General features: G+C 40.0%; 19 protein-coding genes across 31 annotated transcripts; 10 read left to right on the forward strand and 9 right to left on the reverse strand.

Annotated features, from left to right (window-relative positions):
- Positions 1 to 10,883: 10,883 nt before the first annotated feature.
- Positions 10,884 to 20,095, reverse strand: LOC146384974 (uncharacterized). Of its 2 annotated transcripts, none has more exons than XM_084930473.1 (2): positions 19,712 to 20,095; positions 10,884 to 14,861 (listed from the first exon to the last, which is right to left on the reverse strand). In XM_084930473.1, the coding sequence occupies exon 2, from the start codon at positions 14,309 to 14,311 to the stop codon at positions 12,476 to 12,478; it is 1,836 nt and encodes a 611-aa protein (XP_084786599.1). In that variant the 5' UTR covers positions 14,312 to 14,861; positions 19,712 to 20,095; the 3' UTR covers positions 10,884 to 12,475. The 2 variants fall into 2 exon arrangements, with proteins under 2 accessions (XP_084786599.1, XP_084786601.1); XM_084930475.1 differs by lacking the exon at positions 19,712 to 20,095 and adding an exon at positions 18,059 to 19,698.
- A 4,362-nt stretch (positions 20,096 to 24,457) lies between these two features.
- Positions 24,458 to 27,055, reverse strand: LOC146384975 (uncharacterized). Its single transcript, XM_084930476.1, has 2 exons — positions 26,585 to 27,055; positions 24,458 to 26,188 (listed from the first exon to the last, which is right to left on the reverse strand). The coding sequence occupies exon 2, from the start codon at positions 26,114 to 26,116 to the stop codon at positions 24,905 to 24,907; it is 1,212 nt and encodes a 403-aa protein (XP_084786602.1). The 5' UTR covers positions 26,117 to 26,188; positions 26,585 to 27,055; the 3' UTR covers positions 24,458 to 24,904.
- An 11,412-nt stretch (positions 27,056 to 38,467) lies between these two features.
- On the reverse strand, positions 38,468 to 45,530 carry klf1 (Kruppel like factor 1 (erythroid)). 2 transcript variants are annotated; one of them, XM_084930478.1, is made up of 4 exons: positions 45,235 to 45,530; positions 45,058 to 45,140; positions 42,997 to 43,864; positions 38,468 to 42,904 (listed from the first exon to the last, which is right to left on the reverse strand). In XM_084930478.1, exons 2-4 carry the CDS (start codon positions 45,130 to 45,132, stop codon positions 42,729 to 42,731), a joined length of 1,119 nt encoding a protein of 372 aa, XP_084786604.1. In that variant the 5' UTR covers positions 45,133 to 45,140; positions 45,235 to 45,530; the 3' UTR covers positions 38,468 to 42,728. The 2 variants fall into 2 exon arrangements, with proteins under 2 accessions (XP_084786604.1, XP_084786603.1); XM_084930477.1 differs by having other exon boundaries at positions 45,230 to 45,530.
- Positions 45,531 to 49,305: 3,775 nt separating this feature from the next.
- On the forward strand, positions 49,306 to 69,534 carry c6h22orf23 (chromosome 6 C22orf23 homolog). 2 transcript variants are annotated; one of them, XM_084930485.1, is made up of 8 exons: positions 49,306 to 49,406; positions 49,628 to 49,728; positions 50,281 to 50,343; positions 51,091 to 51,249; positions 51,418 to 51,555; positions 51,900 to 52,000; positions 68,922 to 69,012; positions 69,378 to 69,534. In XM_084930485.1, exons 2-8 carry the CDS (start codon positions 49,635 to 49,637, stop codon positions 69,419 to 69,421), a joined length of 690 nt encoding a protein of 229 aa, XP_084786611.1. In that variant the 5' UTR covers positions 49,306 to 49,406; positions 49,628 to 49,634; the 3' UTR covers positions 69,422 to 69,534. The 2 variants fall into 2 exon arrangements, with proteins under 2 accessions (XP_084786611.1, XP_084786613.1); XM_084930487.1 differs by lacking the exons at positions 68,922 to 69,012; positions 69,378 to 69,534 and adding an exon at positions 52,145 to 52,252.
- micall1a (MICAL-like 1a) lies at positions 52,348 to 68,922 on the reverse strand. Of its 2 annotated transcripts, none has more exons than XM_084930479.1 (16): positions 68,042 to 68,922; positions 63,688 to 63,736; positions 61,228 to 61,369; positions 60,589 to 60,680; positions 59,294 to 59,433; positions 57,934 to 58,523; positions 57,788 to 57,848; positions 57,186 to 57,610; positions 55,508 to 55,896; positions 55,285 to 55,419; positions 55,034 to 55,160; positions 54,781 to 54,871; positions 54,567 to 54,640; positions 53,949 to 54,063; positions 53,825 to 53,871; positions 52,348 to 53,732 (listed from the first exon to the last, which is right to left on the reverse strand). In XM_084930479.1, the coding sequence occupies exons 1-16, from the start codon at positions 68,185 to 68,187 to the stop codon at positions 53,599 to 53,601; spliced, it is 2,757 nt and encodes a 918-aa protein (XP_084786605.1). In that variant the 5' UTR covers positions 68,188 to 68,922; the 3' UTR covers positions 52,348 to 53,598. The 2 variants fall into 2 exon arrangements, with proteins under 2 accessions (XP_084786605.1, XP_084786606.1); XM_084930480.1 differs by having other exon boundaries at positions 55,508 to 55,854; positions 68,042 to 68,921.
- Positions 68,994 to 82,817, forward strand: LOC146384979 (ADP-ribosylation factor-binding protein GGA1-like). 2 transcript variants are annotated; one of them, XM_084930482.1, is made up of 17 exons: positions 68,994 to 69,012; positions 71,302 to 71,386; positions 72,829 to 72,904; positions 73,011 to 73,109; positions 73,406 to 73,529; positions 74,625 to 74,725; positions 75,070 to 75,150; positions 75,640 to 75,777; positions 75,888 to 75,969; positions 76,055 to 76,165; positions 76,286 to 76,429; positions 77,396 to 77,439; positions 77,655 to 77,845; positions 77,949 to 78,220; positions 78,332 to 78,501; positions 78,685 to 78,795; positions 80,934 to 82,675. In XM_084930482.1, the coding sequence occupies exons 3-17, from the start codon at positions 72,890 to 72,892 to the stop codon at positions 81,042 to 81,044; spliced, it is 1,794 nt and encodes a 597-aa protein (XP_084786608.1). In that variant the 5' UTR covers positions 68,994 to 69,012; positions 71,302 to 71,386; positions 72,829 to 72,889; the 3' UTR covers positions 81,045 to 82,675. The 2 variants fall into 2 exon arrangements, with proteins under 2 accessions (XP_084786608.1, XP_084786607.1); XM_084930481.1 differs by lacking the exon at positions 68,994 to 69,012 and adding an exon at positions 70,519 to 70,619 and having other exon boundaries at positions 80,934 to 82,817.
- Positions 82,818 to 83,715: 898 nt separating this feature from the next.
- Positions 83,716 to 93,199, reverse strand: LOC146384980 (putative ATP-dependent RNA helicase DDX17). Its single transcript, XM_084930483.1, has 13 exons — positions 92,895 to 93,199; positions 91,709 to 91,868; positions 91,357 to 91,453; positions 90,948 to 91,081; positions 90,685 to 90,750; positions 90,416 to 90,557; positions 90,153 to 90,313; positions 89,884 to 90,056; positions 89,687 to 89,797; positions 89,511 to 89,572; positions 89,303 to 89,362; positions 86,182 to 86,415; positions 83,716 to 85,018 (listed from the first exon to the last, which is right to left on the reverse strand). Exons 1-13 carry the CDS (start codon positions 92,945 to 92,947, stop codon positions 84,513 to 84,515), a joined length of 1,959 nt encoding a protein of 652 aa, XP_084786609.1. The 5' UTR covers positions 92,948 to 93,199; the 3' UTR covers positions 83,716 to 84,512.
- Positions 93,200 to 93,285: 86 nt separating this feature from the next.
- ntan1 (N-terminal asparagine amidase) lies at positions 93,286 to 98,570 on the forward strand. Its single transcript, XM_084930484.1, has 10 exons — positions 93,286 to 93,741; positions 94,745 to 94,847; positions 95,730 to 95,795; positions 96,226 to 96,334; positions 96,429 to 96,502; positions 96,597 to 96,650; positions 96,748 to 96,801; positions 96,884 to 96,981; positions 97,304 to 97,417; positions 97,526 to 98,570. Exons 1-10 carry the CDS (start codon positions 93,661 to 93,663, stop codon positions 97,694 to 97,696), a joined length of 924 nt encoding a protein of 307 aa, XP_084786610.1. The 5' UTR covers positions 93,286 to 93,660; the 3' UTR covers positions 97,697 to 98,570.
- Positions 98,571 to 99,818: 1,248 nt separating this feature from the next.
- LOC146384982 (mpv17-like protein) lies at positions 99,819 to 106,361 on the forward strand. Its single transcript, XM_084930488.1, has 4 exons — positions 99,819 to 100,726; positions 102,824 to 102,894; positions 103,093 to 103,122; positions 104,283 to 106,361. The coding sequence occupies exons 1-4, from the start codon at positions 100,423 to 100,425 to the stop codon at positions 104,523 to 104,525; spliced, it is 648 nt and encodes a 215-aa protein (XP_084786614.1). The 5' UTR covers positions 99,819 to 100,422; the 3' UTR covers positions 104,526 to 106,361.
- A 936-nt stretch (positions 106,362 to 107,297) lies between these two features.
- On the forward strand, positions 107,298 to 120,108 carry bmerb1 (bMERB domain containing 1). The gene is made up of 6 exons (XM_084930495.1): positions 107,298 to 107,598; positions 111,164 to 111,284; positions 112,995 to 113,068; positions 115,058 to 115,172; positions 117,920 to 118,002; positions 118,103 to 120,108. The coding sequence occupies exons 1-6, from the start codon at positions 107,511 to 107,513 to the stop codon at positions 118,219 to 118,221; spliced, it is 600 nt and encodes a 199-aa protein (XP_084786621.1). The 5' UTR covers positions 107,298 to 107,510; the 3' UTR covers positions 118,222 to 120,108.
- A 40-nt stretch (positions 120,109 to 120,148) lies between these two features.
- On the reverse strand, positions 120,149 to 136,264 carry marf1 (meiosis regulator and mRNA stability factor 1). Of its 6 annotated transcripts, none has more exons than XM_084930491.1 (27): positions 136,118 to 136,264; positions 135,348 to 135,554; positions 133,026 to 133,910; positions 132,700 to 132,862; positions 132,373 to 132,587; positions 131,972 to 132,089; positions 131,710 to 131,882; positions 130,855 to 131,373; positions 129,349 to 129,503; positions 129,096 to 129,254; positions 128,817 to 129,000; positions 128,504 to 128,682; positions 128,306 to 128,386; positions 127,935 to 128,174; positions 127,736 to 127,855; positions 127,458 to 127,636; positions 126,972 to 127,192; positions 126,723 to 126,865; positions 126,485 to 126,618; positions 126,116 to 126,318; positions 125,498 to 125,725; positions 124,893 to 125,132; positions 124,569 to 124,811; positions 123,795 to 123,855; positions 123,512 to 123,613; positions 123,102 to 123,272; positions 120,149 to 122,970 (listed from the first exon to the last, which is right to left on the reverse strand). In XM_084930491.1, exons 2-27 carry the CDS (start codon positions 135,498 to 135,500, stop codon positions 122,792 to 122,794), a joined length of 5,448 nt encoding a protein of 1,815 aa, XP_084786617.1. In that variant the 5' UTR covers positions 135,501 to 135,554; positions 136,118 to 136,264; the 3' UTR covers positions 120,149 to 122,791. The 6 variants fall into 6 exon arrangements, with proteins under 6 accessions (XP_084786617.1, XP_084786615.1, XP_084786618.1 ...); XM_084930489.1 differs by having other exon boundaries at positions 129,096 to 129,257; XM_084930492.1 differs by having other exon boundaries at positions 129,096 to 129,257; positions 130,855 to 130,989; positions 136,118 to 136,263.
- Positions 136,265 to 139,931: 3,667 nt separating this feature from the next.
- Positions 139,932 to 144,927, forward strand: LOC146384985 (pannexin-1-like). The gene is made up of 6 exons (XM_084930499.1): positions 139,932 to 140,333; positions 141,670 to 141,791; positions 142,518 to 142,717; positions 143,534 to 144,035; positions 144,131 to 144,290; positions 144,375 to 144,927. Exons 1-5 carry the CDS (start codon positions 140,153 to 140,155, stop codon positions 144,278 to 144,280), a joined length of 1,155 nt encoding a protein of 384 aa, XP_084786625.1. The 5' UTR covers positions 139,932 to 140,152; the 3' UTR covers positions 144,281 to 144,290; positions 144,375 to 144,927.
- A 1,177-nt stretch (positions 144,928 to 146,104) lies between these two features.
- LOC146384986 (nuclear distribution protein nudE homolog 1-like) lies at positions 146,105 to 152,545 on the forward strand. The gene is made up of 9 exons (XM_084930501.1): positions 146,105 to 146,274; positions 146,655 to 146,745; positions 146,874 to 147,027; positions 147,462 to 147,610; positions 147,716 to 147,852; positions 148,425 to 148,601; positions 148,688 to 148,773; positions 148,864 to 149,018; positions 150,250 to 152,545. Exons 2-9 carry the CDS (start codon positions 146,660 to 146,662, stop codon positions 150,341 to 150,343), a joined length of 1,038 nt encoding a protein of 345 aa, XP_084786627.1. The 5' UTR covers positions 146,105 to 146,274; positions 146,655 to 146,659; the 3' UTR covers positions 150,344 to 152,545.
- On the reverse strand, positions 152,022 to 183,797 carry myh11a (myosin, heavy chain 11a, smooth muscle). 3 transcript variants are annotated; one of them, XM_084930498.1, is made up of 43 exons: positions 183,653 to 183,797; positions 180,299 to 180,663; positions 179,867 to 180,023; positions 172,836 to 172,863; positions 168,954 to 169,053; positions 168,810 to 168,836; positions 166,250 to 166,342; positions 166,087 to 166,150; positions 165,077 to 165,175; positions 164,485 to 164,628; positions 164,167 to 164,262; positions 163,892 to 164,010; positions 163,646 to 163,798; positions 163,014 to 163,187; positions 162,768 to 162,941; positions 162,525 to 162,639; positions 161,748 to 161,941; positions 161,216 to 161,337; positions 161,067 to 161,136; positions 160,786 to 160,946; positions 160,579 to 160,687; positions 160,309 to 160,440; positions 159,978 to 160,184; positions 159,724 to 159,861; positions 159,505 to 159,628; positions 159,251 to 159,422; positions 158,951 to 159,163; positions 158,641 to 158,785; positions 158,331 to 158,537; positions 158,104 to 158,208; positions 157,824 to 157,976; positions 157,381 to 157,629; positions 157,001 to 157,213; positions 156,659 to 156,871; positions 156,391 to 156,552; positions 155,802 to 155,930; positions 155,635 to 155,723; positions 155,421 to 155,544; positions 155,123 to 155,331; positions 154,874 to 154,982; positions 154,598 to 154,770; positions 153,974 to 154,006; positions 153,390 to 153,503 (listed from the first exon to the last, which is right to left on the reverse strand). In XM_084930498.1, the coding sequence occupies exons 2-42, from the start codon at positions 180,638 to 180,640 to the stop codon at positions 153,982 to 153,984; spliced, it is 5,832 nt and encodes a 1,943-aa protein (XP_084786624.1). In that variant the 5' UTR covers positions 180,641 to 180,663; positions 183,653 to 183,797; the 3' UTR covers positions 153,390 to 153,503; positions 153,974 to 153,981. The 3 variants fall into 3 exon arrangements, with proteins under 3 accessions (XP_084786622.1, XP_084786623.1, XP_084786624.1); XM_084930496.1 differs by lacking the exon at positions 153,974 to 154,006 and having other exon boundaries at positions 152,022 to 153,503; XM_084930497.1 differs by lacking the exons at positions 153,974 to 154,006; positions 168,810 to 168,836 and having other exon boundaries at positions 152,022 to 153,503; positions 183,653 to 183,796.
- A 4,479-nt stretch (positions 183,798 to 188,276) lies between these two features.
- cep20 (centrosomal protein 20) lies at positions 188,277 to 190,563 on the reverse strand. Its single transcript, XM_084930502.1, has 4 exons — positions 190,457 to 190,563; positions 189,559 to 189,756; positions 189,211 to 189,295; positions 188,277 to 188,759 (listed from the first exon to the last, which is right to left on the reverse strand). The coding sequence occupies exons 1-4, from the start codon at positions 190,482 to 190,484 to the stop codon at positions 188,651 to 188,653; spliced, it is 420 nt and encodes a 139-aa protein (XP_084786628.1). The 5' UTR covers positions 190,485 to 190,563; the 3' UTR covers positions 188,277 to 188,650.
- A 7,299-nt stretch (positions 190,564 to 197,862) lies between these two features.
- On the reverse strand, positions 197,863 to 224,322 carry abcc6a (ATP-binding cassette, sub-family C (CFTR/MRP), member 6a). Its single transcript, XM_084930503.1, has 31 exons — positions 223,934 to 224,322; positions 220,955 to 221,131; positions 220,648 to 220,773; positions 215,309 to 215,446; positions 212,543 to 212,665; positions 211,399 to 211,460; positions 211,143 to 211,274; positions 209,733 to 209,939; positions 208,385 to 208,562; positions 208,010 to 208,171; positions 207,801 to 207,893; positions 207,040 to 207,243; positions 205,758 to 205,904; positions 205,572 to 205,659; positions 204,937 to 205,006; positions 204,698 to 204,824; positions 204,426 to 204,602; positions 204,176 to 204,343; positions 203,786 to 203,969; positions 203,603 to 203,687; positions 203,397 to 203,514; positions 202,754 to 202,961; positions 202,347 to 202,657; positions 201,857 to 202,056; positions 201,563 to 201,689; positions 201,246 to 201,347; positions 200,988 to 201,134; positions 200,734 to 200,892; positions 200,406 to 200,572; positions 200,103 to 200,297; positions 197,863 to 199,284 (listed from the first exon to the last, which is right to left on the reverse strand). Exons 1-31 carry the CDS (start codon positions 223,973 to 223,975, stop codon positions 199,176 to 199,178), a joined length of 4,533 nt encoding a protein of 1,510 aa, XP_084786629.1. The 5' UTR covers positions 223,976 to 224,322; the 3' UTR covers positions 197,863 to 199,175.
- Positions 224,323 to 250,529: 26,207 nt separating this feature from the next.
- Positions 250,530 to 258,013, forward strand: coq7 (coenzyme Q7 homolog, ubiquinone (yeast)). Its single transcript, XM_084930504.1, has 6 exons — positions 250,530 to 250,750; positions 251,095 to 251,276; positions 255,606 to 255,720; positions 255,897 to 256,036; positions 257,255 to 257,323; positions 257,734 to 258,013. Exons 1-6 carry the CDS (start codon positions 250,666 to 250,668, stop codon positions 257,809 to 257,811), a joined length of 669 nt encoding a protein of 222 aa, XP_084786630.1. The 5' UTR covers positions 250,530 to 250,665; the 3' UTR covers positions 257,812 to 258,013.
- Positions 258,014 to 267,812: 9,799 nt separating this feature from the next.
- Positions 267,813 to 274,983, forward strand: notum2 (notum pectinacetylesterase 2). Its single transcript, XM_084929957.1, has 11 exons — positions 267,813 to 268,138; positions 268,253 to 268,305; positions 268,872 to 268,967; positions 269,083 to 269,143; positions 270,838 to 270,950; positions 271,077 to 271,179; positions 271,548 to 271,736; positions 271,835 to 271,935; positions 272,726 to 272,873; positions 273,473 to 273,520; positions 273,966 to 274,983. Exons 1-11 carry the CDS (start codon positions 267,813 to 267,815, stop codon positions 274,267 to 274,269), a joined length of 1,542 nt encoding a protein of 513 aa, XP_084786083.1. The 3' UTR covers positions 274,270 to 274,983.
- A 1,707-nt stretch (positions 274,984 to 276,690) lies between these two features.
- Positions 276,691 to 281,898, forward strand: rps15a (ribosomal protein S15a). Its single transcript, XM_084930505.1, has 5 exons — positions 276,691 to 276,753; positions 277,558 to 277,695; positions 277,936 to 278,015; positions 278,345 to 278,430; positions 281,766 to 281,898. The coding sequence occupies exons 2-5, from the start codon at positions 277,563 to 277,565 to the stop codon at positions 281,857 to 281,859; spliced, it is 393 nt and encodes a 130-aa protein (XP_084786631.1). The 5' UTR covers positions 276,691 to 276,753; positions 277,558 to 277,562; the 3' UTR covers positions 281,860 to 281,898.
- Positions 281,899 to 283,465: the final 1,567 nt, after the last annotated feature.

Below are 283,465 nucleotides of genomic sequence, written 5' to 3' on the forward strand. Positions count from 1 at the left end.
TTTCCAATTTGCTATTGTCCAGTTTTGGTGTGTCCATGTGAATTGTAGCCTCAGTTCTTAGCTGTGGTATGTGGTCTTCTGCTGCTATAACCCATCAGCTTTGAGCTTCAAAGCTGTATTCATTCAGTGATGCTTTTCTGCATACACTGGTTGTAAAGACAGATTACTTAAGTTATTGTTGCCTCCCTGTAAGCCCGAAGCAGTTTGGCCATATTTTTCTGATCTCTGGAATCAACAAGGCATTTTCTCCCAGAGAACTGCCAATCCCTGGATATTGGCATACTGGAATTACACAGCTGACACCAGCAACCATGCCGCATTCAAAGTTACTTAAATCACCCTTTTCTGCAATTATGATGCTCAGTTTGAGCTTCAGCACATCATCTTGAGCTTGTCTACATGCCTAAACGATACTGCCATGGGATTGATTAATTACATATTTGCATTAACAAGCATTTGAGCAGGTGTACCTAATAAAGTGACTGTGAAGTGTATATATGCTAGAAGACAAGGAAAACATTAGAGTGGCCCTTTAAATGCATGTCCCCTCGTGGTTTTTTTAGCCAGATAGGCTGTTAAAAATGTAACTACCTTAAAATGTGTTTAAACTGGGGGAAAGTTACTGTTTTTGAGACAAAGGAAGACGGTTAGCGCTCTAGAAGACAGGCTTTTTGTTACAGTGTAACCCTGCTGGATAAATGAAGTGTTGTAGGCGGCCACTAGGTGGCGATAGTCACAAAGACTGCTTTTGAGGCGTTGCTTGGCGCCTTTCAAAAGCAAACAACTGGTTTACCCTTTAGTTAAACACTGCTTGGCCATGGCCTACATTTGATGCAATATAAAACGTGTTTGCTTAAAGTGTTTCATAGGAAACTGAGTTGAAATGGGAATAAAAATAAAAATAAAATAAAAAAGTCCAAAAACCGCAACCAAAGAGCAGCAGGAACACATGAGGAAAGTCTAGTCAAGCAGGCCATTCTTCTGCTTCTGCACCCTTTACTCTGATGAGGCAGTGTGGGAGGTCAGAGTTCACACTGACAGATGTGTGGGAGGTTGTGACCTGTCTGGCCAGTTCTGCTGCCTGTGGCCACAGCTCTGATGTTGGATTTCCATATTTTAAACTGCCAGTAGCATCAAGCTCAGAGCTACTGAGGTGTTTGTGAATCAAATATATTCCCCTCCTCTGCTTATCAAGCTTAACAATACTTTAGATTAAATTTTTTCCTCCCTTACACTCTTTCTTTTATCTATGAAAAAAACAGTATAAATTGTATCAACATGTTAAAAGACTGCCTTTTCTTTTATATATGCAGCAGCAGAATAATAAGATAAACTGAAATAATCAGTGGCATGGCCCTTGAGGGCAGAGCCGTTTTCTCTTCCCACTTGTGGTTTTTGGTTTCTTGTTGTCCTCCGCTGCCCCTGACGCCTCAGACTGATTGATTGTTTATGACGTCCGTTTTCTACAGGTCACTTCAGGCCATTTTCCTCATCTGAACTTACTCTGCAGATATTGTGGAATCAGCTGACAGGGTGACTAATAGTAAAGTGGCTTCATGTGAGTGGATATTATTTCATGTCAGTTCAGATTAGTCCTGCTGGGTCACAATACAGAACAAATATGGTTGCTCAATGAAAAGCATTCAGCATTCAACTCTAAATTGTGCCTAATTCTGTAAATTTGTTATTTTAACAACGAAATGTTTTATCTGGATGTTTTTTTGGTGCATATCTAGCAGAATACATGTTAGAAGTTGTCATCTGCAAAAAAAATAAAAAATAAAATAAAATTAGTCATTAATTAGCAGCTTTGTTTGTTGGGTTTTTAAAGACACTTACTGGTGGTTACATATTTTAAAACATTATGAAAATATGAATAGATTTTTTATTAAAATGGCACAAACGATTTTTTTATGCATCATATGTTTAAAAAGTTATTTAAATCACCATAGGATGCTGCTGACTCTAGCAAAACTAATCTGGTTTAATGAGCCTTTGGCTTAAGTTAATGAATTGGGTAATTTATTAAGTTAGGTAATAACTACAATACACAAAGTGTGACAGAGACATGCAGAATGTAAGGCGATTGTTCAGGTTGGGGTCTCACATAATTGAAAAGCTATTATTAATTTAAATCCACTATAACGTAAAGTGTTTTCTTTAATGGCTTTTTCGAACTAAGCCAGAGAAAATATCTACATGTATAACCTCACTGTTTTCTGTAGTAAATTCCAGGTCTTCATATTCATCTTTTAGATTTTCTTCAGCTAAATAATATAAATTAAATTAAACAACAATCCCATTAAGACGAAAAGTTATGCACAGTTTCTCACAAGCACAGTAACATACTTATACATTTAATCTAAACAGAGACAGCTGTGTTCAAAGCCACACGTCACTGATTCCACCTTCTCGTGTACATGAGTTGCATGTCTCCTGTTCACTCAGCTAATCACAGATTAGTGTGTGCATGTATTTTTCATAAGCGTGTCTGCAGAATGCATGCATGTGACGTGAGCAAATGTGTTCAGTGTGTGTGCTTGCGCGTGCATGTATGATCACACATATTGTAGATTTACAGTACAGTAGGTCAGTTGGAAAAGATTTGTTCACATGCTCATGGAGACATATTTCTAATACATCTTTTGTTGTGTTCTCCTGTGTGTGTGTGCTTTGCTAGTGTCTTAGCGTGCGTCCTGCAGAGCTCGTGCATCAGCAGGTCTGTGCTGTAACGGTGGACAGATGGGAAACATAGCTGAGACTAATCCAAAGGGGTTAATCCCTTAATAACCAACTACAAATGACTGCAGGTTACCTCACTGATTCCAGCTCCAACATGTTGTTTGTAGTCTGTCGGGCTGCTGGAGCGCCATTAAAGTTTGAGTGTGAGGAGAATGCTGACTGGGCATTTATGTGGTTAAATAACACATCGCCAGCTTTGTGCACTGTATTGTGAGTTTTTTTGCAAACACTGCAGAAATGTAGAAGAGCTCACAAAAACAAAAGAAAACAAAAACAATGTATGGACATGACCTAAAACATCATCAGAAGTGCAAAAAGTGCATCAAGAGAACCCGTTTGAACAAATGAAGAAAAAATTATATTTTCAGGGATTATTTTATAGAAGAAAAGATGCAATATTGCATATATAAAAGGGTCAAACATATGTGAACCTTTTCTTTTGGTGTCTGACGTGACCCCCTGTGCACCAATGTTTCTGTCATGATTGTATTTGAGTTTCTTTTGTTCAGGTTTTGATTTTATCGATTTTTTTTTTTTTGATTGTCTATGTCTCCCTTTGTTTTTACACAGGGACAATAGATTTTATTATTTTTGGTAATAACCCAATTTTGTGTCTCTGGTTCCGTTGTTGCCTCTGTTTTGTTGTCTTGGAGGCATTTACCCTGACTAACCGTTTCAAATCTGTGATCTTTGATGGTTTACTGCAATGAACTAAATCAAAGACATTTAGTGGAGTGAAATCAAGACTTCTACTTGACAGTGGTGTGTGTGTGTGTGTGTGTGTGTGTGTGTTAAGTGTTGCTGTCTTGGTGCACGACCCAGGATGCTGTGACATTTTCTTTTAGGAATTGTTGGTATTGTTCAGAATTCATTGTTCCATAAATGTTGACAAGCTTTCTAAACTGGGCCTAGAATTTCACGCCAGCACGTGGATAGTGCTGGAAAGTGTTATAACGCTTTACTGCAAGCTTCAGCTTTTCCCCCCAAACGTAATGTCTTATATTTAAAACAAAAAGCCAATTTTGTCTCATCTGTTTATTCAGTAAAGTGTAAAAACTGTGGTTACACCATTATTTAGCATCATTCTGATGGTGGACTGATGATTGATAATAACCTGTATAAAAGAGGCCTTTAGCTTCTTCAAAGCTGCCCTGGGCTCCTTCATGACTTCTGAAGTTGTTGCACACCTTGCCTTTGTGTGAGGATGACAAAACTCTTTAATCTCTTTCATCTCTTTCACTTTGTCTGATTGTATATTGAATTATCGATGTATTAAATTACTGACTGAATTATTTCTAATGGCCTGAAGAAGGGGATTCCCTGGGCTGCAAAAATAAGTGCACAACAGTTGTACAACAGCCCTTGGCTCCTTTCTCTTGCTCTCACTAAACTCTTTCCTGAAGATTATGTTCTTGCTGAATTCAAGCCATACTGAAAACAACATGAACATTTTGAAGTTTATTAGTGTCCAGAAAGCCTGCTTTGTGACTGACAACCCGCTACTGCTGCTAGCCTGTAGTCTTCCTCGGCTTCACAGCCAGATCCATTCTTTTGACATCTGGTTTCAAAATAAGGAAAACGCTCACCCACGGTGGCATCATTCATTAGTACGCAGAGTCTCTTTTTAAAACTTCAAGTGATTACTTTTATTTGCTTTGTAAAGATCATGCTTTGATAGTTCACCATTCCTTAAATAAAAAGACTTAAACCTGAGTCAGTCAATAACGGGAAACCCCCTGACTCCAATTTATCATCAAATGAACTTTTAATCATAGAGGTCTGCATGCTTTTTAATATTTCCTCAATACAGAAATGCCAAATAATGGAGTTTTCAGTTAACTTCTGCTCCCTTTATCAGCTTAAAAATCTCTTATGAATTTATGCAGAAATATAAAATGCTGTGCCAAAGGGCTTACAATCTCTTTCAGTCTTGCAGCTGCATGATTTTGAATACTTTCATGCCTCCATGAATGTCTGTTATTATTTTTCCTCTCTGTCCTAACCTTGATTAAATCTCTAAAGCAATGGGGGATACGATCTAGTCATTTTGAGTGGAAAGGTACTCTCAAATAAATCTGAAAATTAGCACGTTGAAGCAAATCAACTGGATATCTTCCAAATAATCTGAAAAAAATCACTTTTTCTATTTCACTTTATTGCTTCTTTGCCACGCACATCAGTGGAAAATACTCCCTTTATTAAATAAGCCTGCTCTCGTGAGCATAACTTGAATTTAAGCTGTAACTTTGTCCTCCTTAGATCCTATTTCTATTGATTTAGAAGGGATGTGTACCAAGAACCATTTGTCACTGTACGTGGAACTGTGAGTTTTACTTCCCCCATCTATACTGTTTGCTCACACTCATGGCTAAACTATTTATTTTGTGATGTGCTTCAGTAAAGATTACACAAGAATCAGTAAACCAGAACGTTAGAGATGAACATCACATTCCAGAGTATCTTAATTATGGTGTGCAAACCTGGCTAACAATTTGCTGGATGCATCCACACGCCAGTTATTTGACCAGCAGGAAACATGTGGGCTTGTTTCAAAATGAAAGTTTAAGGTTTAAGTAGAAAATCAGACTAATAAAGAGTGGAAAAGTTTGGTTTTTCACTGGTCATTAAAAAAAGATAAAACTTACACACCTTGGTGCACTGCGGGATATTAAACTGTTAAACGTCCCATCAGTATTGTGCCAGTTTTAATTACAATCAATATATAAGCCCTTATTGCCATCCTGCAAATTGTTACTAGAAAACTTTGAAAATGCAGATAGTCTCCTCTTCTGTGTTTAATTAACTTTATTGATCAGCGATGTTCCAGTTAAAATATTTATGGAGCACTGTAACAGCTCTGATTTGAAGCTATGGACTCAAACCAACGTGTTTGAGGACCATTAGAGTTCCTTTGATGTCAGTAAAATATTTGAATTGTCTACACACTTTGTCTTACAAATATGAATCTTTTTTTAATGTGGAAACAGGGAAGAGACATGCATAATGGCTGAGTCAGAGCTCTCCAACAGCTAGGTGGGAAGCCAACATGTCTAGACTGAATCAGGAGCTGTTTCTCTCTTAGGTAATGTGAATCTTTTACTGTGCAGATCTGCTGAATAACGAAAGGTTAAAGAGCGTGAAGAGTATATTTCTGAGATTTTGATCAAATAAGAGCTTAGAAACAGTGTTGGGGATATTTCCCATGCTCTCAACTCTGGAAAACCTTTCTGCAATTGAATTGTGACAAGTGGCAGAACCGAGCCAGTTTTATAGTGGTGGCCAGGATGAGATCATTACTTACGCTGAGGTTAAACATAAACAGATGATTCATTACAGTTTTTCTGCATGACAAATCATTGGTGGCCAAATGATTTGTGGTCACTTCCTGTTACCGGGCATGAGCGCCCTGTTGGAGTAAACCATTACCACGACAATCTTTTTGTGAAAAGCTGAACTGATTAACAAAATGTGGAATTGTTGAATGTTTGGTGATTTGAACTTGGCCGAGGTTTGAACGTGAGCACAAATGTTTGTATGTCTTACAATTAACTCGACAACAGACTGCAGGGCTGTCCAGGATGTAACCTTGTCTTTCACTGTGTGACAGCTGGATAGCCTGCAGCCCCCGCTGAAATGCATAAGCAGTTTAAAGAATAAATGGATGGATATTTGTGTAGGGAAAGAAATGAAACTACCATACTACATTGGACAGTGAGAGAAGTTCAAAGCTGGCTGTAGGATGGGGACAAATTTCACAGTGTTACACAGTTTATATGATTGTAGCATTAAATAATGCACAGATCATGGTGACACCTGGCATTCATGGAAAAAGAAGGACAAATGGAAAAGATGGAGGTATCTAGTTGAGTTGTGGCATTAGTTATATCTTCCAGATCTTGTGATCTGCGTAAGCAGGGGGTAGCATGGAAACAAATACGAAAAAAAGACGTGAACCTCTGCTCTACATACTTGAAATTTAATGCCCTCGCCAAGTTTCTTTTTAAAGACAACACAGTGTTCCTGAAATCTCAGTGAGCTGGCAGTGTAATGGGTTTCACTGTTGATTGTTTGGCGTGGCTGTTAGTCAGTGGTAGCCATGGCCACCCCTGGCTTCACCTTGGCTCCACCGGGGATCATGACCATGATTCAACATCGAAGAGCAAAACTGAATGAAGTTTTAGGAAAACAAAATTACAGCCCATTAAATTCAACGGGCACATGATGCATCGCTGAAGTCAGAGTGAAAGGGTACGACTCTCTGTATCCTCCGTTTGGACAAACACGCCTACAGCCTTCTTCCTGTAGCACAAGGACACAAGATATGGTAATACGTGGTTTAGCATTGCATAACATGGAGCTGATTCATCTCTCACACATGCGCATACCAACACGCACACAGTTCTTCCCTGTGGCCTACTTTCATTTCAGAAGTGCACAACTTTCTTGTGTCCTATTTTAAGGCTATGATGTAAATGCTGTGTATACAGATGTGTGTCTATGTATGTGCTAAAGTGTGTCACTGAAGTTGGCAGTCCTCAAATCATTGTTCTACACACATCTGTAGAATTAGACACACATACATTGAGTGACCTATTTTACAGTGCTCTGGCGGACAGAGGCAGCAGAGACTGAATGGGTCATGGCAAGCAACATAACTCTGTCCTGAACGGCAGCCAACCAAGCATGTTCAACAGAGGAGTCATTTTTCTCCCTTTTTCTCTCTCTGGCTTCCTGAAGGCTTGCAACAACTCTAAGCCCCATTTGTTGTGTTGCAAATGAAATATGCTACGTTTTGTTGATATCACACTTTTATGTTGATTTAATTTAATACTTTGAAGGTGTAACTTTCAAGTTGCAAATTCACTCTCAGCAGCTAATCACGACCCCAAATCTGAATTCAGATCATTAGAGTAATCATAACAGGAAAAGGCACAGGATGTTAATAGCTCTAACAATGCTCAGAGAAGGAACTTGAGACTCTCCTAGCCACCATGTCTAGTCATGCTTCAAAGAGTTTAATAATTGATTAGCTGAATTCCAGAGTTTCTTCAACAATCTCTCTTCTGTGAACCGAGCTAATATCTGATTGTTTTTATAGAAAAACAAAATCTAACCGATTGCAATCAAATCAAGACTTTTGGGGGGCTTTTAGCTCATAATGGTGCTATTTTTCTTTTTTTTAATTTGACATGCTCAAATCTTTTTATAGGCATTAGAACATTCAAACTTTTGCTATTCAAAGTTTATGAGGACTTGAAGGTAGGTACATTTGTCTTCACTGCAACACAGCAGCAAGCTTCTTTCATCCTCTTGGCTTGTGAATTTCAGCTCTTTAAGTAGATTTTTCTGATTCTGATTGTATTGGATACCAGCTTGGCATCATTTAAAAATTTGCACATCCTCTTTATGTAGAAAAGGGTTTAAAGAAAGGATTCAGATCCACACATACCAACACGGAAGCTGAAATACACACTCTTCAGCTTCATCTTGCTTACCCGATCGCTGCCTCTCCCTGCGCTGCTGACCTACATACTGCAGCATCTGAGTTACATAACCAGCCGGGGCTGTTGATCACTGCAGGCAGAGCAGGGCCAACACCCCCTTGCTCACTCTCTTTCATAAACACGCACATATACCTCTCACTACAACTTTTAACTTCTTTCATATTTTATTTTAGCAAAGTTGTTGTCGTGGGTCATGTAGCCACTGCTACTGTGCACACATGGGGGGCAGGTAGGTGAGTCTGTGGAGTTTGTGTCAGGTAAAAATAAACTATAATTTGAAATGAGGTCAACTCAAATCAGAGCTGAGTATCTAGCTCATGAGTCACTATCAGATGTTCTGACTCGGTGGGAATGTTGCAGTGACATTTATCAAGGTGGATATTTACAAATTCCTGCAGGAGATTGAATCTCGCAGACAAAAATATCCACCTGCTCAAGTTATAGTTATGTAATGAAGTAAAATATATATGCATCAATTACGTCAAAGAATGGATTAACTGTAATATAATAAATCTCTCAGAGCTTTCCACTGTGTGTGCATTTTATACATATATATCTATAAATTTCAGCTGGAGCAAACGCAAACTTGACTCCAGTGTGTAACTGTGCATTTGTGCGTTTGTGTACTTGTGTGCTACTGACCTGCTGCCTCAGGCAGCAGCAAGAGTGCTTTTTATGAGTAGTTTGCTCAAGTTTGTGCTGTAGAGGAATTTGATGTAACTCTATTCTATTCCTCCCCCCTTTCTCTTTGTCTCCCTCCACTCTGAATAACCCCACTCTTTCTCTCTCTCTCACTCCTCACCCTCTTCTCTTCTATCCCTCCTCGCTGACCTACTTTTACTCTCCTGGCTTGTTTTCACAAGCCTCTGCACAATACAAAGCAGTTTTTACAGCTCAAAGATGTGCTGGGGAAAAAAGGAGGGGATAAGAGAAAAAGAGCAAGCGATATTGATGACAGGGATGAGGGAGGAGAGGAAGGAAATTGGGGGTGGATGAAGCGCGAACTACAAGGCACTGCGGTTTTCTCGGGAATGTCACCTTGTTAGAGTCGGTTGGTGGTTGGTTTGGATAGCTGAAATAAAAACACATCAGTGTCAAATTGCTGAAAACAGCAGGTCACTCTGTGGTCAGCTGCCTACATCCTTATTCCATTTTTGTGAAACTCACATGCAAGCATTATGTGCTGTGGATGCAGCGAATCTGCGTCATAAATTGCACAATGTGAACTACTTAGAGGCTGAAAACATGTTGATGAGATATTTGTTGGGGTCCATCCCATCTTTGTTGACCTTTTCAGACCAGAGTTGCTCTCTCTTGAGATTCTCTAGCAACTTGGGTGTTCCCTTCACATTGCAAAACCTCTCTATCTGAAAGGTTCTCCTTTTTGTTATGTTATGTAACCCATGTCAGTGGCATGCACTCAGCATGCCAGCCTGCTGTTCCCATTAGCTTGTGTTTCATTAACGGCAGGATTGCTCTGAGATGTCAGCATTTAGTCTGATGCAGTTTTCTCCCAAGAGACTTGTGTAACTTGTTTTGGCTTGTTGCACGTTAAAACACTTTTTTTTTCTCCCTTTATTTCTGCAACTAAAACAAGAATTGAGCAATTCTGGACAACACCAGAAACAGAATTTATCGTAACCTTGACTTTGATTTTCTGATGAAACACAGCTTAATGTGCAGTATGAAAATTAATTTCAGCTGAGTATCTGTAAAAAGTCTGACTTTTGGTTCAATCCATCAAGTGAGGCAAGGCTGTACTGGTGACACATACTTGCTAACCAGTACCTATTTACATATACAATAGCATCATCAATTTGACCTGTGTTCTTTGTAATATTACCTGTAATTCTCTCTTTTTAGGATTGTTTTTGTGGTAAATTCTTGGCAAAAGTGCCGGTAAATTCTCCATAGTGCTCAAAACCTACTTGCAAGTTTCGTCTTTCCTGTGGCACACATGATGTAAAAACAGCAACCTCCATGTAAATGGGACCAATAAATGGGCAAAAACCTCAAACATTTAGTCCCTAAAACCAAAACCACTGAGATAAAAAGCTTAAAATGAACTGAGGTTGCAGAACATAAGATATTTCTAGGTATAGCTTTACTAAATCTCTTCAAGACTATTGCCTAGTTTTGGTTAAATGCTACCTCCTATTAGTTGTTGCATAAACTGTAATTGCACTGACACTGTATTCCTTGTCAGCTTTATTTCCTAACAGGTCTTTAAATGAAATTAATTAAAGCAATAAGTCTGATTTTATATTGTTATATTTGATCTGCTGAATAAAATACTCTCTGGGAGCAGGTGTGACTTTGAAAGGTGATATTTTTGGTTTCCATCGCAGTCATGTTTAGTTTGTACCTGTCAGTATAAATATATCACATGAATATTCAGACAGAGATCTGGGTTAGCCAACAGATGCCCTGCTGTACTGATGTGCCACAGTCAGTAAATGTTTGCCAGTCGATAGTATGAAGTGATGACGTGTTGAGCGGTTCCACACCGAGCTGCGCTGGCAGACTGGGAAGTGACCATCTGAGTGCTGTGAATCAGCTAGTTGGATTTCTCCTTGTCTGGATAATTTCCTGTCAAATTTCATAAGAACTCCAAAAAAAATCCAAAAGAGACGTGTATAAATTCAACAACATTTTATTTTTTTTCCCCCATTTTGAATCTTTCACAATCGAAAATGAGTGTTTTTTTCTAACCATTTGCATATCCACGTGAAGTATAGCATTACATAATCACTTCTGGCCAAGCTTTATTCATTTTTTTTTCTCTTCTGAAAAAGCTTTTCAGCAAAGGTTATACAATAACACAGAGTACAAACAGTAACTGGGGCAAAGGGTAGCATGAATAAATACACAGCACAACCAGAAAGAGTTTAGAGCAAAAATGACACAAGTGAATGACAGAAAAATACACATAACAGCGAAAAGAATAACCGAATACAACAGAAAATAATATTAATAAAACAATAATAAAATAATGACAGCAGTATACAAGAGATAGACAACTTTACATTTATACATAGTGGCCAGAGGCAGGCACCAGGAAGTGAAACAGTTAAACTTGTACATACTTTATGATCTACTGCAGCTACAGTTGCTAAAACTCAGTGCGGAGGTGAGCGGGATCGTTAAGACGCTGCCAACGTGGGGACAAGGAACAACACAATAAAGAGGCACCTTATGAAGATAGAGAGCAGCTTTGCTGGTTGTGACTGGAGAGCCATTTCATTTACTGGACAGACGATTTTTGTCTTGAAATGAAGACGTATTGATTTCTGTTGGATGGCCGGCAAACAAGGTTCACCTTGTGCTTGCCAACAGGAAAGTGTGACTGCATAGCCTGGACTGATATGCGAGTAACTGGCCTTCGCTTGTTTTGACAACTTTGAGCGTCAAAGAGGTCAGATCCTCTAAATAAGGACCCCGATCTGAACTCAAACTTTTAAAAAAGAAGGGTACCTCACTTATTTGATTTTTTTTTTTTTTTTTTTTTTTTTTTTTTTTACAAGTTGTGGCTCATACTTTTAGTAAAAGAGAAACTTTGAGGCGTTTTTTTTAAACAAAAAAGGACTGTACAAGGTGTCTCGAAACAACAAACAAGCTGATCGCTTTAAAGTCTACGACTTCCACATCCCAATGCTTTAATTTTTATTGTTTTTGCCACAGTTTTCTTCTTAAAATATATATTCCATATATGCAAATTTATATGTCACAGTAATATACAATCTAAGTGCTTCAATAGTGAAGAGGACTTGTGTGCAGATGGTTCAGAGAATGGAGAGGAAGAAGAGGGACGAGAGGGAGGAAGAATGTAACTCTTTGCCAAAAGGGGAGATGTTAAAGGAAGGATGTGTGTCTTTGGTTAAAGGAATGTTCCCATAATGCCACAATAAACACTGGCCAGCCACTAAGGCAGTTTACAATAATGAATAATTGAATAATGTTTGAATTTTCCACGAGGGAAATATCCCAAACTCCAGCTCTGAAGAGTTTCATTCTGTCACATCCCTCGTTAATCTACCTGGAGGGATAGGCGGGAGGTAGGAGAGAGTACAGGAAGGGTACAGGTGACACAGTGAAACTTGGTGGTGAAATCACATCCTAACTACATCTCACACTGATCACTGGCTTCTTTTATACCTCGCAAGGTGCCAATGTGAGTCACAGTTCTTTTTTGTCTGTCCACCGCAGACGACAGCTGCTCCCATTTGTCCTTAATCTCGCCTCTTATTGCGCCCACCCCTCCCACCGCTGGATCCCTTTTTACCTCCCTCATTTTTAGCCTCTGGCCTCTCATTCACCTGACACTTGATGTCTTCCACATACTCTGGCTCATTCTCAGCATCTCTGCTCTCCCCGTTGCCATTGCCACTGTGAGGGTTGCTGGACAGAGCTAGGTAAGGATGCTGAGGCAAAGTGGGAGAAGGGGACATCGAGGTGCTGACCAGTCCCTCCACCTGTGCTCTGGATGCCCCATTGGACAGGGCTCTGTACTTGAGGCGGAGCTTGTGGGGAAGGGCAGTGCCTTTGACCTCGGCTTGGCACTCACCGTGGAAACCACCAGTTCCCTCAATCTTCTGGTGGTAGCTGCTGATATCTGAGGAGGATGAGGAGGGGGATTCATCATCTGTGGAGCCCTCCTTATCAGAGCTACGAGGGTCTCCGTCACTTGAACAAGTGTCTTTAGCAGAAGAGTTCTCCTGATAGAAACCATCAGCTTGGGGACCTCCCTCATAGGTGAGCACCGGGGGCTCTTCATCCAGTGTGTTGAGGTAGCCATTGTGCTGTATGAAGGAGGACCTCCGCTCCTCGTTGTTGTGGATCAGATCAGGGGCGAAGGGGTTCTGGTGGTTTTCAGTGTGCTGAAGACTGTGGTTGTCATGCTGCTGCTGGTTATACCTTTGCTGCAGTTCCTCTACTGACTCAGAGTGACCGTTGGTGTACTCATACTGTGGAGAGTCCAAGGTCTTCGTTCTCTCCAGCTTCTCAGCGACCTCTGTGATGGTCATCGAGCAGTCGGAGAACTTGGAAGTCAGCGTGTCCTGACAATGTTGAGGAGCTCTGCTCTGCTGGGACTGCTGCTCCTCCGACCTCTGGCTCTCCATGGGATAACAGCCACTGCTGGAGCGATACAAAATGACGCTCCTTTGAGCTGAGGTGGCCTGAGGAGCGGGGTTGGAGATCTCCATGTGGCACTGCTGCTGCTGTTGATGATGATGCTGGAAGTCCATGACATTTTCAGCCAATGGGGGGCTTTGCTGGTGAGGAGAAACCAGAGCACTGTGGCTGCCATGGTAAGCCCCATTCTGCATTCCATTGGGGATCCCATTAGTGATCCCACTGGGAATCATGTTGTTTTCCAGACCAGCCATCTCCATGCTTGTGGGCTCCTTCTTTATGTTGTAGCCCATGGGTTCAGGGCTGGAAGAGCTGTCAGACATGTCAGACATGGAGCCACGGGGGGAATATTTGGGGAGCGTGGAGTGGCGCTCGCCGAGACTCGACTGTTCAGCTTCTGACGAGTCTGAATTCAGCATCACCTGGGACGCGCTGGAGTAGCCGCTGCTTGAAAGGTATGCGTTACCATTCGGGGTGCCGTTGGTGCTGCTCCCATTGCCCCCAGTGTTTCCATCAACGGCGCTGTTGGAGATTTGCTGACTTTTCTCCATGTAGGAGGCTGTGCTGATGAGGCCAAAGCGCAACTTGAGCTGAAGGAGCTCCGTCTTGAGACGAACATTCTCCTCATTCAGTGCCATCACCCGGTTTTCCAACACCATGTCATTGAGGCGACGCTTTTCTCTTGAGCGCTTGGCTGCTTCATTGTTCTTTCTCCGTTTTTCCCAATAGCAAGCATCTTTCTTCTCATCAGAAATGAACTCTCTCTTGCGACGGGAGGTCACGGTAGGCTTGCTACCTTTAGACTGGCGGCTAATGCGTACGGACCCTTCGGGAGAAGGGGATGGCAGGCTCCCATTGTACGGGGAAAAACTGTCGCCCTCCTCGGTATTGTTATTGCTGGTGGATGGGAGGTGTATACTGAGACTTTCCATTTTTTCTTCCCCGCAGGGTGCTAGAGTGTCACTCTAGCAAAGGGCAAAGGGGGGGTAGGGAAAAAATGTAAAACTATATGAGCCTTCTGCTTTGTTACTAAGACGTCTGACCTATGTCGCAGGTTCAGCGAAAACTTCTGGATGAGGTATTTGTGCTCCTCGAAACGATAGCCTCATTGATTTCTGTTACAATTATAATATCAAAATGTTCAAGTGTCTAAATTAGCCAGGAAGATTAAAAAGAGGTGGAACTCCACAAAAACCTCAGACATTGAAGTAGTGTTCTGAGCAAGAAAACTAAAACAAGAAACTGTATTTTGTGCAAACGGTTTTCCAGCTGTCTTGGCAAGTAGTTCAAAGTAGTCTCTGGAGGTTTGTTTGGGGTGACTTTGAGTTTATCAGTGTCTTCCTCGATCTTCAGCAGAGCTGTGATGTCTGTCAGACCCGCTTCTTTCGGTGTCTTACATGGGATGTAGGTCGGTCTGTCTACTTTTGGGTTCTTTAAGGATCCAGCTTCAACGCCGCCGTTAGTCGACCACTAAATGGGTTACTGAAACAGTGACAGAGGAAGGGAGGGGAACAGAAGCAGAGAGGGAGTTAGATTAGCTGTAAAATTACTCCAGTTCATTGTGACATGTATTTACATGCAAGTCAGTTCAGGTTATATGTATTAACTGTAGTACAAAGCTTTACTCTGGGTGCTTTTGGTCTAAGGGTTGAGATCAATACACCGTCTATTCAGTTCAATTCAGCCAGCACAGAAAAAACTATGACATAACCCCCGAGGGTTTAGACAGTGTTTTTCTTTCTTGTCTGTGTTTGACTGACTCCAGAAAGAAAATGAAGCTGGTTGCAGAGTCTGGGTAGCTGCTTACACACACACACACACACACACAGCTGAGTCTTAGAATAAACATGTGTATGTGCTCCTGCTGCAGAGCTCTTGTGTAAGACGGAGCTCCATCACATAACTAGAGCTGAGGCAGGCTGACCTGCTGCCAGCTCTGCAGAGACTGACAGATAAAAAGCTAGAGGGGGAAGGATACAAATGTGATCTGCACACCGATTCTGCTTTACCGTAGTTGTAAAATGACAACACAAACTGTGCATTTATAGTTTCTACTTATAGATTTCATTTTCTAAAATATGGGGAAGAGGGCAAAAAGGGGTTTGTCTTTTGCCACAGCTTCTCTGGTAGTTCATCTCACTGACTGAATTTACTCAACACCACAAGCCGCTGAACTTCCTTGTGCGGTGTCAACATCTTATCAACAGGAAGCCTTGCCCACCCGACCTGTCTTGCAAAGTTAAAAACAATGGCAAACGCAGCGCAGGCGGATGTTGACAGTAGTGGTGTGTTATGTAATATCTAGATCTGCCCTTATTTTTCTTTGCCTCACTCACTACATTGGATTACACAGATGATATGCATTAATTAAGAACACATCATTACACAGGGCCCTGAAGTCCTTTACAAACATAAAAACATCCTTTTTACGACACACACACGCACACACACACTGAGCAAATGCAATAATCTAGGTCACTGTGCCTGTGGGCAACAATGGCTCTGGTGTCGCTTTTCATTTGCAATAACGGAATTAAACAGCGCACAAACATGACCTTCTTCTATCATTAGGAGCACAGGAATCCCCGCTGAATATTCTCTGCTGCTTTTTGACTTGATTACTGCAATTCTACTGATTACGTTTTTATTATGTAGATTTACAGAGTTATTATCGCTGCCCGTCCTATTTGAGTCCTACCGTTAGTAAAAATAAGACGTAGCACAGAATTTAAAAAACAAAACAGAAAGCAGATCCGGTTTTGCTTCGATATTTGCCTTGTGCTCTTTCAGTGCAGTGAAGCCTTAAATGAGACAAAAACCAAACGAAACAGACTGTTCCTGTTATGTAAACGATGGACCGAAGTCAATGAGAGGAGAACAAAAGCTCTCACGAACAAGACAAGTTCATATCTACCTCTGCTATTGTGTTTTTTTGTTTTCCTATAACAAACCACTCATTTTGTACCGACAAGACAGTGCTGCATAACTATTTAATCTAGTGATCTCTTCTCCCGACCGGTGACTGCATTTCTTCTTCTTCACTGCGAGTCAGTCACCCTGTTACATAATCTCACTTTAAAAAAAAAAAAGAAACCACATTGTGACCTTGGAACAGCTTGAAAGCTGCCCTGAATAACTAACCATTTATTTAATCATGTGTTATGTTGTAACTCAGGGGCAAGGTCTATTGTAGATATGCTACAGGCTGTTCTTATAATTGAGTTGGCTTTGTCTTGTTGGCTTCCTCTTCTCAAAAAACTTGTGTAAAGCCCCACTGGACCATAAACGCTTTGAATACAAATAGCAACAGATGTGGAAACACGTAGGATGACCCCTCCCCACCCACCCCTTTCCAATCCTGAAAAATTTTTGTAAAGACATGCAGGAAGAGTGTGTGTGTGTGTGTGTGTGTGTGTGTGAGGGTGGTGCGAGACAAAGGAGGGTGGGAAGGAAGCTCACATACGTCTATGCTGTCCCAGTGACCTAGAAACGACGCTAAGCGGTAAACACTCCTCCTGTCTTTGACGGTGCGCCATAAAATAGGTCAGTGGGACTGCAACGAAGGGAGGGCAGGAGAGGGAAAGAGAGTATTAGAGTGCACTCTAAAAATAAAGCAACAGAAAGGTGAGGGAGTGAGACGCAGAAGCAGAGAGAGATTTTTTTTTTTTTTTTTTTTCTAAAGGAGGGGGGGACATGAGAGGAATTTTACAGAATCTGCAGCGGGAGCAAAAAAAAAAAAAAAAAAAAGAGACCCACTTGAATACGTCATGTGCCTAAAAATCATATTACGAAAGCCTCGGTGATTTTCACGCAACATTAATTCCTGTCCGCTCCAGAAACGTTGCGACGCCTTTTGCTGCACACAACAATAAGAATCGGCAGCAAAATTGATAGTGAGCGATACAGCACTGACGTCAGAGCACACACCCATCTCTGCAGCCAAATTCACATATAACAGGTTCTCTCTTAGGACTGCAAGGGGAGGGGCTGCTGTTGTTGCTCGTAGTGTACGTGCTCTGAATTTCTCTTGCTACAGAGAAAAGCTTGTGTAATACATGCATATTACAGAGAAGCAGGAGCTACAGGTTAAGGTCTCTGAATGTCTTCCAATCTCCCTTACCCAAGACTAATGCTAGAAAATAAAGGGATACTCAGCGTGGTATAATCTAGCTGGCTTTTTCTGCAGAAGCTAATTTCTCATTAAGAATTATTCACTCCAGCTACTGTACGGATTGTTTCTGTGTTTTTCCACTGAGACACAACTTTGAAGTAGTTCCCAGACACTTGCCGCTCCAGGAGGAATGCTTCACCTCTGACCCCTCTGAGGCAAGCGTGAGTAAAACACATGCCGTCCTCTTCCTCTCCCCCATCTTTTAAATGATCCAACACCACACACGTGGAGGGGCCCCAGCTAGGAACCATTTTGCCCTGCGGCTTTGTGTTAAACAAAACTAAGAGACGGGAATCCAGACATTCCAGGTCAGCTACGGGGACATATACGACTACGTGCCATTTAGCAAGTACCCAAAGTAACAAGTGACTAAATGACACTTTGAACTGTGGGCTAAAGACAATGAATTATTCTCGATTCACTTATCTGTGAAAATTCTTTATTCATATGCATTTTAATAGCCTTCTGATTTGCATTAAAGTATGTGTCAAAAGTTTTTGTTACTTACATTCACCAGATAAGTGCGGTGCAGATTTGCAAAGTAAAAAAAATTAAAGTTGCCAAAACCATGGAAATAGCTGAACTTAGATAAGTCTTCTGCCATCTGTGTTTCTGTATTCCTCAGAGCAACAGACAGAGCAGCCAAAGTAGTCCACCGCTTGCCCTGTTAAACCTCATGTCTCCTCACCCAGATACAAGTCTGACCTATATTCAGAAAGCTGGTCGGGACAGAGAGCAGTGGCTCTGAAACCAGACCAGCTGGCAGTAGGTGGACTAACCAAAACTGTGCCTGCTTTTGCCAGACAGGGGTTTCCACACATTGCATCACATCCTGAATGCTCACTTGTTATTCTAACTTTACAAACGGTCTCCCTAAGCCCTCACTGGAATCTTGTTTGAGACACAAAAATAAAAGAAAACAGTGTTATATCTGGTTCAGCCTTCTGCTTTTTCTGCTCGGTGCTTCCTTTGTGGTGGAGAAAAAAAAAAAAAGACTAAGCAAGTTAAAAATAGCTCGCAGACACTGAGTAGCTGGGTTACATCACTGATAGCAGCTTTTCTGGCTAAATGCCTTCTTTAGATACAAGAATTTTGTTGTTAATGTAGATATAAATGACAGGGAAAAAGTGCAGGGTGGGAACGAGAATCAATTACAAAGCGTCTCTGTCCCAGGAGGGAGCTGCTATTTATTGCTTTTCCCTGCTGTGTGCTGGTTATGTCATAGCCTCCAACTCCCTCAAAGCAAAGCTCTGTGCTTTACTTAACGCACCTCATGAGTAAAAAAAATAAAAAAATAAATAAAAAAAAAAATCACCCAGTGGCCCACTTTGAATAGAAATCAGACATTTCCCCTCTTTGCATGTGAGCATTTATTTAATAAATCCCCAAAACCCAACCAAGTAATCTTTCTCAACGGAGAAAAAGCCCTAACATATGCTTACACACACCCTATGTGCAAATCATTTGTCCAAAACTCGTTGAAAAAATTTGATTTTTTTTTTCCTTTTATCATTTACTCATTTACATGAGATTCCCACAGATGTCTGTGATAGACCTTCAAATTAATTCATAACCTAAAAACAGCCATGCGTTAATCCCAGCCTTTGCATTAGCTGGGCTGCCACTGTAACTGAACTGATCCAATGACCTACATAAAAATATCATGCCAATCTGCCACGTGCAGGAGCTAATACGGAGTATTGACCACACAGCACAGTCCGAGCCGAGCAGCAGCAGCCCCCTGCTCCCTGGAAAACACCACCATGAGAGGAAATTACATCGCCTTGACATTGACCTCATAGTGTGCGGCGATACGGCCAACCACGTTTTTACCAAGCGGACTCGGTGTTTCGTAAAAGCATCAAAGAAACAAAAAAGGCAACAAAACGCCAACTGAAGTATCACACTTGCCCGGTGAGCTGCGTGTTTTACGTGACACAAAAAGAGCCGCATACGGCTGAAAGTCACGGAGGGACGCGGATCTGCCGGCGCAGCCGAGAGTCGTCATGTGAACAATAACCGGCCATGAGCATCACGTCCTCGCCTCAAAACACACTCACACACACCCAGAGACGTATCTACCCGCACAGAATGATTAAAAAACATGCAAATAGGCAGATAGAAACAGCACACGGCAGCCAGCCGCTCAGTTATAACCTACCTTTCCACGCAGGAGAGGGACGAAAACATTCAGGCTTCCCCGACACAAAAGCTGTCTCGCTCCCGTTTCCTCCTTTCCGTGTCTCTTTAGAAGAAACCTCCCGACAGAGGAAAAAAAACTTTCTTCTCCTTTTCCTGTCGCTGCTCGGGTCAGCTGTCGTTGAGTCAGTGGGTCGGCTGGATGTCCTTTCTGTCTTTTGGCTCGGACTGCCCGTGTGTTGTGCGCTGCAGGACACTTTGCTCCAGTTTCTCCGGTTCCCTTTCTAGAAATATGTGTTAGTAGGTCAGCAGTTGCATAACAGCTCTTAGGCTGCCTAGTCACGTTTCTGTCCACTGTCTCTCCGCGCGAGACTCTCTCTCTCACCCCCCTCTCTCTGTGTGTTATTAGCCCCTCTCTTTTTGTTCTCCTGCCCGCCCCTTAATCTCCGGGTTCTTCCTTACTCCACGTTGTAATGTCATCTCATTTACAGGATTGGTTAATTTTCTAACGAGGCCACGAATGCCTTTAAACAGACGCCATGGCCTAAAAACAGCACGACCTGTTAATCATCAAAAACACCCGTATAAATAAACGAACGACACCAAGGAAACGAAAGAAGAGGGAGGAAAACACACTCATTGTTAACTGAAAATATATAGGATGAAGCGTATTACACATAATGGGAAACAAAAGTTTCATAAAAATCATAATAATAACGGATGTTTGTTTACCACTCTGGCTTATTTATTTATTTGTTTATTATTAATATTAATTTGATCCAAAACAATTTCTCACAAAATAGGAGCACATTGGGTGCTTTAGTAAGTACGTTCACTTAAAGAAGTAAAAATCAGTTTTCACGTGCTTTTCTTGTGATACAAAATTTAACTTTAGGGCTAACCTGGACTTCATTGTATGGCAAAGGAAATACTGTACACTAGTTTTTTTTTCTTGGTGTTTTTTCAATTATTTACAGAGGAAGACTTTGGATTTTGTCACTGATTGCCTGCAAATATGGGAGTTTGAACTCAATTCCAACACGTTGTCCTATTACTACAATGCACTATTACATTTAGGTATATACTAATATTCTTTGTGGAGTATGAAATATGAGTGAAAGTAACAACTTTACTATTTTCTTTTTTCTTTCTCTTTTTCTCTCTTTCTTTTTTATTAATCTTTCTTTATCTACATTCCCATATTTTTATATATGTTCTAATTTAATTTTATTTTATTGAGTGACTGTGTCTTCTTGTTCACTGAGAGAGCTACACCTCTACAAAGACAGATAAGATTCTGATTCTGATTCCTTCCTTCCTTCCTTCCTTCCTTCCTTCCTTCCTTCCTTCCTTCCTTCACTGTGGAACCATAGGCCAGTGAGTTTAAATCCAGGCCTGTAATTATTTCCATCTTCTACCTGCACATTCTCCCTATAATTTATACCCACATAAATGCATGTTCCGTTTTTAAGCATATATGCAACAGATTTTTGCATAAAGGCTATTAATATGAAAATTCAATGCTTGGATAGCAGTTACAATACCAGGGTGAATGAGTCTTTGTGTATGTGTTAGATCTTAGGGGTCATTTGTATCTGGGTATGGATGGAGGGGCAGTTTGTTAACCCTAATCTTAACCCTTCAATCGAACCAGATTTTATACTGTTTTACACATTGAGGTATTAGTTTTATTGTGATAAAACCTGTGATAATTTTTCAAATTATTCATATTTTAAAGGGACCATTCAACCCCAAATGGCCTGCAGCACTGTTATTCATGCTGCTTTTTTTTTTGTTGATGTAAGCATTTTTATGATACAATATAACTGGATGGCTTATGCTGCACAAATGGATGTGACAAACATAAAAATGGGAAATTTGGAAAAATGTAACATCAGTTTGTCCTGAAAAGACACTGAGTTTAATGTAGAATCTGTTTTGTTTCTAACTGCAAGCACTGACTTTAGCATTAATATACATTTCTCCTGGATGTAGTAGTAATTGATTTTTACTATTCTTTTTTTTTTTAAAGCTTTACATAAATTCTATATTCATCAAGCTTTTCATTGCATTATATTTGATCATTGCACTAAGATTTTTGGAATAATTACTGTTATTGCAAAACCCTAAAGTGAAATAATCTCACTACTCATGGCAGTAAGGCAGAATTTTATTCTCACAGACTAAAAATGATCATAAATTTGTTTTGTCTGCATTTTTATTTCTCTATACAGGAAGTGGAATCTGCATAGGAGCTTTTTCTATTATCCCACAAAGCCCGTTGTTCTCATCCTCACCATTTTTCATCTACCGTTACGTCAGCCCTGCTTTGTATCAGACACACAGCCACTTCCAAGCCACTTTCACACTCGTGTCCCTTCCCCCTGCTTTATCTGAATCCACACATGTACACTAGTTACACACACACATCATCATCATCACCACCACCACCATTACCATGCAGGGGAAACAGCGGCCTTGAACTTGTCTGGCTCCTCCCCCTCCCACCACCAGTCCTCATTTAGAACCACCAACCCCCAACACACTCCTCCATTTCTCTAGCTGCCTCTGCATGCAGGCATTCCCCTGGCAACTGTGGTGTGGTGCTGTCTGCCTAGCAACCCTTCTACTCCATCTTATATGGCTTATGGTATGGGTGGAGTGGTGGTGGGGGGGCGGTAGCAGTCTAATCACAGACAAAAGATCTCATAAGTATGTTGTGGTTTTGTTGGGCAGAAAGCGAGAGAAGCGGGACCTAAAGGATGGGTCTCTGCAGCTGCACAGGTCTGCAGAGAGATAACCTCATATTTCAGCTTTAAGCCACAGTTTTTGAGGTCAATATGACTATTATTAGTACTGTTACTGTTTGGTTTGGTCCTTACTCAATCACAACTACACACCACTTACCAATTTTTGCTGGTCTATTGTTGTCTTAATTATGATCTCTTTAAAATCATATTTCTTAAATTGATTTATCTCTTGAATCCAATTTACTATTTTTGTTTTTTGGTTGTTTTGGGGGGTTTGGGGGGGGACAAGTCACATGCCACACCTCCCTTCCCTCACCTTATTAATTTCTATGTATTTACTCACTTATGTCTGTTTTCTAAATGATTTTGTGACTGTAAACTCGATTATAGCTCATGCTTTGTGCAGCTCATTGTGTTTCCACCTGAAATGAAATGTGCTTTTAAAAAATGAGCAAGCAAATTTGTCTTGTTCAGTTTGCTTTCATTTTGTTTTCTTGCCTCATACTCGCACTGTGCTTTGTGGGGTGAAAGAAGTCAGTAAATAATGCTTTGCAAATCTTGTTGTTGTGCGTGTGCAGCATGTGTTACTGTAGTAAGCACAAAGGAGTAACACTGCTGTGAATGAATGGAATGACTGAATGAAAGTCATACAGCATGCTGCTAAAGACACTTAGCGCCACCTGGTGCTGGTAAAAAAAAAACATAAACTAAAAGTGAAAATGGATTTTTCCAAGAATACAGAATTATGCCATTCAGTCATCTTCTGAGACAAAATGCAATCATTCATTTTATCTACAACTTCTTTCTGGCTCTGTGCTGTTCTCAGAGTGTGTTTTACTATTACATTTCATATGACTGTGAGCTCATTTCTATTGTTTTCTGGTGTTACTAATGTATTCTGAACCTATATCCTTCACTTCCATGTGGGTCGTTCAGTCTCCACCGCAGCTGCTTCAAGGCTAAAAATAGCTTTTCTGCTGCTGACGTGATAGATGACTCATGCAGTGTCACACTGCTCTCCCTGCATTCACCCCTCTCTCCCCAGCACTGTCCCACACACTCCACTGTCCATTTTTTTCAGTATCCTTAACTCAGTGCAAATGGATCAACAGTGAGGTGGTGTTTACAGTTTTAAAGTCTTTGTTGAAGGAGGAAAGGCCATAAACGAAACTGAAATGATATTAGTTTATGGAAAGAAGAAAACTTGTGACACATTGGTTGTTACACCCCTCTGCAGCCCCTAATCTCTTTGCATTGGCAATGCAAGAGTCTTCAGCTGCAGCTAATTGACTACACCTAGTCAGGTGTAGATAAAGGCATACCTGAGGCAGGCTTCCATGGAGCCTCACTAGTCTTTGTCTTAGTGGTACTAGCTTTTTAGCTAACTTGTTATGTTATTTAAAATAAAACCTTGTCTCTGTGAAATTCTGGTGTTAGTCTCCATATTTATGTTGCAGCTTTTGAGTCGGATTGCAACATTCAAAGTCTGGCGCAGTGGACCCTACACAGGTCTAGTGCCACACCATAGCTGCTGTTGTGCCCAGCATTAGTGCCAGATGTGGCTTAAAAACCCTTTTCTTAAAAATATCTGTCATTCAGAAAAATGCAACACAGTCATTCACTGTTAAACTATGATCAGTCTAAATTTATTTGGAGTTTTCAGTGTTTGTGATTGTGCATATGCAGGCCGATGGGTTGTCCAAACAACATTTAAGTTGACTGTCTAAGGTAGCCAAAGATAAAGACGATTAAATATAAATTAAAGACAATTAAACTATTAAATACCTTCAAACAAACCCTTAAAAACCCCTTTAAGGTGTGTTGAGGGTTAAGCCTTGGTTTTAGTATTAAAAGCCAACTTTTAGGTTAGGATTAATGTAAGAATTTGACACTTATTTGTGATGATTATTAAACAGATGGGGATGTGTGTGAGTGCAAAACCAAATGCAGATTGTTTGTGATTTTAAATTGTAGTAAAACAAATTGCAATTTCTTATCAGGAAAAATGCTCACAGTGGTTTACATAAAGCAGGATTTTATTTCCACACAGTTGAGTGCACTCACAGTTTTGAAAAGTAACATCGAGGTTACAATAGTGAATGGCACAAAAACCACAGTACACTCCAAAACGTCATGTGAATAACAACTTAATTTTACACACAAAATAAGTGCCAGGTGTCTCGAAATATGATGAGATTGAAGGTGAGGTTGAATCTGATGAGAAAGAGGTTTTTGCAGATGATGGACACATTCTTGTGTTTCAGTCCAGTATATACAGTGTTGCATATACGTGATGACTTTCTTTAATTCTGCTCCTGCTGTATTGTTCATCACTGGAGCAAACAGGCCACTAAAAAATGTCATGCCATTTCAGAGGTAGCTGCTTATGCTCATCCCACTCTGGGAAAATGAGTTTGATTATTTGGAGAAATATGGTGTGGATCTGACCGTCCCCTCATCTGGTTTTAGGCCATCTTAGGAAGCAGCTGTTGAGACAGGAGCTTCTTGAGCTGAGACACTTCCTGGGACAAACTGCTGATCTGCGACCTGAGGCTGTTGTCCTCTGCTGGATATCTGTGGTCACTTGAATTCTGCTGAAAAGATGAGTTATTATATCCTGAAGGTGAACCCTGATACTGCACACCCCAGGCATCCTCTCTAGACCAAGAAGCCTGGCTCTCCACCTGGCCGTCCCACCCCACTTGCTGGTGGTTTCTCATTTGGATGTTTGGTCCCACCATGGCTATAGGCAGGCCACTATTCCTGCTGTCAGGTGATGCAGAAACTTCCCCTCCGTTGCTGCCTCCCCCAGGGCTTTTGAAACGAAGCTTGTGTGGAAGACTCCTCAAACCCTCCGATGAGTCTTGCCTGCTTAAATACTGACTCTCACAGCACTGCTGCTCCTCCGTCACATCCCTCGGAGAAGGCCTGCCACTCTCACCCAGTGTGTCATCAAAAAACACAGGGCTACCCACGTTTGAGCCACATGAGGTCACAACCCCAGTCTCCTGCGATCCACTATGACTCAACTCAGCTGTTCTTGCACCATAGATGGCGCCCTGCTGCGGAGCCTGAGAGAGGATTTGGTGAGTGTTGGCACTGGCCTGTGTGCCGACATATGGGGAGCCATCAGTGTGAGCCTGGTAGTGATTTGTTTGTCTGGGGGTGGGATGAGGACAGAAGGGCGCAGTCAACGGTAGGATGGACACATTAGAGGGGTCCTTAACAAGCCCAAAGCGAAACTTGAGGGCCAACAGCTCGGCCCTGAGGCGGGCGTTCTCCTCCAGCAGACCCATCACCCGCCTCTCCAGCACCATGTCATTCACTCTCCGCTTTTCTCTGGAGCGTCTAGCTGCCTCATTGTTTTTTTTCCTCTTGTCCCAGTAGCCATCATCTTTTTTCTCATTAGGGATGAACTCCCGTTTGCGACGTGCATTATTACCGCTGTCTTCGTCACAGCTGTTACCAGCCATGGCTTCAGCGTTGTTAAAGCTGTCTTTGCGTTTGAAGGCAAACGTGTGACCCAGGAGGCTTCGGGCGAGCTGACTCGTGGAGGTCAGGATGGAAACAGCCTCCTCTGTGAAGGAGCCGGTCTCCCCCTGAGGCCTGGACCCCACACCCAGCAGAGAGGGCACCGACAGATCCTGGATGACGCCTCCCACAGTCTGACCCGTCATGTTCACACACTCCTGACTGCAAGGAGCTGTAGGGCTGGCAGCTCCCGGTGAAATATGCTGTAATGGCTCCACCTAGAGGAGAAAAAAAAATAAGAATCCACGTGGTGAGATGAAAATTTGTAATGTTGTAAAATTTTAACCGATTGTCAAATTAATGTTAGCAGGAAAATATTTTTAAACACAAGATTTAAAGGGAAAAGCTTTCAAAATGAATAATTACAAACGTAAAAGCTGGATGAATCTTCCTTCACTTAAACTTAGAAATTCCAGATGTCTTATTTGATTCTGTCCAAAATTATACATGAAAACTTTGATTTACTGCCATCAAATGGGCATAAATGTGTAATGGGTCATTTAGTTCTTCATGTTTACCCCACACAGAATAATAAAATATAGCACACGTATCTTAACAGGGTAAAATAATGACTGTAAAGGTTACTTTAAAAGCCGTAAATGTATATTACTTACAAATCAAGCAGCTGCAAACTGATAAAAACCTTCTGGCTCGGAGAGGAGACTGCAAATCTCTGCTGGTCATTCAGACGTTTCCGCTCCTCAACACACCGCATCTCCCTGCCGTTCCTTCCACCGCTCACTGGTTCAGCCGGGGTCGGAACCTCACCCCGGGTAACACACTCCTCCTCCTCCTCCTCGTTCTCTTCACACTCCTCCTCCTCCTAATGGGAAGCCAGCCGAGTCAAAACAGACAGGCAGGGGGGAAAATAAATCTGATGGGCTTGTTAAATTTATACTTCCACGGCAGCTGTGACCTGCGGCGCTTTTAACTCTCGTGTGACGTGTCTGACTGACACGCAGAGCTGGGACTCCGATCATAACTGACACATTTGAGGTTACTAGAGGACAAAAAAGGAGGACAAATTAAAGCGTCATCATCAGAAACACATTTACGATGATGTACGAGCTTAATAAGACAGAAGCTCTACGTTTAAGCTTTAAGTACTTCAATTATAGTTTAATTTATCTCACCGAGTAACATTGAGGGGGCGTGGTTAATGGCTTGTACTGCAACCAGCCACCAGGGGGCGAATAAGATTTTTGGCTTCATGTTTGAACAGAAATAAGATGAAATGTCGAAATGTTTTTAAAGTATAAGTAAAACTTCTCATTTTAAATTAAAATACGTTTGGTTCTGATAAGTTTCATCATGATTATTGATAAAAGAGTTTGAGACAGTTTGGAGTTTCTTTTTATGGGCTTAATTTTTGTAAAGTACCTTTCTATAAGTATCAAGTTGATCACCATGGGTCACTTGACATCGTCTAACATTTTGATTTTAGGCATGAAATATGCACTTGGATTAATAATGTGGAATGACGTCCTTCTTTTTACTCACAGACTGTATATAAAATATCGATGTAGCTTCCGGGCCTGAAAAGTAGCAGACATACCTTAAATTTGAATTTTTTTTCTCCTCCCAGGAGGGTCCAGTTGTTCAGAAGTTTACCAGAATTTATCAGACTTTTTTTTTTTTATTAAACTTCAGCAGATACAGCAGTAAATCCCACACCATTCTTTTTTCCTCATATTTTTTGTCCCCTCAAACCTCCAACCAAACAAGGTAAATGGCTTCCCCTATGGGACCCTGGTTTTGCTGAAGACCCCTTCCTGTTTAAAAGGCGTTCTCCCTTCCTACTCTTGCCAGGTGCTTTGTCATAGGGGACTGACTGAACTTTGATGTTTTCTTTCTAAAAGTGTCTTTAACCTATTAAAGCAATATTTGGATAACTGTTGTTAAGAACTGGCACTATATAAATTTATGAATCAATCACAGTCAGCAGGATTCCTCTAACAGATTAAAATGATACACTCCAACAGCTTTGACCTTTGGAGGCACACAACATCTAAAAGTGTCCTGTTCAAGCAGCAGATCCTTTAAGTCCTGTAACCAGTGGCCGACATACTATACATAGATGTTTGATCTGATTGAATCGAGGTCTGTGGTTTCTCTTTGGCATGTTTAGACCATCCTTAATCGATTTTGCAATGTCACATTGTCCTGCTGAAAGAGACCACTGGGAATAATGTCACTATGAAGGACTGTAAGGTCTTACAAAACCATGTTAAAGAAATTTCACCAATTAGACAGGGCACCAAAAAGCTGGAGACCAATTTAAAGGTATTTTTACTAATAGGATGTAACAGTAAGTTGAAAAATAACATAGTCAGTGGAATAAATAAACAGTAATCCACAAAAACAGTGGACTAAACACAGGACGGGGGGGGAATCACACACAGGTGAGGACAGTCAGGACAATTAGCAGACAAATAGGAAGCATAACAAACGCAGGACAGAAAGAAAGACAAACCTTCAAAATAAATCAGGAGATAACCAAAGGCGACTGAACAAGTACAAGATAAGGAAACACACTGAACATGTAGAGAAGAAGACTTACAGTAAACATTAAGACAAAGACTAAGGAACACTGGATGATACACAGCGGCACAGAGAGAAGAGCAGATAGGGAAACACTGAGGGAACTTTAACTACTACCAACAGAAACCAAAACATGAACCAAAACATGGGATACAAAACTGAAACTCATTACTGGAACAACCACATACTAAAACAGGAATTAAAGACTCAACGATGTCACTAGAAACAAAACTTGCATTTTACCAGAGTAAAGAAATCAAAATAGAAACCCAGAAATCCAGCAACCACAAAAAATGAAAATTTCAAACACTTGGAGTGACAAAACACCACAGAAGCCCAACTCAAACATATTAACCAAGAATAAAAAAAATGAAACAGTAAAAACCTGAGGCCAGTGACCTTGTCATCATATTACCATAAGCTTGTTCTCGTCACATAACACTTCCTGTTTCTACTATTTCACCAAGTAAATTATGTTCCCAGTGACCCACATCATGTAAAAGCCTCTGAGACTAGGCCACCTTGTTCATGGTACCCTGGTCCAACGTCATGCCAGGAAACACCTCAAAAGACCCAAGAGTCTCTGACAAAGAGACTGAATTAAAATGTTTCTAACAGAATAGCTGGAACTATTGCTGTGCCTCAGGGGTAGAGTGGATTGTCTGCTAATCAATCAATAATCACTAATCAGACGGGGTTAAAGGAACACTATTTGTACAGATGGCAGCTTAGACACATTGTCAGTGGAGAGTTGTCAGACTTTTATCTTCACACACTCGACTCATGTCCAAGCCCCGTGCTACAGCACAGTTCTGCTCTCTTGTTCTAAAGCTGCTTGGAGGCTTTTTCCAAGTTTCAAGAGCAACGCTTGCTCTAAATACACAGATGTTAAAACCAAGTGCTGCTGTGGATAAAGTCAGTGAGAAAGTCTGAAAGTGTGTGAGATATTGAACCCCAGTTTACCCCTGATTCCCATTGGTGTGGGTGGGTGTGTGCAATGCTTAAAGTGCACATAAAATAGCACCATATGAATGTGTGGGATTGGGTTATGCACTTTGGGTGGTCAATAAACATTAGAAAATGTCCTGAAACTTTAGTACCCATCTGTAGATAAACACTCTTTAATATGGCAAAAAACTTTTACGGTTTACGACTTCTTATTCTTTGCATCCCTGGGCTATGAGTCATGGACTCCTAGGAGTCCCCAGACCCCACTTTGGAAACCATTTCTGTAGTTATCACAGTCTGGTCCTCATCAGAGGTGCTCTGATGTATCGAAGTCCTATTATATTGAGATAATGTTATTCACTCTACCTTTCAGGGGCTTTAAGTGTTGAATACTGCATGTTCTACAACAACATCAATTTTACCCTTATAGCTGCACCTGGAAGTGCTGCTTTAGAAATCTCCGAAACTGCATGTCATTTATCTTTATTACCACTTAAGTAAACAAAATATTTAATTTAACTTGATAGTTTAGGTTTCCATAAAGGCCTCTCAAAAATAAGAATTGGAATGGCTGTGTAACCTAGAAGATATAACTAAGGATAAATATTTGTTATGGAAGCTTAGGGAGAAAAGCAGATTTTCATTAACTGCTTTGTTTCATCTAATTATATTTTTACATGAGGTCATAAGGTTTGCCAAAGCCTGTGCAGGCAGTGCTCGTGGTTGCTTAAGTTGTCCTCATTTGCTCTTTCCAAGTAAGCACCACTAACAGGCAGTTCAAGGTACACAGAAACATGGGAAAAAAATACTGTGCGCATGCTTTTTTGTGTCTCTTAAATTCAAATTAGCACATTGACAATATGATTCTGTTTTTCTTTCCATTACAACATCAGGTTATTAGGCAGCATAGTTGTGTAATGTAGCTCACCATGTAGGTTTTCTCTCTTTCAGGACTATAGCCTTGCTGTGTTATGAACAAGAGAAGCTAATCACAGAGTTACTACACCTATGAGCTAATCTGTAAATTATTTAATCCCGTTAATGAAAAATGTAAAGACATCTTTATGGAGACTGTGCCCTGAAAGCTAGTGTAAATGGGGAAGCAAGCTGTTGCATAATACTCAGAGAAAGTGCATGTGAGGACTGTGCCATGCTGAAAGTTCAGTTGGGGTGAGTTTTTGCAGAAAAAAGGAACACTGTTCCATAAGCGTTGTGCCACAGTGATACTTCCTCCTTGCACATGGGACTTCTTCACACTGAACCGCTCCTTTTTCTGTGTCGGCCTCTTTAGTTTCCATTAAACAAGGCAACACTTTTCATTTAATTTATGCAGATCTACGCTGGGTGTCAAAGACTCGGCCCAGAGCCAGAAACGACTGGTCAAAGGGTCCAATCAAGGCAAAAGTTGAATATGTAAAACGGGAAAAGAGCAGTGCATGAGAGCATCATTTTTCACTGTATTTGGCACAAAGAAGCATCATGTTACAAAATCACATCAAGTCATGGGAACTGTTGTGCAAATTTCATCATTTCATCCAAACCAGAGGCCTGAATTATTGTTAGTTTTGAAGTTTTCTCACAGACATAAATATGACCTATGTCCTGTTATACCACATCAAAGCAAGGTAGTCAGGCCAAGGAATTGTGTCAGTGTTTGTGTTTCTTTGTAATATACACTGACTGAATATGGAAGGACTGAGACATACAGCTGGCAATGCATTTATTTTTCTTAAGATTTCTCATGCTGCTGACCTGTTTTGTAAATGAAAAAGCAGTACTTGTATTCCTTTACTATAAAATCAATGCAAAAACTGAGTGGTGTTTATTTCTCATAGGGTATTATGCAACGCAGCAACTGGATGTTCCACTTTATGTAGGACTGTACAGCACTTTTTATCCCTTGTCCCACTGTCCCAAATATTGAGACAATGTTCCACATTCTGTTTAGCATGAAGACAGACACTGAATGACTTTAATGAGAGGATACTATCATGGTTCTCAGGCAGGTTGACAGACCATCATTGTACACTATCTGCACAATGTCCAATATGGAAAAATGCAGGTCACCACATTGCTTCAGTGATGTTACTAAACAAAATAGCAACTTAAAGAGTTCACAGCATTTTTATCCATCCATCCATCCATCCATTTGCTTCTGTTTATCCTATTTCAGGGTCACGGGGGGTGCTGAAGCCTATCCCACCTGTCTTAGGGCGAGAAGCAGGGTACACCCTGGACAGGTCGCCAGTCTGTCGCAGGGCAAACACATATACACAGGCAGCCATTCACTCCCACATTCACACCTATGGGCAATTTAGAGTTTCCAGTTAACCTACCCCCACTAAGTGCATGTCTTTGGACTGTGGGAGGAAGCTGGGGGACCTGGGGAGAGCCCACGCAAACACATGGAGAACATGCAACTCCATACAGAAAGACCCCGGCATGATGGTGGAATTGAACTCAGGCATTTTTATTTTGTGCAAATACTTTCAAAAGTATTAGAAATAAGAAGATTATTGCACAAAACTAAAATTTACTTTCCTTTAATAGCGTTCATATTTACTTAGTGTAGTAAAGTTTCTTGTTGTATTTACCCTTTTCCTCACTCTCTCACGCCTCACTCACTGTCTTGACTTTCTCATCACTGATTGGTTTCTGAGTTTCTTTGTACCTTAATTGAAATCAACTGGCACACATTATATATGGACTGTGCTCCCTGTTACTCACTCTTTTCACTCCCACAGTGGGTGACAGCTGAGGTGAGTTTGATTCGTTTTTCTGAGTTTAAACCTTTAAGTTAATTAGTTAACGTCCAACTTTGTTTTGTCTTTCAGAGTTTAGCAGCCCCTGTGTGTCTTTAAGTTAAAGTGAAATAAAGCCAGTCCCACTGCACAATCATTGATGGCTGTTTTCTTTGCCATGGTGACAACAACTTTATCTTACCTTCGAGCTTTCTAATAACACTTGGTAAGGTTGCATTCAAATAAAACATGACCTTTACACATCAGATGCCTCTCAGCATTTCTAATGTGTCCAGCATTGTCAAAAACAAACATACTTTTTGCCCCATACTCCATTTGCAAGGTCCGGTCACCCTATTATGTAACAGGTTTGCTGTTCCCCGCTTAAGAGAAATGTGGACCCATGAACTAAAATTCACTATTTGTTTTTTTTTTTCATCAAAACTTTGGTGACAACAGTGTGACTGTGGAAATGTTTCTACGAACTTTACAGAGCAGATACGATCCAGGGGTGCATGCTGCAACGTACCGTGGAGGTTTTGGAGGCTGGAACAAAAAAATTTAGCTGAATGAGCAGCAAACTGTAAATAAGGTTAAATGATGGATGTGCAGCACTCTTTCCCTACGTTAGAGCAGCAAGTCTGCATGCTGGTATGTTAACTGGCCCCTGAGGGATTCTGGAAATGTTATATCATGTTAGACCTGGTGGTGGTTCTAGATGAAATAAAAGGGGTCACAAGCATTACTATAATTCACACAGAAGGGGAGCTGAGCATGAGTGTCAAAGTCCATGGTAGTCTTCGTAGCAGGTATTGGTAGATTTCCATGTAGGCCTGAGGTACAGCTCTGCCATCACAAGAGTCATGATGGATATAGAATCTGTAATGTAAACTGTTTCCAATTTAAATGGAGCTTTTTGGAGAAATGTCTAAAGTTAAGTGTCCTTTAGAATTAATTCAGCACTTTGTGTTCTGCATTTTCAAAACAGCTGGATATAACTATTCTTCAGTACCAAATGGATTTGCTTTAACTCTCTCATGTCTGCCAAAACAAAGTAATTTCCAATAAAGAGGAGAGTTTATAATCACAGACTGTGTAGGTGTTCATACACACTCACCTCTGAACACCTGCTCTGATCCACCATGACTCTTACCGTGTCCCTGTGTATTGAACTAAAGATTAAAGTCATAACATCAACCAGCATCAGTGGACATGCTTTGTTGGCGACGTGTCCACTCTGCACCGGGGATTATGTAACCGAAATATTGTGCAAAATATCAACGTGCGTAATAACATTTTGAGTCCTCATTTGAACCTTGTAAACCACCTGATCTAGCATCACAGAGTTCACCAGTTACATGGAGTACTCATAAAAATGCCAGCGTTAGAAACCAGTAACACATGTCCACTCTTAGCAAAGAGTGTAGGCTTCCAGAATCTTACAGTATTGATTCTAAAATACTTTTACTTCGATACAAAATTTTATAGTCTTGGGTCATCTTATATCTTATAGTTTGACGACTCCTGCCAAATCATAAGCTACTAAATACTTTAGCTTTTGCAGTTCATGCTCTCAAACTCCGGAACAGCCTACCTCAAAATCTTAAGGAAGCAAACTCTGACAGTAATTTCAAGATACCCCTTTTTTATTCTGACATTTAAATACCATTTTAACTTAATAATACTACTGTACTGATAAGAATCATCCCCATTCAGGAACATGGCAGATGCAGAGAACAGTTTTGTTTAAAGGTCTGTCAGCTTGATATGTTTTTATGCCTGTGATGCCCTTTTAACCTCCACATGTGACATTGGGGTATAAAAATAAACTGAAGTGAACTGAAATCACATAGCTGGTTAGCACATTTACACTATTATGTATACTGTAAGTAACCAGCAGTATGTAAAAACAGTAAAAAAAAATAAATAAATAAATTTTAAAAAAGCAAATAAAAATTACATTTATTTCCTCTTCAAAAGCATGTTAAAAAAATTAATAAGGGCCATATGAAGCTTTCTGAGAAAACTAGAGTTTTGCATTACAATCATTAAGTGCAGTATAAATAATCTGGGATGCTTTTAGTTACCGATTTCTCCAAAAGAACAAGTATGCTGTTGTCAGGGTTCCTGGGTCGGTGACCCAGTGTTTTCAGTTTTGTTCATGTTCAGTTTATTTTGCCACTTCCATGTTCTCACTTCCTGCCTTTCCTGTGTCAGCTCGTCTCGTGTCATTAGCCAGATTATGTTCAGCTGTGTACTCACCGGTCTCTCATTATCATCCGCATCAGTCTATGTATTTAAGCCCTCTCTTCCCTTCAGCCCTTGTCGTGTCATTGATGTGATGTTGTCCTTCCTGTGTGTTCCCTCAGTTCAGTCAGCCATTCAGTTGTCCAGCCAGTCAGTGTCCGTTCACCCTCTGTTCATCCACTCCTTGTAATAAACCTTCACCTACCTGCGAGTCCTGCGTTTGGGTTCCTTCTTCCTCGCCTCCACACAACGCCTGACAGCTGTATTTAACAAACTCATCTGGTGACCTTTTTATTTTACATGTAATGTTTTACTGTAGGTTTTAAGTTTCAAAACTTGTTGTTGTTTGACCAGAAACCAGGGACCTGCAGTGGAAGATAAGGATTATTATAAACTGTGAATCATGCAAAGCTACTCTGGAGTTGGAAATAACTGTAACAGGTCAATGAAAAGTCTAAAGACTAAAAGAGGATCATTTTGCTTCTGCTGCGGCCATTTTTATTGTAATTATGAGTCTCCTGGTTTTATCGAGTTGCCATACTATATGCATGTATTAAAATTTAAAAACAGGCGGTTCATTATGTCAGCGAAGCCTCCCTGTTGCATATGCATTCATGTGTACGCAAAGCCTCATTAGCTCTTTGAAAAACAAAGGTACAAAGTAATTGACTGCCGGTGCACAGAGTGTTCTGTGGCCTTGTTTGACTCTGTGTGTGTATGCTCAAGTTCAAATCAGGCGGATAACCCCCACCCCCGCTCCGTCTTTCTCCCTCTTCCCTCTCCCAGCTTTTCCTTTGATTCATTTGGAATCGCAGTCCCTCTCAACAGTCTCAGTGCTGCAGCGGCTTTCAGCACTCTAATCCTCATCCTGCTCTCGGACAGCAGGCCAAGATTCTCATTATGTGAGGTTGTGTAACTGCAAACAAAGAGTAAATAATTCCACACATTCATACTGGCTTAAAATAATCAAACTGAATTCGATGAGAGAGAGAACAAACACACTGAGTGGGACTACTTTATCATCATTTAGAAATCCTTATATTATGTACCATACAGACAGTTACCAGTCCAAAATCATGCTACATGTTTCATAAAAAATACAGATGTTGTAGAGGCCTGAAATAGCGGGGTTTAATAATGCAGAGAAAATCCATTTATAAAATGCTCATTGGAGAAGCAGATATCCTAAAATATTAATTCTATAATATACTGTGTGTATATTGCATGCGAGAGTGTTTCCACATGTTTATTTTAGTGATATGAAGGGTAGCAGTACGGTTGATCTGCAGAGTTCAGACAGCGTTACTATTCAGATGATGTGTTTTACCTTTCCAACACTGCAATTCAGTTGCAATTTAGTGTTTAAGTGTCTGAAAATGTCCCAATTTTTCTTGACTTCTGACCGCACATTTTCAAGGAAGCTTAATCTGAGAATCTGTGCAATAGAGTCTAGAGCAGCTGTCTAAGGGGTTTATAATTTTGAGTCTTAATACATTAAGACTCAAACTCCTTAAAAGCTGCCCAATATTTAAAGCAATATAAAAGGATGTAAACTATGAAAAAAGCTTAATTAAATATATTAAATGCAATTAATGAAGTATACAATATTTAGATGTGAGAGGGAAATCAAGTAAAACAGGTATAGAGAAAGTATTTGTTTTTTTGGTTTGAGTTCTAAAGTTACATTTTGATTCTTGTTAAAATATAACTGTCGGTACTTCCAGATGTGCGCTTGCTTATCTGGAAACTACCCTGTTTCCCTCTCCCTCTCCTTAATTTGATTAAATAAGTGACTGAAATGACGTATCTTGTTAGGGGGGGAAACAACAAGAAAGAGGAAGATTTAATTATGCTTCTGTCCTCAGTAAACCTTCTTCCACTGCAGCATTCAAATTGATTTCTGTGGTTCATGTGGGTGGTGGGGAGGAAGAAAATATCCTTCTTTATATAAAACAATCAAATCAAATTATTTAATGAGTCTTTTCCATTAATGACCTGGCATTGGGGATTTAGGAAAAAAATGTGGTGGAATAAGCTAAAAGAAATCAAATGCACTGAAAAACATTACATTACCGTCATTGTTTATGCCACATGGTGTTTAAGCCTTGGCCTGGTCACATGCATTATAATAATGTCTTTGTTTAGTACACTCTTGTCATGCTCAGAGATAAGATCACTCCAATCAAGGGGTTAGCTATAACATTATGTAACCATGAAAGGAGGAAGTAGAACATGGAAGTAGAAAGCAGATTTGTTTCAGAGTTTGTTTGTTCTTTTAGGGCACTACAGGCCAGAGCCTCTATCCTCATGTCACCTCTAAATCCCAAATCACTTACCCTTGAACACTGCACTAAAATAGACTGCAGATGGAGCCTCATGACCATCACTAACATATTTGTGATTTATCTGATGATGTGGAACATCTTTTGTATGAGTGAAGAACAGATTATTATTATTAGCTCTAAAATTATCATGATTGCTTGAGGGCGGTGTGGCTCGGGTGATAAAGCAGGTTTTCCATCTTATGACAGGGTTGGTGGTTTGATTCCAATGGCAGAACACTTTACGTTGCACCTTGCAATTTGCATGGCAGTGTGTGAGTAAGTGTATGAGCCCTTGATTATGTAATGACATATGGTCAAGGCCAAAAGAGGCCTTTTTAATATTGGTCATATTTTATATGTTAATACAGCTGTGGTCACTAGTTTAGATGCACTTATCATGGGCATGGATGAGATGGTAATTTGGGGCTTTGAATTATTTAATTGTTCTTTCACAACTTAAAAAAGGGTGCAAAAGTTTGAATTTATGCATATACATTCTTTCGAATACTTGGTTAAGTGTCCCTTAGCAAGCTGCACCATTGCCAGAATCTTTTTGGTTGCTGTCTGCAAGCTTGTGGCATAATTCTGGTTGGGTATTTGACCTGTCTCTTGGCGAAATTTCTAGAGTTCACTTAAATTGGTTTGTTTCTTGGTGCACATCTGGATGGAGGCAAGGCCATTCCACAAGCTTCATGTTAGCTTGCATTTTGAGTCCAGCCTGCCTCATTGGTTATGACAGTTTTGATGCGTGTTTGGGATTATTGTCCTGTTAGAAAATCCAACTGTATCCAAGTTTGACTTTCTAGCTGCTGATTTGAGGTAAAGTTGAAGAATTTGGAGGTAGATCTCCTCTTTTATTATTTCATCAACTTTGTGCAATGAACCAGCACAACTGGCAGTAAAATAGCTCCAGAGCATGATGATGCCACCACCAAGCTTGCTAGTTGGTGCAGCATTTTTAGGTTTGAAAGCTTGACCTTGATCTTTCTGAAACATACCTAATGTCTTTGTGGACAAATGGTTCAACCTTTGTCTTATTTGTTGTCCATGTGGGCAGCTGCAAATTTCAGTTGAGCTTGAAGGTGTTCATTTTTAACAGGGGCTCCTACTTGGTTGAGACCCTTTCAGTCTCAATCCAGTAAGTGTATGTATCTCATTGGATTTCTTCAGGGATAGGAATCTAGAATCGGTTTCCAGTAGTCCAGTTCCTTGGAACTGTTAGTATGCTTGTCTATGATCCTGCTTTCCAGTTCCAGTTGCACTTGTGGTTCTTTGAGCTGATTTCAGTTTGTGTGTCTGAGGAGGTAAATAGTGTTTATGGACATTACTTTTATTTTTACTTCACAAAATGATGAGTAAAGTGCAAACTGCATCCAGTACATCAAGCACAACAGTTGCATTATGCTGCTAACATAGCTTCACCTCGCTGCAAGCATCTACACCAGTGGTGTCCAAACCTCCAGGCCTCGAGGGCCGGTGTCCTGCAGGTTTTAGATGTGTCCTTGATTTAAATGGCTAAATTACCTCCTCAACATGTCTTGAAGTTCTCCAGAGGCCTGGTAATGAGCTAATCATTTGATTCAGGTGTATAGACCCAGGGTGAGATCTAAAACTTGCAGGACACCGGCCCTCGAGGCCTGGAGTTGGCCAAGCCTGATCTACACAGACATCATGATAACACAAAGCTAGCCAAGAACCCAGCACAGCCCCGGCACAGGAGCCAGATTCTGAACTTCAACAGGTAACAAACAGATGAGCAGTCAGGCTGCAGCCTCTATTTCTGCCTGGTCATGTTTCTTAAGTAGAATCACTTTGGCAGGTTTTCATTTTCGCTTTGTTCTGTTGGCTTTGTGTTCCAACCGAAATACTTAGAGAAAGATGATTTGTGTGTCCTTATCAGGATAGGGATTTATATTGGTGTGAGGGACTGTAGTGTTAAATGGTAATTATGAGACACTGAATTTCAGCTATTTTACAGAGTAACATAAAAGTAATGAAACGAGTAGCATAATGAATTCCTTACTGCTTGGAGTAATTATGTAAAGTATCTTTAAGAAAAGAACATTTAAGAAAAATGTTCTGTACAATATATTACCTTTTTTTTGAGTAATGACCCCAATGGTGATCACAATAAAGAGGGGAAATACCTCCAACATGAACAAACATTTGACCCACAACATGTCATTAATTTGCATGAATGTCTTTGATATGCTGCTTAGCGATGGTGTTTATTGTCAAAGTGGAGCCAATGAGAATCGATAAGAGAATCAATAATGAATCGATACTGGAATTGACAGTAGAATCGGAATCACTAAATTCTTATCACTTCGCTTCTGTAGTTCTCATTGGCTCTGCTCATTTCATTTCTGATCTCATTCTGACCAAAATTTCAAATAATGCATTAAGTGTATCTGCAAGTAGTCTCCAAAATGCTCATCTCAAGAACACAGCTCTGGCTGTGTGCACAGAAGCCCCGCCGACCTGCTGTACAAGCCTTCTTTTTTCTGGAAGGCAAAACAGGTTATGGTAGATCATGATAAACTGGGAGGACTGCACCAAGACCAAGCACAAGGTAAATAAGGTTTATTTTGAACTGTTGGTCATGCAAAGCTACCCTAATAGAGTCCAAGAACATAGTTATGGAACTGGAAATGAGCATTTTAGGTCCCTTTTAAGGACTTTCTAGCTCTTAGATTAAAAGGCATCATTTACTATTAACTTCATGTAGATATTTCAGGCTCTGATTAAGGCATTTATGTGTTGATGCATGTACTAGCTAGTTAACGTCTCTGCTCAACATTCATTATGTTGTCCCCGATTAGCAGGATTAAGAACCCAGTTTTAGCCATGATAGCACATCAAAGAGGACCTAGCTGCAGCAGCTCAGTCTTAATCGCTAGTACAGATCAAACTCTAAAACCAACCCTTGACTTGGTTGGGCTCCTGCAAAACATTTATATGATTGCATAACTGGTCTCATGAGAGGTAAAGATATAACTGTTCCTGTTCACATACCAGAAAATCCAGAACATGAGGGTTAAATTAACTGTACGTCAGACTTCCATATTATTAAAGAGGAATTTCGTGGATTTTATTGAGTCTTTCGAAGAACTTAGCATTTCCATGTAAGTTTATAAAAAGTTACAAACAGGCTTTTGTACAAAATTACATCACTTCAGTATCATGCTCTGGAAGTTAAATCCATTTACAAAGTGGAAACTTGCAATTACAATAATTGATTTTAAAATGAATATCTCTCATTTTAAAATATGTTCATGCACCAAACCCTTTCTGTTTTTTGGTTTGTTTTTGTTTTTTGAGGTTTTACCAAAGCCTCAGAATCTCTGTGATCTTTTATGCAACTAAAAATACTGTCAATATTAATGCTTTGTTGTGGATCACATTAGGTCAGCAGTGGTTTTTCTAACTTTGTTTAGAAAGCAGTGCAGATTCATTGCTGAATGTGTATGCTTAAGCATGTGTTGTAGATGCTGGTAAGTGTGTGAGGTTGTGAGTCTGTTTGTCTTCCCTGAGGGTATGCGGTACACAACATTCTATATATTTGTTAGATGGAGGGAGAGGAAGCTTCTTAATGTGATGATGAACTCCATCATCTGACATAATCAGGATGAATCAGTGCACCGTGTTACATAAGCAGATCCCCATCCTTACCTCACCCTCACCCAGATTAGAAACACAGCAGACACAGCCGCCTACAGCCTGCTGATACCTGCCTGCAGCCTGGAGGACCGATGTGATAACAGAACACTGACATCTAGAGGTCAAATGCTGATATCAAACATAGTGCTTTCTCACTCTTGGAAAATGAAAAATGTGTTTTTACTCTCTTTGAAAACCTCAAATGACTTGAAACGGACAATTCTTCCTAATCTTGCTGTAAAGCAAACAATATTTAAGGGCAGGGGTATAAAACATTTAGCCCACGGACCAGAACCGGCCCACTGGAGGGTCCAGTTTGATGTACTAATGACTGAAAAATGCGGTTTTGCAGTACTGACAAGGACATAAATCGTGGCCCGTTGTGCAAAAAGAGTAGTAAAGTAACTAATAAACCATTAAATGAAAAAAAATAAATAAAAAATACCATTGCTGACAAATATCATAGTATTTCTCAATAATTTTGAAGTCCCAGCTTTATGGTTTTGTCTTCTTTTTTTTCTTTTTTTTAAATTATTTTTTTAAATCAGGCTCGACTGACCAACAGTTTTACAGAATTAAAAGTCTTTATTGTTGGAATTAAAACAATCTTAAAAATTCTTAACACAACAATGCTAACAACGCTCTTTTGAAATAAAAATATTTTACAAATAATATAGTATCTTCTGCTGTTGTAAAAGATCGTGACAATAAATATGTTGCTTATTTTTAATGACAATAGAGAGCTCAGAAAAATGCTGATTATTTACAGCTTTAGCAAATGCTTATTTTTAAATAAAAATATGTTTAAAAAAATAAACCAATATTAGTTTGCTTTACATATAATTTAAGTCATATTTCTATTACCATTTTGGACACACCAGTTCATGGGTATGGGTCAGTGTTTCTCTTTCTGACTGCATGATGTTTAACTGTTGTGTCACATCAGTTTTGTGGTCCTTTTAAACTGTATAGAACCCAGTGTAATAGATTTTTAGTTATCAGATACTTTGTAAGGATATAAAATCATACTGCAGTGCAGTATTCTTTCTTTCCCTTGCACAAAAAGGGGGAATTTAAAAAAAATAATAAAATTAAACATTGATATTTGCACTTGGCCAAAATCTGCCAAATATCAGTACTTCATCTTGCTTTGCCTGTAAGGGGAACAGAATTTGAGATGACTATATCATCTCAGTGCTGACATAATTAAGCATGGCTAATAAGCACTCGTGGCTTTGTTCGTAAGCTGTGAGTTCTGGATACACTGTTGTGTATCATCTTGTAACCAATGTTACAAACACTTTTAGGTCTTTTGTTAGTGTTTAAGTCCACTGTCTGTAAACCCACAGTGTGTACAGTGTTTGTAAAAGCGGCTCTTATAGCTTTAGACATGCTTATTTTACAAAGGTTGTCTTCTTCTAGTTGACATGCTGCCAGGTTAAGTTAGGACTAAGTCTTTGATTTAAGGTTTAAGGTAACTGTTGTGCTCAGATATGTAGATGCGATGGTTAAAGGGTACCCAATATTATCTGTCTATCTAATATTGTCTGTCAACAATGGTGGATGCTCATGTTAAATAAGGCTAAGGTTTCACATATTGAGGTCAGTGTATGTGTGAGTAATCCTATCAGCTAAATGTTCAGGTGTCAGACTCTCAGTTTCTACAAGTTCTTTTGTATGATGTCACAGAGGTAGATATCTCTAAAACTGTCATCTTAGCACAAAAGCCCCACACGTGTGCTGTTCAGATGTTCTGGTTATGACGAGCAGCCAGTCATGGTAAAGCTGGCTTCTTTGAGGCCAGGGATAACATGAGGCGTTGCACCAAGATTTAATATAAGATGAAGTTTTGTTTTGAACTGTGACTCATGCAATGCTACTACAGCAGAGTTTTATAATAAAAACATAGACGTGGTGCCCTTCAAGAACAGGGAAACACCATTGAAGGTTCTCAAAATTAAAATATGTGTAATAGAGAGAGACAAAGGAGATAAACTTGCTACAATGCCTGCAGCAAGTCCCTTGCTCCATCTTTTTTCTGTGGAGTACTCCTCTAATTACCGGTGCTTCAGCAATTACTAATGGTCACTCTTTAAGTGACGGATATCAATCATTTCTGAAGCTGAAGGGTTTTCAATTAGATTTTGAGTTAGACCTATCTCATTTGTTTTGTAAGTATACCAAAAACATCTACAACAGATGACTTTTGAGGTCCTACATTCAGACAAAATTTGTCTACTTTTTAATTAAAATGTCTTATAATGGCAGAGGTGTAGATTTGTGTATATGCGAGAGCGTTAGTTGTGTCTCTTCATGTGCAGAGCCAGATGGTCTGAGCGAGAGAAGGCTCTCTGACAGAGCATACACTGGTACGGTTTCTGACCCGTGTGCTTGCGGTAGTGACGTGTCAGCTCATCCGAGCGGGCAAATTTCCAGCTGCAGCCCTCCCATGAACAGTGGTAAGGCTTTTCACCTGATAAAAGATAATAAAGCAGATAGCAGTTTTAAAAAAAAGCATCACTTAAACCATGAGTTAAGATCACAGTTGTTTCTGTTGTTGGTTACCTGTGTGGGTGCGGAGGTGAGCCTTGAGGTGCGAGCTCTTGGTGTAGGTCTTGCTGCAGCCGGGGTATTCACAGCTGTGGATGGCTGGTCTCTTTTTCCCAGTAGCTCTTCTGCCACGCTTCCCTTCCAACCCACTAGGGGGCACCTGTTGTCCAACCAGCAGAGGCTGCTGGTGCAGGGGCAAATGCCCCTGGCTGTGGTTGTAGTCACAGTAAAGGCTGACAGTGTGGTTAAAGTGGGGCAAGTAGCGGTAGTGTCGAGGGTCAGGGGTCACAGGTTGAGGTCGGATGAACCTGTTTTCAGGGATGGCCACCATGGGAGGCTGCTGCTGCTGCTGCTGCTGCTGCTGGTGGTGATAGTAGGGGTTGAAGTCCCATGATGCGACCTTACTGAGGCTTCCTCTGCTGTGTCTTTCAACACTTCCTCCTTGGGAGAAGTCAAACTGATTTACGTTATGCACATTAGAAAATAAAGTTCGACCTGTTTGATCATCATTAAAACTACGCTGGTACAGCTCTGGCTGGACTGTGGTGGTTTCAGCAGGGGACATGAGCTCAGCCATGAGGCTGCCGCTGTTCATCTGCAGACTCTCCTGTCCTGATGGGTCCTTAAGCACACTCGTCTCTTGGTATGCAGTGTTTGGGTCAAACTGCGGAAGCAGTTGGTTGCTGTTGTTGAGAGAGGGGCTGGGGTCGGGGGAAGGGCTGCTCCACTCTGACAGCAGAAACTCAATGTCCCATGATGCTTGGCTGTCATCATCCAGGAGCTCCTCTGCCATTTGTTCAGAGACCTGCAGTTGCTCAGAGCTCTTTGGTGACAGTTTAGTGCTTGGGGAGTCCAAAGGGAGAGACCCATCTGACTTACACACCTGTTGGAGAGAATTTTAAGATCATGAAAACCAAGAACATCCTGAAATGTTCACAGAGGGTATTTTCCAAATATACAAACAAACTAAATTACTTATTTTGTCTACCTCAGAATAACCAAATAATAATATAAGCCCATAATAAATTCAGCTGAATTTCATCGAATGAGTAGATTTTCCTAGCATTTGCACCAGTGAGTCAAGCTTCTTGCTTAGGGCCACAAAGCGCCTAATCTGATTTAAAACGGACCAGACCAGTAAAACTGTTGCGTAATAACCACTGTGAGATGGTTTGAGAAAACTATGTGCAATTTCAATAATATGTCTCAGTTTTTCTATGTACGGACAGACTTTTGTTATCACATGTACATTACAATTTGTAGATCACAGTGGATCTGCAAAGCCACAAATCCTCAAGTGTAGAGTATTTTTGAACTTCAACAATATTATTTTTAGTTCTGTATAAAAAGAACAGCTTCTGTCTCAACATACTTCTATCTTTATGGACATTTCCACTCCTGGGTTCTGTTACAAATTTGAATTATTAATGACTGTTATTCAATTGTAAAACTTTCAGACTTTGCAAAGTCACTTGGCAGTTAAGGAAAATCACAAGCTGGGTAATTTTTCTTTATTACTGATTTAATTTAGTTTAGTTTCTTTCACATAATAGTAATTTTTGTTTTTCAGATTGCCAGAAATAACAAAAAAAAATGCATTAATTTCTGCCCACTGTGGTAATAGATGCTGGTGGCTCTCACACACGTGTATTATTCTAATACAAATCCAAAGCTATCGCTAAAGTATTCAATAAATTATTTATTAAGCCAATAGTTTTGCTCCCTGCAGACTTTCTTTACATTGTGATTTCATTGCTTTTTCATATAAAGCAGCACAATCCACAATACAATAAGTGAACTCAATTGGAACAACAGCAAAATTATACAAAAAGCTCCCAAGTGTAAATAAAATTTCATTTAACTTCATCTTGAAACTGTATGCAGTATATTTTTAGAGCCCTTTAGAACAAATAAAAAACTTACAAGTCATTTTGGTAGCAGTTTAATTTTGAGCATTATTCCGTCACTTTTGTAGTAAAAGCAGACACATAAATATTAAATGGTCACACTACATGAAAGGTGAGTCACTATATTTCGCTAAAAGAATCAAATATTTGAAGTGAACATGCTACTTACTTTCATATTGTCAGTGGAGTGAGAGAGGTTGGAGAAGGAGCTGAAGGAAGGGAGCACAGCCTGGGTAACAGCCATCAAGCAGTCTGATATGGCAACAGGCGTAACAAGATCAGGAAAGTTTCTCTTTTCTTTTGGATACTTCTGTATTTTTTTTTTTTTTTTACATGCCCACCTCACCCTCAGCTAACAGGAAGTCAGACTCCAGCTCACCAGGCCTCTCATCCCAGTTACAGTCCACTCAGTGCAAACAGGCCACAGAGAACTGCCTCCTTTTCGTCATGGCTTGCCTGCTATCTCTCCCTCCTCTCTCTTGTCTATCTCTGTCAGCTGCAAGTCTAACTTCAAATCTCTCGTTTTCATGTAGGTTTCGACCGTTAGGAGGTGGAGCATACGTGTAAATTACTTCACTGGCTCCTTTAAGACCGGTCATTTATAAACCCTAAGAAACTCTACTATCTGACCTCAGCACACTGTCTTCCTGTTGTGTGGGATTCAGAGCAATAAAACCTGAAAAAACATTGAGCGTCAGGCTGTCCTCTCACCTTTTACATATGAGGAAAGACCAAACAACCTTCGCTTATGCTGCAATTAAAAGCTAAAATTTGATGAATCATTATCAGTGAAATGGTCACTGACGTGAATATGCTCAACAATCATTTTACACTCATGTTTTTAAAATTCTTAAAGTATGTTCTTACAGATGTTTATTTCACAGAGGAAAAAGTTGGGATCAAATAGCAACACACACATTTTTTTTAAGGCTTCACAGGGAGTCAAATGATGATGAGGATTAAAGCAATAGTTGTTAACTGTTTACGCATTAAACACAAAAGAAACATTTTTGGTTTGTCACTGGAAACTTTTATTTTATAAGTAGAATATGTCAAAAAAGGAAAGGGGGAAACTGTTTTACAAAATTAAACAATAAATTAATAAATTAATATAAATTTGCGTATGTGAGTTTTAATTTGTATCATTTGGCATTTTTGTAGCACTGCATGTGTCTGACAGTGTACATCAGGTATTTCAGGGAAACAAAATCATGCTAATGATGTAGAGTTAAAATGTATCAAATATGATACACTAGCCATAACAGGATTAAACAGCTGCTCCATCAAAACTGAACGAGTAGTTTTAAAATGATACAAATAATAATAAAATCATGATAATTAGATAGTAACAGTCACTGCAAATAGTTGCAAATAAATAAAAAAAAGGGGATAAATAATGCTGAAAACATCTTCTAAGTTTACTGAACTACCATCCATACTTTTGAATGTCTACACAAATGCCTTTAAAGTGCAGTAAAATTAAGCCTGTAGACAAATGGCGCACACTCGGTTATTTTTCATTCACAAGTAAACAGATCATTGGCTGTTATCAGATGAAAGGCCGCTATCTATTTAAGCACGCTTTGGCACAAAGTCCAAACTGTGTGGGCACATGTACAGAGACGTTTTATGCACGTTTAATGTTGATAGACATGTTAATTGAAAAAAGAAAGCATACATGATTTGAAAAGCAGCTTGCATACTTTTAATATGATTGTGTAAATACCTAAAAACAGGTGACTGGCATATAAACATATACTAAAACAAATAATGGATATGTAGTAATTTTAATTGTTTGACTCTACAGCAGAAAGTGAACCCCTTCTGTTTTTGCTGCTTACAGTTTAACACACTTGTGCACACAGGTTGTGTCTGTATTCCCAGCGAGGACGTGTGACTTCTGAGAAGACCTATGTGTGAAAGGTGATTATATTCTGGCTGCTGTTTATCTGCAGACATTCAGCAAATGCAGGCTGCTGTATTTCCACAGATAATGATGCCCTGACTGCTGCTGACCCCCGATGACTTGCCCGCCACTGATAAAGACTCTCTCTTGAGAGTCTTCCGAGTGACGACTACACATAAGACATTCACTATGCAGGTTGAAAGCTGCAATGATCGACTGCTTTATAGACACATTGAATCGTACATGTACAATGACAATAAAGGGCCATTCTATTCTATTCTATTAAACAAGTTCAATTTAGGTTGTTTATTTGTCACTTTCAAAGGCATTGACTGAAAATGCATTTGTTCATCCTGAGTCTCACGATTGGTAATTAGTTTGCGTTACTCTTAATTATTTTTTTTTTTTTAATCCCTTGTAGTTTTAATGATATAATGTCAATATCTTAGGGATCCATATGAGTTTTTGTTCTATAAAAATGGTATTTAGCTATTTTATTTTCTAGCTGGCACTTCTAGTAATTCATGACTTCCTCTGTGTGTGTGTATATATATATATATATATATATATATATATATATATATATATTAACAGAATAAAAAAATGTTTAACCCTTTGTGGTGTTCATATTTTTGTTACTCAGCCAGTGTTCATGGGTCTGGTGGACCCGCTAGAGTTTTGGCTTTCCAAATTAACACTATCAAACATTTTTATGTTAAATTACTTTATTTATTTATTTATTTATGTTTACTTCATCCCAATTACAAGCCATATGAACAGCAAACATGGTTAATTTTTTCCCTTTACCTTTGTTAGATCACATTTATGAATTAATGTGCTTCTCTTTTTTTTATTTTTTATAAAATGTTATAAAAAAATAAATCAGTTATAATCAAGTGGAGTGAGTGGAAAGACACAACACATTTACACGTGAAGCAATATGTTTCACAACTAAATGGGATCAGCTGCTCATCAATGGTGACATTAGGCCCAGGGTCGTAAAACAGGGGGAGGTGGTGCACACACTTATCCCACACTGTCCTGATGGCAGCTAGCTTGTCTCTCTGCCGTCGAGCTGGTCGGTCATCTCAGTTATCAAAATGGACAATCCTGGAAATTTTGTGGAAGTTTTCCAGAGACATTGATGCACGGAAAGGTTCTTGCCGGTTTCTGCATCCCACAGGGATTCTGTGGATTCCCCTTTGGACCAGAAAACTCCTGCAAGGATAAGAACCCCAAAGTAGGCCTTTGGGGTTCTTAGATGAATTTGGTCCATCTCCTTCCACCTCTCTCCAAAAACACACCTTCCTTCTAGATTACTGCAATCCAGAATAATTTTCTGGATGGAATCTGGGATGAAAAGCTCAAATGAAGACTTGATGTCCTGCACATGAGTAACTGTCAGCCGTGTTGGCCCTGGCTTATCACAGTAACAGCTCTGCAAGGTGGCTCATTTCTTGGGCAAGAAGACCATTCAATTTCACCAGTTATTGACATCCATATTTCTTCACTTGCTGTCTGGTGGGCTTGTTCTGGTCCTGGAGCTGGCTGCAGATGGGGCACTCGTCTTCGTTTTGTTACTAAATGGTGCTCAACCTCATCCTCTTCTTCAAAGTCACTGTCAGACTCTGAATTTTCAGAAATGTGAAATATTCTGAAACGTCTTTGTCAACATCATCATCCGAAGCCCCTCTCTCTTCCAAAATCAATTGGATGGCCCTCGCAGCAGATAATCTTTTGCCATCTTGATCAGTTGTGATAAAGAACCACACTGGCAAAGTCTTATTTATAGTATTATGCCCCTAATTTGCAGGTGGTACAGGGGTATGAGAAAATAAAATTTGGATCCCTCAAGAAAGAGGGTAAAATGTGTGGGAATGTAAGAGCAGACGGTGTTGATAGTTGAATTTTCAACAATGTTGCAACTTTGTGCGGGAGCAGGAGGGGAAGAAAACACTATCAGCAGCACCAAAAAGGAGGAAGACAGAGTGTGGGAACACAGGACCTGCACTTTCAACACTTTTATTAGACCTGGGTCCAGTGGACCCGAACACCTTGTATGTAATGTAAATGCGTGGGGGGAGGTACAGTATGAGGTCATTGAAAATTAGTTCGGATTTATGTTCTTCACAGAAAATAAGCCAAAGCCAATGAATTTCAGGTTGAAAAAATAATTAATTGTTTAATTTTTCTTTTGAAAAAAACTGAAAACGGGTCTCACAGACCCGAACACCATACAAGGGTTAATAGACTCTTGGCGACAAAACTAAAATAAATGAAAATAAAATCAATAACTGATGGAAGCCATTAAAACGGTAATAAAAATAATAATCTGTCTCCCTCTAGTGGCCATAGTTGACACTGCACCACTGACTTGAAACAATTGGTAAGCGTAAAATATCTTTTAAAAAAAGATTTTAAAAACGTGGAGTTTTATAGTAATTATTTTCTGTCTTTCCCTCTTTTTTTTCTTTTTTTTAAACATATTTCAGTGAGTTAAAACAGGGCTTTTGTTATTTAGTTGCTATAGCAACACAGTGTTACTGCCGTCTTCCTGAGTTTGAAGTTGGTCTCCTTTTTTAAAGACTGGCCTTTCCTTAAAAAACAACGAGGTAAGCTTTAATAATGTTATTAGTGTTTAATATTAGATTATTAATATAATATTTAGTTACAATATTTGTCTCGTAGATTAACGGGGTTTTTTCCGAAGCTTTAGGTCATGTTGAAGTCATTCATAGATCACAGCGATGAAGTTCACGTTAAATTCAGGAATAACAGCATTATAAATTGAACTAAAACAATGGTTTTCTGGGTTGTAATTTGTGTGTTTTAGTTTGCAGATGGAAACTTCCTCACAGGCTTCAGCTAGCAGGGGATTGTGGAACAGCCCCAGAGCCACACAGTTCAGCAAGGAGACCCAGGACATGCTGAGATGTAAGCTGTGCTCCAAAAAATCTGAGCTCACTAAAGAAACATTAATAAAAACCTTAAATTTTTCTCTAGCATGCATACATGATATCAGTGCAGCAGTTTGAATTAGAAATACAGTGTTGACAGGCTGGAATCAGCCCGCCACAGGCTGCCCAGCTTTGTTCAACCTTGATGTATTGATAGTTTTGGATTACTTGCTACGTCTTCAAGCAGTTCTTCCAAAGGTTTCAGGCATGTTGGAGTTAAAACCTCAGATAAATTGTCCTGGGTCAGAGGGAAGTTGGGGTTTCCAGATTTGGATATACCCACCAGCGTCTTTCACTCTGAGTGTGAGGCACTTCGGTGTCATTGTCAGTCCTGTAAACACACCATGTGAGCTTTTCGTGGTCAGAACATTTGTTCTTCATTTTGCATGTCCTCAAATTTTATGAAGATATGAGAGATTTTCAGCATGGTCTCAGAATTTATGATCCCGCTATAGAGCTGTGTCTGTGTTTCATTTACCGTTGCTGAGGCCTGTGCTGTGTACTCTTATTGTTCTGTTTCTGTGCTCAGTGTTGAAGCAGGAATCAAGGGTCACCAGCCTCAAGAGAAAACAGATCAACAATCAGCCAAAGAGTAAGTTTGTTAAAGGTCTGATACTGTCTCATGGTGTATTTTCTTATATTTATACTTAAAATATAGTTGTACCAGAAGTCAAAAATTTAGAAGTTAATAACAATATTCCACTCTGTACATATGACCTATTGCTAAATACCATCATGATTTTGGCCCTTATGGTGCCATATACTGTTACTATTGGACTTCAGATTGATTTAACACTCGGGCATGATGTCCTGAGAGCAGGTGTACCTGATATGGTTGCCTAAATTATGTGGTTCACGTTGTAACTCCCACCTGCTGTTCAAATCTGTTTGTAAGGAGCAGACACCCAGGGTCTGGATTGGAGGGACAGTGATCTAGGCAGAGATGCCCAGATCTCCCTCCTCCCAGCCACCACCTCTTATTCCAAGGCATTCCCTGGCAAGCCAAGTGACACAATGTCCATAGCTTGTCTGTTCCGGGTCTCTTCCCAGACACTACCAAAACACCTCTCCGTCCTATTCAGATCCCCAACCTTCCTCAGCTGACTCCTTCTAGTGTGGAGAAGCTATGTCTATACTCTGTACCCCTGTCAAATGATCAAGAACCTCAGCCTAGCCCAGGCACTGTTCACAAAGTTTCTTTAAACTGTGAATCATGCAAAGCTTGTCGGGAAGAGTCCCACACTTCAAATATGGGGTTTGAAAAAAAGCATCCACAATTAGCAACGCTTCATTTTTTGTAAACAAAAAACTTTTGCTGTTGTAAAATTTTCTCCTTCAGATGAAACAGCTTTGCCTTTCACCTCTGATCCGGCACAGTCTTCTCCTCCTGGTAAATCTGTCCAGAAACACTGGCCAGTGCACACTCAGAAACGCACCGCCGAGGCATGTCGGTCTGGGAACAGCTACGAGAGAGAAAAGTTTCGTCCTGGTCCAACACGTACGTTCTTGAAACTGACACAAATTTCAGTTTATGTGTATATTGCATGTCACTGATCCCTTCAATTTTCCCCATTTCTTTCCTTTTCTTCTTCATTTTTTCCATTTTCTGCACTCTGAGAAAAATTCAGGCTCTGTTTTGCGGAACTTTTTCTTCATGTCACCCAAGGAGACCTAGAGAAAGAGAAGAGGAAGCTTCAGAACATCTTTGCACATGGGACCGAGGAGCCCGGAGCGGGATCTTCTCAGAAGCCTCCTCAACATCAGAGCTCAGAAATACCAAAGAAGATGGATCGCTATCAGGAAGGTGAGGCTGACTGCAGAGCAAAACAATGAGGTAGAGTGGTTACACCAGCATCATATTTGAATCTTAAAAGGACAGTTTAACCCCCAATTTTTCCTCTTGCCTGTAGTGCTGTTTATCAATCTAAATTATTTTATTGGGAGTTGTTTTGAAGATTTCAGCTCCAGAAATGTCTGCCTTCTAGATTGTAATAGAAGTGCATGGAACCTTGGGGTGTTTTTAGTGCAACAAAAGATACATTTGAAAAACGGAAATTTGTTTTTGTGGGGAATATTTTCTGAGCCTTATGACAAGATCGATGTGCTCACTGACCCTCAGAGTAAGACCACGTTCTGTTTTTCCTGCAGTTCTGAATGAAATACAGGAAAGACGACAGTTTCTGGAAGACATGGCCTCCCTGGGTCAGGAGAAAGATTATATCGACATCATCAACACTGAGATATCTCAGGTAAACGTGCTTTGAGCCACTATTATGTTCATTTAGTATTGTATTTTAATATATATATTTCAGTGACGAGACAGATCAGTAGCAGTTTAAATTGAACTAAGATATGACCAGATTCACTTAAATGTATCCTGGCTCTAATAACAGAAATTACGAGAATTGGAGATAATGGAAAAATCCCACGTTGCCACATCTGATACAAACACAGAGAGGACAGAAAATGCAGCCAACAAAGAAGACTGACTGTTGTCTTTGACCGGGCGGTCTGCTTCTCTTCAAGCAAGAGACATACCTTCAGTCAGAGCAGAGACACACGCGCACGCCAGTGAATACAACACACATCTACCCAACTGTGTGAATTTCTTTTATTCCTCTGCCTCCCAGCGTCAGTATTTCACACAGTCCTGCTGCCGTTTTAGGACAATGTACAAGATGACAAAAATGTGGTGGCACAGAAGCCCTTTGTTTCAGCTGGACAGGAAGTTAGGCACAGAGCAGAAACAGACAACAGACACAGCCACACAAGACAAATACACGAACAGAATGAGTAAACACGTTTACATTAGCTAGAACTAACGATGTATGCAATAAAATAAATGGCACTCGATATAAACTACTTTAAGGCAAAACACACACGCACAAAAAGGCATAGTAAAATATAAATTAATGATTGCATACCTCAGGTCCATCCTTCGATAGTTAAAACCATTATAAACTGGGCTTTTGCTACAGTTGATAAAATACTGTATATTTTCTTTTTCTGAAATTCAATATTGCATCTGTTACCTTCCATAATAAAAGGACACCTATCCTGCTTTTCCTTGGAAAATGAATAAGTCCCGTTTAAAACTAACCGGCAGTTTGTTTTTTGTCTGCAGTTCGTTACTCGTCTAATTTTCTCCTCCAGTCTAACCCACTTATAAATACTATATCTATGTTTGTGTAATGCTTTGATGACAAGCACCAACACAATTGTAAAACTACTACTGAAGAAACTAAAATACACACAAACACAAATAAAATATATATGTGTATATATAGCAGCTAGAAGTCTTTGATTGAGCTTTTCAAGAGTAGATGCTGCAGTTTCAAGCAAGTTTCATCTGGAAAAAAACAACAACAAAAAAGACAAACTTATTGCTACTAGTACCATGGGCTCAACCCAAACATGACATAAAACCTCAAATACGTGCACCTTTGAAGGAGCAAAGGAGACCACTACTCAAGAGGGTGTAAGTAAAACTAAAAACTCAAGGATATCAGGGATCAACGTAAGCTGACAAATCACATCTTTGCTGAAGGCCTATAGAGCAGAGTCACTGTGCAATGCAGGGATGTTAAAGCAAAAAGTAATCAGTGCAGTAATACAGAAACCCACCCAACATGTCACTAGTTTGAATATTCAGAGCCTAAACTTTTTAAAGCACTTGCTGTCAGACACTAAAAGGCAACTGAAAATAGTCACTGAATGAGTCTGGGTGACTTGTGAAGTGCTTAAAAACTGTTTGAGGAGATGTCATAATCTTCTTTCAAAATTCTTTAGTCTTCTTAAAATAGTAGTCCTTCAAATATCCTCTTGAACCAGACGTGTCCTCTGCTGTTCAGCTCTTCTCCTTACGCGGGCTGGGACTCTTTCCCGGTTCTCCTTTATGGCTCAGACGCTTGAGCACCTTGATGGGTTTAAACTTTGCCCCTTTTTTCTTCTGGTGATCGCTGTCTGGATCCTTCTGAAAGTCTGATGAGGATTAAAATAAGAAATAAAACTGCATTAAAAATTTAAAGGAAGGAAAAGAGTGCCTTCATGAATCTAATGAAACCTCATCGCACCTTTTTTCTTCAGCATCTCTTCCATAAGTTTGTCCTCCTCTTCCTCCCTGTGACAGAACCACAGTTAGACTCCTGCCAGTCTCTACACAACACAGATGCACATGAACTGTCTGTACTCGATTACCTCTGCCTGTCCTCGTCCATGCTGTTGACTATTTGGTTGCGCTGTTCAATGATGGTAACCAGCTCAGCCATCAGCTCCTGCTCCCGACTCTTGTCATCCTCGGTCCAGTCTTTCTCTGATGAGAGGAAAGAAGAAATGGAAGAAGCAGAGCATGATTAATAATTTAATCTGTTGTTTTATTTCAATTATGTACACTTTGTAGGTGTTCACAAGGTTTATAAATTATTGATGCAAAAGCAGAGCAGCATTCACTATAAACTAAATGCACATCCACCATCCTGTCAGGTCAGCAGGGAGTCCTGATTAATAAGTCTTGGAGTGCTGGAGATACTGGCATTTCATTCATTGCACAAACTAACCAAGAGATTCTTAATAATTCAAACTGAAGATTGATTTTTTTTTATGTTCTTTGAGTACTTCAATAATGTAAACAATAATTTTACAGAATATAGTTACTGGGAGCCACTGAAATGAAACTGGATTGGGCATTTAATGGTTTTTACCTTCCTGTACATGTGAGAAAGGCCAGTCTGGATAACGTTCTAACCCAGTTATTATACAGATGATACTAGGAGAGAAAAGATATTGACTGAGGACGGATGGAAATGTCTTAAATACCTGGTTTGTTGAGAAGACACCTCAACTCGTACTCCACATCAGCCTGCCTCTCCTCCAGGTTCTGCTGCTTCGCCCTGCAGAGAGCAACACATTAAGCAACAATAAGTTCGAAAATATAACTTCACGCTTACTATTCTGAGCATCTGTCTACAGGGTTTATATGTAAAAATAAAACCAGCCATGACGTTCCAAAACTGTGAAATTTATATCTTACGTGTAGACCAGCTCAGCTTCCCGTCGGACAAGAAGGTGTTTATCATGAATTAGGGTGAACCAGTCCACCAACAAGTGCTCCTCATCTTCATCTAAATGAAGAAAGGATGAATAACAAATATTAGTACTCCTGTCATTTCTGACAGAGAAGCAGATTTGCTTTTATTACTTAGAAATGACTATTTTAAAAAAACAAAACAAAAAGAACAGAAAGCTGGTCTTCACTGGACTTAAAAAGTGCTGTAATGTGATACCGTTTGGATTGTCTCTGAGCTTCTTCTCCAGCTCCACTCCCCTCTGCTCCAGCTCATCCAGCTGCTTCTCCAGCTGACTCATCTCCCCATGGATGTCCTCAACTGGGATGTATTGATCTGACTGCACCTGGAAGGATGTTTGAATCGCATGACTACTACTTCATCTGTTTTACTCTTAAGTGATGATGTCATTTCTGTCAGGTTTATTTCTGTTTTTAATTAGTCCGTTTTTATTTTGGGGGGTTATTTACCTTGCGTTTAATAAGTGGGAAGCCATGACCGGGAGCCGGGGGTCTAGCAGGACGGGGGCCTTTTGGCGGTCTGGTTTTAGAATTAGCAGGAGAGGGCGAAGCTTTTCGGTTGAAGGGGTTCTCTTTACATATCCGCTAAAAAGAGAAAAGATGCAGTTGGATTTTTAGTATGTGCAAAGTGTTGATATATAAATTGTCTTCTGTTTGGAGGTGGCGCCATTACCTTGTTTTGTGACTGGGTGGCCTCTGAGGCCAGTGGGCTGGGGTTGCTGGGTCGTGGTGGTGGAGGTCGAGGAGCCTTGGTCACTGGGTTGCGACTGGTCTGTGGAGTGGCTGGAGCTGAGCTGGCATTTGCTGGTACTGGAGAAGGGGCGGGGCTTGGAGAAGGCTGACGGAGATGCTCAGTCGAGGAGGAAGAAGGGGAAGGCTTGGAGTCGTTCGGTGAGCAGATGGAAGGCTCGGAAACGCTTTTGGTGAAGTTGTGTTCCTGGTCGCTGCTGCCACTGCCAGCCAAAGGGAGCTGAGAGGAGCTGTAGTCTGAGCCTGAAGACAAACTCTCTGTACTGAGAGCTGGAGAGGGGGAGCAAGAGGAGGACTGAGAATGAGAGAGAACTGAAGAAGAGAAAAGGTTTTGAAATAATTTAAAAAAAAACAGCAGGGACAGAAGAAATTCAAGAGGAATAAAAAGTAGTTTGAAATGTTGGAATAAAGCGAGGATAAGGTGAAAGAAAACAACATTATTATTTTTAGCATCTATTAGCAACACATCTCTTTTCAACTATTTTTAGTCTGTGACTCTTTAGAATATTTTTTTTATTATTACTATTTTTATCAGCTGTGTACATCGTTTCCGCTCACCTCTTTTGAAGTGACAACTTGTCTGTTAAATTAGAGGTTGTTTAATTTTACATCAGACAAACGAATCTAGGATTAAAGTGACTAACAACAGCACATACACTTCACACTTCTATACTGCACACATTTTGAAGATTGGATGCTCAAAGTTGGACAAATGTGCTTTTTATCTATTAAATGGATAAAATGGAAAGTAAAACACAATATTATAAATCACTGGGTTGTAAACTTGTAAACTTCAGTCTTGATCAATGACGATCAGGCTTTGCAACTGAAAATCAAATATGAATTTACTTTTGTCCTGTTACATGTAACTCCGTATACCTGGCAGTTTAACTAGAGACATAAATAGAGAGTGAACAAATAAACTGAGAGGAAATTCTGTTGCACAATAGTGCTTGCACCCCTTGCCGAGCCAATCAACAACAAACACTTTGTCAGTAGTTGCAAATATCTGCCCGAATACATTACCAGGATGGCTCTGAATGGTGACCCTTATGTTACTATGAAAATCCCGTACCATGCACTGTGTGTTCAGTGTCTCTACTATTGTTCAGCATATTTAGACGCATCTATCTTTTCCAGACACACTAGTTAGCTCATCATCAATCACTTCCTGAGAGCTGTGTTACAAGTTAGAAGCACATTTCCATGGTAAAATGACCTCATTCACGATGAGTCAAGTACTGATAAATTACAAAAATATGGATAAGTGACGTAAACGTAAGAGTATGTCCCCTGAAAAAGTCAATCCTAGTGCATAATTTTGGGCACAGCCATGTTTCATAAGGGACTCTGCTTTCATTCAGTTTAACTGCACAGTCATATTGGTGTTTTCATCTATAAACTTCAAATTTCTCAGCTGTTTACACTGAGTTTAGAAACCCACTGAATCAGGTGGCACTAAAGAAAATGACCTATAATGTTTTTTTTTCTGTATTTTCTTTACAAACATTTGATAAAACATCAAATGGTTAAGTTACTGTTTGATGTTTGTAAAGCACAAAGGGGATGCTCTTGGTGTTTGTGGTTCTGATAAAACCGACCTTGGTTACCGGTGAGTGGCCGAGGAGCACGAGGTGCAGGCCGTTTCTTGCTCTTGGTGCTTGCAGGACTGACAGAGCGGGATGAACTTCGTTTATTAGTGGGAGTGTCTGCACCCACTGCGTCTGCTGCCTGAGTGATGCTGTACCATGGGTGACTAGACACCACCATAGGTGGAGGTGCTCCTCCCTCACTCCCTTCTTCCCCATTTCCCTCGTTATTTTCGTCGTCGTCGTCCTCGAACGGGTTGGAGGACTGGGGGGGCGTGCTGGGTCTGGAGCCCTCCCCTTTGAGAGAGGACAAAGAGCCTGTGTTTGGAGGTGTTGTCAGTCCAGCAGGGGGAGGGGGAGGGGCTGGTGCTTTCTTCTTCTTGGGTTCTGACTGAACCAGTGCGAGCCAAGGTGGGTCTTTGGGTTTATGGGTGCCACTGAACAGTGAAACACAGATAGTGATGGAAGGGAGGGTCACACAGAGGAAGACAACAAAGTACATCCACATGGAAGCATGGAGGGTTAAACAATTGCAGCACACACTGCAACAACATGACAAACTATGGAGGTGTGATTAACGAACGTGAAATGGCATTTAAGATAAATTCAGCTACCTTGCAGGAGACGGTGACCTTCCTCTGGGTTTGGGAGGAAGTGGAAGCTTCTGAGTTTCACCTGTGATATTAGGAAAAGCGTTGAGCATGACTATAAACAAATGATTCTGCTATTTTCAGAAACTTACTGTGCAAAAACTACTTACCGACTGCAGGACTGTCCGCTGTGCGGGAGAGTCGAGCCCGTGGCACAGGGCGAGGTGGAGGGATGGGATCAGAAACCCGGCGGGGTGCAGGCACTGGCCGACCGGTAACCTCAACATGAGGTGTAGAAGGGAGGTCTCCATTTGCTGTGTGTCTGGCTGGTGTTTGAGTTTCTTCTTCTTCTTTCGCTCCCTCCTCCTCTTCATCGTCGCTCTCATCGAAAGGGTTGGGAGGTGTGGCAGATCGTGGTTTCTCCTCTGCTTCGCTGGTACTGTCTTGATTTGCTTTTTCTAAACCGTCTTTGCTTGTTGTAACGGGAGCGACTGTGACCGAGTCATCGGCTGGAACGTCAGTATCGTTCGTTTCCTGTACTGGAGTCTTTGCCTGGCAGCCATCAGAGGGCGCCGTGTGAGGAACTGTGCTGCGACCTGTCCTAGCAGACTGTCCCGACGCTGGTCTCTTACTAAGATCGGGCTGGCCATTCTGGTTGGATAAAGCATTCCTATTAAGGTGATGTGCACAGACAAGTGCCCCAGAGTTGCTTTCTAATTTGTAAGATCCATGAAGCAGTGTGCTGTGACACTCAGTGCACCTGAGAAAACAAAGAAACAAAAACAGGAAGTGTGACGAAAAATAAACAGTTGTTTTTTGTGACCTGTTTGCAAAAAGGATTCACGCATTATTAATGTATACCAAACACCACCTACAGTAGATATATGAATTGAAAATATTCAACAGGTGAAACATAAACATTTCTTTCTCACGATGTCACAGGAAACCGGACACACCTGTTCTGACACGATAGCTAATTTTAGCTGTAGTGTGAAGCCTATGTGCAGCTGCTACAACTCAGAGTGAAATATTAACTGTTGTGTCCACCAAAAATATGAAGCTGAACTTCTTGCATCTTCAATCAGAAAAATAGCACCCATATCATAGTAACTATTACTGAAAGTAATCAAAACAAAAAGATTTATAAACAAATAGCTAAGGGGAATTTACTGATATTAAAAGAAATAAAAAATAAAAAGTAATGCAATGGCAAATACAAACAGTAATAACTCTGTTATAATGTTATACATGTGTAATAAGTTGTAATGTTTTCTAATTAACATTTTTTTTAAACAAAAAGATAAAAAGCATCCAGTTCAAATAGAGCTAAGCGTCTTACTCACACACAAATCTGAATCCAACACCCGATAGTGCACAATGTCCTCTGTCACAGCTTGACTCGATAATTCGGGTCTTGTTTTATCAAGTTTTTAAATTGTTTGGTGGCCATACCCAGAGGGAGGGAGTAAGCCTTGAGGAGAGGAGGTGAGGATGTACAACACGAGAAATGAGTAGAAAGGGAGCGCTCACTTGAAACAGTTGCGATGGTAGAGCTTGCCGTCCACCAAAAACCTCTGCACCAGGTGGACGTGTTTCTGGCAGGCGGCGCAGGTGCTGCTGAGAGTGCTCCGCTTGACTGCCGCAACCGCTTCGGTGCCTGTCTGCACGGACTGGATCGGCAAGTACATGCGACCGGGGACGTTGTTCGCAGGAAGGGGGACAGGGAGGAGACATCAGGGGAAGGGGGAAGATGGAGAGTAATGGGAGGGGGAGATCATATACGGAGTCAGGATTTGAGGATGTGGATTGTTCATTCTGTTTAGCTAGCTACATCTACTTGGTTATCTTGTTTTTGGAGTTCAAGTGAAAACATCATTTGATTAATTAAAAGTATGTTTAAAAAAAATCAAAAGAATGAAATGATAAAAAGATGTTTATTAGTAAAAAACAATTTAAAAAAAACAATCCAAACAGCTTTGGTTAGTGGCTCTGGGAGTCACACATTTGGGATACAGTTACTCTTTAGGGCTGAGATATTGTGGTTTTTTTTTTGTTTGTTTTTTTCTAGGTGTTAAGTAAATATAGGGGTTAGAAGCAGCATATTTCAAAACTTGGCACACAGTGTTAAGAAACTACAACTGTTAGTCTTTTATCCATAGGAGACTGTCAAGAAAGACTGACCTAACAGTTCTCTTTCACCTCCAAGCCCACTTTCCCACCCCCACCCTACTGCCTAGGCTCAGGACCAGAGAGCGGAGGGGGGGTGAGATGTGAGGACGGAGAACAGGAAGAGGAGGGAGTGGAATGAATTTCCATCTGAAGAAGGGAGGAAAGGCAAGTGGGGGAGTGATGAGGAGAAAAGCAGTACATGGGAGTACGGGATGGAGGAAAGGTGTTGAAGGGCATGCGAAAGAAAAGAGAGACAGGATACAGAGGCTATCTTTATAGACTTATTCTACCGCCATTGTTGGGCTTTTTCCCCTGCTGTGGAACACATAGCTCACATAAGGAAGTTGACATAAAAATCCATATTTGGATATTCTACACTTTTGTAGTAAAAATAGCAGATTTACACAATGTAATAACTCCACACAGTACATGCAAAATGATTGTTAAATCTTTCAAGGCTTCAAATGTCATTTCAGTGGGATTATCCACTCCATAACAGGCCATCATAATCAAAGTATTTTGAGTGATCCACAGTTTGTTACCATGCAAACTCTAGTAGACACCATGCCAAGCTCCTAGACGTTAATTAGGCCTAATATTCCCAAACAGATAAAAGAATAAAACGCTTCTCCTGGTGCCAAGTCTTATATACTTACCTCAGTCTTGTCTTCCAAAGGAGTTACAGGCCTTTTCTGGGCTGGCTCATTGAGACCAGCAGTACTGAGCCTCTTCATACAAGGAGGGTTTGCTGTGGTAGAGAAACAAGGGGAAGCCAGTTAATGGCAAATTTCTTGTATACATTAAACAAATACATCAAACCAACCCAACATACATTCTAGTTTGTTTTTTCCTTTACTGTCTTTTGTTTTTTAAACCCGTCAGAGTCATAGTCCAGCATCTTTGACTGCAGCTGGGGATAGTAATCTTTGATATGCTCTGACAAGCTGTTTCATGCTGGAGGGCAACCAAAACCTGCTGCAGATAAAGAACTGGTGCATGTGTCACTACACTGAGCTCACCGAGGCCGCAAAGGAGAACAAGGACTACTTTGACAAACTGCAGTTCAAGATCATGGAAAAGGAGTCAATCCAGGGATAAGGAAGATACTGGAGAGACAGCTTTTATATAATCACATTTACCGCAGTTTGCCACAAATGCAAAACATCTCTGCAGGAAACACTCATACCTAAAATATATCAGTGAAGAAAGAGCTTACTGAGTCTGTAATAGCATCTACATTAACAAGTAAAAGGTTATATATGTGTATGTGACAGAATTCACACAGTTGCACGCACCCTGAGACTTGTTGTTGAAGAAGTTGTAATACTGGGACACATATGTGATGATGCTAAGCCGGTCAGGCACTTTCATAGACACCATGTCTTCTGGGTCCAACAGGGCTGGAATCCCCAGTTCAGTCTCGGCCACTTCAAACGCCTTTCAATGAGAAAGAATGAGGAAAAGAGGATAAGGGGAAAGGAAGTAGAAAGAGCAGGAAACAAAAAGAGATGTTGGCAATGAGACAGGAACCAGTGAGCTTAGATGCAAGGCAAAACTTGAGTAAGAGCAAGGTAAACTGACCTCTTTTTTTTATTAAAGATAAAAACCTTGATAAGCACAAATTTGGTAACAACTCAGCTTGTTCTGTTGTTGAAACCTAATGTGGTATCTTGGTATGACTTCTATCAGAATTTCATTTCTTTATTATTAGGAGTTGTAGTGGAAACTTGTGGGAGCGTGGTCTCTGTATTATTCAGGAGAATGGAAATGATTAGTGGTTAACCTTTCAATGCTTTAAGCACCTACAAAAAAAAAAAAAAATCCCCTCACTGCACTGAGCCTGCAGGAGAAATCTTATCTCAAGCCGAAATAAATAAAACCAAAACAAGTGGAAAAGCTTGACTGGATGTGGGTGAGAAAGTATGCAGTGAAAAAAAAAAAATCCACCAGTTTACATTTATTCCTTTGAGAAAAACCAGCAGTGAGGAAAAAAAAATTCTGCACATCACAATTAAAGTGAAACTAAATCTAAAAATCCCCAAACATGTGGTTTCTAAAAATCAGTCTTAACCTTCCCACACCTACTATTAGATAGTTAAATTGTGAAACCTTATGCACACACACACACACACACACACAATCTTGGTCGGCAGCTGCCTCCAAACACGTCATGTATCATTAATACTGTGTGCTGCTCAGTAACATTTAATATCTATTTATTATTATTATCATTATTATTATGCTATTATAGGTATTGATTTTATTGCAATTATCCACTTCATATGAGTACATGGTGATTCTTTGCAGTGATCCACAGCTAGCAGACTCAGAGTAGTGAGATTTAATGCTGCAGAGGCCTTGAGTCAGATACTATCCAAGTGATGGATCTTTTAACACTTTTCAGCCCAAATCGGGTGAGGAAGACTTTTCTCTCGCATTTTACACTTTGTAAGGCCTAGGATTTTTTTTGATTTTTTTTTTGAGCATGGTGAGTGAGTGAAGTGAAACCAATGTAGTTATTTCTGTAGTAGCAACCCAACAACCAAAACAGCTACTTGAGGGAAGCTAAAGTAGTTTCCACCTCGTGCTGAAAAATCTGTGGCTCACCATGACAAATATTTCTAACATTTTATTTTTGTATTTGAATCTAAAAACAGAGACAAAAACTGGGTTCACTGGATGAATGACAAAAATGAGGTGACACAAAAAGTCTGCAGGTTCCTTCTGGCTCGAATTCTCCTCACCCTGTCACCTATGACTTTCCTAAACAGACCACTCTAAAGTCTGTGACCCAAAGTGTCACCCAAGTGACACATCAACCCTGACCAGGCATCATCAAAAACCTGAAAAGATTGTGTAACACAATTTAAAAAAAAAAATAAAAAAAAAATGTTTGCAACATTGACATTTGCTACCAATGTAATGTAATCCACAGTGATTCTAAAGGTTAACACTAACTTGAAACCTGCACAGTAGGAGCTCCTAGCTTGAGTCTCCACGTGACAGCAGTAACATCTAAACAGTGATTCAGCATTTAGTGAGTCTACCAGCACCTCCTACATGAAAGGGGAATCAAAAGTCATTCCAGGAGACAATCAACCCCAAATACACTCATGAAACTTACAAATTGATCTTACATGGTCAATCAAACAGAATGCTTTCCACATAATATTCACTCCAGACTAGACGTGACAATTACTTTCTTCCTTTATAAGAATTCTTTATAAGCTTTTCACTTCTCCTAACGCTGCAGGAATTGAAAAACAAAACATTAAAACAACAACAAAGAACTGCCAAAGCTCAGCTCAGACTGAAAGGAGACTTCCATTTCAACCCTCAATGTTCTCCTGGCTTCAAAGCCATGTGGAAAAAAACAGCCAAGGAAATCAGATTTTTAAAGTTTTAGGCTGTATTTGATGTACTGCTTTACAAAGCTGCAAACTCTGCACTTTTGCACTGAAAATCTTCACTTCATGGTTTCTCCACAGGCTTATGTCAAGAATTTAGTTTTTTCTGACACCTAGTGCTCTGGCTTCCTCCCTCTGACTCTCTGCCCTTCAGCAGAATTAAGTAAGAGTCTCTCTTCACATCACGCACACACTCCACTTACACCCACAACATCTATGAGGAGTCAAACACATAATACGTTTCTGGCTACACATAAGCTAGGGATTTCCAAATGACTCAGGTTTCAAAATGACATCATTCAACACAGAACAACGTGTGCACAAAACATAGTTGTAAACGTGACTCACCAGGCGGTTGTTCTCATAGACATTCTCCTTAGTCAGTGAGCCAAAATCTCTGCAATGACAGAAAAAGGTTACAACAACATTTAGGATAAGGCTGAAGATAAGGCAGCCAGCATAGTTCTATAGCAGCCCTGTTTCTACATACAACTTGCTCAACTATTTGCACTCATATTATAGACTATAAGCTATAATATAAATAGATTATAAGCTATTATTTGCCTGACAGCATAACAAACTGCAGTGGTGAGCGGTTACAGCTCCCACCTACCACTGCTGACAATCTCAAAAACCGCCCTTAAATGATGCCTGATGCCAGAGCAAAAAGAAAGAAGCAGCAGGAGCGATGGGCCGATAATTACAAGGCTCTGCTCTAAAATGCCCGGAGCAGGGATCTAAAGCCAGTTTCTCACCAGTAAACATCCTGCAGTAAAACTGGAAAAAATGTCTGAGGAGCTGTGGGATGAATTTGCATAAGTAAATGTGTGCAGTGGTCTTAGACAACAGTATGGCAGGGGGGAAAAAATAAGAAAAACCCACCATGAACCTAATGAGTGCTTGTGGAAACCATGTGGAACTTTCAAGAAGGCAAAATCCTGTGAATGAGCTCCGTGTTGGAGCCACACAAAGTGACCTCTGTTCTCTCTAATCTAATTCCCGTGGCCGCAAACGCACTGAGCAGCAACTTTAATAACAGGGCTGTGTCAGCCCGAGTCCACCGTGTCAGCATAACAGACATTGCCAAAATAAAAAATGCAGTAACTCAAAAATAACAAAGATTTTACATTTTCATACCTCACAGAAAAAAAGAACTGACTGGGACGTTGAAATGCTGCGTGTGATCAGCATGCACATCTAATCCACAGTGACTCACTCCAAGGTTTATTTTAGGTGAGAGAGAGAGAGAGCGAGAGCGAGAGAGAGAGAGTGTGTGTGTGTGAGTGAGTGTGTTAGGCGGTAATGACAATCCACATGATCAAAACCTGGCTTGAACCAGTACATCCGCTAAATCTGGTTTAGTCAGTTGGAAAAGCTTTGCAGAATAAGATTGTCTGATGTTATGACAGTGAATAATTAAGCACTAATCAAGGAGCAGGTGAGACAGCAAGTGAGTTACAGAGATTTTAAAAATATAAAACAAAAGCAGCAATAAATTAACAGAATTTTATTTAAATACAAGTTTTAAAAAGACACTTTATGTGCACTTCCATTAACTTTGCCATGAATGACTTCTGGGGCTCCACATCTACTCCATCTCCACTGGTCTGACTGACAGGAGTCCTCATCCAAAGGACGATAAGGCCATCCAAGTCTCATCTGCATCAGTGTGCCATTTTTCAATGAAGCTTCAGTGGCTGCAGAGTAAAGGGCAGCACTTCTACTACAAATGACCTGCACATCCATTAGAGCTAAATCCAGTTCGACAGGCAGAGGTCTCAGCCGCAGATTAGTCTGACGGGCTGTCTGTCTGGATCAGAGGGAGTTCGGCAGGGCCGCTGCAGCTAGAAAGAAAGCTGAACAGCGAGGCATGCTGGGACACAAATTAAAGAGGCAAAGCTTGAAAGCTCCCAGTTTGCAGAGTTTAGGATTTGTCTAATTCCTGTACTTTCAGCATTACTGCTGTGCTGTTTATGCAGATAAAGTCCACTTCACCGTTTAAGTGAAAGTTTGCTCTGCTTCCATTCAGTCCAGTTTGCTCACCTGAGAGATGAACAGCACGAGCCACATGCTTACTGTCCAAAATCATTTATCAGACCACTGGGATGACACGTGGTTAACGGTACATTTTACTGCAGTCTGTGGGAAAATTCTAGCTCTTCATAACAATCTGTTCAGAACAACGAAGCATCCGTAGTTCATTTTTTTCCCTGATGTTATAAATCAAGTTCACTCTTTTCCTGTACATTGGTGTGCCTTTGCCCCTACCTCAGGAATTCAAATTCAAGGCTTTCATAGGTGAATCTATGGAAGAACCTGCCTTTGTCTCTGGCTCACTCAGGAACTCTTATGGCTTGTGACCATTTCCAGTAACCTGTGACAGTTAGCTCTCAGCTTTCTGATGCTCACAGGTCTCTTGAAGCATGAAAGTCCTTTTTATCACCCCTGTCTGCGGGTAGGGCACTGATGACCACTGGGGACTGGCAGTTGCCCTTGAAAGACGGGCTTTATGGTCAGAAATGTCAAACTGGGCAAAGGGTTTATTATCTCTATGATTTGCTTCTTTTGTAAAAACGCTTGCTAATCGCTCATCTGTGGGGCTTCTGCTTTTTTTTGTAGCACCTTCAGTGGTTATACAGCATACCACCAGTGTTGGTAGGTTACCATCCTGACTGATTTTGTGTTTGTCAGACACCAGTGAAGACTTTTCTTATTTTTTAAGCCAATTTTCCCAAAGAATAAACTCAATAAAATTTAATTGAAGACAGAGTGCTTCTGTGGTTTAATACAGTCAAACTCGCATCACATGTCTCATGTTCCTGGGTTTTGTTTTTAATAACTTATAGTTGGCACAAAATCTCCAAGAAATCTGGACTTTTCTCAAGGCACACCGTTGTATTGTGTGAATTCTGATTGAAGAGAAAAAATAAAATAAACACATTCACATTTAGTGTACAGCAGCATATGTAAAACAAAAACAGGATAGCTTGGGTGCACTGTAAAGTTTCAGGCTGTTTGTCACTTGTACAGGTGGCTAAAGGTGGCTCACTGTCACTCAAGTGAAAGAGAAAATTACTGTTTTGAATCTCTACTAAAAAGATGGCGAGTCATCATGTCCTCCTCACTATACCCAACCCTTGTAAATCACATATACACGCTGTGGTGTTTTGTGGTAACCTCTGTACTCAGTGTGTAGGTGTGAAACACAGATAGAAGGGAAGTGTTGTTACAGGCAGAGCGTCGCTTGTCAGGATGGCTTTGACACGCCACATTGGACACTCGCTCACGTCGCAGAGCTCACAACATTACAGGAGGCTTTTTTCTTTAAGTGGCTGTGACAAAATATAATTAAAACATAGAGAGTTGAAAAATGAACCGTGTCTTCCAAGATAACACTGCCATACTTAGGTATGTTAGTATGGTGCTTTTAGATTTTTACTTAAATACAATGAAAACATCTAATTTCACTGCAGTTAAAGCATTAATAACTGGATTTTTGTCTTTAACCTACAACACTACTCCTACTGTAGCAATGCCATCATTACTACATGGGAGCAGTAAATGTGAAAATGTATGGCAAGTTAAAAAGTACAAGTTGTTTGAATCATAAAGGCAAAAAATATTATTATAGTTTAGTCACAAAACCTTGACATGTGGTTTTGCATATGACTTTCTGCTGTGAGTTGCACTGGAACATTTTCTGTTGGAGAAGTGGGATGCATGACCGTACTCTAGTGAACCACATTATGTATGCATATGATCTTGTGGTATTTAGTTCTAGCAGTGCTGGTCTACAGGGGCACTTTACCACATGTCCTGTTTATGGTTAAAACAGGATACCAGACAAAGTGTCTGTAAGAATGCTGTCGTGATTTACAGAAGCAAAGAAGACATACATCTAAGATTTCCTGATTTCAAATAGTCTCATAACAATCGTACAGATTCCATTAAAGTAAAAATATCCTGGGCATTCTATTACAGATGAAATGACAGATGATGGAGATAATTATAGAAAATGATGTATGGTGTATGCACAAGCACACGCCCTCTTTTACAAGTATGGATAGAGTGAATATGTCTCATACTGTACCCGTCTCTGTAACAAAAAAAGTTACACAGACTTCAAGTAGCTTATAATGATACTGTGGGATTACACATGTTCCTTAAGCAATCGCAGATCACCAATTACATGACAGAAAAAAATGGTTGGTTGGCTTATTTTAAAATGAATGGGGTAAGGATTGTTTTTCCCACTTGGGTTCGTGGTTTCGTCTCCATTTTTAATAGTTTTGAATATGGTCAAGTGTAGTTATTAAGATGATAAAACTTAAGTTATATGTTATTACGTAATGGTTTTACTTGAGATCAAACTGGGCTGTACGTGTATATGGCCTTTGAGTTTAAGGAGTCTGACAGCTCTTCTTTAGAGCACAAATGAGTTCAGATGGCTCTGTCCTGACAGGTTTTGTTCTACATTGGTGTTTTGAATGGATGAGTTACCCTTAGTAATCCTGAACCTCAATTCAGTCACAAAAGAAAACAGTTAGCAGCCTGTCACGCCTCAAAAACCAGTATACCTTTCAATTGAGGCAGCTCCTACACAAAAAAGAACCAGTGTACCACAGATTAACCTTACCGTTAACTTAACCTGCTTCTAACTTCCTTTTACAGTAGCGTTTATGTTACACTTGAGGTTACTTACATCAGATCTGGTCTGAAGCGATGAATAATGGCACAAAACGCCAGCCCGTCTCGAAAGGACGTAGACATGTCCTTAATTTGCACATCGTTGTAGTTCTCACACTGTATCCGACACCACTCCTGGAGAGCCTTCAGAGATCCCATCATACTACAGACAAATCCGACGGGGAAGGTGGTGAACTTGGATTGATCGACCTTTATTTGTTGACGGGACAGAGACAGCGACGACGGCCAGGCAACACCCGAGCTGCCGATACGTTACCTTCATGAGCAGCCACTGAGTCACATTGGAAAAAAACGAGCATGTCTTAGGAGCTAGCTGGACGATGCCCAACTTTACCAACTGCAGCAAGCACCGTGTGAAGTTCACCTCCCGTGTGCGGTTATTCAGACTGCGGTTACTGCGGAATGAGTGAAAAACACGGCTGATTTCCCGAGCTGATAACGGGAGCTCGCCCTCAAAAGTTCTTGACGTAGCCGAGTTAGCTAACTGGCTGCAGTGGTTTGCTGTTTGGCCCCACTTTGCAGGTTTGCTGTATATGTGTAAACTGTTGTTTCACGCAGTGATGCAGTTTCAGTCGAAGCAGGTGCAGAATTTCCTCTGTGAAGGACCGCAAGACCCGCACTAGGCTTTTGTTTGCAAGTGCAGTGACTACAACGGCTAAAAGACTGGTTTAAAAAAAAAGAAAAGTCTCTTTAGTCCGTTGCCCGCGACGCCATCATTTATGTACCAATACAATTAAAAGTAACCTATGAAAAAATAAAAATCCCGCACAGGAAGTGCAACTCCAGCCGAACAGCGCTGATTAAAACACTGACAGCCTGGCCAAGCTGCCAACCTAAAATATCCCGTTTCTCTCCCTGCTCTTATCGCCCAACAGGGGGTGCTACACCCATTCAGGGGCTGCTGTCTTCTTCTTGTATTGGAGTTGACGGAGACATGCATCATCCCTGCATTGCTGCCCTCCTCAGGTAACTTGTATAATACATGGTTGCTGCCTCCTACAGTGGGGGAAATAGCTATTTGAGCCCCTAAATTTGTTGTAAGCTTTCTTATTTACAAAGAAATGAACAGTGTCTATATTCTATTGTAGTTTAATTTCAATGGAAAATTACAGAACATCAACCAAAAATCCAGAAAACACATTTAATCAAAGTAATGAATTGAGTGAGTTAAGGATTTGAAACTCCACCGTCCTGCCAGAATTCTGGCTCAAACAGATCAGCTGTGTACAGATTACAATTAATAAATCAGTCAGTCAGTCAGTCAATTGGAGATAATCTTTATATGAACTCTTTATGTGTGTGTAAACGTCTGTCCACGTGGGTCATAATAGAGCACCAAGGCAACAAAAGGATGGTTAAAGAAGAAGCATACTGAGGTGATGGAGTGGCCTAGCCAGTCTGCAGACTACAGTGTTATGGAAAATTTGTGGAAGGAGCTGAAGCTTCAAGTTGCCAATTGAAAGCCAAGAAACCTAAAGGATTTCAAGACAGTCTGTAAATAGGTGTGTGCCAAAATCACTCCTGAGATTTGTGCAAACCTAGTGACTAACTTTAAGAAACGTCTTACTGCTGTGCACCCCAACAAGGGTTTCTCCACCAAATATAAAATCATCTTTTGATCAAATACTTATTTCACTCAATGACATGCAAATCAGTTTATAACGTTTTTGTAATGAGGGGTTTGTTGTTTGTTTTCTTTGGTTGATATTCCATTTCCCATATACAAGCTTGTTTTGCCATTCAAAGCTTTTAAGGTTAAACCAAGAATTTGACCTTGAAATTTGAAAGCTAAAGCCTGGATTATATTCGGTTGCAGATACGGCCAGCTGGAGACCCAATGACCAAGTAGTGATCCCAAGTCAATACCAGACACTGACTTGCATAGATGGATCTTCTCTAAAATCACTGGGATATGTGTCAGTCTCCATCAGCCATTGAGCCCCAATGTACTCAGTCAGTTACATCTGTCACTGCCGATGCACTAAATTTGAGCTTTATTGTTACTGAAATGTGGGTACGAATGTAGCATTTTTAAAATATTTCATTAATATTTCACTGATTTTGACTTAATTTTACTTATTAGTATACAGTTCATTTGTGGGGCCGTGTTGACCTCTTTGCACAGGACTAATCCCCCCAGCCCCGTCATTAACACAGACTCTGGTAGAATTTCATCAGAAACGAAGAAAGTATTCATGCATATCAACACTTTATAATGCTACCAGTAATATACCTAAGAGAACCTGTGTAGGGAAAAGAATATGAAAATATGAAATTGTTATCACAGTCAATTAGATAGATGGATTTGTGTTTGGCACATGTTTTTTCACCACCAGAATCAGAAAACTTTATTAATCGCCAATAATAAAATTAGTTGTTAATGATCTGAGTTCAACTGAGCTGTAGTATCTTTCCCACCGTTGTTTGATGAGATCTTCTCAAAGCCCTTGAAATGTTTCGCTATTCGCGCGATATGTTACAAAAGTCTCGCGATAGCTTGCTTCTTGTTTCGAATTCCCGAAAGATGGCGGCGGCGGCGCCTCCAGATGAGGCCAGCCTGCAGTCTCGCATCAGTAAGTTAGCCATTTATTACAATACTCGATTAGGTTTTGAACGTGGATAGATAACTGAAATGCCCCTGAGGTACATCGACATATTTAGTCATTGTGAATTTTTCGCTGACGCTGATAGCTTCCTCCCCCGGGAGCAGAGAGGAGTCGGCGAAAGCCATTAAATTAAAAAGTGCAGCTGGCGATGAGGAACAAACTCCAACAGTTATATACGGTTTCATAGTTGCTTCATTATGAGTTTAAACGTAGTTTACTGTTGTCCGATTTAGCTCAGTGATACTACAGAAAGGTGACATTTAAATTTAAAGGTGTCAGTAACGCTCAGCTGAAGGCTAAAAATCAAGCAGCTAGTTAGCTTCTGGTTGTTTTCTTGAGGACCAAGTTTAGCAGGAAACCTGTCACACCTGGGCTATAATCTGACACACGTCTCCAAAAGCGAGCCACCCTCTTCATCTGCTCCAAGCAAGAGAGCTCATTTACATATCGCACACGCTCACAGGCCACAGCTGCTGCACAGAGTCAGGTGTAAAGCGACAGGTTTGACTGCCTTCACAGATCTACAAATAACAACCCGATTTAAAGTGGTTCTGTCCCAGTTTTCAGGTCTGAAATTCAAAAACATGCCAAGCATTTAAAGCAAGTTGAGGATATGTTTGTTTGTTTGTTTGTTTTCAATTTTACACAGATAAGGCCACCAATCCTCTGAATAAGGAAATTGACTGGGACTCAATAAAGGGATTCTGTGATCAGCTCGAAAATGAACCGGAAGGGTGAGTTGATGATGATTCACGTGTTTCACAATTTCACACTGAAATGGAGACTAACGTGGTGTACCAGCAGTTTATTATCATCCTGACAACTTGTGTCCCTTTGCCTTCAGTTTTTTAGAGTGGTATTGATTTAAAGGATTTTTGTAATGCATTTTTTAACAGTTTGCTTGTATGTGACATTTTTAATTAATTTTAGGGATGCAGGGATTTAATGGTGAAATGTCTATATTGGCTTTAAATAATTTGACTTGGAGCACTTCGGAAGTCTTGAGCCACCCCTAATTTCTTTATATTTGGCAGGAAAATGGGGAGCGGGTGTAGGGAGTTATTAAAATATGCAAAAATAAATGGAAATGCAATATACAAGAGAAAAAAAAACAAAGTTTGTAGAATTCCAACGTGGTTGAAAGTGACCACCTTTATTCTTCTATACAGGCTTGATGACTAAAGAAGAGAGATACTGTTGCTCTTCTTTAGTTATCAGGAACAGCTCTCCATGCTTTTTGAAGAACATTCAATGCCTCTTCTTTGGATGTTCCCTGTAAAGATAATCCCACATTACATCAATAATGTTGAGGTCTGGCATCTGGGCAGACTATTCCATGATAGTTTTCCATAGTGTGTGTGTTTTTTGGGTTTGTTTGTTTGTTTTTTCTTTTTATCCAGGAAGGCTTTTACTGCATTAGCAGTGTGTTGGGATTATTGGCATACTGTCAATCAGATGCTTTCCAGATTGTACTGTGTGTTGGATAAAAATCTGACAATAGTTTTCTGTGTTCATAATTACAAGATCTATAAATGCAGCCCCAAACCATGACAAAGCCTCCACTGCGTATTATAGATCCCTGTAAACACTCACTGTTGTACCGCTGTCCTGACCTTCTATGTATTGATTTGAACCAAAACTTTTACATTTGGATTCATTGCTCTATCAGGCCTGTTGTCACAGGCTTTTCAGTCCAGTTCTTGTGTGATTTGGCATACCTCAGCCTTTTCTATTTGTTTCCTTTCCTTAAGAATGGCTTATTCCCTGAGTCGGGTGCCTTTTTCATGCATGAATTCATAAGTCAGTATAAAGTGACAAAAAACATCTCTGAAAATGTTCAGGTATGAGGACTGAACTGAAAATGAATGAAAAAGCAGCCGAATGTCCAAAGAAAGACCTTTAGAAAGCCTGAAGAAGAACTGCTCAAGATCACTTTTAAAAAAAATTACACTGAAATTTTCCTCCTTGGAAGAAAAATGTAAAGACACGGTGTGGCTCAAGAGATTTCCACAGTACTGTAAATTTGCTGATGCCAGTGGCAGATGTTGGTTAAAAAAATTGGTAGTGTTTAAAACCAGAATTTTATAATTAGTATATCACTAAAAAAATTAATTAAGGTGTTGTACAACCTCCTAAGTCTGTCACTGTAGTGAAACCTTTTTGTTTGTTTTCTCAGGCCTCAGCTTGCAACCAGACTTCTGGCACATAAAATTCAGTCTCCTCAGGAGTGGGAGGCGATGCAAGCGCTAACGGTAAGATCGTCCTGCACACAGCATCAACAAGTGCAAAGGTCTGCAGGATGTCATGTTAAACTCTGCATGTCTGTGCAAATGTAAAACCAACAACCTTTGAACACAGGTTCTTGAGACGTGCATGAAGAACTGTGGAAAGCGATTTCATAGTGAAGTGGGGAAGTTTCGCTTTCTCAATGAGCTAATCAAAGTGGTTTCACCAAAGGTAACGACTGTTGTTCTATATTTTGCCTCACCAGTTTGGCTGTAACCAAAGATCCATGAGAAGGTTTTTATAGTTTAGTATAACTACTGAAAATAACAGCTATTTGATGAATCTCACAAAAGATGGAGCTGTATTTAGTTTACAGTTTGTTTGAAAACACAGCCTGGATAAGGTTTTAATGTTAAATCTTGTACCAAATAATTACTTTCTTCTGACCCAATTTCATTTTCATTTGTGAAAGAATAAATCTGTTTTTCTTTAGCAGTAGTTAATACCCATTCCCCCTCTCTCTGTAGTATTTAGGAGCCCGAGCTCCAGAGGCAGTGAAGAAGAAGGTCTTAGAGATGATTTACAGCTGGACGGTGAGACTCCCAGATGAGACCAAGATATTGGAAGCATATCAGATGCTGAAAAAACAGGGTGAGCTCTCCTGATGTTTTAGAGTTTTATGTGTAACCATCAAGACAAATGACTTCTACAAAGTTTAAAATAATGAACTTATGTGAAAGCTCAGATTCAGCCGTATTTTTCTTGTCTTGATGCTGTATGATGTTGGTGACACAGATGTCTGTAATAATGGTTGTCACAGCAGCCCTTCCTGTCTGCTGTTCGGGCCTTTTGTTTGTGAGAGGCAGCCAGTCAGGAAAAAGGTGCAGTGTTTCTCAAACTGCAGGGCACAGAGCCACTTTGGGCAGATTGCAAAGAGTAAAATTAGGCTGAATTAAAGATCCTTTTCTTGAGAACAAATAAGTGTTTTCTTATGATTCTGACTTTTATTTGACTTTAATTCTAGTTTTAATTATGTTAAAAAAAAATGTGGCTTGTGGGTTGTTGGATTCTTTTGGTTTCTGACGTGTGGAATAGCAGAAAAAGTTTGAAGGGAAGGTGGGCCTAAAGGTAGAGGACATAGGGCTGTATTGAGGTCCAGCATAACATAAAATGTCATTATTTTGAACTGTTAATCATGCAAAGCTACTCCACCTGTTTCAAGAATGAAAAATAATAGGCCCACTTCAACATTCTATTGTTCTCCGTGGTTGCACATTAGTTCATCGTACATGTTTTACAGATGTTTTTAGTTCCCCCCTTTTTTTTTAGTGTTAATGTGTTTTTTGGTTCCCCATTCTTTTTGATTAGTAGGGAGAATGTGTCAGTTCTCCTTTCTAGCACAAGCATGAGACTGATGTCCTTAGTCATGGTCATCTGAACCCAGTCTGATTGCAGAAACAGACTTTCCCCTCCAACAGCTGTCATAAGTTCCTGGATTATATTAGCATCAAACTTAGTTTTTGTAGTTTTTTTTTTATATTTGAAGACTCATTTAAAATTATTTAATGGGTGTAGAGTAGAGTATTAAAGCAGTAGTATCACAGGCATTGTAGTTGAAACAGAGGTCAAGGTGACCGCGATTCTTTATGTGTGATTTATAAATAGAACCGATATTTAAAACGCAGGTGGCCCTCTCAATAGATGTTGTATTTTTCAAAGGTTAATAAGTGTTCTTGTTTTTTCCAGGCATTGTCAAGCAGGATCCTGTGCTTCCCGTTGACAAGCCCCTCCCACCCCCTCCACCCAGAGCCAAAAGTGCCATCTTTGAAGATGAGGAGAAATCCAAGGTGTATATATTACACAAGTAATCAGAACGCACCAATCACATTATTATTAAATTTCCCCTTGTGGGACTAATAAAGGTATATCATCATCATCATCATCATCATTAGATAGACTTGTGAAATCATGGATGTGTATTCCTGCACCAACGAGTTCAGGTTTTAGAAACAAATCCGTCATTCATTTTCTGTCCTAGGATGGGCTTTGTTCCACCACAATCATCACGAGTTTGTTTCCCATCAAATGATGTAAAGTTGAACTCCTGGGAAAAACTGGGGGAGCAGCAGTTTAAAAAATTCTCTTCCTCTTTCCTTTCCTCTCCTGCTTCTGTCTCATCCTGTTTTTATAGACGCTGTCCCGCTTGTTGAATAGCACTCACCCTGAAGATTTAAGAGCAGCAAACAAGCTCATTAAGGAAATGGTCCAAGAGGTGAGTCATCGGCTTTGTTTGCTGCGTGAGGTTTACAACATGTGCTCTCACATACATGTCCCTTTGTTTGACTCGGTCTTCTTCAGCTTTTATGGAGATGGTGTATTCATTTAATATTTATGGCTTTAGTGAAATGATCAAACATCAAGGCTTAAATGTTTTAATAAATTATTGAGAATGACTGTGCAGAGCAATAAAAAACAAATACTTCCCATTGATCAAGATTAATGATAGTCAATCAGATGACACGCATGAATTTTGGTGAAATAAAACTTAAATTCATTATTAAATGACTTAATTATAGGGTTTTAAAATGTGCACTTGCTTTACTTTCATATTTTGTGGCATTAAATATTAGTCGTGAGCTATAAGATGTTATTTATTATCATTACATCTGTCCTTCATGGCCTGATTGAGTGAAAAAATTAAGGTGTGCAAAAGTTTCTTTTGATCTTGGGCACTGTGTGATCTCACCGAACGTTTCGTTAGGACCAAAAACGAGTGGAGAAAGTGTCGAAGCGAGTGAATGCCATCCAGGAGGTGAAGGAGAGCGTCAGCCTGCTGAGCCAGCTGCTGGAGGGCTACAATAAGGAGAGCTGTTCCCAGAGCAACCAGGAGCTCATTAAGGTTTGTAGGACGCAGCACATTAAAAAGAGCTGCTGCAGGTCTCGTGCTCCCACTGGTACTGCTCAGCAGGTGTGTGATTTTAGGGTTTCATTATGTATTTTTTATTGCAGGATCTCTACAATCGCTGTGAGAAGATGAGGCCTACCCTATTCCGATTAGCGAGTGACACTGAGGATAATGATGAAGCTTTAGGTAAGATTGTTACCTATACAAACAGATAAAAATTAGGCCTCAAAGGGTAACATTTTTGTCTTACTGATTAGTTTTCTGCTTACAGCGGATATCTTGCAGGCCAATGACAGTTTGACGCAGGTCATTAATCAGTACCAACAGCTCGTAAAGGGAGAGGATGTGACTAAAGATGGCATAAACTCGTCTTTACAACCAGGTGGGTGCTTTAAAGTCGCAGCTGAAGATTGCAATAAAGTCTTATTTACCATCTATTTGAGTTTACCCTAATTCTCCCTCAATTTCTGAGTCACAAATGAGTATTTTCTTTCCAAATCAGGCAACAGTAGCTCAGCACTTGTGGATCTGACAGGCCTTAACATATCAGCCAACACCGCACCGTCTAACACAGACTCCTCCAGCCTGCAACTTCTGACTCAGAATATGGGCTTGAGCCTCTTGGATGATGAGCTCATGTCACTTGGTAAGCAGGAAAAATCATGTGGTTTGTGAACAAAAAGTTAGAAAGCCAGGAAGCACATCCCAGTCTGCTCAGCACAATTCTGCCTTATTTTCCACTGATTCAAGCGCAGCATCCTGCAGAGACGGACCTCCTCTGTGATCCTGACCTCATTTTCCAGAGAGACCTGTGTATAGACATAATTAAGGAAAATATGAAAGAGTGAAACATAAAGTTTTTAGATTTTTGTTAGCGCTCATTCAGTTTTTAGGCAGCACATTTTGTACTTATTTTCATTATTTGAGTCAAGTTTTTCTGCATTTAACATGAATAATGGCTAAAGCTAATGTTAGAAAGGCACGTCACTTGACATGCCAAGTGCTGCAGAGCAGAGGTCATTGGGCTGTTTTCAAGTAGACTTTTTTAAATAAGAATCATGCATTTCTGCTCCTTTCTCTTTTATAAGGAGGACAATCCTACAGTTTCATTTAAGACCACAAAAACAGATGAGAAAAGTCACCTGTGATAAAATGCAATGTTCTGTAATAAATTTTGAACAAAATTATACACTTTAATGTGATCTAATACCTAGCGGAAAAGAAATGTGTTGCTGGCCAGATCACAACAAGTCTAGTCTCTTTCCCTTAGTACAGTATAAGACTGTAGTGTATGTAAAAGATTGATTTCACCATTTTCGATTCATAAAATTCATCAATGTTCAACAGGGCGTGACTCTAGTTAGAGCACATTATATGTAATCTGACTTCTTTCTGCACCAAGTCTCTTACTTAGTATATTATATTACACGTAACACAAAAAGGATGATAAAGCAGGGTAGTGTGGACATACCTTGTGTGCGTGTCTTCAGTTGCAGTGACTGTGTCTATATACAGTGTGTGCTCTTTGTTTTTTCTTTAAAAAGGCTTCAGTGATTCCAAAAAAATGACCTTAATTTGGATGTAATCTAACTTTTGTTGTCTGTTCTCTCAGGACTGAATGTAACTGAAAACGGTGACTCTCAGAACACTTTTCAGGTGTGAAGTAAGATAATACTTAATATGCTCACAGTAAAATTATTGTGTGACATGTTTAAAATCTTAAACTTACTTTACTGTTACCCAGCTGTGGTTCTAAATAAATCATAGCATGTAAGATCTTACACGGTGGATTCCTGCCACTGGTTTAATTTTCTGTTTTACGCCATCTTCATCTCCTTTTACACTAAAATAACTCAGTTTTTCTCTCTCAGTCATCAGATATAACAGAGGTATCTACTCAATCTGCACCAGCTTCAGTGTTGCTACCAGCTGTGGTTCAGAAACCACGGGCTCCACCAGTAGGGGGGGCTACTGCACCTCCTAAAGCCATGGAAGAGCTGGACCTGTTGGGAAAGGCACTGCTGCAGCAGTCTCTGCCTCCAGAGAGCCAGCAGGTCAAATGGTAAGTGCTTTTGTTATCACCTTTGTAGTGTAACGTGCTGTTGTTGGAATTTGACATGCACAGAGCTGCCATATAACATGTGTCCTTGTTCTTTTTCATGTAGGGATAAGCTGCAGCCTCAATCAAGAGTCCCTTTACGAGATCTCCAGGCTAAATCCAGCTCAAAGCCCACACCTGCTGCGACTTCCACCTCCACCTCTAGTTCTGCTACTGCTCCTGGGGCCAGTTCCGTCATCCATTCAGAGCAGTCTGATGCTGTGCTGCTCTCCAATCTTACACTCACAGTTACTGACAAAGCCTCATTACCTACTGCTGACACTTACGACAGCATCTCTCTAGCTGATGTTACTGTGCCTCTGGAAATCATCAAACCTAGTAAGCACTGGAACAAAAAGTTAGCCTTAGTCATGAAAGGTTTTGTGAGCTAATATGGAGGTAACATAAATTGAAATCCTCTTTCTTTTGATTTCTTTCAATCTATTTCAGGCACCTTGTTACCAGTCACTGTATTTGATAAGCACAGTCTCCGGGTTTTGTTCACCTTTGCCCGCGACTGCCCTCCATCACGACCTGACGTGCTGGTGGTGATCATCTCCATGCTGTCTTCAGCCCCTATTCCCGTTACCAACATCCGCTTCCAGGCAGCTGTGCCCAGAGTAGGTTCCTGTTTCCTGAAATTCGTACTGATGGTAGCAATGGCCATGTCTCATGCTTTTGATCCAGAAATTCTTCTTTGTTGAGATTAAGTCAATCTCTGTTATTCATGTGAGAGCTTTTGTTGTTTTAGCCAGCTGGAAAACATGTAGGTTTTAATGTGTCAATGGGTGTACATTATCTAGGTGATGAAAGTCAAGCTTCAGCCTCCCTCCAGTACTGAGCTGCCTGCCTTCAATCCCATCTTGCCTCCAGCTGCCATCACACAGATTTTACTGCTAGCGAACCCTCACAAGGTAATCTACGTCTTCAACTGCATTGTTTATACACTGCACTTTGCTTGAGATCGCCTCTGGTCAGAATATCCATTTTATTCATTTTATACATTTACCAGTTACTCGTCAGTGTTTTATCTACAGTAGATCAGTCAGCATGCCCCTCCACAGTTCGAGGTAGCAGGCAGGACTACTGTCACAGAAGCAAAGCTTGTGTTGTTTCTTTATGTGTACTGAGAATATTTTTCATTGCTTTCATTTGCTATAATTTCATTTAATTTGATAGTTTTCATTTGCAACACGACACTAAAGCGGTTATTTGCTCTAAAGGCAGACTCTTTTGGCAAAAAATGTACATTTATCTCAGAGCACGGGTTACGTTTTAAAACACAAGTCGCAAACAAACCGATGAATGCAGACAATTGCCACGTTCTCTCAGGTAAAATTACTGTTATTAAAGGAGGCTGTGGCTTTAAAGAGAACTTCCCTGTGTTTAAGTAAGTAAGTAAGTAAAATTTATTTATATAGCACATTTCACAGATAAAAATCACAAAGTGCTTTACAATAAGATCAGACATACAAGTTAAAATTAATTAAAAGCCCGTTTGTATAAAAATGTCTTCAGCTGCTTTTTAAAGGAGTCAGAGTCTAGACAGCGTAAAGACAACGGCAGAGAGTTCCACAGCCTAGGTGCCAGTGCCTGAAAAGCCCGATCCCCACGTGTTTTAAACCTAGTACGTGGGACCACCAGTAGCCTCTGACTTGAAGACCTAAGTGCTCGGGATGAAGCATGAGGTTTCAGCAGGTCAGAGATATACTGGGGAGCTTCACCGTGCAGAGCTCTAAAAGTTACAACTAAAATTTTAAAATGAACCCTAAAATTTACAGGCAACCAATGAAGAGAAGCCAAAACTGGAGTAATGTGTGACCTCTTGTTTGTACCAGTTAAAAGTCTTGCCGCTGCATTCTGTACAGACTGAAGGCGATCCAGAGCTGATTTGTTGAGACACGTAAAAAGACCGTTACAATAATCCAAACGAGAAGAGATAAAAGCATGAATAATCATCTCAAGTTCTGCCTTTGACACCAGTAGTCTGAGTTTTGAAATGTTTCTTAGATGATAAAAACAGTTCCGGACAAGTTGTTTAGAGTGTTTCTCAAGAGACATTGAACTGTCAAATATAACACCTAAGTTTCTGAGACTCGACTGAAATGAAGGGTCTAAAAAACTGATATGCTGCCTAATTTCTGAGAGCATGTGATCAGGTGCAATAATCAAAGTTTCTGTTTTATCTGCATTTAACTGAAGGAAATTGTCATTTAACCATTGTTTGATTTCTGACAGACAATTATTTAAACAAGACAATTTATACAACTCAGAAGCTTTGAAAGAACAGTACAACTGAATGTCATCAGCATAGAGATGATAAGAAATATTATTGTAACGTCTGATAATGTGGCCTAGAGGGAGTATATACAGCAAAAAGAGAATAGGACCTAAAACAGATCCTTGAGGTACCCCAGAAGGCAGAACTGATGTTTCCGACAGCACATGATTTATACAGACAGTAAAGGATCTCTCAGATAGATACGACATAAACCATTTTAAAACAACACCAGTAATCCCAAACAAGTCCTTCAGCCTATTTATCATGATGCTGTGATCAACAGTATCAAAAGCAGAGCTGAGATCCAACATAACCAGAACAGTGTACTCTCCAGATTAATTGGTGTTTGTCTGAAACTGTGAAAATACTGTAAATAAAACTGGAACATTTTAATTGACATTGTGTTTAGGTAGCTAAAATATATATATTGCTTCTTACCAGTGCGCCCCAGGGCAGCTGTGGCTACAACGTAGCTTGCCATTGCCAGTGTGTGAATGTGTGTGTGAATGGGTGAATGACTGAATGTAGTGTAAAGCGCTTTGGGGTCCTTAGGGACTGAGTAAAGCGCTATACAAATGCAGGCCATTTACCATTTACCTTCCTTGCAGCAGTATATTGCTCACCTTCTGTATCTGATCAAAATAAACTATGCCTTTTAAGGAGAAATGTTGATGATTGTATACTAAAAGTGCAAATGCAGAAAAGAACAGTGATAGGAGTGAAACTGTATATCACTGATGAGTTAACCTGTTTGCTTTTGTGTCGTCACAGGAGAAAGTCCGTTTGCGGTACAAACTAACTTTCAACCTGGGGGACAAATCTCACGATGAATCTGGTGACGTCGACCAGTTCCCACCTCCAAACACTTGGGGAAACCTTTAGTGTGAAGGACCAGTATCCTGTCATGTGATCTGCTGCTTCCTTTACATTTAGGTTGAAGCTTTCCCTCAATGCTGACTGAGGCCCGGAGACCTTCTTTACGCTTCAGTGGTTTCAAACTCTGGAAGCAGTTGCGGGAACCAGCTTCCACCGCGTGCCTTGGTTCACAGCCTTTTTGTCCTTATTTGATCATATCCATGTTCCCGAGCGTTGTTGCTGATCGCTTTTCTTTTCCTGTCCAACAATCAGTCCAGCGCAGCGACATAAAGCCGACATGATTCAGTGCTTTTGGTAAAACATGTTTTAAAAATTGAATGTGTGCATTTGTCCAGTATACATACTGCAAAGTGTTAACATGTAATAACAGCTCATATCTGACATTTATTTTAAAGGAGATGCTCGATCGGAGACTGCATTTCAGCAGATGTTTGAGCGTTCATGGCAGATCTGTCACTTCATACTCACTTAGGTCAGCTGAATGTTTCAAGTGAGGTTTTTAAACAATCTTACCAAAAGCCAGAAAACATTTTGATTTAGAATATTCTTTTTTGTTTTCTTATTCATTTCTTATCAAATGATGGAATTTAGCACAACTTTGGTGCAACGCGTTAGCAAACCACCTCCAGTTTAAATGAAAACTTGAAGAGGAAAATAAGACAAACGTTCATCTCCCACTTATGACACCACCGAAGACGTTTTCCATTTGAGCCAAGGGGTAGAGCTGTTTAGCGTATGAAGATAATGATCTGTAATGATGCAGTAACTAATTCAATGATGAATTGGAATGTGATTTATTTTTTTTCCTTTTAAAGAATAGTCTGAGTTTTAATGTATTTGGAGGTATTACATATGGTTGGTGTGGGTGTCAAAGCTGTGAGAATGCGCCCGTTTTCACAGCAGCCGTGTTAGCGGGTCACAGTAGGAAAAGCACAGGTGTGACTGAAAACTCGAAGGAAAGCTTTGCTTTGTTCAGCTGGACCAATAAGTTTGGATTTGTGAGCCAGCATGGAGAATACCAGGACCCTGAAACTGAACCGGCTATTGTTTACTTTTTTGTTTTTTAAGATTATTTACAGCGGTGCTTTTTCTCCTGTTGCGTCAAAAGGCCCACAAATGAAATCGCTGCCTCTAAAAATATCTGCACTTTTTTTGTGTTATTAAAAGATTGGGACACTTTATCACCTTATGTTACACTCAGGATTTTGAGTTAATCTTACATGCACTTATTGTGTCTAAATTTGGCAAATGAAATCATTCCCGTGTACACTATACATGGTCCTTTCGTTTTTATGCCTTTATATGGTTGATTGACCCAAAGATTGACCCGGTCTTGAGGTGACGTCACTGGCATCTGGTTTGATTCTGCCATGTGCCTGAGATGAAACCTTTTTTTTTTTTTTTTCCTTTTGTACATATATGTATACAAATGGCTGATCTGATCTTTGTTTTCATTTGTTCATATACTTACCGGGAAAGACTTTGTGAAACAAATGACACACAAAAATGAATTCACGGGATTATTCACGGCTGTTGAGTTGATTGGAGCACAGTCTGTTAAGAGGCAATTTAAGAAATCACTCACTGTGTAATGTTGATTCTGCTGTACATGTATTAAATTTAATTTGATAAATTGACCCATGTTAAACTGTGCAATTTTCCCTTTTTAAGATGGTTCTATGCTATAAATCTGATGTTTTAATTTATCTACAAGCAGTTTTACTGCTAACATCTGGGATTAAACGGAAGAAAGCAATAATAAAGGTAAACTCCACTCCAGGTTTTGATGCAGTTTGTCAATAAGGTAGATTTCATCAATTACGGGTAGTTGGTGTGAAAAACGCTGAAACGGGTTTGATTCCATTCAGATTTGCATTATAAAAATACAAAGCAGGACTGCCATAACGGTATCAAACATAGTTGTTGTTGTGTTTTGTTTTTTTTTAAGATAATTTTTTGTCTTTACCAGTGAAGGCAGATAGGAAAGTGGGGCCAAAGAGAAGAAGACTTGAACACAGGCCGCTGCACTCTGGTTATGCAGCATATGGCTGGCTGCTGACCCACTGAGCTAAACTGGCACCCTTCTGCTACTACTACTGACATGTATGTGTGGAGGAGGCTTTCCACTCGAAACAAATTTAATAAATTAAGTCGATATTATACTTTTTGTGGCACACTCTGTAAAAACTAGAGTTCACAACTAAGTCTTATTAGGCTCATCCATGCTCCACATGCTGTGGCTTTGTCCGACTTTTGAGAACTGGTAGGTTTGGGTATTAATAGGCCAGCTGAGATTTGTTATTATTGCCACAGCTAATTGCACATTTTCAACAAAAAGGAATAAGTAAATGCTAAAACCGAGAGAGCAATTTGTGGTATGGTTATAAGTAGATCGGAGTGGATTTCCCCTTTACCAAACCTGTTTTAGATACAAATACTAGGCTGAAGTTTATAGAAACCATTTTCTACAAAAAAACCTGCATGTAGCACATTCCTTGTAACCCATGTCCATGTTAGTCATAATTTTGTGCACCATCTGTAAACAGAAGTCAACTTCCACCCCACCAATATGCATTTACTGATCAAAAAAAAAAAAAAGTGCATAATCCTGAGAATGTACTACAATAATGTAGTGAAGGTCATCTTAACAGGGAAGTAACCAGGTGTACACGCTTGATTAATCATTTGAAAAGTAGGAAACACTTTATTGGTTTGATTTATTTAGGAAAACGCAATAAAAAGAACACGTTGAGGGGGAAAGGGGAAACGAGCAACAATCTGCAGTTTAGTCAACAATGTGCTTAGTAATGCTGCGGGACAGCAGAAAGGAAAAGCATGCGTGACAAAATCTGAGTCTAGTACAACGATCACACTACAAACTCAATGATTGACTGGTATGACAACTATTGGAGAGAAGAGACACAAACTTCAATGTTGCTTCAGAGAATAAAGCTATAATGTAAAGAATAAATAAAATGTAATGCTAGCCAAAATGTCTCAAACTGAACAAGTGTAGACTAATATAGCGCTCAAGAATGATATGAGCCTGGAATGTGACTATTAAAAATGAATTTGTAGTAGACCGGCCCTCTGATCCACATAATACTGAGGCCTCAGTCTAAAGTCGCTTTCATTTTAATCAAATCCTTTAAGTAGATCACATCCTCTGAGGCATTTGTTTGGAATAGAAACACAATACTTGTTTCCCTTATGGTTCATGGTGCAGGTACAGTGGCAGTCTACTTTAGAAAACCCTTGGTAAATTTTGAAGATTTCCTTTTCTATCAGACAAATTAATTCCACATTTTGGGTGTATTAAAAAGTACAAAACAAATAGAAAATATAAGCCCTTACCTCCTTACACATATGCCTTTGAAACCCCTGCCTCTACATGATTTCAAGAGTTTTTAAAAAGCCCACAAAGGTAACCTGTGGATGCACAAGTAGCACAAAGGAACTCGGTGCTTGTTCAGTTTACTTCCTGGGAGGTGGCAGGCCTGGGGGAGGAGGGGGAGGCGAAGGAAATGGGTACGGCGGTTGCCCCATGAAGCCCATGAGTGGGGGCTGTGGTGGAGCAAACTGCTGAGCCATTAGGGGCTGCAGGCCCCCTGATGGTGGAGGAGGAGCCTGGCCAAACTGACCCTGCGGTTGGCTCGTCTGATCCTGACCTCCGACGCTCCCGACCTGGCTTCCACTGCGAGAGTTGTAGCTGCCGGCACTTCCGCCGCCACCGCCCCCACTGTTGTAGCTCTGGTACTGATCCGAGCCTGAGTTGTAGTTGTTTCGCTGATCCCGGCTTCGGTCCCTGTAGGAGGAAGAAGAGGAGCGGTCTCCGTCACGGTTGTTGCGGTTGTCACGGTTGAAGCCGCTGCGGTTGTCTTTGCCCCCGCCGCCGCTGGAGCGCATACGACGATCACACTCTTCCTGGTACATCAGGTTCGGGTTGTTGGAGTTGCTGCCACGGTAACGCATTCTTCCACCTGAAAAACAGCAATTCAACAATTATTCATCATATCTTTTCAGGTAAGAACATACTTAGATACATTAACACACACAATATACTGGAAAATTCTTGTTTTTTATCCACCAAATCAAAAAAAGGTGAAATAAAGTAAAGTAACTCAATAAAATAGAATATGATAAAGTAAAAAAAAATACAGAGTAATAAATTTGTAAATTTAATTAAGCGAAAGAATAGAAGGTCAGCCTGTGGTGGCCAATCCATGTGTGAGAATAATGTCGCATGATCCCTGAAGCACACTTTCAGCCTGATAAATCCAGGCATTATCATGTTAAGAGTACACAAATAGAAAAATATCCATTGTTAGGAAAAACAGGTAATCTGATACATTTAGGTAGTCAACTGACCTCATTTTTAGGAACTTAATATTGCTGAACCTAAATTTGACCACCACAGGAACCCCAGATCGAAACACTAACCCTACAAGCTCATATGAAGACACTAAGCATTATGGGGGCATTGTTTCATGAGGGATGCCTTCTTTCCAGTTAGCATCACTGACGAGTGGTTTTCTTAAGGCCACACAGGTGTTTCACCCCAATCTTATGAGTTTACTGTGAGTTCTACTGATAATATTTAACAATCTGAAACGTTTAAGTTATCACTGATGGTCATCATTCAAGATTGTTTTCTTATTTCTTCCACCGTGGTTCACCATTGCTTCCATGTGAAACACATTAATCACTGCAGTAGTTATTCAATAGAACATTCTTAACTGTTTGCTTATTTAAATCTAGGCAGTGACTTTCCTTGACCAAGCTGTGTGTGAAGTTTTTCAGTAGTGTTTCCTGCACTACAATCAGGCTAGTCAACTGTCACTGACCATACTGAACAGGTACCTGTGTTGCTCTATTGCCTTACATATTAAAACTTAAACAGCAGCCTAGAACCAAAGGTGTAGAAATATGTAAAGCACAATCAGGACAAACAGATTCACAGGTAAGAAATACGTTTTAAGACTGATTTCAGTACTAGGAGTCTAAAACAGAGTACCAAAACTCATTAATCATCATTAAATGATAAAAAATAGCACCTTCTGTTGTATGATAAATATTTATGGATAGCCTTTTTACACACAAAATTTGTGTGATTTGACTGAGGTTTAAGAGCGTGACTTCTTACCGCCTCCTCCTCCACGGCCCGAGTCCACAAGCTGAAGTAATTTAGGATTGATGGCCTGGTGTGCCTCCTCCAGCACCCGGACAAGGTCTCGTGCCTGTCGCAGGTTTCCTGGGGTGAAGAAGGTGTAAGCAGTGCCCTTGTTGGTACTGCGAGCTGTACGTCCAATACGATGGACATAATCCTCAGAGGAGCTTGGATAGTCATAGTTGATGACGAACTTGACATCCTCCACATCTTTTGAATTAAAACCAATATTAGAGGAAGGGAGAAAGTAAATACATGAGAATCTCAAGATCAGGACTTCTGGAGAAAAAAGGTAATTTTATTTTAGCCCAAATATATGATTACAACTAAATATTTTCCAAATGCATTATTAGGAGAATTTCTAAACGAATAACTTACCTGCTTATTTAGACATCGTGCAAAAATCCAAACGACATTCAAAAATAACTGAAAAGTAGCTTTTTGTGCTCAGCAGATATAAAGTGAGCAGGGCATTCAGCTGAAATCATGATTTGGATTTGTAATCTTCACATTAATGTGACTGCTGCTCAGAATGTGCGAGGACAACGAGTCTGTTTCTCATTACAGAAGATGTGGGGCTCTGACAGCACTGCTGATCAATAAGTCTCCCTTCTCCCCTCCATCGTGACAGAGGGAAGCCACTTAATCAACCATTACCTACTACATAGGAATAATAATGTACCGTGATTGAATGCTACTGATTTTAATGAGCACTAAGGCAGTACCTGAATGTATGGTGAGCTCGTGGAGGAGTTAGGACAAAGGGGTGGTGAGGTACTTACCCCCTTCATGTTGTGTTTACAAAGGTAGTCAGTCCCCCCTAATCAGTCCTGGTTCACAAGGAGGGGCTGAGGGAGAGGGAGACAGGATTCCTCCCTCACCTTCTGCTCACACCAGCAACGTCAGACGGGAGCAGAACCGTTAAATCTCCAGAGACACACCCACCCACGCAAACACACACACGTATACACAAACACACACAACGGGTGGTTCTGTTGCTCTCTCGCCGCATTGCAGGGCCCTCCTCAGACCCTGGCCAGGACTGGATCCAGACGAGCCCGTCTAACTCTCTCTCTCCTGTCTGTCTGCTTTTTGGGACGGACCGATGGGCAGACATACAGGAACCTCAGGCTGCTCCCAAGGAAGGCTCGTTGGATTTACAAACTCTGACAATACTGGGCAGGGGGGATCTTTTTTAGTCGAATAAGAGGGGCTGTAATCCCTCTAAAACTAGCGAAGCTTCTATTTTAACGTGAATGAGGGGGCAGTGACAGCAGCACAGATTGTTACAGCTGCCATGTGCTGCCAAACCCTGAGAGGAGAAGAGGGGAAAAGAGAACAAGGATTCGGTCATGGGGATTTTGGAAAAATTAAGACACTTTCACTTATCCCCCCTTCTCAAGATTATCCTGTCAACAAGTGGATCTGAGAAAATTCATCTGTCTTTATTCTACACATATGCATCTGCAAAACATAGCAAACTTTAACATTTTTGCAGAATAAAGGGACAACTACACAATTTATCTTTTAGCGCTTAGATTAAAAAAAAAAGTGCAATATGTGCGACATCCGTAGTAAATTTGTACTGACACCACAAAGGAGACATAAGAAAAGGTGCACAGGAGCATCTGTCCCACACACCCCTCCTTTCAGGCAGCGTGCCAAAGAGCCCCGTTTGAAGGAAGCCTTTAAACTGCAGTAACAAGAAACAGACTATAAACCCAGTGGACCAGAGGGCCTGCAGCCTCCATACTGGACAAAATGGTCCGTTAGACTGTCACATTATTACAGTAAGGGCGGGCGCTTTAATATAAAGCACTGATTTGTTTCATTGTTTATCACTAAATTCATTCCTGTTATTCCTTTCAGTTTATTTTCACACTTGTGGTTAATTGCAATAGTACATGTACACACTGTATAATACGAAATTACTGGTGTATTAATCTATGTAAAAGCTCCTGTAACTAATGTGCTAATGTCCTGTTTAACCGAGAGACCACATTAATAGGTTAAAACCAGAACCAGAAGTGTTATTAGTTTTGTATTTAACTTTTTTTTTTAGATTTTAGTATGGACTTACTCATTGCAGTTTTTTTTGATAACTTTTAGTTGTAGTTAATTTTTATTATTTTAAGCTTTAGCTTTACAAGTTATTTTTTTTTTAAGTATTATAATATGGAGTGTAATTTTCAGGAAGAAGAAGAAGCTTAGAATATATTTCACAATACAGACACTGGTACACAGTGACATAAAGTATGACATAAATACCCCATATCTCAATAAAAATCTGTACCAATACCGGCTGTATTGGTAAATTTCGGCCAACCTGAGAAATACTAAAACTAAGGACATTTCTTGGATATTTTTATTTTGTTTTGTTTATGTGCAAAATATAGTTTCAGTTAACCTTTTTCAAGAGTTTTATTTCAGTTAACTACACTTTAGCTTTTATTTTATTCATTTACTATAATGACACTGACTCATAATAGAAACATAATTAAAATGAATTTTTAAAAATCTATTAACCTTAATTTTTTAAATGCAAAAATGTTAACAGATCAAATGACATACTTGTGATCTTCCACTAGAATTAAGTACATGTACTGAAAGGCAAACAATGAGTTTTTGCAAAATATTGGAGCCTTTTTTTTAATTTTTATAGCAGATGTGTACTTAGTGTATTTAAGTGTTATTTTGTAATTATTGTTGACCCAAATTAATACATTCCTAATAACAAAAAACTGACATAAAACCACCTGAGTGTAATTGTTGGAGGACAATTCTGCAAGAAACTGTATATTTTGTGTTTTGATTTATATCTGCCAATTGCAAGAAAGGTTGTTCTCCAGCTGTCCACTTACAGACAATCTACTGGCCTACTTGTAAAGATATTTAGCAGAACAGAGGTCACTTTAATAGGAACCCACCAACTATAACTGTGTTATTCTTTTATGTATATATTATTTAAAAGTTATTTCTGAAAAAAATATATATTTAAAAAAAAAATCACAATGACACAGTGAATACAGAATTACATGAGATATTATGAATTATTAAGATAGTGAGATATTATGAACTATTGTGTGGTGAGACATACCCAGACCACGAGAGGCAACATCAGTGGCAATCAGAATGGGGGCTTTGCCACTCCGAAATTCTGTGGAATACAATCAAACACTTTACAACAGAAGAACAAAATGAAACTGAAGAAGAGGATCATTTTGTAAAATACTGGTAACAGATGAATGGGAGGAAAATAACCCACAACAAAGACAAGACAGAAGGTGGCACCACTTTATCCTCACCTGTAAGTACCCAGTCTCTTTCAGGCTGGCTCTTGTCTCCGTGAATGCACATGGCCGGCCAACTAGAAAACAAAACCACATTAAAGTAGCAAGATTACTCCACCTTCAGTATTTTAATGTTCAATATTTCTCCTAGAAATACTTTGTAATTATCACAAGAGAGAGTAACTCCTCACCCATCACGCCTCATCCTCCGTGTAAGATCATCACAGCGTTTCTTAGTCTCCACAAAGATGATGGTTTTGTTCTCCTTTTCAGCCATTATCTCCTCCATCAGCTGAATGAGTCTGCCAACAAAGAAAGAGCTCAAATTAGACCTATAATGAAAGATTACAACATGCTATTTTACTGTAGTCATATTTTTGTTTCTTACTTGTCGTCCTTTTCAGTCTCCATGCAGACATCGACTATTTGCAGGATGTTATGGTTGGCGCTGAGCTCCAGAGCTCCGATATTGATCTGGATGTAGTCCCTCAGGAAGTCCTCAGCCAGCTGCCGAACCTCTTTTGGCCACGTTGCACTCCACATCAGAGTCTGTCTGTCAGGCTAAGAGACAAGGAAGGAAATAGAATTTAACTGAAAAACACTTCTACGATAGGGTTTTATCCACAATCTTAATAGTAAACCAGCCCTCAGCCTTACCCGAATTTGTTCTACTATCTTGCGAATCTGCGGTTCAAAGCCCATGTCCAACATGCGGTCAGCCTCATCCAGCACTAAGTAGGTGCAGCGGCGCAGGTTGGTCTTCCCTGCCTCTAAGAAATCAATGAGGCGACCAGGTGTGGCAATGCAAATCTCAACCCCTAGAGTCAAGAAGACCAGAAAAAACAATACACATCTTGAAAGTGCACCTTATAACAGTTTTCAATAATCCACTGCATGTCCTTATCTACACCCAACCATACCTCGTTCAAGGTCTCGAATCTGTGGTCCTTTTGGAGCTCCACCGTAGACACAGGTGCTTTTGATACGGGAAGACTTCCCATAGTCATAAGCGACCTGTTGTACCTGCTGAGCCAACTCTCTGGTTGGGGCAAGTACCAAACACTACGAAGAGATGAGGATAATAAATAAGGAAGGTTACAGAATGACAGAAGACCTGCACTAAGATCATGATTTAAATAAAATCTGTATTATATTATGGTATTATATTACACATTAAGTTTAAACTTACAATTGGACCATCTCCCCTCTCCAGATAGGGTTGGTGGTTGATGTGTACAATAGCTGGAAGAAGGTACTGCAGGAAAAAATGCAAAAAAATTAGTAAAACCAACTAATGCCCATTTGAAAGTCTTTTGGTATAAGCATAAAAATGATTTTCTTCCTACTTCTGCAGTTAACCTAGCAACATGTGCTACATTCAGAAATTATTATTGACTTTTAAATAAAGCATTAAAAATTCTGTCATGGTCCCAAATGATGAAGGATTCTCACAGCCAGTGTCTTTCCCGATCCAGTCTGTGCAATCCCCACCATGTCCCTGCCACTCAGGGCCGCAGGAAAACCCTGGGACTGGATTGCTGTGGGCTCCTTGAAGTTCTGCTGCATCAGCACATCCATCACGTACTCTGTCAGGAAAATGAGGGAGACAATCAACAAAAAGCTGTGCAGATGTTTTGATCTTCTTTGTTTCCTTTCATCAGAAGAATTGTTTGTTTAAATATACCTGCAGTATGTGTAAGAAACATTTTGATAATGGCTTTAAAACAAATTTATGAGATTTTATAGTCACTGGATGTTTGAGTTTGTGAAAGAAAAAATTACTAAAACTAATGCTTTGCTAATGTTTTATAGAAATGATCTGTGCCAGCATCATAGTTTATGCAGTGTATTTTTTACTGACGAGGAAACTGCGCGTGGTGAAAAGCGGTGACAGGCTTTGGACAGCCGGACCCTCTGATTGTGATCTCCTTTCTTTTGCGGAAGTCTTCCACTTCATACTGTACATAACAAGAAAAGAAGGGGAAAAACATACATGAGGGGATGGTGTGTAAATTGGTCGCATTTTTCAGAGTATGTTCTAAAGTTTTACCAAAGAATTACAATTTTTGCTGCTTTTATTGTATGTTTCCACTTTTTCTCACACAAGCAAAAGCACTATTTGAAACAGAACTTATTACCAAAAATACCCTCCAAAAATTAGGTCAATCACGTTTTCATATTACTGATGTAGAAGAAAAACAGTAAACATTTACCTGATTCACGCGTTGCACCTCAAGATGTTCAGTGTAGAAGTTCTTCTCAAATTTTGGCAGCTCATCCAGATTCCACCTCTTCTTTCGAAGACGCTCCCCTGGATTCCCAAACTTCATTGGTGGAGGTCCACCGCGACCGCTCATGGGCCCAAACCGTGGCCTGAGAAATAAGAGCAATGAGATAAAGAGCACTGAAGACTCAGAACCGCAAGCTGCACCAAAGGATTGACTGTTGAGCTAATACTGCAATTATGATCCTGACCAAAATATGTATGGCTTACTGAAAATGCATGTAACACCACTGTAATTTTATTCTAATCATCAAGTCTACAGTGCCAATCCTATATTAGTCCACAAAAACTGTAGGACTTTAACTCCTCTACACCAGTCAATAAATGCTCTGTTGTGCTTTGTTTACATAACCTAAAGCTTTAGGGTTATTTTAAGATAGTGATAATACCTTTAATCTTTTACAGAAATTATGTAATGACTGCAGCAGATATAAACCTAGGGTTATAATGTTCAGTTAAGTTCAGATGTGCAAACACCACCGAAGGTGTGCTAGTAAGTGTAGTGTGATGACACAACGATTACTTATGTACACCGGTAGAAGTAACAAACCCCAACACTTTACCTTTACAATTTCCTAAGTAATAAAATTTAATGTTAAAAATACCAGGTAGCCCTAAGTTGTAGTTCCTACTGATATTTAAACAGCGGATACTGGCGACCTGAACTTTATCATAATTTATCATGAAATTATCATAATTTCCCTCGGGTTTAATAAAGTATTCTGATTCTGATCCTGCCATCAATTCAACACCATTTTTAAGCAACTGTTGCATTTGTACTGCTGCAAATGTACTATAACCCTCGACTCTGTGCAATCATTAATAATGAAGTAAAAAAATGAATTATTATTATTATTATTATTATTATTATTATTAACAACAACAACAACAATAATAATAATAATAATAATAATAATAATAATAATAATAATAATAATAATAATAATGGAGTAACAATAAAATTAAGAAAATATTGAGGAAGTCTAGGCTTTATCGGTTGTGGGTTTAATAAAAAAAAAAAACAGGGCCTCAGGTCGAACTTCCTCCCCAGTCCATGTCTATAAAGCTAATTGTGTGTAAAACATGTTGCTTTCACATATAAACTAAAAACTCACCTGTCTCGTCCACGGTCCCTGTCTCTGTCTCCATAAGATGAACCCCCTCTCATTTTCCCGTTCTGTTGTGTTTGTTATGCTAGCTTTGACGTCGGAGAGCGGTTTGTTTTCGTTTCGCTCGGCGATTGACGGCAAAATAAGCGCAATTTACGAGAACAACGACAAGAACGTCGCAACCTTTCGTTATTTTTCTATTAGACGATAATTACGCGTAAATGTCGGGATTATTACACAATTATTGTGTACGTCACGTAGCTAAACGGCTAGCTCGCTCCTTTCCTCCCTGCCCTCTTTCCCGACGTGACTTCAGCTAGTAAGTTTACGTAGCCTCGTCTAAAACGAACCTTTACTACGTACGCATATTCACTAGCCGCAATGGTGAATATGATAAGTGTAAACAATGCGCTTTTTATCACTGTGTGGCGTCAAAACCTTGGGCCCTATTTCACGGTGAAAAGGCAAAGTGAGATGGAGGGACCTTAAAATGATCTCCACAAAGAAGTTAAAAAAGCTCTGTGTTGACACAAATCTCATACTTTTAACGAAGAACATAAGGAATCTCTAACTCAGCAGTAGGGGGCGCTAATGCTTCACCTGGTGCATCCGACTGTGAAGCGACGAAGAAAAGTCTTCCAGGAAGTTCAAGCAGATGGGTGGAACCAATGACTGTACTGAGTAATGAATTCAGTATGTGGTATTTAAAGATAGTAATATGAAGTTTTTGCTCTTCGTGACAACCACTGTAAAGTTCACATAGCCTGAAGAAATGCCTTTGTTCATTCAAAATAAACCGCTTGACCGCATAAGATCGACAGCGGACCTGTTCGACAAAAATCCACATTTACAGGTTTGTTTTTGCAAAAGTGTGGCTGCTATAGTTAGCTCATCCTTTTCATTTAATAGGAATTGTCTGTATATCGTTATGCTAACAAAATCGCAGTTGATAATTTACTAACATAGCAGATTTAACTGTCTCTAAAGTAACCAAGTAAGTGCCAGTGGTTGTAAATCTGTGCATGAAGCAAAAAACCAAACCTAATAAGTTACACAGGAATGATTTATAGAACTGCACTACGACTACGTTTCAGGTACCTTAAATATAGATTCCGTTTATAGCTATAGATATCCAGTGTGGACTAATAACGAACATGAAAAAGATTCAAACCCTCAATAACTGCAACATCCACATAAACAAATACTTTACACATAAATGTCGCTTTGCCAAATCCCAATTCCATCCCAAATCCTCGAGATGGGTAGGATACCTGTGCTTAGCTCAGAATAAGATTCATTCTAGCCTTCTTGCTTTGTTCCTTTATTTTGGTAATCTAGTCTTCAAATCTTCTTTAACTGTATGTCATTAGTTAGTTGTTTTTTTTGTTTTTGTTTTTTGGTAAGGGGAAGTTGAAAGATAAATAAAATAACAAGATAAATGAAAAAATAATAATGAAAATTTTTTTCACTTCGTTTATTGCACTGGTCTCATTTCAGCTCAGTGAGAGAGTCTTCACTGCACCTTGCTTTTGTTTATGGTCACACTATTGTGTCTCTCAGTCATACTGTGAGAGTGGAGCAGACAGTGAGAGGAAAAGTGAAATAATATTAAGCTGCTGAAAATTGCAAATTGTTGCAGGAAGTGCAATAGAACTACCCAACTAAAGTTTCACCGAACATAACTACTAGTAACCCCCTGTAAACCTGCTGGCCCGCATCCCGTCGTCCCCAATAATTGATCCAGCTTTACGAGTCAGGATCAGAACAAATATCCGAGTCAAATACTAAATCAGTTTGTGTTGTTTTCTTTGTTTTATCACTTTGAACCATTTAACTATTTTGCTTTCATGTCACAGGAAAAGGCAAAAGCATTTCGGTCTAAGCCGCTTGTTGATGTTGATCCAAAGTGCCTCCTTTATGTCCATCAGAGGGAGTTTGCTGCAACAACACCAGCAGACAGTGAGTAAAACAAAATACTGGAAACAGAAGACCTCATCGCAAGGCTGTATACACACTGATACATAAGACTTTTATTATGTCTACACCTTACCCTCACACAGCTTTGATCTTTTAGGGCCCAGATAACAGAGATGGGTGGAGATGCTGTTGAACCAGTTTTAGCTTGAAAACTCAAGGGTTATGTTTTGGGCTGGACAGGCAGAAACAGCGGCTACTGAAAAAGCAGACATAGACATTTTCACTTCCCAGTTTTGTCATATCAGTTACAAAAATGAAGCCGAAGCCTTGCAGCTAAGCTCTCACACATTTTGTAATTTTACTCCACTTGTGTCTGCACTTTACTTTAATTGCCAAAGCATTAAAGTGATGGATGGATAACGTGCCTGGTACCCACTCTAATATGTAGCAGTATGTGGAATAAATCCCAGTCTATGTTTTCTGCCTTATATTCATGAATTACTTTCAGTGACAGTTCCACCTCATCATCAAGCTAGGTAAAGAAATCTTTGGGGTTACTTTTTGCCATTGCTGCTCAACCTCAAGTGTGAAAACTCTTGGCTCCATCATGTTGATTGGTTGCTTTAAAGGAAAAAAATATTTTCCCATGAAAAACTGAATGAATGCATCTCCTGCAGGCTGGTGTCACATCACAGCTTTAAGTCTGCATTCAGCCAACAACAGAAACCTTAGCAGTGTGTGATGAAGTCTGACCACTGAATAGCTTTTGGATCAAGAATTATTCTAAGCGTCACTCTGCTTTTATTTATTTATTTATTTATGGACTATTTGGTATAAATTCAGCACTTCAGCATGTTTACTTGGTCTTCCAGATCATGTACTGCACTATAACAGTAACATGCTTTGTTGTCTTATTTTTAACAGAATGCGTTTCAGTCATTGGATCTGATGATGCCACAACCTGCCATTTGGTTGTGCTGCGGCACACTGGTGAGAAATCCTTTACCATATTTGGGGCGATCGTGGCTTAAGAGTTGGCAGTTCGTCTTGTAATCGGAAGGTTGCCGGTTCGAGCCCCGGCTCCAACAGTCTCGGTCGTTGTGTCCTTGGGCAAGACACTTCACCCGTTGCCTACTGGTGGTGGTCAGAGGGCCCGGTGGCGCCAGTGTCCGGCAGCCTCGCCTCTGTCAGTGCGCCCCAGGGCAGCTGTGGCTACAATGTAGCTTGCCATCACCAGTGTATGAATGTGTGTGTGAATGGGTGGATGACTGAATGTGTAAAGCGCTTTGGGGTCCTTAGTGACTAGTAAAGCGCTATACAAATACAGGCCATTTACCATTTTACCATTTGTGCTAAGGCATTATAAAAGGAAACTGTATTTTGAATTTGTGGTTAACAATTACGTTTCATTATTTCTTAGGAAGTGGAGCAGTTTGCCTAGGTCATTGTGACGGTTCCAGCACTTGGTCTGAAGTACCACTCCTCCTGAAAGCGGTGACATCACTGAGTGATGCTTGTAAGGAGGGCAGGTATGACACACACATAAAAAAAGCAGTAAAATTCCAGATTATTCAACTAATTAATTAATTAATTTACATTTCTCCTCTCCTTTCCAATATGCAGACTTGAGCTCCATCTTGTCGGGGGATTTAATGACGACTCAAAAACATCCCATAACCTCAGCCTTGATATACTGGGTATAACCTTACAAACTTACTCCATGTTGCACTGCAGTGTAACGCAGCAGCAGCGGACCTTGCATAACTTAAATGGCTTTTTATCACTTCACAGCAGCGTTCCAGGTACAGAAGGAGGATATTCATCTGGAAACATGCTGCATCACAGGTAACTTTGATGTTTGTTTTAACTGTTGAAGACTGTTTAGATACACCTGTCAAAACAAAACCTTTGCTCTAATCGTGCCTTCGATTCGCTGTTGTAGAAATGAACGATGTGGTTGTTAATGGAACTCACAGACCTGTAGTATATGGAATTGGTAAGTGATACCGTTACAGAACAGGATCCAGTGCTTTCGTGGTATTCAGCCTTTAATATGTTGTGACTTTGTTTCTGAACAGGTGTAGATGTTAAAACAGGGGACGTTTACCCCGCCTCCTTCCCTCATAAAGGCCCTGCGGAGGAGCTGCGATCAGCACGGACCTTCACGGGAGGAGAGGTGCTCTGCAAACATGACATGATGGGATTTTTTTGAGAGTAAAATGCATGTTTGGCTATACACAATTTTTAACTAATGACGTTGTCTACCTCATATTTAATCAGTCTGTTAATTTTGAAAGAGATCCTCAGATTACATCATCACTGATTTTTTTTTCTGACTTCCAGTACTTACTGAAGTGACGTAAAAATGTTTTCACAAGTCTGTGTTTTAATGGATAACGGATCTGGGATCTTGAAATTGTTGTTATTTTTATGTTTAGTTTTTGTTTTTTGCTGGCAAAAAACTAAAACATACCAATTAAAATAATCATCCCTTGCAGATGGTTAACATATATGACTCGAGTCGGGGACTTTTTCAAATTGGCCCGTGCACATGGTCTCAGAATCTGGATATTGCCTTCTGGTTGTCACAGAATGACGACACAATTTTAAAGGTAACGTTATTGGAAGTTATTGTCTTTGGTTGTTAACCAATGACAAGAAGCTTTTTTTGTGAGTATATAAAACAGACTATGACTTTGGTATTTCGTCCTCTTATTTAGTACCTGTCCACCTCTCCGAGGGCTGAGCCACCGCACTTTGTCCAGCATATGAAGTCCACTATTCAATTCCTTTTAGACCACCCCAGCTCTGAAAGCCTGTTTCCAGGGGGTCAACCACAGTTCTACCACAGGACAGAGACTGGGGACTGGGAGAGGGTTGTCCAGTCATAGAGTCCAACTCTTTTCTTGCTGAACCTTAACCCAGTAGCTGACTTTTTTTGTCTCTCAGCTCAGTGGGATGCACTGTGACCCTCTCACCTAATTTCTGTTCTGTGTTTATTGTGTCTTAAAATGGAGTTTACTTTACTTGAACATGTATCTGTTGAATTGCTTTCCTGACTCATCTGGCTGGTCCAGTGGAATGAGTAGAGGCAGTCTCTTTGTTCGTGCCTCTAATAGTTTTTCTCACTTTCAGGACTTCATACGAAGTGTGCTTTTCTGCAGCAAGTTCAGGATAAGGTCCTACTGCTTCTCTGTTTTCCCTTTTTAAAGGAAATCATTTACAGTGTCTCACCAGGTGTCCAAGTGCTGACCTTTTCCACATCATGGGTCCAGTATTAGTCAAGTGTTAGAATCAGTTTCAGATGTGACACAGCTCTGATTGATTACCTCCTCTCCCAAAGCCAGAAGACAGTAGACATATAAAAGTTAAGAAATCGATGTGCAGCAACAATTTCTATCATGTATTTTGATGAACAATTAAATTCTTCATTGTGTAATAGTTAAAGTTTATTTTTTGACTAAAAACACATCTACCATGTAAAAGATATTTTATCATAAACTATATTCTTTTGCAGACCTGGCTAAGAATATGTTTGTTTTAAAAAACTGCATGTGTACATGTGTATGGTAATCTGCAGTGTGGATGTTATGGATTGTTTTTTAATTAAAGAAAATGCGGTTTTACTAGTTTTGCCTGATAAAAATTTCATTCATGGCCTTTTCATCAGTTGTGTTTTAAGGTGCTTGATAAATTCAGTGTAAATTGTTGGAACTTGTGAACATGCTGTATTTGTTGAGAAATAAATGTGAATGAGGAAATCTGTTTTGAATGCTCGCATTGTTCAGATCGAAAAATACATTTTTGGTTGATAATTTGCAACAGTTTGCTCAAATGCCATTTGTAAAAAGTGTCAATGTGTTTTATTAGATAAAATGTGTGTGTCTGTGCTCTAGATGCAAATCAGTACATTCCATTATCATTTTAAAACCTAGAAATCCCTACATGACCAGGTTCCTGCTCCTACAAATCTTCTGAGACATAAATTCCAGCAGTCGGCGCCTCTATTCATCGGATCAGGGCCTTTTTCCGTGATCTAATTTTGAATCCAGAGCAGAACACGTTTTGGAGGTGTTGGCATCTAAACTTTGGAAAGGCATTCTTCCTTCTGTCAGGTTACTGAAATCAATGCTTCATTTTCATTTTAAATGAGCTTTTCCTGCAACATACCCTTTGGGTTACACAGTAGATTCTTTGTAAGTATGCCTGTGTGAGTGCATGTACTTATGCTTGAATGTGTGTTTGTGTGTACTTTATGCCTAGGTGTGTACTGTGTGCTGGGTTATGTGCAGTGCTTAGGTTTTTATTTATTTATTCATTTTATTTTAATTTATTTTTCCCTGGGGGGGGCAGGTATCCTAAATGGAAAGCTCCTTATTAGTGGCTTCAAATGTCACAAGAACTGATGAACTGGGGTCTGACAGTTCACATTTCTTAAAGAATCTGTATCTTCTGCTGAACTGCATTACACATGTATTGCAGGGGGGGGGGGGCAGTAAATAAAAGTCCTCATTCCTATAAATTCAGCAATATCTACAGTTGTTTGTGTCACTTTTAGATCAACTTCTTGTAGGATTGGTTTGATTCAATTCTTCTTCTTTAGCTGTTCTCCTTAGGGGTCACCACACAGGACCATCTGCCCCACCTTATCCCTAGCATTCTCTTCTGTCACACCAACCCTATTATGGATTAAACACAATGGAATTTAGTATAATTAGTCAAGTATTTTACTGACTTACCTTCTACTTGACTTTTGCATTGTGCTACTTTTATACCTCTACTCCACTTTATTGTGGATGTAAATCTTGTACTCTGTTCTCCAAACGATTTATTTGAAAGCTTTAGTTACTTATTATTTTGCTACCTATTAATGTTAGACCGTCATAGATTTAAATTAATATAAAGTTAACGTTATATACACATTTGTAAAATCATACAATACATACATAATTCTTCGATCCTGGGAACTGAAAAACACAGTTGTAGTCTCCGTCCTTGGTAGCCTGTGTTATTATAGCCTGTGTTATTATCCCCTGAACGGACCCTGTCAGTACTGCCAGTGATTTTCTGCAGAGAAGATTTAGGTTTGAAGTCGAGTCTTTGATCTGTTGCCCTTGAGATGCTGGATCTATTAGCCTTGTCATGATGTAAAGAAGACATTATTTGACAGAGAAGCCTTCGCACTTCACGGTCTGGTTGTTCATAAAAGCGTCACTTGAGGTATGATCCTCGCGGTGAAGCGGACATATTCCTCTGGACGTTCCAGCCCCGCCCCTTCAACACTGCTTCTGTTTTTCACGTAAAAAAGGGGGCGTAGTAAATGTAAGCAGAAGGAAGCTACCTTTGCGCCGGCTGTCAGTCCAGTGCCGGTTACAGCTGTATGGTGTTTGCCAAGCAAGTATCCTAGCTATGATTTTGTGTTTTTATAGCGTAAATTACACGAGAAACGTAAAGACTCGGTGGTAGGTGAATACTGTGATGTGGAGAGAGTGAAGACCCGTGTGTGACTGTTAAAGTATACGCGTTTAGCTAGCACATCACAGTCAGTCGTTTTGTGGTTAAAAGGACTTGAAATAGGTTTTTATTTTCACTTCACGGGGTAACGGCAGCTAAAATAATGCTAAAGCTGTTTTTAAGACATGCCCGTCGCTTTCCGTGGGTTACCAACGTGACACTGTACGGCTGCCTGTTCGCCGGGGGGGACTTCGTCCACCAGTGGTTCTCCGGGAGGGAGACCATCAAGTGGAGACAAACACGGAACGTCGCGGTGGTCGCGTTTAGTTTCCATGGCAACTTCAATTTCTTCTGGATGCGTTTCCTGGAGAGGAGATTTCCCGGGAACTCTATCGGGATGGTGATGAGGAAGCTGTTCCTGGACCAGACGACGGCGGCGCCCCTCGCCACCAGTGTCTTCTACACAGGTCGGTGGGCTGTGGGAGGCACAGGCTGGAGGATTTCTGACGGCGGTTAATGGTTCATCTCACAGCTGATCGCCTCTCTGTCCATTTGTAATCAGACCCATGCCCTCTCTGTGCTCCTTTCATGTGGCGTAATATCACCGATTGTTCCTTGTCTCGTGACACAGACGAGCAGAGGTCAAGTGCAAGACATGAAGGAGTGGATTATTACCACTAACTGGGCGGACTACGACTGATACTGCCAGCAGATATTGCTTCATTACAGTGGTTTACTTTAGATGGGAAGTGATAAAATTCCTCCCTATCAGAACCCGGATCACAAAGGGACCTCAATCCTAGCAAGTTTTTAATAATAAATCCACAGAGGAAAAAATCAAAGAACACATGCTCATTTAAACATTTGACATATCTGCTGTCAAAGCTTATGATTACAGCTTTGAGAGTCGAGTAAAAGACTTAAATAACATTTAATTAAAATAATCGGATGAACAAAGACTTAGAAAGCAAGCAGAAAAGGAGAGCCAAGTCAGATTACATGGAAAACAAATACTGAAAATAATACAAATATGAAAAATGAAATCAGAATTGCATACTTTTTTGCTAGATTTAATTAGATTTTTATTATTCATCCAGAGCTCAAAAGAAATCCTCCAGAATGTACAAATAAGATTATAAGCGGTTGTAATTTTCTTTGCAAAATACATTTTTGTTCATCAAATGACTAAAAATAACAGGAAACTGATTAGAATTTTCTTTAACATGCAGACCATTTGAGTTCTTGTATGTAGTCACTCCCCTAGAATGGCTCATTACAAACCAAAAAAACCCCTGATTTTAGTATTTATGTTCCCCAGTATGTGCTGATGTCGAGACATAATGCAGGGGGAAAAGATTTTTTGGGGGGTACCGTAGAAATGGTTTTATTCAGCAGAGCAGAGCAGCTCAGTTGTTTTACAGTATTCATTACTGCTGAGCAAAAGTTGTTGTGGACTCGGGCAGTATTTTCACAATAAGTTATTGTGTAGCTTGTGCTTTCATGAGGTCCAGAAGTGTCAGTAAGGCTCCAATCCACTCAGATACAATCATAACAATATACAGCAATATTGCTGGTATAAATTTATCAGAACTTGTTATTGCAGTCTGTCACAAAACCTTTCTTTTGTAACTTCTCCTCTAAAATTGCTTCTAGTGCTCAAAAAAAACTACAGATTTTATAACTATAACCTTAAATGTTGAAAGTGGAATAATCGGTTTTGGACATAAACTATTGAAAGTTAAATTAAAAATGAACTAGAATCAAGATAGTATAGTAAAATTAATATTTTCCCTTTTTTGTTAGGGAATAATAACCAATACATGCAAGACAGATTAAAGAATTTATTCAGAAATGGAGATGGATGGATTTTTTTAAAGCCAGACCAGCATGTTTAGTTAAACACTTAAACGACCTAACATGGACCTATTTGACTCACTTCAAATGTGGAAACAGTTGAATCCTTAAAAATTGAGATACAGAAATGAATGTATTTGAGGATTAGACTCAGATGACCCATCATGCCAGAATGAAATCCTAGCGGAGATATGATTTAGGACAGCATGCCCCGGAGTCTAAACGCTGCTGGTGGTGAAAATGAATACAGAAGCTTTAATAGAGTTCTGGCTGAGGGGTTTAAACAAGATGGGGTAGAGGTGGGGTCTGTGGGAACAGAGATTTAAAACATGCAAAGCAGAGGCTGATTGGCACAAAGAAGGCGAGTGAGAAAATGATTGTACTAGAGTAATGACGTCAGTATTGAGATTGACGGTACAGGGAAGCGGTAGCCGTGTAGAAAGCAGAAAAGCAGCTGAACACTCAGGGAGGCAGGCAGATAAGTGATTACAGATCCTCATTGAACTTACACATACGCTTCATAAACTCCATAATGATAGTGGAAAACAGTGTACACTGGGTTATTGTACTAATTTTTGTTTCAAATGTGGCTATATGTTTATCAAGATCTTCAAAAAACATGACATGATTATTTAATATGTTTATACTGTACAAACTGCATTGGTCTTCCTGCACTGCTTATCAATCAGTCAAATCTCATGTGCCTCCAGGTGTCAGTTTCTTGGAGGGCAAAGAAGACATCTTTGAAGACTGGAGAGAAAAATTCCTGAATACTTATAAGGTGAGTCACAGACACAGGCTGTTATTTTCTAAAGTCGTGACAGTTAACAGTACCTGTTTCAAAGCAGAAGAGTCCAATGTGTTTAGTGCTCAAATCCCAAACATCCGCAGTTTTATTGGTACAAACCGTTTATTAGGTGCTCTTCTGATTATGTTTTCTAGTTCTTATTTTGTGCTTTGTTTGTATCTCTCTTCTCAGACAGGGCTAATGTTCTGGCCATTCATGCAGGTAAATATCAGCAGCATCATCATCACCTTATGTTCATTAATATAATTGGTTGAAGCTATGTAGAGTAATTGTGCAATAAAGTTCAGGGATGAAGGGTATATATAAAAACAACACATTTTTAGTGGCTAAACAAAGTGACCTGAGCATCATTTATTTAAAATGTTACATATTCTGAGTAAGTACAGTATAATAAGAGGGACAGCTCAATGTCAACCAAAAGTATTTAATTTTGTGTAATGTACTAGTTATTTATTAATTAGAGCTATTTGTATGTATTACAGCTATTTTTGTTGTATTTTGTAACTTTGTAATGTATTGCATTATTTATGTTAATTTAGTTAGTAACTTTTGTTACTGTCTTGGAGCAACTGTGACCACATATTTTTCTCTGGGAAACAGTATTCTGACTCTGATTCAATGATCTGCTTTGCTACATTTGAACTATTTTCATCAAGCAAAGACCAAAAACAGATACCATCAGAAATCAAAGTCCATACAGTGAGATCAGCAGAGCAAGGGGCACATGAAGGTTCAGGTTTAGACATAACAAAAAATAAGGACAATGCCAAGGTAGGAAGTAACACATGAAGAAAAACCAAGCTTAAGAAAGAACCAAAAGACAAAATGGTAAATGTGGAGAAATGAAGGCTCACGCTAAACACGAAGACAGAGACGAGGGAACTTGGAGGTCAAATGCATTAGTATTAAAGGATGAGGCAAAGGAGAGAACTGAGAGGGGGAATCACTGAAGACACTTAGCACAAGTAATAAACTCAAAGTAGAAACTGAAACTTAAACAGAAACCCAGCTAAATGGGCATCCAAAAAAGTCCATGAAAACCAGAGAAGAAACCTAAGTCAAATACCACAATAAAGTTACAGTTCATTGTACTGCATTAGCAGCAGAAACATGAATCAAAACACAGGATTGTAAAATGATAGCTTATTACTATGAAACTATGAAGTAAAAACAGAAATAAAATATCCTGTAGTATCACAAAAATCAATCTCTCTTTTCTGTGTTTCTTACGTACTGTATTGGGTCATTGTCCACACCTTTTACCCTCCAGTTGCTATCCATACCACTGTGTTAAATAACAATCAGTAGACATTTATGACATAATAGTGATGACGATATGCTGTTATCTCAATTTCTCTCAGTTTCTGAACTTTGCCTTGGTGCCTCTGTATGTGCGGACCACCTTCACTGGCTGCTGTGCCTTCATCTGGGCCACTTTCTTGTGCTTCTCACGTCAGACCGGTGACGGCACAGCTGGTGCTGCGCTGGCGTGGATGTTCCCTCATAAAGACGATGATGCCGAATACACTAAAGAGAAAGTAGACTCAGAAGACAAGGTGGATGCCCCCAGCAAAGGGGCAAGGCCATGTAAACCCACACAGTAGCAGAGTCAGTCGTTTTTATGAAAGGCGACAAAACGTCAGCTGGACTAGTGGACTGCGGTCTAACTCAGCTGATGTTACACTAACACTGCCAAGGTCACAGGTCAAAGACTCGGTGAGATAAGAGTGAAAGTGCTGAAAAAAACTCCAGCATCTTGAATGTATATGCAGAATAGTTTTATTATTTATGCAGTATATTAGCTCTGTGGGAAAACATTCGGATCTATCCTTCCATACCACAGTGACTATGACCATCGGCTTTTTTGTTCATTTTTATTAATGCCATCTTGTGTTTGTTCCACAAGTAAGGTCCTTTTTTTAAAAAAAAAAATTAACTTGATTTCCTTGATTTGCATCAAAGTGAAAAACTGAATAGTGTACAAACAATTTCCACCATGTGGACACTGGCAGCTAATTTATTAGCTTAGAATTTTAATTAATGATGATTTGAGTCACATTTTAAACATTTAAATCTCAGCTTAACCTTTCATCTTTGGCTGAAAGAGTGCCTGATCGCTAAGAAATATCCCAAATGTTTCCAGTTTACATTTTAGTATATGATGTATCGAATACAGACATACCCAGGTACCTGTTAGGATTGTCACAATGTACGATTTTTACTTCGCATGATTTTCATGGTCAAAATAATTCACTGATATTATTACAAAATCCATAAAAAACATCAACAAAAATAAAACTAAAGCAACAAGAAAGTCTGTAGGAATAGCTGTACAAACATGAAAGTAATAACAATTACAAAATTATCATAATTTCAGTTTTAAATATCACTGTTATTATGAATAACATCTATCATGACACCTCTAGTACCAACAATATGTGATATTGTTTTATATGTTTGTATTATCAATTTATAGGTGGCTCATTTTTACATAAGAACGCTAATGAACTGAGTGCACAGTATGAATCCATTCACGCACAAGAAAAATGTAATCAACACTAAAACAGATCTGAAAACACAGTTTTGATTTGCACATTTTCAGTCATCGTCACTTCACTATTTAATATGCAGTACTGAGAAAGTTAAGGGTTATGCCGTGTTGGTCTAATAAAAACTGGGAAAGCTTGTCTCAAACATCCATTTACTTGAAAGGAAGAAATGTTGCCTGCCTGTTTTTGTAACCTTTGTTAATATTATACCATCGCATGGGCTCAACCATCTCTATAAATATTACTTTATAGATACTTTATAGAACTTGCCTGCATAAAAAATGTTAAATCACACGCCTCTGGCTTTTATAAATCGAGTGCAGCTAGAGTACAGCAGTTTGTTATGTTATATGTAGACTTTAATGGCATACTTCTCTTTTCTGTTTCACACAGATAATTAACTTTTTCTTTCTGTTTCCATGTACTACTGGAATTTATGGAGAGCTTTTTTGGTACGCACATTTGGTGCGATTACATATTCATTCTGAGTGTGTGTGGCTATAACATTTCATCTGTCTCACAAGACGAAATTAGTGCTGTTAATAACATATTAATATATGAAGCATTGCTGGATCTGAGGTAAAGAAAAACATTTTAATCACTACTGTATCTTTTATCAGAGATTAGAGTGTATGTATCTTAATAATAACTTCCGATTTCCTGACTGTATGTGTGCTGATACCCTGGAGCTGAAATGTCCAAGAAATGAATATTCCTTTTGTTTCTATGCTATTTTTCGACAGTCAAAACCTTCTGTTTTTACTGGTTTTGTTGTCACAGAGCACAAATGGCTGCTGTTGACTGTGAAAACTCATCTAATTACTTCTGCACTAACTGCTGGAAATATAGTAATAATATTTATTGTTGAATAAATCGAGAAAATTTCATTAATTTATTGTTGGGTTTTTTTCTTTTTACTGAGCACAGTGACAACACCATTGTAGCTACACAAATGAAATGGACATTAATGAGCTTGTTCTTGTACCTACAACAGAACAATGGTCAATAGCCTCACAGGTTTCTTCACAAAAGGTGCCTTTTGTTTGTTTTGGCTTGAGTTCAAGAGGAAAATCCCTCCTATGGATTACTTGCCATTTAGATGGACTACAGGTATTTTGAAAATCAAAGCTTGTAAATAAAGCACTTCCCACTCACAGTCGAACTCTATAGCCTTTGTACGTACTTTTGCAAGTTAGTAAACTTAAAAAATGAAGCTTCCTTTTTTTCCATTAAAGTGGTTTCTAAATTTGTAACAGATTGTTCAAAAAGATGTTTGCCTGATTTTCCGTAAAGCAAACTGACCAACTGTGTGAAAACACCAGCTTGCAATACACTGAATACAACCATCAAAAACATTAATGTTTACTAGGAAATTGAGTGGCCCTATTGTTTTCAGATAACGTATCCTTTACTTATCCCTTAAGTTGGGAAACGGATTTATTACAACAGTTCACTAAGTTCATCATAACGAGTAACAAAATAGCTGAAAAAGCAGAATAATAAAAATATTTCAATAAAATGACAGCGTTGTTCATACACACACACACACACACACATATATGTGTGTGTGTGTGTGTGTGTGTGTGTGTGTGTGTGTGTGTATGCGCGCGCACTTCTATTTAGTGGCGAGCCTGCATTTGCGAAAGACGGATAAGTGGAAGAAGAAACAAATAAATTTGTATATATAATTATATATATATATGAAATTTCAATTACTAAATAAAACATAGGTAAATATTTAGATTAGGTTGTGTGTTTTATTTTTTAATTTATTTTTCCCTCTTCTCTCAATGCGTTCTCGGTGATAGTGGGTGTCTCCCAGCCTTTACATCCCTGGCCGCACTGCGCATGCTCTCTACATCCTCTCCATCCACACGTCGAAGGACTTGAAACCTCGAATAAAGATGCTCAACGTCTCGGGTCGCTGGAGCCTTGTCACCGGGTGAAATTTGACTTATCTCAAAGGTCGCACAGACTCAGAGACGAGACGCAGAAGGACGACATCGTTTCTCGGTTTCGGCGCGCGTGCACTCCACCGACATGGAACTGAAGAAATCTATATCGGACACCGAGCGCGCGCTCAGGAGCTACGGAGCTGTGTCGGAAACGGCGTGGACAACGGACAAAGGTGAGCGTCGTCAACGAAAAACAATAAAATAAAAGGTAATAAAGACAAAAACGGGAGGTGTGGCGGGAAACGGGCAGCTGTGGTCTCAGCTTTTCTTCAGTGTGTGCTTCGCTGTCAGGATGCCCAGTCAGCACTTAGAGTTTAAATGGTTAAAGCGTGACTCACAAAAGGTTTGGGATGGGATCAATAGCGCTGCCTTGGTACTAAAAAGCGTATTACGTCCCTTATGTGCAAACCGTGGGTAGCATATTGCGCCCTTTGTTAATGAATTTTAACCACTAAAGGTCTCGGACGCAGCGCATTTGCAAACTTGTGGATATTTAATTGTGAGCTGATAAGATGCAGCAGGAGCACTAGCTCTGAGTGATCACCCTGCTCCTCTGCTCTAACCAGTGTACGTATATCTATATGAAAGGGCTCAAGAGGCAGCTTTAAAAAATGTTGTTATTAACTCTATTCCCCACTTTCAGTGATTATTTATGGGATTCATTTTGCGTAGCTGTGTTGGTGAGACTCACAAGTACCAATAATAAATATAACAACAACAAATTAAGGCTAATTTGTTGTTGTGATAATAGAGCACAAGCTGCAAAAACGCCAAACAAGACATTAAATTCAACATCACACGAACCTGTCTTATTTGTTCTATTTAAGGCTGCATATAAAATGCACACTCTCTCATTTATTAAGTAGTGTCTGAAGTAGCTCAGAGCTCTGTCTCCTCTTCAGATAAGATGAAAAAAAGAGGAAAATCCTCCCCATGGACAGCCAGAATCAATAAAATATTTGCTTGGCATTCATGGTTGTTAGATGATTGATTAATCTATTTTTATGTCACATACCTAATGGATTTCATCTTTAGTCAATACCACGCATGTTAGATGATAAAATGAAATGGTTGTTTAGTTTTAATGCTGATTTGGATTTGTGCCTGTGGCAATATTAATGCACAGTCATGATCAAATGAAATCATTCAAACGCAAAGCTTCGGGATGGGCATAAAGCAGGAAAAACAGAGTTTGTTTACATCGTCTTAGATGTTTCTGTTATTTTGTCCCGTTCTTGTGTGATAAAAAGTGTTTTAGTGACGTAGCTGAATGACGAAGCTAGAGAAATATAAGAGACTTCAGAGGTAGACTTTTTTTTTTTTGAGGTAGACTTCAGAAGTGTCCCTCCTGATTCCAGTCATCATCATCACAGGGGAGTATTGTGTGAAGAAACTTCCAGATTAAGTCTGAGAAGAAAATGCAGAGGATATTTTTAGAAACAGATCCAGCCATTGCTCTCTCGCTCTCTCGTTCTCTTTCTGCTACAAAGACAAACATACAGGCAGAAAACAACACAGAGGTACAACAAAGGCAGCTCCCTGCAGGTTTGTGTCCATCTATTAGGCAAATAGCTCACATGTTTGCCTTGCACTTTCTATTTTGTGCCCACCATCTGTTTTTTTTCTTCTTCTTTTCCCACTGGAGGGGGGTGTGGTCCAGCAGCAGTGTGTACAGTGTGACTGCAGCATGTGTCAGGGGGTGTCTGCATTCGATGTCATACAGGCACTGACATTTCCCTGTTGTTAAACCCCATGTGGCTGCTGCAGTACACACGATCCTGACTCTCAGGGTTGTTTTAGCCTCATTAAGTCGTAATCCTGAAGTACACCAATGAGCCAGTTAGTTTTAGTGAAACTGGGGTAGTTCAGGTGTGGTTTACATTGGCTGGATTTTGTTGTCAACCTTACCTGTCTCTGAGGAAAGCGCCACTTTTAATTATATTAGCATTTAATTACTTATAGTGTTTTTAGTGCTCAGTAGGTGTTAGCGGCTTGTTGGGTTCAGAGAGAGCTGTTAAGACATTATTGAGCTGGCACTTTGCCACTTTTAATGGTCTGGTCAGGACCTAATGCAGCTTGGTGTTATTGATGATGAACACGTGGCTGTAAGCGAGGCAGAGGAACGTGCGAGGAAGAAGCAAGAAACAGTAAAAAAAAAAAAAAGAAGAGGAGATAGAGGAAACGCATTTAAAACTTTAGTTCGTATCTCGCTGATACAAACTTTCGCAACTGCGTCTTTTGTCAGCAGACGTGTCAGATGGTGATTCAACATCAGCAAGGCACAAACAAAGTGTGCCCTCCTGTGCAGACTTCTGTCTGCTGTGGTGAGTCAGCTCCATCCTCAGCAAGCATCCATGAAAAGTATCACAAACGCACACTGCAGTTTGTGTTGCTGCAGGAGGACGGAGGGCTGATCCCGACCCCCTAATATTACTGTACATACTTTGAATAAATCATGCGTCAGAGTGTGTTATAGACGCAAATAACTGTTTAATCAGGTGTATTGTGACGTGGCATCTGTAGACTGGACATTATGTCCTGTTGTCCTGGCATCACTTCACAGCCTGAGTGGGAAGAAGGAATGACAGACACTTAGAATACTTGTAATTTCCATATGGAGAAGTGAGTATTTATATGAGAAGATCAAGTAAGGTACACTATATAACTGTCTTTTCAGACACTTTTACGCATTAGTATTTTTATCATAACAATACTTTTATGTAATTTCCAGCTTAGTATGTTTATTAATCCATTCTACTAGAGTAGCTTTGCATAATTAGCAGTAAAAAAAATATCTTTATTTACTTTACACCGAGCTCCCCTTCAGCCAGGTACAACACTTCCCATAATGCAACTTTGTAAAGTTCTTCATTGGTCCCTTTGTCAAAGCCTTGGTGAACCAGGCTTTCTCTTCTGAGGAGGAAATCAGCACACCACCATGCTAAACACTTTCACACACACAGAACATAGATAGGTTTTCCATATTGGCTGGATTTATGCTGTTGTCCGTATGCTGAGCCGCTTCATCAGGTGTTGCGGCATTTTTGTGGTCGGTGCATTGACGAGTGCAATAAGTGGTTTGTCTGTATAGTAGCTGCAATGTTTCTGCATGTTACTGGCAGAGATGGAGTGTGAGGTCAGTTCCAGCTTGGGAAGAAATCAACGAGAAGCCACATCTGGTCATCGGTCCGTGCTGAAAGTACTTTTTCTGTCTCTTTGGAAAATACTTGTGATATATTCCTGGTTAATTCCTTTCTTATGGGCGATTGGAAGCTTTCAGAAAAAAAATCTGTAATTTATGGCTGAAGCACTGCTTTGATTTTAAACTTCAGTTCACCTAACTCAATTACCCACACCTCTTTCTCACCAAATATCATGCCCTTGGGTGCAGTGATATGACATGTCACACCGAGAGGAGGTGAGAAGTGAGTTTGCCAAGAAGCTGACGGTATGAGAAAGTTTTCAAGGATGAAACGAAAGGAGTGAACTTTCCAATGCACATGTGACATCAAATCAAAAGAATGAGGAATTTACATTTTAGAGCTTTAATTAGATGCGGCCAATGGAAGTAAGCCATGTGTAGTACTTGTTCTCTGTAATTTAAACCAAGCAGGCATGGTTGAACTGTGAAGGAGTGTCCAGAGTGAATAAAACTATGGTTCAAGAATGTCTTGTAGGTCTGTCTTCTTTTATTGCATTGTTTTTCCTCTGTTTGTCTTCCCTCCCTCTTCCTCTCAGGTCACTCAGATGTGTCAATGGCAGAGAGCACAATGTCTCCAGAGGAGATCGAGGTGGAGATGGCTCGTATCCAACGCCTGCGGGAAGTCCTGGTGCGCAGAGAGTCAGAGCTGCGCTTCATGTGAGTGTCTGTGTTTTTTCTGAGACCAGAGGTTCGCCTTTTTTTGAGGTTTTTTTTTTTTTAACCGAGACACAGTTGATACTCTTAATACAACACAAAGGCATGCGTGTTACTTCCTTCACACATACATTAAGCTTGGTGCTCAATATTTAGGGAAGCTGTCGATTTATCCATTGATTATTCCGAAGGCTGGACATGCATGTAGCAGCTGAATGAGTCATCACTGATGGACTCACTGGCCTCCTAGCTTAAAGGATTATAGACCACTGCTGAAAAAGAAGTTTTAACAGCATTATATACCCGCTCAGTGTATCGTTTTAAAACTAAAAATGGAAATACAATGCTTTGTTTATTTTTGTGCAAAACTATATCCACATTTCTCACCAATGAACCGTGTAGTTTGGGGGGTAACTGCATGTTTAGTATCTGCCCAGTGATGGTCGAAGTATCAGATGAAGCTGATAAAGATTTAAAAAATCCCACAGTGTTGCACTGTAATAAAAAGCCCACTTGCAGGGCTTAATTAGGTCACCATGCTGCTTATTGTTATCTCTCTGCTGTCCGTCCTCACGTGCAGGCACAGACACACCAAGTAGCAGATGGCGTGTCAAAGGTTGCTGGAATCTACTAATACCGATGAGAGAGTAAAACACAAGGCAGAGGAGGGAGATATACAGAGCGAGGGATCTAGGAGGGGAGAAAGGAGAAGGAGGGAGGTGTAAAACACAGCAACTGGGATACATGCAGGGAGGAGGAGGAAGGAGGCAGGAGGCTGTGGATGAGTCATCGTCCTGATCTATCACAAGGAGAATTAAATCTGTTCCCCACACACACACACACACACACACACACACACACACACACACACACACACACACACACACACACACAGACAGGGATTTAGGGAATAAAAAGGGAAATTGCCGAGGCCCCAAGGGTGAGACATGAGGGCTACAGGAAGCACAGAGAGCATGCAGGATTGATTTTTTTTTGTCGTTGTGTGTTTTCCGTCTCGACACACTTAACACACTCACTCCTGATGTGTGAGCTCGAGGCTATGAAATCTTAATGACAAGAACAAGAGCGGAGTTTATTCAACAATATCCAGCTAATGGTGATTATTTAGAGATTAACACTGAAACTGTTTGCTAATGAATTAATAAGTTCAGTGACAGAAATGAATTGAATGTGGGTAATTTATTCTGAATAATAAAAACCATTCAGAGTGCTTTGGTGGGCTCGCTTTTTAAAATGTTTGTTAACTGAATGTGTTTTGAATGGCTTTTTATATCAAGCGAAGTGATGTGAAGACTCTGTGTTGTACTGTGTGTTGTGCTCGAGGAAATTGTGGCAATCGTTTTTGTGTAGCAAAACTGATAAAATGGCAGGTTCGGAAATTGGCAGCTTTAGAGATAAAGTCAGAAAATTAGTTGCAGAAAGCTAAATTCTTCACCTCATAAAGACTTAATATAAAAAAAGGCTCCGCTTGTTAGATTAGAAAATCCTTCAAACTAATTATCCAGCTCCTCTACATCAGATTATTATTTATTTTTTTCAGGATTCCTTATTATACAGTGTTGGTCTGCCTGACGTCATGTCAATCAGATAAATATGTCAGAAATGGAAGTGGAAGCAGCTAATAATATCAGTTTGTCTGTAATCTGATGGAAGCCAGCGCTTTACTTTTATTTCTCCCTTTTATCTTTTCAGGATGGATGACATTCAGCTCTGCAAAGACATCATGAGTTTAAAGCAGGAGCTAAGGCAAATTGTCGCAGTACCAGGTACAATTAACAGTCACTCATGGAAATTCTGCATCAAAATCAGGCGATAAAGAACTCACAGTTGTTCCTCTGCATGCAGAACTGTCCACACTCTCTGTTTAGACTTGACCAAAAATAGATCTTTTGATAGAAAGTGCAGCTCACAGGAGGCCTATCGCCTCTGCAAGTATCATACTGATTTATAGGACGTGTCGTAACAATAAACGACGCAGGATTGATTGTAAGTCCCAGGGACACAGTGAAGTTATGAGGGAGAGATAAGCATACACACACACACACACACACTCACAAACACATAAACATCCATGCATCATCACTTTGAAGGAAACACAAGCTGACGGAGGTTTTCCAGGCAAAGAGTCTAAAATGAATTTCAGTAAACACTCATTTACTGCCTGCATGTTTTCATTGTGCAAAAACGGAATCAAATATTAGCCTACAGTCACTTCCAGCGTTGCCTGTATCAGAAATGCAGCGAGAATGTGCTGAAGTGGCTGACTGACGTCAGCTGCATCGCACATAGCAACCCAAATGCGTACATGAGGCTATGCATAGAGAGAACCTGGCAACAGCAGGAAAACACGCCTCCTCCGAGCGCATGTACATCATGTGTCAGTGTGTGTCAGTGTGTGTGTGTGCAGGAGGGATGCACACATGAGGATCAGGACTGACCTGTCAAACGCTTCCTGGATTTTATTTTACCACTTTGACAACCCAGCAGCATATACGAAATAATAGAAACACCCTGACAATACAATAACACATCCAGCATGAGTAGTTCTAATTTAGCCTGTGTGAAGGCTAAATTTTCCCCGCAGCTTGAATGAAGTAAATCCCTGAAGGGAATGTGGTTCTCGACTAGTTTGATGTGTTTTTTTTTAAAGAATTTTCTCATTTAAATTCCTTGTGTATTTGTGGAAAATTTATAAGGAATCTTCAATTTTGAGATCCAGATAGACTTAAAAAATAATCCCTTTTAATGGGCTCGGACTCACCTCTGACAGAATTACTTCTTCGGGAATGCGGCTAAGAAACAAGACAAACCAAATCAGTCAAATAGCCCCCTTTGGAAGAAGTAATTGAAGTACAGCACAAACGTAAATCAGATAAAGAGTAGTGTATATAACTAGTTTTGCCAACATTGATCAACATAGAAGGCTGCGCGAGAAAAACAGAAGTGTCTTGAGTTGAGGTGTGTTTTATTTTTTTCTAGCTTTAATTCATAGGAGAGAAGATATGTTACTTTCTTATCACATAAATTATTAATAGGATCGCATTATAACATAGTGTTCCTTTTATTTTGTCCACTTGCCACCTAGTCTGCACTGTCCTGTAAAATCTCACTGACATTCCCTTGTGCCAAAAGTGTTGTGTATGCTGTTAAGGGGGTTCTGGTATCCCATTACTCCACTCCAGGACAAAAGGAGTCATGTGACAGACCCAGCTACCTCTCCTGCGCCTGCTCCTCTGACTTTGGATTATGTGTCTAACCCGTGCATCCTTCAGGCTGTCCTGCCCCCTGGGAGCTTCGCTCTGTAGCTGCACTGCTCTATGTTAGGAAAAGCTGGTTTTAACAGTCATTTTTCATCCGCTTTTTCTCAAATAGCCTAGATATCAGCATTGCCAGACAGCCTACCGCTGCAGCCATGTGTCGATGTGACCTTTTCTGTTTTTACATACATCTGATTTGGTCTGTTAGTGTATATTCTGTGCTTTGGAGTGTGAAGGTTAGCTCTTTGAGGCAGGACAATACTGATGCTTGCAGATGCTTAATCCTTCAGCCAGCAAAACCAAAAAGAAGGCTCACAAACATTTGCATAATTGAATGAGTGCCTTATTTGTTATAAATTATGCATGAGTCAGAATTAAGGATCTGTTTTGTGACGTGACTCAGTGTTAAAGAGAATCTGACATTCCTGTAGGGTCGGTCTGTAGACATCAGATGAGTTGCTGCTGTCCGTCTTATTTTCTTCCTTGTTTTCCCCCCAGAGAAAGAAAAAACCAAGACGCACAGGCAGCGAGAAGAGGAACTGATCCTGAAGATCCATAAACTGGTGCAGAAGAGGGATTTTCTGGTCGACGATGCCGAGGTGGAGAGATTAAGGTACGGCCCTCCTAAGCTCTGAGCACAGCTCATATCTGGGATGACGTCTCTGTGTGCTGACTGTCTGTTTACTCAGATACCGCTGGCAGTTTATTTCTTCATTTGATCCTCATAGAAGAGTTGAGAAACAGCAGGAAGGAGACTCATTAGAGTAAATGTGTAGCGCGAATGTGAACTTGACTGAAGACGGCGAACAGGGGTCACTTCGTCATCACAGCAGTGTTTAGCTGTGTGTGTGGGAGGGAGGCTGACTGATGACTGTGGCTCTGCATTGTCTGCTCCCCCAGATAACCCACAGAGTGTGACACAGAGATAACTTTCAGATAGGCAAGATAATGGGTTTAAATCACAGCGTGAACAAATGTCTGTGGGACTCAAAAGATTAATTTTGAAACTGTGCCTTCAGATTGTTCTGGGTTATTTCGGTGTCATTATAATCATTTTTTGTGACGGTACTGAGTCACCACCAAAGAGTCTTAAAAGTGATTATCTTCTATCAAAATCAATGCCACATGTAGCATTAGATTACATCCAATCGTGTGTTCTCTTTAATTTCAGGTAACAGAGCTGCAAAGATAAATCTTTAATTTTATAGTCTACTGGGTCTACTGGGAGTTTTCCCCCACAGACATCTCTAGAGTTTATTGAGAAGATATCCAAAATGCCTTGCTGAAGCCCGAGGTCAATAGCCAGACTGCTTTAGGCTCATAGGAAGGCGAAAGTAATTCAAATAATAACTTGTTACAACACTATGCTGAAGAACATGTCTGAACATACAACATATTGAACCTTGAAGCAGATGAGCTGCAGCAGCAGAAGACCACACCAGGTGCCACTACTGTCACCTAAGAGCAGGAATCTGAGGCTACAGTTTGTCAGTTGGGCTGCTGCTGGTTATGTAATGATGTGAGGGATATTTTTATGATACTTTGGGGCCATTAGTACTAATTAAGCATGGTTTAAAATGCCACGTCACCCGAGTATTGTTGCTTACCGTGATTTCCTGAACTTTACTCAAATTGTCTCTGCAGTCACCCGATCTCAGTCCAAAAAAACACCCCTGGGATGTGATAGCATCATGGATGTGTGATGCCATCATGTCAATATGGACCAAAATCTCTGAGCATCATGTTGACAAGCTGTTTGTTGTGCTACAAGAATTAAAACAGTTGTTAAGGCAAAAGAGGTTCCATAATGTTACTACTAAGGTGTCAGTGATGACGTGGCTGGCGAGTGTATGTTTCTATATTTCCTATAAATTTGTTCAGAGGAAGCATATTGAAACAAAAATTCTCATTTAGGTCAGCAGATGTCATTTTGTTGAGTGTTTGAAGTCCTGTACAAAACTAAATGGTAGCCGACGAGGGTGCAGAGCAAGCTCCTTCCTAATATAATTTAGTGAGATACATGATTAAGTGTCTGAAAGACAGAGCAGATATAGAACCTAATAATAATCTTAATTTGTACTTCAATAAGGATGAAAGCATATTTATTGATCCTGATGACCAAAACGTCTCTGAATGTAGACCAGAGAAGGACAGAAAAACATTTTTATTATGCCTCTCTAGCTTCTGTATTCCAGCCAAGAATCTGTTTTCTTTTTTCGCCTCTTTTTGTCTTTAAATATATTTAAAACTGACCTCCGCCTCAAAGTGAAATTAACAGAAAAAATGGATTATTTGTTACCTTCTTCATCTTCATATTTTATTGCAGTTTGCAGGTTACAAGACCTCATGACTGCTTTGAAAACAGAAATATTGGATATATATAAAATGTGCTCAGTAGAGCTTACATTTTATTACTAAACTAATTATAGTTAATTCAGGACCACTGTAGTCCAAGGATTATTATTTCACTGAGCAGTAATTCATGTTTAGCAGCGTAGCTCTGTTCTGGAAGAGGCGCTCAAAATATTCTCAGCTTAGCTGTCAGCTTATCGGGTCTGGACTGTATTTGACAGATTTCTTTTGGACTAGTGCGAGTCCAGATACTGGTGGAGTTGATGTAGTAAAGTCATGGAAACTTTGGCATCTAGGAGGATGAGGTGATGATTGAGAGGTGAAGGGTTAAACGTTGGTAGGTCTGAAAAGGAAGATTGACAGAAGGAGCGGAGAGTGATTGACCTGAAGAGTGTGAGCAGAAAGATAACATGACAAGTACAGTGACGTCAAAAGAGTGAAAGAAGCGATTTTGACAGAGTGGGAAAAAGAGGCAAGAAGGAGAAAGTGACAAATAGAATAGAAAGAGACAGAAAGTGTTCATACATACTCGGATAAAGACAGGAAGGAGCTGAACTGACTCCAAAGCTTCAAAACAAGTAAATATGTTCCACTAGTGTATGTAGGCAGTGAGAGTGGATAACCCTGATATGATTCTGACTGACCACGTGGCAGCCAGTTAGATCAAAGTCTGCACAAAGGAAGGGGAAAGGTAACAGAGATAAAGCCTGTTTTTATGAAAGATAAGTCTGTAGTTGCTCAAAGTAATAAAAAAAAAACCCTGGTTGTTTCAGACAGTAGGCTTCACCAAGGCCCACTATAAGATGAGGATTGTCTTGAACTGTAAAGCATGTGTGCTCACTTTAATAGAGATTAAGAAGAAAAATGCAGAGCTTGAAAATACCAAAAACTGTGGCGCAGCCATGCTGTCCAGTCAGTCAGTCAGTCCAGTAGTGCTGCTTCAGTCAGATAAAAGCAGACATTTTCTGAATTTCATTCAGACTAAGATGTGGATGTTTTGTACCTCAGGGAGAAGGAGGAGGACAAAGAGATGGCGGAGTTCCTCAGGCTGAAGCTGATGCCTCTGGAACAGAAGCTCAAAGTCACACAGAGTGAGTGAGAGGTTAAAAATAACTCATGCACACCATCTTAAAGAGACAAGAGCACTGTATGTGATTATGTCTCTTTTTTCCCCTCTGCCTTTACGACAAGATCCTCCAAAGCCCAAGAGACAAATCCCTGAGCCGCCTCCCAACAAGCCATCCATCACCAAGTCAGGAGCGGCCATCATTAAGGACTGCTGCGGAGCCACCCAGTGTGCTGTAATGTAACTGACCCAAACCTGCTTATGGCCCCGACCCTGTGTCAGACACCGCACTTACATCACACGACATGACGTACATCACTTCCTGTTACTCGGAGAGTCACAGTCAACCACAAAACTGTTCAGGTATCAGATTCGTAGCTTAGTTTGCAAGAGGTTGGGAGCTGATCCCCGGTCGGTATTTAAGGGAAACTTTTATAGTAAGGAGCTTTTAACCAAGACCATGAAATAAAGGGAAAGGAAGCTGTGAAGAGAACTGTAAATAAAAATTATGTTGAAAGTGTTGATTTATTTATTCAGTCAGTTTTCAGATTGGTTAATTCCATCATGACAGGTTCAATGAGGATGGATCTCATCTGCAGAGCTACAAGCACAATGCCCATAAAGTGAACTGAATGCTGGGGTTCTCTGACAGGAAGAGAAAAGCTGATGTCTGACGACGGGTATTCATTCTTCATTTAGTGCTTAAAATCCAACCAGTGAATCTCTCAGTTGCTACATTTTATCATTTTCCCCAGGTGGGACAAACACAAGTGGCTCTGAAAAACAATATGGCTCCCTGTTAAGGGACTTATGCAAACTGATTTATATATGCTAATGAGGAGAGGGAGCCAGGTGGATGATTTTTTTCTACAAGTGCTGAGCAATATTATCAAACAGCAGTTTAATTCTTAAGGCATTTACAAATTAAACAAAGACTCAATGCTGAACAAACTAAGTTGCCTCTTTTCCACTGACGTGCTGCCAGTGCCTGTGTTGAACTGGTTCTGTATGACAGAGACTGAAGTCAGTGCCAAAAATCTGATACAATACTGTTGCCAAGCCGGAAGTTGAAACCACTAACATCAGGGTGGAGATACAAGAAATACAGAGATTATTCACCTGCAGATTCTGTCCACAGTACCCCCCCACCCCACTGAAATTACTCCAACCTTTGCTACATAACATCTGGTTCATTCTCAAACCTGTGGAAATGTCAGCTGGTTCTCAAAGGCTCTACGCAGAACGGCATCAGTGGAAACCAGATTAAAAATGAGCTCATATTAGGCTCAGTGCTAGTTAGCAATGTGCGTCCTATAGGAGAGGTCCAATTATGTTTCTAGAAGTTTTCAAAAGGACAGTTTTCTCTATCCAATCTGGAGTGAGATCACTGAGAATCATCAAAAGAAAACTCTTATATATCAGAACAACATTTAAATGGAAATATGATGGGAGAAAAGTTTACAATTCGTTTTGAGATAGAAAAAATATCCATTTACATCTTGTGTTCTGGGGAGTCCTCTAAATCAAATGTTATAGATGGTAGTAGAATAAAACTGGAACAAAAATGCATCTAAACTTTTTCCAACACAATTTATAGAGAGTGCCAACTAGCATCCAGCCTAATGACTCACCTTTATAGTTTTCAGGAACCCCTTTCATGATGACTTTGCCTGTATATGCCAACACTTGATCTTCCATCATCACATTTACCCTCCTCCCAAAATCAGCACATCAGAGGCCATATTAAGATCTGCATCATCAGCTGCCAGGAAGTGTTCACTGTGGTAGTGTGACATCATTCATCATCATTCTGGATATTGCAGAGAAACAACATGCATCCTTTGAACTTAAGTCTTGCGTTTTTAAAATGATAAACTCCAGGAAATGAATGCAACTCTGCTGTAAATGCCTCCAATAGATGGTGTGTGTTTGAGTGTATTTAGGACTTTAGTGTGACTCATGTCAAGCAAAGTGTTGCTCTCTGTCACTTTACCTTTGTTCTGATAACTTAGCATTCTGTAGTTGTAGTGGATTTATGAAGGTCCTAATGTCAAAGTATTGAACAAATATGCAGAAAATAAGCTGAAACTACCTGTACATATATGTTTAAATAAAGAGCATCTTTCAGGAACTCACTGTGTGCATGTTTGAATAATGAGAAGAGGCAGAAATGATGCTTGTGAAATTTATTAACGCAAATCTCTTTTGGTCCCTTCAACAATGTGACTGTTACAGCAACTTTAGGTGCAGCACAGTGGTAAAACAGTGCAGTACAAGGAAGGGGAGGGGGAAATTAGTTGGGCAGTTTAAAAAAAAGAAAAAAAAAGAAGAAAAAGAAGGTTAAAGGACACTGCTGAATAAATCAACTTCCTTTGAGAAGAAGAACAAATGTGCAATATTAAAGTTCAAAGTAAGACAAGGTGAGATACACAGGCAACGAAGAAACTTGTTTAAACCACCATGCAAACGCCTCACATTCATTAAACCAAAACTATGCATAAGTGCATATGTTGACTGGTATAAGAGCCTTTCATTGATGTAACTGAATCAAAGTGAAAACTAAATAAAATCAGAGGTCGTTGTCACTGCAGTACACCGAGGAGCTGCTAGGGTTTGCTCAAATTCACTAAAAAGTAATGTCTTCATTTCTTGTACGCATTTTAAGCTCGTTTCTATCATTACCACTTCTAAATAATGATTTTGAACCAATGAGTCTTTAATCAAAGTGGCTTCCAGACAGTCAGCAAAACCCTGCAGGAGAGATAAACAATAACAGCCATAATTAAAATCATTTTGATTTGTATGTCAGACATTTTGGTGAGTTGTTAGGGGAAATCTTTCAATTCATGTCTGACAGAAAGACTCATGTTATGCTTCTAACACTGACTAAACAGGCAGAGAACGCAAACAAACTGATTAAATGGGCTGCTGCCCATTCGCTAAACTTTTCTCTGAACAAAAACAGCTTCAACCCTCTGACTTCAGTGGCACCCTGGTCGTGCTCGACGTCACAGGCAGTCAACATTGTTTGGTGGAAATTCAGTAGCCAGCAGCCTGGTAAATGCTCAAGACAAACGAAATTTGAGAAAACTAACCCACAACAGTAAGTTAAAACTGCTATTAAAGTGGGTGGGGAGGTAAAGATGGTGAGTCCTTTCAGCACCAGGGCAGATACAAACCATTGTAAAAGCCCGGCAGATTCCAGAGAGCCTCAGAGGGGCCTCTGTGTGCACATCAATCTGTTCAGGAGGCTTCCCAGAGCCCCCTATGCTGTTCCTCAAACCCATCACCTTCTTTCCCTAAAAACTCAACTATTCAGTCTCATTAAAAATCATAAGCTCAGGAGTGCTCACCGCTCCCCTCAAGATCTCAGACCGAGTGGATCACCAGTGATACAGCGGCGACCAGCTCCAAGGTTAAAGCAACAAACCTTGAGCACTTACAGTATACAGCAGCTGCATGGGGTGATGCCAACTCTGGGATCTAAACATCACGGTGGAAATAAAGACTGGTCTTAAAGAACGTCTTTACAATCCTTCTGTTTGCCTCTGCTCCTCCTGGAATTACACCATGCATAAACTCAGTTATGCACAACATGCACATTTCACACCACCTACTCCAGTGTAAACCACACACACAGACAAAATACTAAAACAAACACACACACACACACACACACACCCCGGCTGCTGACTAAAGACAAAGCTTAAGTCAGTTTCTGCTGCCTAAGCACGCTCATGGCTGAAATACTGAGGTGCCTTTTTTTTTTTTTTTTTAAATAACTTTTGAGGCCTTCGTTAGAGGCCCTGAAGACACAAGCCAAAGTCTTTGCTATAAATTAAGTGAACATACAACAATAAAAGTTCCGGAGAGCAGCGATTGTTGCAATACCAAAACTGTTCAAAGACCGACAGCTTCCATCAACAGTCTTAACAGTTAAGACCTGGTTTCTCTTTAGTCCCAGCATTTAATTGCCACTCAATCTGCTACACATTTAAGCCAAACTCTTCTACCGGTGACCAAATACTCTACACAGTACAAAAAGGAACTGAAAACACTATGCTGAGGCTACTTCCTTACACAGACAAAATACAGAAGAATACTTGATTAAAAAGCAATTTCTTTAGAAACCTGAAAGAAACAGGTGGATGCTTCAGCTGCTAGTTTGGGTCAACATATCTGGGGTTAGCTACAAAGAAAGTTCTAAATGAAATTTAATATCTTGGAGATAAAGCAAGGAAGTATTTATGAAGGTTTCTCAAAGTGGTTCATTAACAAAAATCTCTTTAAAAACCTTCTGTCGTGTATTTTTGTAAACAGTGAATACCTACACTTCTTTGATGTAATACAGAAAACCTAGTTACTCATCCCTAGCATTTCTCCCATTGTTTTCTACCACTTTGTTCACAGTGACAACAAACTCAGCTCATTCACTGAAAGTGTTCGACACAATATGGCTCTAAACTGAAAATGCACATTCATGGATATTAATTGCCCTTGGGAGGAAACTAAACACACGTTAGAGCAGATGACATTTGGCAAATCAGAGAATTGCAGAAAGTCTGCAAGAAGCAAATCAGTTTGGTGAACTTAGGAGACTGAACTGAAAAAAACAAACCAAAAACAAACTAAAACGGCACAAATGTGATGACGAAGAATGCAGAATGCAACAGCCTGTTAGGACATAAAGGGTCAAGACCAATGCTCTTCTGTGTTATGTGTTTAGTGTAGCCGTTCAACTCTTTTATTTAGAGTTACACTGTATGTAAACTTGTATTGCTGTATGTGAGACTGTATATGTATATATGAGAGGATCAGAGGCCTGCCGTGAATGAGAAGTTGGCTGCTAATTTGATTCTACTACGTGAAGCTCTTCTGCTGGGACTGTCCATGGACAGGAGGGTCTTTGTGTCAGGTGGTGGTGGTGGTTCTCTGGGGTCTGCAGAGTCGTCTGTGCTGCCATCACGCTTTGCAGGTAGATCAGCTGTGACGTCTGCCAGTGCCACCACATGTTCAAACAATACAAACAAACAAGCTCACACTTAACTACAGATGGAAAAGGTGCAAATAAGACTGAGGCTTTTAATTTTATACCACAAAAACAGTATAAATCAGATGAACCACCTGTTGGTAGTGGAGGAGTTCTCTCCTCAAAGTGAATCAGATCCGCCTGCTGGACGACAACGGGGTCGGGGTGAAGCTGAGGCGACGGTAGGCAGGATGGAACAGGGCCACACAGCAGGTCCACTGGAGACGACAGACACAGCAGCTCTGACTCTGCAGCTGCATCAGCACCTGGAAGGTAAAACAAAATAAAATCAATTAAAAAGGCTGGCCAACACACAACAATAGCCAATTAAGAGGAGGAGAGGATGATGCAACATAAAAAACTGAAAAAAAGGCATTGAGCTTTTTTCGCCATCATTTTTTTTTTTGTAAAGCTAAGAAAAAGCTTATTTCAGAACTCCTGATTTTCTTCAGTATATCTTTAAAGACTACAAAAACCTTGAGCAGTCATGTATGACTTCCATTACCTGGACTCTGAGCTCCAGATGTTGCACTGCTAATCGGGCTGTCTCTCGGGCTCTCAGTGTTCTCCGGCTGGGGGCTGTTGGAGACTGAACAGCTTGGTTTTGCTACAACACACAGACAAAGCACTTTAATTACAATTTTCTTACAATGCACAGCCGCCATCTCATGAAATCACAACCCAAAAATCACCTTTTAGTTTGATCACTTCAGTCAGCACAATGGAGCATGTCAGTAACCTAAAGTTCAATCTGAACTTTCAATGAGAAAGACTCCCAACACCTTTACCTTTCATATCGTTCTTCAAAACGATAATCCTCTTGTGACCATGCCCTTTGATCCAGATCACCTGATGAGAACAAATCAGAAGCTGAATGGTGAGAACTGATAGAAATAAACAATTATCGCAAAAGTTCAGGACATTAACAAAAGCGATCAATAGAGAAAAGGTTTAAGGGTTTATTTAGATCAGTGTTGCCCACACAAAGATTACTTGGGCTGGTTGCCCATGTCTATTATCAGCATATAAGGTTAAAAATATTTTCTACTATGAACACAACCATGTGCCATCCCTTTACTAGTGAACTGCTCTTCCTGTCTTGCATTTTCCCCCCCACTATCTAGCGTTCTTGTCAGGTTGCCATACGGTGATATTTAATATTTATAACCTTCCCTAAAATGGATTTTTGACTCAAGCTCCACCATCTTAGACTGTGCTGGTGACATTAGTCCGTCTCCTACAAACTGGAGGTCCAATCTCACCAGAACCTGCAGCAGGTGGAGAACTACTTCATATAGGACCTGAACTCACTAAGCTGAGTTTAGAACTCTGACTACTATCATCAGTAGGTGAAGCGGAATTCATCCACATAAGGAGATTCTTGAGAGGGAGCTGAGTTTTTGAAGGAGAGAAACAAGTAAATAAAAGCTGTTTGGGAGTCCACACTCATATGCACACATAAGTCCATGTCACAAATAAGGTGCAAATCTGAATGAAAGCCTGTTCATGTTTTAGAATGATTCCTTATAGAGGAGCTTCAGTCTCTACTGCAGTAACTATACCTGTGGAATCGCACTGAGCAGCTCATCAATGCTGGTGTACCCACAGAAACGTGGATCAAGGCTGCAGCCTGTGAATTTGTTGTATGCTCCCTGGAACTCAGTCAGGAAGATCTGGTTGTAATGGTAGGTGTGGAGCAGCGCGCGTACATTACGAGCAAACTGGTAAAGCCTGGTTAGCCTCACAAATTCTTCCCCATGACTGCTGGCAGCTTGAGTGGTATCATCAGTTTCCTCGTGGTACAGCTGTGAAAAGATGATGATTATGGATCAAGCACAGTAAAAGTATTAAAAAAAATAATAATCAAAGAAAACTCTCGTACTCACCTCGACCAGGTATGGAAGGCTCTTAAGTAACTCGCTGAGAGAAAGGAACCCATATTCACATGGGTTTAGCGCAACTCCGTGAACGCTTAGGTAATACTGGCTCAGCTCCTCCACCTTCAAACCTTTGGTGATGTTCTCATCTTCTTGGGACATGAGCAGTGCCAGTAGCTGTGAGGTCAGAGAGCGCAGAGACTTCCTGTTGATCAGCTGCACTTCCCGACCATCCGCGCCATCCACCACCTTTCAAAAATGCACAAAGTGGGTAGTTAAGAATATCTGAAAATGTGCCTTAAGTTATATGAAATGAGACTTTTTACTGTGATTTTAAAAACTTTATAACCTCCAGGATGACTGACAGGACTTTTGTGCGAGACTTCATTTTGTGCGTTTAACAAACTGGCTAATTTATAATGAAGACAAAACTCCTGAGACAACAAATCTATTAATTTTATTTTTAGCAGACATGACCACATGCTTCTGCCTTTACAAAAAACATCTGACTGTCAAGTGAAGCTCTATTTTTATTATTTTATTAAACTAAGCAACAGCGAGCTTCTCAGCAGATAGATTTACACAGCTTCCCCTGGGGATGTTTTCTTCTTTACCTTGACAACATGGCAGAGTTTGGTCAGCAGAGCAGGCAGGGAGCTTGCGTCGTAGTCCTGCAGGCGTAGCCCGTAACCAAAGGTTTTGCTGTACTCTGTGAGCAGCTGGCTCACAGGCAGACTGGAGTTTTTCTGAGCCCGCAGCAGCTTGACCAGCTGAGCTGCCAGAGCTTTGATACGTTCAACCTCAGTGAGAGACAGCACTTTCTCCTCACCGCACTCCAGCACCTGATGAAGGACGAGGGCATTAAATGGTAAGTTTGCTTTTCATGAAGACCAAGAGTCCCAGACATCATAATTATATTTACAAAGACAGTTCTATCCAAGCACTCAAGGGAGATGCAGGAAAAAGAAACCTGGCCTGAAATCAAAAGGCATGGCAAATCCTCTTAAGTGAAAAATAACCCCATGCCATTCGTTCCCAGGAGTCTCATCACCAAAGCAGCATCAGTTCACTGTGACTGATGCTGGCAAAACTTCTTATGCTGTGTACATACTGGAAGTGATTCGATCGTCATGCATCGCCTTGAAGCTGCCAGTAAAAGTTTGTTTAAACTCCCTTGTAGCTGAGCACTGACGAGTGCACAAAAGCAAAAACCTACTGCACACCACACTCACCATCAGGACATCAGGGATCGCCTCAAAGAGCTCAATGAGCTTGGTGAACCCATAGTGGCTGAGCTTACACTGGCGACCAAAGTGGTGGTGGTAAGTTGGTATAAACTTGCTGAAGGGCATTCGACAGTGAGGCTGGTGGCGAAGAAGGTCCACCACCTCCTTCCCAAACTGCTTGGTACGCTCCAGTTCTTCCATAGTACGCTCTAGTAAAGAAAAAAAGAAAACGACTTTAGTGATAGGCAACCAAAATGAAATGCATCATTAAAATAAACAGTGGTTAACAGTTTCTGCAGGTAAGTAGATCCTTTTTTAAACTCAAGTCTAATGTGCTTTTAAATTCTACTTCCAAATTGACAGTTATGCGCTGACCCCTCTTAGGAACTGAGATGACTGTGTCGGTGGGCTGTTGTGTGATGGTGATGGTGGTGTCAGGGATCTCCGTCAGCAGATCCATCAAGTCACATATCCCATAGTCAGTTACTCTCCAGTCTCTGGAGAAGCACCTGATTCACAAAAGAATGCATTACAGCACCCACAACACTAATAATTCAAACAGTTTTTCCGCTCTTATGAAACTAACACACGTGTCCTATTTATGTTTAATTACCAGTGGTATGCCTGCATGAAGTCCTTGATTGCCACTTGTTTGCTGGCTTGAAACTTAAGCAGTTTAAGCAGGTCTTGGGTGAAGCGTTTAACTTGAGCTCGGTGAGTTAGAGTCAGTAAACGCTTTGTACCCATACCCAAGATCTGTTGGTTAGAAAAATTAAAAACGTATAAAATAAACAAAGACAACATGAACAAATACATTTGTTCAATCGGAAGATCATCACTGGGTGGTCCTCATTAAAAGTACCTGCAGAACATGTGGCACAGCCTCGAGGAGCTCCAGCAGCTTAGAGAAGCCATAGTCGGAGACGCGGCACTGCTTTGCAAAGTGATGATGATATGAGGGAATGAATTTGCTGATTGGCATTATGCTTGACGGCTGACTTTTTAAGAGGTCAATAATCTCCCGGCTAAACTGGATGAGCTGTGGATTGCCGACTGGACTCTTGCAGCGTTGAATCCATGGCTCTGTGTGACAATTTAAAAATAATAATAAAGTGTTAAGGTGAAATGGGCTGCCTGAGCTAAACGCAAACTGTCTGATAACTTTACAAGAACTCATATCAGATGGTTAAAGAGTTTAAAACAAAACAAAAAACCAACAAAAAAAAAACCAACAAAAAAACCAAAAAAAAAAAAAAAAAAAAACCCAAAACACACCCAAGATGAGAGGTCTGAACAGCACTATGGAAAATGAAAATCCAATAAAAACCAGATTTGTAAATGTACCTACCAGAGTTTGGCGCCGGAGGTTTATTGTTGATCCACTTGATGACTTTGAAACCATTTTGAGCTGTGACTACTGTGATACTGGGAACACAGGTGACGAGGTGCTCCAGAGGAACACCACCTTCCAGTGACTCATTGCCAAGCTGAAGTGGTCTGAATTTTGCTGCATAACAGTCTGGAAAACTAAATGGAAATTAAACTTTTTAATAACTTTATAATGACGTAGAATATACTCTAACATTAAAAATGCGTACACGTAACAGGTAATAAACCAGTTCTTACCTGAGGAGTGGAAGTGTGCCCTGATGTGACTGCAACAGACTGTGGACCTCTGAGGCTAGTGTGCTCAGAGACATCACAACAAATGGGATTTTATAGGAATCAGGGTCAAAGTCGGCCTCACTGCAAAAAAAGAACAACAGTCAGTGATGGAAAAAGGTCAACTTACGCTACAATATAAAGGTTTCGAACTGTTGTATACCTGAAGTCCTGCAGTGAATAGTGCTGTCTGCAGACAGGCTCATGGTACTCCAACTCCTCAAACACAACAGGACTCCCACTTGCTGAGGAGGAGCCCTCCTGGGATTGGGAAGATCCCAGTGGACTCTGACGTATTTGGCTGTTGGACAGAAGGCACACAAACCTTGAGCCTCCCTGCTCCCGCACTGCAACCAGCTCTGGGAGCCGATACAGATCGCCAACCACGAGCTTACGGGAATATCTGGAGAGAGCAGGGCAGAGTTGGAGTATATACTTTTACTACATTTTTTTGCCATCTCATTTTTTGAATGCTATACTCAAACACCAAATGTGTATGCAAAAATTAGACAATGAGTTTAGAAGGATACTGACTTTTTCTCATAAATCTCAGTGAACTTGAAAAGAGGAAGGCAACTGGCAGGAGCATCTTGAAGAATGGAGATTATCTCTGGGCTATAAAATAACAACCAAAAATGTCACCACGATAGACCAAACAACAATTTAAATTTTAAAATTTCACAATGTAACCAACATATTAAAGCTCCAAACTAAACTATATATAAACTGTACCTGAGCATGGCAAGAGATTTGTTGCTGCCACCGGTGATCAGAGACACCTGAATGCGTTTGCCTCCAATCTTGTAGCGGTGTAGGCCGCTGACTGCACTAATGGCCTGCTGCAGGGACATCATCTGAATTGTGGCCTTCAGCTGGTAGTCAGTGTGGGGGCTAAGCTCCACACTTTTTACCTAAACAAAACAAGTTATACCACAAAGTGATTTTGAGAGGAAAGGGTAGGTAAAACATATACAAACTACTTAGATGTGAGCAGAACACAGATATGCATTGCATGAAATATTGGCATAATTTGACTACGCTTTACCCTTCCGTATCGGGAGAATGTGTCATTTAAAGTTTGCTGCAGATCCTTGCGAGACATTCTGTAGTCCAGGTTGGCAACCTGGATCTCTGCTCCCTCTGAGAAAGGCTCAGAAGCTTCAGAACAAGGGCTACGAGGGGCAGCAATCAGAGGTGAGGAACGGCTGGATAGGCAAGGGGATGCACTCCTTATGTTAGAGAATGGAGAGATGCAATAAAAACATAATTAAAATTACATTTATCATTATGCATGGTTTATAATTTGCATGCAGCAGTAGGTAACCTGGAAGACCAGGAGCCCTGAGATAAGACGAGAGGGCTGAAGCTTCTGTGTAGGTTCAACTTGCTGAAGGCAGAGGGCGTGCTAATCTGGAACTCCCCCGAGTTCCTGTCCACTTGGTCAACAGGGGATTCAGTTGCACTTTGAGGGCTGGAGTCCTCTCTGCTATACAGAAAGATGAACAACAGGGACATGACGCAAACATGACAAACATTTTATTTTCAGTTGAAAATTTATTCCCGCCATCTCTGTGTACCTCTGGCTGTAGATGGATTCTACAGTGAGACCAGGCTTAGTTAGTTGCTCCAGTGCTCCAGCCTCACCATTATTCTGGGTCGAAGACGAGGCAGCACATCCCTTTTCCAAGTGCTGAAAGTTCATTCTGGCCTTCCCCTCTAAACTGCCCAGCTCCTGGATCAAGCAGGGAAGGCAGAAGTTAAGTTGTAGATATTGACCTGCTAGATAATGGTCGTATCCATCCTGTCCATGTGTGGAACAGGACGGTCAAGCGATTAGTTCAAGTTGTTACAAAATACGAATACAAGCGGAACAGAAAGTCAGAAAAGACCATGGACTGCTGTTTAACTAGGGATGTACATTCAAAATGCCAAAGAAAGGAAGAACTGCTTTACCGTAGAGCTCATTTTCAGGGAATTTCCTGCATATTAAAAGCAACAATAATAATTTATAATTAACAAAAAGGTTTTAGATTGGCACCAAAGAAAATCTCCAGGACTATGATCAAATATTTTAGACATTTATTATTTTTCTCCAGATTACAGTATATTTTTGTTAACTGTGCTTGCTTATGTTCTAAACTCACCAAGGGCCCATACTGAGCCAAGGAGAACTCTTAATTTTTTTTTTAATTAACTTGACTGCATTAAAGGGTGTAACACTGTAAATTGCTCTGATATAAAAGGAATACTGAGACAGTTCAAACTTTTCTGCTACTTGCCCTCACAGCAATGAGAACAGCACACTGAAAACACTGTGGTAGTCCCATAGCGTTTCTTTGTTTTATTGTGAGATTCAAATATAAAAACCTCTAAGGCTTTATATTAAAAAAAAAACAAAACAAAACAAAACAAAACAAAAAAAAAACAAAAACCCAAAAAACCTAGGCTTTAATGTTTTCATTCAATTTTGGTGCTTAAAGAGAAATTTTAAATTACAATTTCTCCTTACTGTTTAACTACAAAGAGACTTAAATGTCCATCCCTAGTTAATTTATGGGTCAGCTTTTTTCCCCCCAGTTTGTCACACTGGTTACAAACAAACCAGAAAAAGACAAACCAAATCAGTCACTAGAGGTCATTTTTAATCATAGTAGAAATCAGCACTGTCCAAATTTCTCCAAAAAGAAATAGATTAATTTGAAAAATAGAAAAGAAAAAAAAAGAGCTTATAGCAGCACATAAAGCAGAACCTGGACAAAACACACAAAATGGTAGCTCACAAACCACATCAGCACTGATATACTGAGCAAAACCACAGACACAAAGCTATATGGCGTTCATGCATTAACACGATGACTGACGAGCAGGAGAGGAGTGGATTAATGAAGGACAAGCAACACATATGACATGCTACAAGCTATTGCAGGCAAAAGGCAGGAGCTAACAGTTACAAGCTGTTAGTCAAAGCAGCAATTAGAAGGTCACTGGGGGGAGGAGAAGCTACAGTGATTTACAAAGCAGCCCAGACAAAAAGAGATGGCAATGGAGGCTGAGGGGAAGCAGGCACAGATGAGTCTGCTGACCTGATGGGGCTTGGCTGGAGCACCACCGGGAGGCCCACTGCAACCCCTCCTGGGGCTATAGGGCCTTTCAGCCACCGGACCAGGGGTGTGGCATGGGCGGGTTGCTCGCCGTGGCCTTCTGGGTGACCTGGGTGTCTCCAGGGGCAGAAAAGAGAAGGAGGCTATAGATGGGGGAGGGCCGAACATTGAATCCTGAGTTTGAGAGGTCCGGGCCAGAGTCTGAGGCAAGTGATGGGGCTGAGAACGAAGCTCAGACTCAGGACTTGCATCGTCTCTGGGCCGCGGGGAGAAGGAGAGGCTGATTCTGTGGCCAAACACATCCTCATTTTCCATTCGCTTGCGGGCACGTGTAGCTGCCTCAGGGCTGCCAAAGCGGAGGACTGCTGTGCCCTGGGACACACCAAGTACTCTGCCGCCACAGTTGTCTGACAGCCGGCGGAGCCTGAGCTTCACAGCGTTCCGCATGTTCTTGTCACAGTTGAGAGGGAGGTTGTGCACATAGAGGAGGTTGAAACTGGGCTGAAGGAGGGGAGGAAAAGACACCGCGGCTGTCTGGTTTGTATTATTTACACTCAGAAAATAAAACGTTTATTTATTTTTACTTGGGAAAAACAAGTGGGAATGGCCGACAATATTAAAGATTAGCAACAATTAATGATTTCCAATTCCCACTATTAGATTAGTAACTCAATCGTGTGTGAAATTCACATTCCAGCTGCATCGCTCTTCACATTTGGCAAGTTTACATTAAAACGAGATTGTCCTCCGTTAATTTTGTTAGTGTATACTTACCTTAATAAAAGGACAGTTTAAAAAGTACTCTTAAAATCTTAATGAAGCATTTATGAGGCCTACCTGCGCTTTGACAAGCATGCGTGGTGGCAGATCTGCTGTTATCTCCTGAAAGGGCACATGGCTGTTGGCATGCTGCAGTAGAGCTGAAGAAGTATGGCTGCCATGAACCAGGATTACATGGAAACCATGGCGATGACGCAGGTCACTCAACTCGCTTGCAAAATTCACATCAGCTGTTAATAAAAAGGTGACCTGTGTTATCACAAATGTATGTGTGGTAACATGGCTGTAGTTCATTACAGGTAATCAGAGGTGAACTTACAGGATACCAGTACAACAGTTGCAGGTGCAGTGTGCGTCTCAGCAAAGCGCCGTAGGCTCTGACGAAGTTTGTCATCTGCAGCATTCTTGGCTGTGGCATTAATATGTGCAACAGTAACCTGTAAAAGTACAATTATTAAGCGTCGGAATTATTCCTCCTTTTAGGCAGTGACTGAATACAAACTGTATGGATATTTTAAAAGTGTGTGATGTGTTAAGACAAAAATCACAAGCTGATCAGTCAAGCTAAAAATACTGAACGCACAACTTTTTTTAACCTCTCCAGGACAAGCTATACTTAATGTTATAGAACCAATTACCAGCATGAAGAGAACTCAGTATTTGTATTGTCATAATTAGGGTAATTTCAGACTGCTTTTATTGCTTGAATATTACTGATACCTGGCAGTTGTTGAGCTCTTGGATGACAGCTTTACTCTCCTTGCTAATATCACAAACGCAAATGAATTCTGCCTCACGATGACCCTGGAAGAAGCGGTTGCGAATTCGTTGGACCACAGCTCCAGCAGAGCGTCCACTGGGGACACTGCAGTTCTCAATGTCCCAAAAGACCCCGACTGGAGGGATGTTCTCAGGACCAGTACCCTCTGGTGATCCTAGCAAAAGGATCATTTTAAAGCACACTCAGGTTTCTTGGAAGTTTATAGTTAATAAAATGAGTTCAGTTTTGTTGCCGATTTGTACTGCTGCATTACTGACTCCACTAACCATATTTCTGTCCAGTCTTGCCAAGACTGGTTGATGGCATGAGCATTTTGCCATCGGAGAAGGTGCCACAGCCATTACAAATAGGAATAGGAATAGGAGCAGTCTGAGGAATAGGAACACTTGGGTGCACCTTGTCGGACTCTGCCATCAAACCATTCATAGGCTGCAAAAGGGTACAAATTCAAGATGCTCAAACACACAAAAAAGCAATAGCAAGAAATATGAAAAGCGATAAAAGCTTAAATACACATGATTCAGCTCAACATTTTGTAAAAAATACCTGCATCTTTAGGCCACACAAATTGAATGAAGAGAGATCAACCAACCTTAAATAAGCACTCCTGACAGTAGTGTGCCCCCTTCACACAAACAGTGCGTTCAACATTTAGGTGCATAGGATTAGAGAAGAAGTGTGCTGAAGTGGCTGTAGTAGTGATGGTGCTGGTGCTTGGGTGACCACCGAGTATACTTCCTTGGGATCTTCTGGCTGATGCGCTGCAGTCCACACCACATGTGTAAAAGCCAGAAGAGGTCAGGCAAGAGCCATGCAAGCTAGCAGGTAGAGAGGAAACAGAGGGGAGAGAGGATGCCATCGGTGCTGAAGAGGGAAAGAGGCTGGCTTGACTGAAAGAAAGAGGTACAGCTGGGTAGGTGTGGAGAAGCCCTGAGCAGCAGGGGAGGTAGGGGTGTGATGAAATAGGTTGAGAGGTAGCAACAGAAGAGGACAGCTGAGGTTTGCAACCAAGACTGAATAAAGGATCAAAAGCTTCACCTCCAGTGTCACAGCTAAATTTATGTTTATACTGATGAACAGATGAGGCTACAGAACAAGGCCCGGACCTACTAGTACTGATCGGTGCTCCCAGAGACCCTGGGGCCATATAAAGCGAAACAACTCCTGCAGCATTGCTGCCGCTACCAACAACACCTCTGCCACCCAACAACCCAAAGCCATCTGTGCTGTTGTAGTCACAGTGCTCGCAAATGCTTACTTTGGGGCTAGCCCCCTCTTGTTGCTGATGAGGTGGTGGCGGTTGTTGGAGGGAGTCTTGTGCAAGCTGAGGGGGAGGCGGCGGCAAGCAGGGAGGAGGCAATGGGAGAGAGGACAGAGAGAAGGGCTGGGATAACTGGGAAGAGGAAGTATGGTGCAGTGGTGGAGGAGGGACATCTTTCAGATCCAGTACAGCCTTTCTGTTGTCCATGTGATTGCTCTGAATAAGAAAAGAAGAAAAAAAAAATAATAATCACTTCACATTAGTTCTGTAAATTTCTTGTGACTTCTCAAAGCCATAATAAAGACATATCTATATGAATTTAAAATATAAATAAAAGATTACGATATTTAAAAAAAAAACATCTAAAAAAGATCAGCAAGCAAATGTTATTATTGGAAAAAGACAAGATGAACTTTTTAAATGATTATTTTTATTCAGAGAAAAAAAAAGTTATCTAACACTACCAGGCCCTATGTGAAAAGGCAACTGTCCCCCCTTCTTAAATTAACTGATTAACCACATGTTTTGGACAGCTGAATTCAGTTTCACTAGCCAGAGTCATGCCTGATTATTCTCAGGTCAGATGAATTGGCAATTTCTTCAAATTGAGCATGTCCGACAAAGCGAAGTAAGAAACTAGATCTCAAAAAGCAACATATTATGCCACATTCTAAAAATACTTTTTCTCATCTGTTCTTGAGTACATCTATCAGTGTGTAAAGGATTACAAAGCCATTTATAAGGGTTTGGAACCCCAGTAACCCATGACAAAATCCATGAAGTGCAAATGGAGAAAACTTGGAACAGTGGTGAAACTTCCCAGGAGTGGCAAGCCTCCCAAAATTATGTCTTCACCCAGCATGTATAAAAAAAAAAAAAAAAAAAAACTGCAGGCCTCACTTGCATCAGTTAAAGTTACAGCACACATAAAACTATCAGCATTATATATATATATATTATCAAAGGTGTGATGGCCCAGGGCTTCTTTGCTGCTTCAGGACATGGATGACTAGATGTAATTGACAGAAAGTCCTGAATGAGAATGTCCCCCAATCAGTTTGTGCTCTGAAGTTCAAGTTTACTTGTTTTATGCAACAGGACAACAATCCAGAACACAGTAGTGAATCCACCTCTAAATGGCTCAAAGGTTTTGGAGTGGGCTATACAAAGCCTATATTTAAATTCAATTTTGATTTTTTGGCATGACCTTAAACAGCCACCAATGGTTGAATTAAAACAATTCTGCTACAGAAGAGTGGGACAACATTTCCCCACAGTGATGCATCTCATTCCCAGTAAAGTGTTATCCACAAACACTTTGCTGCTCTTGCTGGCAAGGGTGGCACATAGGGCCTGGTAGGTTAGCTACCTTTTCCCTCACTTAATAAATTAACTCCTCATTTTAAACATTGCATTTTGTATTTACTGTTATCTTTATCCAATATTACAATTTGATAGATCTGAAACATTTAAGTGTGACAACTATTTTTTTTAGTACTCAGTAAGGGGGTAAATAACACTGCGCAGCAAAAAAAAGAAGTTTACATTACTGGTTTGATAACATACCTGAAATATTTTCATTTTAATCTCTCATTTAGAAAACAGTTCAGTTTCTTCATTAAGCTCCATATGTCTGTACTGATAAATACATACTTTGTCTGTCTGATGAGGGGAGCTTGTTTCATGTGCGGAGAAGCAGTCCTTGAGCTTCCATAGCAGGGTTGAAGCCTCTGTTTCGGTGTGAGCGAGCCATGGGAAGGATCTAGCGCCACATGTTGATCTCTCCTTTCCCAGTCCTTCCATCATACGAACCACAGGAGTCTTTCACCATACTTGCATCTATCTCTCTTCTCTCTCATGCTTTCCCAAAGAAACGAAAGTTAAAAAAGTTTACTACAGTCATGCTGAGTAATTCCCATATGCGACGTTGACACCGTGGTTAAAGTTCGTACCAACTCATTTATGATGACACAGATCGCAGGTGACTAACCGTGAGCCTGACAGTACAGCTTCAAAACATTACAGATAAATAAAAGGGTCATCTCCAACCCCAAACCTTTACAAATTCGACGGTTTTAACAGTTCCTCTTAGGCTAATGTCAGAAGCGAAGCAGTATGTAAACTAACCGATAAGATGATAACTTAGCTCGAGCTAGCTAACGTTACTTTCATTTAATTTACTCATTGGCTACGTCGGATCTGGCCTGCTAAGCCAACTAGTCTCACTACCTAAATCTAGCCATTAAAATAGAAACTTAATGGCTTGTCTTTAGCTATTTAAGCTAACAACTGGGTATTAATGTTTAGCTTGTTTGAGCGCACCTGCACATAGTTGCTCCCACAAGCTATCCTTCGAGATCCTTACGAGAGAATTGATACTGTTCGGTAACAGCGAGATAATGCCAAACAAGCTGAGTATTTACCTGAGAAGCTCGCGTCTTCTACATCTTCCTCAAAGGACCATTCCCTATCTATCTCCCTAGAAACGCGCACCTTTTTGTAACCTACTTCTGCCGGAAAGCAATTACTGCTGTCGTAAAATGTGTTCCTATTGTCTGAATCTGGCCGTTTCTCAATACTCAAGTACGCAAGTCCGTACTCGCGTTCTTGCTAGTCCGTACTTCGTAAGTTCACGCGGGAATCTGGACTTCCCGAGAACGTCCTTGATGATCTCAGCTCCAGTTTTACTGCCATCCCCTCTTAATTTAACTGCGATTAATATTTGCAATGGAAATTAGACATGGTATAAGAAAGTAAACATGATGTAGTATATTTCAGATAGTTTTAGAAAGATAATTAAAAAAAAAAAGTATTTTAAGCACTTTGACAAAATTCACTTTTACATATGATTTGTTTCATAATGTCACACAGTTAAGCAAAATCACTACATGACAGAAACACAAGCTTGATCTCTCTTAATAAAAATAGTGTACAGACACGATGGCAACAAACAGGTCTCAAGTTAGAATGCTTTTATTATTATTTTAGTAGACACTCAAAACTTACAATAGGCTAATGGGGTTTGGAAGACAATTGAACAAATATTTAAAACATAATTTGATCATCTCTGGAGCTGCCTTCAGGATCATCACATATTAATATGCTGTTTCTACTCCCAGTGAAAATATTTCCTCCTCAATCAAAAATATTTTTAATGTTTAATTAAGTCTGGAAAGTAGCACATTTTCCATCAGGGGATATGACAGGTGAAATATTCAGTTCAAAATATAAACTGTAAGCTTTTCAAGTAAGACTTAAAGATTAAATAAAACATCCAGTTATGAAGCTTAACTTTCATTTCAGCCAAACCAGTTTGCTCAGGAACAAATAAAGCACAGAGATAAACGAAACATTAAGATTTAGAAATGATCTAAGTGGGAGATGAGTGGATGATGGGGTGGGTGCAGTTTTTCTCTGTGGTTGGGTCAGGTGGGCTGCCCCGGGCTATGTGGGTCCAGGCAGTGCTGCTGAACTGGGCCCCGGTCCGGATGGGCCTGGGCCCCCTTGCCTTGGTGGGTTCCAGAGTGTGGGGGTGCCTACTGGGGTCAGTGGGTGAGTTGGCCAAAGGAAAGGAAGGGAGGGGCCACTTGCCCCTCCCTTCCTTTCCTCCCCATCTCCAGCTGCCTCCCTCTTCCTGCTCCACCACAATCACCCACACATGCAGGGCCTTGGGGTGAAGGTGTATCACCAGGGTGCAGGGAAGGCATGGGGAGATGAGCAGTGTTCAGGTAAAGTGGGCCTGATGAGCCACTCATCAGCTAAAATGAGCCATTTAAATTGTAAGAGAAACCAGTCATTTCTTGTAAAACAATTCAATAACAAATCAATCAGCTTTAATTTGAACTCATTTTCACAAACATAACACATTCAAGTGTTGATTTAATAATTCATGAATAACAACACTGGCATTACAAAAACAACTAGAATTAATGAATTACTAGAGTATTTTCATAACAACTGTATCTTCCATTTTCAAAAAGACAGATTCTTAAAGACAGTCTTTACAGAAGAATCCATCATCAGCACAGATGCCATTTTCTTCTCCACAAGTCTCATGGAACCAGGTGCTGCAGGTCGCAGCTGATCTACTCCTCAGTGGCCTTTGGGTCACTTTTGTCTCCATAGACTGCTTTACATGCTTTGCAGGGCAGGTCGTCCTTCTTTGCGCCTTTGCATCTTCTAGTCTTTTCTTTCTTTTTAGATGGCACTGCCTTGATGGAAATGTAGTCTACATGTTCATGACTTGTGAGGACCAATGATGGAGGCTTAGCCCTCTTCCTGACAGTCCTCTGTCGTTTTGGCAGGGGACACAGATCACTGAATGTAACACAAGTTGAGGTTTGATGTGAACAGGTTAAAGACCATCTCTTCCTTGGGAAGACATTAAAATTTGACTTATTTCTTCAGATTCTACCAACTCGGCATCCAAGAATGCAAAGACTGGGGGTACCTTGGATACCACAGCAGTGTGATGAACAGAGATGGGCAGAAACTGGTCTTTACCTTACTGTACGTACAATGAAGCTCCTCTGCACAGTTTCATAGTAAAATAAGATGCTGACATAAAGAAGTTAAGCTGCTGGAAAATATTAAACTTTTACAAATTTATATATTATTGTTATAATCAATTTATGTCGTAAGTGAATATTTTAAAGATATGATTCTTACCTCTGTTTTTTTGTTTTGTTTTGTTTTTATCCTTTGGTGTTTGTTGAGATTTATATCTTTAAGGCTAATATCTCATACTTACATATTTGGGTTTTATTCTTTACTGCACAAAGTGTATTGTAGAGAAGTTTTGGAAGTAGACTCTTGCTGTTACAGGATATTATATTAATTTTACAGTATTTTTAGGCTAAAATTGGAAGTGGAAATTTCTATGATAATATAAAAATGGATAAGAGAATGTTTCTCATAGTTATGTAGGCTATTACCTGCAGATGAACTCTTCTAACTCTTCTTCATTGACTCCCTTTTAAATCTAGAATTTAATTTAAAATCCTTTTCCTCACATTCAAAATCCGATGTGCGATATTCTCATGCTTTCTGGAATTTATTGTTAATCATTTACTTATGTAAATTTCATAATCTGTCAAAAAAAACAAAAAAAACCCCCAATATAATCCTAAGTACATCATTCTATTGTTCCATTCCACATGTTTACAGCCCTCATATATATATATATATATACATGTTACACTGCTCAAACAAATACAATGACTCAGTCCTACCGTGCAATATACCAGTTTTCAGTCTTATTATTTACATCCTACATATGTTTATGTATTATGTAAGCACGCGCTTTGTGTTTTTGTTTGGTCAACGTATATCAAAATTCATGCTGGAAATAACTTTTACTTCCATGGCATGCCTTTACCTCAAAATATAACACTGTGCAACAATATAATTGAGCTTAAAAGATTCAGTCACCCTGGACCAACCATTGCATGGTCATAGACTCTAACACACTGACTGTTATTGAGCTAGACAAGTAATCATTAAATGTTACTTCTATAAGTGCTTACTTTTCTACTTACTGTTCTACAACACAGTGTGTCGTAAATTTCACATGCTCTTATTCCAGCACATGCCCACTAAGACTATGGTAATATTTTGTGTTACACACACACACACACACACACAAAACGACATATAGTCACAACATCCAAGGATACATACTCAGACCATATACCATCAGTATGCTTTTTATGTTATTATTGCTTATCATTTATTATTGTTTTTATAGATTAAACATGCAAAATATTAAGCAATGTTTTTTGTTGGTGGAGCATTATGTCTATATGAAAACATAGCAATGCAGTGTTCTAATGGTGGTATTACATTCTGAAAGGAAGCACTGTTGAATTAATGGTTGTTTTCATTTGGTAGGAAGTATCTTAATAACATTGTTATTGATAGTCTTACTTATCTTCTCATGGAAACCCTCAGCCTGACTATCGTGGGCCTTTCTGTGGCGTTTGCATGTTGTCTCTGTTCCTGCCAGAATTCTTTCCAGCTTTCTTCCAGAGTACGGTGATGTGGGTGTTAATTTAATTAATTATTCTTAGTTGGCATAGATACGGTGTGATGTGGAGTGAATGTCCTTATAGAAGCCCCACCTTTGCCCCCCAAAGTTGTTTTGTTGTTGGTTTATTTTTGTTTGTTCGTTTTTAAAAAAAGAAGCTTTGAGCAGGGGAGTATAACGGAACAATAGCGCTCCCTAGTGGCTGGCAGACCCCCTCCCCTCCCGTTGATGTCTGGGGTAGGCAGGGAAACAGGTTCAACCATCAGCCCCGTTGTGAACGGACGTGGGTCCGTTATTTTTGTCCTTTTATACATACATTATCCACCGTGAGAGCGACTCAATATCGTTGAAACACTAGAAGCTGTTTGCTTAATTGAAAAGAAACGGACTCTCCCATCAATTAGACGGCACCGACTTTTTGTTCCCGTCTGACATGGCGATCGCACACGTAGCCACCGAGTACGTCTTTTCCGACTTTTTGTTAAAGGACCCGACGGAGACCAAGTACAAAGGCATCCGTCTCGAGTTGGCTGTGGACAAAATAGTCACGTTTCTGGCGGTGGGACTGCCTTTGTTCCTCATCTCGCTCGCCTTTGCTCAGGAGGTCTCAGTGGGTGAGTTAAATGTGTGAAGAGACAGTTTCATTATGTGGGAAAATGCAATCCCTGCAAACGTATTGTTCCTCAAATAAAATCAAACTGACATAGAGTGTAGGGTGAAGATGAGTGTTTTACTATGCAGAAGGACAGAGGTGTGGAAGAAGGTGTGGTTTGAGTCTCCACCCGTCTGCTCCTTTCACTCCCAGACAGTGAGGCAAGCATCCTGCTGCCTCTGCAGCTGCTGGTGCTGATGATGATGATGGTGAAAACAGTGGCATGCTGACACACGTGTTCTTTTCATGGATGAGCTTGTTTCTGAATGCAAAGAGTGCGAGAAAAGACACAAACACATATGGCACAAGTTTGATCTGCATACCTCCCTCTGGAGTGTAAACAGAAATCTAGCTCCATCAGCAGTTTCACAAATCTACATAATCCCCTTAGGTCACAATGCTCATAGTCTCTATGTATAGTTAGTATGTCCAGTCCTGCAAGAAAGCTAAGATAATCAGACCAGATGGATCACTACTCTGCAAGCCTTGTGGGAACTACTGTTGTGCTTCTGAGGTTGAAATGCAAAGTGGTTCAAAATCTATTATTAATGTTCCCAATTACAAACAGTGTGGCAGTCACAAAAAAATAGCTGCAGGAAGGAAAGTCTTCTGAGCAATAGAAACACTGAGTTGCAAATTGGCTTATTTTTAAGCAGAAATGGGATGCCATAGGATGGGTGTCAAACATCAGCATGCCACAGGGTCCCGTGTGGGAATTTGGGTGGCTTGGCTAAGTATGAAAATTGCAGAAAAGCAGGGAATTTGCTTCTTAGTTCCAGTTTCTTAGTTCCAAAGGTTAGTTACATAAATAATAAAATGCCAAACAAGTGCGTGAAAAGATGGGAGAGGTAAACCCAAACAACACAAGTTAATGCATGGCAACAGGATCACAGACTGTATTTAAAAGAAGTCAGGACACCAAAATGAAGACTGTCATCTTACATTTTATTTTGTTTTATGTTCAAAATTTCAAAATTTGCACTTTTGCTAAACATTAAAAGGTCATTGCTCTGATGCTGGAGCTCAAATAACTGATAGTTGGTGTGGTTGTATCTAATGAACAGAAAACACATGGAAGATGTTCCTGTCCACTGAGTATGAGGGGCATTTTTTTCTTAATTGTGCATACTTTGAATCCCTGCCACAACAGGCGATGGCGTAATTATTGGCTCAAAATATGCTGAAAGCAATTCAAAGCAACTGGACCATGAGTGCAGAAAAAAGAAGGCTGCATTAATTTTTCTGAAAAAACAAGCCGCCCATTAGCACTGATTCTTTGTTTTCCTCTGGGTCCTCAGGCACCCAGATCAGCTGCTTTCCTCCCACTAACTTTTCCTGGAGACAGGCTGGATACGTGGACTCTTTTTGTTGGGCAGCAGTGCAGCAGCAAGCAGACAGCTCGCCACTGTGGCTACACAAGGTACACACAGTATAACCAAACACACAGTAAATGCACTGGACACGTTTTTAAAAAAGGTGCAATGTTATGTTAAAGTGCAGGAATTTGTATTGAAACATATACACACCTGTGCAATAAATCTTTTACACATATAGTATGCTCATTTATACCTGCACAATAAACATAATACTATGCTGAAATCTAATTATACTAGAAATCGAATTTATAACTAGTGCATTGCTGATTATATGTCGGTTTTAATTTAATGAAATGCGATTTTTTATCACTTGTTTTTTTTATCAGTTGTTAATGTTTTTTTTTTTTATAATTTATTGGCAGATTAATACTTCTGTTAATTAATTACCTCTTCATTTGTAAAACGGTCACATTAATTTTCATTTTGTAGGTCTTCGAATAGCTAAATTAGATATTACATTAACCATAATGAAATAAGTCTCATATTCTCAACAGATGCTAGGCACATTACAAATTTATTTAAACAACTACTTAGTAGACACTGAAACGAACTACAACCTTGTATATACCCACATCATAATCTGGTGATGATCAAATTAAACATAATAATCAAGTTTTGCCAGACGAGTGCTTCCTAAAACATCTGCGAGGGCACCAAAGACGGCAAAGACATTATTTACTTTATAATATTAAAAGAATAAACATTATAAAGTAATATTAGCCAAAATAAAGCTACTAATACATTTTTCTTCCTTTCTGTGACTTCCACAGTTCTTCCCATACATCCTGCTCTCACTGGCCATCCTCATGTACATCCCCGCCTTGTTCTGGCGCTTCACAGCAGCTCCGCACCTCTCCTCTGATCTCAGCTTTATCATGGAGGAGCTAGACCGCTTTTATAATCGTGCCATCAGACTAGCCAAGAATTTAGCCTCTTTAGATAGCAAGGATGCACCCGAAGGCACACAGAGGTAAACACTTTGTTATCACCTACAGTCAATGTACTCACTGCTTTACTCTTGTAGATTTTGGCAGGTGATTAGACTGGGAGACTCCTTTTTTCAAAGTCTTCTGAAGGTATTTATTTAAAATGTTGGTCTACCACTTTTTTATTATAGTATGAGCTAGCTTGAACTTTGACGACAAACTACACAAAATGAGGCCATTAATTTACACATGCAGCCAGTTTATAGAGACGTCATTTAGAATAGAAAAGAATAGAATAGCCACTTTATTGTTATTCAGAACATACAACTGTTAGTGCACACCAGAACGAAATTTCGGTACATTTACTCACCATCGGGCTTTACAATATAAATAATAAATAAATCCAAATCTAAAGGTTGAAAAGAATCTCAGATATGTACAAGTAAAAATATAAGAGAAATGTACTATATTTGTATTCATGTAGAGAACATTTAGTCATCCTACAATCACATTTTTAAAGCTGCTAAATGCTTCATTTATTTTATTGTTGCTAACTGGGTCTTCCTGCTATTTGGTGAAAGGTAGGCAGCAGTACACAGGACATCTGAATTCTTTTCATTTTGTATCTGCTGAAGCGTGATGGCATCTTTGGTGCCATCTTGTGGTAGTGATAAAGAAGCAAAGCTGGCAGGGAGAAATGCTGTCCTTCACTCCTGGCATACAAAGTGGGGCATTTTTTGAATATTAATGATCATTAAAAACCCCAAAATGTAGTTTAAAAACTATTTTCCACAAAGTGCTATGAAACTGAAGTCATTTTATCTCATGCTAATTGTTCATTTACCTTTTTCCTGCTGCAGTGCTTTGGACCTGACTGAAGGCTGCTTTAAATACCCTTTAGTGGAGCAGTATTTAAAGACCAAGCGCTTCTCTCACAGACTTGTGGTCAATTACCTGGCATGTCGGGGACTGACTCTGCTGATCCTCCTGCTTGCATGTATCTACCTTGGCTATTACATCCTGCTAGCTTCTCTCACGGATGAGTTTCCGTGTGACCTGCGGACAGGAGTGCTGAAGAACGACAGCATGGTGCCGTCTCCTGTTCAGTGTAAGCTTGTTGCAGTTGGTGTTTTCAGGCTTCTCAGCTATATCAACCTGGGAGTGTATGTGATTCTTGCTCCATTAGTGGTGTATGCTGCTCTTGGGCCAGCACGTCAAAGCTCCAGCTTCCTTCGGCCTTATGAGATGCTGCCAGGATTTGGTGCTCTGGGTCTGGTCACCCCCGTCTACAATGACCTCAGTATCTATCTGCTGTTTCTGCATGAGAACCTGAGCGCACTTAAGTCCTTTAAGTGTCTGCAGGTGCGTCTCAACACTAAAACTGTGGGTGAAGCATGGGCACTTGTTTGTGTTGTTCCTTTCTTCTTAGGAAAATTAGAAAAATGTCTCTTCCACAGGTGCTTGAATTGTTGCAAGAGGCTGATGATGAGGGGTTTGACACCATGTGTCTACTGCGATCTCTGGGGCAGGTGAAGACTGATGTTTTAGACAGTAAGAAGACGTGCTCTCACAAGGACAACAAAGAAACAGATAAGGCTGAAGAATAGTTACACTCACGTAAGGATAAACTCTTGAGTGTTCTAATGAGAGACAAAATAAATGTGTTGTATTTAACATCATACTTATTTTGTCTTCCTCCAGTGCCTTGTTACTTCTGATGAGATGACCTGATGAGGATAAACCCTGCTCTGATGGAAGAGAAGCACTGAGATGATCTCCTTTGGACTTGTTTTTATTGGAGCTGTTGTAGCGTGTTAACCTACAAACCTGTAGTTTGACCAATTCACAGTTTACCTTACCTTCTTACTTTAATGCATGGAAATACTCCAGAGATAAGTGGAGCAGGTATCGCAATTTTTTCTACATAGGATTTCCTAGTTTTTCTCTTTTTTGTACACATATCTTTGCTCAGGATCCAACTTGCCTTTAAATCAAAGTGAGCCATGTTCTTCAGACAGCTGCTTCCTACCTTTTATTATAGAATGAGGGAAGCTTCTTACCACTTTGTTTTTATTCGTTTACATGTGTAATTATTGAAAATAAGCCACAATAAATTAAGACCACTTGGTATTATAAAAACTGGATCTTTTGTTTGTGTTGTAAAGCATTTTTGTCTTCTAATGTGTAGCATACTGTATATGATGTACTTTGGTTTGCACTCACTAAAATCAAAATATAACCTAAACTGTCCAAATTATTGCACTAAAGCTTTCATTTTACATGAAAGGTACATTTATATTTTTCCAAGTACTGTAATACTAATGGTATCACTGCCAGAATGACCATTTTGGATTATTTTCATTTTATTTCTAACTTAATTAATACACACTCATGGCCACTTTAATAGGTACAACTTATTAGTAGCACGTTGGACACCTTTTGCATTCAGAACTGCCTTAATTTATAATGACATAGATTCAACAGGGTATAGAGATTTTGATATGAAATCATAGCATAAATCAGCGATATTGAAGGTAGGCTGTGGTGTTTTATCAATGCCAAACTGGTACTAAGGGGACCAAAATGTGGCAGCAAAATATCTTCCACACCATTACACCACCAGCAGTGTGAACCATTGATACAATGCAGGATGGAGCCATGCTTTCATGCTGTTCATGGCAAATTCTGACCCTACCATCTGAATGTCTGAATGCAGAAAATGAGACTCATCAGAACTTTTTTCCAAACTGATGTCCAGTTATGATCAACCTGTGTGAGTAGTAGCCTCAGTTTCCCGTTGTAAGCTGACAAGTGAGGCACTTACTGTGATTTTATATTGTTGTAGCCTGTCTGCTTCAAGGCTGGACATGCTGGACATTCAGAGAAGCTCTTCTGCATACATTGGTTGGAACAAGTGGTAATTTGAGTTATTTCCTATTAGTTTAAAGTAGTATAGGCACTCTGCAAACCCTAGAGATAGTTGTTTGGAGAAATAACAGTAGATCAGCCATTTCTGAAATACAGTTGTTGTTGTTGTTGTTGTTGTTTTTAACACAAAGCATCAGTGGAGCCACTACCATTGTATGTTTTTCATACATAAATGATGATTGAATGAAAGCTCAAGAACATTTTATGCTTTATCATGTATTAAGAAAAAAACGCTTTAATTCAATTTCACTTTCCCTGTCAGACAGTCGGTGTAGTAATACTGAAACAAAAACAAACAAACAAAAAAAGAAAATCTAAATCTAAATGTGAGGGCTATACAATAATTTCTTTTATTATAAATGCAGTGTATGAAAGATCATAAACGCCTTACAAAGCAGAAACAACGGACTGTGCTTGAGGCTCCGCCTTCCCGGCCTACAGGTCTGCTAAATCATATGATTGGTTAATCTTTAAAAACGTCATCTGTGTTGCCCAATGAGCTTCACGAACTCAAGGTTCGTATTTATTTGGTTGGCGAGACGATCGACGTGGTAACGAAGGATTAGTTTGTGCAATTCTCAATACGTATACTCAATAAATCCGGAAAAAATATCATCACATCGAAGTACATTCCCTTAGCTGTAGCATGCTTTAATCGTTCCTTCATATGCAGGTGAGTGTGTTTAGTTCCGTTTAGAGCAGCTTTAGAATCACATATCCAACTAGATCGGTTAGCTGCCTATATTAGCTTAAGTTAGCTAAAAACTTAGCTGGGCCATATGCATTCTCTGACATTGCATTTAGATTTAAAAGTTTCCGTTTCATTTTTTACTATTCTACAAATAAACTGTAAAACTATTTATTTGGTTATCCCTTTTTTGGCATCAGTATGTGAAGAAAATTGTTCGGCGGAGGTAATTTGTGTTAGCTAATAAAGTTAGCACTCGCTAACGGTTTTGTAATGATGTGTCCCCAAGTGAGACAACCACGTAATTTAAAAAAGGAGAAAGCTATAATTTGATTTAATCCTCCCTCCATCCTTACTCGGAGCAGCAGACATGGTAGAGCCAACAACACGCAAGTTTGCATCCCTAGAAGAGGAGCTGGGCTTCTGGAAGGAGCAAGCAGAGAGATACGAGCAAAGGTACTAAAAAAAGGCATACAATCGGAGGATTTACTTTTAGTAAATTACTTTCTGCAGTTATTGTTATATAATTCTTAACATGTGCTGAGCTGATATTTTGGAGGTGTTGTACATTGCTCTGTCACCAGGGCTGAGGAGGCTCAAGAGGAGCTGCAGGAATTCCAGCAGATGAGTCGGGACTATGAGGCTGAGCTTGAGACAGAGCTGAAGCAATGTGAGGGTCGAAACAAAGAGCTGCTGCAGGATAATCACCGGCTTCGCGTAGAACTGGAAAACATAAAGGTAGACAGCCTTGATTTTAAGTAGGCTGTGGCCCCTTAATAGAGGGACACAAGCACTGATGCTCCACTTAGTGACATTGAGGATTTGGAACAGACACACCCCACACAAGCAGCTTTTAGCCTACCAACATTCAGCTTGTTATTGCTACTGCCACTAGGAAAATTGCTGCCTGGGTATAAAGCAGCTGACTGCTATTTTAGTCAGTGGTCCATGGGGAAATAAGCATAGTGGAGAAAGTAAATGCAGTTTTGTGTTCAAAAAATGCTCAAATGTGGGGAGAGGGAACTTTTTAAAGGGTTTATTGTCTCAACGTTTAATAAAATAGTCAGCTTTTCTTATTAAAATATGAACGGCAGCTGTGTTGATTAATTTGCCATGACCTTGCCAAGCTGACACTGTCAGTTTCAGTTTATTTGTTCTTGTGCTTTTTGTAGGAGAAATTTGAAGTCCAGCATTCTGATGCTTTGAGGCACATATCAACACTCGAGGAAGAGCTGGGAGAGACCAGAGCAGTTAGAGATCATCTGCAGAAGTATATCAGAGAGTTAGAGCAATCCAATGATGACCTGGAGAGAACCAAAAGGTCAGTGCTTAAAAGTTGGTACATGTTCACACAGCCATGCTGTGCCTGTTAGACTTGCCAGTATATACACAATATTGCATAATATGTCCTCTCTGCTTGTCTCAGGGCTACCATCATGTCTCTGGAGGACTTTGAGCAGCGGATGAACCAGGTCATTGAGAGAAACGCCTTTCTTGAAAGTGAGCTGGATGAGAAAGAGAACCTGCTTGAGTCTGTTCAGAGGCTCAAGGACGAAGCTAGAGGTACACACACAATCATCCACTCAAAGCAGCTTCTCAGGTTCACAAGAACTGCTGATTTCTCTTATCACTGACTCAGTGAATTTTGATAGTTTGATTAATTCAGCAGTTCCTGTTTTTATTTATGTCCTGTTCTTCCCGTTTATTGTACATCTGACTGTTAATATATAATAATTTTATAGGACATGTTTTAACTAGTAACCTAGGTAAAATTATTTAATGGGTTTTATAAGTGTTTATGAGTCTATGCTTAACTGGTCTTCACAGACAGCTATAGGCATATATTTTAGTGTTATATGGTGTGTGGAAATTCACTTGGTGAATCTTTCTAAAGTGTGGAATGCTATCACAGTTAATATATTGTATGTGCTTTTAATGTGCTGTGAGAAACTGAACCGGCAGTTGGTCGTCAGGTTTCATTGTGCAACCAGCGTCACCTTTACTTTTGTTTTTGATCATGTTTGCCTGCCCCATATGCCAGCTTTTTCTACAAATATAAATTACTTCTGAAAAACTATAATAGGTGGTTGGTTAGAAGATGGTTTAAATTCTGTTACTTCTGTAACTTGCGGCAGACCTTCGCCATGAGCTGGCTGTACGACAGAAGGAGAGACGGCCATCCAGCAGCCTGGGCAAAGACACAGATCGTTCTGATACGATGTTACCCTCAGTTGGAAATCCTTCCATCCCCGTCACACCCTCCAAACCTATTAGTTCATATGTCACAACCCCAGCTTCCAACATCCGGAGAGGTAATATAAAACTTTGACTATCTTAATAAGTACCTCTATACTAAAAAACCATGTGTTTATCAGCTTATGTGTGGTTGTTGTTTTAGGTGATAGTCTAACAGGAACCCCGCTTACTACATCGGCTAGAATATCTGCACTCAACATCGTTGGGGAACTACTCAGAAAAGTTGGAGTAAGAAAGTTAATACTTGTACTGAAAGTGCTATGTTGGTTTGTATGTCTTAATTATTGATTTATGTATGTATTATTTTAATCCTGCCAGAATTTGGAGTCCAAGTTGGCATCTTGTCGAGACTTTGTGTACGACACATCCGTCAACAGACCGGCACTTACAGTTGGTCCTGGCAGTCCTTCGGGTTTAGATGCAGGTGCTGAGCTCCAGGCGGTGGGCCTGAGCCCTCCTCCTCAGTATGACAGGTGAGGGAATGTGTCATCATGAGTTTACAGTAGAAGATCTGTTTTGAGTAATACACTTCTAGCTATCTGCATACTTTATGATTGGCCTTCTTATGGATCCAGATTGCACCTTGTTACTTCTCCGTTTGCCTAATTTCCAGCTCTTAAAGTTGCTGTTTGGTATTTTGGAGTTTTATTATTCTATTTTTGTTGATTGTACCTGGAAAAAAGTTTAGTAGCTTATTGCATGCTAACAGAATTTAATAAAACTTAATGGCTATTTGAATATTTCAGAATCTGCATGATACTTTAATTTTACTTCCTTAAATTAGGTACCTTTTATCTTTACCACCTTGCCAACTGATGATAACTGGTGATAATGGTGTTTGTAGCTAAACAATGTAATACATGAGGTAATGTGTAATTGAATGTTGGCATATATAGGTCTCTACACCAGTTATAACCTGTATAGACTATGCATAGAGTCTTTACCTTCTCCTAGGAGAAATTATTCAAGCTGTTTTATGATCTGAGCAGTTACTGTCATATTTCATGCCTACATATGGAACAAAATGGCCGGGTTTGCATCAGAAGTTGAGGGGGTGAGCTCTGCCTGTCCAGCTACCCATCGCAAAACCTGGAAACTATTCCAACGGTTGTTTTTCCACGTCTATCAATATATACTGAGGTGTCAAAACACCAGCACAGGGGTGCCGTCAAATGTCATCTTTATGGGGAACAGAGTTAAAAATGGATGTGGCCTCTGGGCCTGAAAAGCCAGATGAAGTTGGGCTAAACCCAAGCAGTGACATGTGTAATGTCATGATGTAATGGCCAGCAGGGGGCGTCTCCGGGGGTTGCAAAATGAACTCTGTAAAAGGTCGATGGGAGAATGATGCTCCCCTCTTTACTTTTATGACAAGAGTAAAAATGTTCCTGATGACTTTATAAAGTCATTCATTAATTTTAAGTCTTACTGAACAAACATCCATTCAAGATGAAATGAATGATAAAGCAGGATATGCTTTAGGGTCTGGCTGCCTAACTTTGTTTAATAAGCCACTAACTCACAAGCATTGTTATGGGTCTCTCAGTCAGAACCACCCTGTGCTTGTTAAACACAACAAACAAAAAACAAGATGGCAACAGTCCAAATGCAAAGCCTTGAGGCTTTTGACTGTAACTACATTTGAAAAAAGATTGTGAATCTGAATGTACAGCTTTAGCTCATGAGTTGAACTTTGTTTTTCAGTTTGGTGAAACGGTTAGAGTTTGGACCAGCTCCTCCAAGAGGGATCTCCCATGGTGCCCAGTCTCCACAGGGAGGGGTCAAGATACTGCTATGAGAGGGGAGGGGAAAAAACCCTTCCTTTCTCTCTCCCTCCTGACCTTCCTCATACGACACCCCTGGACTTTGAGCTGAGCTGTCTTCCTTGTCGCCGTACGTCCTGCTGATTGTCCTTGCACCGTGCCCTCACTGAGCAAAGAGAGAGGCTCCGCCCATTAACGCACGGACTTCTGCTCTCTCAGGCTTGTACCACACCATATCACGGGAGGCAGCACTACATCCTGTGGACCCTACCATTCGCAGCATATCTTCCACTATATCTCTAATGCTGTGGTGGCTAACTTCTTAAAAAAAAAACAAAACAAAAAAAAAACTCATGATGGACCTTCTGTGTTTTCTGTGGTTGGATCAAGCACAGCAGGGCTTTGTAAACATTTCTGCTCCTACATCACTAATGTAGTGCACTAGCCTATTAATCATTATCCATGTAAGGAACAGTTTTAATAATTAAAAGCACTGGAAAGTGACCCTGGTATAGGGACCAAGAATCCGGAGTATTGTTTATGGAAAAGTTGAGCAAATATTGTGTTTGTGACCAAGTCAAAACCAAAGCTGTGATAAATGGGAAAACTGAAAATAACAAAAGCAATAGGTTTGTTTTTCTTTGAGATATATATGAAAAACATGGTTGAGCTTTGTCATTGGCCTTTTCTGTGTTTATCATTTCCCATCATGTCTTGAAGAACACAGATTGATATTTTGGTTTAAAAATATTTCAGACTGGGTGAATGAATGAGCTGACAATGAATTACTTCCTGCCATGAATTGGCGTTAGTATTTCAGCCAGCGCTGCCTTCATCACTGCTGTTACTTCTTCAGTTTGTGGGCTCTTGCTTTGCTGCAGTGCCACGGCTGATCCAGGTGTTAAAATACCGAAACAGATCATCGTCTCTGTCAGATTTTCATCGAGAGGGGTGCCACTTGACTTCATAGTGGTTAAAGTAATAGCATTTAGTATACCCCCCGACCCCATTTCATTATCATTCGGGTCCTTCCTATTACCTCCCTCCAACCATTTCACACACCAACTATTTTCTGCTTTACTGGGCTTATAAAAGATAAAATTTATCATGCTGCAGATTTATGATCTAATGTTATCATAAACCTTTTTACTGATGGTAGCTGACAGTATATTTTAGACAGGCACATGTGCACTTGAATGTACAGTATCTCTTTCTGTCATTTAGACTTATATGGTGGACATATGGTAAACATGATAAGCAATAATAGATTTTGAAATGGTCAAATTAGCACTGTTCGTATATTTGTGTAGGTATAAAGAAGACTCTGAAATTAGGAAATGGAGCGATTCTGATGTGACAGCTATGCTTTTCCCTGAAATGTTTCTGTTTAAACGGATCTTGTCACTACTGCCATCCAGCAGCTCATTAAGCAAATATTAAAGTTGCATATCTAAATATGACCTTTATACAGTAGCTATCGCTGTATACTGCACTGTAGCCTTTGTGTAGGAATTAACTTGTAACATCTGAAATCTGGAGGTCCTCCTGTTTGCAGGACAGTTTAAAGGGGGCCTGTAATGCTTGTTTCTACAGTCATATAAATGTTCTTGAGTGTAACCGAGGCGCTATGAAGGTCACATAGTTAAAAATAATCATCATTTGTCTCATTCAGGACCTTTTTGCAGTCCGAGTTTATCCACTGCCTGAAACAAGTTATTGTAGGTCTTCTCAATTTAGGCCAGCTTTTTTTTTTTCTTATGTCTGCTCCCTCCTAAACGGAAGTTTTGAACCTCCCTGAAATGAATACATTAAGGATATCCTCTTTAACAACATACAGAGTAGACAGAAAATAGTCTTTAGAGCAGTCTTGAACTAGAAATATTGACTCACAGGGAATCCTAACACATATGCTGACCTCATGATTTGAAACCTTGGCCTTGTTTCGTCTACGAGTGTGACAGAAAGTAAAGGGAAGCATAACTGGTCCCCTTTAATCTTCCTTGAGCTACTTCCAGTTGTAATCCTTGTAATCACTGTGTACTGGCTGTTTGTGTTTAGGACGCCTGCAGCTGCTTCTGTATGCTGACTTTAAACTGTTTGTGCCTGAGGTACTATACCCAACTTTTGTCCTGCTGGTTTGCAGTCGTTTTTTCTTTTTCTACTAAACTGAGCAGATGTGAATAATGTGAGTGAGTTACTGACCAAGACAGAAACATTAAAAGGAGAAAGTCAAACTATTTTTTTAAAGCTCTTTATTTCTTGTGCAGGTGGTTCAACAGGTAATGGATACAAAAAGTGCCATGTAAACATTTGTTGAATACAAAGAAAATTATAAAATGAGATTGACTTAGTTTAGGGTGATCAGGGACTTGTTTCTAAGTACAGTAAATCTGGAGAAAGGAAAGCTACTGAAAGAAGATCTGACGTTGCTTAGTGCTCAATGTTGATATGTGACTCAGTTTTCTGGTTAACAGTAACCCACAACCTTGTCTGACCTCAAACATTTCATAAACAGCGTCTCTAAACAGATTTGGACACATGAGAGGCACAAATAATATGACGGATGCTAAAAATGTTTTTCCTTGGTGGGGGTAATAAACAACACCGCTGACTAGAAGCAGACTGGGGATTGAAATATCTGTCTATGCATCCAATCTGAAACCCTAGAGTGGTGCTCTGGAACAATAACAGCAGTCACAGGCAACAGGACGACGGTAACTGATAACAGTTCTACATCTGTAGATTTACACTTTGTCACTGCTTTAAGTACTAAGTGGGTGTTAATTAGAGGCTCCTATGTTTGTGTCAGTGCAGTAAAAAAAAAACAAAAAACAGTGAAAATAGAAAAGGAAAAAAACCCCCCAGCAAATCACACAAGCATAACCACTAGACGACCCCACTAAGTTGAAATCATGTCCTGATTGTTTTTGTGTCAAGAAAAGGTGCTCTGAAACAAGAGGACAGATAGATAGATAGCATAAAAGGCTTTTGAAGTAATTCTTTGTTTTAAGTGGCAGGCTTTGCCCTGAACAGTATTTCTCATATATGTTTTTTTAAAAAGTCCCTTAGTCAGCGGACTTTGTCCCATTGAAGTCGCTTTGGGAGTCGGCGTCCTCCTCTGAGGCATCCTCGACCACCCTTCGGCCTCCGCCTATGCGCCGAGGTGTGCTGCTAAAGGAGGGCTCATTTCCACGCCTAAAATAGGACAAAAAAGTACACAAGACACAAACACAAAGAAACATTGTCACAGTGAGGGGATGCAATAGGCTCTGTGCTGGTTAAGTTCATTTGAAAACCAGTTGGGTGTTTGCACACTGCAAAAGGAGCGTTGATGAAGTACAGAATGTACAGGTTGTGCTTCGGTTACGGGTAAAGCACGCTGGTTATCTTTGTAACTCATTTTAACTCCTTGGTCAGGAAAATGAGTTTGGTTTACGGCAGTTAAACCAAGCACTGAGGAAAAATATGACCCCAGGAAATGGGTACAATGGAAACCAAATTGTGTAATATGACTCAGAACTTTTCAGTTACATCTCTGATAGCCACATTTCCCTCAGTTAGGCTCAGTGAAAGAAATGATAGCATTAAGGGTGTGCACGGGGAATGAAAAGTTATGGTATGTTAATGAGAAATAGTGATGGGGTAACTTTTAGGCGCAGAGATACCTGCTGCGTTACTCCTTGGGTTCAGGGTTGCCTCTGGAATAGAGATGGACATGATTGTTTTGTTTCCGCTCATCAAGTTTAGAAAGAATGTGAATGCTTCAAGTGTTCATTTACATCCCTTTGAATGACATTAATTATGCTCTGTAGCACTGAAATGTAGATTAACTGAGAGCATTTAAAACTAATAAATGTGCTTTAACCTGTCTACAGTTTGGCAAATCTGTAAACTGTTGTTTGTGTACAATTGTGGCTACAAAAAAGTTTGGATGTATATAAAAACATAGTGCTTTACCACAGAGTCTATACTGCAAGCAAAGCATGGTTTAAAAAAACGTAATAATGAAAATGTGGTTCCTCCAGCTGATTTTAAGCCAAAACTCTGAAGTTAATCTGATCCCGACCAGGTTATGTCATGTTAAAACCTAAGTTACCATGGAGACCTAGCCTGTTGTCTTTGTAGTATTTCAGGTTAAACTGATCTGCAAACCATTACATTCAGTTATTTACATTTTACACAGCATCCCAACCTCTTACTGCAATGTCTGTGTCCTGTTGTGGCATCATGGAAATAGCAGGTGAACATCACCTCCATCAACAGAACGACCCTTTGGCGTTTTATCCTACCTGAGTTTGTTCTTGAGAGAGCCGATCTCGCGGGTCATGGCGTCGTTGGCCTCAGTGGCTTCATCCAGCTCCCGCTGCAGCTTCCTGCGGGCTGCTGTGGCGCGCTGAGACTCCTCCTCCGATTCCTCTAGCTGCCGCTTCAGCTGCTTCATGCGAGTGTTTGACTTTTCCGCCTGGTGAGTGAACAAAGCGAATATGCTAACTCAGCACTGACGAGCACAATCAAAGCTGCATTTATTTTCTTGTTCGTGCACAAAAACGTTTCCGTGACTGTACCTGGTCTTTGTACTGCTCTGCCTGTTTTCGTTCGTCTTCCACCTGCAACATCAGGTCCTTGAGCTTCTTGTCTTTCTGGCGCATATTCTTGGCAGTTGTCTGCTTATCCCTGAGACAAGATGGACAAGAGTTAAGAGGAAATGAATATGAGTACAGCTGATACAATTTAAAGAAGGTAAAACCACCAAAAAAGTATATTTTTTTTATTCATCAAACATACAGTATGCTCTGTGTTTATGTGTCCCTGACCTGTTCTCCTGCTCCAGCTGCTCCTCCAGCTGTGCCACTTTAGCCTCCAAGGCAGAGATGGAGGACTTGAACTTGGACTTGACCTGGTTCTCCATCTCCTGGAGCTTGGCCTTCAGCTCCTTGTTCTGGCGGTCCAACTGCTGCCGAGCGCTCTCGTTCTTCTGGGAGGTGGTGCGCTCCGTCTGCAGCTCATTGTTCAGCTGATCCACCTGTGGGTGGAGTACGTGCAAAGAGAGGGATGAGAACTCTGCCCAGTGCTTTAACACTTCATGAATCATGTCTGCTACAGTCTTATCACCTGTTGTGTGCTCTTCCTCAGCCTGTCATTGAGGATCTCCATGTTGCTTTGCTCCTCCTCCAGCTCCTCTTCTAGCTGGGCGATCTTAGCTTCCAGGCGACGCTTCTCATCTGACAAGGCTGACCTGAGCACAGAGAGCATGGTAAGAAATGCCACCATCTTTTTTTCATGGTTCACTCCACAGACAAAGCAACAGAGTGAACTCTCCACCTACTTTCCAGAGGTGTTGCTCGCCAGCTCATCGGACAGTTCGTCTCTTTCAGCCTCTGCTTGCTTCCGTCCTCTCTCAGCTGCAGCCAGTTCCTGCAAACACGTACATTCATTATTTTGAGCCCCGGCTCCCAGAGAGGTTCTTGCCTTGTTAGGAATCGACAGCCTTACCTCCTGTAGCTGCATGAGCTCAGCCTCCAGACTCTTGGCCTTCTTCTCGCTCTCCTTTGCGGTGGTCAGCACCTCTTCTCGAGCAGCACGAGCATCTTCCAGCTCCCTCTGGTAGTCCTTCATTTGGGCCTGGAGGGATGAAGAGAAACAGAGACAGAGAAAAGACATCAGATAATGTTTCAAGTATATTAACAATACTTGAGGCAGATGATCTGTGTTTGATGATACCAAGTCCTGTTTTCAAGTGCTTCTCTTAGTGATCATATCTTATTTTAGTGTTTTGACATTTCCCTTTAAAGTCACAGTCACTAGCCAAAACCGGGGAATTTTCCCTTAAGAAGATGTTTGTCTACATATCTACAAGTTTATTTCAAGCAAACAGCAAGTTAAGTTTTACATTTGTGTTTGCTTCCAAGTTAAAAAAAAAATCCAAAAACGTAACATTTTCCCTTTAAAATACAAACCTTCACTACAACTTATGCTTTAATGTAAATATGCATCTAAAAAATTACAGTGAAAACTAAAAGACCCATACAGTATTTATATAAATTCTTCTGTGCTGAATTTTCTCAGTGTCCTTTGCTCTCACCTGGAGCTTGCGGAGCTGCTTGATAGCCTCATCACGTCCCTTATTGGCTGTCTCGATCTGTCCCTCCAGATCTTTCATGTCTATCTCCAGCTTCTTCTTGGCTGCTGCTGCTGTGGCCCTCTGCTTACGTTCATCCTCCAACTCCGTCTCCAACTCACGGACCTGCAGCCAGTGTGCATCATTGCAATGATTACTGACGCTGAAATGGCATTCTTTGATAATAAATCATTCACATTCTTCTGGTATAAGAATGAAGGCTTTTATTTACCTGCTTGACCAGCTGCCTCTTCTTCTCCTCTCCCATCTCATCTCTTCCCTGGAGGTCTCTCTCAAACTGGGCCTTCAGAGCCTGCATGTTGACCTCCAGACGCAACTTGGCATCCTCAGCTGCCTGCAGTTCGTCCTCTAGCTCCTCCAGCTGCGTCTTCATCTCCTCCACCTGGGCTTCCAGGCCTCGTTTGGACTTCTCCAGCTCATGGACCTTCCATCAATACATTTTAAATTAACTGGAAAGCTCTAGACACTGTAAACATAAACCTGTAACTACAGACTTTCAGCCTACAGATCTATTGACCAGTGCCAAGTGAGTGAAAGATGTTCCAACACTAACATTTTTTCCCACATCATCCTTGGAGCTGATCAGGTCCTCCATCTCTGCTTTTAGGGCCTTGTTGGCTCTCTCCAGCTCCTCTCTGGAGTCCTGAGCCTCTTCTAGAGCCCTTGCCAGGGACAGAGCTTTGGTCTCCTTCTCTCTGGCCTCAGCTTCAGCACGGTCTCGCTCGTCTGCATATTTACTGGAGACACTCTTCTCTTCGGCCAGCATCTGGAGATCAAAGAAACAAATAACTATGAATTTAACAAATCTGTTTTACTGTGCATATAATCTTATATAATAAAGTCACAATCTTGACTTCAATTAACTGTGAAATTCTAAAAACAGGCTCAATCCCATGAATGATATTTAAAAGCTTGTTTTCTGGTTTAGCAGACCTGGTCAAACTTCTTCTGTTTCTTCTCCAGGTTTGAAACGTTCTGCCTCTGGTTGTCCAGATCCATCAGCGTGTCCTCCAGCTCCTGCTGCAGACGGTTTTTGGTCTTCTCCAGCTTGTCGTATGCTGAGGCCTTCTCTTCATACTGAGTGTTCGCTGCCTCCAAATCTCTCTGCAGACGCTTCTTTCCTTCCTCCAGCAGCTCAATGTTGCCTGACATTTCATCCATCTTCTTCTTTGCATCTGATAGCTGCACACAAAGCAAAACTGTTATGTAACAGAGAGGAATCTTCTACATGGTACAAGAGTGTTTTCTTGTTATGAGCTTCAGCTTACAGTAAACCTTCACTCCAATATCGCTCCAGTTTTTTCCCATCATATTATCTTTATTTTGCTCCCGCCAATTTCTCTTAAAGTCTTAATCAACAGAGTTCGGCCTCTGACCTGGATGTTGAGAGTGGACACGTGTCTCTCCACGTTCCTCTTTGCCTCCACCTCCTCTTCAAGCTGCTCCTGTAGGCTGTTCTTGTCGTCTTCCGCCTGTCGCAGCTTTGTGGAGAACTGCAATTTCTGGCGTGTCTCCTCAGCCAGCAGCTCCTGTTAGACACAAGAGTTCAGTAGTCAGTGCTTTTGTTCTAAAGTTTAATATATTTCATCGTCACGGCAAAGACTAAATGTTTGTGTGGTGTTATTAACAACATCTTAAGAGTAAAAGTTCGGTTACCTGAGAGTCTTGGAGTTGGGAGGTAAGGCTGGCCACGTCTTTGCTCAGTTTGATGTTCTTTCCCTCTGCTTCATTCAGTAGGTTTGTCACACTCTCCAGTTCAATCTGTACAGGAATAAAAATTATGTGTTTGTTACTTTTTTAAGCGTAATTTTGTGGCATTCTTTTTTAATGATTCACATTTTTTTCCAGGTGGAGTAGTTAAATAATTAGTGAAAGTGATTTACAGTGATCTTGGAGCAGCGCTCTGTCAGCTCAGCCTTCTGCTTCTCGCTGTCGGTGAAGCGGGACTGAAGATCCGTCACCTGACCTTCTAGCTTCTTCCTCTTGTTCTCCCCATCTTGCTTGGCCTGGGTCAGTGAGCGCACCTCCATAGTTAGCTCTGACGTTTCCTTCTCCAGAGCTTGTTTTGCTTTCTCCAGGTTTGACTTTACCTGAGCAGAGGAAAATAAAGAGAATCCTCAATATGCAATTAAAGAAATAAAAAGCTAAATGACAGCTGGGTATTAAGAATGATTCATAAAATAGTGGCCTCACTCGTTTTGACTGTTCCAGCTGCTCACTGAGCTCCTCAACAGCCTGAGTGTGTTTCTGTCTCATCTCATGTATTTGAGCCTCGTGGGTCCGGTTCTCCTCCTCAATGGCTCTCTTCAGCTGGGTCACTTCATGCTCACGTTTGGCTCTGTACGCAGAAACATGGATAATGCAGGTATTTTTTTAAGCATGCACATTTTGTTTTTTGGTTATGTTTTGTTAGTCATCTTTTTCTTCTCTAAGATAGCTTCATCATCTAAAAGGTAAATGTATATACACTTTATAAATTCCTCTGAATACATATTTGTGTAACCTTAGTTCCTGCTGTGTGGCAGTGGTGTCCAGAGTGTCCTCTAGCTCAGACTTGAGGGCCTCCAGCTCCTCCCCAAGGTCCCGTTTGATCTTCTCGGCCTTGTTCCTGGCAGCCCGCTCAGAGTCTAGGTCCTCCTGCAGGTCGGAGATGTGTCCTTCCAGCTCTCTGATCTTCTTCAGAGCGTTGTTTTTCTGGGCAGACTCATCTTCCAACCTGTGAGAATCAAGAGTACATTAAACTATTAAAACTGATAGAACTTAGTGTTGTTTTGAAGAAATAAATACACCAGTCTGACACTACCTGGCTAAGGCGTTCTGTAACTCCTCCTCCTTCTTTGCAAGCTGAGCTTTGAGGTCAGCGATCTGGGCCTGCAGGTCAGCGATCTGTTCCTGTAGGTCATTTGACTCCGCCTCCAGTTTGCGCTTAGCTTTATCCAGCTCCTGACGGGTCTTCTCCTCTTTCTTCAAGCGGACTAGTGCGAGAGAGATACCACTCAATGATGTATATGAGAAATGTGCTATGAGTACAGTTCAAAATGCATACAAGGTGACTACCTTCTAATTCGGAGATCATGGATTCGTGTTTATTTTTGAGCTTAGTGAGATTCTTAGATTTTTCTTCTTCCTCTGCCAGGTTAGCACTGAAGTCTGCAACTCTCTCCTCTAGCAACTTTCGCTCCTACAAAACATCACAAAGCCGGTGATGTATTTACTTTTCAGAGTGACTTACTTATATTAAAATGTCTTTGAAAAATGCTGATTTCCAGTACTTACCTTCAGCAGCTTGTTGTTCTGGTCCTCCATTATGAGAATATCATCATCCAGCTTTTTGATCTTTCCCTCGCAGGTAACCTTCTCGAGCTGCAGTTTTTGACGAGCGTCTTCCTCCTCTTCCAAATGTTCCTCCAACTCCTGCATGAAAAGACTGAACCCTCAGTTTCTCCAGCAGCTTTATCACACTGTGAAAGCACAGCTACCTGAGCAATAACAACTCCAACTGAATAACAGTGCGAAACAGACATGTTGACCTGCATCTGCTGCTGCATCTTCTTCTTTTCCACTAACAGCCCCTGAGAACGCTCCTCCTCTTCATCGAGCCTCGCCTCCATCTCATGGAGGATTTCCTCCAACTCCTGCTTCTTCGCCGCCAGACGGACCCTCATCTCCTCAGCCTCAGCATACAACTCTGTCTCTGCCTGAAGCTGCTCCTGCAGTGCGTTTCTCTCCTCCACAATCTGACAGACAGGCAGAATCAGCAGACTCTCCATAACTGGAAACTTTATCGAATCAACGCTGAATGGATTCATTAAAAGAAAGCAAAACAAGGTTTGTGTCATTGATGCGCATTTAATCCCTTACCTGTGTATGTTTCAAGGTGATTTCTTTTAGCTCTGACTCAAACTTTGTGGCAACTTCTTTGGCTTTCTGTAGCTCTTCTTCCTTGAGACCCATCTCCTCTTCCTGTCGGGTCACTTGCAACAGAGGCTTAACCTGTTGTTCAGAAGGAAAAGGCAGAATTTGTCATTTCAAAATAATTTTGTAGTATCTGGAAAGTTTCTTTCTCAAAAAACACACAGATGTACTATGGTGTTGTTGCATTTATATGCTTCTAGAGACTGATTAGCTGACCTTTGTGAAAAGCCTCCACCACTGCCAGTTCCTCAGTTTGAGGTAGGCAGCACAGTTCCTCTGGATCACTTTCATAGCTGTCAGCTGCTGCTGTCTCTTGGCGAATGCCCTTCAAAAAAAAATATATAGTGCAACATGCAAAGTTTTATTTACGGTGATAACAGCAACAAATAAACTGCTTTAAAGGGGGGGCTTCAATTTTCATACTTTCTGGCCAGGAAGCCTCTAGCTTGGGCCTGGAAAGCAATGATGATCACAGTGATCTTCAAATCTCTCTCCTCCTCTAGTTGAGCAAGCACTCCCGTGCGGAAGAAGATTTTACTCTGTCCGATTCTGTACAGGTTGGGGTCCAAGTCCAGATGCTTGATCTACATAGACAGGAGATCAGTAAATGATGTGATATATTAAGTTGTCACACAGGATAATTCTACCTTGGTGTGTGTCGATGTTAATGAACATGGATGACAATTTTGAAGTTGTGAACTAACCATGAGGCAGCAGGCTTGTTTTCCGTCCATGAAACCTTTGGGAATAGCGTTAGCAGCCAAGATCTCATAACTGCAAGAAGCCAGAGAGATGTTACACTTAATATGGTGAGAAATTTTGACTGAAATAGTATATTAGTAGTTAGACCGACCGCTGGCGGAACTCCTGGAAAACGATTCGGTTGGGGAAGCCTTGTCGACAGATCCTGATTCCTTCCAGCACACCGTTACACCTGAGCTGCTCCAAGACCAGGTTAGCATCCAGCTTCCCTGCCTGAGTAGACAGGATTGCAGTTTTATTACATAAAGTTTTCAAAAACTAAATACATACAGTATAACTCGCTTATGCTGACCGGTTAGTAGTAAATTCATTTTGTCTGTGTTATGTGTGTGTTTTTTTTTTCATGACTTTAGAAATACGGCCACATATGGAGTGAGATCAACTGCTAATTTATATGATGATAAAAAAGCTTTCCTCTCAATATGCATCTATAGTCATGTGAAAAAAAAGTTCTTATAGGGTTTTACGCCATCCTGTGAAATACTAAGTACACTTTTAAGGTATAGGAAATTAAGAGGATAGATAGCAGCCAAGTGCTGATAATCACACACACTTGATTAATTGATCATTAACCACCTCTATAGTTTTGCTAGTCTAGTAGTTTTGCTGCTAATTGTCTTTACCCTCTTCTCATGGTTCGGGATGATACATCTGACGAAGTTGGGTTGGGTGTTGTGCAGCGTGGTCATGAGTTTTGCCAAAGACTCCTTGTAGAGCTGCCCCACTGTGCGGAACATTCCCTTCTTGGTCTTTGAGGCGCTCGGGCCGGAGGTGTCTGACATCTTAGCTAATGTGTCAAGGCCGACGACTCTGTCCGCTGAAAAACACAAAACAGTGTGTAAAATCAGCTTGTCTTTGCCTTAATGCCTATTTCAGTTTTAAGAATCTAATTGCATATCTTTTGTGGGACAAACATATGGATGAAAGCAGGTAAAATGTGTGTGTTGCTTTCAGGTAATTTGTTTCATTGTGTACACGTCAGATTTGCTTTAATGTTCTTAAGGTAAAATAAATCTGAGTCGTCCCATCTAAAAAATGATCAGTATGAAAGAATCAAGGTGATATCTTTAGTTGTGGCTCCAAAATAGTTCAACAATCACTAAGGTTTCTTTTTTCCCTTTTATTTAACTGGGAAGTGAACTTCCTAGATAAATAGTCTCTTTTCTGAGTGTCTCTCAGGGCAAGATAGGAAGTCCTAACCTAGAAGTTTCTCCAAAGACAAAGGCAAAATGTGCAGAAAAACATTTCTAGGACTTCAGTAAAGAAGAAAATCTAGTTTAGTTGTGGCAGCAGAAGCTTGTGCTGTTTTTATGGCTTATCACTGAGGAGAGTTTGGTCCTTGTCTCAGAGTGGCTTGCAATAAACTTATGAGACATGTAATAAAATCATATGCATCTCACCATCTTTCCAGAGGTCTTGGACAAACTGGTTAGAAGAATTGGAGAGCAGTGCTGTAACGTTGTCATTTAGAGGGTCCATGTTCTTTGTCAGCCAGGCTGTGGCGTTATAGTCTACCTAAAACAGCAAGACGACAAAGTTATGTGAGCTTTCGTGAGAATGCAAGATGATTAATGTCTTCAAATGAAGATAAACAGTATGAAGACAGAACATTTTTCCCTTCTCCTAACTGCCATCATTCTCACCTTCCCAGCATAATGAAGAATGGAGAACTCTGTTTTGTCTTTAAGCTGTTTAGGTTTGGCAAATTTCATGTGGTTGCCCTGTGTGTTTAAAAGTTTCTCCACAAAGGAGATATCTGTGGCTTTGGGGAACCAGCACTCTTCATCCAGCAGGGCCAGGATGCCTGGAGGGTTGTTCTGCAGAGAATATATATGATTAAGAGGCTGTGTAGGATTTAACTGATGCTGGTATTTATTATTAACACTTACTGGCCTCTCAATGAGCTCGATGCAGGGCTGGAGGTCAAGGCCAAAGTCAATGAAGTTCCACTCGATGCCTTCTCTCTGGTACTCCTCCTGCTCCAGGATGAACATGGTGTGGTTGAAAAGCTGCTGTAGCTTCTCATTGGTGTAGTTGATGCACAGCTGCTCAAAGGAGTTATCCTGCAATAGCCAGAACACAGAGATGAAGACATGCATATCACATCCACTATCTTTCCAAGCGCTCTGCACCGTAAAAAAAAAAAGAAAAGAAGTAATATTCCGGCAGTTGGGCGCCAAAATAATACCAGAAAATAACTTTCTCATGAAAATACGGTTATTTCCAGTAATGACAATACAGTTTGTTGCCCTAATTTTACATGGGATTTTGCCTTTTTCATTTGTGAATGTATTTTAACAATCTAAATATGCATATGTACAGACAAATACATTTAAAAAACAAGAAAATTATGTTTTATTACATTTACAGTGATTTTACGTTAATTTACATTTGAAATGTAAAATCACAGTCTATTTATGTAAATTTAATGATATTCTAGAAGAACAGTACAAAACTGTAAAATACACAGTAAAATTCTTTTATATTACAATTTTTTTTTACAGTGTGTGATGATCTATACCTCAAAGATCTCAAAACCGGCAATGTCAAGGATTCCCAGGAAGGAGGCTCCTTGGCGTTTAGTCTTATCCAGGGCTTTGTTAACCCGGCCCAGGATCCAGCGGAACAGTCGCTCAAAGACAGCTTTGGCCAACGCTTCTATAGCAAAGTCAGCCTAACAGACACAGACACACAGAACAACACAGACCAGACTGTGATTAACACACAGTTATTCCTATGTTTTTAAACCGTTTCCTCCTTGCAGCACCTGCTCTTTGGTCTGTGCCTTCTGCACCACCTCCCTGCCCACTTTGATGCGAGGGGTGAGGATGGCTCGTGTAAAGTCTGTCACATTGATGCCCTGCAGGTGACACACCTTCTGCGCAGCTACAAAGAGAGAAATTTTGTCATATTGGACACAATATTATTTCACCCAGGTGTTCTTGCTGCTATAGATAATACATTTTTAAAGTTACAGCTGGCTTTGTAAAAGTCAATAACCCCTAGTGGGATTTCTAATGGCAGGAAGAAGTTGTGTCTAACCAGTGTTGTCTGGCATGGTTGCCTGCTCCTGGTTCCTCTCTTTCTTGAATTCAATGTTTCCCAGCTGCATTACTGTGGAGCACACCTTCAGGATATCTGGAACAAGGAAATCAAGTGGTTGACTTCACGGGGAAACACTAATAATAACGTTCTTCTTGTTTGCTGGAACATTTCCCAAAAATCAGCTTGTTTTCTGATTTAAATGTAAATGAATGTTGCCTCTTCAATGCAAATTCACAACAACAGTCCAGATTCAGAAGGTAAAGACCCAACAGTATTAGAGCGATGCTAATGCTATGCCTATTACTACGCTGATACCAATTCTGTCCTCTTCTGTGATGCCCATGATATTCATGGCCTCCATGGTTTCCTCATACATCTCATCATCTTGCTGGCCAGGGATCTGGACGTGGCCTGCGCTGAGGAAGCGGTAATTACTGAAGGGCTCCAGAAGTAGCTCCTCTGAAAATAAAGAAAAACAGCGACTTATCATCATCATCGTTCTGTGGTCAGTAATCTGAGAATCAGTGAGGCTTAACTTTTTATGAAGATTTTGCTCTCGTGAGAAAATAGCACGAGTTGTCATAAATAACATGCAGGAACGCTTTACTCAGCTTTATTTTGATTATTGTGGTTAAACATCAGTTGGAAGAAAATCTTCTTTGAGAGTTTGAGAAAATTCTTTTCCTCCATGACCTTAAAAAAACATTTTCATAATCCAGCTGGATAAATTGTGACATGCATGACAGTCAACGAAGACCAGAAGTGACTTCCTTTTTCCCTTCCTCCAGTTCCAGATGAGACTTCCACATGACGGTGATATGTACACACTGTTAAAGAAGCCCTGCTAACTGCTGCGCAGCAGCATCAAAGAAATCACACACATATTTTAGGTTTATAATCATCTTACCGCGCAGTTTGTCCTTGGCACCAGCAATCATGTAGTAGAAGATGTGAAAAGCTCTTTCTGTCTTTGCCTGTCTGATACAGCGAGACTTCTCCAGCAGATCTGAGAGCAGCTGTTAAAGAATAAAAATCTAATTTGTGAGTAGGGGAAATTTAGTTTACAAACCTCTGTTCAGCCTTAAATGATAATTCTTGTTTTAACTAAATAGGAAGAATATAATTAATGCCTTGTGGGGTTTTTTTACAAGCCAGTCAAGTTTCAGTTTCTAATGATCTAATAATCTATCTCTCTCCAAAATGTCATCAAATGAGTGCCACCTATTCAGTATCTAGCCCTGATTCTATTCCTAAGTTATAGCACAGAAAAATGTCCAGAAGAGTATGACATTATGTTTAAAAATAAACTGTCATCAGATATTAGTGTTAAATTTTGCAGTAATCAGTGTATGAATTCTTGATTTAAAGCCAAAAATTTATTTTCTGAGGTTATTGTGACTTTAAACAATCTAAACAGTTCATCCAAGTGAACATTTGTGCCAAATATGAATACATTTATCAGCATGTTCAACAGATTTCACATTCTCACACACACACACACACACACACACACACACACACACACACACACACACACACACACACACACACACACACACACACACACACACTGTCACTGCTGGCATAAAGAGGCATAAAAACAAATAAGTAACAATGATTATCAACAATGGATGGATAATTAGCAACAAAGCTAGCAGTCGTTGTTTTAAAAATCTCATAGATGATGCAAGTTTGAATTATATCCCTAAAAAAACGCCTTTTATAGGAAAAAGATGATTTATAATGGCCCGAAATAAACTGTTATTCAAAATCTGTCAGCAGATAAACTTTGCAATAACTTATTTGAAATCAAAAAGCAGCACACAGCATTTAACTTTTGGTGCAGATGAAAGGCAACACAAAAAGTCTTCTTACTGTAAAAATAATATGTCTAAGATTAAAAAGTAAAAAGGATACAAGTCTCAATGTTGGCTCCAACAATGTAGCCGGTCACGTCAAAGTTGATGCGGATGAATTTTCCCTGTGAGAGAGATAAACGAGCAGTGAGATCACGACACGTGCAAAAAATATAACTTAGAAAACAACTAAACAATGCGTTCTATAACTTCACAAAACTCACAAATCTTGAGGAGTTGTCATTTTTGATGGTCTTAGCATTTCCAAAGGCCTCCAGGATAGGATTGGCCTGCAGGAGTTGCTTCTCCAGCTCCCCCTAGTGATGACAGCGACACAGAAAAATGTGACTAAGAAGGACTGATTCGCTGCTTGTGATGCAGTGGAGTTGGAGTTTGGTGGGGATGAAGTAGTATAGGGTCAGTATTGATAGGTTAGCGTAGGTTTACCAGAATATCATCAGTGACCAGGGAAAAAAAGCAGAAAACAAGACGAAGGGCACGGGTCCTCACTAAACAATGAATATTTGGACAAGTACATTTATATCAAGTTACAAAAGGTTAATATAATAATTTCACTGTAGTCTTCTTTGATTTTCTGATGAATACTGGATGAATACATAACACAGACATGACCAAAACACTCCTCCATCAGTTCTGAGAAACTGTTAAAATTCAGAGAAGCTGTTGTTGATGACGAAGATCAGAGGCTGAGATGGATGAGGTGGGTTATGTTGGGTCACAGGCTTCCAAATACCAGCTGAAAAGCTGTGAAAATCTTCCAACAAAGTTTTTTTTATTCAGTGTGTTGGCAAATCAAAATGATTCTGATTCAGAAACATCCTACTGGAGATGCGATTTGCTTCCAGCGTGACTGCAGAGACTGTAGATGCAGGTGGAGCTGGGCGATAGTCAGTAAATGAGGCAGACACCCCGTCACTCTGCATTGAGTTAATCCACCTGATCAAAGTGGTCTGTCCTAGTCTGTATCCAGGTCGGGCGCTGTAGACCTCTACCTAACCTCTCTTGCTTAAAAACACCTCCCTTAGCAACACTGTAAGTGAGCTAAAGCTAGGAAGAAGAGAAAGGAGCACGACTTGTAACACAAAGATAAAAACGGTAATGAAGACAAACGATAGCCATGTGAAGCTGTTTGCCAACTTGTGTGAATTCATTAAGCTCAGTTTCAAAATATGTGGTTTACAGATGTTTTTACTAATGCTGATGTATATTTTTCCATATATTAGAGGACTGTTTTTGGAACTCACTGACAAATATGGAGGTCAAACACAGCTGTAATTAAAAATAGAAATAATGATAATAAGTAAAAGATGTAGCCAATACTGACTGAATGTGAATTGAAGTAATATTCCCGATTTTCACATTATTTCACTTCATACTGTATTTTTATGTGAAATTTGGCAAAACTAGTGATATTTTGACAGATATTTTAAGCTTGCTTTAGGTAACCAAACAGACATATAGACAAAGGAACATGGGAAAATTAAAAAAAGAGAACTGAAATAATTTTGGAATTTGCCTCTTAGAAAAATGCTTTAATTTGGGAAAAGTTGTGTCCTCAATTAAAAGCCAAGTATTTATTTTATATGTAAGAAAAAAACAGGAGGATACAGACCCGCTGATGAGATGCAGTTCAGAGGTGGCAAAGCAGAGAAGAAGGTCCTGTTTATTTAAGTCTCTGAAGGAAAAATGAGAAAATAGAAAAGGAAAATAGATGCAAAGCAAGACAGCATGAAAGAGAAAGTTACAGCTGGTGGGAAAGACTGATCCTTGAGACATAGTTTAAATACAAATATCTCAGAGTACAGATTAGGAGAAACTGCTAAAAAAGTGCTTGAGAATGAGAGGAAGTAAGAGAAAGCAGAAAAAAAAAGAGTTTAATCCAATGCTATTTCTGTACAGGCAGTCCATGGGAGCCTCAAGGTCCTATAGAGGACAGTGTACAGAGATAATTATTCCTCTGGGAGCAAAGACCTTCTGAGTGAGCAGGGTCAGAGCCAAAGGGAAGCGTTGCTTTGACTGACTTTTTCCAATTATTACCCGAGCACCAGAACAGCAACATCAACTTGTGAGGTTTGAGCTGAAGTACCGTTAAAATAATTTATTTATTTTTTGTTAAAGCTTCAAGTTTGTTGCTGATTTTAGTGAAGTCACAATATTTAAAAGTCAACAGAGTTTCCCAAACTGAGTTTTAAAAACTCCACAAAGTAAAAGCTACAGGACAGCCTCACGACCCACGTCAGGCCCGCTGGCAGTCGGATGAGGAAGTAAGGGAAGGAAGGAAGGGAGGAAGGGGGCGACTGGTGTTTGATAGGTAAAAACAGGGCATGCTCACACTGTGATCTGTGAGAGACCCTTTCACTGTCGGGGAGGCTTGCATATAATCTCCACTGGCAGTGAAAGGGTGTCTAAAGAAGATGGAGGTCAAAAAACTGAACGTAATGAATCGCTTGAGGAGAAGGCAAAACTGGATATCTGCCACTGAATAACACAAGGTTTGAAATGTGACTGAGATTCAGTAATCTGATGATCATGCAGCCTTAATAAACTTTGTTTGATGATGAATATTAGGGTAAACACCATCTAACAGAAGGAAAGTAACATTTGGCATCTGTACTTTTGGTGTAAGCAAAATCAGTAGAAAAACAGGTATTTCGGGGGCAACAGTGACACTATCTATCTTCATGCACTTGTCTAACCTAAAGAAGGAACACACACATGAAAACCACACAGAAAAACACACTCCGGGCATTCCCCTTTACTCACGTAAGCCAACTGTGATCCTGCATGTTGCTATTTGGAGGAAATGGTAATATACAGGATTAATCTGGGTAGTTTCCTATGTCATTAAGAGTGAGGGAACTGGCTGACAGATCCTAACTATCATGGTTTCTTTACACAGATACTTACAGCACTGCTGTCTTTCTTGCCTTTGTGCGAGGAGGCCACAACAGCCAAATACTGGATGACTTTCTTGGTGTTTTCTGTCTTCCCAGCACCAGACTCTCCACTAGGGAGGAAAAAGTTACAGTGGGATTGAAAAAGAAATAGAGAAGGAGAGAGGACAATGAAGATAAGCAGTACTGACAGGTTTCTGTTCACACTTCAGTAACCCAGTTTAATTGAATGGAAATCATGTGCTGCAGAGATAACTGTGCCTGACACAAAGCATAACGTTATTGTTCAGACTGTATACTACACAGTAATCTACACAGTTTCAGGGAAATGGTTATTTTAAAAGGGATTTATTACCCTTTTTCTTATTTGTGCATACTGATGCTACTCACCTGTTGTTCATAAGGGAAGAAAGTTGTCTGAGACCGATTATAAGATTTCCAAATTTAACTCATTCAGAGTTACTCTAGTTAAGTCTAACAAGGTCGTCTACTGATCGGAAGGTTGGGGGTTCGATCTCTGGCTCCCTCTAGTCTGCATGTCAAATATCCTTGGGCAAAATATTAGCCCTAAGTTGTTCTCCGATGAATCCATTGGAGTATGAATGTGTGTGAATGCTAGTTAGAAAGCATTTAAAAACATAGAAGACAGTGCTTGTGTGAATGGGTGAATGCGGCATGTTGTACAAAGTGCTTTGAGTACTCTGGGAGACTAGAAAGGCACTATATAAGAATCGGTTTTAAGATGCACCCGAAGAGACAGGAGGGAGTATTTCATGCAACCATTCCACTAGAGCCGAGCTAGCTCTTAGAATGTGACCCGATACTTCATATTAATATACTTCTTATATTCGTTTATATACCTGATAACTTGATGAAAGTTATATGACAACGACTCTTAGACTAGACAAAAATCTAAAACATGTGCTACTGTATGCTTGAAAGACATCTAATTACATAAACACAAGCGAGACGATGCAATTTATTCCCCGAAAATGAACTTGGCTACTTCAAATAAAGTTGAATGATCCCAGAGCCATCAGCCACTAGCCAGAACACACAGACATGCTCGGTCATGGGTCCATAAAAGGCATCGGATGCTCACTGTGTTAGGGCCTGGCAGCATAAAGAGGAGTGTAATTACTCAGTCCTGCTCAGGTCTGCTAAGGATATATGACATCCAGGCTCCTATTGCAGGCAGCTGTTAGTGCAGAGCAAATTCTGTTGGGATTTTTTTCCAGATAGTTTATCAAGCTGTCTCATCCAGCTTATCCACAGTAAGCAGCACAGGTTTCACTTGTTGTTATAAGATTATTCGAAAGGGTATGAACGATTACAGAATGGATGGCCGCATTTCTAATATTTGGGAATTTAATTTCATAAAAACATCTTTTTTTACTACATTTTACAAGTGTACATGTGTCACTGAATATCAGGGAAGTAGTATCGTCTTTTAAAGAAGAGGTGGGCAATCATTTTTCCCAGGGGGACCCCATGAGAAACTGGGACTGTGGACAAAAGTGATAAAATTAATACTGAGCAGAGTTCAGCATATTAATGTGATCTTCCACAGCAGTTCCAGTTTCTTGAGAACTTGAGGCCCCTTGAGAAAATGAATTGCACACCCTTTTTTATTAGATTGACAAATCAAAATTACAAGAACAGACAGGAAGGCTAAATATTTGGCGTTCCTCATTAAAAAATTAATAACTTTGAGCCCTAAGCTAGTCAGAAGTATAGTGAATATTCTTGCCCCATCAGTCTGTTTTTCATGAAAATATACTGAACAGCAGACAAAAGAAACTGGTGACCTTGTGAAGCTGAAATGCCAAAAATTTCTTAGCATCCCAACTATTTCCCATGGCACATTTTTACTAATATATGGAGCAATCAGGGAAATACAATAAATAATACATTCATCAGGACTCAGCAACCAGAAGATATAGTAGGAATCATTTTAAGATATAATCAAACCCACAAATAAAAGTCCAGACTGGAGCCGTTTTAATTTTGTTATAATAGGTTTGAAACTGTTTTGGTATTGTATTAATAACACTGTAATTACTGTCTGTATCTTGATTTGCTTCACCTGCGTCCTGTTATCTATTCCTCTTTGGAGTATTTATTTATCCGACGTTTCTATAATGTTCAAGCCTATTCCTCAAGTTTAGTTCCCTTTTTTTGGTCATCCGGATACACTTATTTAGTCTACCCTTAGTCTATTTTTGTTTTCAAAGGAGCTTGCAAAGAAAAGCGTCTGGACTTCTTTAAGTTACTTGAAGACGTTTCACCTCTCATCCGAGAAGCTTCTTCAGTTCTAAGGTCAAATGGTGGAGAGTCCCAGATATAAACCTAGTGGGAGTATCCCCCCACAGAGGGACAAAAGGACCCCCTGATGGTCCTCTAATCGCCTGAGCCAAGGTGTGAAACTGGGTGTGGGTCCCAATCAGCCAGAGTTTCGGGTGTGTTCATTGTGAAACCTGGCCCCACCTTATCATGCGAATTCCTGAGGTCAGATGGCCCAGGATGTGAGTGGGCGTTAAGGCGTCTGGGAAGGGATCTCAAAACTGGATTATAGATGGCAGAGAGTTGGTGTCGTAAACCCCCGCCTCTGTTCAAAGATGGTCGCTCACAGTGGACATAGATGGCTTCTTTCACTCCTCTTTCAAACCATCTATTTTTGTTTGTTTGATTACTCTAACCTTCACTTTCAAAAGTTATGCTTTTGAATCCTCTTTTGCCTTCACCAGATTTCAGACATGGTAAAACGGTGCATGTGCATCCACAGAGGAAGTATATGAAATTTGTGACAGAAATGTCATTCTGTGTAATTTCCCAACTAATTAACAGCTTAAAATCACACACACAAGTCTCCAGTCACAACATTAAAAAGTGCTTTCACTAAAAATCATTGAGATGCAAGCGGCCCATAATAGATTGTTGTAAAAACAATACCACAAAGCATACAAAGCAATTAAACACAAGTGCATCCACCCACAAGGAAGAATGTCATAAATGAAATTCCACGTATCACTGCTGAAACATTTTTGCCTTTTATGGGTCCAAAGGCCTGATGGGGCTCAGAAATCTTAAAAAGTGCAAGGACTTGATGTTCCAAGCTGATGGTGTTTCGGCTCTGCGTATAAAACTTTAAACAGTTTTAAATATGGCCTCATGTAAATTAACCTTCTTGTGTAGAAGGTTATTCTTGTGATTGTGTTTAAATTACATTTATGACTGGGATATACGTTTATAAACAGCAAGATTATATTGTGCAACTAATTTAAAATGGTACATGACAAAACGTGAAGTCACTCCAGCACACAAAGAAAAACTAATTAACTCACTTTGTTTTCTATAAATTAAAAGTACAGTTCAGTTCAGGCCAGTCCAAATATCAAGCTATCATTAAGAGACAAAATGAGGCCGTTTGTCCCTGGATGTCCAATTGCCCAGTCAAAGTTCTCAATAATTAGTTTAGAACAAATAAACAAACAAAATAGAGCCAAAACATTTGCAGAGCTAATCTGGTTCTCCCATCAGGGTCCAGGACATACTTCCTGAGTAAGGGTCTGAGAGGAGAAAGAGGCCTCTGGGAGCACCGTAAAAGCATTAAAGCACATCCAGTTTAGCTGTCTTTGAATACAAGATGACTCCACGGTAACAAAATCCAACAAACAAAATCATTTCTTTTTGGCACTAATGGTTGAAACGGTGCTGAGAGACCAAAAGGGTATTTCGTCTGTTTAGATCTATGTTTACACAAGCATTATGTAACTGTTCTTGCACACAAACAGATGTAGCATTCACTCCTGCTTTTATGTGATGTTTAAAATGTAAAAAAACAAACATGCAAAGATGGAACAGGTGAGCATGGAGGAGAGAGATTTTCACTTACGTGCAGAGAATGGACTGGTCTTCACGATCTGTAGAATCAAGAGAGAGTCAGTGTTAGATTATTTTTATTACAACTTATGTTGGATACTTTTAAACATAAAATTCATGATACAGCTAAATAAATTTGCAGTAACTGTAGAATAAATTTGTAATTTTTATTGTGTATGATAGACATGAGGGACTTTTATTTTCTTTCTTTTCTTTCTACCACTTATGTTCACCATGCAAAGTAGTCATATGCACTACTGTGAAACCACATGTAATTCTCCAGCAATAAAGATCAATCTACTGTCAAACTTAAAACACCAGCTAGGCTTCGTGGTTTACTCCCTTGTGCCAAAGAAAACATGTAACTCTTAAAAATACTTTGATTTTTACACATGAAAATGAACTCTGAATGCGCAAAAACAATGAGTCATTAGACTGTCTCCAAAAATACTCCAGGGAGATTACATGAAGACCATGTAAGGCTAAACTGTAACTGTATACTTCAGTACAAACCACCCCTGGGGGAGTATGGTGCACATTGCTGAAAGAGAGATAACTTTTCTGGGCATTTGTGATCAGAACAGAACAAATGGCATGCTAGGCAGCCTCATAAACCTCTGTGCAACTGTGCAACAAAAATGACCCAGGGTAGGGTGAAGGACGGGAGACAATTCCTCATTCTGACACTGAAGAGTGTAATTTTCATTTTGATTATCATCCACATGTCATCAGATTTGTGTCCTGGACATGTCTAACTTTGTGAGGTTATTTACTGACACTTCACTCCATCTCTGTGGTGTCAAACGTCTCCCAAAGAGTCGGTTCCATAGACTATATAAAACATGGACATAGCGACCATGATGTCACCCACTGATTTGTGAAATTTCATCTCTGAAACTTTGAGCCACACAATTTCCAATTTCTTTTAAACCAGACATGAGGGCCCATGCACACTTATATGGTCCCCCCTAAACATACCCTGCTTTAATGTCCTTCCTGATACTGCTGTATTCCATAAGACTTGAACTGAGTTCATGCACTCATCAGTACAGTCTTTACTGAGGTCAGAGTTTAAGTAGTTTTCTTATAGACAACTGGACATCATCTTTTTTCAACTAGAGGAGTCACTACCTTGCTGCCTTTTAGAAAGAAATGTTTAAGGCACTTCCTCTCTTTTATATCCAATCTATGGTCCAATTTGACCCACTGCATAGAAAATTAAAATTGCAAGAGAGGAGGGCATCATTTTTGGAAATTTTTCCCCATTTATTGCACCAGGAAACATTGCACTGACAGAATGGATAACATCACAAACCAAAGCACTAATTGTTTTCAGTTTTATAGCCCCCATAGCCTGTAGCCTGAAGTAAGATAGTTACGCCATGGAGACGTATCCAAAACATTTCTTTTTAGTGACAGTAGACTAACTGAAGGTGGAAAAGCTGTCTCACACGATATGATGATGTTTACTGTCTATTGATTTTAACAGATACTCTATATTTAATTGTCTAATGTTTAATGAACTTCTTTCAACTAAAGAAAGGGAAAATGTTGGTGGTACTACATCAACTTAACTTGTCTGGCACTTGAGATTAAACTGGGCTTAATGTGATCTCGTTCAACAGAAATTAGTCTAACCGCTCCTCTCTAACCCTGTTGCATCATTACATCAACCTTAGTCTCAACAAAACTCTTTGAAGGTGTTTCATAAATTGAGTTTTCACTTTGCCAAACTGTCCTCTCTTTAGAGTTGGAAAATTTAAAGCGGTCCCCAAGACACACACATACAAGTACACACACACACACGCACACACACAAGATAAACCAGCAGCACACTCCTGCACAATTAGGGTGGAGCACTCATAATTTCGTCGTACAAGTACAATGACAATAAAGGGCTATTCTATTCTATTCTGCACACACAGTTACAGTGTCCAGCCTCCATTGAACTGTAAACTGGGGTGGGTGCCTTTTCTCCATGTGAACTCCAGTTTGGCTGCTGTTCCACTGGATTCATTCCTTACATACAGACGAAATGTACCCTGTTCCCTCTCTGCACTTCCTAATTAAGGCAGAGTGCAAGACAGCAACACACATAGAGAGAGAGAGAGAGAGTAAGGTGGCCATATTTGTGAATTCTTGTAACAAATCCAAAAACAACATGCACTCACATTAGTGAATGAGACTTAAAAAAAAAATCTGTGAACCTAATTAAGTCATGAGAATTAAATCTGATTATATGAGTCTCTGCACCAGTAAATATACTGTGAGCACGGAAGGACAGCATGTCAATCATCTGCTGCTGGGGACAGAAAACTCCCCACGGGAATCTTACATTTTTATCTCCCGGACATCAAAGACCAAAGTACAATTTTGGAAGAATGGGATCTTGACCAAGACTGAAGAAGGAATGTTTCAGAGCTTAGGAGACTTATCTGGATTTGCTTCAGTTATGCACCACTTCCACTTTACATGTGAATTGTTCATATTACAGCACTCAGTGTAGAACATCCTGCTTCATTAGTCACAACTTCATGGGAAATCCTACCAAAGCATCAACAATAACAACTCCCTGGCAGTCATAGTTTTTCTTATATTATTTTGGTGTATAGAGAACCCTTGAGACATTGATACTGTAAAGGTTTAAATTATGAAAAAGAATGAATCAATGAATCAAAAGGAGATATAAAACTTTAATGTGGTCCAGTTATGCTCATTTCCAGTTCCTTTTTTATTCCACTACAGTAGCTTTACATTACAGCTCAAAATCACTCTTATTTATCTAAACCATGACCCTCATTAAAGTTGCCTTTAAGACAACCTTCCTCTGACTCGCTGCCCCACTCAAACTGATACTTTTTCCCCAGCTTTAAAAATTAAACAGGACCTATCATACTGATTTCACACTCCATGAGCTATTCTTATTCCTGAACCACATGATTCACATTTCAAAATAATACTGGATCTTGTTGTCTCAAATCAAGCTGTTTAGCTGCCATCCCTCCCATTTAAATCAACTGTCCTCTGACTGCCCCTGCCTTATAAACAGAAAGTTTAAACATCAGGTAGGTGGGACTTTATGTGGTAACAGCCTGCGCTGTGTGCCTTAGATCAGCGGTCCCCAACCCCCGGGCCTCGGACCGGTACCGGTCCGTGAGTCGTTTGGTACCGGGCCGCGAGAGTTGAGGCTCAGGTGTGAAATGTATGGTTTTCAGGGTTTTTATCGGTTTTCAGCGTTATTTTGTTATCGTTTTTATCGTTAACTCGGTTTTCCTGGGTCTTTTCACGTGTGTTATGAATAAATCTTCTTTTTTTCGGTACCGGTACTAGTTTTATTTTGTTGTATTTATCCGCGACACCTTAAAGGCCGGTCCGTGAAAATATTGTCGGGCATAAACCGGTCCGTGGCGCAAAAAAGGTTGGGGACCGCTGCCTTAGATCATCATATTAAAGATATCCAGTCTCGCTGACATCATGCAGGTCTAAGAGCAGGACAAACGGCCTGAAACACTGCTGAGAATAGTTCGAAGCCTGAACTCTGGGCTCACATGGATTACTTGAAATTTCATTTAACATAATCATCACCATTGTAACAGTAACAGTGATAGAAAATAAGGACGAGGAAAACGTATCATGAGTTCACTTAAACCCATATGAGACAGTCTCTTTCACCTTTGCACGAGACTTGAGACATTTTGTTATTTTTAAAGAATGAATATATTTTTGATTAATTGTTTCTTGTCTTTTCTATGCTTTTCTTTATATTTCTCTTTGTGTTTTTTTTTTTTGTTCTTATTTTTCGCTGCCGACTTATCTTGATTTCTTTACTCAAGCACTTTAAGTCCCAGTTGTTAAAACGTGACAGTTAAATGGGTGGTCCAAGCTTAAATATCTACTGTCATATATATGATAAGTCCGAAAAAAAATGTTTAGACTGAAATAAATGCAGCAAATCAAAACACATTTTTTTCTTCTGCACATACAGACTGAACAGCATTTGCTATGTTCCAGCATTCGTTCTCAGAGATGAACAGAAGATGTATAATCCAAACGCCACATAAACACCAATCCTCCCTTCTTCTTGTTTACTCTTGATGCTGTGTTTACAAACTATAGCTTATGAGGTATTTTCCTGCATCCTGGTTTGTTGTAACTTTAAATCATTCAGTGCTTACACCTTATTAGTAACAGAAAAGCATTAGAAAGCATTAAGTTGCTTTATCAAAGACCAATTAAGTTATTTATATTGTCATTGCCAAACAAATTTAGCAAATTGAAGACAAACTGGTGTTTCAGTATATCTATTTCCAAATTTGTTCTACATATCGGTGCGGTCACATTTGATAGGCTTCTTTATTTTCTTTGATCAGTCATCGTTGATCGTGATCATAATGCGTAATGCGATATATACGTTGTACCAAAATCTTACACTATATATTAAAGATACCCATTGCTGCCCTGATCCCTGGTTTGTGGACTTGCATTTTGAACTTCCACTATGGTTTATAGCTGTCTGTTAGTTTTTTTAAAGCCTGATGTGACTATATCTGGTAGAGCCAGCAAACTGGATGCACAAGCTTCATCCATAAACTACATGAGTGCATCACACAGACACAAATACAGACAGCTCCTGGCTACACTCAACTTTGACCCCAGTGATGCAAACTTATCTCGATATGTTTGCATCAGTCTTGATATAATTGGGGAGATATTTAAAAAGTCCTCCTCCACAAATCCTTCGCAGGTCGCATTTGAAGGCCGAGTCGGTGTATCCTTCGTGGCCCAACCTATCCCAGAATTCATAGCGCGGTCTAGCCAATTTCAGTATCCAACAATGGAGGCAGCTACTTAGTTTTAATATTAGTCTTTATGGGTCACAAAATAAACTTTTAAGATATTTTCAGGCGTGGATGTAGCTGTGTAAACTTCAAATATCTGCTTGGTTTATCAAGACATCACATATTTGCAAAAGTGCTTCGACGTTTTTGGAGACGTCTGTTACCCACCAGCTCAAAGCTGACCGGGAGGTTGAGGCCCACTAGAGCCGGGGGGAACACCGCACTCCTGGCACATCGTGCCTCGGCCTCCTGGTCAGCTTCAAGCTGGTGGCCTCTGAAGGATGTGGCCTATTTTGTGAGATCTCGCAAAACGTTTGCAAGATCTTAATTTTTTTTTCTCCAATATCCCTTGCAGGGCTCCGTACTTATGCATGGGCTGTCCATACATTTCATGCAGCATTGTCAACACAAATAGATTAAGTGATGAATGTGGGAAAACCTAAAGCTGCCAGGAACAGTCTGAGAGGGTGTCAGAGGTTGGTGGTCTCGATGCTACTGTCATTTTCTCAAACAAAAGTACCCCGGGTAAAGAAATATAGTTTCAAGTTGTTGGCTTACATCCTAGAACAATTATTTTGCTTTGTATATCACAGTGTGAATCACATACTCTCTAAAGGAATTATAATGACAACAAAATACAGAGCTTTAGAGTACCTGATTACTTGTTTGGATCTCTTCAAGCTTTTTAGCATTGAAATTCATGGTTCATTCAGGTGTGTACTTCAATACTGTAATAATGACCCTACCAGAATTGACAGCTGTGCATGTATGTGTGAGGCCTGTACAGTAGTGGAAGAAATTATAACACAACTTTCTTTGATGGTTTCCAAACAATAACTCTCTAAATTACAGTAACTCCTGTCCAAACATCCTGTTTAGGAAGGAAACTCCTCAAACCAAAGGAAAAAAGTCTCAGGCTCATTTAATAGGACCAATAAACTTGTTAAATCTTTGGCATTTACACTCCCTAAGAATTTTTTTTAAATAAGCAAGAGGGTTTTCTGAAACAGGAAATGTTTTATTGCCCTCCACCCATCTCTCAACCATCTCACAATCCAGATGTCAAGTCCTCTGAGAGAACACATCGTCACATCAACATAAAATCCAGTGGGCAAGACCCCCTGGAAACACAGACTCTGATTCTATGAGAAACCAGCCACTCTGAATCACTGCAGGGACATTTACTGTAAGCATGACCAAGACTGCTACCATCACCTCTATGAGACCAAAATACTATTTTGGAGTTGTTTTTCATACCATGTCAACATGACAGTGTGATAAGCCTGTCGTCACCAAGAGCCACCACAACTCACCCACAACAAGCTCTTAAAGCTGCCAACAAACAGCTCAATTTGACACTGCTTACTTAAGAGCTTCAGCAGCTAACGCCTGCAGATTTTATTCAGTTATGTGTGAGGCCTGCTGAAGATATACTTACGTTTGTTGCTTTCTTGTCTCGGTTTGTTATTATTTATCATTTTGATCTGATCATTTTAGTTTATAAATGTTGTAGCCCATCTCAGCATGTGCTGTGCAAAAGTCAAAAGTTGCTAGTAAAATAGCTACAGCAATTTATTGAATTCTGAATTTATTCATTTATATTCAGTATATAAGGCAAAAACAGAGTTTGCATATATTTGGTATGACCTCCTTCATCATTCAACACAGCCTGAGCTACCACGGTCAAGCTTTCTTGTAATGTCTTTAATTAAGCTTCAATAATAGTTCTCCAGGTTTCTTGAAGGACATTCAAAGCTCTTCTTTGGGTGTTGCCTGACTTTTGTTCTGTTGTTTTCCAAGATTATCCCACACTGCTTTAAAAATGTTGAAGTTTGGGCCCTGGGGAGGCCAGTCAGTGACTGATAGCATTCAATTGTGTGGCTTTCTATTCAGGTATGCTTTTATACTGGATCCCAGGGAACCAATACTAGGCTTAATAAACAAAACAACAACAAAAAGTAGCCAATGTCCAGAGAAAAACTATGAAAGATCTTTAGAAAACCTGGAGAACCACTTTTAAAAATACTAGAGTCTGGCTCCTTGGAAGCAAAATATAAAGAAAGGGTTGTCTAAGACTTTTTTCTATTGTATACTTTGGATAGATAACATAAAAAAGCCCCATTACAGAGCTAACATGGGTAGGTACATGTCTTTGCAGTATGAAAGCATCTACATCACAAGTGGAGTTTTGTAGTAAGCATCTTACCTTGCATCATGTTTCTATAGGCGTTGTCAGAGATGGAATAGATATGAGGGGGTAGTTCATGTCGTTTCTTTCCTTTGTACATTTCAATGATCTTGTCTGAGTAGATGGGCAGCATTTTGTAAGGATTCACCACCACGCAGAACAGGCCAGAGTATGTCTGAGAGCAGAGAATGCAGGAAAAGTGAGACAAGGACAACTTGCACAGTTTGCATGCTTGTTTCTGCCAGAGAACGAGACAGTAGTAGTAGTAGTAAAAAGTACAATAATCTGAGGAAATTCATAGTTTGTCGTCATTTTTCTAGTACTTTATTTAGGGTCAGAGTTTGTACATCCCAATCCAAATAACAAAGGGATAACAAAGTCAACAAGTTGCCATAAGAATAAGGCATAAACTATTTTGTGAGCATGCGCTTGTTTTTAGTAAATACTTACATAAATGAGCCCAGAGAAGTACCTCTCGCGAAGATTGTGCAACACAGAGGCCTCATTTAGACAGGTGAGCTCGGCCATGTCCTCCACCTTGCTGAACTTGGGAGGGTTCATCTTCTGGATGTCATCTTTATTGACTGTTATCTTCTTGGCATTATCAGCCAGCTCCACCAGCACCTCGTCGCCATGCTCCTCCTTTATACTAGCTGCCTCAAAGCCATGCTTTTCTGATGGAACCCATACCAACTTCTTGGCTGCCCAGTCAGCCTGAGCCATCGGGCTGTTGAGGAAGTCTTTGTCAACAAAGAGGAACTTCTCATCCTCAGTAGGGGCCTTCGTGGACATCTTGGCTTAAGGTGAAGGGCCAGCTGTCGATGACAAAAAATTAACTGAATGTTAGAAAAGAGGGAGCAGTAAGTAAAACAAAGATGAATGACAGAAAGAATGCAAGTAAGGGAGATAAAGAGGCAACGGCAAGTCAGTAGCAGCAGTCAGTAAGAGACAAGAATCACTTGCAGGTACTGGAAGTACCTGATTGGGCCTATAGATAGCAAAACCCTGTGTCAAGTAATGAGTAAGTCCTAGTGGGAGACATGCTATAAATTTGCCTCCTTGCTTGTGGTCGTAACCCAAAGAGTTAATATGCTTCATCTATCGGGGAGTTCCAGAGTGCAGCCATTCTCACAGACCTCCACCCCCCTCTCGACCCTGCACTCTCTCCCTGTCTCTCTCACACACCACAAGGGAAGAGCACAAACAATTCCCCTCCCTACTGTAGATCCAATGACTGAGGCTGGGAAATTGATTTTAATTAACTCAGCAACAAAGACCGCTACGTTTTGTCAACAGCTCTATCTCAAATAACCCTAAACCATTAATACTTGCTGGCATTTACTTGTACTCAGTCAAGTCAGTGCTTAATTGTCAACATCCATTTTTTCCGGTCTTTCACTCTGCATCTCTCTCTCTCTCTCTCTTGCTCTCTCTTACACTCTCTCTCTGTCTCCTGCTTGAGGCTTCAGTCTCGTGCTGTGATGACCATATATGGACCCCTTCTCTGGAGCAGGGCTCTTTTCTGCAGACCTAAACAGCAAGGCAAGTGAACTCCCAAACAAAGCCCATATAGGGAATAGTATGTCTCTTGCCGGCCTTGTCGTTTACTCCAAAATGATAACAGTAAGGCAGAGAGCCTGAGGGGGGCCCGGAGCTTTAACAATCGTGCTTCACACGGGGCCCTAGTAGCATTCATTTTTAAATGCACTGGTTAAATCATGAACAAGTGCCTGGGACTCAGCCATGTCTGAAAAGGAGCATTCCTGAGCTTATGTGAAATGCTAACAGAAATATGTAGAGTAAATGTACATGCACTTAATACTTTTCAAGTGTTATTAAAAAAACAGAACCCATTAGGTCTAATTTAGGGACTGTTACATAACTATAAAACCATAATGTGATGGATAACAACAAGTTTGCACATTTTTGAGTGGGAAAAATGTTTTACTTTCTAACCTAAGATAGCTTATATATGAAATCCTGGTCTTAGACAAACTAAGTCACAAACAAACTATAAAATATACTGCAAAAGTATTAGCTTGAAGCAGAAGCAAACACTGTCTATATGTCAGTGGATGAAAGCAGTAAGTCAAGCACACGTCTGAGAAAACAAGGAAGGAACCCTCTGATGATCTGGTGATTTTCTGCAGATAAATGTAAACACACTTTTCCTGACACTCCCCGTATACTTAAGTGTGTGCAGCCAATCAAGTTGCTCCTCCTCACTCTCTTTAACCTTTCTCACCAACTTGAGTTAATACTTAATACTTGTGGAGTCCACTCTCACTTTCTGTGGTGTTGATACAGTTTGGTGCTCAGTAAGTGTATCTTGAAGACAGAACAGGGTTCAGAGGGAAAATGTCTCACAGTCACGACGATGGTTTGTCATCGCTGCCATCTTTATTCGTCATGAGACTAAACTACACATAATCCAGTATTATTGATCTGTCATAACTTTAACCACTAAATATAATATTAAACTCTCTCCTGTGTAATCATCAAACCAAATCAGTATTGTCTCGGTTCTAGTTTGTCAAAAATATCACACCAAGGCTAAAAATAAAACTTGTGATGAGACCAATAAACTGGATAATTATTCCAGAGTCTCTATCAAAAATAATAAACAAGTGGAAATATCACTCAGGAGACTAAGTGACCTTTCTATTTGTGGCTGACCGAGTGGCTGACAATTTTACAACTTTTCTCTCTTCTTCCTGTTTTCCTTTTATCAATAAACTCAGATGCATCAGGAAGTGTTTCCTCTTATTTTCTGACCAGGAATATCCCAGTGCTTGCCAAACTGTTCATTTAACTGTTCATCCAGAAACCTATGATGCTGTGGCAAAATTACTCTGTTTAAAGCTGCATCCAAGTTTTACATATATATATATATAATTGAGTTGAAATAATCAGTTAATAGACTGTCCATTAGCTTGTGTGGTTATGACAGTGAAAGCCCTTGAAATAAAACAAAAGGGAGACTACGTCTGCATGCCAAATATCCTTGGACAGGATACTAGCCCCAAGTTGCTATGAATGTGTGTTAATGTTAGACAGAAAGCACTTAATCATAGAAAAAAGGCTTGTATGAATGGGTGAATGAGGCATGTATAAAGCGCTTTGAGTGCCTCAGCAGAGCAGAAGAGTGTTATATAAAAAAATCAGTCCATCACTCCTCCAAACTCATCATGACAAGATTAGTTAGCTGTATGTGAAAATTGTCACGATTCTGTGCTATCTGCATCTTCAGGGAAAACATACTGGATATACATGCAGCCTAATACAACCATATTTGGAAAACAGGAAACTCAGTGGGATGTGGTTCTTAGATAGACAGACCTTTCCCCTTTTTCTTATGATCACGAATACTTTTTACAGTTTTTTTTTAAAATATATGTATTTTTTTTACAGTATTAACTGTAGTTGATTAACTTAACAATAATACCACGTCGTCTGTTGCACTTTATCTAATGCACAAATAAGTGTTTGCATACAGGAGATGTATAATTACATAATGAGCTGACGCCCAGATACGTAAACTATGTCATTGCTTTTAACTGTCAGAAGAAGTTATGAATAAAACTCATATGCTAGGCTACCATAAAACATTATTCAAAGCATATTTTTAAAATAATGTTTTATAGTAGCTACAAAGTTCACATTAAAGCTCTGCAACCGCCATTATCTACAGGAAAACACGCAGACTCCCTCTTCCTTAAACGCATTTAAAGTTATGAGGGGATGCCGTTTGACAGGTGCACTTCATGACCGCCGCTGCACGCTTCCACTAAAGGATATACTTACATAATGTGAAGAAACGGGTGTTCAGGGGAGCTTTGGCTTTGGAAAGTTGGAGTTTGGAGAAGCCGGCGTTGACGAGGTACTCCAAAAGCGAACAGTCCAAATGACCCTCGTCAATTTCAAAGCCTTAACATTTAAACTGCGGACTGTTGCGCGAGGGTGGAGCTGTACGAGGGGATCCTCCTCCTCCTCCTCCAGCTGCAGCATCGTCCAGTTGCAGGCTGCATCTGTCAGCGGGGCTGCGGAGGCAGCGGACATGCGCACTGCGGACACCAGCAGGTTCGAGGAGTCACAGGGATGTAAGATGAATGAAAAGGCGCTGAATGGAGTGGAGGGTGCTGCTGACAGAGAAGCAGAGGATTAAAAGGTCATATATAACAGTCAACAGTAAAATGGAAAACACCATAACTCCCTAATCTCCATGCTTACTGTTCCAGCACAAAGACATCATGTTTGTGTATAAGACTAGCGCACACACGGGCTGTGAGGTCAGGTTATGGTTGTAAAATAAATTGGCGTGTAATACAGTTTTAAAAACGTTTCATCAGTTTTTTAATATCTTGAAATTGACTGCAGCTAACAAATCCAGTACATCTAAATCCACAACATTTATGTTACAAAACTTTTTTTTAGATTTTAATGTGCAACACGTTTATACATGTGACATATTTTTATAAATAAAATGATCCAAATTGATATAGAACTTCTCGTTAAAATGAACTACATCATGAGCCAAACTACATTAAAATACCCCTAAAAATAATCAAGCCTATGTAACACAGCAAGGTTCATTCTACATCTTGGTTATGAGTCTACCATAAGCACATTATTCAGATTAATAGACGTCATAATTCCGATTAACTCAAATTCTCACACACTAGATATTTTAGTGTCAGTGATACTGTGTTAAATTAAATAATAACTTGTTTTTTATTAATTAAAATGAGATCATTTGTATAAAACTAGATAACTAAACCTTCATATTTTAAAAGTAACTGTAGTTTATATTTAAAAAAATATATAAAAGAAAATGTGTTATAGTATTACCTTACCAAAGGGAACATCCTCTCCACTCCCTCCTGTCCAAAGAATTAGTTCAATTACTTTACATTCTTGTAAATGGACAAGCCAAATGTGTGTTTGTAGGTAAACAGCATGGCTCAACTTGAATTTATGTGTTTATTCTTTATGCATCATGACAGATTTTAGGAACATTTCATGACTTGATTTGTTGTTTCCATTAATTGAATCATAAAAGCTGGACCCACAATAAACACAGAAGCCGAATAATTGGTTCAATTTGAATCTATGAGTCAATTGATTATATATTTTCCAAAATCTTAAAAACATGCTAATGCTAATAAAATATTATTTCAAATTGCAATCTGGGCTTTTCCCTCCTTATTTTGTATTATTTATTTCCACACACCTCTGAGTTGAATCTAATAAGGCTAAACAGTGGGGAAAAATGAACAGGAATCATAATTATAAAACTGTGTGCTTCAGTCCTACACATTCATAGGGTTTAAAGATTATGCAATGCGTTCCCACTCCTCATAAGGAAAACCAGCTGTCCGCTGCATAGGAATCCCCTTTTACTGTAACCTCCCTGGAGAGTTTCCCACCAGTACATAACTCATAATTCGCATAATGAATGTGAGTTTCTTTGTGTGTCTGTGTGTGTGTGCACATCCCATCTTTCTGTTGCTACACACACAGCAAACAGCTCCTCCCCTGTCCTGCTGCATCCCTCCTGCGTGCAGCTTCTTTCCAATGGAACTTCCTTTATAAGGACACTTTTCTGTTTGTCCCGGTAAATCAAACTGCTGGTTGATAACTGCGCCAGAGACATAGCATTGTGTTCGTGTGTGTCTGTTTGTGTAAAAACTGATGACAGACCAACATTAAGGGCCCTCAGGTTCCCTCTGGCCAACATCAAGGAGATGGGGTGGCATTCGTGGAAAAGGACCATGGGTTGAAAAACTCAGCACAGACAGGCAGTGGGAGGGATGAAGAGTGAAGAGGAGGGAAAGAGGAACAGATACACTGAACAGAGAAGTTGCAGTGTGTGCCATATAAGGAGAATGGCGTCTGTATGGAATCTCTGCAGCTTTCTGTGTTACTTTCAAAGTCTAGCACAGGCAACCACCCCAAGCCCCAGTGACTAAATATGGTTCAATAGCAACAGGGTTGTTCAAACAAAGTTACTCCTATGGCTCCAAACTCTAACTCTATTTACCTGCAGTAAGCTGTGACAGACCACTGGTTTATAGCTTCTGTTTAGTGCACATAAGAGAAAGACTTGTTATTTTCTTGTTATTTTCAGTGAGATAAAACATGAAATTAACAATTTGCGGCTTGAGGCTAATGCCCTTGAAATAAGTACACAGAGACTTGGGATTCCCTCTGAACTAAACAGTGTATAACAGGATCATTTTCCAGAATAAGAGCCATAATAATGGATGAAGGTAGAAGGAAGGATTATTATTTATTTGTATTGAAAGTTAATCTGTTCTAAACTTTGTCCTGACACACCTTTAAGGAGGAGACAGCGGGAGTGAACATGGATTAAAACCTCTGAGTGAATGATGGCAAAATCCCACTCCAAATGAAATAAACCTAAGCAGGATTTTCACTTAGAAATCAAATGTTAATCATCTGTATTTTATTAACACGCAGCAAGTGAATTCAAACAGGTCACTGTTTATAGTAAACCAGCCAGAATGGCTAAAGCAATTGAGCACGTACATGTGGAGGATTCCCTCGAAGCAATAAAAACAAAACGAGCTGTCATATTAAGATCTCGTACATACAGCATGTTTCATGTGTATTTTTTCTTCACCCTCATGTCCATAAATGGTCATCTATTGGAGAGAAAACATGTTTATGGATAAGTTTGACCCCCAAGGAATGCAATTGCATTCTAATTTAAGCACAGAGGCAAACGTCAGTTCAGTCTTCAGCAGTCAAAGGATCACTGCATTTAACACTATTTATACAGCTGCCTGTTTTGCATACAACTAATTTATACAGTGGAGGAGAAATGCTACCAATTATGGGGCAAACTGCCAATTGAACAATCGTGTCATTGTTCAACTTCAGGAGCTTATTATGCCATTTTAAAGAGAATGGATATATCAGATGTCAGTGAAGTAGGTATTTGAGAACCTCAGCTTTAAGGAAAAATCAGGTTTGTTTTTGTAAAACCATGTAAATTCAGACATTTTCAGATGAACAAAGACATAGCGCTATTTTCATTTGATACTGGGAAACAATAAATTAGGACACCATAGAAAGTTAAGCTCTTCAACAAGCTGCACTAAAGGTACATCAATCATTTTGTGGCCAAATTCAACATAATACACCATGTGCTCAGTATTATCACTTCACTGTTTCAGTGGATGAATCTGAGACTTATGATGAGCAGAAACAAATGTGTATAACCTAAAAATAACTTAGACGTGCAGCAGGTTACAAATGGTTTAAACAGTGCAACTAAGTGCCCAACATCAGTAATCAGGATAAGAAATAAAAGGCTGCCTCAGTAGATAATCACTTCCAGAAACTTAGGGCTTTAAGTTTGAGATAAAAATGTCAAGTTCCTTAAAACGGTGAGAAACTATGTGAAAAACAAAAAGTATGGGCTTGATGCAGTGCATAATTAGCGTGGGATCTGGGCTACACACAGTATACACATAGATATAATTAAGTTTTGTTGATTTACTGTTGTTGTTTTGTGGTCAGATAAAATAAAATTATCAAGGTAAGAAGGACCTCATTGCCTTTTCTCTTAAGCTGCAGCAAGCAAATGAGAAAAAGAAGTAAACAAGAAAGAGAGAAGCTACAGAATAAAGTCTGGAAGATGCATTATACCTTACTTTAGGTTAATTTATATAAGCATATGTGGACCAATTCGCCATAGTAAATACAGTTAGACCAACTCAAGGGCACAACTTTGGATCATGGGTGGGTTTAGTTTCAGACAACAAAACAATGACCGCTAAAATGCTGATACAATCACAGGAAAGTGTTATTTTGGTCAGCGTTGAGGCGCAGCTACTTTAATCACCCTATGATGAAAACTGTAAACGAGAAAGTGCTTGCATTCACAATGAATAAATCTTGTAAATTTGGAAAAGCCTGCAACATTTCATATCAATGTACAAGCTGTATGATCGCCTCAGAGGCCTGTTTTAATGCATGCAGCTTAATTAAAGTGCACTTGCTGTGGTCTCTGCTATATTTGCAACTTTTATGCTCAAGGTCCTGCTCTCAATATCTTCAATGTTGTAAGGTCTTTTAGGACCTGTTACAGTGTAACATGTCCATCCATTCATCTCCTTAGCTGTTTATCTAATTTGGGGATGCAGTGAGGCCGGATCCTATCGTAGCTATCAGAGTGTGAGATGTGGTGTGTATGCTGGGTAGGACACATGCAAGCACAGGGAGGCCCCAGTGAACCAGACCAACCAACAAGTCAAACCCAGTACTGTTGGTCTGCATGTTAGAAATGATTGGCTGCATAAGACTGAAAAAATAGGAAAGTTGTTTAATCCTATGAAAACAGCAGACTTCAGTTTTGTCTGTGGTGACACTGCCACCACATGGTGGAGAATGAGATCAGCAATTGCAGTTGGTGAATAAAAATAAAGATTTTATTATTTTTACACTGTTAAAAATCAGTCAAAAAATATCACATATTTACAAAATGATACACCAAATAAATCACAAATGTAATCTCAATCCTTTAACTCAACTATGACAAAAACAATTAGGATTATTAATTATTAGGATTACACTGTGACTAATATAAATAAAGTGTTGAAGTCTGATAACAAATTCAAAATGTAAAAAAGGCCACAAAGAACATTTGGCAATTTATAACAAAGACACAAAGATTACTGAGCTAACAAGACCTTACAGACTTTACGTTGTAAAGTCTGAATAACTACAAGGACAGAGGCGAGATACAACATAGTAAGTCACTGCTGTATCATCCATTTAGGCATCAGTTCCAGGAGTGTTAATGGCAGCAGCGCCTCGCAGAAACACCTTCCCTCCCTTATTACTGCTGTTCACAAAGTGGGACACTAAGCCATATAGAAGAGGTCTGCAAAATAAAAAAACAAAAGAATTGTAATTAAGTTTTCATTAGAGAAGGAAAATAGGTGACTGATAGTAATTATTTTAAATTGTACGCCTTTCAGTTTTTCCTGGCGGTACATGGAGATAAGTGCTAATTTTTTTTTTTTTTTTTAAATTAGAATAAATTCCCAAGTCATCAAGCCAGTGCACAATCGTTTATTGCACATGCTGAGTCATGTGATTCCTCAGGGACAATCTGACTTTTACAATACAAATAATGATGTTTCCTTAAAACTGTGAATTGAGACAACCACTTCCAGGTATTTCGAGATAGAACTATGATGAGGATTCATGGGGACACTGTCAAATTGTTACGCCCACTCTGAACATTCCCCAAAGAGTTCAGCTAATTTTTGAACATTATGTTCAGGAGCAGACTGTACTGGTATTTCTTAAATCCTGCTTTCTACACTTACACTGACTTGGAGCTTGGATCCTCAGTGACTTTCAGCTCATTCGCCAGGAACTGTCTGTCCAAAGGAACTTCGGGTTGGCCCGACTCTGAGAAAACAAACAGTGCTAAAAAATATTCACTTTTCTCAACAATAGTTGCTGGTTATGACAGCCACTGTCTTGACCAAGTCTACATAGTTGAGTCCACTGAGTTGCTGCCATGAGATTGGCTGATTATACATTTGTGTTGACAAGCAGTTGAATGGTCGTAGGTAATAAATCATAATCATAATAATAGTAGTTACAGTTGTTAAAGTTTGTAAAAAAAAATAAAAAAATGTTGAGCTTGCACTTTTTTTGACCTCACCCACCTGCAGTCAGCACAGACGCTGTGTATCTGTACTTGTTGAACTCCAGGTACTCCCTGATGAGCTCGTTGATGATCAGGTTTTCATGGGACACGGGAGGTCGCGGTTCACGCTGGTCATCCAGGGCGCTGAACACCTCCGCCCGGATGCGAGCCTTCAGCTGGCCCAACACACCGCGAGACTCCAGCGTTTCCCTCAAAGCTAAAATATTCACATTTTTAACACAGCAAAAAAAAAAAAAAAGGGATAATAGATTGGAAAACTAAACAACCCCTCTGGGTACAACGAATCTGTTTGGTCAGTACATTTAGGTAACGAATGAAAGCGGGATGTTTTTGTACGACGTACACCGTACAAAAAATTACCAATTTAACATATTCTTGGTATTTTTAAAGCTATAGTCCGCTTCGATAACAACTCATATTCATGTCAATATCTTCACAACACACTCTTTAAATCGTAGTAATTCTCAACCATTAATCTCTTCTTATTTTTATGAAAATGTTTATTGCATGTCCTCCCCCTATGCTAACTAGCCTAACTCTGAACTAGCTGGCTAGCAGCTGTTAGCGCTGGCGAGCAGCGAAAATTTCATGAAAAAATCTAGATCGAATAAAGTATATTACGTGTTTAGCTATGCCGAATCGAATTATAGGTGTTAACAATAAAGGCGGCAATGGGTTGATTAAAATATCCCTAAAACCACTGCCATTTAGGTAGCTGACTTATTAAACTTTTGAATGGAGGCTGGTAAGGATGTTTCTGTGTTTTATAGTTTGCCAGTGTTCGTAGCTTTTCGCTAGCTTGTAAAATAACATCTAAAATTATGTGGGTTGATCTGAGATCGTATTAGGATACTAGTTAGGAAACAAAATAATGAATTATGGAAGTGAGCTCTTACCGCACTTTAGTTCAGTGATGGTCGCCATCGCAACGAGTGTTCCTATACAACCCACATGAGCGTTTCCAAAAATAGCGCCCCAACAGGTGGCGAGAGACAACTCAGGAAGATAAAACGAGAAGACTTAAAAAATCTTTATTTTTATGGTGGACCACATTATGTACAAGTGTATTTTTACTGTGATTTTTTGGGGGGTTTAAAGGACAACATGGCTGAGCTTTAGAGGTGCATTTGGTTCAGAGTTCTCAAGCACATGGCAATGAAATGATTGACCATATCATATATATTATTGAAGTAAGCAGAGCATTCAAAAGCATTCGCATGGACAGAGTTTACTTAAAACTAGGAGTAGGCAAGGCACAGTTTACATCAAATACAATCATAAATAGTCTGTTAAAGAGTAAGAGAAAGGGTCTGACCACACTCATGTAAAATGCTGAGACATGGTTAGGTTAAGGGATTCTCATACAGTTCAAAATTCAGATGTTCAGCCTGGTAAATATAAATATTAAAATCAGCCATAAAATAACTATAAGAAGAATAGAAGAAATAAAATCACAAAAGTGGAACAGAAAACTATTTGGGGTTTAGGAGAGCAATGCAAAAACAGCAAACATCAAGGTTGAGTGGTCCATCGCCCTACCACTTGGAGAACCTTTTTAGCTCTCCTCAGAGCTAAAAAATGTATAGTCGAAGGTGTGTTCCTTGGAAAAAACACTCAAATTACCATTTCTGACCAATGTCTATGTTGAGAAGACAATGTTTATGTTACTTGTTGAGATCAAGTCATTTAGAATAAAGCTTTTGTTTGACAGGAACACGTTTGGAATGAGGGCATTTTGTATTTCCACAAAACTCCAGTGAGTGTACATGTGCAGCAAATGTACTGCAATACCTGACACATTTAGGTAAATACTGTATCTTCTAAATAGAGAAAAGCAGTCCCAGAACGTTTTGTTAAAAGTGGACTGCTGACAAACAGTATCATTGGTGCTATAGGATCACCTATTACACTACTCTCCTAACTGAAAGTATTTAAGATTCCTGGGAGCTTCTCCAGGACAGCGAGTGTAAAGCAGTGACACACACACAGGCAACGCCAAAAACATCCCCCTCTATGGATCGTTCACAGATACAGGTCCAGTGGAACCCACTTCTGCAAAGGATGCACCTAATCCGGCAGAATAGGAAGCATCAACTACATAGTAGCTATTTCAATAATTAAGACATCAACTATAAGTGTTCCCAAAATGCCCTTATCCATTTCTCATGTGTGCCATGTTGTCTGCAGACCTGACAGTTCAATAAATCCTATGTTGATTACAGATTGTCGTTATATCCTGAAACAAGTGGCAGTTTCATTAGATAACTACAGAGCACTTTATAAGCCAACCTGCTTCTTTAATGGACATTTGGGTTATTTGCATTCAGTGCACCACCTCCTCCTTGAAATGTATTATTTATCTGTTTATCTGAACTAATGAAGATGAAGTCACTTTTTTTTTTACACATATTTACTCCACATGAGGTCAGATCTTGTTCATGTGTGTGACCTAAGGTATCACGTCACCAGCAGGAGAAGTTGACAATAAATTTAGGCAATACAATACAAAGAAATTTTCTTACAATTACTGGGGCTAGCAGCTGTTCGTTTACCCAAATCTTAACACATGTGTGGGAAACACTGGCTCTTGATAGAAAGCTCCAAAACAAGAACAAGGACAACTTGACTGTTTACATTAGTTTTGTTCAAGCTTTGAACAAAACAGCAGTTTATAACCACTTAATTTTAATTAATTGTTCAGTAAACATTGTTCTGAGGGACTGTAAAGACCTCACTCTATTACACAGCATTTCATTATATCTGCCTATCATTACTTGGCAATAGATCGGAATAAAACAGGGATATATGTCTATTAAATAGACAAAAAAAACCTGTGCATGGGTTGTAGGCGACAGTCATGTCCTGTCAGGTCCCCAGATGGCGTTGACCGTGCCATCGAACATCCAATCACTGTACCAACTTGGGACTTTCCTAAGCATTACGCCGTACACTTGGTCATTGACGATGTAATTTTACAGGCCAAAAAAGCAGCGCTCCTCCCTGTCTAAACTTTCAAGATAAAAATGTTTGACCATATCTGGCCTGAACTGGAGTCTAAAGATGTACAAATCCCAGAAAATTTTGAAAAGGTCATTTTCTGACATCTGTGAGGAGCTGGCTATTCCAGATCATGCTGTTTTTGCCGCCATGGTTTTAGATCAAAAGCACCAAGAAACGATCGTTTCTACATTCAAAAAACGCCTGGTTCCGTCTTCTGAAAATACATCTAGTTCTGTAAAAGCAGAAACTCGTTCTGTGGAAAAAAGTCCAACCCCACAGAAATCCTCTGTTAAACATGAAAGCAGCGTGCCGGCTGAAAACATACTTGAATCACGTGAAAAAGAAGAAAAATACAGATTTTCTGTGGAAATTTGTATTGAGGACGTGGTTAAGTGTGTTACTGACAAGGCAGGCATTTTCACCCCTCTAGACAGGCTTAAAGCAATTCAAAACCGGTTTACCACTGTAGTCTGGGCAGAAATCACAGAGGAATATATTAAAGTCCCATTGGAGAAGTTTAAAAACCTCAGCAAGCTAGTTTACAAATGTCTTTGCGAAAAGTGGAAAAAGCCGGAGAACATTCTCATGTTCATGCAGTTAGAACAGCCAAAGGTTGGTGAAATAATCGTGGAAGTTCAAAAAACAAGTGGCAAAATTATCCGAGAAACCGAGATGCATCCATGGGTTTTTCTCGTCTGCACGCAATTTCTTTTGTTACAGCAGAAGACAAAATAAGGTTTCTGTAATTTAGGAAAATGAACCGAAAAACATTTCTTAAAAACTAATCAGAGCTAGTTTTAAAATCATAATAGCTCTTTAATCCATCGAGTCATCGGTCGCGACAGATGGCCATCCCCTCACTGAGCCCGGTTCTGTCGGAGGTTTCTTTCTCTTAAAAGAAAGTTTTTCCTCCCCACTGTCGCCAAGTGCTTGCTCAGAGGGGTTTGTCTGTTGGGCTTTTCTTTTGTACCAAACCTTACTTGTATTACTGTAAGGAAACAGATTAAAGTGAACTGAATTGAACTGAAAACAACTAATTCAGCGCTTCAAGTTAATATCAATAAAAATGTTTCAGTTTCATGCCCTGATTTCTGTTTGTTTTCATTGTCTGTGAGTTGAAAAAAAAAATCACCAACTTCCTGTTTCATTTAAATGTATAACCTATTTTGAAACCGTTCAAAAATCTGAACATGGCAGAATAAGTTTAATAAAGCAGAATGTGATAGTTTTATATATTGACACACATTCATTCATTCATGTGTGGAGGAAGACAATGTAGCATTTTTTTAAAGGAGAAAAAAGAAAAGAGCCAGCTGAGTCTATTATTGTTACCAGACAAGAATATAACTATACCACATTTTGAAATATTAAATACAAGAAATTTTATCATTTCACAAAATGATCAAGTGAAACATTTTGGATTTACTCAGTTTTGAACGATGAGATTTTCTGAAATGTAGATATATTTAAAATAAATGCATTTTGAAAGTAGACATCAAAGAGAAGGATACACTTCCTTTTAAACATCACACCCACCTTCAGAAGGCATCTGACGCTCAGAAGGCATCTTTTAATCGTTTAATATTGTAAGGTAGTGACTTGAATACGTCACAGGGTGTCGCTGTTGAGCTGGAAATACACTGTAGATTCGCCTAATTTTGACCATTTGTCTGCCCTCTTCTGTAGAGGGCGTCTGAATTATTATTCAGATAAACACCAAGGTACCAGTAGCTGTCCACAGCCTCAATGTCCATACCTTGGATGCTTAGTGGTTGCAGTGGAGGATGTTTGTGCCTGCGGAAGTCTGACACCAGCTCCTTGGTTTTATTAGTGTTGATCTGGAGGTAGTTCTGCTGGCACCAGTCCACAAAGTCACTGGTCAGTTATCTGTACTCTTTGTCATCCCTATCAGTGATGAGTCTGACTATTGCAGAGTCATCAGATAACTGCTGAAGGAGGCACTGGGTGGATTTTTGGGAGAAGTCTGCAGTGTAGATGGTGAAGAGGAACGGAGCCAGAACCATTCCCTATGGGGCCCCTGTACTGCAGACAACCCTGTCCGACACACAGCCCTGAGTTCTCACATACTGTGGTCAATCGGTGAGGTAGTCCAGTATCTATGTAGTGGGGTGATGGTCCACTCCTGTGTTCTCCAGCTTGTCCTTCAGAACTGTGGGAAGAATGGCGTTAAAGGCATTAGAGAAATCTAAGAACTTGATTCTCACAGTGCTCCCAGCGCTCTCCAGGTGAGAGAGGAAACAATGTAGGAGGTGAATGACGGCATCATACACTCCAATGCCAGGCTGGTAGGCAAACTGAAGTGATGAGCTCACCAGGGGCCGAAGCTGATCCAGGACCAGCCGCTCCAGGGTCTTCATCAGGTCAGATGTCAGAGCCACCAGCCTGTAGCTGTTGAGGTCTTTTGGACGTGGAGTCTTTGGCACTGGTACAACACAGGAGGTTTTCCAGAGCTGTGGGACTCTCCCCAGTCTCAGGCTCAGGTTGAAGATGTGCTCCATCACCCCACACAGTTGGTCTCCGCAGGACCTGACGACCTGAGCTGATGCCATCTGGACCCGCTGCCTTCTTGGCTTTAATTCTCATTTCCCTCCTAACCTGGGTGTTTGAGAGAGACAGGCTGAAGCCTTGTGTTGAATGTGTATTGGAACTGTTGTTGGGGGTGGGGAGTAGTGAGCAGGGTGAGTAGAGGAGGTGTGAAGTGTCTGAGGTGTCAGGGGTGGAACAGCAGCAGTGGGAGTGTGTGAGTCTGCAGCCGATGTTGAAGACTGCCTCATGGATGAATCAAACCTGTTAAAGAACTGATTCAGTTCATTTGCCCACCTCACATCCCCCACGGGCAGAGGGTTCTGATCTTTGTGGCCCGAGATGGCTCTAAGGCCTCTCCAGACTTCGTTGTTTTGCTGAAGCTGGTTCTCAGTCTTCTGCCTGTAGCTGTCCTGCCCATTCCTTATCAGTCCTCTCAGCTCTCTCTGCACCTTTTTCAACTCCTTCTTGTCTCTAGATTTGAAGGATTTCCTCATCTGCTTGAGGAGGGCTTTAATTTCTGAGATAATCCAAGGCTTGTTGTTGGAGAAACAGCGCACAATCCTGGTGGGTGCTGTATTATCCACACAGAAGTTAATATAATCCGTAATGCATGTCACAAGGCTGTCAATGTCCTCACAGATCACCTCCCACATAGTAGACTCAAAACAGTCCTTAAGAGCCTGCTCGCTCTCCTACGACCATCTCTGCAGTGTGCGGGTGGCTGGTGGCTCTATGTGCACTAAGGGCTCATACACAGGGACAAGGTGCACCAGGTTGTGATCAGATCTGCTCAGGGGAGGGAGAGGTGAACTTTATACCCTTCTGCATTGGCGTACAGTAAGTCTAGTGTTTTATTGTCTCTGGTTGGGCATGTCCAATGTCCAAGTCCAGTGAGACATGATTAAAGTCCCCTGATATTAGAAGAAGGGCTCTCAGAGATTGCCTTTGCAGTCTGCTGACCACAGAGTGGAGAGAGTCACAGGCTGCATTCACGTTGGCCAAGGGGAGGACATACGCTGTTATCATGATAACATCCCTGGGGAGGTAGTACGGAGGCATGCTAATGGCTAACAGCTCAATGTTTCTGCTGCAGAGTTTGTCTTTCACAGTGATGTGTCCAGGGTTACACCATCTGTCCTTCACAAACTCACCCCTACTCTGTACACCCTAATCCAACACAAAATTACACAACGCAGAGGTTGGGTTACAATATTCTTTGAGAGTTATTCACAGTTTTGACTCTCTTTTATGTCTCAGGCTTTTATTGGTTGTAGTTCTCCCTCCCTCAGTGTTTATCTTAGGCTGTGTATAGTCTGTCTCCGTGTTTTCTCTGTGCCGTTCCTGTGTTCCTCGTTTCATGTCGAGTCACCCTTGTCTATGTGTTTGTTCATCTCCTCTTCTCTCCATAGACAGTGACGTCTGTTCCCAATGTTCGCTCTGTCTCCCCTGTCAGACGTGTGTCCTTGTCAAGTCAGCATCTCCGTGCCTTTCACTTTAATAGTCTTGCGTCCTTTGTTAATGTTTTCAGTTTTGCTTCCTCCACTCCTTGTGATGTATGATTGCTCCCTGCAGTGCTCCCCTCCTGTGTCTGATTCCCTCATTATCACTCTTTGTATTTAAGCCCTGTGTTTTCCTGGGTCTGTTGTCCCGTGGTTACCCATCATGACTGCAGAAAACAGTAACTGGAAAGACAAAACAGTTATTCTGCAGTCATTGGTGTAAACGAACAGCTGTCTGTATCCTACTCTTCATAGCTGTCTGCTATCTAGTGACTGAGTTAGGTAACTTCAACTAAGTTGTGTGTGTGCTGTCTGTTTCTCCTCTGTGCTCCCCGTATTTCTGTTCCCAATTTTGTTTCCTACTTTTATGGTTTGCGTTTCATGTTTTAGTTTTTTGTTTCATTTTCTGTATTAGTGTAAAAGTTTTCTAGCAATAAAGCTGCTGTTTCGAGTTTACTCCCCATGTACAAGTCCTGTCATTGTACACGTACAATGAAATTGTGGATGCTCCACAACAAATGCAGGAATAAAATATTCATTGTACAACAGCAGGAATAAACCCCCCCCAAAACCCCAAACAAAACAGAAATGTATACAAAAGGAGAGAGGGGCACACATTTCACTGTAAAATCAAACTCATTGCCTCTAAAAAATAAATAAAAAATAAAATAAAAAATAAAGCCAACGTAAGATCACCAATGACTATAGAAAACAGTCATTGGAAGGACAAAACAGTCATTCTGGAGTCATTGGTGTAAAGGAACAGCTGTCTGTATGCTACTCTTCATAGCTGTCTGCCACCTAGTGACCTAGAGTTTGGTAACTTAAACTAAGTTTTGTGTGAATTTATATTTTACATGCACCTTTCCCTGGTTTTTATAAACTCAGCTCTGGTTACATGCAACAAACCACAGTAAATCTCACATTGAATGAGCTGTGCACAGGCTCTGACACAAAAATGTGGATGTGGATTAAACTACATACAGAACTTGACACATGAGGAGGCAAAAGTCTCGTTTAAAGAAACAGTCCTAAACGAAATAGAGTCAGGCATTTTTGCCTCACTCTTTCAAAATGTAATTATTAGGAAGTACTTGGTTTTTACTTGAAATGTGTCTTTTTGTTTTAAAATGATGAAGTCAGTTGGGCATAATATTATTTGATATAAATACATAGATATAATCTCATTCGACACCATCCTGTGATTATTTGAAGTTGCCTTAATTGCTCTGTAGCACTTCTTCAATCCACGTTCACTTGGTTGTGAAAGCACCTACCATCATATACTTACGAATGCAAAGCCAGACATAACCATTGAGTCAAATAAATTTTATTTTCCAGCATGATGTATGGAACAAAAGCCATTAACAGTAAAAGGTCAGTGAAAATGATCAAGCTTGTTATAAAAAGTATAAATATAACATAATCCTCATAATTTTAAGGACACTTAATACATTTTGTCAAATGGTATAAATAAAAACTTGGGTTTCTCTTAGAATATATTGTCTAAACCAGTAAGACAAAACAGTAAATGCTTCTTCTCCTTGAAAAGTCCATAGGGTTCATTCTTTGAATAGAGAGTAAAATCAACATGTCAGCACCATAAAAAATAAAACAAACAAACACTGATTTTTATCTTCTCCGTGTGTGTATGGCCTGGGTCTGTGTGGTAGACGCTGAGAGACAATCACACAGAGATTTATCACCATTGTTTTCATGAGGCATTCTCTTCATTCATGGTGGTTTTCACTACCGGTGTCAGGTTAAATCTGACCAGAAAGGACTCTATTGACTGTTTTATGTGTTTACTTTGACAGAAATAAACAATGGCCACAACATAGTTGGACGATTGCTAATGTGTTGGCTCACTTCAATGTTTTCCTCATTTTCTCTGACATATAAAAACTCCAAATTGGCTGCCCCAAGCTCAGATTTTGAATGCAGTACAAACCTCATTTGCCCATCCTTTGCCAAAGTGAACCTTTTGAAGGTTAGTGTGTCAGAGAATTTCCTGACCCAGTTTCTGAGACAAGAAGACAAAATAAGACTTCTATCATTTTAAAATTATAAAATTGCCTCTTCTTTCTATACAAGGCTAAAAAAAGAGTGAGTAAACATCCATATTTGAGCCTGAGAAAACATAAAAAAATACACACTTATAAAACTACAAAAATAATATAGCTTCCATTCTTAAAGAGAATGAAAATCCTTAAGATTTGTGTTACCCTTTCATTCCAGCCTTTGGCTTAATCCTTTTTATGGAATAAACTGACTCCATTAATCGAAATACAACATTTGTAGCGAGACTCAAATATCCAGTATAGCATTCCTGTATAGTTTTCATCCTCTGAGGTTAACAATGTCTTTTCCTGACTTGGGACAGTGTGTCTGTCTGTTAAAAACCAACAAATGCTTTTGAGATTCATCGACAATGCCCTCACGGAGAGGTGTTTGGAGCTGCCATAAAGCTTGGAATGGCCCAGATTAATGTGTGTTGGAGAGCCATAAGCATAAGGTGCCACATCTGTACACCAGGTCATCAGTTCTATGGCCAAAGCCCAACGGAGACCTAGACCAGTCCGGCTTCCCGACACATTCGATAGAACTGCCCCCTCTGTGAGATGAGGTTGGCTGGAGAGTCCATCTCAGAAATGTGGCCTCTGTCCATGACGATAACTCTGCGAAGCAGCAAGAAAGAAAGTATATTGTTTATATGCAACATATAGGTGTGTAATAAAGCTGTGCAGTGCAAGCAAATATTGCAAAGCACATCTGTATTCGTCATCTCACATGTCATCATTTCCTTTGCTGTATCTGGATATAGCATAACACTCTACTAGCATATAACTTGCCTGCATCACATAGAGAGTCTGACCTCAAACACTTTTGCATAGTCCAACAAATAATCTAGCTGTTTCTCATTCAGATCCATAGGCAGCAAGAGTCAGATCCATTTTTAAAGCAGTTTTTACAAACAGATCTTTCCTCTGTATGTTAATTAGTATCTACAAATGACAGAATATAAGTTAACAATTCATTGATTAAGTTAGTGCAGTTAAATAATGCAAAAACAATGCATGTCACTAGTGACCATGTTACACCTGGATTTGACTCTTTGACTCCACAAACTGCATAGATACTACTGGTTTAGGCAAAAGTTACTATTAACAAGTTTGTTTGTAGGGCTACAAGAAAGAATATATTTCTTTAGAACCATTCCCACAATTTACTGTCTTTGAAATGGTAAATGAAAAAAGTTTTTTTTTCTTCTAATAACAAATGCCCTTTACATGTTAGTGTCCAGAGTCCAAAGCAAGTCCTCTCTTTTCACAGACTTTTGGACTGTGACAAGAAATGGATAAAAGCAGCAATATTCCAGAAGCTGGGATCATCTAATGTGGGATCTTTACCTAGCCTCAGTCACTTAATGAATTCTTAAAATTGTCACCGTTACTTTTTTGTCGATTCACTAAATAGACAATGAACATTAATATACCTGGTGTAGTCCATGATGGTATTAAGGCGGTGAGCAATGGTCAGCACAGTGCAGTCCTCAAACTGTGTGCGGATTGTTGACTGGATGAGTGTGTCGGTCTCCAGATCCACAGCAGCTGTTGCCTCATCCAAAACCAGGATTTTGGTTTTCCGCAACAAGGCTCTGGCTAAGCATACGAGCTGACGCTGACCCAGACTACGTATACAAAGGAAGAGAAGGGAAGATTAGAATATCATACTAAATGTGGTGCTGGAGTAGACGCTACTGAACTGTAGCGTGTCATATTGGTGAGCTTGTGTGTACCTGAGGTTTTCTCCTCCCTCTGTGCATTCATGGTTAAGTTTGTCAGGCAGATTAGATACAAAGTTTTTGAGGTGAGCAAGTTCCAGTGAACTCCACACCTCCTCGTCTGTGTAGGTATCAAAAGGGTCAAGGTTCATCCGGAGGGAGCCTGAGAACAGCACAGGATCCTGTGAGAGAGGACAGAGATTTTACTCATCACCGAAATGTCTAAATTAGTAATATAATCACTAATCATTTTTTTAATGGCTGATTTTACACTCGATCCAGATCATTACTATTGCAAGCAGTTAATGTGATGAAAGCCAGATCTCAATAAGAGTTATTGTACCTGAGGAATGATAGTAATGCGCGATCTGAGGTCATGGAGTCCAATGTCAGCAATGTCGACTCCATCGATAAAGATCTTTCCCTTTGCTGCCTCTAAGATCCTAAAGATTCCCAGGGCAAGTGAGGATTTTCCTGCTCCAGTTCTACCCACAATTCCGACCTGAAAAAAATTATGTTTTAGAAATTATGTTTTAGATAATTATGCAGTTTAAATCAAGGCGATGAACACTTTTAATATCACACAAAATGAATTACCTTCTCTCGCTCATGAATATGCAAAGTAATTCCTTTCAGAGCCAACTCAAGGCCTTTACGGTACTGCAGTCCGTAGTCCTGGAACTCTATAGTACCGTTCTGGGGCCAGGCCTGGGGTAGTGAGCTGCTCTCTATACTCCAACTGGCCTGTATGAGCCAATAAGGAAGGATAAGTAGAGAAACAAAAGCCCTCCTCTAGTACAGTTTATTGTCCTAAGCAGTGATTGGTGTACGTGTGTGTGCAGTGGGAATAATGACCTCTTTAGGAGTGTCAGCGTACTCGTTCACTCTCTCAACGGAAACAATGTTGTTTTCCACATCAGTCCAAGATCGCACAATCCAGCTCAGGATTCCAGTCACCTGCAATATTTAGTGAAAAGACTTTTACTTCTCCTGAAATGCGATGCATTTCCGGATAGAAATAAAAACAATGCAATTTTCACTTTTTCTAGTTTAACTCCCAAATGCCTCATTCTGTAGCTGTGTGATCAAAGAATATGACTGTGTTTCTGGTGGTAATAAGATGGCTACTTGGATAACAGTATAACAATGTGACTGTGGGTAGACTGTATTACCTGGAGGGAATGTGACACAGCCAGACCAACAATGCCTGGGCTCAAGGTGCTTTTCCCCATCACAGACAGAATGGCAGCAGCTAAGACCACACCATTACCAACAAACTCCAGATTGACTGCCAGCCACCTGTAGATATCAGTGTTATCATTAATATCATTAATAACATTGTTATCTCATAAATCAACCACAATTCTTAATGTTATAAACCTTATCCAACCCTCATCAACTGCTAAGTGAGCAAATGGAATATGAATAAAGCTAAGGCACTTTATAATGATTGCATATCCTCTCACCGGGTGGCCACAAATCGAGGGAAGTAGGAGGTCTGATTGAAGTCAACCCTCTCATTAGCCTGCAGAATGAACCTGGACTGCTCTCCAAAGGCTCGGATGACGCTGGCGCCTTGCACCGTCTCATTGAAATGGGTATAGATGGGCGAGCGGCTCACAGCTTCCAGCCTGCGCAGCTGACAGGATGTGGCAACGTAGAAGCTCTGTTGGCCACAGTGGAAAAGTAAAACACCATCTTTAATGAATGAAACAAGTGGGAACGCTCAGGGCTTTCCCATAACTCAGAGTGAATGCATTCAAAGTCCATGTCAGCAGGTGGGGAACAAAATTCAAGTGGATGGCAAAATCAGCAGGTTTGGTTTTGGAGCCCAGAACTTTCCAATAACATACAGTAATGGAACCCAGCTCTTGCTAAGCAACATTCAACAGCATCATCTCAAATAAGAAACTAAAGATCAGAGTGGAGAGTTTATATTTTGGGGAGAAAATATACCTGGACAAAGGCATAGAGGAAAGACAGAGGCAGGATGATCACGGCTGCAAAGGGTGTAGCCATCAACACGATGATGCAGACCTCCATGAGCTTGAAGACGTAGCTTAGCATCATCTTCAAGCCTTCAGGGACCATACAGTCAATAGCGTCAATCTCCTTAGCAAAGCGGTTCAGGAGGTTGCCACTTGGCGTGGACTCAAAAAAAGACATTGGAGAGTGAAGTACGTTGTTCAGGAGGTCCATGTGCAAGTGGCGAGAGGCGATGATCCCGCAGATAGAGATGGCAACAGTCGTACCAAAGATAGCAACACCTGAAGGGAAGGGAGAATGAGTGTTTGTTATGTCCAAACTAAGTTAAATTGTTTGAATCATTTGAAGCATCATTTGAATTAAACCCACTAACTCACCCTGCACAAACCCAAGGGCCCCAAAGACAGTCAGTTTCAGGTCTGTATCAATTTGGGTGCCGTTAACAACAGGATCATCAGCCCACTTGCTGAGCCAGTAGTTGTAAGCCAACGAAGCGCCCTGCTGGAAGGCGTACAGGAAGACGATGGGAATGATGATGGCCAAACCGATTGTCTTGAAGTACTTCTTGTACATATCCAACCTCACCTGTTACAAACAGATAAAAAGCAGCAGGAATAAGAGAACTATCTTCACATCCATTCCCTCCCATTTATCCAAGTCCAGATCAGAGATAATAAAACAATTTTATTCATAATTATTAAACCAGCAATAACTATTTTTGCAGACACAACCAGAACAATGTGTCTGCCATGACCATGTGTTTAACTTTACTGCTGTGTATCTGTTTGCCATTTGGTGCTGGGCAGGTCATGTAAAATTGCTTTTCATTGAAGATGGCTTCTTGTTTTAGCCAAAAATAACATAAGGGGAGTGACTGTTTACCAAAACATTAGACTTGCACAATCTAAAATAACAACAATGATTTGAAATATACTGGCAAGCTAAGCAGAGTTGAGGGAAACTGCAGAGCATGGTAGGGAGTGGTACTGACACCTAATTTTAGGCCTTTTTCAGACTTACTCTTCCAGTGCGTGCCTTGTCAACTTCAGTGAGCTTTCCCAAATCCTCTGGTACTTGTTCCTGGTCTGTTTCAGAAACAGGCTCCATATTCTGCAGGTTTGTATTAGTGGTGTCACCCCTAAGGAGAGGTCAGAGGTCAGTTTCATAAAAAAGTATGGTTTATATTCCAAATATGAGAATGAGGAGTGATGCATTTGTCAATGTACCCAATGAGCTGCTCCTGTGAGAGATCTCTGGAGAATGGCATGAAGTCGACCATACTGAGGCGAGCATTAGACCTCCTGGAACCGGCTACATGAAAAGTGTGCATAGTGTTGAGTTATTACTGGGAATTTAAGAGATTGTCTTAATGTAAAACAGCAAAACTAATGTCTGAAATGTCTCTTCACCTCGTTGTATGGCACTCTCTTTTCTCTCTGTGCTTGCAAAGGTGTGGATGAAGTCTGCAAATGCGCCGTGGTGGCTGAGGAGCTCCTGGTAAGAGCCACTCTCTGTGATTTCTCCATCTACGAGGACGAGGATGAGGTCGGCCTGCGGCAGGAAGCTCATCCCATGGGTCACCAGGATGCGGGTCTGTATAGCAAGCCACACAAGTCAGAAAAATGACATGTAAGCACAATCCAACGCTAAATTGAGGCTTTCTTGAAAACAAAGGTGTCAGCAAAGTGGTTGTTTCCATATTATGATAACAATAGCACAGAACTTGTAACTGGCGCAATTGTCTTTGTGGTTGCGTTGAACTGGATAAACTGCACTTTGCAGACGTTATATGGCATTACCTTGTCTCTAAGGACTCCTTTTGGTCCAATGACTTTGTCGAAGATGTGTTGACCCACATGTGCATCAACGGCAGACAGCGGATCATCCAGCAAGTATACATCAGCCTTTCTGTAGACAGCTCTGGCCAAACTGACCCTCTGCTTCTGCCCGCCTGAGAGGTTAAGTCCCTGCATGGAGAAAAAACGTTTAAAATATCTGAGACTGAACATATGCATGAAGCAGCATTTTTTTTAACAAAGTATTCAATACCTTCTCTCCAATCTCTGTAGCATCTCCAGCAGGTAGGATGTCCAGGTCAGGGAGCAGGGCACAGGCCTCGAGCACACGGTGGTACCATGTTTTCAGCTTTTCCCGGCCAAATATGATGTTGTCTTGGACTGTGGCATTCTGAATCCAGGCTTGCTGGGGAACATACGCCACAGAACCCTGTGAAGAGACAGTCAAAAGCGAGAATATCAATATTTATTACAAGTTGCCCGCAAACTATGAATAGACCTTGTTATGGAACGCAAGCTTAGTACCTTAACAGTAACTTGGCCACTTCTTTTCTCCGTTTCCCCAAGCATAGCGGACAACAACGAGGACTTTCCACTGCCTACATGTCCTACCACAGCAACAAGGGAGCCTCGAGGTACACTGACACTGATCCTGTCAACAAAGAAGTGAATTTTCCTGTAAGCCTCAAATCTTTTATTCTGTTGTTGATTTCTTTTTTCAATCTTCTTTTTCCTAAACATATAAACACATACTTAAGACATACCGTTTAAGACATGGAGGACCCTCTGCAGACCAACTGAAAGTGCCGTTTTCTATGACCACATCTTCTCCGTCTAAACAATAAAGAAAAGATTGACTTAAATGAACAAAACCTGCAGCGAGCACTGGAAAACAGATGTATTCGTTCATCCTTAGTGATAAACAAACTTTCAAAACAAAGCTTCTCCTTGAAGTTACTCGGCAGGGTGCAGCCGGGGCGTAATTACAAGTGAATTTTCTTAATCATACAAATTACAGAGCCGCTGCTTTTTCACAAGCTGTCTTAGGAAGTGTTGACAGTTTACAGACAGAGGAGTGCAGTATATTTTTTTATTTCTTTCTGAATCATATGTCTGAATTCATGCTGTGATTTACGTTCAACCGCTGAAGGGAACATCCTATAATTACCCTGTCTACCAGTCAGCCTGGGGACCCAGGAAGTGACAGTGCACATGATCCATACAAGGTTGTGGTAGTCCACAGTTATAAACAACTACATCTTGTGGTATGCTTATATTGATTATGACAGCCTGTGATTTCAGGCAGTATGGGGAACCGAACTGTGGATATTTGTGAAACTGAAAAGTATAGAAGTGTATTCGTTCAGTGTAATAGTGTATATATGGGTGGGGTTCTTACCAGAGCTCAGTGGTGCCTTTGAGACATTCTCCATTTTCAGTTCTTCTGAGCACAGGTACTTCCCCAGACGTTTCAGTGAGACTACAGCCTGAAACAGTCAGAAATGAAATGGTCGATATGTGCTGTTAAACTGTGGACTGTGAAAATAATCTCCTCAATCAGGGATGGAGAAGAAATGCAACCTACCTGCAGGGTTGTGCTTATTGCAAATGGAAGCTGACTGAGTGGAGTCTTCAGGATATTGATTAGTGCCATGGAGACAAAGACCTTCTGTGCATCCAGGACGTTCTTGTCATCAAGCATCACATAGACTCCAAACATGGCGAAAGCAATCTTGGGGGGGAAAAAGGCACTAAATGTTACTTTTATGGGCAGAACCCTGCATGCTCTTTAGGCACAGACAGTTTTAAGAACAAGGATTGCACAGGTCTAAATTGTCAATATACTTTAACCCACGTCGAGACGAAAATCAGCAGCAACGCTTTAAATGTCTGATACTACTTTCTGACTTCCCCGCCCTGTCTGTGGCATGTAACCCTAAGTCTAGCCGAGTCTTATTGTTCTGTAGACTTGAATCTTTAAAATAAGGCCACTTATGTATAATTTTATTTTTTGTGTCTCCAGCAAGGTGTTTGATAGAATAAGATAAAATTCTCTTCAGACATCTCCAGAGGATAAATCTTAATGATTTAATGATCTAGCACAACCTTATTGATTTAACACTTGTAATTATTGTATTGTCTCAGCTTACTTTGTGTTTCTGGCATGGTAAGATGGTATAATGGTTATACCTGGTGGTTGCCAACACGTTAGCATGACTAAGAAAATACTAGTTACTAGTAGAATGATACTATTTTAAGGTATGGTGCAAAAGTCGTGAATGAATGGGGACCTGTGGAGCTGTGGCCTAAATGTAATTTCATGAGGTACGCTTTATTCTTCTTGTATTTTTTCGATAGAAGAGGCTGAGACAATAGATACTACTGGCTTTGACTGATACCTTTCTGTAAAGATGAGGAAATTCACAGCACCACTAAGTTCTTCACGGCATCTGTTATTTAGATTTTAAGCACTAAATGAGCTGCAGCAGAGACATTGTAGCATTAGCCCCCTGAGAGCAATCACCTTCAGTCACAGCTGACTGCTTCTTATACACGCATATACATTTCTCAACTGTTTAAGCTACACTCCTAGCCGATAGTTAGCATTTGGTGCTATCATGGGACGGTCATGAAGTGAGTTCCTAACAAATCAATCAAATCTAATATATTGCTACTGTACTTGAGAAACTACAAGATTTTTTTTTGTCTACATGTCTATTTATTCAAGACCGCCTCACTATCAAGACTGCAGACTATACAGCTCTTTAGCACAGTGGGCTTATTCAGACTTTAGACATGCAGGACTGCTTGTTAGTATCGTGGAGTTAGCCTCTGTATTGGAATGTCTATCAAATGATTGTTCTCACCAAGAAAGAAGAGGAGTTAAAGGATGCGATGGAGATGGAGTAGAGAATTTGAGACTTCTTCAGAGCCTTGAGCTCCTTTTCTCTGTAGCCCAAAACCTGCTCCAGGAAGGCCTTCTCCCAGGCATAAAACTTCAAGATTTTTATCCCATTCAAGATCTCATTCATCAGTCTGATACGGCCATCCATGAACTTCATTTGAATCTCCTGTTGACCAGACACAGGGGTTTTTACTCAGTATTGTTTGAAAAAGACCGCATGCAAAGCTGGAACTGAGGCACAGTGGATAGACAATTAGCAGACCACAGGATTCATGCATTTGTGAACATGGGTTTGACTCCCCTTATTACAGCTGTAGTAGTTTTCTTGAACATCACAGAACTTGTTTAATTCAGTAAGAATTTATTGCTTGTTACATTTTAGTGAATTTTATAACAAGGAAACAACAAAGAGCCAGGAATGCGGTCACTGCATTCAAGACTAAGTTCGATTAAACTGGCATCCAAATTTACAGAAGCCTCTGTTGTTTTTCCAAAGAAATGAAAAATTATGCCTTTCTACTGCCCACCCTTTCCTGTCATTGTTTTTCAAGCATGTTATATGGACCAGACATCAAAAGGACAAGGGAGAATGCACCATCCAGGCCAAACACCCACACAGCTCTTCAGTCACTATCTAAACCAGCTGTGGTATCCCTGACCTGACGTGCCAGATGTCTGGGCTACTGGAACGAAAGTGTGAAGGATTCCTGTAACAGCTTTTACCTGCAGCTTGCTTCTTTTCTTTGCAATGAATCCGTTGAGTGGAAAAATGAGAATGACAGTGGCAATTCCTGCCAGAGCTGACGGGCCAAGTTGCTGAAAAAAGGAGAAAGGATATGATTGTTTCAAGGTTTGTTTTTTTTCTCTTTCTCTGTTAGGCCTCATTTGTGCATGAATTGGATGCTTTGTAAAAACACTGCATTTCAACATACCTGCCAGAGGAAGAAGAGACAAAGCGCAATCTCAATCGGAGCCAGCCACACAGCATTAAAGTACACCACAAAGTCCATGAGCTTCTGAGTGTCTGCTGAAACCAGATTCACAATCTCGCCCACAGTGCAAGTCCTTCTGGCAGAGCTGTTTATCACCAAAGCCTGGATTGCCAACAAAAGAGACAGCGTTGTTTACAGTGTAATTTAATATCCTCGTAAAGATTTCACACAATCATTCATCTTAGGTAAAACTGCTAATCACATACTCCAATCTGGAAGAAGATAAGGTTTTTGTTTGTGCCACTTGAGACATAATTTATGTTGTGTGTCTGTGTCAGTTAGTGGCTTCATGTCCGTAGATATAGAGTGACTCACCTTCCTGTAAACCAAGCCCATGACAGCTGTCTTCACCCTCATTCCCACTGTGAAGCAAGTATACATGTACTGATGGTTGAAGAGGGACTGAAGGCAAGAGAGGAGGAACATTAGCGTGGCGTAGAAATAGCCCTTCCACAGTGGTGCATCTTCATCTCTCATGAAATCCAGCAGGAGACTATGGAGGAGGACAAAGAGATACTTAATCGCAATGTGTCAGATGGTTGCACATGTTCAATTTTGTCTTCAACCTCTGTATTGAGGCTCTGTTTCTATATCTTTCCTGGAAAGTTGCGAATGATGCAAAGCAAAACAGGCACAGACAGGTTTTTACTCTTTTTACAGATTCAATCTGGTATTATCTGACTCTTTTCGTGTGCTTTTGCCAATGTCCTTGAGCGCTGCTGTGGCTGCTGGCTGACTGGCCATCACAAAGTAGCCTAGGTTGCACAACAGAGCTCAGCTTGTGGCCAGGCTGCCCTCACACTTGGCCAGCGGCTCCCTTATTGTGGTCCAACTGCATTTCTGCCATTTAGAGCCTCCTCTCTCTCTCTTCATGTCCTCCTTACTGGAGCAAAGAGGGCTGTGGTCTCGTCTACTTTTCTTGCTCACAGCTCTATGACCGTAATTAACACTTCCACTGCTTCTGTGCTTTGCATCAACAACAACATTCCAGTCTGACTGGTGGGATGGTGAGGCGGGTGGCGGGTCGGCCATGACCTGTTTTCACTGCTGCCAGCTTCTGTTGTTGTTTGGCAGTTGTCATAAATCACCAAATCCCTTAACGCTATTTATCTGTCTATCTCTATATTTAAAGAGATATTTTAGACGGTTGTATTTTTGTCTGCTGTTTCTTGAATTTTCCCAGCAGTAAAACAATAAAACTTTATTTTACCCTAGCCTGGTCTGCAGTGCATCCAGGTAATTTCAGTCAGAGCTGAGGTTTGGAAAGGTCTGGCTGGAGCTTTCCTTAATACAGTACACTCAATGCCATTTGGTTTGTGGGACACTGAGCAGTGAAAAAGCTATATTTGGGAACTCAACAACAGTATCTCATTCCAAATGTAATGGCACAGTTTCTTGCACTATGTAAACCTCTTTCTATCTCTTTCCCGACTAGACTACTTCATTTCTATCTTTATGCTAAATCGTCACAACATTTGTGGATTATATAAATGAGAGAACTGCTATCTAAGGGATTTTCAGCAATGGAAAAAAATACTCATGGGCCTCATGGTACTGGCTGAGATACACTTAATATTTGCAAATATTGGCAACTCACACTACATCTACTTAAAGCCACATGTCTTTCATAAAAGCAGAATTTGAGGTTCTGGTGCACTCTTACCTTAGCACCTGAGGGATGGCGAACATGAAGGCATCGTGGAATATGATACACAGAGTACCAGTCAGGAAGTACGGGCCGAATTTGCGTGCCAGTGTTCTGAGGAGGAAAAAGCCAGAGCTTTGCTCCTTTTGCAACTTCCTGAGGAGCTGAGCCTGCTCTGGCAGTCGGCTTCCCAGCGCCACACCTGATGCTAAGGCTTTCTCCTGCCTAAAAGAGCAAAGACATGGTCACAGTTACAGACATCTATGTTAGAGATGCACCGACATGCTGCTGTCTTTCAAGTCTCCAATGTAAAACTCTAAAAAAGCACTTGTTTTTCGTGCCATCGCTGAATTTGTTGGCAGCTTAGAAAAGCATTATTTGCTGAAATAATTATTAGACTTAACAACTGCTTTCAAAGCACTGGATTGTGTTAACAAGCCTTGGAAATGGCACAGAGTCTCTAGTCTTGACATTATGGTATTGTATTGTCCTCAAATGACTCTCTTTGGGCCTATTTTTACCCCTAAATGCCTGTGGTGATGAGACATCCCAAGTTTTAATTTACCACAGTTACAGCTCTGCTCTGCTCGGGTCATTAATTTGACCAGCCCCATGTTGAAGTTTGACCACATTGCAATAAAATGGAACTGATTTTTGGCTATGACAAGGAGAGGAGTACAGGGGATCACAGGCCTATGTCAAAATAGCAAGACACGTGCATTTCCTGCACATGTCGTGTCCTGTCTTTTGTGCTGCAGATTCATGCACCAACTGCTGCCTGATACATATCAAACATTAAACAGCTGAAGATGTGGTTCTTTAAAGGAGTATGCTGACATTTTACATGCTTCTGATGTGGAGAACTATGTAAAAGCAGATGCTTTCTAAAATCTAACAAATAAAGCTGATGATCCCAATAGAGATGTGGTTACCTAAGGTTAGGATTTAAATAAGAATTTTCAACAGAAAGTCAGAATTGCAGTTTGAGGACTTGAAAGATGACTGTTTATCAGGTTGACACAAAAATAATGCCATTGGTTCCAGAACTATAACAGATTTTGTTATAGATTTTGCATCCACTAGTACACGAGAGTCCACTAGGGTACGAATGATGTAAGTTTCATCAGCAGCAGCTGTATGTGAGGCTCAGCACGGCTGTTATTGTACCCTCCAATTTGCGGTGACCCCACAGACTTGTCCACCAACTGCACATGCTTCCCCCGAGCAGACTCCAAGTGGACTAGAAAGTAGTATAATGAGAACAATTATGTGTTTGTGGTGTCTGCAGATGTTTGTGTACGTGTCTTAAAGGAGCGTAATCCCAGCCATACTAGAGAGGTATACAGATGCATATGCAAAGTGCATTGCGGTACTACTGTAAATACCCAAAGTACCAAATAAAATTTCTCAAATTTAAATAATTCTCACTTTTGAAGTTTGGCACATTCAGCTGTCCAGTCCTGTTCCAGATCTGAGATGATCTTTTGTGATCTGTCTTCCTCCCTTAGGGTCCACAGATCCCCTGCTTCCAGTGGGTTGCGATATCCTTTTACGACAAGTCTGAGGAAGAAACACGGGAAGTGATTCAAACAGAATAAACATATTATTGTAAACAAGCACAAACTGTTGTTGCAGTGAGTCAGCCGATGCCTAAAAATGAAAGGGTTTTAAAGAACCATCTTACCCAGTGAACCACCAGAAGAGGATCTTTGACAGGAAAGAGGCATCTTTCACAGGACAGGGATTCTGCAACAGATTAAAGACCAGACTCACTGTTGTTTTCGCAGTAAATCTCTCACCACTTGAGGGTTTTTGAGAAATACACATCCTAACAGAGTCCGTCGGTTGATGGTTGAATGGTGCACTTGTGCGGGCTGTGTTTAAGAATGCTAATGTGCGCAAACAACACTGCACACTCAGGTGGTCCAGTCTGAGGAGCAAAGGCCATGAACTCCCACAGAACAGCACAAATAGTGCTCAGTGTTAGCGCAGGGTGAATATGACATTTTGAGGTCTGCTGCAGACAGAGTGGAAATGTGTCATCACAAACTATAACAAGTGGATACACACGCAGAAAAACAGAGTTTGTCCCGTCACGCAAACTTTATGGCATCTCCTCCACCCTGCCACCCCCTCACTGGGGTGTTTGCTCTCATCATTACCAGTGCTCTTACTCTCTGTCTCCCCTCTTCCTCTCTTCCTGTGAGCAACTCTAACCAGAGCGTGGGGCAGAGCAGCGGAGGAGGTGGAGGAAAATGGGTGTGTCCACCACGCCAGACTGTGGCTTCTGCACCCTCAACCTCCTTGCTACTTGCCAGCAATTTCTTAGGGGACTTTTCCAGCTATTTCAATTGTTTACCACTGCGGAAATATTACATCATATGTCTGTTTGATAAGTTAGAGGCTCATTTTCATTCACCTGTGAGTTGCCCCTAATCAGCGTATTATTCTGAGCTCAACAACGTTTTACCAAGCTCATGTTTGATGGGGTAGTGAGATCTGTATTAAGTAATTGCTTTTCTGTTGTGTGGTCACAGACTCTTAGCAGTGGTCTCGATGTTATCTCACAAAGTGAGTGAGCAGTACTGAAGGTATGCAGGCACACAGGCACACACACACAGTCTTTCACACTCCTCTCACAGGAAGCCAAAGTGGACATGTGAGAGTGAAAGGAAGGAGGATGTGAATCACATCATTTCCTCCAAAAGTGAAAAGTGTCTTCACAACAAAAGCGGAAAACCACAGGACAGCCACTCCGGCATTTTTCGTTCCTAGGTAATCATAGAGGATGTTCTTGACGGAAGCGGTTTACATTCTCCTCTGCCTACCTTTTCTGAGATGATTTTTCCCTCTGGAGGCTGGTCAGCAAAACAGCACAGGAATAGCTGGGCCAACTGGATTGTGAAGTAGGAGAAGAAGGCGAGGTATCGTACAATATCAGAGGCAATGCCCTGTGGAATAAATAAATAGGAAAAGCAATGAAAAGGCAGCTGATAATGTCAGAATGCTGCAGTTAAAGTTCTTTGAGTTTACTGGTTTCAAGCAAGTTTTGCAATTTAGACATTTATTTTAAACTAGGGACACAATTAATTGGCTTTGCGGCCGAGCTCGTGCCACAAAAAAAAATAACACTGCTCTGAAATGACGAGGGTTTTCATTTGGATCAAAATGTATTTTGGTTGTTTCATCTCTTTCAACATTACTTAACAAATCACACAACATCCTGGCTGTGGTACAATGGATCATTTGTCACCACTGTGGTTTTGTGTGCAGTTTCACAACAGCACAAAATTCATTATATAGCTTTTATATAACTTTTCCTTTGAGCGCACGCCGTATAGCGGAGGATGGTTTCTGCACCGGGATCACAGACACAATAAAGAGTATTTTGGACCTTTAAGCCAAATCAGGGTGAAAACCCAGAGTCTTTAATGGTGTGCTTTTTATAAATGAAACAACAGTTAAATTTGTCTCGCAGTCACGCTAAGAGCCCGTATCTGTAAACAGGGAAATTGTGGTTTCACAAACCAGCACCCTTACTTTCAATCAAGGGAGCAGCTGCAATATTAACCACTCAGAGACTTTTGTGAATTGTAGGACTCGCATGTTATTCTTGACATACAGAAACTTTGGGCTCTGGCACAGGCTTTGTTTACAACTGGGTCAGAGCCACTGCCACAGGCTGTGTGCTGTGTATGTGCAGCAGTATGGCTATGCATAAGAGTTGGAGCCATGGTAAACATTAAAATGATTTTCTCTGAAAAGTGTGGTGCCGTGCCCAGAAAGGCGATACGAAGAAGCCAAACGGATCCGGCCACACTGTGAAAAACAGGGTCAGGATGGTCGGAGAGTGGGTGGGAAAAATGTAGGTCAAGCAGCTAAGAATGACCAAGGGTCCGCAAACATGAACTCCATCAACTTGAGCTGTCAACGCTGCAATTTGAAATGGACACATTCTTCGTAAACATTTAGAATACATCTCAGCGCTATATACAGTCCACACTGAATAAAACTGCTGAGCTGTGCAGCCTCCGCTTCTTTTATAGCTCATCACAGCAAAAGAAAACGTCTTACTGTTTGTATTTTGTCATGCAACAGTACTGATGTGATGACCACTATAGTAAAACCCTCAGAAAACAAATACTGGCCAGGATAACTGGGAACAAAATGGCATTTTTAATTAATGAACCGACTTAAAATTACAGACATTGAAATATACCAGTCAAAAAAACACTAAAAATATTTTGTTTGCAATTTTGAAACTGTTAAACAGATCTATAACGTCACTATTCATTGCCTAAATCTTTCCTTTCTTTGGTTTTACTTCTGAGATCTAGTCCAATTTTTATTTACCGATGGGATCCTGGAAATTCCTCACTACTTCTGTTGCAACTGTATGAATATTAAATTCATATTTGTACATTCTAGGAAAAAGCACATTCAGTTTCCTTCCCAAGTTAGTTGAGAGGAGTGATATCTCTTGTGGCTGTATGCTTGATACCTAGCTCCACTATTTAGCATAAAAACAAAATCTGTCTCAGTAGCTGACACATTACATTTAATTTTTGTAATCAGTTTACTGTCTTTGTGGTAGACTAAGCCAATTAGTCTACCAGGAATTATAACTTCCTTTGTTTTATGAGTTTTAGGGGAGTTGCCTGCAAATCTGAAACTTTAAATGCCAGTCTTGACGTATAATACTTTCTAGCTGGCAGCAACAACAGTTTTTGGAGGAGAGGATGTGGTAAAAAGCCTAAAGTGATTAACCAAATTTAATACGTAGATACGGTTCATCATAAACTAGAAATATGGTATGGAGGATATAGTATGAATTTATGAGTGGTTACATGTGTGCACCGTTCACGTGTCCGCATGTGTGAAATGAAAACATCTGCGTGTAAATCATATATGGCTTTACATTATGTGTGAATGCATAGATTTCCATCTGGCTGTGTTTATAGCAGTGTAGGCCCATAAACACAGCGCTGACGTTCCTCTGGTCTGACCCTGGGCTGCCATGTCTCACCAGCATTTATCCCAGGCCCATCATTACTCTCCCCCAAACAGTATGGGAATGTCACACTGAGAAACGATAAAACAGAAATATGGATGTGTGTGTGTTTTTATGGAAATGCAAATGCGACTGCCCCACGGCTGCGTGAACAAAAATACAAACCTACCCCCATACAACAATGATTGCTGTGTTTGACAGGAGACACAGGAAGAAAAGGAAACCCTAAACACACACAGGCTTGACCAGAATTGGCAGTGTCATTCTCCAACACATTGTGTTAACTTTGGGCTACCTTGGTTAAAATTGGGGGATAGAGATAGAAATTATTTTCTGACACAGGGTACAGCTCAAGCTGTGCTGCTGGAGTCTCGCGTCTAGACTATGGGTAGGAGCACAGCTGATTAGATACCTCTTCACGGTGTTTAGACATGGCAGGTTCACTAAGTTCAGACTGAGCATGCTAACAAATTCACTTTGGCATGAGCCTATTTTTGATATCAGTCTTTTTGGATGCAAGATGATATCGTTTATATTAAAGGGTACATTTATTTTTATATTCATTAATAGGCTAACAACATACCTCATCCATGGCTAGCTGGATCTTTGCTCTTAGAGGCACCAGAGCACAAACAACTGCCAAGACCCAGAACAGGAAGAGGAATATAGAGGAACGACAGCCTCTTATTCTTTCCAACTGGATGATGCACATGGCCAGGATCTAGAAAGAGAGACAGAAAGACTTTAATTTAACAGTTAACATGTGTGGTTCTTGCAACACAGGACAGGAAACAACTCTGTCCCTGAGAGCACCAGAGAGAAGAGAGCCAAACTCCAGTCTGTGATGCCACGTTGATACTGCCTGAAATGATTTCACGGACAAAAGGACCAGGAGGAATCAACTTTTGTAGAGCACAACAATGTTTTTCAGTCTCTGGGAAACTCAGATTTCATAGTCTGTGTACAGTCATGTCAACTGCTTTCTAATTGGCATTGCGTCTATAGATTGCATTATAAATTTAAAAACAGAGATCTTCCAAAAGGCTTTCTTTTGACTCTAAATGCCTCTGGATTTATGTCTATATGAAGACTTCAGGTTATTTGAATATTCTGATATTCTGCAGAAATCCAAAGAAAGTGATATTTATGCTCATCGTTTCTCACCTAACCAACAATGAGCCAAACTAGCTTAGAAATCAGTACAATAACTTCACAATCCACTAACAAATGCAGTGCAAACTTAATATAGCAACAAAATAAATTGCAAAAAATGCTGACAAACGTTGAAGTTAACTACGGTTAACATTTTACACAACATTTAATTCATGGAAAAACCTTCACTTGATGCAGGGGAATAAAACTGCCAACAAGCTGTTTTTTTCTGGTTAATATTAACAAATGCTATCTTGCTTACTAAAACAAATGCATGACCCGAGGATGCTGACAGACGATCTTTTAATGGCTGCGTGTGTCACCGGATGCCACTCGTGGAACCACAGAACCTCATTCTCTTCTATTAGCTGCAACTGTCAGTGCGAGTGTTTTCCACAGAGCACAGATTTCATGTGATCTAATGTAATGCGGTCAATGGTTTTATAAAAACTTCCAAAAAACTGCTCTGATTCTGGGAATTCCCTGGCTGCAGACACAAATATGACTTAGCTCTTTTCTCTTTATAAAAATGACACATGTACGCCGCATGCCACACTGTCCTATATACTTTCCTGTTTTCTCCAAAAATAAACAAACAAACAAGCAAAAAAAAAAGAGAGAGACTAATTTGGTTTAGACATGCTGGCTATCTGTCTGTGCTCAGAGGAGGCACGCATCGGCTTGTGAACCTCTGTAATTGGACCCTCACTGAGTGGTTGGCCAAGTGAGACGTCACTTCACCATGCCAGCTCATCACCAAGTGGGGAGAAAGCGGATTTAGGTTTCATAATGAGCACCCACATTGGTTACCCCGGGACGAGCCACAGTGCTGTCCTGTTATAAACTGCTGGTCTGTCAGTTATATAACTTTTTTTTTTTTTGCATCAACAACCTGAAGCACTTTGTGTAAATCCAGTGAATATCTTTGTGCTAATATAAACAATATTCTTGCTGCAGTGATGATGAAACATTTGATTTGATTTGATTTGATTTGATTTGTTCATTCATTTTCCCCAACACATTTGATGCTCACCAGCCCATCAGGGAGAGAGAATATAAATAGACACGCACTTACAGTCACACATATGGGGAATTTAGAGTCTCTGGTCTACCTGACTTGAATGTGTTTGGGAAGTTGGAGGGAAAGCCATAGATACAGTAAAGAGGGGATGTGAACAACATGCCAACTCAAAACACACAAATGTCAAAGAATCTTGTGTGCTTTAGGACCGAAGCTATTGTAATTAGCAATACTTTAGTTAACTGAGTAGCTTCTTTAATAGTTTTCAATGGAATTTTATTCTGCGTTAAATGCATATTTGTTTTCTGAACATAAAATCAGCAACACTGGCCTGATTTATTCATTCACTGCTTTATATACATAGCATAGCAGTGCTGTTAGCAAAAGATTTTGAGCCTATCAATGCTTGTGGTTGCATGCGCCTGAGCAGTGCCAGTCCAGCCCTCTCTTAACTCAATTTTGTGGTCTTAGCCAACTAAACACGAAATGCTTTAATGCTACCTGTGTAGCAACTACTGTAGATTTAAGATTATCCACAAATGAAATTTGAGAAGTGAATGGTAAAAATAGATTTGTGGGACAGCCCAGCATGATATAAAGACTGAACAAATGCAAAAGTCAATAACTTCAACTGTTATTTAATACACTTTTAGAAGTATTTTCCTCTGCTGCATATGGGAACAATATTCTTAACTATGTTAAACTAGATATTGCTGGTGATCATAAAGATAAAATAGTTAGCTAAAAGATGCTAAAATGCTACAGTTTAGCGATAATTAGTTGATTAACACTGGGGATGAATCAATATAAATGAATGTATTTCATAGGTTAATTTGACCCATTAGTCAGTTCATCTTATTGACTGCTGGAGGAGTTAAGTAAGACTATGGAATTACTTAACACCATATCTATTAGGCACACTCTATGTTAGTGTGCTGTACCAAGCCCATGGGAAAAACCTTCTTTTTTAAAATTCTTTTGCTCCTAAACACATAAGATCACATCAGCCCCAGTCCAAACCTTAACATCAAACTGGCCTTAGGTCAGCGTACGAGAGGAAGGTCGCTCTTATTCCTAGCTTTCCGCTCTGTCTTGCCACCATATTGCTGCAAACCATAAGCCCATCTGTTTGTAGGAGTCAGTGGGTGGAACTAACTTCATCACTAGGCCTGAATCAAACCCCGACCTTATAATTACATGGGAAGTGTGCAGTGCTGGGGATGGAATAGGAGCTTTACGTCATGGCATTTCTGATTATAGCCAGTGTCATGTGTGTACTTTACATCCGTACTGACCACGATTCATTCGTGGGCTGACTGACTTGGGCGAAAGCGTTCCCATACACTAACTTGAGTTGAAGGGCAACAAAACAAACTGGTCAGAGCAACAAGAGCACAGTGTTCCGTTCCCGCACCCAGGGACTGGTTGGTGGTATGTGGCTAGAATCAACATCTAGAAAATTATATCCTTTAATAAAGATAAGTCTGGCACATAGATTAAAAGATTGGAGACATGTTCTTAATGTGATTTAGGAGTTTGTTGTCTGCCCCCCCACCCTCCTCCCCGGTGTGAGAAATTAGATATTCCAAATAAGGGACCTTTTTTGAGATGTATCCTTTTGATACAAGAGACGTCTCAGTGTATTTTTGACACAAACACGTGCTGGTATTTACTCAAGAGTCTGAAAAGACCACAGGTGGGTAAAACTGTCTGACTTGGAGAGTGAGACTGAGCAGAACCTGTATGAGGCTACAGAGAGAGAGAGCTTTGTACGTAAACTTATACGACTGTGTGGGTCGTATACGATAACTTTATAAGCTCACAGGACCCTTCCCATCTGGGCTCTGCACCCTTGCATAGCATTGTACTTTCTATCACTCTTGCTCAGGATAAACAGCATTTTAAACTTGCCATGCCACCCATGCTGAGCTGTACTCCTCTTCACCTTTGCCTTCTCATCCAAGCTAAGTATCATTTAAGATGTACTGAAAATGAGTGGGATCGATGTTCTCAGAAACATTCAGGGACTTTTCTATCAACAAAGGCTAAAACATTTCTCTGATTGCACGCTGGGCCTTATTTTCTATAAATAACCTTCTACCGCTCACCCTAGACACCACTGTGATCTGGGTCGTGGAGGCCAGTATGGTTTGCTTCGAGATGTTTTGAGGGAAGATACAAACAACATTTGTAAAGATTAAAGATCTCTTCCAGACTACGTACATCTGCATATGTCTTGCACTGATTCAGATCTAAATATTTGAGTCAGAGCTTTTTGTTTTGGGTTTTTTTGGATTTTGGGTTTGGTTTATACCCAACCAAGGATTCTTGTTGCTAGGGTATCCGGAGGGCTATTTTGTCTTTTATCTTTTCTTCTTCTTTGCTAAGGCGTTGCAGTTGAACCCACTGAACTTAAATACAGTTGTGGTCAGAAGAATTGTGCTCAGAGAAGCATCTGGCATCTAAACTTCCAATCCAACAGTACACCTGTAGGCTATATAAAGACCGAATCTTCCTGTGTAATTAGGGTTAACACAGACTACAATTGTGTGTCATCACCTTTGTATTTGCTGGATTTGTGTGTTTTTGTTTTAAAGACAGACCACATAGTTGGAAGACAGTCATATGGACTTAATTGGGATTGAAGCCATGCCATTGTCAATGTTCTTTGCCACTAAGCAGCTCATTTGAATTCTAATACATAATTGACCAATCATCATGATGCATGATGATGTGTCAGATACAAACAGTACATACCTTGGAAACAGTATACATACACTAGATCATCACCTATAAGAAATATTATGGTTTATGCAGTGTTTTTTCATTATGTAGTGTATACTGTTTCCAAGGTATATACTCTGACACATTATATTCAGTCATATTCTTGCAGATCTTATATCCATAATGGATCACAGTTGTATATATTTTGTAAAAGAGGGATCCAGGCTGCAAAATATCTGATTCATTATATTTGGTTTATTTGGCCACTGCCAAAGTACCTAACAGTCACACTTTCATTGCATTGGAACTTTGCACATACATATGCAGTTACATTGACTCCACATGAAACAGTAAGTGATGTCATTATATAAGTGCTTTGCAGTCCGATGAGTGATTGCCAAATACAAGCAGGTTACTGTGATATTTGCATTGCCTGCTACACCATAAATCTAGCTATAGTTCTGCATCTTTGCACCTCAGTGTTTGACTAGCATACTGTATATTTGCACAGTGACATGTGAGCCAGCAGGACACAAGCTGAAATATTTCCCAAACATCTCTGTTAGCTAAAACTACTCTGAATGAAGAACAAATGTCAGATCTACAAATCAACGGTGCATCTATATATAGAAATTATGGACAGCTGATGCACAATTAGATGATTGCTTTGCAGTAATATTAAAGTTGTTGTCTGTGTTTAATAACTGTGTTTAAAAACTTGCATTGTAGCTCTTGCTTTTTTATTCTTAAAGGATTTGTTTTCAACACTGTGCCTTAATGTTATCACTCCCATTCTGACGACATAGTTCCCCCCCTTAGTACAAACACTAAGAACACAGTGCAGTGCTTTGGCTAAATAAGGAATTGATAAACACACCTTGCTCCTATCCTTGATGTTCCAAATGTCATGCAAGTTCTAAAGTGTGCGTAACCTTTTCCAGGTCAATAGAACATTAAATTAAAACAACTGGAGTTTGATTTGGATAGATGTGTACATGTGTGAGAAAAAGAGCCACAGTATTTACCACAGTCATGCTGCGTATAATAGGGCTGAGCAGAAAGACCATGTGGTGTTGGATATCCTGGCTCCTCTCCAACAGGATGTAGAAGAACTCCACAAAGCCAAATGAAGCCAGCAGGAAACCCAACACCTGAACAGAGCAGAGAGTAAGAGGAGAATGAGTCGAGAAGCTAAAAACAAAAATAAACAAAACAAAACAAAAAAAACCCAACACAAACCTAGCAAATGTTTTGACTTTTTTTCTTTTTCTGTCATGGGAAAAACTTAAACAATAAACTGAAGACTGGCCAGCATTTAAAATGATGTCTCACCATCTTGGCAGAGCAGAGACAGGACATTTGAATGTGTCCGCGGTCATGGCAGTAGAGATGAAGACAGTAGAAAGGGGCCAGCAACCACAGATAGATACAGGGGACCCACACCAGCACTGTGTTCTGGAAACACTGGGTTAGGTCTGGGTTGGCTGTGTACCATGTACGGTTCCAGTCCTGCACCAGAGAGAAAACAAGAAGTTCAAAAGTTCAGATTGAAAGAATATACTTAAAAGCCAGAAACCGAGGTCAAACTGTGCGATTATATTCATCATCTGACAGACTAAGCAGGCGGGACCAAGTGGCAAAAATCCCGACTTGGTGCAGGTCCTACGTTTCATCCGTCAATCCAGTGAGAGCGAAACCACAGCAGGTCAACAGAAAACGTATCTGTGCTCAGTCCTGAGAGAGTGCGAGCTGGAAAAGGCCTCCTTTGCCAAAAAAGCTGAGTCAGTATTTGAATGTTTTATTTTTTTTCCCCCTCACCACGTCTCTGGCTTGTTTCCCAATTTGAGTAGGACAATATAACTGTCAACAAATCAAACGATGAGGTCAAGAACTACAGTAATAATGAAGCCCATAAACTATAAAAGTTTGTGCAGACGAGGTGTGTTGAGCAAATGCTGCCAAAATGTTGAGATTACGTAACAGTAGCACAACCAAGATAGTCTGTCTATCGTTAAAAAAAGATACTTGGGGCTAAATGGCTTGTTGTTGTCAAGCTTCCCTTGTTTATCACCTCACTGCCCTAATGAGGGGCAGGGTGTCTGGCTGTGCTAACAACACTGCCCCGGGGAGTCACCACAGGAAGTGGTTTTAAAGCTTCTAGCATGGCACATACGTCTGGCTCTGCTGGTAGAATTCCAACTGGGATAAGGTAAAGTGGCCAAAATTGGTGGCAGCTGTGAGATTATTATGTAACAACCGTCTGTCCACACACAGGCTTTTGAGTGAAACCTGGCAGGTGAGACATTGGACAAACTCACGCTGTCATTTCTGGTAACATGCCTGTGCAACTGTGATTAATTCAAGTTTACCATCAGTCAATACTGTTTACTGCCACATGGGTCTGAATCATGATCTGACTGTCAGGCTCTTGTTTCAGTTGCTAGCAATTATGATGATACACTTCTTTGGCTGCCTCGCCTTAAAAGTCTGATTCTCACATACAGCTTCACTACATATCTGGTTAAGGTTATGCAACGAGTGCATGATTTTGCACCTATGGTATAACAGCAGCTTCTGTGAGGTTTGGCATATCAAAATCCATTTAAGTGAAAAACTGCTTGAGAAGGAGCGAGTGGGTGGCTACTTTCACAGACCTGTCTGAGTTCTGTGGTCAGTGGCAGGCAGATGAGCACTTTTATGATGACATCCAACCCGTCAAAGCCTCTCTGCGCTCTTTCTTGTGCTTTTTGCTTGTTTCTGACCCTTGGCTGAAATGGTGTCTGGTAGATGCCAATAGTGTCTATTTTTACCTGACAAAGTGATTTGAGAGTGGAGAACAGAGACACTTACTGTCCTCTGAATCTGCTCATTATTGCTTTTTACATCCCCTTTATTTCAGAAACCAATTCAGCGTGTTGCAGTCCCCTTGAGTTTTGAGGAACTGTTAGAGGATTACCTATTGTGAGTATGTGACGTGTATAAACTATAGAGACTGTAATTTAAGGGAGCGTTGATCACTCCCCTGTCTGTCTCACTTTGGCCTGTTGTTCAAATTATAGATTAGGTTGATCTAAAAAGAAAGACGCTAAACACAATCCTAGCTCCTAAATTGGCCCCTTTCAAATTTGTCCTAAAACCTTTCAGGTCAGGTGTTGCTGGAACAGATTGCTGAGCTGGACTTTACAATTTCAGTTTTAGATCCATATAAATCTGCATTGCTGCCCCAAGGCTGTGACCAGTGAGTCAGCAATGATGTCATTTCCAAAACATGTAAAAAGGCCAGTGTAGTTAATAGCAATAGATATTTGTGGCCAGCAGAAGACAGAAACATCTGTTAAAACATCCCGTAAGAACAGCACATCTGTGTTTTGAAGTTTCATGGCAGCGAGGGCTGCACAAAATACAGTAACACGCTTTCACTTTCCCAACAGTGTTTGATGGCAGTTGTTTTGAGGTTTTGCAGGAGCAGAAACAGAGAACAAGAAGTAACGAGAACCAGAAACCGAGTGAAAGAGGAAGGATGAGGGTTGAAAAAGTCAAGTTGCGAATGAGTGCATTTAATAATCCTGGCATTCCAGTTGGATCACAGCCGTTCCTTTTATTTTAGAGCCGGGATTTAGAGTGTGGAGTCTTGCAAACATGCAAGACTAAAAACCTTTTCCAATTAGAGCAGCAGACTCACTGTGGTGCATTTCATCCAATCAGCATCTCGTTGTTATGAATTATGCCGCAGGATGACAATAAACACACAACTGTGGTATTCATCAAAGGTAAAGGCTGGCGTTCAGAGAAGCTTTAGATTAGAATTAGTAATACTGGCTGCGAATACTGAGAAGGTCAATGTATGGGGGTTTTCTCCCTAAACACGCAAAATTAGTATTACTCATTTGATTGATTTATTAGTGCCAGTAATCCTTCTAATCCCAATAAACAACAGGTATCCAAGGACAAAATGCTAATCTGGCTAATGCTAATGGCACTGATCATTTAAATAATTAGATTAAAACAAGTTTAGGAGAGTTTCACCAAGAATTATACCAGTGTGTTTATACACCAACACTTCTGTAAACAAATGCTAATACTCATAATATAATCTGCCAAAATAACAAAAATATCTTTGATTTCATATTTAGCAATTCATAGACAACTACGGGCTGAAATTAACAGACATCTTTGCAGGAATAAGCAGGAATTAAAAAGACATACCTCATTTTTTAAATGAATGCTGTTTAAAAGTGACCTTGGCTGAAAAAGCCACACACTCAGTAATACGATGTGATTCCAGGGTCAGTGAACACATCATAAACTCACCCACAGAGGGTCCAGGCCACTGAGTCTGCAAAAGGCATCCATCCACTCGTTGGCTCCTTCCTCCCTGTTGCTCCACTTGTTGGGCTCGATCAGCACTGCTCCTCACAATGGGTAGCACAGACTCTCTGCAACAGCACCGGTGGGTGTATGTATGTGTGACGGGGGGAGAGACACTGAGTCCTAAAAGACTAATGGTTGTGTTTCTTGGGTTTAGCTGGTCCTCGCTTGTCTGTCTGTGTGGTACGCTGTGTTTATTAGTGTGTGTGTCTGTTTGAGTGTGTGACCTTCCCTGCTCTTTAATAAAACAGCTTCTCTCAATGAAACGCTGTTTCTGTCTGCCTCGCTGTTTGAACTGGTGCTGCCCTGAGATTCTGTGTCTTTCTGAGTCTCACTCAGTCTGCCTGCTGTTTATGAGTGTGTCTCCTTGTTGGGTGGGTGGAAATATTTCTCTCTCTCTCTCTCTCTCTCTCTCTCTCTCTCTCTCTCTCTCTCGCTGTCTCACACTCTCCCTCTTTCTCTCCCTCATTTACTCACACCCCTCTTTTCTCTCCCACATCTTCTGGATTTTGATCAAAACACCACAGCTACTCCCCTCAGTGGGATGACAGCTCCACACCCAGACACACTCCTCCCATCTTCACTCAGTGCCCCTCACCTCCTGCCTTGCTCCCTCTTTTCCCCTCTTTCCCCACATCCCAAACAGCCAGTTGTCTGACCACAAAGTGTCTGTTTGTGCATAGACATACCTTGTAAACTGAGACTAGCCACACTCAGATAAATACCATGCTTATAAGATCTCCACTTAGCACAAATCCAAGATATTAGCAGTGAATATTTTCTTACATAAGTTCACCAAGCCTAGGTAGCACCAACTTATAGCGTATGTCATAATATTTGAGCTGCTGTGTATTTGAAATGTTCTATTTTTTAGTCTAAACACTGTTTTTGTGGGACTATCTTGGTAGCACAAAGCATCACATGCATTTCCAAGTATTGGACAAATTGCTGATATGGTAAGAATATAATATATTTGGTTAATTAGTCATCTTCCTGAGCTAAAACATGCGCTGTTAGTGGAAAATGTGACATCATCATGCTGAATAAGATGGGGGTTACATTTTAGTAAATCTGTGTCCCTTTCGTCTGTGAAAAAACTGAAAGACGAGAAGGGGACTTGGTTGCTTGTGTTACTGTCACTAGTTTGTTAAGGAATAGGTGCAAATACTTAAATGCAGCACATCTGTAATGTGAAACTGGGGCAAAATCTGACTTTAAAAAAGCTTTTATATAATTGAAAAGTGCAAAAACAAGAGCGAGTGGTCTCAAAGCTGTTTGTAGTCTGCTGAAAAGCATCACGAAATGGCGTGATGCTGGTTAGTCCGGGTAATACACAAGGGAAAACTTCAGCACAGCAGCTGCGCAGGAAAGTATGACACTGTCTTGACTGGGACTAACACCACCGGCATCATCACCACAAAGAAGAAACATGGAAAGTTCGGCAGAGAGGCAGACCACCACCAGGCCCTGTGTCTCGCCATGTGCAAATATGAGATTATTATTCTTTTAAAAGTGACTCATCACTTTATGCTTCTCCTCCATGCAATCAAGAGCTTTTTATTCAGCACTTTAGTTAGCCTCTACTGCAAAATGTTATGCAACATGACATGCAAATTCATTTGAAAGTGACGCTTTTTGGTTTCAAAGCTGTTTCATGGAGCAAATAGAGAAGACACCAAGAGGGAGTCTGGAACTGTAATTGTGGTTAAAAATACTGGTTAGCAATAAATATTTTGTGTTAGGTATTTTTTTTTAGGTGTGGTCAGAGGGTTAGAAAGTTCAGATTTTCCCTAAAGCTTACCCTGCTGACTTCAACAGTAACCAATAAGCATTAAGAGAAAATGAATTAGTGTAACAATACTTAATGTAGCTGACTGTCAGATCTAAACTTTCACGGTCTAACCGAGTGTTGTGTTATGTCTCAGTCCTAAAGCATGAGTGGAGAGTTGCTGCTACCAAGAAATGGTCCGAAACACCACAGGCAGTGTATCACAGCCAATGAAGTGGGTGGTGTGTGTATGTGACTGTAGCTGCTGAAAGTGCACCTTTTGTCCCAAATAATACCTCAGGTCCAAACATTGAGAAAAAAAGAGATTTGGCATGTGCTCCCTTTTTGTTTTAACTCACATAACTGAGGCTTGATTCTCTGTGGCCGAGTGTGTTTGTGTTTTCTAATCAGCAGTAGAAAGATGACAACATCGAGTAAATGGCTTCAGAAGTGTGTGAGAAATCTTCCCAAAAGGTGGCTCTGCATCGTGCTGTTTATGTTTACTTGATCTAGCCTGAAGTTTCTGTGTTATGCTCCTCTAAATGGGTCCTAAAAAAGCTTGTTAGTAAACGTGCTTATACATTCTATGGGTTTGCAGATTGGCCAGAGATACACTTTAATACCCTTTCTTGGGTCAAGAATAACCTTCACTGCAGCCTCTCAACCGAGTTCTCAGCTGATCATTCCCAGACAGGAGCTTGAGGTTGGGTTTTGCAATTCGTGGAGAAAAAGGAGCACAAAAACAACACACACATGCAGAACTGTGCACATGCAGTGAAGAGCAAGCACTGTGCAAACTGTTGTTACAGACCCAAATGCAAACATATGCACGTCTGGCCTGTAAATACGACCCAAATGAGCTTCGTGTCAGTCGATGGCCAGACTGCAGACTGTTTATACCGATGAGGAGAGAGAAAGCACCCAGCATGGACCCAATGGGACGCTAGAACTGGAGCAAGGCCACTTGTGGTCATGGCATGTAGTAGTAGTAATGTGGACCTGGCAGGCGCTGGATGCAGAGGGTGGCTGCGGAGGTGGCAGTGCCCCAGCCAACTCGTGGTTGTGTGGTGGTTAACCAGTCTAGGTCACCTACACTTCCTCTGGCCTCTCTCTCTGGGAGGAAAACAGTCTAGTCAAAATAATGGTGTCATTTTGGCTTTTTACGTTTGAGCAAGGCAAGACAAATTTAGCAACAGCAAAGTGAAAAGAGGAGACTTAAACAGATTATGAAACAAGTGAACAAAATATCTGTTATGTGTGTGTGTTTTTTTTTCTCAGCTCTTAAATAAAGAGTCTTAAATGAGTGGCACTGCTCCACTGCAGCCCGTAAATTCAGATGTGTCAGCCTACGCAAGCAATTAGACCTGGGCTCTGCCTTCCGCTTTTCTCCCTCCTGCTTTAACCCACAGTGCCATCGTAATCCGTGCTTAAAGTTTTGCTCTTTGCTTGAGCTTTGACTTCTGCTTCCTGTCTGTCAGCACGACTGCTGTATTGTTTAAACTGGTGGGATGAAGAAGACACTGCTCGTATGATCTTAGTGTGTCAGATCCATTTTCTCAGTCTGCAGAGTCTAGACCTTTCTCACATGACCCTGCGAGTGATACAAGCCGACAAGTATTTATCACCCTGCTGCCCGGGCACCTGCTGAGTTGCTCATTCACAAAAAGGACTGATTATTCACACACTGTGAAATAAGCAGACTGGCATCTCATATTGGTGGAGGTACCAGATCTGCTCAATAGCACAGAAAGTGTTGATCAGAAAAACTACAAAGGATTTCACATTGAAAGAAGCTACTTTGAAAAAACAGTTGATACAAAATTATTAATTATTTTATTAGAGTGAAATCAGAAGGAATGCCAGTTAGAGCCCAGGTGGAAGTACTGAGCAGGCAGGATTATTACGTAAACCAGTTAACTTAAGGGCGTGCGGCAGCAGAACATTTGTTAATAAATAGCAATTGCCAGAAAATACAGTTTTTCCATGATGAGGTTGTGTGAACATGTGATGTCTGTGTGAACACTCAGGTCCTGTTGCACATGCTTATACAGTGGTGGTTGCCGCCTCATGAACACTTTTGCTTCACAGTGGTCGGGGTCACGAAAGAAAAGGAGAATGGACTTTTCAAAGGACAATTATAGTACAGACACAATAGCAAAATAAAAATAAAAAAGCTCTTTATGGCCTAAATTTGTTGCTGTAACAGTTAACTACTGTGGAATTAAATAAATTATTTTACAGCTACAATATATCCTGCAGCATTAACATTGCATTAACAATATAATCTACATTAAGATGGTTATTAAACCTGCTGGCTTCACATTAACCTTTTATTACAGGGGCAGCCATAATAATTGTATACACACATTGCATTTTGTGCTTGTTAAAGAGTTAAAGCTCAGTCAATTAAGGAAAGGTCATAAGCCTCGTTCGGCGCGATGTCCGGGCGATCTATTGTGTAAGTGACTTGGAGCTATGGAAGGTTAAAACTGCATACACGCCTACAAAACACATATAATACATATAATGTAGAAACAGGCTTGAGTGAAGGCCTGAATGTATTCAGCTTCTTGTTGCATTTGAGTTTGCTTAGTAACAGGTGACAGAAGATGTGTCAAAAAGAAGACAAGTCCTGGGGATCTTCAGGGGCCTGAATTCATCGCCATATTTGGACGAAGATGCTAGGGAGGAGAACTTCGGTGTCTGCATTTATCTCTTAAAACTGATCATTGTCTGTAAAAAATGCAAATAATGTTCTTAAGATGCAAATAATGTTCTTGGAAAACGCGAGAAGGGGCGTCAAACCCTGACATTATAAAAGCAATTGCTTGTGTATTTTTGGGTGGAGATCTATGCTGATTGTGTGCAGTATCCATCTCCCCGTGCGTGTGTTCAATAAAATCGTTGTTTGACCAGACTCTTCGGGACCAGTTTTGTTTTTTTTTCCTCCTCAATATCTTCGAGTTTGGGACAGCTTTGGGGCATTTGGCCGGGAATATTGAGGAGAGGATTTTGGAGGTGTGGATCCGGCAATCGAACTGAGTGGACAAAGGCCTTGGAAAAAGACACAGGCACAGGCCTGTTGATTTTATCCGAAGTGTGCTGAATTGGACGACAAAATTAATGTTTGTTCAGTAAAATTGCCGGTAAATGTCTGTTTTGATTTTGGTGAACTTTTCATGAGAATTGAAAGTTGAAGTAATGATGATGAAACGTTGAATATGACAGTACTGAGGTAAAAGTGATATGGTATTCCATGGTAAAAGGAAAAAGGAAATGAAGTGTGTTTAAGGTAATATAGGAAAATAAGTAATTGGTCATTTTATGGGTTTGAGTCCCTATTGGCAATAAGGTCGGACCTGCTTCGGTTATATACTTCTTGTGAAGTTTTGACTGTTGTTTCAAAGTAATGTAAAGTATTCTAGGACGGGACTGGGAGTTCTAAGAAGTGCACTGTTTGAAGGTTACGCTTCAAATTTGTCACGGACACGTGGCATTTTCCTCTGGGAGGGATAGTACACTTGGCAAGTGTGGAGAACTGGGGACGCTCCTAAATAGCTAGTGATTGGATCACTTTACCGTTTGGAACGGTGGTTTGCACTTGTTTGGTCAGCAAAGGTCGGACCTTGGGCGTCGGACGCATTTAAATTAACTTAGAGTTTTAGCAATCAGGCCACAGTCCGGGACTGATACTGGTTAATTGATTACAAAAAAGTCGGACTTTATCCATTGGATGGTTAATTTAAATTTGTCAAAATTGTGTAGGTTGTTGATAATAAATATGTCAGGCCTGATAATTGTTGTTGTTGTAATTAGAAGACGTCATTGTAATATAATATAAGAGCCTTTCATGTGGAGGAAGTCTGTAACTTGACAGTGAGTTAAAGGACTGATGCTATTTTCAGAGTGTGTGTGTATGTGTGAGAAAATGCAAATTTGGAAGCTGTGGACTGCTTAAACCCCCATTGGTTTCACAAACACTGCTGTGAACATTGTTAAATGCGTGTATTTAAGACGCCGTTTATGTTTATGAGAGGGTTATAAATAAAGTTTTGAGTTGTGATCGAAGGATCATTTTGTTATACAGTTCATAGGAAAAGGTAGAAATAAAAAAAAATTTGAATTAGAATTCAACTTTATTGTCATTGCACATGCACAGGTACAGGGCAACGAAATGCAGTTTGCATCCATCCAGAAGTGCTTTAGCCATGATATAGATATATTACAATATATATTAGCAATAATATAGATATGTAAGTATATTACAGAAATGGGTCTATTATGGTATGTTACAATGTACACGGTATGAAGTATGTTATGAATATTCTATAACTATAAGTATGTACAGGCTGTAGTGAGTACAAGCTATGTACAGGCTATGAACAGGATATAAATATGAAATAAAAAACTATACAGAAATCTGAGATATACAGTTATACAGAAATGTGAACTATGCAAGTTATAAACAGTTGTAGGATTAAAAATTATCGTATGTACAGAATGATTATTTACACAGAACTATACAGTAGTGCAGTTAAGATAAGTGAGATATGTGGATAATTTCTACAGAGGCTATATAAAGTGCTAGTGGTTGTGAGTGGTGGTTCAGTCCATGTTATTATTGTGTGTTTGAGGGTACAGTTGTCCATTGTGTGTGTGTGTAGGTGGTTGTGGGTGTGTGTATGTTCAGTCCATGTGTTAACGTGGGTCAGATGTCAGGAGGCAGAGTTCAGGAGTCTGACAGCTGTGGGGAAGAAGCTGTTCCGGTACCTGGTGGTCTTAGTCCGGAGGCTCCTGTAGCGCCTCCCAGAGGGCAGGAGGGTGAAGAGTCCATGTGATGGGTGACTGGGGTCTTTGATGATTTTCCCAGCCCTTTTCAGACACCACTTCCTGTAGATGTCCTTTATGGCAGGAAGTGGTGCTCCAGTGATGCGCTGGGCAGTTTTCACGACCCTCTGCAACGCCTTCCGGTCCGAGGCAGAGCAGGTCCCGTACCAGACAGTTATACAGTTGGTCAGGATGCTCTCGATGGCGCAGCGATAGAAGTTCATCAGGATGTCTGAGGACAGGTGGTTCTTCCTCTGAGTCCTCAAGAAGAAGAGGCGCTGGTGAGCCTTCTTGACCAGCTTGGAGCAGTTGGTCGTCCAGATGAGATCCTTGGAGATGTGGACTCCCAGGAACTTGAAGCTGCTCACACGCTCCACAGCCGTCCCCTTAATGTGGATGGGTGGATGTGGGTCAGCATTCCTCCTTTAGTCCACGATGAGCTCCTTAGTCTTCTCGGCGTTAAGCAGCAGGTTGTTTCTGTCACACCACTCAGCCAGACGATCCACCTCCTCCCTGTAGGCGGCCTCATCGTTGTCACTGATGAGGCCAATCACCGTGGTGTCATCTGCAAACTTAATGATGGTGTTGGAACCATCAGCAGGTCTGCAGCCGTGGGTGAAGAGGGAGTAGAGGAAAGGGCTCATTACACAGCCTTGTGGTACACCGGTGTTCATTGTGATTGTAGATAAGCAGCGGTTATCCAGCCGGACATGTTGGGGGTGGTTGGTCAGGAAGTCCAGTAACCATTTGCAGATGAGGGAACTGATGCCCAGGTCTGTCAGTTTCCTGATGAGTTGTAAGGGGTGGATTGTATTGAATGCTGAACTGAAGTCTATAAACAGCATTCTGGCATATGTGTTGTTGTTGTCCAGGTGTGAGAGGACAGAGTGCAGTGCGATGGAGACTGCATCCTCTGTGCTCCTGTTCTGGCGGTATGCGAATTGGTGGCGGTCCAGGGTGGGGGGGAGACAGGACCTGGGGGGTAATCCCAGACGTGGAGGTCAGAAAACCTTGGGTTGGGCAAGGTTTTCTGACGTGAAGCAGAATTTCAGGAAGCCAAGTGTGTGATAGTAAAAAGGTTTTCTGACAAGGTAATTCTGAATGAAATGTTGACATTGTTGATTTAATGTTGATAAATGTCAGTGGATCTGCCGTGGTCCCTGTAAAGAAACATTGCTGGTTTTGAGAAGTTTTTACTGCATATATCTGAATCCGCCGTGATTCAGTGAAAACGTCAAGGTTGACTGATTTGACACTGACTGTTTTGAGTTTTGAGCATCATTAATTGCGCTGATATACATGTGCTGAATGTTGATGGGTCTTCTGAGTTCCATTTGATAAAGTTCTTGGTCAAATAAATGACAGAAACAATTTTTCAATTGTGTGGTAATTTTAAAAACTGAGGTTGCATTTTCTCCGCACTCGGTGCATTGTGTGGACTTATATCAGGATTATAAGTCCAAAGTTCATGACCTGGAGGTTAGTCATTGTGTTTAAAGCAGAACAGAAATTAGAAAAGGATATCTAAAGTCATATTTTGTGTAAATTGAGGAAAACACGTAACTGACTGAGTTTTGATATATATTGAGTGCACTGTACATACCTTAGACCAATATATTCCTTTTAATAGTAACCTTTCTTAGATAAGGATTTTTGTTATAAATGTGATTCATTTTGATTAGTTTGCGTAAGGTAAAAATTTCTGAGAGGTTTTAAACTGATTTTCTTTCACTTTGAGGTTATATACGCAGTTAACCTGGGTGGGGTTTACTTCCTCTTTTTGATACTAACAGAATACTTTCATACGCAGTTCGCTGGGTGCCGTCGACTTCCTCTTTTTAGTTCCAATATAAGTAATATTTATACCATTAAGAATTTTTGGCTGAGGGTCACTTGTGTTTTTCTTTAGGTACATGGTATGCTTACTTCTGCGTCTTTGAAGTTTGAATTTACATATGTAGGGGAGCTAATCCACGCACATTGTACGTGTTATGGTGAGACAGTGGAGTCACCCTATGAATTTTCCCTGTTTTCAGAATTAAGGGAGTCAGAATTCAAAAGGTTCATGAGTGATTGATTCGTCCTATTTCAAGGACTACTCCAGCTTTGTGGGGGAGAAGGCACCACTGGTTGGGAACCACCAGAGGATAGTTTCCCAGAGGACATGGAATGAGTGTTTTTGGATGTGATTTTTGACTTTTGGTGCGTTTCATTTATTAATAAAGCAAAGTGATTCCTGGGGTTGTTCATTATCATCAAACAGACAGTTTTGGGGGCAGCACAGTTCCCTTTTCACTGTAATCACGAAGTCAACAGGCCAAGGCCCGGTTCCCCTTTCTAAATTGCAGAGTATGTTGATTTACTTCTTATTGATTTCTATGACAAAATGCAGTTTGAGATAGATGATTCTGAGTTTGAAATAGTGGACATTGAGAGTAGTATTGTTGTCTACTGTTAAACCTAACTGGGCTGAAGAGTTGTTCAGTCTCTAGGGAGATTGGGCCTACTTCCTGTTTCTCACTGAAGCGCAGGGTGTAGCTGCACTGTGTACTGAGAAAACAGAGTGAATGATTTTTAGGGTTTGTATAGGTTTTCAGTGATAGCTGCTGCTGGGTTTTGTACATTTATATTGCAGTGTTGATAATTGTGGTTTGCTTTGTGCATTGATAAAGTGAATCCAGCATTAATTTTGCTGGGTTGACTGTTGTGTTGTTTCACCAAGCAGGTGAAAAAGAGGAAGTGGCTGTTGGGGCAGTGAGACTGCTTCTGACTAGGGATGGGTACCGGTATCCGGTGCCATGACGGCACCGGTTCTGACATAAACGGTAGTAACCAGACCAAAAAGCAGCACACATTTCAGTGCTTTATTTTGGTGCTTTTTTTTTCCTGAGATGTCATACACTTTGGATTCTAGCCAATCATTTTACCTTTGCAAGCGTAGTAGGCGGGCCCAGGTACGTATGTTCTTTTAGAGCAGAGCTACAGATTAAAAATGCCCAAGGCGAAACGGTCTAAAGTCTGGCTGTACTTCACAGCAAAAGATGCAAACTCAGCAGCCTGCAACAAGTGCTGTTATGCTGATACTGTGATACTGTGCAAAGGAGGTAACACCTCGAATCTGATGAAACACATTTGATAGCTTGCTGCGAGACCTCACACCGAGCACATCTACTGCGGGTGTGGTGCCTGTTATCGACCCGGAGTTAGCAACATCCACCAAAAACCCGAAGAGGAGAGTCCTGACCCCTAGCCCTGCCAGTGTAGCAGAAATGATGACGGATGATGATGGCAGCAGCAGCCGTTCTTCTCTGGGTAAGTAGCTTAATGTTGTTCGTGTGTAATTTACGCTGAGTAGGCTAACCACGTTATTACATTAATGCATGTAAGGTGAACTAGCAAACACCGTCGTAGTTACATGCGGCTGGCTTGGTGTTTGATGGGAGATACTCCCTTCACCCTGGCCAAAAAGGCTAAAATGACCAAAGAAAAAGTGGGAAACAGCTAAACATGAGAGGTTTTTGGACAAAGTTGGTGTTTTTTTTCCATTGATTAAGCACTGCTTCCAGCCAAGAGTGATACCATATATGCCCTATAGCTGCAGAAAAGGCTAACATTGTTATCTTTTTACAAAAAACAGCTAAACATGAGAGGTTTTTGGACAAAGTTTGTGTTCTTGATTCTTTAAGCACCGGCACCGTTTCAAAAGTACCGGTTTGGTACTGGTATCGGTTAAAACCTAAACGATACCCATCCCTATGTATGTCAGTATAAAACTGAATCCAACAGAAGCGAGGCATCCCACATGCACACAACACGCAGCAGGGGTCGCTAAAATAATACAGAAAACAGCACACATTGTGAGAGAACACCCATTAAAAGTACTGACCACACAAAGTGTAGTGGCATACGTGAACTCACAAGCATTCACTATGACACCACTGACACAACAGAGGCTGAGTAAAGTGTTAGATGCTCCAAATCTGACATTTACACATGAAGGAATCAATATGGCAGATTTAATGGGGTCAGGGGAACCACATGACATGATTAAGAAAGCTGAAGCTGAAGAAAAAGTCAGAGAAGACTTGAAGGCAGAACCTATTCCTGGAGCTGAGGACTGGTTCACAGATGGTTGCTGCCATCGTGATGAAGAGGAACTGAAAGCAGGCTACGCTGTAGTCTGACTGCTGAAGAGGAACCAAGCACCAATGTGCTGGTGGAAGTGTTCGGTGGCCATGATGCCACTGATGGGCGTGGAGGTGGCCGAGTGGGCCGAGGAGTGACACAACCGAAGTGAGGTGAGCCTCTTTTAAAAGAGGCTCAAGAGAGGGAATGTGGAATTAAAGAAATTCCTCACTCCTCAGTCAATTAAGGAAAGGTCATAAGCCTCGTTCGGCGCGATGTCCGAGCGATCTATTGTGTAAGTGACTTGGAGCTATGGAAGGTTAAAACTGCATACACGCCTGCAAAACACATATAATACATATAATCTAGAAACAGGCTTGAGTGAAGGCCTGAATGTATTCAGCTTCTTGTTGCATTTGAGTTTGCTTTGTAACAGGTGACAGAAGATGTGTCAAAAAGAAGACAAGTCCCGGGGGATCTTCAGGGGCCTGAATTCATCGCCATATTTGGACGAAGATGCTAGGGAGGAGAACTTCGGTATCTGCATTTATCTCTTAAAACTGATCATTGTCTGTAAAAAATGCAAATAATGTTCTTAAGATGCAAATAATGTTCTTGGAAAATGCGAGAAGGGGCGTCAAACCCTGACATTATAAAAGCAATTGCTTGTGTATTTTTGGGTGGAGATCTATGCTGATTGTGTGCAGTATCCATCTCCCCATGCGTGTGTTCAATAAAATCATTATTTGACCAGACTCTTCGGGACCAGTGTTGTTTTGTTTTCCGCCTCAATATCTTCGAGTTTGGGACACTACCCCAAAAATGAAAAAAACAAAAAAACAAAACAAAAACAAAACAAAACAAAACCCAAACATATACAGCATTGGCAGAAAAACTACATCTCTGAATGTTGGTGAACCACTTGCATGCTAACATGTAGTCAAACTCCAAGTTTAATTACATATATTTCACATGTCCCAACACATCTACAGAATGATACGAGGGAAGAATTGTCATGCTTTTGGTAAAGTCTTCTCATCGACTCTCTCATAAAAACATCAGTCATCAACTTCATTTTAACTGCACCAGAGCTGGCTAGCTGTTTCAATTTGCTTTTCAGTTCCTAAGCTCTCATGCTAAGAAATCACAGGTTAGATACACGTTTCCAAAACACTGTCATGTTCAGGAAAGTTACTTACACAGCTTTATATTTCACTTTTAAAGTTACTCATTGACATGTAGGGAACAACAGCCATGTGACACTGCAAATTTGTGACAGAACATCATTTCCAAATGACCAGTCAGCTGACTGACTGACCAGTCAATCAGCTTTAGCTATTTCTTTTATGCTTGTTTTCTGGTTTCACAGTTGTAATGCATTATGGCTTTTATTATATTACACCTACAGCGATGGACAAAACAGTTGTTGACCACAGCGCACCCAAAATTATTGTGTTTCTTAATTCATTAATAATAACCCCTTTTTTTTTAAATTAACCTTGAAATGCACCTCGCTTTAATTGAAACACTTTTGATGGTTAATAAACAAAAACAATACAGTTCTGTCTCCTGTTAGTCATATTTCAGTGAGATTATATGTATTTTTTGTACAAATAACAAGTGAAATGGTTTTTCATTTCATGGTATTTCATAAAGGTCAGCCCAGCAAACAAATCTGTGTCAAACAGACAAATTTACTCATGAATTGTACAATTAAGTGCCGTTAATTGTTAACAGTAACAGCAATGTTAACAATAGAGTGACCATACTCTGTCTGAGCAATGAGCTGTGCCAAATTCCCTGAAATTGTTTATACTAGGAAAATGAAATAAGGTCTCTGATGGTGGCCGACAGCACACCATGTAACCAATTTCAGATCATGATTGCAATTTTACATTTTATTCACAGTTTGTTTTTGTTTTTTAAATTGAGCTTGTTTAGGACCTTTAGTAAAAAGGCCATCCCAGTTATTTTTGCTTTGTGCATTTTTGTACTGTAAAAAATTATTTGTTCTTACAATTAACCACCAAAGATAGATCTTTGGTATTTGTTATGGAGATTCAAATAAAAAGGCAAATCTGCATTCTTGTTACTTTCCAAAAATAATTCATTATCAATAAATGCCAAATGTAAAATACATGTTATATTTCAGATCTTTTACACTATAGTAAGGTAATTAAAAAAAAGTGGTCTATATTTTGTTTGGAGGTGAAATATGTCTGGATTCTTATATCTAAGGCTAAAATATAGAGACCGAAGCTGTGCAACTGTAGGATTGGAAAATTGACAGCAGTCCTCTAATGTAACTGTACAACATCTCTTGTTTACTATACACTCAAACTTACAAGAAAAGATCCAACACTTTCCTGCTCATGGCCAGATGTTATTTACTCTGCATTTTAGTTGTGCTGCACAACATTAGGAGACACTGTGATTGCATAACCAATCTAGACTTAGCAAGGTAATTGCTGGGCTACATTTTTTTTTGTTTTAGTGACTCCAATCACAACCTGACATCTCCAAACCTCAGACACAGGATGATCTTTTCCTGCTCAGACAACAGATGGCTTGCCATCATTTTCTCAACTGCCCTGGAACCTGAAGGTGTCTGAATGAGACTGTGCTGTGTTTACTCTTCAGAGGAAAACCTCGCTGGATGACGGCCAACCAGAGTAATGGCAGAGATGGTTTGGACGCGTATTGTTTGTTTTTTTAGCTTTTACATTGACTTAGCTTGACACACACACACACACACACACACACACACACACACACACACACACACACACACACACACACACACACACACACACACACACACATGAAGAAGTGAAAAAACACACTTCTGTTTTTGAATAAACATTAATAATTTGAGTGCTGACTGCTTTGTCACATTTCTTCTTTCCAGATTTTTTTATAATGAGACCAAATATATATATATATATATATATATATATATACATATATATACATATATATATATATATACATATACATATATATATATATATATGTATATGTATATGTATATATTTGGTCTCATTATAAAAAAATCTGGAAAGAAGAAATGTGACAAAGCAGTCAGCACTCAAATTATTAATGTTTATTCAAAAACAGAAGTGTGTTTTTTCACTTCTTCATGACTTGATTTTTAAATTGGCAATGGTGTTTGGCAGTGCATGAGCCACTTAGAATATAATGATGACGATTTTCTCTGAATTTGAATTTGGAAGAGTAGTTATTTAGTAGTTGCTTTTCTAAAGGTTCTATTTATTTCCTCTCTTATACCAAAAAGTCCATTTGTGAATATGTGTGTTAGTTTGTGCTTACATTGGTTTCCAGCGGAGAACCAAATTGCAGTTTATTAAAACGTCAGACACATCTCTCACGGAATCAACATGTTCCTTTCTGTGGGAATGTAATCTTGATGTTCCTGTTTTGTTCTTGGAGGATCTAAAATAGCAACAATTCATATGCATTGTTTTGTAATCTCAGTCATCAACATTTATTTGAAATTAAATTTGATGACGCACCAACTGCGCACACTTCTTTAGGGTAATTTGCAAAGCCAAATTTTTTTTACGACTAAATATAAGCCACACACATGTTGTTAGGTAGCTGAGCTTTATGCGTCAGCTACCCAGCTATGCGGCCTGTCTCTGCCTCACAGTTTGGACCACAGTCCAATATGGTTTAGATAGTCTAAACAAACCGGAGACCCTGGCTGTGAGCTAAGAGGTCACAACATGGCTGAATTCCTTCAGCGACAGGCAAAAAATAAGAGCTTAACTTTGATACAGCGTCAAATCTGGTGACTTTTTGACCTCACACTACTCCTCCATCCATCCACCATCTAACCATTTGTGACGCATTTCATTCAGCATCTGTAGAGACAAAGAGGCCGCAGTTTAACTAAGCAGAGCCACTGAGTAAACATTGCTTTAACAATGCTTAATAGGATATTGTGGCTTCTCTCTAAACTCAAAACAGACCTGCAGCTATCCAAAAATAGTAGCGAGTGGAGATCCACGGACAGTCCCGCGTCACTAGTTCTTTAATTATCTCAGTGACTGGCTCCCCACTTAATGGAACCCAGAGCCCGACTCCCACTCACTCTGGCCTCTTGTGACGTATGGAGGCACCAGCTCATCACGAGTCATCACACTGAAGTGGTAAGACGAGCATCAACAAAAACAATTCCCTCGCTTTTCACTTCAGGATTGTGGACAGAGCCTGTCTAAAAATATCACCAAGAAAAACTGAGGGGGTGGCCTGGAACGTTGTGACATTTATTAGGGAACCATACACTCCCTGCAGGCTGTAAAAACACACTTCTTTTTCAGGGTGGAAAACAAATGGGATGAATGCAGTGTGGTAAAATGATGAAGTGATGACCGGCAGAATTTTTTTTACCACTTATTGTCATACTGTAATGTCATATCTGTTAACAGAACACAGAAAATACCACAGCCGCAGCCACTTCTCTGATCTGATTTTCTGCTACCTTTATGTCTTTTGGATTCCCACCAACTGTTTAACACTCGTTTGAGTCATAGGTGCTTCAAAATAACAATAAAAAAAGATTGTTAACATGTGTTTGCTGCTCATCATCCCAGCGTGAGCACATAAGTGGTAAAAATTACCCCAAAACACTGAAAGTTTATCTTTATGTTTTTCTGCTGTAACAACCAGCCACATCAAAACATGCCAAAGTATTTATGAGCAATAGTATTATTTCCGCGTATTAAAACTTTCCGTTAGCACTTTTTCAAGTTTGTCTTCAGTCATGGGAAAAAGAGCAGTCAATCATATATCCCCCCACATGATATATCCAAATTTCAACAGCGGTTCTCATTATACAGCTTCCTGTTGCAGGACTATTTGTTCTATTATAAACTCATGCACTGGTAACCTGCAGTTTGCACTCTGTAAATCAGTAAGTACAAACATAACAGGCTTCCGGAAAGCCATATAGGACGGCAACTCTTGGGATGGCAAAGCAATGTGAGCCACATCCTGTGGTTAACTAGAAATTCTAGTAAAATGACAGGTTTCATAAACGGAGGCTTCTCGCCACACCCTTTATTAACGGGACTGTTTCCCTGAATTTTTTAGCCTATCGTCCACAATGTGTGAAAACTGGAAAACTGTTATGGCTCTATCTGAAGTCTCTGGTGGATCTTCTTTCTCAAATGCATCACCTTTCCCGGGTAATTCTCAAACTGAACACACCTCCTTTATATAAACTAGCCTCTGTGTCTGAGCTTGCCCTTGAGGTAAATCTAAAATCTAATTTGTTAAAGGGTGCACTTTTGACTCCTGGGTTTGTTTATGTGCCTTCTTGAAATAGTCTTGTGTCGGGTAGCAGATGAATGTGTCTCCATTGGCTTCTTATCATAAACAGTGGTTATTATGTGACTGATTCATTCAGAAATCTCTGGTTTGATGAGGACTGCCTGAACATGCATATATTTTCGATTTTCCGACGGTGAAAAACACATTTAAATATTTTCTCTTATCCCTTCAGCGTATAAAAAAAAATCGCAGAAGGAATACTGCCAGACAGACAAGGGCCATTTAACTTGTACCAGACGACGCTAAATACACTCTAGTATCCATGAAAACAGGCGGTTTAGAGTGTGATTTAGGTCTGCATGGTGCACAAGATAGTTTTTCAAGTGTAAACAATTCAATAATAGAAGAGAAATCACTTTCCTCTGGTTTTAATTTTGTACATCTATAAAAAGGATTAGAAGGGATTTTAGGAGACTTGGTGAATTTGAATCAGAAAATACATCTCTTTTTGTTTTATGAGACATCTTGCCTTTTCCAGAGGAATACCACCAAACCCTAAAAGGGTTGGCTTTTTAAAACAAAGTTGCATAACTTTAATTTATTTCTCAACCTACTTTTGCAACAATCTGGGATGACTAAGTGTTGTTTTCAGGGAGAATACCGTACTTTTAAAGACTTTACAATGTTAAGGACAGACCAGACTATATTTGTGACCATTAACAACTCTTCTCAAAGATCATAAATAAAACCAATGTGACATGCACAACAGTAGGCGTTAAAACCACAACTCTAAAGGCCATCTAAGGGGAGTTTACAGTTGTTGATTTTGCACTTTGACCTTTCACCTTAGGCTACGTCCACACTAGCCCGGATAGATTTGAAAACAGCGTTTTCATCTGAAAACGCTCCACATCCACACTATCATTTTCAGTTGTTTTCAGAGTTGTGCGTCCACATTGAAACAGCCACTTACATTCCAGTACTGTGCATGCGTGAAACGCAAGAAGATTTCAGTAGTTTTCACAGGAGCTACAGTATCCAGATTCGTACGTAGTGAGGAGGTAAAATTATTAACAAGATAATCGACCTCTGTTGGGGTAGCGTTCAGATAGCTGCTCTGCTCTGTGTTGGTACAGGTCATTGAAGATGATAACAGTGGGTGGATTATATTCTTAAACTTAGTTACAGCGCTTTCAGAAAGACATCTACTGTGATAAAGTCTACTCTCCACTGCTGTGTAATCAATTATTGTAAATGTAAATGTTATCAGGAAATGATCAGACAGGAGAGGGTTTTCAGGAAACACTGTTAAATGTTCAGTTTCTATGCCATATGTTAAAACAAGATCTAGAGTGTGATTAAAGTGGTGGGTGGGTTCTTTTACATTTTGAGAGAAGCCAATTGAGTCTAATAACAGATTAAATGCCATGTTGAGGCTGTCATTTTTAGCATCTACATGGATGTTAAAATCACCCACAATAATTATTTTATCTGAGCTGAGAACTAAATCAGATAAAAAGTCTGAGAAATCAGAGAGAAACTCAGTGTGAGGCCCAGGTGGACGATAGATGATAACAAGTAAGACTGGTTTCTGAGTTTTACAGCTGGGGTGGACAAGGCTAAGCATCAGGCTTTCAAATGAATTAAAAGTCTGTCTTGGTCTTTCGTTGGTTAATAGGCTGGTGTGAAAAATTGCTGCCACACCGCCCCCTCAGCCTGTGCTTCGAGGTTTCTGGTGGTTAGAATGACTCGGGGGTGTTGATTCATTTAAACTAACATAATCATCCTGCTGCAACCAGGTTTCTGTAAGGCAGAGTAAATCATTTTGTTGATCAATTATTAAGTCATGTACTAACAGAGACTTGGAGGAGAGAGACCTAATATTTAATAATCCACATTTCACTGTTTTACTCTTCGGTTCAGATGTGGATACTGTACTGTTCTTTCTTTGTAATTGTTTATGTTTAAGTTGTTTGTTGCTGGTTTTTAGTTTGTTTTTTGTCTTTTTGGAAGCTGACACAGTCTCTATGGAGATGGGTTTTTAGGGGGGGTAGCAGGAGGAGAGAAGCTGCAGAGAGGCGTGTAAGACTGCAACTCTGCTTCCTGGTCCCAACTCTGGATAGTTAATAAATTTGTCCATATTTCTAGAAATGAGAGCTGCTCCATCCAAAGTGGGATGGATGCCGTCTCTCCTAACAAGACCAGGTTTCCTCCAGAAGGTTTGCCAATTATCTATGAAGCCCACATCGTTTCTGGGACACCACTCCGACAGCCAGCAATTTAAGGAGAACATGCGGCTAAACATGTCACTCCTGGTCTGACTGGGGAGGGGACCAGAGAAAACTACAGAGTCCGACAATGAGGTGGAGTTGTTGCTGCGAGTAAAACACAAAAGTACGAATATATATGCAAAATATGGAAAAAGCTTTTATACATGTGAATGAAAATATCATGAAAAAAAGTCCATCGCAAATTGTGATTTTATATTAGATTATGAAAATTCAGAATTTAGAATATTGAGGAAATTTGCCCAGTATGTTGAGAAAACCCACTACAGGGCTTCTAGTGTCAGGATTTTCTTTTTAAATGTCCAGTTTTAAAAAGCCTACAGCATGATCTTCTTGTACAAGTATTAATTCATGCATAGAAATGAACAACTTACCTGAAACTGTATGTGCTTTCTTTCAATTTCACGTCACTGGGACTGTGTTTATTGCATTTTCAGCTATTTTGATGAATCTGTTCTGTTTAAGTACGAGAAGAATTGATGCTTTACAAACAATGTTATGCAATACGCGTAACCCATGTGGAGAAGTGGAGCATTGTGTGTATGCTTCTACACCACATAATGAATCCTGCATCACTGTCTAGAAACTATATTTGGACTTTCTATTTTGCATTTTCATCTATCATATTTTAAACATCCATTGCTCAGTAAGTACGTAAGACAGTGAGATTAGAGCATTATTCACATTTTACGGTTTTAACGCCATTACCGCAAGACAAATACAGACTGTAGTGCATGGAAGATAGGCCTCAGATGATTTATAAATTAAAAGCTGCATGAAAGCAGTGTGTTTATTTTGAATGATATGTAGTCCTTTGTGTAGTCAGCAGATAGTCAAACTTTCCAGTGATTTTTTTTTGTGACATAAGAGTTATGGCAGTAAATAACAATGTATAACCCTGCATTACATCAGCTATGTTATGTCACCCTGGATTTCTTGGAAATTCACTTGTGTTTGTATCTGTGTAATGCAGGCTGGGCGACCAGACAAGGCATCTCATCCCTCAGCTGGTCATAGCAGATTGCTGTATCTCCCTGACCTTGGTTCTGCAGGTGGTCTCTTACAGTTGAAAGGCAGTTCTTCTTCCCCACTGCCCCAAGTACTTAGACATAAGTAAGAAATAATTGTCTGATCTTTGGGGTTCTTGCTCTAATACATTAACCTCCTAGGACCTGGTGTCCACATATGTGGACATCACATTTTGGGTTATTCAGACCAAAATACTCAATTTTGCTCTACAAGGGCCTGATATCCACTTACGAGGACATTATACTGTTACTGTTCTATCGAAATGTTAAACGAATATCCTCATATGTGGCTCTCATTTTTCTTAGAAACAAAAATCAGGTAAAAAAAAAATCTGGTAATTCTTTGTTTTTACATTCATCGGGTCCCAGTCAGTCCAAATATCAAAGAGAAATTAAAAATGCATGCCGTGGAAGAGTTCGGGTCTTAGGAGGTTAAGCACATTACCTTACACTATAAACCACCATAAGTTACATGTTGTTTTGAACAAAAAATCTAATGAGTAAAACTGATTTAAAAGAATTAATTGATTTTAGTAAACTAATCCACACAGATCAGATACTTATACTGCAAAATCTCCAGTGTTGACACTAGAAAGTGTCTATATGGGTCCACTCCTCTGAGTGTTAAATGAACACTTTGGACAGTGTTATATTTTTTAAAAGTAACCTAGTCAGTTTTGAAGATTAACAATGACTAACACTGAGCAGTGCTGGCTTTCTAGCACTGGAATCTTTTTAACATTTTGAGGTATTTTCCAGTGTTAGAAAATCAGCACTGCTCAGTGTTAGTCATTGTTAATCTTCAAAACTGACTAGGTTACTTTTAAACATATAACACTGTCCAAAGTGTTCATTTAACACTCAACAGTGTTATATTTAACACACAAAGGAGTGGACCCATATAGACACTCTCTAGTGTTAATTTAACACTGGAGATTTTGCTGTGTGGATTTATCCAAAAATACAAATGTTTTTGTTTTACTTTTCATATATTTGATAAAATAATTCAATATGTTTTGGGAGGTAGATCACACAAATCTAAAAAAGCTACGCTTGGCTGCTCCCTTGTCACAAGGGATCACCACAACAGGTACATCAGATGCCCTTCCTGATGCAACCCCCAAAGGAGTTTGTGTCTCCAGCTGGAATCAAACCAGCAACCTTATTTTGGTCACAGTTACAGTTTTTAATCTGTGTCTGCCTTATTTTAAATTGGTATACGATGGAGCCCCTTGACACATATCATATCAAATTAAGCAGCATCTTTTACAATACACAATATATGCCCCAACTTTCAGATAATCTTGCTCTTTAATTTAGGTGACAATTAAGGTTAGGGTTAGGTGAAGTTAATTAATGAATTCCATCTATCCATCCATCTGCCCATTTTCTTATAGTTGCCCAATTATGGGTCATAGGGTGTCACACTGAGATTGAGACATCGAGAATTGGGCAGAAGCTGTGCTTAAAATGGGCTACCAACCAGGAAAAAGCATAAGAAAGAAGGTTTAAGGTATTATACTACCTACTGAGGAGAAGGTTCATAAAGGAAAGGGAACAGTTAATGCTTAGGCTTCAGAATTTTCCTTAACTTGGCCCTTTTCTAAAAACCTTTGTCCAAATTCATATTTTTTTAAGGGGGCATCATGTACAACATAACTTATGTAAACACAGACACTGACGCATTCTGCTTTTATTCTACATCTGAGTAAATAGCTAATTTTACTTTAAAGTCATGCGTACACACACACACATTTTGGGAGTCCCACCGCATGAGTGAGGGACCAAATGAGACAAGACCTATCATGTCTCCTCTCGCTGAGAGCAGACATTGTTGACTCACTGTAGTCTAGAGGCGCTTAGCCTGCGTCCAACCACAGTTATGCACCGTCTGACCAGAGCCTTGAAGCAAGGGTGTGCAGACTCACACACATCCTTGAATGCATGTAAACACTACGCAAAGAGACACACATACATACAGGTGCACATAAAAGACAGTTTTACTCTTCTGCTGCTCTGTGGTTTGTTTTTCAGTCCCCTCATTGGTCACACCTGAGGACTAGAACACTTTCTGTTGGTCTATATTTTTTTGAACTGAAAGTTAATTAGTTCATATATGCACTGTTATGTGAAACAAAATGTTTATGCCTTCATAATTAATGTACATCTGTCAGACATTTGCTTAAAGATGATCTAAAAGCCACTTGATTTATCGTGTGATGCCTCACACCTCTGTTACATTGGCCCAGGTGTTTTCTGGCCCAGAAAACAAGAATACAAATATTACTTACATGCTGCAATAACAATGAAATACAGTTTAGCTGATGTATATAGTTTTATGTATAACTTTGATTGAAACCAGTTTTCTTAGGTGTGTGCAAGATGTAAGAAAAGTTAGACTAAAATAATTATGGTATTCAGTGTCTGCAGCACTTCAGTACTACTCTCCACCAAAGAGCTTTTTAACAAGATGTAATAATAAGTATAATAAATTATAAGAAACAGTGTTCATAACAAAGGATCAAATCATTTTCATGATGTGAGAACAACGTGGCAATATGAAAAGAACTTCTTCTGTTTACCTCTCTGGCCCACAGCTATGCTGTTTTAGATTACTCTGATTGCTATGTGTAGTGTGTTGTTTTCAACTATAGCAGGCAGCTGTTTTAGTGCTGTGCATTTAGGAGCCTATAAGATAAATATAGCTTCAGAATTTGTAAGATACCAAAAAATAGAGCAAAAATGAATCTGACTTGCATTGACCAGCAGGCAAGAGATGGTAACATCTTGTTGCCATATTAATATAAAACTTGTATTTTCCCTAAGAGGCCACAAACAAAAAATTCTAGCAAACTTTTTTAAAGAAAATAAACAAGCAACCAAAAACAATAGTCCATATGCAGATAGATGGTAGCTATGTCCTTCTGTAGATTCAAAAGAGGCCTTTTTTTCTTTTTTAGCTGAACTTGACCATAGTTGACGATGGAACTTCTCAGCTGAATGTAGCTTAGTTATTAATATGACGTTTTGATATTAAAGGGAAAGCTAAATTTGGAGAGTGGCACAACAGTGCAGCGCACCTTTACTTCACAGCTTGGGGCTGTGTGTTTGCATGTTCTCCCTGAGTTTGTGTGGATTCACTTTGGGTACTCCTCCTTCCTCCTACAGTCCAAAGACATGCATAGGGTTTAACTGGTGATTCTAAATTGGCCATAGGTGTTAATGGGTATCACTTAGTGTTATCCCTGCGACAGACTGGCAACCTGTTCAGGGTGCCCCACCTCACACGATATAGTAACTGGGGTAGCCTCCACTGCCCCCCAACCTTGAACTGGATAACTGGAAGCTGGATGGATGGAATTAGTTTGAGCTTTGAGAAACCCCAAAGCTCCATATACTGTCTTTTAACACAGCTGAATGCTGAACATGAGTAAATACCACCCACCTGATATAAAATGGATATATAAAATGATATAAAATGGCCACATAATTAAGCAGAAGTTTAAACCTCAATATAATTTAAACTCGTGAATTTCTATAAAAATTCACCCCTCCATAAAAGTCATAAAATTAAAAACGGTTTTATTTTCTTTACTTGGCTGTAACTTTGGGCATTTTAACATGGGTGTCTATGGCTTTGGAGGCAGCTTCGAGAAGTCATTCCTAGCAGTTCTAAACTGGCTTTATTTATCAGCCCTGGAGGTTCCCACATTATCGAGATAAAACAGGATATTAACTTCTATCCTTTAGTAACCAACTCCAAAAGATCAGCACGAAATTATACTAATGCAGGACAGATTTAGGCTATAGTGTAAATTCACAAAGTAATAAATACAATTATATTTCAACTATTAAAAAAAAAAAGAAATGACAAAATCAACCCAGGACCTGTTCGGGTTTGTATTCCTAGGAAAGTTGCTCACTTTAATCTAGCCTCACTCACACCTATGGCCGACACACCAGCAGAAAGGACAAAGGCAAACCACATTTACCGACATGCAGCCACACATATGTAGCCACCCACAGTCAGACAGACAGATAGGGAAACACATAACCGGGCGTCTCACCACAAACACACACACAGACAAAACCGACACACCCCACCATTCACTATCCTGGCCTTGTTTACTCATGACCATCGCAGCTATGCAGCAGCCGACCTCATCATTCCACAGATTCCTCTGTCCTAACTATTTTATGTGCTTTGTCAAAGTAGCTCTTTTTTACTCATCAAAAGCAGGAAACATTTTACTAAATAAAAGTACAAAGTAATATCACGAAGGGGAATAACAGTGACAGGTGGTGGGTTAGGCCTAGACCACAGGCTATTATGATTTAAGGCGGTGACTTTCACAATTTTTTTATTTGATTTAAAATTAAATTTAAAAAAAAAAATGCTGGGAAGGCCTCACTGAAGTGCATATCAACAAGTTGAAACTGCCATGGAATCTGGGACCAGCTGGAGAGGACAGATTGCTTAAATGTCTTAATCTGTGCAACACTGCCATCTGTTGACTATCAGCAACATCTCTAGTTGCTCCTGAAAACCCCTAATTTTTGTCACTTGAATGTTTAGTCTTAAACTCTGTGTCACTTTCGGCTGCTTCTTATATAACAAGCCTAAACAAAAGCCAAAATCATGATTTGTTTGACGCAGAAAAAATGAACATGTGCAACCAGAAGGTAATTTTCTCTTCTCTATTTACTTTTTTCTTTAAATACTTGTTTTCCTCCCACAGGGCAAAGATACGTAGGCTGAGTGAACTGGTTGAACTCTAAATTACGTGTTTAGTGTGGATTTGTTTGTGTTGTGATATAATCCTGCGACAGGCTAGTGACTAGTTGCCCAGAATGCTGACCCTGTGAACCTGCACAGCAATAAGCAGCTAGTGACTCAATGGAGGATTATACAACAGATCACTTTGAGTCCTTCCTGGTCATGCTGAAGCAAACACCGAGAATGAGGAGGCACAACCAAATAAGACTACATTTTATAATGTATCTTAGTTTCTCAGTTATCTTGATGAACATATTCAGGCTTTCTTCTTGCACCAAAGAACTGCCTGCAGCTTTGTGCTGAATATTTTAGGTATAATGATTTTTAATAAAGTACTTCAAAGCTCATTGTGTTTTCTTAATATGAGCTGGTATCTTTGTAAGCTAAGCAATATTTTAATAAAATATTCTAAACTGCTCATGCTGACAGCAAGCCTCACATTAAAAATCAACAAACCAAACCTTCAGACAAGGTAGCTTCATTGATGATCCTCTGCTTCCAGACCTTTATCCAAGTCAAGAGAATTTCTGATTTCTAGTACTGACAAAAATCATTACAGAAAATGTTAATATAAATCAGTTCTCTTTAAGGTTCTTGCTATTGTTTTAATAAAATGATTGTTAAAAAGCATGCCATCCTGTGACGAACCTTTAAGGATATTTTGATCTGTGTGCAAACAAAGAGACATGTTTGGATATGGAAAAATACATGCACTATAATTTTGCACGGGGGCAGAAGAGAAGGAATTGTTTGGGAAGTGACTAAATGGTAAAAGAAAAAGTGTTACATAAGGAAACACAGAGGTCTTTAGCTCATTTTCTAGTGGTTATTCTGACATGTTCTTCTCTCTGATCTTTATTTTAAAGAAAATTTGGTTTTATTTCAGTTATAGAAACGATTTTTCAAAAGGAAATAAGGCAGATATAGTTATGATTGACAGATCAAAGGAAACTTAATCTCTAAGGTGTTCTTTGTTTCCAAAATTATATACATTGTAACAGTATTGCAGTGGATTGAACAAAATAAACTACACAGGGACATATTATTTTCAAACTGGCTAACTAAACAGCCCAGATACACAAGGGGATAAAATAGCTAAACAAGCTGGGGAATGTAGAGAGATGTACTTCTCAATGAATCAACAATAAATATCTTATAGTATAACGTATAAAATCCTGAAATTAGCCATTCTGATGATTAAGTTTTCCTTCTTGAGGCATTAACTAGTATTTAGTACAGATAAACAGAGGTTTGAGTCTGGGCAGCACATGGTGGAGTGGTTAGCATTGTCACCACATAACATGAAGATCTTGAGTTTCAGTCCTCTGGTTAAATGGGGCATTTCTGTGTGGAGTGGCTGCCCCTTTTCTGTCAGTTCTTCCAGAGGTTTCTTCCTGTTACAAGGGAGTTTTTCCTTTCCACCGTTGCCAAGTGCTTGCTCATAGAGGGTCATCAGACTGTTGAGGTTTTCTCTGTACTATTGTAGGGTCTTTACCTTACAGTATAAGCTGTCTTGAGGTGGCGATGCTACTGTGATTTGTCACTATATGAATTAAATTGAATTTAAATTAATTTTCCATGTTCTCCATGTGCCTGTGTAGGTTTCCATCGGGTACTCCAGTTTTCTCCAGCAGTTCAAAGACATGCTCATGTAGTAAGTGTTTTTCTGTCTCTATATATTTGCCCTGAGTAGGAGTGGTAATCAGCTGGGATAGGCTTAGATAGGCTGGGATTGTATTGTATTTTAACACTGTTGTATTGCTACTTTCACTTACTGCATATTAGTATTTCATACTCTTTTAGTATAACACGCACAGCAAAAACAGCCTGAAACAGCCAAGCTAGTTTCAATGCCACTTGGAAGAATTTTCTGAATTTTTATTTTTATTTTTTAACCACAGCAGTCCTGCTTAGAGAGTCATATGAAGGCTGAGGTGAGGGGACAACTCACAAGAATCACTATTCTTCAAAAATTATTGGACACGTCCAGGACAAGGTTATTTTGTCCTGAACGTATATAGCAAAACCTATAAATTTCTTTCTGTGCTTCACACATTAGAATAACCAGCAACCAACTGTGATAGGTTAATGCCACATCCTGACTTTCAAATATAATAAAATGGCATGATCAATATTTGCGACCTTCAAAATAGGTATCATGATCAAAATATAACACTTTACTGTTTAGGCAGCTATCTTGTCAACAAGTCTGATCATCAGCCAGGCTGTGCTACAATGAAAAAAACTGACTGGTTTTTATTTTCCTTAATTTAACTTATTATTCCAAAAACTTCAAAAACGTAGTTTTTAGTTTAATTTTAGTTCACCTAATTCAGAAACATGATGATTGACAGAGAAAATATTCCTCCTCCCAGGGAGGGAAACTCGATGGGTGGTGGTAAACCAACCTAAACGCTAGTTGGCGCCCGCAATTAAATAAACGAAGAAGAAGAGCAGCCGTACGTTACGTGCAGTTACTGGCGTTCAATGTCAGTTTGATGCATGTTTTTGTACGTTTTTTTTTTTTTTTTTAATTACACAGCTAGTTAAACCATTACCGGACTATCATGCAGACAGCCGCACTTAGAGTTTTTTGCCACTGGCAACAGAGTAATAGCACAGCGATGATTCGTCAGTGTTTAAAATGCAGAGGTAAGCAGTGATACCTGGAAGCTACGGTGCTACATGCTAAAAACACTTATCTAACCCTCACAGTATGTAGCGTCTATCAGTGCATACAGTTTACGTTTATCTGTAGGTGTAAGACTAGACTGGGTCTACACTTGTAAACGTAATGTAGCCTAAATCAAATATTTGATAGATTACTCGTCATTGTCAGTTTTCTCAACTCAAACTCTTGACATTTACTTAGTTTGTAAGCGAAGTAAATGCGTGACCTTCATAGTGGACACTTAAGAGCCGTGTGATTATAAATGTTTCAGCTTCAAGGCGGTTGACTGAAGGAGCTTTACATACGTCTTTTACTTTGTTTTTAGCACTAACTCTGCAGCAGAGCTCTCGCGCTTACGGTGTAATTCCGCCCCCGCGCGACAGTGAGGAGAAGGAGATGGTGCACCGGATGCTGCGCGTGGACCATGCTGGAGAATATGGAGCCAACCGCATCTACGCCGGCCAGATGGCAGTGTTGGGTCGATCGAAGACTGGGCCATTCATTCAGGTATTAACCGAATAAACTGATAATTTCATTACTTCTGTGTCACGTCAAGATTATAATTTATTTAAAAAAACAAATAAATAACAGGGGGGTTCAGCCCCCAGTTGTTGCTGTGGTTAAGTTTATCGATTTATTATAAATGTAAACATAACCACAGCTTTTACAAGAATACTCACTACTTTTAATTAAATGATTATGCACAGTACTCTTAGTGTCATGTTTGCCTCTTTGGACAAATGTGATCCAACAATCCATTTAAATCTTCCTTCTTCTTCCTTCCTCTTAAATACAATATTTAAAATGAAATAAGATGAATGATGCAGTGAAAGATGCCCGTATTAGGGTTGATCTTTTTACATACGAGTATGTCTGTTCCTCTCCATCAGCCTGTCACAGCAGCTGCAACACCATCACGTAAAGCCAGTAAACCGTGCACATGATTTCTGCAGGATCTTGCAGACAGCTGATGAAATTCAATAAGATGAAAAAACAGGCTGCACATCTCACTGCTGTTTGATGTTAATTCTCAGGCACGTGGTTGATAAACAGTATTTCTAGGGGTTTTCTGAGTCTCCCAACATTCTGAATCCAGTTCATTTCTCTTTTTTTTTTTTTTATTAAAAATAACTTTAGTAAAACTTACTTAGCACAGGCAGGGACATATAGACTCCCCTGCAAATTACATCCTTGTTCTTCTACAACCTGAGAAGAATTGTCACAAGATTACCAGTTAACCATATAAAAAGTCTAAATTCCCACTGACTGCCACAGATTTTTATCCTAACGAGGACATACACAAGATCTTTCCTTCACAGTCAGTTCTCCAGACATGGCATATAGAACTAGGAATGGTTAGAAATAGAGGCTAAACTAACAGATGCCTTATTGCTCATCACTGAAAGAGCTGATCTCATGTTAGCTGCTGCATTGGATAGTTGTTTCTGTGTGCAGTTTGCACTTTAGCCTCGTGGTCCTGATTTTTTTTGTGCAATAAAAATGAAAGTGACGTTCATATCTCCACACTTCAAAAATTGTATACAGCTGTACACTTTTTTTTTTTTAATTTTCCCTTCCCTTTTTTTTTCTTCATTTTTAAAAAAGTTTATGTTAAAAGTGTCCGTATGTTTTCATCATCAGTATTAGTGCTGTGCGATATGACCAAAATCTCATATCCCGATATAAGACATCTATCGTTCGATAACGATATAAATCACAAAACTGTAACATTTTCTGTAAATTCTGTGAATCTCGGGCAGCTCGACTTGTGTGAAATGTTTCCAGCTGGGCGTCATGTACCTGGAGTCGAATGTTTTAACCGATGCATGAAACGATACATTTTTAGTAGGGCTGCTCAATTAATCGAATTTTAATCACGATTACGATCTGGGCTTTCAACGATCATTAAAAATGACTGAGCCGATTATTAGCCCCTCCCTCGTGCTTTACTCTCGCGCTGCTCCGTGTGGCAAATCGAGCGCACCTCTCTGCATTTCGAACACGTGTCACAACAATTAAGAGCAGCGGTCCCCAACCTTTTTTGCGCCACGGACCGGTTTATGCCCGACAGTGTTTTTATGGACCGGCCTTTAAGGTGTCGTGGGTAAATACAACAAAATAAAACTAGTACCGGTACCGAAAAAAAGAAGGTTTATTCATAACACATGTGAAAAGACCCAGGAAAACAGAGTAAACGATAAAAACGATAACAAAATAACGCTGAAAACCGATAAAAACCCTGAAAACTATACATTTCACACCTGAGCCTCAACTCTCGTGGCCCGGTACCAAACGACTCACGGACCGGTACCGGTCCGAGGCCTGGGGGTTGGGGACCACTGATTAAGAGGACCCGAGGGAAGCTCGGAAAGCTAAGCAGAAGTTATTTGGAGAGGAGAGTGCCGTTGGTTGAAAAGAGAGGTAAAAAAAACTTCAGTGGTGTGGAAACATTATGGGTTCGCGGAGTCAGACCTGGATCAAGTAGACATGGTGTGTAAACTTTGCTACAGTGTCGTAGCTGCACCACAGAGCAACACTGCAAAGTTCACTAAACATAGATGTTTACATTTTTCATTTATTTTTTATATTGCAAACATTTGCACTGTTATCAGTATTTGCACACTATTTTATATTATTTTATGACAATCTTTAAAGTCATTATTCAACACATTGTTATTGTTAAATAAATATCGTCAAATAATCGAGATCTCAATTTCAGTGAAAATAATCGTGATTATCATTTTTGCCATAATCGAGCAGCCCTAATTTTTAGACATAAGTTGTAACGGCCGCCGTTTTCTTTGTGAGTATTTATTACACAGCCTGCTGCGGGAAAAGCCTGTTCTAACGTTTGAGTTTATTTTTTAGCACCTGACGGCTCCTTTTTGCTTCTCATCCGTAAATAATCTGCTCTTTCACGTGATTCAGTTTACTTTGAAAAGTCTCAACAGGATCTTGAGCTTTATTCTGAAAGGTTTATGTGGAAAATAAACAAGCGGACACGCGATGGCTTTACCCTCGTTGTTGCTAACGACAACCCATAAAAACAGGCGCTTGTCCGTCCGTAGTGTGGTTATATTAAATATAAGAGAAAGAGAGAACTTTAAGAAATTAATATAGCCACTACAGTGACCCCTCGTCCCCTCGTCCTCAAGACCTGTGCCCCCCAGCTGTGTGGAGTCTTTCATAAACTGTTTATGCTGAGTCTGAGTCTGCAGAGGGTACCAGTGATGTGGAAGACATCATGCCTCGTCCCTGTACCAAAGACGCCACGTCCCAGTGGCCCCCAGGATTACAGGCCCGTGGCACTGACCTCCCACATCATGAAGACCCTGGAAAGGCTCATCCTGGACCAGCTGCGACCCATAGTAAGACCACACCTGGATCCCCTTCAGTTCGCTTATCAGCCTCGTCTTGGAACTGAGGACGCCATCATCTACCTGCTCAATCGTGTCTACACCCATCTGGACCAGCCGGCGAGCACTGTGAGGGTCATGTTTTTTGACTTTTCTAGTGTTTTCAATACCATCAGGCCGACCCTCCTGGGTGATAAGTTAGCAGCGATGCAGGTGGATGCTTCTCTGGTGTCCTGGATTGTTGATTACCTGACAGGAAGACCACAATATGTACGTCTCCCACAGTGTGTGTCTGACAAGGTGATCAGCAACACAGGGGCACCACAGGGGACTGTCCTCTCCCCCTTCCTCTTCACCCTCTACACCACAGACTTCAGCCACTGCACAGAGACCTGCCATCTTCAGAAGTTTTCTGATGACTCTGCGGTGGTTGGATGCATCAGCAGGGATGATGAGACAGAGTACCGGGCTGTGGTCGACTCCTTTGTCACGTGGTGTGAGCAGAATCATCTGCAGCTCAACGTGGCAAAGACCAAGGAACTGATCGTGGACTTCAGGAAGACCAGGAAACACTTGACCCCTGTTTCAATCCAGGGGGTCAGTGTTGACATTGTGGAGGACTATAAATACCTTGGAGTACACATTGACAATAAACTGGACTGGGCTAAAAACACCACTGCACTTTACAGGAAGGGCCAGAGTCATCTCTATTTTTTGAGGCGACTGAGGTCCTTCAACATCTGCCAGAAAATGCTCAGGATTTTCTATGAGTCTGTTGTGGCCAGTGCGATCCTCTATGCTGTTGCATGCTGGGGGAGCAGGCTGAGGGTCGCAGATGCCAACAGACTTAATAAACTAATCCGTAAGGCCAGTAATGTTGTGGGGATGGAGCTGGACTCCCTCAAGGTGGTGTCGAAGAGGCGGATGCTGTCCAAGATAAAGACAATGTTGGATAACACCTCCCACCCACTCCATGACATGCTGGTCAGTCACAGGAGCTCGTTCAGTGAGAGACTGAGATTACCGAAAAGCACCACTGAACGACACAGGAAATCTTTCCTGCCTGTGGCCATCTCTCTGTACAACGCATCCACTTAACACACTGGTTACAGCTACAACTACACGTTTCTTTTCCAGCTATTTATTTATGAGTGACTTATGTATGTATATATATGTATATATTGTACTATTCTTAGTTAGCGTATTGTCTGTCTTGTCTTAATGTTGGTTTATAATGGAGCACTGTAACAAAAAATAATTTCCCCCAGGGATTAATAAAGTATTCTGATTCTGATTCTGATCAAAACGATGGAAAAATATTGCCGTAAACAGTTTATTTTGCAACACCAGGAAACAAACGATAGCGTAAAATGAAACGATAGACGTTTTTATATCATCATCCGATATATATCGTTATATCGAACAGCCCTAATCAGTATATGTCCATAAATTTTGACACTTTGCGCTTTTTTTCCTACAGGAAATGTGGGATCAAGAAAAGAAACACCTTGAGAAATTCAATGAAATTCTTTCTGAGAACAGAGTTCGCCCCACAGCACTGTTACCTTTCTGGAATATTGCTGGGTTTGTATTAGGTTGGTACAACACATAAAGACATAATTTTGCTGAGAAGATAAACAAATGCATCAAAGAGTAATGATTATTGAATTTCACAATGGCTCCCTGACGTGTCATTAACAAGTGCATAAACAGTAAGCAGTAGGAAATCTCTTCATTAAAGGTTAACAGCATGTATCTCTCTCTTTTGAAGGGGCATCATCTGCATTACTGGGAAAAGAAGGGGCCATGGCCTGTACTGTGGCAGTGGAAGAGAGTATCACTGAACACTATAACAACCAGATAAGAACTCTGATGGAGAAGGACCCAGAGAGATACACTGAATTCTTACAAGTGAGTCTCTTATCTCCGTAGCTCTGCTCTGTGGTTGCCCTTTACTGTGCATGAAATTCATATTGTTCATTATGAGATTGTGGCAACAGCTGAGTCTAAAGAGGTGCCAAAGGGCGATAATATTAGGCACCTGCCCCTCCAAAAAAAAGTGATTAGAGTCTAGCATACCAAAATGGAAATAATGTTGAATGTTTTTGATTATGGTGATGGTTACAAGCCACGCTAAATAATAATTAATCAATTAAACTCAGTTTCAAGCTAGTTAATACAGCTTTGTACCTAATCGCTAATCGCCTTGTACTAACATTACTACATTTAAGTAAGAGTTATCTGACCAGCAAATAAATAAAGCCACCTTAAATTGTGTTTGAGGAAAATTTCATTCAATGATGTCTGTATCCCATTAATGCCAATATGAGTCTGAAATGGTCTCGGTCTTTTATAGTTGGCTTGTGCATATTTCTAATTGCATTTATTAAAAAATTACCACTGTCTTTGTTGATTGTTTCACTCATTTATTATTTAGTGCAATCCTAGCAGCTGGATCATTTTCTTTTTTTGTCTTTTTTGCATGTAAGCCAACCACAGTCAAACCTCTGGCACAGCCTCGTTCTCTTCCTGGATCTCTGTTGACTTTCAGTGTTAAATCTATTCGTGGGTGGAATTTTTTCTGTTTATCTAAGCAGTTCAGTACAGTTCAGGTTTACTTGGAGAGTTTTACAGTTTTATAGGCAATTTCTCCAAGGCTATGCAGCATGATTTTTGACATTTTTGACTTCAGTGCTTTCGCCATTACACAATTACATCACTTAATGGCTACTGACATTTGTTACTGCGCACTGATGCAGGTCGAAGTTTATTTAACTTCTAATTTGGACAAGTTCCACACACCAACGCAGCTTCACAGATCATAGCACATGGAATAAAATTGGCATTTCACCAGTGGCTTTTTCATATATACTGTCAAGAGTGACTCTACCTCTCTGGATGTTTTCCAGATGGGGACAAAGCACTTTTCAGCACAAAGCAGATCTTATTAGATACACATTTTCTGACCACGGTGTATAAAATTTTTCATGACTGAGTTATTTGCTGTTATTTTGAAAAGAAAATGGGTTTAATGTAACCAACTCAAGGCCAAATAGCTTGAGAATTTTGTGCAGTGAAATGTAATTAATTAATTAAATTAATTTGTTTTATCATGAATATTTTTAACAGGTGATAAAGGAATTTAGAGATGATGAGATGGAACATCATGATACAGGACTGGCGCACGATGCTGAAAATGTAAGTGTATTTTATGTCTTTAAATGTAATATATACACACTGCCAGTCAAAACTTTGGACACACCTTCTCATTCAATGTTTTTTTTTTCTTTATTTTTATTACTTTCTACATTATAGATATATGCTGAAGACAGCAAATATATGAAGCAAGATATATGGAATTATGTATCAGAGAAAAAAAAAGATAAATAACTCTTATATGTCTTATTTTTTAGATTCCTTAAAATAGCCACCTTTGCTTTGTTGACAGCACCGAAAACTTTTATATCAATTAGAAAATTGACTCCACACAGGAATAAATAAATATTGCTTCATTAGAGTATTTAACTGTCTTTACAATTTTTAAGTTGTTGAAAGTACTGCTGCCTAAATGTGTGTTTTGTGTGTGTGTTTTTCCTCTTGTGTTTTAGGTACCTGGATACTGGCTATTAAAAAATGCAATACAGTTAGGCTGCAAAGCTGCAATATATGTTTCCCAACGTATCTAACGCTGTTCTTAAAGCAGTTGAATTGTTTTGTTATTCTGACTCAAGTTTGTAAATGACTTAATTTGGACCTGTGTTCTCACTCTGCATCTTTGTAAATGTAAATGAAGCACTTCAACACAACGTACCTGTACCTGATCGTATCTGTTAAAATTTCTGTAATAAATGTCAGGCCTTGGTTCTGTTTTCTGAAGGCAAATTTTTACTTTTGTGTTGTGTTACTTTTGTGCTTGCTGCAGGAAGGTCAGTCTGCCTGTCTGAAAAGTGTCAGTGTTGATGAGAAAGTGAGAAACTGGTGAAATAAAGATACTCATGGACTTTAGATATTTCCATTTGTACATGTATCCAGTTACCCCCACATACATATCATATTTTTCATATAATTGTGCCTTAAGTTGCTTCAGTGTTTTTCTTATCGGCAAGAGCTGCAAAGACCAATATTTTAACAACTTTTAGCTGCCTTTGACCAAAAGCTAGACTCCCTAAACACGCATGATAAGAACATATTAATCCAAGTACAGACACACACACACAACCACCACTACCACCACCATACCATTCTGTTTCACATGTAATAGTTCATATATCAAGCTGAGCAATGACTTGTCATCCAGGCCTAACTGCTAAGCAGCCTCACACAGCTGTTCTGGGTACATTAGGTCACTGAGCAAGAAAGCTTGTCCAGGGGCCCCTAATATTCATCAGGTTGTGTAGCTTGAGCCAAATGTTCATTCCTCCCCTGACTCAGTATCATTCTGTCCATATGTCCATTCAGTTGTGACCCAAACCTGATTTCTCCTAGTTTTAGCATTTTTTTGAGCACGAGCATGCTGACTCATGGCCAGTAGTGGGGGGGTATTAATCATCTTGTTGGTTGAGCAGATAATAATGTTATTTAAAAAAACTGAAAATCTAATATTTATTCATTGTATGTGAATTGATAAATATAAAAAAATAAAAACCACAGACAGAGTCATAGTAAAATATTCAGTTTGATTGTGCCATCATAAGAGGTTCAGCCTGCACATGTTAGATGAGATATTGAAATATGCAGATTTCACTTTCAGCTGCTTTTTAATGGTGGCTGCCTGACTGTAGGTCAATCTTTACATTTGCTTCATGCTATTGCAGCCCTGTGTGAAGATCCATTTACCTTAGCATAAGGTCGGAGGAGTTTGGTTTTTTTAAATAATAGACCTGACTTCAGGGGTTAATATGCAGTTTTATCCTTCATTCCTGAAAAATAGAATTGTTTAATGTCCATCGGTAAAAGATCAAGTTAAATAATGTTAAATAATTTGTAGTCTGCATTATCACTGTTAGATGTTTGTGACTCACTAAATAAGCCATACAGAAACTAAACCAGGGTGTATTCATGAATGCGCTACAGCAGTGTTTTTAATGGGGGGAGGGGAAAAAAGTGTTTGTGTTATATTCCAGTGAAAACTGAAAGGCTAACTTGCTAGGGAGCAAACGAACGCCAGCTTTTCTGACTACTGCTACTGGAACGCTGTCAACTTGGGTATGATGTCATTTTCCGCTCCAACGTTCGAGGTAAAAGGAAAGCACCAGTTTAACTTTGTGCCTTTTTCTTTGACTCTTGGTAGTCATTTTAGTTTGGTAATCTATGGGTAAGGATCATATTTTGAAACCAGCCTCAAGTGGCTGCTTGAGGAACTGCAGCTTTTGAGACCTTTTGATGCTCACATTTGAGCCCTGGTTGTATGCGCTTTGTGAACCAAGCTAAGCACTTCATCCTCTCATACGAATACAGTTAAATCTGGCTTAATAAACAAAGAATCACCAAAAAAGCTAACTCAATGCTCCAGGAAAAGAAAGGAATTGGGTTACAGTGGATGAATGCTCTCTACAGCCACTTTATACATAGAGTTTATAATTACAGTAGGTAGTTCAACTGACCCATGAGTGTGGCTGCCATAATCCCCATCTCCCCATTATTTTTCCATTTTATTTGTACCTGCTTGCCTTTATTGACTGCATGTTATTTGATTTTCGTGACCAAGTACTAATTACTGTGAGCAAAGCCTGGAGTATTCTCACGATCTCAGGATAGGATGGAAACGCATGACATTCACTTTCATAATCACAGGAGGTCACCCACTATAGATCAGAAACATGAGACAGTAGGCAGCTTTGCAAATCAAAGGTAGATAATCATACATTATCTTTGAACCCGATTAATAGTGCTGACAGTTTTATAGCAAGGTGTAACTGTTTAAATAAAGCAACATATGTAAAGCTCCTTTTGTAGTGTAATGTTAGCTGATGAAATTACTGGTATATAAAAAGACGAGTGATGACTTAGTCACAGTTCTGGTGTTAATAACCTTTAACCTTATGGACTACATCTAAATTATCTACCATATGTAAACACAAATGGTGTGCTCTCTCTCTCTCTATATATATATATATAGACAATGTCTGCACATTCTGGTCAATTATTCAATCATTTAAAACCATCAGGAGATCATGTGCATTGTTTAGGTTCTTTTCTCAGTATCAAAAGGAATTTGCTGAAACACAGACTCAGAAATTGGCAGCAAGAATTTGAAGAGAGCAATAAAACTTTACTAAACTGGGATTGTCTTGCTACCCATGAATAATTGCAGTTGTAAATCTTCAGCAGCACGAAAAATACAAATCCCTATAAGTCATAAGATCTTTCGGATACAGATTTTATTACTTCTTGGATTTAATAGTTGGTGTTTGCCAGTAATAAGGCCTTTCTGGGGTTTATGGTAACTAATAGCAAAAAAGTACTTCTCTAGAACTGAGAGCACAAGGAATTAAGTAGATAGAATTTTGCTAGTAGTTTGATATGATTTAATGAATGTCTGGCAGCTTTCAACATGTGTTCTTTCTTTTTAATTCAAATACAATCACTTTTTTTTCAAGACGTGATATATATATATATATATATATATATATATATATATATATATATATATATATATATATATATATATATATAAATACACACACACACATATGCTATGAAAGACTCTGAAGTTGCAGGTTAGTGAGGTTACTATCCTGTTACTAGTTAAATGGGAGATGTTTCACCATGTTTCATGTGTTTTTTGTTGCCCCTATAACTTTTTATTTAAATGTGTTGCTACATCAAATTCAAAATGCGTTAATTAATATCTAAAAATAAAATCTAATTTTTTAGCATTTAATGTCGTGCCTTTGTACTATTTTTACAGAAATATAGGATTTAAATAATTTGCAAGTCATTGCATTCTGTTTATATATTTTAAATTTACATCCATCTGAAGTTTTTGGGGGGTTTTATAAATCAAGAGGAGTCAGTGGAGCTTTTCATCTACATCTGGTTTTCCAGGTCAACGGCCATGCTCTATAAATAGCAAACAGTAAACATTTTACTGTTCTGCGGTATGTCTGCACATACAGTAAATACCTGTGGTGTGATGTTACTATATGCTTTAGATCTCTGTTCTGCATTGAGGGACTAACTTATGTAAATTTTAGTTTGAGCTGTAACACATTCATTTTTCCCCACCCTTTTAACGACATGTAAATGAGTGTAGTGTGCTCTGTGCATATGTGTATGTACAAATGCATCGAAATGCCTAAACATATTGGAAATCTTTTGGGTTACTGAGGGGTGTGTGGCGTGAAAGAGTGACCACGTGTTCACATCTTCACACTGTGAAGTGACAACACAAGATGCAAAGGACTGACATCACTGGAAGCTGGAATTTGTGATTTATGGCCTGCCGTGCAGTGCCAACCACCAACGGCTTTGGTGAGAGAAAAACACATCAAGGTCAGTCTTCTAGGAAGGTTAAACTGAGCAAAACCTAAAATCTTTTAATTCATATCGAAAAACTGTTATCCATATTCAACCATATACATTTCAGAATGATTTTCAATATATAGAACTGCAACATTAAAGAACTTTTAGGTGAAGTTAAGTCTGGAGTATAGATCTATTTGTGTCTGTGAGTGCAACAAATCTTTCGTTCTGTCAAATCCACTGAATCAGACAGTAAGTATGAAAACTCGCTATCAAGCAACGTTTCATGTGAAATGTAAGTTCAGCAGAGACCCTTCAACAAAAATGAAATGGATTGTTTTGACATCCCTATAGCATTTCCAGTAATATTGCTAAGTGCATATGATTCATGAATTGGCAGAATATTTTGTGCATATATGCATGACTGTAGAATCAGTAAGAACATAATACTATGCTGTTTTTGTGATTTAACTGCTTCATCATGATCTTTGCAAATAAAACCAAAATCCTCAGCTGGAAAACTGATTTCTGGGGCACATACCTTTAAACCCTTTTTACATGTCTCCTTTTCTCTTTAGCATCCACAGAAAATCCTAAACTATAGTAGATGAATTCTTTTGGAATTTTAATTAGGGATGCACCGAATGATCCCTTTTCATTGTGGTATAAAATATATGATTTCTTTAATAAGAACTATTTTATTTAACTGAAATGTATTTGAATCAATGGAAAATGGACATCAAAATGGACATCTAGGTCCCATCTTCTTTTCAGATGGGACCTACACGTGGGGTAGTGTGATAGTTTGTTGATGAAGTTGTAGGACTTGTGTGAAGGACTTATTGTTGAGTGCCGGAGTTGAGCATGGCGTGACCCCTCCACTGGTATCAATCAATATACTGACAGGCATGGTGGCTCATCCAGCATGACTCCAAGGCCACGCTGCTGCTCCACTATGTCATGAGCTCCAAAGATGCTTAAAGCTATTGACTCTAGCGCAGCTTGACACCCTCCCTGTCCCGCACCAACACAACCATCCTTCTATCAGAACCAGTGCCCCACTTAGGTAAGACACGAGCAAAGCCATTGAACTGCATAGTGTAAAGTCAGTAATTAAAGCTATAAATAATTGTATATAAATGTAAATGGGCGTAGCCACTGTGACTTCAGCCACTTATTTGTGAATGTCCATTTTCAATAATTGAAATTTGCATTAGAGCCTTTTCATCATGTCTTCCTCGTCACCAGAGGTGACCATATTTGGATGAGAGAGCCGTGCTAAGTGAACAGCTAATGCTAGCTATCTTATTTAGATAGGTGCATTCACAGCTGCTAATTAGTGCTAAAACCAAAGTATTTGCATTAAAAATCTGCCAAAAGTCACCAAACCAAACCTGTTTCAAATCAGCTGTGGTGGTAACGGACAACCAGGCTAATCAGATTTAACCTGAGTTATAAAACCTGCTTAAAAAAGTCTGTAAATATGTCTATGTAACTATAGACTGTATCTATATGTCATGGATACTCACATTTCTATGATGCTTTATCAGCCTTACTGACCATTCAAAGGGCTGTAGATTACAAGTTATATATAAAGTGTACATTCATACAGCAATTTACAATCTATTGCCAAGAACAGACAATCACCAATTAACATGCATACATATCTTTGCACTGAAAGGCTTAAAGAAAGGTCGAGGTAAGAGTTCAAACCCAGAACCTTCTTTCTGTCAGTCAACATGCTAATCACTCCACCACCGGTAGATCCACTTTTGGCTCTCGCCGTCTTGGTATTAGTGAAGCTGAATGTGATGAACAAAAGTGTGAATGCATAAGGTCTGGTTAATCGCTACCTTACAAAAGACACACCATAAAGCATGACCTTCTTTATTGTCCTTTTTTGACTAACATCAGAAATCATAATTACAAAATGATCATTTTCTCACAGCCACAGTCTGAATTGAACCAGAAGGGTCTGCTTTTGCCGGCTATTAGAAAGAACAGGTTAAACTTTTGGGTTCACCTTTTAGATATAGAGTCTACATTGGACTTTCCTATACAGTTTTTGAATTTTATGTGGGGGTGATGGGGACGGGTTGCTCTTGCAGCTAACCTTAAGTGGTCATTCTAGGAACTGTTAACTGTATTCTTTTTGTAATGTCTATATTGACTTCATTTTTCAGCCCTGGAACTGCTGCTTGGGTATGAACTTACCAGCACGTCGCTTTATTTTAGTATTTACTTTGTATATGATATTTAAAACATCTTCAGCAATTAATGCAAATCTAAAAGAATATTTAGAAAGTGTAAAAGTCCATAAAAATAATAATTGTACCTCCACTGATTTAAATTGTTCAGGGAAAAACAGAACGTGTGCAAGCTGTGCAACATCAGTATGAACTTCAGTAATACAAATCTGCAATATGCTTTCATGATGTGAGGCTTTTAGTGTTCTGATCTCTGTTTGCCCTTTGTACATCAAAATGTTCCTTGTGGAATTCAAGGAACTTACTTGGATGAAGTTGTGTCTGAAATCGGAATAAAGTGCACACAGAACATAGTTGGCTGTGAAAGGATCAGCAGAATGAGCTGCAGTGTGTCAAAGCAAACAAGACTTATTCATTAGTCATCTATCCTTTTCTGTATGTTACATTACACCCCCATCCCCCAGAATTCAACAACTTGTATTGCTGCTGCTTACCCTCCTCAATTTACTGTGATGCATAAGCAGCTTGCAGAAGGTTACCATGCAAGGCCTCTTAACACCTGGTTTAAGGAATAGTTTTTCCCACCCCACCTGCTTGCCTCCTGCAGTGGCTCAGCGCTTTACACCGATCCCGCTAAGGCTCTTTCTGTCATCCTCACTGATTGAATGGAGAGCTCTGGCAGTAGTGCTCTGGCCAAGTCTCATATCTCTTGCCTGAGGCTCGTTTTCGTGTCGCTTGTAAAGATGCCACTCTTATCACCTATTAATCATGGCCCTCGATGTCCAGCTATGCCCTCCACTGCTGGTGACAACAAGTGATGCTCTTGCAGATTTTCAGATTACATGCAATATGAAAAGGAGGCTTCAAGCTACGATTAGGTTTGGATCATAAGCTTATTTAAAGTTTTGCTGGTGTATTGATGCAGCCCATGAGAGTTTTAATTATTCTAAGGTTTGCTGTAAAAGTTGGAGGGCTGGATTTTATACTTGTTACGTGTGGGTCGCAACCTTTCTGTGCTTTAGTGTAAGCAATGGAATTTAGATCATGACAGCCGTCCCTGGATCGTTGTTCTTTGAAGTTATCAGCCGTCAAATATTCTCGCTCATGGCTGAGCCCTCAGCTCTTGTGGTTGGTGATGACACACATGCACAGCAGACAAAGTGCCCGGACCACCCGAAGCCTGAGGTATCCTGACCTTGGAGGCTCGCTGTGAAACATAACAACACAAGGGGAGAAAGAATGCCTTCTATGCTGCACAAGGGGTCAAGTTGTTGTCCCGGTCAGGGTGAAGTTCAGCATGTCACACAAGCCCCTTATGTGTTATCTACAATGTTTGTCTTTCAAAGGAAAAATACACATATGATAGGCTCCAGAAGCATGTCTGGTCTCACTCATAGTGTGTGATTGTGGTGGTCTGGTAGTGTCTGCTGCAGAAGCTACAAAGGGACAAGACTGAAATGCTCTGGGAGTTGAATCAGTCAAGATCTAGAGCACAAATTCATTTTGATCCGCTGATCTGAGGCCTGTACTAAAAAACGTATCACTCTGTCCAATCCCGTGTGAAAGAATAACAAAATAGCAGCAATGCCATCTCTCTGTTCGTGACATTCTCGCGAAATGGTGATAGATTTACAGCAACTTCTTTCGTTTTTTAGCTATTTGAGGTATCTGTTAAACAGATTGTTGCATTGATTTCTGGGAAGACAGATGGTGGTGTGCATGCTTCAAGACAACTGAAGGAATGAAGAATTGTTCAGCTCGGTAGATCAAATTCGGTATAGGCCTTAGGCTACATTTTTATTGCGTGTAGGCACATACGATCTCAGACATATTTTTGAGTAGCTTTGTTTTGTTTCTGGCCATAGTTGAAAGTAGATAAAATAGCACGAGGTGCTTGAAAATGAGACAAAATATCATTTTTCATGCCAAAGCAATAAGACAAACCCTAGAAAAACTGTCTGCTTTGTTTGTAAGTCTTTAAATGGTTGGGTGATTATTGCAGACAACATATTATATCACCTGATTTTTCTTCTGTAAATCCAGAATGCATTCAGACATTTGGCTGTATCCTGATAGAAATGTTTATGTACAGGATGAACCTTTAAGATTTAAATCATTCCAAAAGCATCTAGTTGCTATTTTTACATTGATTGTAAGTGTGCTGTTTTCTGTTTGTACAGTTTTCCAATAGAGATGTCAATTTGCCTTTGGCATAATGTATTTATTTTTCTCTTCTTTGCTTTATCATTCTGAAATGTGCACCCTGCAGTCTTTTCAGCCCAGACTACCCTATACAGCCCTGCGCTGCCTTGTGTAGCCACTGGCCTTCCAAGCGATCATTATTTGCTTTGATTGACACTCTGGGATGGTGTGCATTTCATTGATGAGAATTTTAGAGCTCTGGGGCTCGTGATCCTTAGTGATCGGTGGTACATCACCCTACAGCCATCCCAGGGGCGACAGCTACAGATCAGTTTCAAATACTCTGTCGCTTTCATCACCAAAGGCAAACTAACTTAACCTGGCAAACAGAAGTCTGCAAAGCTGTGGGTAAAGTTACCATCAGTGCACAAAACCTTTAATTCTGCAGGATAGAAATCGCTAAACTTTTTTAGCTTGAGTGATTAGCCCAAGACAAGAACCAAAAGGGGGTTAGAGTATATAAAACTGCTTCAGCAGTCCTCCTTTAATTGTAATCAGCGTCTGTAGATCACAGAAATATGGTAGGATAGTTAAAGTTAAGTCTTACAGTGGAGCTGTTAAGTGTTAAGTGGTATCATCTGCATAAAGAAGTGCTTGAAAATTAAACTGAACTGAAAATTGTGCGAGGAATTTACAAATCTTCCTGCATTTGAGTTAATAAAAATAATATGCTTAAATAGTCAGATTGTCTAATGACATAATAAGCTCCAAAGAATTACCCTAATGGGGATTTTGATAAGTAGAAGGCCTTAATCCCTCTATTTGTAGAGTTTTCAACTCCCCCCCCCCCCACCAATTTTTTTTTAAAATAAAACAAGTACAAAGAATAAGTTCTTTAATAACACTAATGATTTTATTAAATGAAGTAAAGGAACAGAAGCTATTATTCTTTAATTATAATATGTTTTTCTGTTAATGTGCCTTTGAAAAGGACTAAACCACGCTCCTATACTTTATATTAGTTATGTAATGACTTTACCCCAGTAAATAAATTGTTAGATTTCTGTTATTCTTGTAAAACTGAACGTACTTAAAAGAATGAGGCAATGCATAATGCGTATGGTGCTGCAACCAAGAAGAGTCTCCTCCACCTGTGCTTTGAGACTGTTGACCATGCGGGAACCTTACGGTACGACTGATTCCCATGTCAGAAAAGGGGTGGGCGCTCGAATGACCTCTGGGTCACATTCCATGCAAAGCGACTGTGCGGTCATGCTGACCATGTAGATGTTTAAATAAGAAAAAAAATGGCAATCAGTAGCGGATGGAGGGGGGAGAAGAAGGAGGTTAGGGGTAAAAAGAACTTGTGCATGAGGTACGGTCAGCTGGGAAAGTGCTTGAAGGTGGGTGTGTGCAAAGAATTGAAATATGTTGAAGAGATGCGTGTGTTATCTTTTCTCCTCACCACTAACCATCCAGTACCTCCCCTTGCGGTGTGTCGTCACCAGATGATCTCAGGGCCTGAGAGGAGCTGCAAGAGAAAATGGGAGGAAATCTGATCCATATGGTGGCACTATAAAGGTCGTCGCTGATTTGCAGCCTTCATCAAAACCTGGTCAAGACTTCATCACTTACTCATGACTAGGACCCTCCTCTTGCACCTTGTCACAGTGCACTGAATGTCTCACCAGTCTCTCTCTCCAGCAGAACCAGTTATCTGCCTGACCCTTGGGGTGAGGGGTTCATTGCAGCAATCTTCAAAACCGATTCTTCTTCGAAAGGTAAAGTCTTTGCAAGTTGGAAAGTTTTTGAAGATTTCTCATGTTTTGCATGAATTAATCAGCATGTCCCTAATTTTTTATGTTGCCTCAGATATGAAGATACTGGGTCCATTTGTTTTCTTGCTCTTGCTTGGGGGACTGTGGTGTCAGAACAACCGTAATGCTAAAGCTACTGGAAAGTCCACAAAGAAGTCTAGTGGGATCCAACAAGGTGATGCTGGCCAGTCTGCCTCCGCAGCTGATGTTACTTCAGGAAGCACTGGAAGAACTGGAAGCACCTCCAGAAACACCGGAGGCTCAGCCGAATCAAGACAGGAAGGTGCTGCAGGGACTCGTGGAGCTGGACAACAGACAGATGATATGAGGCTGCACTACCTCACAAACACACAAGTCACATGTAATGATGGGACAGTAGCTGGGTGAGAAGTTCTGGTTGTTTTTGCTCTTTAACGTCTGTTTGCTGATTGAGTCAGTGATTTTACAAAGATGGTTTATCTTCTGTTTCTCCTCATGCTCATTCATTTGTTCTACAGGTTCTACCTAAAGGAATTCAGAGGAAGCCGCCGATGGTTGTTATTTCTGGAAGGTGAGTATTTAAAACCCCATATGGTTAATTTAGTCCCCTAAGGTCAGTTTGTTTTAGCGTGACACCCGCTCATTGGAATCTTAATGTGGATGTCATCTTGTCCTGTCAACTTTTTTGGTTGCTGCGTGTCACAGACTTGAAATGAGGTTAACACCGGTGGAGTGTCTTCCAAATTTACTTGTACTCTGATATCGAACACAAATAATTTTCCTGCATGTTACTGAGTGACAAATCAGCAAAAATGAGCAATCTGCATGCTGACAGTTTGTAAATTAAAGAGATCATTCTAGTCTTTTGCTCAACTGTGAATTATTATTGTTATTATTATCTTTTTTCAATTTTATTTATATAACACCAAATCACAACAACAGTTGCCTCAAGCTGCTTTATATTGTAAGGTAAAGACCCCATAATAATACAGTTAATGCATACTATGGTCATGTTAGTGTAGCAGCCTACAGGTGCAACCATTGCTTTCACCATTCCTCACAGGCCTGTGTGATGGGCTAACAAGGGTGTCCCTATCTTGGATGTGAATGTCTAATATTAGTGTCTATTATATTTAGGTGGCTGGTGCTGCTACAGCAGAGAGACCTGTGATTACAGGTACCAAAATATCCCCCGACTAATGAGCTCATCGGGGTGGCCTGAAACTAAAAGAGGTTAGTCAGCCGACAGTGTTTCAGAATGCCTTTCATAGACGTTTCCACAGAGTTGCTTTCTTTGACTAGTGAGGCAAGTGGACATCTGTTTAATGAGCGATTGTTGGATTTACAGGAAGTGGAATATTATCTTCTAAAGCTGAGGACAACCCACACTGGCATAACGCAAATATTGTGTAAGTACCTGCATAGATGTGCTTTGTATTTTTGCGGTTAATGAAGGTGTATAAAGACAACTTTTTCTTTGTTCCCATAGTTGTTGTATTAATTAATTTGTGTACATAATGGGAGACACTGCAGGGGAGTAGGATTAAACATTCAACTTACAAATATGAAGACTGTTATTTTTTTGTATTATAAATTTTCTGAACTTTGATGTTTGAATATGTAAATGAAGTGTTATCTTACTAAATAGACACTTCATAAACACATGTTTGTACATCAGAATGAAATGTTTTTACATCAAGATCTTTTGTCACTTTATATATATTGAAACCCTCTTGACAGAATAATAATTTTTAGGGAAGAATATTCAGTAAATCAAGATATAATTGGTAACATTTATGAAGAATGTCTTTGTTAAAACCTTCAAAATTAAAAAATTGGACTAAAACTAAGGTTTTCTACGTGTAAGTGCTACTGAGTATGTGTATTTTCTATGGATTCTTTACTCATTCTTTAAAGGAGAAAAGTTATAGATGTTTTTATTGGATGTCATAAAACTTCTCCAGTTCATCGTGTGTCCTTGGGCAAGACATTTCACCCGTAGCCTACTGGTGGTGGTCAGAGGGCCCGGTGGCGCCAGTGTCCGGTAGCCTCGCCTCTGTCAGTGCGCCCCAGGGTGGCTGTGGCTGCAATGTAGCTTGCCATCACCAGTGTGTGAATGTGTGTGTGAATGGGTGGATGACTGGTTGTGTAAAGCGCTTTGGGGTCCTTAGGGACTAGTAAAGCGCTATACAAATACAGGCCATTTACCATTACTTACATTGAGGAAAAATATGCTGAATAAATATTCACAAATATCTGTAAACATCCAGGCCAAAACTGAAAACAGCTATATTAAATTAAATTAACTTAAATGAACACATAAATGTGCATTTTTTTCTGTGCACTAATCTGAAAAATGCTATAAATAAAACCTGTTTTTAGCTGTAAAGTCACTTCCTGAAACTGTTTTAGGTGATTTTTTTGTGTGTGAAACATTGGATAAAGTGTCTAATGTTACAGTTCTTAAAATGATTGTATCGAAAAACAACAACAAAAAGGTTGCATAATCAGGGATTCAGCAAACATATCTTCTTAATGCAGCTGGAAATATGCTTGACCTAAAAAGGATTGAAAACACAATTCTTTGTGCGTGCAACACTTTCAGTGACCCTTTTTATGTCAGACAAGATTACTTAATTATGCAGCACAACAACAAAACTGTATCACCGATTAATGACGAATAAATAATTTATTTTGTTTTCTTTTTCCTTTCTTTCTTTCTTTTGAAGATTGTTTTTTATGTTGAAATGTCGAGGATGACTTTAGTGATCGCACAGCCTGAGGAAAGAAATGTCTGAAAAGTCTGGTGGCACAGCAGGATATATACTGCGTGGTGAACTGGCATATGCGTGTAGTGTTTTGGGTGATATTTTTAACTTTCTGCTTTCATCCATGCAAGCAATTTTAATCTTTAATGATAAAGTTTTGTTTCTGAAATTCAGCAACACGCAGGCTGTGTGATCAAAATAGAGATTTGCCACTTTCTGATATATGACAGAAGTTGTCAGCTCCAGCCTGAGGTGATTTTTATGGGGGAGGGAAGAAACCAACTTCAGGGCCTCCAGCTTTAGTCTAACAAATGTGATTGTCTTCTTTATGGCAGATTCATCCCTTACTGTTCCAGTGATGTGTGGAGCGGCACTGGGCCTGCACCAACACCCCCTTCCAGGCCACGACAAGGCAGGGACAAAGTCAGAGATAGGAATACAAATGCAAGTAAGTTTCCTCAAATCTTTTACAATAAGGTAACCGTAGCTCCTTTGGATACAAGAAAACATGTATTCTCTAAATGTTCAGTTAATTAGAGAATAAAAGTCACTTCATACTTGTCTTTACTATCAGCTGAATATAACTTCATGGGATCCCTAATCATCCGTGAGGTCATCAAAGATCTCATCCCTAAAGGAATCAAGCAGGCCAAGGTTGTCATGCTGTCTGGTAGCAGGTGAGTTTGTTTTATTGTGCTCTGATGGACAAGAGTCTCTGTACCATCTGGATCGTCTCCATATCTACCATTAAAGTCCTATTTTGGGTGCATCCTCTTGTCAACAATGAAGATGTTTACAGTCAACTGTGATCAGTGACATAATGTTTATTAAAGGGCCTTGCCCTGTAATGGTGAACATTCCTCCCAGGTTAGCAGCATGGTTCTTGAGACGTCCCCGGGCCCTAAAACAGGATCAACTGAATGTGAAACCTGCTAAATGTTTACTTCCCCGCTATGAGCTGGCATGCACTGTCAGTTTGATGTCCTAAACAAAAATGTCACCCTCAAAGCCAAACTATTTATTAATTTTCTTGGCTCCCCTGCAGCGCTGGTGGAACAGGTGTTTTGCTCAACATTGAGAGGGTGGCCAGTCAGCTCCAGCAGCTTGGTGCAGAAGCTCAGGTCCGAGGCCTCGTGGACTCAGGCTGGTTTCTGGAGAGCAAGCAGCAAAGATCACCAAACTGCCCTGAGACAGTTTCCTGCTCACCTGAGGATGCTATCAAGATTGGACTCAGGTGAAGACAATATTTAGATCTCTTCCTATGCCCAATGTAGGATTTGGAAATCATATTATTCGTGAATTTTATTGATTAACTGTGCATTATTATCTCAGGCTGTGGAATGGGGTTGTTCCTGACAGATGTCGGCAGCTCTTTAAAAGAGGGGAGGAGTGGAAGTGCTTCTTCGGTCATAGACTATACTCTACTTTGACGTGTGAGTGTTGACTGGTGTATTTGTTTATGATGATGTTTTCAATTTAAATGCACACCATATAACTGACTTGAGCAGTTCAGAAATAATGAGCACTGACATATTAGAACTGTGAATTTCCTTCACTCAATCAGTGAACAGACTGATTCCCACGCTGATGACATGATAAGCCAATGTAAGTTCATCTGGACTGGCTTGAACTTGACTGCATCTTTTTTTTAGAGGCCAATCAGGGTCTGAAATTAAAGAAAAGAGATTTTCTATGTAAATCTTGAAACTCTAACTGCTACGCTGGTGCGTAAACTTTTAGATCATGACATCCTGAGTTGTATTCACTGTAATCATTGAAAAGGGGGCCAGTGTGGCTAGTAACAGTATGTTTAACTGGTGGATTTTTTCATTTTGGCTGTTGAATATAAAAACTTTTTAGAGACTGGTCTAAATAACAAATTTAATCACCAACTGAGGCCAGCGCAAAAACCTGCAGAAGAAAAAAAAAAGATCACGAACATGGTGGTGAACGTAAATCCAAAAGACCCTATGTAGCTCTTCAGGTAGTTCCTGACTTTGTTTGATCCCTACTCATCCAGGGAAGTGTATATATATATATATGTGTGTGTGTGTGTGTGTGTGTGTGTGTGTGTGTGTGTGTGTGTGTGTGTGTGTGTGTGTGTGTGTGTGTGTGTGTGTGTGTGTGTGTGTGTGTGGATACAGCTTAATAACTGGCAGGAAGTGACTAATAGACTTGATTGAATTTACTGATTTGATCAACTAAATGTTATTTTCCCTATAGCCCCTGTGTTTATTGTACAGTGGCTGTTTGATGAGGAACAGCTGAGGGTGGAAAACATCTATATAGGGGGACAGAGCATGTCTGAGGAGCAGTGGCAGTACATCCAGAACCTGGGCTTGGAGCTCAAAAACTCCCTGAGAGATGTTACGTAAGTTCCGTAGAACTTATCATATATTGACGTTCAAACATTACTAACATTAACAGAACATAAAAACTGTATGTTTAGCACTCATTGATTTCCAGCCATTACAAGCCATAACATCTCTGTTCACATGGACCTGAAATTAAAATTAAGCCCTTTCGACAAAGCGGAACTGCTTTTTAGTGTTTTCTTTTAATATTCTTGACCATTGATAGTGGCAAATACAATCATTCATTTTAATAGATCAGGAAATCAATTCAATCTACAATTTATAATTATAAAAAAATATTTTAAAATAGAATTGGTGACTTTAACAAAATGTAATAGAGCTTTCAGAGCAGTGGTGGTGAGCTGCTATCCACTTTCCATTTGTACATTTACATGTCAAAGCCTGTAACTGTTGAGTGAACTGCCAGCCATTTAAAACAGCAGACAATCAAATTCTATGTTAACATCCAACAGTTCCTTGACGTTCTCTGTGCCGTCTATGCACTCCTGTCAAAAGTCGTCATCACGCAGTGACTAGATTCAAATCTTACTATAGCTAGTTGAAAAATAAATCAAGATGGATTTTAACAAATGCTCTCTCTTTGCATGTCTTTTAGGGCTGTATTTGCTCCGTCCTGTCTCTCCCACACACTAATTACCAAAAGGTAAGAATGGATATTCAAGTTCACCTGGCACCCTTGTTTTTTCTCCCCAGCAGTCATCTCTACCCAGTGAGCTCATGCTGCTGTTTTTGTTTTCCTTGTTCATCAAACCACATTGTCACCAAATGCCACTTCACACTTTCTCTAGCCTCCCAGTACCACTTTAACATAGAGATTATTTAGTTGTTCACATGGACATTGATGGGTCATTGCAGTCTTATATAAGTATACTTAGTTATGCTGAAGTGGGTGCAATCAAAGTCAGGAGCTGAAAGTTCAAGGTCTTTTGTAGCTTTGTATGTTGCAACACTTGCAGTTGCAAACCTTAAAGTAAAACAGTCTCCTGCCATTTGCCCTTTTCTGGTCCTTAATTACTAACTCTGACAACCTTCCCATTTTTCTTTCTTTATTTCTAATTCATAACTTCTCCTTCTTGTTGTTCCTAAAGTAACTGGACAAGTTTTCAAGTTAGAGGCACGTCTCTGCCACGTGCCCTTCAATGCTGGGACAGGAGTCTGGAAGCAATACGTAACAACAGGACCCCGGCTAAAGGATGTCCTTTTCACCTCGTGGATTCCTGTCAGTGGCCACAGTGTAACCCCACCTGCCCAGCTTTGGTGGATAAGACCACCCAGCAGGAGCTTACCTTGCTCCAGATGCTGGTAGCCATGGGTCTGGACCTCCAGAGGCTGGGCCTGGATCCCCAGGGAGATGCAGATTCTCTTGTCAGCATGGTCAGGAATGGTGGCTAAGTGTGAAAATTTAGGGTACACGAAAGGTTAGCCAGAGGCTTAATAGATGAGAACAAATGTGTTGAAAATTTAACGTAACCATAGAAATGCTGTAGAAATCTGGTTACTATGTCTTGTGCTACTCAGCATTCCATTATGCTCCACATGACTGTTCACTTTGAGACTTGGCTGGAGGGTATGTCACTGCATCTGGGTTTGAATGGTTTAGTGGGCCCTCTACTGGACACCAGTGGAAAGAGGTGTTGCAGCTGTACTGATCAACAAGCTTAGTGTTTAGCAGATGGCTGTGCATAACCTCCTACAACACACTTTCAGCCTGATCACTCCACAGGAACATGTAACATCAGAGCATGGTAGTAGAGTTGTAATGAATAGAAAGTACCTGAAAGCTGACAGAGACAAACATTTTGCACAAGATAGAAATGCTTTTGTGTTCATGCAGCTTTTAGCAGTTAAACTTGCTTTATACTCTTTATCTACAGTCTGTTTTAGTTATTCACTGATTTCCAATATGCATTATTGAAAAATACAGAATCTGTCAAATTTCTAGTAATCAGATTACCACATAATAATACACAAATGAGCTAAGTGTTCAACTTTTTTGGAGAAAACATATCAAAAAGTTTCACTTACTTTTACTCAGTAATTTTGGTGCACTTAGTTCCAAAGACACTACCGATTTTTGGTGACTTAGTTTGAGTGTTTAGATTCTGATGCTATGCTGACATACATATATTTATATATATATATATACATATATTACATAGTATCTATACATACTTTCTATGCATGCAAAATAGAAATGTGATTAGTTATTGTAATATTTCTGTGTAGGGCAGACAAAGGTGATCAGTGACCTACCACAATAATTTGTGAGTTTATCCAAGGAAAAAACACAGTTTTGACATGTGAACTTATTAATGTAAAAAAAACAAAAAACGCTGCAGTTACTCACTGCACAGTTGTGACAATCTATGTCTAGTGACATACACAGACATAATGCAACTATTATTTCATAGGGCTTAATATTGCAGTCCTTCATTGTTGTTAAAGCATGATTTTTCATAATGTTGTGCTGTTTTTGCATTTACAGACAATGCTGTATCTGTATGTTTTAATTTCCTTTAGGTACTGCAATAAGGGTGTTGCACGTGTCAAAATGTGGAATAAAAAATATGATGTGGATCTGAGAGTTTGCACTTTGTCATCTGTTTTATTATACTCTTCACAGGATCTGAGTCAGAATACACATTGAGAAGATTCAATAATTGTTGAAAGTATATTTCACAGTTTCCTTCTATGAGGAGCACCAAGTCCATAGAGACTGTTAGCAAATGTGAGAACCGCAGAAACAATATGAAATAATGACATAAATAATGGTGTTTAATTCAGTTCAGTTCAGTTCAATTCAATTCAGTTGAGTTTTATTTGTATAGCTTTAAATTGAAAGGATTTATTGTAAGGTAAAAAACCTACAATAATACAGAGAAACCACCAACAATCAGATGACCCCCTGTGAGCAAGTGCTTTGGCAAAAGTGGGAAGAAAAAACTCCCTTTTATAGGGATTTATTTTTAATATTTAAAAAACAAAAATCAGAGTCTTATTTGCCTAATGACCAAAAAAGTGTTCCTTGAAATTTGAAATTTTATTTGCAACGGGGTCAACAAATCTTACTAAGTAAAGACAACAACAGGAAATGGCGTTGTTTTTAGTTTGTGTGAATATTCACAAATTTGTCAACATACAACCATGACCAGACATATTCACTGAGACATGACATTGAGAGTTAATTGCCTTTCCAAGTCTTCAATTTGGGTTACAATATCTATTCTGAACTTCAATATTTTCCCTGGGCAAAACAAACAAACAAACAAACAAAAATGTGATTTTGGCTCCTCTCGTATTTCCTAAGGGGTGGCCAGATCAGATGGATCAGCATGTTTTATTATATGCTGGATGCCCTTAGCCAGGTTTAGGACTGGAAATAATAATAATATAGTGTACATACTCATGTATATTTTCATATTCATATATTTTCACTTTTAAAAGCACTCATAGTTAAGCTCCTGGATATTAATGCAGGACACTCATCATCACTTGGGGACACTGCTTTAAATTTCACATTTATACAAAGCGCTTAGGGACACTTGACAGCAAAATTATTTATTTTTCTGAATTTAATCTTCGTTTGAGGTCGAAGAAAGTGGCCCACTTAAGCCCAAGACTATAAAAAATAAGACGATTTTTCTAAACCTGCCAAACAAAATAAAATATTAGTTACTTATAAATGTCAGACTTCTTATAAAACGGGTGCCGTTTTCAGGGACAAAATAAACGTGAATTTTTCGGTACGTGGGCATTGTTGGGGGAGTTTGGGCTTTGGCGCTGTGGGCCATCTCGGCTTGAAAAAGTCTCGACCTTTTTTCCCATAATGCACTGCAGGATTTTCGTACTTCCTCTTTCCGCCATATTGCAGAACCGGTAAGATGTCTTTTTACATCGTCACCTTCAATCTTTTAAGTATCTAAAGCATCATATTGTGAAATAATCCATAAGTGAGTCCATTTCGAAGTCAAAGTTGGAAGTAATGATTTGGGCTGATTATGGTTTCCATTAGTGAAGCGGATTCATAATTTTTGTCCCGTGTTAGCGGGACTGCCTGGCCCCGGGAATTGGTGCGTTCAGAGTGGCTTGATGGCTTGATAGCTGTTAGCTTTGCTCCCAGTTATGCGAGTTTCAAATGTCCAACGAATAAGGCATTTTAACTGTCCGTACAGGTCTGTATGTGGTACATATTGTTGATAATATTTTGACCGTTGTAACTGCAGAACTAAGGACACTACTTACTGTGGCGTTTGCAGGCGGATAAGCTAAGTAGCTAATCTGGGTGCTCATGAATGACCATGCTTCAGTGGAAGGCTCCGTTTTTCCTCTCTTAGTGTAACTGAAGCCACAGCATTACTTGTCAAGAGTAAAGTGTGAGCAGTATTTAACCTGCGATCTCTGGAAAATATTAGCCAGGAGGCTCATAATTGTAGACGGAAGGAAAAGGGTCAGCATGATTCGTGTTAGCAAGGTTTTGCTAACTAGGCTTTCTTTTACTTAAGTCCTCCTTTGTAGTGTAGTGAGCATTTTTGTCAAATTCACTGAGTTTTTTGTGTAACGTTTCACCATCAGTGTTCTATTGTAGTCTGTAGAGCGTCGATGGTGATGATACTCACTAATTTCCTTCTTGTCCAGGCCTTTGGATCTAATGCTAAAAGTCTTTTTTGTGTGTGTCCACAGGCATCATGGTGCGCATGAACGTTCTCGCAGATGCTCTCAAAAGCATCAACAATGCTGAGAAGCGTGGGAAACGTCAGGTCCTCATCAGGCCCTGCTCCAAGGTTATTGTGCGCTTCCTAACCGTCATGATGAAGCACGGTGAGTGTCGTTATGTTAAAGGCGTGTGCGTTCCAAGTTGATACTTTATGTACCACATGCAGTTGTAAAGCATCTTGAAGGGCTGACTGCTTTGTTTGTGTGTACAGTTGGTAAAAGTATAACTTCAGTTTAATCTGAGACCTCTAGAAGCACCCTGATGTGTTTAACTTAATTTATATAATAATTATGCACATTAATAACGTGTTTAACTTAATGGTCTTTGTCATTTGTGCCTTGCAGGTTATATTGGTGAGTTTGAGATCATTGATGACCACAGAGCCGGAAAAATTGTTGTCAATCTCACAGGCAGGCTGAACAAGGTAAATATAACCAACCTGCGCTGTTATTCATGTCACTTCTTTGATAGTTTTAAACACATGCTTTGTTTCGTTTGCTATGAATGACTGAAGGAAATATAATTTTATGTTAGTGCCGTTTAAGTTAACTTGGGTCTTAAAGGGCTTCTAGTCATAATGGCGACAGAGAAGCTGTTTCTATACAGTCTTTACAGTTATGTACCAATAAGTCAGTGGCCATTGTTTTCATTTCCGATATGTTAAACTTGGTTTAACTCTTATCACTGTCTAGCCTTGCTTGTAGCTTTAATGGTTTGTGAATCGAGTCTAAACCACTCTTTCTCTCTTGTCAGTGTGGCGTGATTAGTCCACGTTTTGATCTCCAACTCAAGGACCTGGAGAAGTGGCAGAACAACCTGCTGCCCTCAAGACAGTTTGGGTGAGAACTATTTGTCGTCACACTTTTAATGCAAAAACCAATAGAAATGAGCAACTAGGCATTTTTAAGTGTATTTTTGCCCCTAAATGTCTCTATATGATGAGTGAGGCTCTGGTTTGAAAGGTGCACCATTTGCTTCTCTGATGCCTTCTCTTTGTTGGCCCTGCCTGACAAAATGGTGTAGCTGGTTAGTGTTTTAGGTGGTTAACTGCGTCGATCCATATGTCTCGATTTGTTATGAGTAACTGTAGTTTAAGTATCGTCGTTTGTCGCTTTTAAATGTTTTGGGCACAATGGAACTGGACAAAGATTTATTTTGTATAAGGCAGCCACAAGTGGGTGTTTTTATTTATTTATTTTAAATTGCACTCTTAATAGTTTTTCAGACAGATGTGTGACTAGTGCAGAACTATACTAGGCCCATTGATCAGATGGCTACCACACTGTTTCTGTAGTCCTGCACACATTACATTGTTAATGCGTTTCCCTGTTGGTTGGATGATCTGCCCGAAAGATCATTTTACGATCTGTTACAGTTGTGATCTAGAGGGCAGAGAGGACATTGCTGCTGTCTCAGCCTGTAGCTGAGTTTAAAGATATGCAGCTGATTGAAGTGTCTTCATAAAAAAAAACAACAACTTTAAGAAGCATTAAAAACACGTTTAATGCTTCTCGAGCAGGTGGTGTGATAAATCAGAATCAGAATACTTTATTGATCCCTGGGGGAAATTATTTAAAATATAAAGTACTCTAATTGTCTTTTTACTCAAAGGTTTTGATGTAGTTTGTGCTTACAGTAGGGCTGTAATTTAATTTTATTTACTTTTGTCTCCAGGTACTATGAAAACAGGATGAAATGACTACTTTATTTTTTACATTCATTATTGCTTCCCTTACCCATGTTTTATAAATCACTTGTGTACATTTATTTTACTCTGTCACTCACAGTTTAGTCTCAATCTAATCAAGATGACTAAAAGATTCAGTTGTGAAGATCTAGCTGGATGAAGTAAAACAAGGTTTCTGGGGGTGAACGTGTCAAAGGATCCTTAAAAGTTTCCTTTGATTCCAAATTGCTCAGAGTCACTGACTTTGTCGGTGTTGCTTTCAGTAGCGAATGACAGTTGGCCTTCAGCTTTAGCTGATAGTTGAGCTGTCCTCCCCCATGGTGGTTCTCTGAGGTATCCAAATGTACTTTTGGCTGTGTCGTCTCCTTTGTCTGCGCCCTCACCCTCAGCCCTGCATTGGTAGCAGGCCAGAAATTTGTTGTCCTTGCGACACCAGCTTGATCATTAAAAACATCTGTAAGGCCTAACTCACGACTAGATAACAGCATTACCAGCAACTTAGAAATTAGAAACTTTTTTTTGACTGTACAGATCAAAGAAATGGCTTCAGAAAGCAAAGCAATAAAGACTTTTTTAGGTATAGATTTTTTTTTTTTTTAAAACATTACCCACCTCGACTCCACTGTGGCATTACTGTGTCTGACAGAGAGGGAGGCTGCAGCTGTTATCATACGTGTGGCTGGAAAAGAACAAACAACTTTGGCTGAATTTTTATAACAGTTTTGGTTCCCACACATGCCGCTTAATATGTTTTGCAGCTAACTCACTCTCCCAATTTGAGTGACATCTCATCACTGTTGAGGCCTAAAATCTGTTCAGCCAACTTGGTGTTGCCCCTGTGACACTCCCCCGCCTCCTCTTTCCTTTTTTTTAAATCAAGCAACTGAGAATGAGTTGGCTTTTTTGGTGTCTGTCCACTGATGAGGCAGCAGCTCCTCTAAAGACTACATTTAAAGAATTAAATGTCCTAAACTAATAATTACAGCTTTTTTTTTTTTTTTTTTTTTTTTTATGGTAATATGATGCAGTGTCCCAAAAGGTTGAATCTGTTCATCTGGATGTAGTGTTTTCAGTGGGAGAATCAACCTTTTGGGATTTACTTACCGGGATGACTGAGCATACATTGAGACATGATGCAGTGTCTTACCTTATCCTGAGGTTAAGGCTACATTTAACGTTTTGCTTTGACAAATTCCATCAGCATCAGACTCGAGAGCACAGACTTCACTAAAGCAGTCAAGCATACTTAACTGCTTCAGACATGTATGTTGGCCATGTACATGTATGATGTTGTGACATCTTTTGCAGACAGTATATTGCTTTTAGCGACAATGTCAATAAATGTGGCAAATAAACTTGTGATTATTATGCTCTGTCAAGCATGACAGTAGAGTACACATCGTAAAAGCACATCAGTATTAAAATGTGGGTGTTTTACACCTTTGTTATTGGACAGTAAGGAATTAAACAGCAGCTATGTTTGAACAAATTAACACTGCACCGATTGTCTACATACTTACCAATGTAACTCCGCTCCTTTGTAGGGGTTTGAGTGGTTGGCGTTGGAAATAAAGGGCATGGTGCGTGCCCTGGATGGTGTACAGTTTGTACATATTAATGTTGTCGGCTCTCTTGGGTGCATTTGGACTTAATTAGGAAAGAACGAAGTATTTTCTTTCTACACCATAAAATCTCAACAACGGATTAATTTGAGCAGACTTTAGCACTAAACTCCAGCAACGCAAACACACTGTAGCACTTCACAAACTTCAACCAGCTCTGAGGTGAACGAAAGTCTGTTTAACTTTTAAAGACCTGTGCTCATAGAGCTTCTGGGACAACTATGGGTAATAACTGTGAAGAAAAATATTTTTATACTTTGCTGGAAATGCAACATTAACAGCAGCACTCCAGAGTCCCATATTTTACTGCAAAGTATACACAGACTCAAACTTGTTTTTACAAAGAAATATTTGGTAAATTTTGATTAGAATATTTTCATATGTGGACACTGAATTTGAGCCTAAGCTTTTAATTTGGGAGATAAAGGTCTTTGTTTTCGGAGATCCTTTTGTTTTTGAATGGAAATGCCAAAAATGAGCGTGAATAGGATCGAGATTGTTGTGACAGTTGTAGTTAAGTTTTGATGTGTTAAATGCAGTTGCATTTGGAGCATGAACTCCATAGTAACCTGGAGACGTATTGGGCCCAGTTTGCATCAGCCACTGACTCGCTATTAAAGTATGGGTTAATATTTCAATGTTTTGTTTTTTTTTAAATAGCTTTATTTGAATATTTTGCAGCTCCTGTTTATATTTTACCCTTCTGCGCTTTATCTAATCTAATTTTGGGGGTTCTATATAGAAGTTGGTACTTTTTCTTGTTAAACACTCCCATAGCTGGCAGCAGTTTCACTTAATGTTTTGGAAGATGCAGTCATAAATGTGCTGCACATTTTAATGCTCTGTTTGACTCTTGTTTCCATAGATACATTGTGCTGACCACCTCAGCTGGCATCATGGATCATGAAGAGGCCAGGCGAAAACACACAGGAGGCAAAATCCTTGGATTCTTTTTCTAAAATGTAAAGAACTGCAAATAAAAAAACAACCAGAGGAAAGCTGGCAGGCTACTGTGATTTCTTACGTGCAGTGAAGTGTTTGAGCCGGGACTTGAAGTGTGTGCTGTTGGCGGTTAATGGTTTGATTTCTTTGATAACTTGATGTGTCACTGTGGCACTACAATTAACGTTACTTAATCATAATTGTACAAAAGTAGGCTCAATGAGGAAGACAAGAACATGAATCATGTTCAAAGGTTTGAACTACCACATGAAGTATGATCTGACACAAACCACATCAACTCCAGAAATTGGAGATGTATAGTAAAGTGGCTTCAGATAACAGCTAAGCCTGAAAGTCCACAAAGAAACCCAGTAACTGCTACAAATGCAGTGCAGACAAGACGAAGTAATTTTTCAACCAGTTTGTTCCTCGGTCAAAGCTCCAATTGGTTTGAGAATTGAGAAAGTGATGATCTATTGATCAGTCTGCCCGCAGGCATCACCTGAAAGCATGTGGCTGCCTATTGAGACAACTAGAAACCATTTACACAAAGTACGAGTGGTTGGATTTTGTTGTGACCTGGGAACAGACCCTAGAGGACTTCATCCATAAAGCTATACGCTGACAGTGGGTAGATATTGAGTTTGGGCTCAGGAAAAACCTCAAATAAGTACATCTGTGCCGTACATGTGTGCCCCCCCCAGTGGCTATTAGAAGCAGCTGAATCTTTGCTATAGATATAACAGCTTGTTTGGAGGGGAAAAACAGCCCCCCTCCTTTTGCCTTTGCACACATCTTACCACTGAGACTTTTCCTAAGAATCCTTTGTGTATTTGGTCTCGTCCCCATCCTCTTTGAGTCTGGCTGCTGACCTTGCATAAGACACTGAAGAGACAAGGTAACAGGCCTGCTAATGCAACAGTTCTGTTCAAGTGCTCCTTGTGCGCAAAGAGCACACAAACTGAATACCTCTCATGGGTTCACAGCACTTAACTGCTATCTTGTAAAATGGGGGGAAAAACAAACTTGAGCTGGCCCATGTTTTAAAGGTTGGGGACATCAGGCAAAATGTGCAAAGATGAGATGGAAAGGTATAACTTAAGAAGTTAAACTGTTTGGATGGCTTGCAAAAAAATGTGATATTACACACAGACTCAAAGGCAGAACCAATTATGCCACAGGGCAGCATCCAGTGTGAGCTGATGAAAGACACTGGTCATGTTGCAATTATGAATTCCGTCTGAGAGCTTTGCCACCTCAGATGCCTTCCTCTCCCATGTCTTCTGCTTAAACACAAGTTTCTAATCATACAGAAATACATTTAAAACAATTTCTAAAAGAGCACTTGAATAAATGCTGTTTTTCCCTTTTTTTTTGGCTACAGGTATAAGCTACTGTATTTCATTGGCCATGCACTTGTAATATGCAAATTGATAATAAAGTTAAATTTGTTACAAAAATAATAAAAAATGAAATACCATAAGAATTACAATCATTTCCCAGAAAGTTATAAAAGTAATTCAAAATTAAGTAAAACCGGTTCCGCTTTCAGAAAAGCTCTGTAAGAACTATCTGCACATTTTAATTGTAATTAACAACTTGTGTTAACATTTAAATAACATT

The sequence above is a fragment of the Perissodus microlepis genome, chromosome 6 (assembly GCF_051167445.1).
Source record: "Perissodus microlepis isolate ML-2025 ecotype Zambia chromosome 6, ASM5116744v1, whole genome shotgun sequence".
Lineage (NCBI taxonomy): Eukaryota > Metazoa > Chordata > Actinopteri > Cichliformes > Cichlidae > Perissodus > Perissodus microlepis.

Bases quoted from the DNA above. Each gene is read 5' to 3' on its own strand.
- LOC146384974 (XM_084930473.1), bottom strand. From the start codon at position 14,311: ATGGAAAGTCTCAGTATACACCTCCCATCCACCAGCAATAACAATACC.
- LOC146384975 (XM_084930476.1), bottom strand. From the start codon at position 26,116: ATGACGGGTCAGACTGTGGGAGGCGTCATCCAGGATCTGTCGGTGCCC.
- klf1 (XM_084930478.1), bottom strand. From the start codon at position 45,132: ATGGCTGTTACCCAGGCTGTGCTCCCTTCCTTCAGCTCCTTCTCCAAC. The intron at 43,865-45,057 runs GTAAGTAGCATG...TCTCTCCAACAG, and splicing joins ACTCCACTGACAATATGAAA to GTGTGTAAGTCAGATGGGTC. The intron at 42,905-42,996 runs GTAACCAACAAC...ATCTTTTATCAG, and splicing joins TCACCTCCGCACCCACACAG to GTGAAAAGCCTTACCACTGT.
- c6h22orf23 (XM_084930485.1), top strand. From the start codon at position 49,635: ATGGAAACTTCCTCACAGGCTTCAGCTAGCAGGGGATTGTGGAACAGC. The intron at 52,001-68,921 runs GTAAACGTGCTT...ATCGCCCAACAG, and splicing joins TCAACACTGAGATATCTCAG to GGGGTGCTACACCCATTCAG. The intron at 69,013-69,377 runs GTAACTTGTATA...GGGTCATAATAG, and splicing joins TGCATTGCTGCCCTCCTCAG to AGCACCAAGGCAACAAAAGG.
- micall1a (XM_084930479.1), bottom strand. From the start codon at position 68,187: ATGATGGGATCTCTGAAGGCTCTCCAGGAGTGGTGTCGGATACAGTGT. The intron at 54,064-54,566 runs GTATTTAAGACA...TCCTCTCATCAG, and splicing joins GTGTCTTCTCAACAAACCAG to AGAAAGACTGGACCGAGGAT. The intron at 53,733-53,824 runs GTGCGATGAGGT...AATCCTCATCAG, and splicing joins AGAGATGCTGAAGAAAAAAG to ACTTTCAGAAGGATCCAGAC.
- LOC146384979 (XM_084930481.1), top strand. From the start codon at position 70,520: ATGTTACAAAAGTCTCGCGATAGCTTGCTTCTTGTTTCGAATTCCCGA. The intron at 71,387-72,828 runs GTGAGTTGATGA...TTGTTTTCTCAG, and splicing joins CTCGAAAATGAACCGGAAGG to GCCTCAGCTTGCAACCAGAC. The intron at 75,970-76,054 runs GTAAGATTGTTA...TTCTGCTTACAG, and splicing joins GGATAATGATGAAGCTTTAG to CGGATATCTTGCAGGCCAAT.
- LOC146384980 (XM_084930483.1), bottom strand. From the start codon at position 92,947: ATGAGAGGGGGTTCATCTTATGGAGACAGAGACAGGGACCGTGGACGA. The intron at 91,869-92,894 runs GTGAGTTTTTAG...CTTATTTCTCAG, and splicing joins AGGGACCGTGGACGAGACAG to GCCACGGTTTGGGCCCATGA. The intron at 85,019-86,181 runs GTAAGAAGTCAC...GCTGTTTTTCAG, and splicing joins GGGCCGTGGAGGAGGAGGCG to GTGGAAGAATGCGTTACCGT.
- ntan1 (XM_084930484.1), top strand. From the start codon at position 93,661: ATGCCTTTGTTCATTCAAAATAAACCGCTTGACCGCATAAGATCGACA. The intron at 95,796-96,225 runs GTGAGAAATCCT...ATTATTTCTTAG, and splicing joins GGTTGTGCTGCGGCACACTG to GAAGTGGAGCAGTTTGCCTA. The intron at 96,503-96,596 runs GTATAACCTTAC...ATCACTTCACAG, and splicing joins CCTCAGCCTTGATATACTGG to CAGCGTTCCAGGTACAGAAG.
- LOC146384982 (XM_084930488.1), top strand. From the start codon at position 100,423: ATGCTAAAGCTGTTTTTAAGACATGCCCGTCGCTTTCCGTGGGTTACC. The intron at 102,895-103,092 runs GTGAGTCACAGA...CTCTCTTCTCAG, and splicing joins AATTCCTGAATACTTATAAG to ACAGGGCTAATGTTCTGGCC. The intron at 103,123-104,282 runs GTAAATATCAGC...AATTTCTCTCAG, and splicing joins TGTTCTGGCCATTCATGCAG to TTTCTGAACTTTGCCTTGGT.
- bmerb1 (XM_084930495.1), top strand. From the start codon at position 107,511: ATGGAACTGAAGAAATCTATATCGGACACCGAGCGCGCGCTCAGGAGC. The intron at 107,599-111,163 runs GTGAGCGTCGTC...TCTTCCTCTCAG, and splicing joins GGCGTGGACAACGGACAAAG to GTCACTCAGATGTGTCAATG. The intron at 115,173-117,919 runs GTACGGCCCTCC...TTTGTACCTCAG, and splicing joins GCCGAGGTGGAGAGATTAAG to GGAGAAGGAGGAGGACAAAG.
- marf1 (XM_084930489.1), bottom strand. From the start codon at position 135,500: ATGATGGAAGGACTGGGAAAGGAGAGATCAACATGTGGCGCTAGATCC. The intron at 131,374-131,709 runs GTAGGCCTCATA...CCCCTCCTTCAG, and splicing joins GCATGCTTGTCAAAGCGCAG to CCCAGTTTCAACCTCCTCTA. The intron at 124,812-124,892 runs GTGAGTACGAGA...ATCTTTTCACAG, and splicing joins GCCTTCCATACCTGGTCGAG to CTGTACCACGAGGAAACTGA.
- LOC146384985 (XM_084930499.1), top strand. From the start codon at position 140,153: ATGGCGATCGCACACGTAGCCACCGAGTACGTCTTTTCCGACTTTTTG. The intron at 140,334-141,669 runs GTGAGTTAAATG...CTGGGTCCTCAG, and splicing joins TGCTCAGGAGGTCTCAGTGG to GCACCCAGATCAGCTGCTTT. The intron at 141,792-142,517 runs GTACACACAGTA...TGACTTCCACAG, and splicing joins CGCCACTGTGGCTACACAAG to TTCTTCCCATACATCCTGCT.
- LOC146384986 (XM_084930501.1), top strand. From the start codon at position 146,660: ATGGTAGAGCCAACAACACGCAAGTTTGCATCCCTAGAAGAGGAGCTG. The intron at 146,746-146,873 runs GTACTAAAAAAA...CTCTGTCACCAG, and splicing joins GCAGAGAGATACGAGCAAAG to GGCTGAGGAGGCTCAAGAGG. The intron at 147,028-147,461 runs GTAGACAGCCTT...TGCTTTTTGTAG, and splicing joins TAGAACTGGAAAACATAAAG to GAGAAATTTGAAGTCCAGCA.
- myh11a (XM_084930496.1), bottom strand. From the start codon at position 180,640: ATGTCCACGAAGGCCCCTACTGAGGATGAGAAGTTCCTCTTTGTTGAC. The intron at 159,862-159,977 runs GTCAACATGTCT...CTTTTCATGCAG, and splicing joins AGATGCAGCAGCAGATGCAG to GAGTTGGAGGAACATTTGGA. The intron at 155,724-155,801 runs GTAAGGCTGTCG...ACGTGTTTGCAG, and splicing joins AGCTCATGCAGCTACAGGAG to GAACTGGCTGCAGCTGAGAG.
- cep20 (XM_084930502.1), bottom strand. From the start codon at position 190,484: ATGGCGACCATCACTGAACTAAAGTGCG. The intron at 189,296-189,558 runs GTGGGTGAGGTC...TTGTTTTCTCAG, and splicing joins AGCGTCTGTGCTGACTGCAG to AGTCGGGCCAACCCGAAGTT. The intron at 188,760-189,210 runs GTAAGTGTAGAA...TTTATTTTGCAG, and splicing joins GATCCAAGCTCCAAGTCAGT to ACCTCTTCTATATGGCTTAG.
- abcc6a (XM_084930503.1), bottom strand. From the start codon at position 223,975: ATGGATGCCTTTTGCAGACTCAGTGGCCTGGACCCTCTGTGG. The intron at 220,774-220,954 runs GTGAGACATCAT...TGCTCTGTTCAG, and splicing joins GTCTCTGCTCTGCCAAGATG to GTGTTGGGTTTCCTGCTGGC. The intron at 200,893-200,987 runs GTAATTCATTTT...AATTTTTTTCAG, and splicing joins ATATTCATGAGCGAGAGAAG to GTCGGAATTGTGGGTAGAAC.
- coq7 (XM_084930504.1), top strand. From the start codon at position 250,666: ATGCAGACAGCCGCACTTAGAGTTTTTTGCCACTGGCAACAGAGTAAT. The intron at 255,721-255,896 runs GTTGGTACAACA...TCTCTTTTGAAG, and splicing joins TATTGCTGGGTTTGTATTAG to GGGCATCATCTGCATTACTG. The intron at 256,037-257,254 runs GTGAGTCTCTTA...TATTTTTAACAG, and splicing joins GATACACTGAATTCTTACAA to GTGATAAAGGAATTTAGAGA.
- notum2 (XM_084929957.1), top strand. From the start codon at position 267,813: ATGAAGATACTGGGTCCATTTGTTTTCTTGCTCTTGCTTGGGGGACTG. The intron at 270,951-271,076 runs GTAAGTTTCCTC...CTTTACTATCAG, and splicing joins AGATAGGAATACAAATGCAA to CTGAATATAACTTCATGGGA. The intron at 271,737-271,834 runs GTGAAGACAATA...TTATTATCTCAG, and splicing joins GCTATCAAGATTGGACTCAG to GCTGTGGAATGGGGTTGTTC.
- rps15a (XM_084930505.1), top strand. From the start codon at position 277,563: ATGGTGCGCATGAACGTTCTCGCAGATGCTCTCAAAAGCATCAACAAT. The intron at 277,696-277,935 runs GTGAGTGTCGTT...TGTGCCTTGCAG, and splicing joins AACCGTCATGATGAAGCACG to GTTATATTGGTGAGTTTGAG. The intron at 278,016-278,344 runs GTAAATATAACC...CTCTCTTGTCAG, and splicing joins TCACAGGCAGGCTGAACAAG to TGTGGCGTGATTAGTCCACG.